Source organism: Grampus griseus, assembly GCF_964374135.1.
Source record: "Grampus griseus genome assembly, chromosome: 17".
Classification (NCBI taxonomy): Eukaryota; Metazoa; Chordata; class Mammalia; order Artiodactyla; family Delphinidae; genus Grampus; species Grampus griseus.
Genome location: NC_139011.1, coordinates 10,507,158 through 10,795,515, shown reverse-complemented (window position 1 = coordinate 10,795,515; position 288,358 = coordinate 10,507,158). Strand labels below are relative to the sequence as shown.

The window sequence follows — 288,358 nt, the reverse complement described above, 5'->3', positions numbered from 1 at the left end:
TCCAGCTTGGAAAGGATTGCAAATTCCTGCCTTCCCAGTGGTGTTTCGGATGCCTGGGAGCTGGCCTGTCTGTGGGCAGTCACCAAAGCAGCAGAAGGGAGTCCCGGGGAGCGGGGGCATTCCAACACCCTGCCCAAGAGCCACAATCACAGAAAACGACGACCTTCTGGTGTTCCACCAAGCCTTGCCTTGCCTTACAGTGTTTAATAAACAAAAATACCAAGCTTCAATGTGCCTTCACCTTGAAACACAGAAAACATTTGTTCTTTTTTTTAAAGATTTAATTTTATTTATTTTGGGCTGCGTTAGGTCTTCGTTGCTGTGCACAGGCTTTCTCTAGTTGTGGCGAGCGGGGGTTACTCTTCATTGCGGTCGCGGGCTTCTCATTGCGGCGGCTTCTCTTGTTGTGGAGCACGGGCTCTAGGCACGCAGGCTTCAGTAGTTGTGCTGCGCGGGCTCAGTAGTTACGGCGCACGGGCTTAGTTGCTCCACGGCATGTGGGATCCTCCCGGAGCAGGGCTCGAACCCGTGTCCCCTGCATTGGCAGGCTGATTCTTAACCACTGTGCCACCAGGGAAGTCCCAAAGCATTCGTCCGTTAACCACACAAGGACTCTCCTGACCCAACCTGGAGCTTTTCCAAACTGTCCTCACCGCATAAACGAGGATGACAGGGTTTCCCATATACGCGTCAGAACCTCTAAATGCTTACTGGGTGCCAAGCACTGTTCTAAGTGTTTTTCCTGCCTTGACGCATCTGATCTCACACTCAACCTCAAGGAGTGGATACTAGTATCGCTATTACAGCCAAGGAACCTGAGATGGTTAAGTAACTTGTACAAAGTCAATAATTGGTAAATGATAATGGAGGAACTTTACCCGGGTCTGTCTGACTCCAAAGCACAAGCTCTAGACAAGTTGGATAGACAGAGACTTCTCATTCCTCTACCAGGCAGGAAGCCCTCCAAACCCACAGATGAGAGTTAAGGATCTGCCCCCGTTTTGTTGATTCCGAGGCCGTCTCACGTTCCCAAGTCAACCACTGCAAGGTTTTACAGCCGTAACTTTTGGAAAGGCTTCCTTAAGTCCATATGTGTCATCACCCTTAACTCCTGCCTTCTACATCCCACCGTCCTCCTGGTTCCCAAACTCTCCTCTGAGAAGTCAGTGTCAGGACCCTTTCCCACGAAATACATGCCCCAACATCACAAAGGGATTGCTGTCGAACTTCCATCCTTCCGATCGAAGTGTAAGCAGGGTTCCTTGCTCTAATCTAAGCAAAAAAGCATGACTGTCCCCTATTTCATGTTGCCCTCACAGTTACAATATGTGCTTACATCTGGTGGCGTACAACATAATTAAATTTTTTCCTAAAACATTAGTGCTTGAAAGGGCTTGGAAATTTTATCTTTTACTTCCTCCTGCCTTCATACAGGACCCCCCTAAATCCACAAAACCTAGAAACACCCTATGAGATCTGTAGGAAGAGTGAGCATTACTAACTCACCCCACCTTACATCCTTGGAAAGCAAGGCAGAGTGACTGATCTGAAGTCCCTTAAGTAGACTGTGGGCAAGGAACAGATCTCAGGAAGCTATGCCTTCCCAAACAGCCTTTTTCCATGGCATCTGTGCACTACCGCTAACTAAGCTATAGACACGTGGACATATGAGCACTGTGTCTTCTTATGGGCATTAAATTTCATTTGTCTGACATTTTCTGCACTGTGTTAGGGATACAGAGGCAGACAGATCACTTCCCCATCACCCAGCAGCTCAGGTCAAGGCCTCAGAATCAATAACTACCTCCATAACAGACTTACATTGAGCGCCCTCTGTGGGCAAGGCAGAGCCTTGAAAGCCGGATTGCTAAGGACTGTCCTACATTCTCTGAGGTTCCATAATGCTCTTTAGTAGACGGTGTACAAAGCAAGCCCGAGGGTGAGTCCCAGCCCAGCTCTGCACCCACCAGCTGAGCGACCATGGGCAAATCACCTCCATGCATTGAGCCCAGGTTTCCTCATCTCTACAACAGTGTTAATAATACCTTATAGTGGGTTGAATGATGGCTCCCCCTCAAAAGATATGTCCACATCCTCACTTCCAACACTTATCACTGTGATCCTAATTGAAAAAGAAGTCTTTGCAGAGGTAATTGAGGATCATGAGATCCCCCTGGATTATCCACTGATAAGTGTCTTTGTAAGAGACACCGCGAAGATACAGGAGAGGAGATGTCTGTACAAGGACAAAGGTAGAGGGGCTTCCCTGGTGGCGCAGTGGTTGAGAGTCTGCCTGCTAATGCAGGGGACACGAGTTCGAGCCCCCGTCTGGGAGGATCCCCCATGCCGCGGAGCAACTAGGCCCGTGAGCCACAACTACTGAGCCTGCGCGCCTGGAGCCTGTGCTCCGCAAAAAGGGAGGCCGCGAGAGTGAGAGGCCCGTGCACCGCGATGAAGAGTGGCCCCCGCTTGCCACAACTAGAGAAAGCCCTCGCACAGAAACGAAGACCCAACACAGCAAAAATAGATAAATAAATTACTAAACTCCTACCCTCAACATCTTCTTTAAAAAAGAAAAGACAAAGGTAGAGAATGCAGTTATCCAGCCAACAGCCAAGGAACGCCTGGAGTCTTCATAAACTAAAAGAGGTGAAGGTTCTCCCCCAGAGCCTTCGGAGAGAGCACAGCCCTGCCAACGCCTTGATTTCGCATTCTGGCCTCCAGACCTGTGAGAGAAATCATTTCTAGTGTTTCTCTCAAGCCACTAAATTTGTGGTAATTTGTTAAAGCAGCCCTAGGAAACCAATATAATCCTATTTCATGGACTGTTCAGCATGATACCCATCCCAGAGTAAGGGCTTCATGGTATCATTGGTGGGATTCTTGCCCTGACTGTGTTCAGGGTTAACTTAAGTCCCTTTTCATTTTAGCCATCCCACCTGGACACCACTCACCCGACCAAAGAGACAGAATCAAGGTTTTAGTGTTTTGATTTAGAGTTGTTGGAGGGAGTGCATTTACCTATTTCCTATGGACATTGTTCAAAATAATAGCCCTCATGTATATCCAGACAAAACTATAATTCGAAAAGATACATGCACCACAATGTTTATTGCAGCACTGTTTACAATAGCCAAGACATGGAAGCAACCTAAATGTCCATCGATAGGTGAATGGATAAAAAAGATGTGGCACATATATACAGTGGAATATTACTCAGCCATAAAAAAGAATGAAATTATGCCATTTGCAGCAATACGGATGGACCTAGAGATTCTCATACTAAGTAAGTCAGAAAGAGAAAGACAAATACCATATGATATCACTTACATGTGGAATCTAAAATATGACACAAATGAACTTATCCAAGAAACAGAAACAGACTCACAGATATAGAGAACAGACTTGTGGTTGCCAAGGCGTTGGGGGTTGGGGAAGGGATGGGTTGGGAGTTTGGGATTAGCAGATGCAAAATATTATATATAGAATGGATAAACTACAAGACCCTACTGTAGAGCACAGGGAATTATATTCAATATCCTATGATAAACCATAATGAAAAAGAAGATGAAAAAGAATATACATGCAAAACTGAATCATTTTGCTGTACAGCAGAAATTAACACAACATTGTAAATCAACTATACTTCAATAAAAAAATTTTAAGTAAAAAGAAAATAAATGAAACTAATAGCCCCTCAATTTTTTTCAAATGAATCTGAATGGGACCCAAAGAATGTATTTTGAAAGCATTTCCCATATGATTCTAACACAAAAGCATGACTGACATCCAACCAGTTCACTAACCAGCACCCTTTCTGATCAGTTTGTGACTGGGTCATAATGGGTAAATATTCTGCCCCCTGTCCCTGTACACAAGCACTGCTCTGTCGTCTCTGTTGACAGAGAGAATCACTGAAGCAGCCTGGGAGACCTCGAACAGACAGCTGAGAGTAAGTAGCCCACGGGGTTTCAGTCATGTCTGGGGAAGCCAGTTTCACACAAATGTGCCCTGGGTACCTGCCATGTGGTAGCAGCGAATGGCAGGAAAGAGCTGCTCCTTTTATCTGTTTTATAAACTTGGAATATGCACACGATTCCCTTTTGGAAAAAACTTAAAAGCATTCTGATTTTTTTTATAAAATGTCTAAACCACTGATATGACACGTTTCTTTTCTAGGCAGGAAACTGAGGTCCAAAGAGCTTGAGTGACACGACCTGGACCAGGCTTTACCCAGGGCCCATCTGCTCCAGGAGCTATAGCCTCAGCTATAGGCCTCAGCTGAGGCCTTGGACAGCTGCCATCATGGGACCCAGTGCTTCCTGCAGGTGCAAGCCCCCACACCTCTCAGGAGGCACCTGCCTGGGGCAGGAGAGGATGCCCAGGCAGTGCCAACAGTCCCTCCTCTGGGGGCGGGCCTGGTCTTCACGTGCACCCAGGCAGCCCAGGCTCCGGGCCGTTGCTGTCAGAGGTGGTGCCCCTGAAGAATCTTCACTGATCAGATCGTCCTCGCTGCTGTACCTTTTCCTTCCCTAGAGCCCACAGCCAGGCCTTATCTCAGGTGAGGCCACGTTCAGGGCACAGGACCGTTGACATGTTTCTTGGAACACAATTGCAAAGCTCATGTTTTCACAGAGAAGAAAGAGAGGAGAGGAAGGCACCCAACTATCACCAAGCTGGTTCTGAGAATGAGCCCTTATCTGCTCTGTCCCAGCTCTGGACTCAGGGGCTGGCCTCAGCCTCACAGCTGGTCAATGGGGCAGCTGGGAAGGTCCAAAGCCAGGGAGGAAGAGTGTCCCATGCAAAGGTAAAGATGCAAAAACAACCCAAAACTCATGAGCGAGCTGGGACCTTGAAGCCATAGCTGCACCAGGCCGAGGTACCACCGTGGAAAGTCAATGAGGTGTTGGAAAATTCAAGCCGCGCTGTTGCTCCTGGAACAGCAATTTGCTCAATAAGCTACGGTCAGGTTAGGAATGGCTGTGCAGGGTCTTCCCTCAAGGACCCCCCATGGCAGTGAGGAGGATGCTATGTGTGTCTGAAAAGCTAAACAGTCGTAAGATTCCAATAGTAGTTCCAAGCAGGGAAAAAAAAAAAGGTAACACAAAGTACTACACGGTCTACATGGTCAATAACTAACCAGATAAATATTAGAATCATTAATTACTAGAAGAGTTCAGAGGGGACGTTCAGACAGGGAGGACTGGCAAGACTTGGCTTCATAAGATCTATCATTTATTAAGCACCAAATACCTGCCAGGGTTTGAGGATTGTACTTTCAACAACTCCACCAGGTCTGTATAATTATCTCCACTTCCACGCCGTGGCTACTGTAAATAGTACTGCTATGAACATTGGGGTGCCCATCAACAGACGATTGGTTTAAGAAGATGTGGTACATGTGTACAGTGGAGTATTACTCAGCCGTAAACAAGAATGAAATATTGCCATTTGCAGCAACATGGATGGACCTAGAGAATATCATACTAAGTGAAGTAAGTCAGACAGAGAAGGACAAATATTATAACACTTATAAGTGGAATCTAAAAAATAATACAAACGAATCTATATACAAAACAGAACAGACTCACAGACACAGAAAACAAATTTATGGTTACCAAAGGGAGAAGGGGGAGTGATAAATTAGGAGTATGGGATTAATAGACACACACTACTATACACAAAATAGATAAGCAACAAGGATTTACTGTATAACACAGGGAACTATATTCAATAGCTTGTAATAACCTATAATGGAGAATAATCTGAAAAAAAAAATATATATATAACTGAATCATTTTGCTGTACACTTGAAACTAACACAATATTGTAAATCAACTATACTTATATATATATATATATATATATATATATATATATATATATATATATTTCCACTTCACAGAGTGGGGAGCTTAAACCCAGAGGCCAAATTATCTCCTGCAGTAACTCAGCTGTGAAAGCAGAGTGCAAGGGAGGGTCTGTCTAGGTCCAGGCCTTTTCCTAAGTTTCCTCAGCTTTGAACAACAAGGAGGATTTGTATACAAGCAAAAGGAAGGAGAGGTCATTCCAAGCAGGTGAAAAGAACATCTGAAATCAGAGGTAGGAAAGTCAAAAGCACACTCGAGGCCATTAACAGAGATGGATTTAGTTAGGATGGAGATTTCTGGGACGGGTAATATTGATTGAGTACTCGCTATGCTAGGTGAAGTTCTAAGAGCTTTACATGTATCATCTCATTTAACCCTCACAATAACCCTATGAGGTGTGAAGTATAATCATTCCCAATGTATGAATGAGACTACAGAGGCCCAGAGAGGTTAAATAACTTGCCCAAGATCACACAGCTTGTAAGTGGCAGAGGTAGGATTTGAACACCATCTGGCTTGAAAAGTCCACACTCTTAATTACCATGTTATACTTGAAGGAGTTTGTTGTGAACAAGCTGAAAAAGGCTGGATTCAGTGTGGGCGTTGCCTTGAATGGCAAGTGTTTGCACTTGATCCTTCTGCAGAAAAAAAAAAAATGAAATTATAATGAAATAATTGTCCTTCTAAAAACAAAACAATGTGAGAGCAGAGAAGACCCCCACAAGAACAAAGTGCAGACAGGAAAGGGGCAGCACCCTCCTTGCTTCTTCTAGTCCTCTGCATCTTCTGCTTCCATAGCAACCCTGAGATCAAAGCAGAAAGGATCCCTTCACTGTGGAGAGGACCAGAAGGAGGGAAGGAGGGTCAATCAGATGCTAGAGGCAGAAGCAAAGCACAGAGTGACAAAGGCATGAAGTAAGTGGGAGGTTGCAGGAGCCTGGAAAAGTAGCAGTAGGCGTGGGGATGGTGGAGAAGAAAGCACAAAAGGGATTTGTTGAACAATTTGAGGACGGCAGTCGTTGCTGCTGGTGGCTGAGTTGAATCCACACTGGACCCATTTTCTGACCCACAACACAGGCTAACAGGTCCTCCCAAGAGGAATGAGGCAGGATGTCTGAAGCTGTCTCTGGGCCAGAAAGTCAAGGACAGTCTGTCACCGTGTTCACACCTGTTGCCTTCTGTGTGCCTCTGGGAAAGGATGCGCGGGTCCAGAGGAAGGCTTGTCCAGCGACCCACTACGAGGAGAAAGGACCAGAGGAGAGGCCGCAGGGCCCAACCTCAAGAGCCTCCGGACTCCCCACGTAAGAAATCCATGGGGGCATTTCCTATCATAAGGAAATTTCATAGACAGCGGACCCTTGGACATCATGGGTTTGAACTGTGCAGGTCCACTTCTGCAAGGATTTCTTTCAATGATTATACTGGAAACATTTTTTTGGAGATTTGCAACAATTGGAAAAACTCTCAGATGAGCAGCATAGCCTACAAATATCGAAAAACATTAAGAAAAAGTTATGTATGTCGTGAATGCATGAAATATATGTAGATACACATTAATATAAAATATGTGTGAATCGACTCTTTCTGTTGTCAGTAAGGAACTGAGCTCCAGTGTGATTAAATAACTTCTCACAGTTACACAACTAATAAGAAACAGGCTCAAAACTGGACACTGCCCTCTCCTTTCCACTAGGATAGGAAGGCAGGTCAAGTTTCAGTTTTGGGGAGGTGAGAAAACCAAGGTGCTGAAACACCATACAGGTAAAAGGCAGAGCACGGCTAACACCCCGGGCTCACAAGTTCTAGGCCACTGTTAGTTTTGCCTTTTATCGTTCTATTTGCCCACACTTGGTTTTTCCCTCACTAGCTGGCATGTTGCTCAAGGAAAAGGGTGGATCATTTCATCTTGAGGTTCCCACACTGCCCAGCACCAAGGATGGCCCCTGAAGACAAGAAGTGTGCATTGCTGGCTTGTTGGATGAATTCACTGCTATAACTCATCTTTTGGGGGCCAACATTTCACTTCTTCAACCCATCCTTCATGCTGCCTCTAGAGGTACAGAGCTAAAGCATCTGTTTCCTTCAACAAATGCAATCCTTTTCCTCCTTTAAGGCACAGCTCAAAAGCCATCTTGCCCATGGAACCTTCTGCATTCTTATCATGACAATCCCCCCCTCTGCCTCTTCCATGCCGCTTGGCTGGTACCACTGCCCTGCACTCGTGGGTGTCCACTCCAACACGCTGACTACTCTTCGAAGAGCTGTCATGTCCATCTTTGTATTCTTAATAAATGTTGATGTGTGAACACATAAAGGAATGCATGAACCAATGGATGGGTTAGTCAATGAATAAATAAATGTGCACAGAGACGACAGGAGGGATGTATTGGGATGCAGAGGTTAAGTGGTACACTGTACAGAGTGGAAAAAGCAGTGGATTCCACGTCAGAGGTTCCAAATTCTACAAAGAGCTTTACCTCTGACTTGCTGCGTGATCTAGGAAAAGTCGCTACCCCCCTCTTGGACTCTTTTTCCTTGTGCTTAAAAAAAAAAAACGCTTCAAAAAAGGTTTCAAAAGACTAGAATTGCTGCAACTCCCGCATTCTCCGGTTCTGTGAATGAAAAGTTCACCCTTGGACAAACTCATTAACGGATGCTTTGCACCTCCACCCTCGAAAACAGCCATTCTCCTCAAACAGCATCTTATCTGAAGCCACCCTTCTCTGCCTCATCCCCACCAGGAGCGTTGCTATCTCACATGGGACCTCCTCCGGGTGTCTGTGAACGAAAGCCAGGGTCTTATCTGGTCACTCTCTCATGCACCATCCTGCCCCTGGAAAACGTGAATGGATTTGCAGACTCCGTGGCCTCTGATAGTCTTCCCATCCCAGGAATGGCGAGAAAGGCAGCCTTGGCTTTCTCAGAAAGATTGTGCAATTTCATGCTGCTATCAGGGCTGACACAGAGGCAGCCCTAGCCCTGGACCCTTCAGCTAAGTTCAACTTCAGGTCAAGTCAGGGGGCCCCAGCAGCTCAGGGGCACAGGATCCACAAGGAAGACATTCCAGGATGTTGCCAGAAGCTAACAACAGTTCCCAGCTGTTCCCAGCCACCTCCTGCCATTGAAGTAGTTTGGAGTGGGAAGTCTTCACACAGATGCGGCAGAAGGAAGGGTCAAAGGAGAGGCTGTGCCCCTGGGCCAGGGTGGAGGTGGGGATGGGCAAGAACAGGCATCTCTTTGTTATTGGCAGCTCCTGCACATGCCCCAAGACCCTCTCCCTGGACCCCTGGGGGACCTTGACATCAGTCGTATTGATGCACTGCCCTTGTGCAGTGACTCGAAAACCTCCGCTTCCAGCTCGCCTGTGGCCAGGAGCCTGACTCTACAATTGCTTTTGGAGCCCATGCTTCGAAACTCTCTTGAAACATAGTTCCAGGGACTTGCCTGGTGGTCCAGTGGTGAAGACTCCGCAATTCCACTGCAGGGGGCACGTGTTTGACCCCGGGTTGGGGAACTAAGATCTCGCATGCTGTGCTGCACGGCCAGCAAAAAAGATAGTTCCTGAACTGATCTCCCTCAAGTGGAATCAAACCAACACGTACCTTAGAATGAATTTTGCTTGGGACCTCCCAGCAGCTACCCCCATCCTTGCTCTTTGGCTCCTAGTCAGCCTTCGGGTCTCCCCTATGATGCCCCCCACCTCAGAGATGCCCGCCTGGCCCACTCTCCACAAACCACTCACGCCCCTCGTCCCAACACATTCATCCATTTTTCCTGCTGTGTTTTTTTTTCCTTCTTGGAACTCAATTTGTACTTGTGCGTGTGTGCGTGTGTGTGTGTGTAATGATTATATCCCACTAATACTTTAATCTCAGGATAGTGAAGGATGTGTTGGCTTTTTCATCTTCACCTGCCAAAAACCTGCACATTGCCTGGGACACAGTAAGTGATCAATAAATCGCTGACCAAATGAATAGAATCGTGAATTAATTAACATAGAAGCGTATTATGATCAAAATCCTAAAAGAAAATTTTATAAGAGCTATGAAGGCATTGGTAGATATCTTAACTGTTTATTTTTTTATTATTATTTTTTTTTTTTTGCGGTACGCGGGCCTCTCACTGTTGCGGCCTCTCCCGGACGCGCATGTTCAGCGGCCATGGCTCACGGGCCCAGCCGCTCCGCGGCACGTGGGATCTTCCCGGACTGGGGCACGAACCCGTGTCCCCTGCATCGGCAGGCGGACTCTCAACCACTGCGCCACCAGGGAAGCCCTTAACTGTTTATTTTTATGTAAAAGGATTATGGAGACGAAGGAAGTGTCTCCACACGTCTTCAAGGAGTTCACAAGCAACTGGGGAACCGGACATGATTTGTAGATTACGAATAGCGCAAAATTCTCACCAAGTCCTCACGCATGGGATAAGCATTATGACCCACATGTGACCAGAGGGGCTCTGAGGCTCAGAGACATTAAGTTCTTGGCTCGAACCACAGAGTTCGTGAGTGTCAGAGCTAGACCCAGATCTCCTAAATCTCAGCACAGAAGGTTTTCTACTTCCTGTCCTCTCGCCCTTCTTCACTTGGATCGGTTTATTAATCGTTGCACTTGAGAACAGATGGGTCCAGGGTTCTGGGAACCCACATCATTTGCTAGGAGTGACTCTGATAAGACCAGGAGGTGGTCTTGCTCTGGACCCTGTTACTACTCTGTTCTCTCTTCCACGGTGGGAATGGGATCCGTTTGGGCAGGAAGCTTGGACGACCACTGGCGTCCGCTGAGCTGGCTCCACAGCTCTCCTGGCTCTAGGGGTTTTATTGGGTTTGTGCTGAGGAGGCTTCCTTTGGATGCCAGCGAGCACGCAGGATGCGAACCGTTAGCAAAGGACTGTTTGGTCTGCTCTGCTTGGTTCTGTGGACACCCAGAAGGAAAGACACGTTCTGACTTAGAATGAGCTCCCTCCAGAGCTGAGTCAGGGATCAAAGTACCTCCACTGGGAAGCATGAGGTTTCAGACTCACACAAAAGTGGCTCTGGTGCTTCCCTGGTGGCGCAGTGGTTGAGAGTCCGCCTGCCGACGCAGGGGACGCGGGTTCGTGCTCCGGTCCGGGAAGATCCCACATGCCGCGGAGCGGCTGGGCCTGTGAGCCATGGCCGCTGAGCCTGCGCGTCCGGAGCCTGTGCTCCGCAACGGGAGGGGCCACAACAGTGAGAGGCCCACGTACCGCAAAAAAAAAAAAAAAAAAAAGTGGCTCTGACACCAAACTGTGTCCCTTGGGGCAGGTTACCCCAATTCTTTGAACTTCACCTTTCTAGTCAGAAAAACAGATTCTTGTGATTATTGTGAAGACTATGTAAGAAATGCCATACAGCTTCGGGGGCACTTAAGAAGTGTTCGTTCTATGATAATACTCACTAGCATCCCCCCTGGTTTTTATTTTGCTTTGTTTAAAAATTTTTTTGATGGGCCACTTTTTTAAAATCTTTATTGAATTTGTTACAACACTGCCTGTGTTCTGTTTCTGGGGCTTTTTCTGGCTGTAAGGCATGTGGGACCTTAGCTCCCTAACCAGGGATTGAACCCACATCCCCTCCATTGGAAGGTGAAGTCTTAACCACTGGACCACCAGGGAAGTCTCCATCCCTCCTGGTTTTTAAACCTTTGTTTTCCTTCTACTTCCTATTCCATGTCTCTTTTGGTCTTTATCTCATTCTGTTATTTTCTGACTGTTCCTCATACGATCAAGGTCCTTTAGATTCTGACCATCCCTTCTAGAGAGCAACTCCCATTGCCCAATGGTCAGCATGTGGAAGATCCCAAAAGAAGGAGCAATTCAATTTTCCTAAGAGAGTCAAGAACAGTGGCATAGAGGAGGTGATTTTGACCTAATTATTGAGTGTAGAAGGTTACCAGGTGGAGGAATGTGCAAGGCCCCTAAGACCCTGGAGTGGCTGGAGCACCCCAGTCACTGTCATGGAGCTGGGCCAGGACAGCAGAGGAAGATGAGACTGACCAGGTTTCCTGGGGCCATCGTGAAAGCTCTGGATGTCACCCTAAACCTTTGAACGGCATGCTGTGGTTCTGGGAGGGTTTTAAGCATGGGAGAGAGATGGTCACATCTGCTTTTAGCTCCAGCCCATGCTGGCAATGGGAAGAATGGACAGGAGAGAAGAGAAACTGGGCAGTAAGAGACTAGTTAGGAGGTTTTCAAGGGGAACCCAGGCGAGATACGATAAGCGCCCTGATTAGAGCAAAAAAGAACGAAGATGGAGACAAGGGAATGGAGCAAGGGACATGCCCAAAACCCAACACACAGGGTTGGGTCATAGATTGACACGGAAGGCAATGGAAAGACAGTATAAACATGCTTCTGAGGTTCTAGCTTGGGAGCCAGGTTTCCAGTGTCACCATTAACAGCGATTTGAGAGCAAGAGAGGCACACCCAAAACAGGAAGAGAAATGAGTTTAGTTTGTGATACGCAGTGTTGGAGTTACCTATGGGACGTCCCGGTGAGTCCAAAAGGTATGCAAGCAAGTGGATCTGGAGTGGATTACAGTCCAGAGGCCACTTGTCATGAAGGTGATTGATAGCATTTAGGGGAGTAGATGAGGTCACCATGGGATAGAGTCCCTGTTTTTTTTAAAAAAATGCGGAAACACCAGCATTTCAGAGGCATTTAGAGAAGAAGACAGGTGAGAAGAGCAGGAAAGAATGGGCAGAAAGGGAGGAGGATGAGGAAAGGCTGAGAGGGGCTGGTGAGGGTGAAAGGAGGAGAGAAAGCAGCAATACAGTAGTTACACAAATCCACACATATGCTACAGTTCACAGAATTGTACACCAACATATGACAATTTTGCTCTAGGATGATTTAAAAATTAAAATCAATAAAATACAAATACTGAAAAAAATGAAATCAATAAAAATCAAAAAAATACAAAAATGTCTCCTAGCCACAGAGGAAACCCCTATTAACATTTTGGCATATTTCCTTCTAGTCTTTTTTTTGTTTCTTCTGCATTTTTTGACACGGAATTGTTTGTGCAATTAACAAGTACAAATGTAATCTTTCCTAGTTTATGTTACATTGTTTTAAAATTCCATGTGTTAAATAAAGTGTTGCCAACACAGGGAAGGAAGGAAGGAAGGAAGGAAGGAAGAAGGGGGGAGGGGGGAGGGAGGAAGCAGGGAGGGGCCATTGACATTGTTGAATCCAGCAGAGGGGAAAGACAGAGTAAGCCTGAGAAGAGGATATAATTTCTTTCAAATTCATTTTAAATCCTACCTAAAGCTTAGAAGTATACATCCTTTTAGAAAGCTCTCTCCCCAGTTTTCAAAGAAGGAAAAACAAACAAATAAAACAAAACCTGCCTGCTTATTTTTTTCTGGAAAGGAAGGTGGAAGTTTCGAGCCACTGTCCACAACTCCTCGTGCATGTAGCAACATCGCCATCTGCTGGACGTGGATGACATCACCACACAGCATAAGCTCAGGGTCCCAGACCCTCTCCCAGCAGCCTAACCCAGGAGCGCCTTCATCCCGCCCCCTCCTCCATTAAATACCCTACCACCCCCATGGCCACAAAGAATTAAGCATCAAACATTACCGGGGGTCTTCCCTGGTGGCTCAGTAGTTGAGAGTCCGCCTGCCGATGCAGGGGACACGGGTTCGTGCCCCGGTCCGGGAGGATCCCACATGCCGCGGAGCGGCTGTGCCCGTGAGCCATGGCCGCTGAGCCTGCGCGTCCAGAGCCTGTGCTCTGCAACGGGAGAGGCCACAACAGTGAGAGGCCCGCGTACCGCGAAAAAAAAAAAAAAATATATATATATATATATATAAAAATAACCAGGGAATATAGGGGTCTGACCGCATTGAATGGGAGGGGCGCTGGATGTGATTTAAGCCATCTTATGGCAAAAAGGCAAGTTGATAGGTTGGTATGGAAATCGGAAGCCCCCAGTCCCAAGCCTGGCATGCTGCTGGTGTGCTGAGACTCAGATTCTCCAAATAAGACCATGGCTTTGCCACTAACAGAGAAGCACTTGGGGCTCACATCACAGCGATGTTCTTAGCAGTAATTAAGTTAACTGTTATGCTTCCAATTGCCAGTTTCCTCTCTCAATTTCTTAGTAAGTTCTAGACTCTGAGTAATAAAAGGAGTATGATTAATTAGCGTCCTCAAATGCTGTACGTTCGCAGAGAGTATCTGCACAATAAAGGAAGCTTGGCCAGGCAAAACCTGTCATGGAAGGCAAGAAATCCTCAAGACCCCACTGGGAGAAGTGATTTGAAGAGAGGGATTTTTCCTACCCATTTCTGTGACCCGACATGAGACCACCCATCTGCTTACACAAGATCAAGCCCTGTATTGTCACCACATTTGAGCCTTTGGTTGTAACTCAGAGATGGATGTGTCTTAGTCTCCCTCTTCACGTAGAGGAGCCACTGAAAGCCCTGGACACTCCGTTAATTACAGTGCTTAGATGATAGAAACTCCTGGTAAAAGAGAAAAGGTTTCATTTCCTGCTTACTGGTGAGGTAAGCAAAAACACAGTTAATTTAATTCTTGGGAAGGATACTCCGTCTCTCTACCATGCCCGATTCCTCTTCTCTCGCTCAATGACTCCATGCAGAGAAACAAGTCGTTGGGTTTCGGGTGTGTTATGCTTTCGTACACAGAGCATGTTTATTTAGTGCCTACTGTAGTCAGGCACCATACAGACACACGCAGGGGATACAACAGTCAGTAAAACAGACTCAGGCTCTGTCGTGCCGGAGCTCACAGCCATGGGAGGCTCTGGGACCAGACTGTAGGGCTCCAGCCCACCACTTCCTACCTGTGTGATCTGGGGTGGGTTGCTAAACCTCTCTGTGCCGTAATTGTCCTCACCTGGAAAACGCAGATCATAACAGTACTGACTGCATAAGGCTGGTGAGTATTAAGTGAGGTTGCAATTAAGTGCTTAAAGTTGTGCCAGAGACATGGTAAGCATCTAATAAATGTAGGCAGTTATTATCACATGACAAGTCCTAAGGGTCTTCATTCTTTTTTTTTTTTTTTTTTACAGTGGGTCCTTGTTGGTTATCTGTTTTAAATATAGCAGTGTGTACATGTCAATCCCAAACTCCCAATCTATCCCTCCCCCTCCACCTTTCCCCTTTGGAAACCATAAATTCATTCTCTAAGTCTGTGAGTCTGTTTCTGTTTTGCAAATAAGTTCATTTATATCATTCTTGTTTAGATTCCACATATAAGCAATATCATATGATATTTGTCTTTGACGCTTTTACTTCACTCAGTATGACAACCTTAGGTCCGTCCATGTTGCTGCAAATGGCATTATTTCATTCTTTTTAATGGCTGAGTAATATTCCATTGCATATATATATACACCACATCTTCTTTATCCATTCCTCTGTTGATGGACATTTAAGCTGCTTCCATGTCTTGGCTAGTGTAAACAGAATTGCAGTGAACATTGGGGTGCATGTATCCTTTCGAACCATGTTTTTCTCCAGATATATGCCCAGTAGTGGGATTGCCGGGTCATATGGTAGTTCTATTTTTAGTTTTTTAAGGAACTTCCATACTGTTCTCCATAGTGGCTGTATCAATTTACATTCCCACCAACAGTGCAAGAGGGTTCCCTTTCCTCCAAACCCTCTCCAGCATTTGTTGTTTGTAGATTTTTTGATGATGGGCATTCTGACTGGTGTGAGGTGATATCTCATTGTAGTTTTGATCTGCATTTCTCTAATAATTAGCAATGTTGAGCATCTTTTCATGTGCTAAGGGTCTTCATTCGAGCATAATAACTGTATTGAACAGTGCCGATTACAGGGTTTGAAAGGGGAGGGGATTACCCTGATTGCACTGACTTAAAACCTTACTCCAATATTGCGGTAGGCAGAATGACGGTCCCAAAGATGTCCATGACCTCAACCCTGGATCCTGTAACTTTATATGGCAAAAGAGACTTTGAAGACGTGACTAAGTTAAGGATCTTGAAGTGAGGAGGTTATCTTAGATTATCCAGGTGGGTCCAATGTAATCACAAGGGTCCTTATAAAAGAGAAGCAGGCGAGTAGTCAGAATCAGAAATAGAAGAAGGTGATGTGATGATTGGAGCTGAGGGAGAAAAGGGGATGGAATGAGATTCCTTGGCCATGAGTCAAGGAATGTGGGAAGCCTCTAGAAGCTGGAAAATGCAAGGAAGCCTCCAGAAGGAAGAGAAGCCTGCTGATACCTTGATTTTAGCCACTTAAGATTCATTTCAGACTTCTTGCCTCCAGATCTATAAGAGAAATTTATGGTCTTATTCGCCACTAAGTTTATGTCGATTTTTCACAGCAACAATAGAAAACTAATACAGATTTGAATAAGACCATAAGCTTATTTGCTTACAATGTGTACCTTTTTTTTTTTAATCCCGCCACGCAGCATGTGGGTTCTTAGTTCCCCGACCAGGGATCGAACCCATACCCCCGGCAGTGGAAGTGCAGTTTTAACCACTGGACCACCAGGGACGTCCCTAATGTGTACCTTTTGAAACATAGCGCCACAGAGCAGACAAATCACTGGGCTTGGGGTTTGAACCCTGCCTCTATACATTACTGTGTGACTTTGGATAAGTTTCTTAACCTCTCTGAGCCTCACTGTTCCATCACTAAAATAAACATAATTAGTTCAAGTGTTGGTTGCAAACGTACACAGGAGGCACCCAACGGTTGCATCACTCTTTCCATTAAAAATACAGAGCCCTCTCCCCTCCCCCAAGAAGCTGGTAATTTAAAAGCTCCAGCTTTTCTGCACTTTAATTAAAAGTATTCACTTGAACACAGGCCACTGTCCAATTCTGAGTACTCAGCTTCTCATTAGAAGGTTGTTAGAAGTTGAGACTGACAACCTAGATACCGTATGTTTGCCAGAGATAGTATTTTGGTTTCTGTTACCCTGCCCTGCTGATAACCTGAGCTCCACCCAGCCGTGCTCCCCACCCCTACTGGTGAGAGTCAGAGACCCCCTGGCTGAGAGTCTGTCCTCTGCTCTGGGGCACCTTGTCATCAGCACACCCATTCACCACCCTGTTTTGGAGTGCTAGAGAAATAAGATCAGAACCTTCACATGCCCATTGGAAATGCCGCTGCTACCAACAATAACGATGGCCAGCACCTGTTACTGCCGCTGCACTGGAGACTTTGTATTAGACCCCAGGGCGGCAGGGGGTGCGGGGTGCCGTTCATCCCTCCCAATCTTTTCCTGGGAGGGTGTTTTGGTAAGAAGAAAAACGTAGCCTCTGTTAATAGAATAGCATGCTGCAAGTATGCAATAACGGTGGTCCATATTAGCAAACAAAAGTGTTCGTCTCGTAGATGTCCCGCTCACAGATGAACGTCTCCGCCCCACTTCCCCCTCCCCCAACCCCATCTCTGCTCCCACCTCCAGCTTCAAAAGGAGCCAAGGCGTTCATTCCACCCTACACCACTGTCAAAGAATAACAAGATAGTACTCGTGGAACCAGAACGTGAACTCGATGGGGAGTGAGGTGAAGATGGAGGGCTGCACATAAGAAAAGATGAAATAATGCCATTTGCAGCAACATGGATGGACCTAGAGACCGTCACACTGTCGGTCAAGTAAGTCAGACACAGAGAGACAAATATCACATGATATCGCTTAAAAGTGAAACCTGGGGAAAAAAAAAGGGTACAAATGAACTTATCTACAAAACAGAAATAGAGTCACAGATGTAGAAAACAAACTTATGGTTACCAGGGGGTAAGGGCAGGGGAGGGATAAACTGGGAGATTGGGATCGACACATACACGCTACTATATATAAAATAGATAACTAATAAGGACCTACTGTATAGCACAGGGAACTCTACTCAATACTCTGTAATGGTTATATGGGAAAAGAACCTAAAAAAGAGTGGATACATGTATATGTATAACTGATTCACTTGCTGTACACCTGAAGCTAACACAACATTGTAAATCAACTATACTGCAATGAAAATTTAAAAAAGATGGAGCGCTGCCCCGTGGGCACCCTGGGGGGCAGGGTGAAGGAGGGATTGTCAGGGAGGAGGGACTCACGGATGTCCACATCCGATTGAAGAGGGAAGCGCCCTCTTGCCTCCCCCGGACTCTCTCCGGGCAGGGTCATCTAAGTGCGTGGTTTTCATCCTGGTCATGAACTGCACCTTTCCATCTTTCCCTGGGTTGCAGACAGAGCTAAGATACTGCCTGCATACACCTTATTTCACTGACTCCTCGTGAGAACCTGCTAGATGGTGATAGCGTTCCCATAATGCAGAAGAAGTGTTGACGCCCAAGAATCAACGTGTCCAAGGGAACCACCTGTCAGAGCCAGGATCCAAACCCCAGTCACCCAGGGCCCGCACCGTCCCCAGGCCTGGCCTGCCCCGCCCCGCCACCACTGCTGGCCTTCACATCCCCTCCCCACGACGGTCCCCAGAGCCAAGAACGTTTCTAACGCCTCCTCCAGCAAGGCCCAGAGTCCTGGGTGGTCTAGAAACCTTGAAGCAAGCTCCGAGCTTTATCCCAGAACAAATGAGAAACGGGAAGGGAAGGGTCCTTCCCAAGCTGGAAACAGCTGGGCCCAGCTGAAGAACAGGATGAAATCACCTCTCGGCCCAGCTCCGTCCTTCAGGAGGAGGCCTGTCTACCACAGGGTCTTGGAGGGAGGCCAGGGACTTCTGCAGAGAGCGGGCACTGCCGGGCCACACAGTGTGGAGAAGGGGTGGCAAAGGACGCGGGCCAGCTGCTGGGAAGGGGCGGCCCCGAGCCTGGAGGGCTGCAGAAACGCCCCTGCAGCTCTGAGCACAGCGGGGACTCGGGCCGAACTTCCAGGGTCTTCTTGGTCCTCACAGAGAATCACACTTTCCCGGAGCACCTATCGTATGTGGCAGGCAGTGCGCTGCATGCTTCAGAGATGCTACCAGAACAGTCAGAGAACATTTCAGAGTCAAAAGCCCTCCATTCCCAGCCTGCAGTGAGCCTGAAACCTCCTCCACTGAGGCTCTGCTTGAGTTCAAGTTCAACCCTATCCTGGGCCTTTTTCTTTAAACTGAGCTAGACCATATGGCCCTGCTCTTCCTGGGTTCACCTCTGGTTCTAAATCGTCAGTGTACGTAAGGATCACCGATTTTGTAGGTCCAGTTAGGAGGCTGGGAGGTTGCGTGTTGAACAAGCATCTCCAGGTGACGTCACCACCCCACCCTGGCCATGCCACGCAGCCTGTGGGATCTCAGTTTCCCAATCAGGGATGGAACCCGGGCCGCGACAGTGAAAGCCCAGAATCCTAACCACTAGGCCACCGGGGAGCTCCCCTACAGGTGGCTTTTTTTAGGCAGATGGGCCCCAGACCACACTTGGAAGACACTGCTGTTTTTCTAGACCACGGCCTCAAAGCCCTCCTTTTTCAGATCTCACACTAGCCTGTGGTACCAGCACCCTTGCTCTCAGAGCTCCTGGCTTCTGCCCGGACAACCAGGCCAGCTTCCTGCATCTTCATTTCAGCACCTCAGTGGCACCGCCAGCACGTACTGGATTGAGTTTTGAACCTCATCAGGCACCTGACTGAGAAAATCTTCCTTGTGTCGCACTAGCAGAGCTGTGCCCACAGGAGGTCTGCTTGCAGGCGGGCCCTGCTTTGAAATGTGTCTCGCCTGGTGGGTTCCTCTCTTTGGTTTGTTGGACCCCAGCGTCCCTCCCTCCCCCCCTCACTGGACTCAAGAATCTCTTCTCCAGGCTCAGGGACTCTTTGCAACCCCACCCCGGCCTCTCCCGGTCCAGCCTGGGCCCCGAAATCTTCACCCACCTGAGATTGCTCTTTGCCCACCAAGGCTCCACGGCGGGGGAGAGAGTCCTGAGGCTTCCAGAATTCTTGGGCGTCACAAAAATATACGGCGTGGCAGGAAGGAGAAATAGAGCGAAGAAGTGCTTTTCAGAGTTTGCAAAGGACGTAGGGCAACGGCAGGAGAGGATGAATAGGGAACCGCAGAGGTCAGACGCGGGGGCCCAAATTAGCCCCCGGGAGGAGGACGTTTCTTTGAAGTTTCTGGCCTCCGCTTAAAGTTCAAAGGTATTGTGCATTGTACCCCACCATAGAGCAGTGTGTTGGTTTGAACATACAATTAATGTTTGAAATCAGTTGTCAGTAAGGGGGGGAAAATGAAGAAATCCCTCTCATGATAAATCTAGGTCTCTGTCTGCTGTATAACATTTTTTTTAGTTTCGTTTTTTTTCTTTACAGCTTTTCTTTCTTTGCAATACTACTTTTTTTTTTTTCTATTTCTTGCCTTTACCCCAAGGCATGAGGGATCTCAGTTCCCCGACCAGGGATCAAACCCACACCCCCTGCAGTGGAAGCACAGCGTCTCAACCACTGGACAACCACGGAAGTCCCCATGATTTTAGAAGTTAGGTTTTAACACTCCAAGACGTAGAAAGATTCTCTGATTCATTTCTCGGAGATGCCCAGAAAGGGTGCAGCAAGATGCACGTGGTGGCAGGGAGGAAAGCGGCGAGGGTCTGGAGCGTGAAATGAGCCCGGGCCTCAAGGCTGCATGACAGACTTGGGATTTAAAGGGGAGGGAAGTTAAAGGAAGCAAGGAAGACGGTGTAGACAACGTGACCTGCCACCACCGGTCCCGCTAAGAGACACAGATGAGAAGAATATGAGGGTATTGTTGCTGGCGATGAGCACAGAATATGGGAAGCACAGGAAAAAACTGACCTCCCCCCAAACCCGAAGGAAAGCATCTTGCTCAGCCCCGTCCTTTTACTGATAGGAAACCGAAGCCCAGAGAGAAGCAACCTGCCCAAGGACATCGGCCATGAGTCTAGAGCCTGGCTGTGCTGGGCCTTGCACTATTGTCCCAGCCTGGGCTCTGTCCCCGGAGCCATACTGCTTCCAGCCCAAGCATCTCCCCTTCCGGTACCTGGCTTCTCATTCATCACAAGGCTTCCAGAGCCTCTGTGATAGGCACCAACGTGCAGCACTCTGACCTGCAATAAATCACTGCGGCTAATGGGCTCCTTGCCCCCCACGACCAAGTGCAGACAGCCCTGCTCTCACTCACTCATGCAATAGGACAGCTGAGGCCACAGCTCGCCTTGAGGGAAGTGTGGGAACCAGGACACAGGAGAGAGCCTTTCCCCTCCCCCTTGCCTCCTTGCCTCCGTCCTTCCTCCTTCCCTCCCTCCCTCTTTCCTCCTTCCTTCTGGCGTCACACACATAGGACACTATAAACAAACAATTTCTTTGTTAAACTGTGATTCCACCACCTCGGTCATTGGGAACATCCCCCTAACACAATAGGGTCACTTTAAGGTTCTGAGGGTCTTACTCAGTGCGAAAAAGCACATGAAGGGCAGCTTTGGTGACGACCACCCGTCCACACAGGAGGCTGCAAAGATGCTTGTATCCCTGTCCCCAGGTGTTCCAGGTGGGACAGCTCTCTACTGCTTCCAGGCCAAGCTCCAGCCTCCGGAATCCCTTACCAGCTGCCTCGGGTGACAGCTCCCGTGACAACCGGCCAGCTCTCCCTCGTGCGGATCTCACGGCCTCCCTGGTGTGCTGCACGGGTCACCACTGCTCTGAAGCCTGCAGACCCCTCTCCATTCCCCCAACCTGGGAGAATCTCATCCGGGTCCTGGGAGCTCAGCCAGGGACTTGCCTTGCTGCCCCTTCTCCTAAGGGCACAGGCCTAAGTCGTTTACACTTGGTGCCTCAGTTTCTTCTTCTATAAAATACTCAAAGGATTATCGAGAGAGTATACGAGTTGGTATATGTAATACATTTAGAACGTCGGCTGCCATACAGTACATATCCTATAAGCAAGTACTATTGTCATTCATGGTGTGCAGCAGCTGTGCCTCCCTCAAAAAAACCCAAAGACCCCTTAGGCTGCATTAATGAGGATATAACCTGTAGATTGGTGGAGGTGATAACACTTATGTAATTTCCAATGATCAGACCACACATTGTGTATGTCCGTTTCAGGGGGGAATATTTTCAGAGAAATTTAGATAAACTGAAGGACATGCAAAGGAGATGAATCCAAATGGTGTAGAAACTTAAGACCTTCTCGTATGAAAAGGGCCTGAAAACTAGAGATGGTTAATCGTAAGCAGAGAAACTTGGAGGAATGAATGGGGGCATAGAAGTCATCCTCAAATATATGAAAGGGCAATTTTGTCATCTTCATCTCTGTGTCCCCAGCTCCTGGTAGGCCGCGTGGCATTTCAGTCACGCTTAATCAGTGTTAGCTAATGATTGAGAAGGCAATCAGGCAATCCACCAACCCATGAACACTCATGTGGGTAACATCTGAAGGGCCCTCACAGGCAGAGACCTGATACAAGAAATTACTGGGGAATAAAATAATAATTAATATAAAGACATTTTAAGAATAATTTTTACAGAGTCAGGGAGCTTCTTTGCCCTTGGAGGCCTCTCTCTGCTCGTGTTCTGTTCAGGATGGTGATCCTGCTGGAAGAGGGGCTCAGAACTGCTACTTGGACACGAGCACTTTCCAGGTTTCATACGCGGGATCTTAGCTCCCCCACCAGGGACTGAACCCGTGCCCTCAGCAGTGAAAGCAGTGAAAACTTGGAGTCCTAACCACTGGTCTGCCAGGGAATTCCCCAGATTTTGGATTTCACGGACAATAAAAGTTTTCCCCACCAAAACACCAGAGGACTGACAGAGGGTTGCCAACTTTTGGCCAACAGTGGATATGAAAACAAATTCAATTATCATCTGCTATTGTAGCCATTCTGTTAAAAAATAAATAAAAGGGCACATTCACATTTTAACAAGAAGGAAGAATATGATCTCAGAATAAAGGAAATCCTTTAAATTCACAATTTCAGCTCTCTGAAACCTCAGGCTAGTCTCACCATTCTTCTGTGACCCCGTGAAAGCATCCCTCAGCAGTACCAGTTTGCGAGTCCATGTCTGGGAATGAGTGCACGCAATGAATGGCTTCCAGGTCCTGTCTTTGCCTGGGTGCTGATGGTTCCCGGCCCATAAATGGAGCCAGGTCCTTAGTAGATGTTCATCATATATTTGTGGAAGGAAAGTCTGAATTGTGTGCAGTCATTTGATATCAGGAAGCACCACTCACCCCAAGATAGAAACCTCATCTGGATAGACACAGAGGCAGAACATCTGTCCAACACCCCCAAAAAGTACATGGAGGAAAAAAAGCAATCAAAACTTATGAAGACAGAGGAGCACGTACCTTGCTGTGCTCTGGCTGACCTTTGGAAAGCTGTATTCTCTTAGCACCTATATTTCCCCCACCATTAGTGATAACCCTCTTATTTCTACAGTGTTCGGCAGTTCACACGGAGCTTTCATGTCCATTACGCCGCTTGCTCATTCATCAAATATTTCTGGATACATAAATATTTAGTACACCCTGTACTAGGCGCTGTGCCTGGGATAGGTGCACCTCACCCAGACATGGCCTTCCCTACCTCCCCAGACACCCCAGTGCCCCTGCTCTGTGCTCCCCTCCCTAGACTGTAAACTCCTTACAGAGCAGGGGTTGCATCCTTTTATCTCTGGATGCCCAGCCTCTGGAAGGGTGACATGATCAGAGAATGGAAAGACAGCTCTGCTGTCTCTCAGCTAAGTAGTGTAGCTGTCCAGGTTAGGCATCTCAAAAATATTTGATGGGATAAGCCCTGAATGCAGGGAGAGCTACATAGTTTGCAGAGCCCAGTGCAAAATAGAAACACAGGACCCCTTGTTCAAGAGGGAGGACGAAAGTGCCCTTAGAGGAACTGAAATACAAAGGTTTTTCCTCTCTTTCGTGGCCTCTCTTTCAACTAGTCAGAGTGTGTTTCCATGTGCTATTTAACATTATTCTACGGGATGAATTTGGACATTTTAAATTATTAGCATGAATTTTACTGTTCATCTTTATATTGTGCGATGCTTTTAAACGCAAATGTAAACACATTTAACTCCTGAAGCATCACCGACATCACACAATTTGAATTTGGTAGTTTGTACCTCATTCTTACCAGAAAAGTGGAAACAGCAGAAACTAAGTCAACTGTCATTTCATTTCTGGATGCACACACATTCTACCCACCCTCTGTCTTCAGGAAAGGGAACTCTGAGTTGCTCTATCTTTGCCTTTTGCTCTATGCCATCATCCCCAGCATAAGTGAGGACTCATACCAGGAAGCAACATATGTAAGAACAGATAGGATAGGATAAGATTCCTCGGTAGTTCTTGCTTCTTAGAACACCACTGCCTTCTTTCTGCGTTCAAACCAAGTTCTAGCTCAAATGGAAAGCACGCTCCTCGGGGCTGTCAGCACCTCCATTTACTTTGGTGTGGACATAACACGCCTACCTTGTACTCATTTGCGCCACGCTGCCCTCCCACGTATCAGAATCCAGTGCTCACGACACATCACACACACTACCTGTGACAGTGGAGAGCTAAGGCACTGTGGGCACACATGCTGTGCACGCTTCATTGTACCATTAGATCCACTGACAAAATGCAAGGTCAAGGATAAAATTAAGGATTTCAAGACTGTGGCAGCAGAGCATGAAACCAAGCTGGGGCCTTTCTAAGCATGGAACCCTATGTGGCTACACGCGTCACATGCCCATGATGCCAGCTCTGCCTAGATGGGACCAAGGGCTCGCAGCCAAGGGAATGGCCCTGATGAGGTCCTGGCTGGAGCATCATCAGCTCCTGCAGAGCCGAGAGGCCCACAGACATGTTTAGCCAGTTAGACCTGGGTAAACAGGGAGCACTGGTTACTTCGGGGAGTCTCCTTAGCCAGGAGAAAAGCACTCCAGGTCCTGCCAAGAGAACAGCAAGCAAGGCTCTGTCTCCCCCTGGGAATTACGGATGAAAATGTGGGGTGAGAAGCAAGAGAAAGCAGATGCAAACTTCCTAAGGCCAGCCTCAGAGGAACCTCTCTGAGCTCAGAAAGGGGGAAAGGGGCAAGACAACGTTTCCAGGCTCACCAGGACTCAGATTCCCCGGCAATTCCAGTCCTAGCCAAAGAAGGGTGTCTTGCATACGCGCTGATGAGAGATGCCGTCAGATCAGAAATGGGAGGGCACTGAAATTAGATGGGACCAGCCATTGGTCACCGGCAGAGCAGCCAGGTGGGCTTCCTATTAGGACATGGCCCACACCTGGCCCTGACTCAAGCATCGCCAGATGGACATTTGGGCCACCACCCTTCACCTACGGCAGACAGAACGGCTGAAAGTCCTCTTCAATCACAAAGCAAGAGAACTGAAGAACCGTTTCTTATGCCGTCCCCTCTGGAGCGCCCTTTCCCCACGTCTGGCATAACCATCTCTTTCTCTTAACTGAGATCTCAGGATAATTGTGGTGTTCTTTGATCACCTCGTCTAAGGAGGTCTCCCAAGGCTCCGTGATGGTAGAAACAATGTACTTGTTGCTCATCTCTGGGTACCAGCATCTAACATAGTGCATGACACACAGTTGGTAATTGATAAGTATTTGTTAAATGAATGAATGGATGAATGCTAAGGGAAGTCATTTTTTTTTTCTTCTCCCCTATGCATGTAATTCTTTTCTGGGTGTTTTGCAAATGCAAATCGTATCTCTCATTAGGATGCAGGCAGGGTAAGCGTTATAGATTTCGTTTGTATGCAGTACAGTACAGCGCTTGTATACAACACTCAAAAAATGTTTGATGAATGAATGAACGAATCATTGAATGAAGGAGCAATTGGGCATTTGCCCAAAACTTGCTGGACTGAATTGAATTAGGCAGACCTGTGTGTGTAAAGGAAGTGCCGCATCCCTGCGACAGCCAACATGTGCTCTGCATTTGTCAGGGCAGCTTGTCACCCATCAGCTCGCTAATGGGATCATAAAGGAAAGGGATCCAGGGTCCTGGGCTTTCTCAGAGTCCTCTGCTCAAAGCCCTTTTAATGCGAGTTCCTGACTCGATTGGGTGTGGAAAGAAGAGAAAAGGTGATGAATGGCCCCAATACGGGGAAACTCAGATACCTGACTTTGTTCTTATCTTGGGAAGAATGCGGCAGCCTGAAAGAGTCAGCAGCCGGCACACTGAGTCATGATGGACTGAGAAACTCAAGAATGTCCCTTGATAAATGTTTTCTGGATAAATGAATGGAAGCTTCTGTTGCTTATTACCTTTTAAGTGAATAGGGTCAAAGGTTGGTAGTAAGCCAAGGCTCATGGGGTCAGATATTCTTTGTGACCTGGCAGGAATTATTACCCAGGGCAGACCGGGCCAGCCAGTTCACATGGCTAATGAAGGCAAGGTCACAGGTCTGAGGCCCCCTAGAGACTAGTTATCAGCAGGCAGAGGGAAAATCTGCTTCGCAGCCACACTCTGGGCTCACTCTGGGCGACCATCTTGCAAATTCATGCATTTGTCTGAGAGGGGAGGGCATGGCACGGATGGCTTAGCTGAAAACCTCCATCAGAGGAAAACAGGTGAATTCTTGCTTGCATCTGCACAGGACGTGTTAAGGATGAGAACGAGGACAATGCTAGTATCAATCGAGAAGTCTCTCTGTGCCAGGTAGCGTGCACGGATTTTCTCAATTAGTCCTTACGAGCAGGTATGAATCGTCCCACTTTCCAAAGGAGAAAACTGAAGCGGTTAACAAGATGCTTTCACACCCACTCTTATTCACGCAATCTAACTGAATCCGCTGCAGCCCTGCGAGGGAAATTTCCTTCTCCTTCTTTTACAGATGAGAAAACAACAGGAGGAAGAGATCAGCTGACCTGCCCAAGATCACCCAGTTGGGAAGTGGCAGAGGCTGATCCCAGACGCAAATGTTCCCAAAACCAATTCTGTTCTCTGAACCACGAGACCAAGAGGCGCTGTTTTTTCTTGACAAGCAGATTAATAACATGGTATTTACCGATGCAAAGGGACTAGTTCAAAATCAATGAAAGCAAGGCCTTGGTTGCAAAGAACTACCACCTAAGGCATCACCTGGGCTAATCTCCCAGTTCCAGGGCTGAGAAAGGGGGCAGTGAGATGCAGAGGAAGAGACAGCCTTCAAGCCAGAGGGCCTTTTGGCAAGTCCCAACTTTACCATCCATTCACTGTGTGTTGCCAGGCACGTGACTCAACGTCTCTAGGCCAGGTAGGCACTGTTCTAAATGCTTTAAATGCATCACAACCCTTGGAAGTGGGCATTAATGGTCTTAATCTGTGGGTGAGAAAACTGAGCCAAAAGGAGGCTAAGCATCTTCTTCAAGGTACCCAGTTAGAAAGCAGCAGAGTTGGAACTTCAGTCCGGGTGCTCCAGCTATAGCGCCTGTGCTCTGAACACAGGAATAATATAATAATTGGAATAATAATAATACCACCCATCTCATAGGCTTTGGGGATCTGATGCATGTAAAGCATTACAAGCAAAGTGTCTGGCCTGTAGTACGTATTCAATACAGGACACGTTTTATCCTTAAATAAATTTCCCACCTCCACAGATTCATTCTCCTTTTTCAGTAGGTGCTTAGGAATCTCCTGAGTGGCTACAGCTGGATGATACAGACAGATGGTCCCGGACAACCCAGGATTTGAAATTAAACATTTTGTGCACGGGCTGAGCTACAAGTCCTAGAAAAACATCTAGCCCAGCAGCCTGACTCCGGCGCAGAGCAGGTTCACTGGTGATGGGAGCTAGCTCAGGGTTTCTACTGGCCACAGAAGACAGAGCACAGCAACAAGAAATCGGGAGCAATTTATGCTCAAAGTACAAGTCTACATCGAGGAGGTCTGTCTTCAGTCAGCAGGACCTGAGTCATAGGCGTGGGCTCAGGGACAAGGCTACAAGCCCCAGGAAGACGATCTTCCTAGGGCGAGGCAGGGCTAGGAAGTATCTACACTATGAAAGTGGGGACTTTGACACAGAGAATGAGGAGGGATGGGTAGCTGGTATCAGGATGGCTTCATCCCAGTTACCAGATAACCGGGCAAAGATGGGGCGTAGAGGAGCAGCCCAAGGGGAACCTGAATTTTAGTTTCATTCAACCCACCCAGGGTTTCTAGAAGCTCTCCAGCCTTGGGACAGCAGGGGTCCTGAGAGCTCCAGCTGACAGCGAAAGATGCGTCCCAAGGCTGCGAACCAGGCAGGGCCCGACCTTTCAGCCTGCAGCTGGATGAGCATTTGTCCCAAAGGTCAGGGTGGGGATTCTTTCATTCGGTAGAATGTTGGACCAGACGACCTCTAACACACCCTCCAAGTCTGCAGTCCCCTGATGGCAACAGGCTCATCCCCCTGTGCTCACCCCACCCCCTCCTGGATCACCACGCAGTTATCTTTGGGCTCAACCGAGGCATCTTAGGACTGCTTACATGATAAGGCTTTCGTTCGAAATACAGAGACAGCACAATTCTTTGAAATCTGAACCTGGCCGAGATGTCTCTGAGAACCGTCTCCCTACAAAGTCAAGGTCATCCTGAGATCTGTGATTCCACAGTCGTGCGTCTGTTCTCCAAGGGGACGTGACGGCCGTGGGGAGGCCGGAGCCCCTAGAGTGGCGCCAGGTCTCTCGAGGAGCAGGGATGGGACGGTCCCGGCCGTCAGTGGAGCTCTGTGGCCTCCGTGCAAAGAGAGGAACACCCTGTCTGAGGAATGCAACCTCCAGAGCGCTGAAGACAGCCACGCTTTGCCATTATGAAACCCCAAACACTCTGGGTGTGGTGGGTTTTTTAAAAGCATATTCTGCTGCCACTGAGGAGCCTTGGAAATGTGGACAGCACACCACCCAAGCCATCAAATGCCCAGACAGCTCGGGACAGAGGCAAGAACAAGCAGCCCATGAGTTTGGGGCAGAGCGTCTCAAAGAAATAAACATGTGGTGAAGGTATTTCCACAGCCGGTAAATACTGTCTTTCAGGGGGTTCAGAAGGGGACCAGACAGCCTGCCCCCGCGATCCCCTGATAAAAAAAAAGTGACACTGTGTATCGAAGGAGCAGGCAGCCAGGCTCAGAAGCCAGCCGCCCTTTAATTTACAGGCCGTAAATGGTGGAGCTCATGATCTATTGCCCCTGACTCGGGGGGATTTACTCTGGCTAAGAGCACACACAGAGCCACTGATAGAAGTAATGGCCTTGGGTGGAAAAAGGTCGGGCTCTCGCTAAATGCTAAGTAAAGATGTTTGGAACAGACAGTTATATTACTGAGAGAAGGTTCCAAATACATCACAGGAAGCAGCTCACACTACCCATCCCCGCTGAGGTCGAGCTGGAGGGGAGGAAAATCTGGGAGGCCGGATCCTAGGGAGGGAGGGAGAGTCTGCAGCAGCTGGCAGCAAGCCTTGACCCCTGATGACCTTTCCACCGCACATCTTTTCAAGTTGGCCACTTACCCCAGGTCTGGCCCCATCAAAACCTGCTCTCAGGTAAAGGCTGGTTCCTCTCCTTCACGAGAGCTGCCGGACCAAAATGCCTTGAGGTCCTAAACCTCATCTGTTGCGTGATCACTGTGATACCAGAGACAATTCAGCGCCGTCATAGAAGAGAGGCTCACTAAATCTTTATTTCATGAATAGACAGAAAGTCTGTTTCCATTCATTCATTTATCCATCCATCCAGCTCTCTATCCATCTATCCATCCAATCAGTATTTCCCAAAGGGCATGATTGTTACAAAGACAGAACATATTTCATGCTCAGTGCCAGGCCAACAAGAGAGAATTTAATAGTGTTTCATTTTCACTGTACCTATATTTCACTGTTGTCATCTATACATGGCAAGTGATACTGATTTTTCATTTATGGTATGCTATAAAAAAATTTTTTTGTCAGATTTCTTCATGTAAAACAAGGGTGTCACTATAAATTAAAATAATTAAAGAATAGCCCGTGTGTTACAAGAATACGGTGAAAACCTTAAAGGTGTTTCAGGAATGGCTAAACGTTGGCCAATGCCACAGCTGACAAACACTTATTGATTAGAGACAGTTGTAGAGGTAGTAAAGCCCAAGGCAAAAGGCATCAGGAGGTAAGTTACGTTTTTCCAAAATGATTCTTTGTATGCTTATCGACATTGTCTGTCTTTTTGACTCCTGTTGTTTGTCATTGGTATAATCCTATCCTTTTCTGATTTTTTTTTTTTAAATCAGTCACCGTGGGGAGTTCCCTGGTGGCCTAGTGGTTAGGATTCCGGGCTTTCACTGCCATGACCCAGGTTAGATCCCTGGCAAGGGAAGTGAGATCCAGCAAGCCACGTGGCACAGCCAAAAAATAATAATAATAAAATAAAATAAAACCAGTCACTGTTATGGACTGAATTGCACCCCCCACGATTTGTATGTTGAAACTTTAACCCCCAGACCCTCAGTAAATAACTTATTTAGAGACAGGGCTGTTAGAGGAATTAAAATGAGTCTGTTGGGTGAGCCCTAATCCAATCAGACTAGTGTCTTTATAAGACGAGGAGATCTGGACACACAGAGAGACCCCAGGAATGTGTGTGCACGGAGGGAAAGACCATGTGAGGACACAGCAAGAAGATGGCCATCTGTAAGCCAAGGACAGAGGCCTCAGGAGAAACCAAACCTGCCAACACTTTGATAGTGGACTTCCAGCCTCCAGAACTGTGAAGATATAAATGTCTATCAAATGTTTGAGCACCCCCCCAGTCTCTGGTGCTTTGTTATGGCAGCCCTGGCAAACAAATACAGTCACTACGCTTTGCATTTTATTACGTTGCTCAGGACGTGCCACATAAACAGGTCTGGATGTTGAGTGCAGAGAACCGGTGGAAACCTGTGACTGTGCACGTGGGACCAGCATGGAGCTGGAGAAGCTGAGTTCTCACTGGTTAACACCACCCGTGAGTAAGCTGCTCTAAAAGCCACTTCTGAGGCACCTTCGCACGAGAAGAGGTTTTGAAAACACACATCTTCCTGTAAGTTATATTATTTTATTTCATAATTTATATAGTGCCAAATTATTGGCTAGTCCTACGTAAAATGTTTAACCATTCTGTTTCAATGGCTTGTGTGAATGAAACCTCAAATTTTCTCCCTACATTGGCTGAAAATTCATGCATTTTGTGTTGTATCATCCACCCAAACTACACTCGCGTTCACACGTGGCGTCAAGTGTTCTGTATCCTCCGGTTAGAAAATGAGTTCATCACGAAATAAGGCCATTTGCAGCAACATGATGGACCTAGAGATGATCATACGAAGCGCAGTAAGTCAGAAAGAGAAAGACAAATACTATATGATATCACTTATATGTGGAATCTAAAATATGACACAAATAAACTTATCTGCGAAACAGACCCACAGACATAGAGAACAGACTTGTGGTTGCCAAGAGGGAGTGGGGTGGGGGAGGGATGGACTGGGAGTTTGGGGGTAGCAGATGCAAACTATTATATATAGAATGGATAAACAACAAGGTCCTACTGTATAGCACAGGGAACTATATTCAATATCCTGTGATACACCATATCAGAATATGAAATCAGAACTATATTCAATATCCTGTGATACACCATATCAGAATATGAAAAAATATTGTGTGTGTGTGTGTGTGTGTATATATATATATATATATATATATATATATATATAACTGAGTCACTTTGCTGCACAGCAGATATTCACACAACACTGTAAATCAACTATACTGCAATTAAAAATGAAAATGAGCTCATCATAGCAGGTTAAGGTCCTTACCCACATCCTTAAACAGTGGCGTCGTTCGCCTTATGAAAATGACGCTGATGAATAACAAACAGACCCTGCCTCATGGAGCTTCTCATCAAGTAGAAGAAAAAGACAGGCGCAAACATCAGGCCCAGCCGAGGCGGAGCAAGCCGAGCACAGCCTGTCTCCTCCACCAATCGCAGCTAGAAACTCTGCCAGGTAAAACCTTCTTGAGCCAACGGGCAATTCCACACTGAGATTTCAATACCTGTCTCTCAAGAGTTGCTAGAACAGTAAGGATACAGAAGATGTGAACAACACACTCAACCATCAAGACCCAATTGACATTTACAGAACACCACTCGATACCAGCATAATACACATTCTTCCCAAAGGTACATGAAACACGTACCAAGATAGGTTGTATTCTGGGCCATAAAAGATCTTAACACATTTAAAAGGATTCAAGTCACACAAAGCGTGTTCCCTGACCACGTGGATCATGTAACTTCTCTGAGAGGCAGTGTTCTCATCTGTAAATGGGAAGAACAATCTCTACCCTTTAGAGAGCTCACAGGAACTTCAGACACATTCACAGGTAAAAGAACTTCAACATGAAAGGTATTCAACAATGTAACTATTATAAAAATAGCCAATCTGGTCAATTGGCAGCAGCCAGCAGAGAAGCCCCAGTAAGTTCCCCAGTCAAAATATGTGCTTCTCCCAACATACAAATCAAGTGCCTTCATGGGATGCGCTGAGAACAAACAGGAGGATGCTCGTGACCGTGCTTTACAGGCTAAAAACCACACATTTACTAAAAGTAAAGTTTAACAACTATTATTATTAACATCCAGGATCACAAATGTATTTATGTTCTGATACCAGGACATGCCACATTTCTTTTTTTGCCTAAATTCCTCTTTAACAGTGTACATTTTAAAAGCCAGTAATATGATGGTTGTTTTCAGAGTACTGAGACAAAAACACACACATTCACCCCCGTACACATACATCATACATATCACACATATATCATGTATAAATACACTTATAAGAATAATTGCAGGGACTTCCCTGGTGGCGCAGTGGTTAAGAATCTGCCTGCTAATGCAGGGGACACGGGTTCAATCCCTGGTCCGGGAGGATCCCACATACCGCAGAGCAATTAAGCTCATGCGCCACAACTACTGAGCCCGCACACCACAACTACTGAAGCCCGCACACCTAGAGCCCATGCTTCACAACAACAGAAGCCACCGCAATGAGAAGTCCGTTCACTGCAACGAAGAGTAGCCCCCGCTCGGCACAACTAGAGAAAGCCTGCGTGCAGCCAAAAATAAAATTAATTAATGAATTTTAAAAAAAGAATAATTCCAAACACATAAAATATGAATCCTATTCTGTATTCATATACACATGATTTATTACATATTAATGAACATATGTACAAACGTTCTGGCCATTTGCAATAACGCCACCTTAAACATACACAAACATAAATTATAAAGGCTTATAGTAGGAATGTCAGCTTATAATCATATATTAACTTACTATTTACAAAGCAATTTCATATTCATCGCTTCATTTTAGGGTCTCAATTGTCTTGCACTGGAGTCAGGCTAGATATCATCCCAGCAAAGCATAATGGGAGAAGCATGGGTTCTACGATTTGGTTTCAAATCCTAGTTTCGAATCCTAGCTAAGTCTGTTACAGAGCAAACTCATAGGCATCATGATAATAAAACATGGTAAGTACAGTGGGAAACTGAAATAGGTATTAGGAAGCCCAATCTCATGTGCATGTGAGCGACAGGCAAGGCAGACTGCCTGGAAGAGGTGCCATCTGAACTGTCTTCAAAGAATGACTGACACAGAGCAGTGGATCCCAGGGGATCTGGAACACACACACACACACACACACACACACACACACACACACACATACACACACACACACACACACACACACCAGGACAAGAAATCACCTTCACTGGTTCCTCTTCTTCCTCTCAAGTCCTAAACCTGGGTCCTCTCCTTGGGTCTATCCATGGCCCGTCTTATACACATGCTAGGGACTGAACTGTGTCCCCCTAAAATTCATATGTTGAAGCCCCAACACCCATTGTGACTATATTTGGAGACAGGACTTTTAGGAGGTAATTAAGATTAAATGAGGTCATAAGGGTGGAGTCCTACTCTGATAACACTGGTGTCCTTATAAGAGGGAGATCCCTTCCCTCTCCCCCTCCCCCGCCCCCTCTCCCTCCCCTCCCCCTCCCCCTCCCCCCTCCCCCTCCACGTTCATGTACCTAGGGAAAGCAAGGAGGTGCTGTCTACAAACCAGAGGCCTGACCACGCTGGCATCCTGAACTTGGACTTCCAGCCTTCAGACAGAACCACGAGAAATAAGTTTCTGTTGTTACGTCACTCAGTCTCTGGTGTTCTGTTATGGCAGCCCAAGCAGACTAATACACCCACCCCCGTGCTCTCCTTTGGTGATTTCACTCATTACGTTTTTGTTTTTAACTATTTCCTCCCACTTAAAACATAGTCTCTCTCCTTAGCTGCAGTCCCAAATTTCCAGCTACCAGGTTGGATGCCCAGCCAGCCCTGGCAACTCAACACACCTACAACGGGCCTCACGCTTTGGCCTCACTCCAGATCTTTTTCCTGACTTCGTTGCTTCAGTTAAGGACACCACCATCCTAATCGTCAGGCTCAAGACGCCAAAGCTCTCTGGCCTCCTCCCTCTCTCCTTCATCTGCCGTATTCTTTTGCAGTTCTTCTCAAAACTTGCCCTAATTTCAGCTACTTTACTCTGTTAAAGCCTTGCTACCGCTCGCCTGTGTTACGTATTCTGCCACGTCAGCCGGGATTCTTTCTGTGCCAACGTCAGAAATCCCGAGTTAAACTGATTTAATAAAGAAGGTGATTTGTTGACTAGTGTAACTGAACATAGGCTTCAGGCAAGGCTGCATCTAAGGCCTCGTCATTACCAGATATTCCCTCTCTCTACCCCTGATCTAATTCTTTGAGTTGACTTCACTCTCAGCCACGCTTTCCCCATACAATGGCAAACACGGCTTTGGGCTCTCATCCTACCAATTGGCCACTGCATTCGTAAGAAGGTGTCTCACCCAGGGTCCCAGCAACCATTCTATACATGACTATTGTGGTTTGAGAATAATTTGATGTGTGTGCTCTCACTAGTCAGATCTAATCCACTAACCCCAGTTCCAGATCAGCCCCATCCGAATCATAAGGACTTTCAGTAGGAAGGATGGTTCCCCCAAAGCAAAAATGAGGAGCTTTTGCCCAAAATAGGGAAAGACTGCTAATCAGCAAGAGAGACAGAGGATAGAAAGAAAGATGGATGATAGAGAGATAGATAAAAAAAAAAAGCTGTCCAATACTCCTCTTAATTGTATTCAATTCCAATTTCACTCCACTTCGATTAACTCTCTTCCCTGTCAGTGAACTCATCTTAAAGACACTGCTGATCATTTCTCTCCCTTGTTCACAAGCCTTCATTGCCTCCCCACTGGAGGCCTGTGGTGTTCAGGCAATGGCAATTTGCAAGCTCGGTGAGGAATTTCAGAGCCCTCCTTGAATGAGAGAGAGGGACTTAAAAAAAAAAAAAAAAAAAAGAGGTGAAGCTGTAATGTCATAATCACTGGGAGGGAGAGAGTTAGAGTTTCGTTTTGTTTCCTGTAGCCCAACTGGGCGCCTCAGGCTGGTGTGGCTTATAAACTAGTCTTTTACATAAGAATCCACACCTCAGCAAAGGGAACCCTCTCACACTGTGAGTGGGAATGTAAGCTGGTGCAGCCACTATGGAGAACAGTAGGGAGGTTCCTCAGAAAACTAAAAATAGAGTTACCACATGATCCAGCAATCCCACTCCTAGGCATATATCCAGATAAAACCATAATTCAAAAAGATACATGCACCCCTATGTTCATAGCAGCATTATTCACAATAGCCAAGACATGGAAGCAACATAAATGTCCATCGACAGATGAATGGATAAGGAAGATGTGGTACATATGTACAATGGAATACTACTCAGCCATACAAAAGAACGAAATAATGCCATTGGCAGCAACATGGATGCAACTAGAGATTATGATACTAAGTGAAGTAAGTCAGAAAGAGAAAGACAAATACCACGATATCACTTATACGTGGGATCTAAAATATGACACAAATGAACCTATCTACAAAACAGAAACAGACCCACAAACATAGAGAACAGACTTGTGGTTGCCAAGGGGGAGGGGGAAGGGAGAGGGATGGACTGAAATTTTGGTTGGTAGATGCAAACTATTACATTTAGAATGGATAAATAACAAGGTCCTACTCTAGAGCACAGGGAACTATCAAATCTCCTGGGATAAACCATAAAAGAATATTTTAAAAAGAATGTATATACATGTACAACTGAGTCACCCTGCCGTACAGCGGAGACTGTAAATCAACTATATTTCAATTTAAAAATAAAATCCACACTCGAGGATGGGGTTCACAGCAAAGCCTCCAGAAATGCAGATTTGGGCAGCTCTGGGTTTCCTGTGTAGCTGTCACAATTCTCATCCACCCATTGGAGTCCTTTTCCCTTCTCCTTCCCCAGGAGAGGTACGAGGTTTTCTCTTTCCCATCATGTCATGAGCCCCACTAGAATGCCTTACTATGAGGACAGGAAATGTATCAATTTTATTTATGTCTGTATTCCCAGCACCGAGCAGAGTACCTGGCAAACTGTACCCTTAATAAATTTTCATTGACTGAACAAATGAATGAGAGGGATCAAACATTATTATTTTTTGCACAGCATTTAATCCAGAGCCTTGTATGTAGCACGTGCTCGATAGCTGTTTACTGGATTTCATTTATTTCAAAACATATTAAAAAAGGAAAATAAGATTTTCTTGTTTGGGGCTAGGGCAAATTTGGGGAAGTAGCTGGATTTGCATTATCTATACGCCAGCATCTCCAAAACGGATAGCTTTTAATCATGAAACTGCAGAATGTTTCACTCACAAACAGCCCGTGCTGTATTTCCTGTGTCATTCCCATTTCAATACAAGTGCTGCAGAAGCAAGTGTCAAGGACATTCGAAAACAAGTGTTATCCTTTCTTAGACGTGAATCATGTCATTCTTAGCCATCCATGAGGAGAAATACCGGCCTTGTACGCACACCCCTCCCCCAACCCTAGGCAAACTCCACTCCCTCCAGGGTCTCACCACGTCGATGTCCACCCTGTGCACGGCCAGGTGACCGACAGGGCTCAGCATCCAGACTTTCTCTGCTGCTTGGGAAACCCAGTGAATTTTAATGCCATTGAGCAACTCGGTTCCAGCACTCCTGGTGTGAACTGAGAACAAAGCTCTGGTTGCTAGGCAACCGTTACAAAAGCAGAAGGATTTCCAAAATAAAAAGCCACCCAGCATACACTTGATGCGAGTGCATTTGCACTCTTAATTTGCAACTGGTTGGAGTGCACCCTTACCTTGGTGAGATGGTCTACTTCTCGGTTACTCTATATGATAGCTCTTCAAATTTTTAACTAAGCTCAGAGTATTTTTTATTCTTTCCAGAGTCCCAATGACGAAACAAAGAGTTATGTTTCTATGCTGGGATTGCCAGCAAGTAGTGGGTGCTCAATGAATACTTGTTGAATGAATGAATGAACGAATGAATGAATGAATATGTGAGCACAAGGGCCTGCTTCTGCATCTTGAGGGAATCGTGACATTGGTAGATGGATACAAACATAGTTAAACATCTGTGTGACGGTTTTAAAATAGGTCCACAAATTCTTTGGTACCTCTCCCTTCAAGAGATGGAGTGTGAGGAGAGGTGGGCATAGGGACTAACTTCTAACAAATACAGTATGGCAGAATTCGCAGTGTGTGAGTAGATCGTATAAGGCATCGAAACTTTCTCCCTTCTCTCTCTCTCTCTCCCTCTCTCTCTGTCTCTCTGTCTTTCTCTCTCTCATCATTCACTCTGGGGGAAGCTACCTGCAATATTGTGAGGACACTCAAACCATCCACGGATTGGCCCACATGGTAAGGAACCGAGCCTCCTGCCAACAGCCATGTGAGAGAACCATCTTCAAAACAGATTCTCCAGCCTCAGGTAAGCCTTCTGATGAGCATGGCCTCAGCCAACGTCAACTCCAATCACACGGAAGACCCCAAGCCCGAACCATCCAGCTAAGGCCACTCCCAAATTCCTGACCCATGGGAACAGGGAAACATACATTAAATGTTTGCTATTTTAAGCCACTATGTTTTGGAGTGATTTGTTACATAGCAATAGATAATATAATCTTTCCTCTTTTCTGAGATGACAGCTTATAAAATATAGATTCCCTGAAGGTGTCTTCTTCACTCTGTGTCCTCAACACCTAGCATCTTGTGTGCACTCAGTAAACCATAGGTAACAGCTCATTTAATGACAACCTTGTCCCTAATCTTTTATGAAAACCTATACATACAGGTTCACACACAAAAACAGACCATAATTCACCAATAAAAAAAAGGGGGACTTTAAACAAAGAACCATTAGCATAATTATCAAAAAAGGAACTACTAGAAATTATTGAAAAAGTAGTTAGAATTTGTACAATCCTTCCCCCTACTTGGAGTGAGAGGGAGCTACATATAGAAGGAATATAAGGCGTTGATGTATCCAAGGTAAGAGCAATGAACAAAGGGCACAGCCTGAGAAGTCCATTCTTCTCATGAGAAGGAAAGGGAATAGAGGGACTGAGGTCTCAGATCCCACTTGGGGGTTTTCTTGAAGTTCTCCTGAAGCAAAGTCATCAGAGGCATTCAAGCTTACACAGGCCAGCTGGATGGCCTTAAAGATTGTTGAAAGTGAATGGGAATAAACTGTTCCTGTAACCTAAAATAAATGCCAGAATTTGCTTCTTGGGGAAAAAAAAAAAAAAAATCCAGCTGGAGGAGATAACCCTTCGGTACCTTGCTGACTTGAGCTGCCACGATTGGAAGACCAACTCCTGCCTCTGCTCCCTGCACACCTGGGAGGCAGGTGGGGCGCACACTCTGCTGCCCTCTGCTGGCGGGAACAAAACCGAAGAGGAGGACGGGACACCAGCATTTCCCACATTCAGGTCCACACACTTCCCATCACCATCATTGGGATGAGACTCTCAGTTTGAGGACCGGCTACACACCTCCGTAGAGATAAGAGAGGGTGAATAATGGCAGCAAATCACTGTGTTGCTTCCTCGGTGACAATGAGGACGATGCAGATTAAAAGCTAGACTTGCCCTCCAAGTCATCTCAGATCATTGCGGGCTAACTGTACTCAAATGCAAAGACCCCCCGATGCTGGCTTTTCTTTTCAACAACTGATGTGTACTCTACTACTTGTGTGAAACATGAAAGAACAGTACTATCTAGCCTCTGATTCCCAGTTACTCAGGACCCACTCCAGAGGGAGGGGACATTTTAAAATATGCTCAATTATCCAAGAATAACTAAAATTTTTAAATAGCAATTTAAACATCCCAAAAGAGAGAATCACATTTTGCTCTTCTTCCCACCCACTGCTTTTGAGTCTCCGTAAGGCCATGATACCAAGGATACAGCCTCTAAAACTCCAGGTTACTATTGCCATTATTTCATTCATTCAAGGAAATCTTATTGAGTATCAGCTATGTGCTAGATGCCATGGTAGGATCCTATATACCTTATTTAATTTGATCCAACAGCAGTTCAGTAAGATGAGAAAAATGAAGCTTAGAGAATTTGAATTATCCACCAGAGGTCACAAAGCAGGTGATGCGTTCAACTCCAAACCCAGATTCTTACGTGTGTCCCCACCGACCAGTCACAATAGTCCTCTAAGTATTTGAAGACAATCTTTGTTTCTACCAAGACAGTGAATCCCAGGATTTTTCACCACCCCTGCTTTCCTCTGTGTTGATCAAGGTTCCAAGATTTTGAAAGAGTTTAATTGCCTGGCTGAATTTATCTAGAAATAATATTTCCCCGCTTCTTGAAAGACATTTAGAGCTGTCAACCGGGCTTTTGCTCAGCATGAAATAATCAGATTTATCACAGAATCCACAGTAATCCCGGCGTAAGCGGTTGACATTTTACCAAGTCACAGCGTCTCTGAAACACTGAAAATAGCTCTAAGTTCCCCCATAATTCAGGTCTTACCTCCTAGAGATTTTTTTTTTTTTTTTTTTTTTTTTTTTTTTGCGGTACGCGGGCCTCCCGTTGCGGAGCACAGGCTCCGGACGCGCAGGCTCAGCGGCCATGGCTCACGGGCCCAGCTGCTCCGCGGCATGTGAGATCCTCCCGGACCGGGGCACGAACCCGTGTTCCCTGCATCGGCAGGCGGACTCTCAACCACTGCGCCACCAGGGAAGCCCCCTCCTAGAGATTTTTTTAAGGAAGACACTTAATACAATCAACGTCATGTTTAAGAGGGAGATTCTATTCTGAGGATATAAAAAGAAACCAGTGTTAACGCCCTCTGCCATTGTCCCATTTCTCCCAGCTCATTCCCTGTAAACCCAGCAGGGAGGAAGGGAGACGTGGGGGAGGGCAGGCAGGACAGCAGAGATGGGATTGAGGAGACGTCTTTATTTCAGTAGGTCCCAAAGCAAATAAAGGAAGGGTAGTCTGGCATCCCCGGCAAGCTTCCAGCTGCTTGACAATGCTGCCACCCTCTGGCGTAAATTGGAAATGCGTGAGATAATATTGTCAGTCATTCATTAGATGAACCACAAAGATGTCATCTTATATACCAATAAAGTTTCAAAAAACAAAATTACGCTCCAAGGTCTTCCTGGGATCTATTTAAACTATAATTCGGTATGTTCCCTTTTTAAGCTCCTACCATCTAGTGCCTGGACAATTAGAGAAACTTCTTCAGTGTTCTCCCTACGCTTCTGACCCATCCCCCCACCAGCAGCCAGTCTCCACTGACTTTAAACTGGGAGACAAATTTTGCTTGGGACAAATTTGTTCCCCTGGTGCATGAGGGATCCGCAACTGGCAGCCTGCAAGCCTAGGTTCAGCAGCTCAGATTGTGTGTGTGCGTGTCCAGAGCAGTGTTTGAAACGGCTTTATCGGGGGCACCCCCTATCTCCTCAGTCCCCTGCCAACCTCTCCCACATGCCCGGTACAGACATGCACATCCCTTCACGGGTTTATTTACCCACGTGGCCCCTGAAGTCAGGAAAGCTCACTTCCCTGAAGACAGGAAATTCACGTCCACCTGGACCCCCAAAATGTGACCTTATTTGGGAAACAGAATCATTGCGGATGTAAGGAGTTAAGCTAAGAAGAGGCCATCCTGGATAAGAGTAGACCCTAAATCCAATATGACTGGTATCCTTATAAGAAGAGACACAAAGACACACAAGGAAGAAGGCTGTGTGAAGATGGAGTCAGAGACCAGCGTGATGCGGCCACAAGCTGAGGAATTTCAAAGGTTGTCAGTAACCACCGGAAGCTAGAAGAGGTGAGGAAGGATTCTCCTCTACAGCATTCGGAGGGAACACATCCCTACGGACTCCTTGGAATGTATTTGGGGAGCAAGAGAGATGGTCTACAGAATATAAAAAGTTTGACTTTAACAGAAGGAAGTTCCCAAAGATTTGTAAGAGCTGAAGCAAGAATGAGAGTTTAGCTAAAAGTGAAGACGATAATCACAGAACAGGAGCCCCTTAGAAATAACTAGAAATCATCTAGTTGAAAAAAACTCATTTCACAAAAAGGAAGGAAAAATCACAAAATAACTCACCTGTACCCCTCATCTCTCCTGTATTTTCAACCTCTCCCTCTTCACTGATAGTTCCCATCAGTGTTTAATCTCGCTCAAATGAAGAGAAAGTTCCCACCCAACGCTTCAAGCCCCTCGAGTCACCTACTGTCTTATACTGATCTTTTCTCCATCAACAGGAAGGGAGCTTTAGAAACATCTACACCTGCCACTATTTCTCAGTCCACGGCGACGAGATTTCAGGGCCATCACTCCACACAAACAGATCTTGCTAACCTCCCCAAACGACATCCATGTAGCTAAATCTGATGTGTATGTTTAATTCACTTTTTTACATTTCTCAGCAGCATTCAAATCTTTCGGCCACTTTCTCCTTCTTGAAAAACACTCCTTCCGCAACATGGGTAATTCCTCCCTGGTGTTTCCTCCTAGCTTTAGCCATCTGCATTCGTTCTCTGTTGTTGTTTAACAAATTACCACCAGTTTAGCAGCTGGTGGTAATTTGTTAACAATTTGTTAGCAACATTTATTTATTACCTCACAGTCCTTAGATCAGGATTCCAGACAAGCTTGCCTGGGCTCTTTGCTGAGGGTCTCACAAGGTCAATGTCAAGGTCCTGGAGGCTCTGGGAAGAATTTGCTTCCAAGCTCATTCAGGCAGAATCCAGTTCCTTGAGGCTGTAGGACTGAGGTCCCCATTTCCTTGCCGACTGTCTGCTGGGGCCTCATTCTCCACTCCTTATGGTTGCCCATAGTCCTTCTCATGTGGCCCCTCCATCTTCAAGATTAGCAACAGCTTGTGGAATGCATCTCATGCTTCGAATTCCTTTGAATTGTTCTGCCATCAGCTGAAGGAAATTCTCCGCTTTTAAGGATGTATTTGATTAGGTTAGACCCGTCAGGATAGCATTGTGCTTTAAGACCAGCCGTGCCATATAACATAACATAGTCCCATGAGTGAAGTCACAGTCACAGGATCTGGGGACCAAGGCGTGGAATCTCGGGGATCGCTGCGAAAAGTGCTGCCCACCATACCGCCTCATTTTTAGTTTCCTTTCCTGGTTCAACATTCTCCAACCACCCTTAAATGTTGGGGAACCTCAGAAATGGTCTCAGGTACACTTCTTCCATATACTGCCTCTAGATCTAGATCAACCTCATCTATCCTCATGCCTTCAATTACCATTTATAGAGCAATCTCTCCCAAATGCACATCATCAACCCAACTTCTCAACTCCAAGGCCATTACTTCAAGCTACCTATTTGACACTTTCACTGGGAGATCTCACAGCCTTTTCCAATTCAATATGCCCCCAAACTAATAAAAGATCCTCCTCTCCCAAGCCTGTCAGCCACTGCTTCTCAAAGCACAGCACTACCAGAACCCAGGAGCACGAGCCAGAAACTTAAACCCAGCTGGGTCAGACCCCTTACCCAGTCTTGTTCTACATCACTCTAAATATTCATCCCATCATCAAATTGTTAAAGATTTGGTTAGATATCTATCCAAAGGATATAATATGAACGACAAATAAGAATTTGAAAAGATGCTTCACATCATAAGCCATCAGCAAAATGCAAATCAAAATGACAATGAAATACCAATTCATACCCACCAGGACGGCTATACTCAAAAACAACAAAACAGCTACAACAAGTCCTCAACAAATGTTTGTCTCATGGAAGTAGGACTCAGTTTTCTGAGTCATCTCAGTTTTCATGGTCATCTCCAAGTTGGGAAATCAGTCTTATGGTTTTCCACCCAGGAAACCCCAGGTTCGCTCTTCATAAACACTCACCTTGCCAAAGGGGTTCCTATATTCTTCTTGGACAGAGAGTCACACATAATATGAGTCATCATCTCTTTCCTCATCCTCAGTTTACTTTTGAGACAGTTGGAGGGTCCTGCCATCCTACCACCACCTCCCTCTCATTTAACCTCTTCCTGCCCCCATCCTGGTCCATCTCTCCACCTCCTAGGACCCCTCCCATTCCACAGAAACTAGGGCCAGGCCCTGGGGCAGCGGTGGCAAAGGCAGGGGCCATCTGCCCTGCTCTCCAGACATACGTGTGCCAGTAGGACCCCATCCCTCATCCCAGCAAACACACACCTCTTCGGAGGATGGGACCTCTCATGGTGCCTAGAAGCAAAATTCAATTCCCCACCCAAGAGTTAGTCAGAGGTCAGAGGCTGTGCTGAGGGCGCCAAGAGAAGGTAGTATTATTAAAGGTCATGAGGGATGATGAAGTGCTTGTAATTAAGGGAGGAGAAAAACGGATCCTCATTTTCAACAATATCGTGTTTTTTGCCAGTGTTGGAAAGTATGAACACAATGAACTTAGATGAAAGGTTAACTTCACAGAAGTGCCTGCAAGTCGCGTGTTGACCACTAGGGGACGAGCGTGGCTTGCTTGATATTAACAAGGCCTAAGGGTGAAGAGACGGAACATTACTATGCTGTCCAGGGCAGTAAACATTGGACCTACATGAACTAATTTAATCCTCATAACAAACCAAAAAGGGAAATAATGTGCCTAACAGATCAGTCACTTGCCAGAGCACTTGCCGTGTAACTGGTAGCAATGTGAACCCCTCATTGGGTTTCAGCTCTTGGGGAAATATAATTAGAATCTCCCAATCCAGAAAATCTGTCCACGAAGGGAATAGAGAAAGAAATCAACGTTATCATTGAATAAGCATTAAAACAGAATGTGGTGCATGTCATAAGCAATCCACTAAAAGACTGCAAAAACAGAAAGAACTCTCACCCTTTCATATATAGCCCCGCAGATACAACCAATTACATAGACTTATTTTCAAGATAAATAATAACTAGTCCTCCGGTAAGAAGCCTTGACAGAACCGCCTATCACATGTAGTTTATCCTGACTTTACCTGGTAATCGAAGTGACCACCTGTTAGCTAATTGGTTTTATCCAGAAGAAAAACAAAATTTTAACTTTTACAAGAGGAAGTCGATTTTGTACCCTGGGGCACGTGCCCGCTGAATTTAGGTTCTGCCCTTCCGCAGAAACCGGGAGGGGTGATACTAGGTGCTTACATTGCGAAGAATAGGTCTCAGGTCCTTGAGAAAGACTTTCCTGGGTCCTAAAGTTGAGTTTTCAAAAGGATTTATATACATTTCCAAGAGAGGAGAAAGTGCTTACACTTTTACCCAAGTTTTCTAAAATAAAGGTTCTAAGGAAAAGGAGGGGAAGGAAATCTCTTCCCTGATTTTCAACTGGGAGAAATAAGCCTAATTTTTTTTGTTTTGTTTGTTTTGGGTTTTTTTGCGGTACGCGGGCCTCTCATTGTTGTGGCCTCTCCCGTTGCAGAGCACAGGCTCCGGACGCGCAGACTCAGCGGCCATGGCTCACGGGCCCAGCCGCTCCGCGGCATGTGGGATCTTCCCGGACCGGGGCACCAACCCGCGTCCCCCGCATCGGCAGGCGGACTCCCAACCACTGTGCCACCAGGGAAGCCCTAAGCCTCATATTTTTAATTTCTATTTGTTCTTACACAGCCTTCCCATCTGTATACCGGAAATGAGACCATCTCTCCAGAGTTGATGTGAAGATTAGAGAAAAATGTCTGACAACGTGATGGACACAAGCTTATCCTCATCCTCTCCAGGTCACCTGGATGCTTCCCCATGACCTGACGACACGATCGGGTCTCTGGCAGCTTGTCAACCCCTCCCCCAAGTGTCCTCCTCCTCCAGTGATCGCCTCCTCCCACCCGCTTGCCCCTCATAGAAACTTCGTTAAGAATCTCCTACACCCTGTGTCCTCACCCCCTCCCTGGCACCCACTGGAGTCTGTCCTCTGGCGAATTTACCCCACGTACATTACCAAGGAACACACACTTGATTATTCTCTCCTTGGAGCTCTCTTGTCCCGGGATAGGACGACACCATGATCTATGGGGTCTCCATTTACGGGACCGTTTCCATTCTGCCTCCCTCATGGGCTCTTGTCCCCTGACAAACACTTAATCTTTGGTGTTAGGCAAGACTCAGGGCTCTGAACATTTCTCATATGAAACTGGAAATCACCCTGGGTGAGGGCGGGATTGGGAGAAGACAGGTGAGGGAGGAGTTTCGAGGAGAGTAAGACGAAGGGCAATAGGAAGACTTAGGAGGCTAAGATTCCATGATCCAGCGCTCAGCCCCGGGCCCAGTCTCCTGGAAGAGAAGAGGGACTGTCATATGCTTGCTTTTCTAGGATTTTGCGTTGGAAATTGAGTCAGGGACCTATTGGTGGAAAGAAAACACAGTGAGCAGAGTCACATTGATCTGCTCTCTGGAGTTTGTCTGACAAACTCTGCTTGACGTCAGGACGTCTGAAGATTGAAAGGGACCCTACTCAATTGGAATCTTTTCTCTACAAGACAAAACAATACACAGTCTGGTAAGTTCTAACTGGGGAATCAGGGGATGAATAAGAAGAGAGGATACTATTGCCAGAGACAGAAATGTTCAGGATAGATTTGTCAAATGAATAGAAGTGTTTTTGTTTGAGGTGGTTTTTTTGTCCTAATCTGACCCCCAAACAAAGTACTACTTCTTCCTAAAGTTCTCATTAATAAAGGAGAATTCCTGGTAACAACATGCAAGCGTGTAAGGCTCAGGGATGTATCTTTCATACATCTTTATCCAGGTCCAGGCTTAGAGAATCTTTTTTTGTTCTTGTTACTCTCTGTTGTCCATTGATCCCTTGCAGGGCCCACACGAGACAGAATTGAAAGTCACATCAGGGATTTTACTTGATCTGTTGAAAATTCTGTCTTTATTCAACACTCAGTGAATGTTCGAAAACTGAATTCTGTATAACTGGGAAATCGAATTCCTCTTTGCCCAGAAGAGAGCGATTCCAATGAATTACTCTCATTCAGTGTGGTCTGTAGAATGCACTTCGCATTTTTGTCTACCCAGCTATTCACTATGCATTCACGTCTGCATCCTTACTACGCTGGTTTCGATTACTACGTCCACACAGATAACTCAAACACTTGGATCTCCAGGGCATTTCTTAGCTCTGAGCTCCAATCTATACGACTGCCTGGGGTTCATTTCTTTTTTGTGTTTTTTATAAATCTTTTTAATTTTTTTCAGATTTATCGAGATATAAATGACAAATAAAAATTGTATATATTTAAGGTTTACAACTTGACATTTTGAGATACGTATATACATTGTGAAATGATCACCGTAATCCAGCTAATAAACATATCCATCACCTCACACACTACCTTTTGTGTGTGTGTGGTCAGAACACTTAAGATACGTCCTCAGCATGTTTCAAGTATACGATACAATATTGTTAACTATAGTCACTATTCTGTACATTAGATCTCCAGGATTTTTTCATCTAGTACAACTGAAACTTTGAACCCTTTGACCAATGTCACTCCATTTCCCCCCAGGCCCTGGACACCATCATACTCTCTGCTTCATCTATGAGTTTAGCTATTTGAGATTCACATACATATAAGATCTTGCAGGGCTTCCCTGGTGGCGCAGTGGTTGAGAGTCCACCTGCCGATGCAGGGGACACAGATTTGTGCCCCGGTCCGGGGAGATCCCACATGCCGCGGAGCAGCTGGGCCCGTGAGCCATGGCCGCTGGGCCTGCGCGTCCACAGCCTGTGCTCCGCAACGGGAGAGGCTACAACAGTGAGAGACGCGCGTACGGCAAAAAATAAAAAAAAATTAAGATCTTGCAGTATTTGTCTTTCTGTGTCTGACTTACAACCTAAATTCACCTCCTATAATGTGCGTCCCTTCGGGAAGAATATCAAGGATCTGTACGAGGTTGCCCACTCTCTTCCCTGCCTCCCAACGGAACTTTGCACTCCCCTTCCATCCTCTCCTAGCAACATGCCCTCCCTGTTTGAGCCTATTAGCAAGAATTTGGTCAAAGAGCTTGGAGACAAAGACCTGAGGCCTGTCAAATACCTGTTGAGCACCAACAAATTCCATCAGCTGGCGCTATTATAGAAGAAGAAGGGGACGCACGCACAGTTCTGGGGACAGCCTACTGTTCCAGTAGAATACACCTCACGGATATCCTGGAGCCAAGTTCTTCAGTCCCAGGTAGTGTCAACCAGGGACGAAGGAGGCAAGGAGTGAAAAACAAGGGTGCTCAGATAGATTCTTGGTGCGACAGCCAAGAACCCCTAAGACACCCGCACAGGTAGATATCAAACCAGCCTTGCCTAAAGGCACAGGGCAAGGAGCTACGATTATTTGAGAATCTACTAACATCTGGACCCAGGCACTTTTTTAGCATATTGAACACTTACAGCAGCCTCTGAAGTTAGGAATAATATCTCCATTTGTATAAGAATAAATTGAAACTTACAAAATAATTTGTTCACAGTTAACACACCTGGGAACTGGTAGAACTGGAATCCAAATCAGGTCTGTCTGGCTCCAAATCCCAAACATTTTCTGCTCAGTGAGCTGCATCCTGGGGCTGACGCTGTGCCTGGAAAGATGCTGCTGTGTCTCTCCTGGACCACTGTTCAAGTGATGCCATCATTTCTTAGGGCTAGGACGTTATCCCTTGATGAGGTGCTTATTTAACATGTAGGTTCCAGGTTTCTCTTTAGAGAATCTGATTCAGAAGAAACAGAGTGAGGTCAGGGATTCTGAGTTTTTAACCATCATCCCAGGTGATTCTGATGCAAGGGGTCCCCAGGCCACACTGAGGAAAGCTGCCCCACCTGATCCGGAGGAAGAAGCTGGGGATGGGCTCGGGGGGGAGGGGGGGACTACAGGTGCAGGGATGTGAAAGGATCCAGCAGGAATAACCTGGCCTCTCCTGACCTGGCTTCTTCCCCATCCAGACATTCTTTTCATCTCAGATGATGATAAGTAGAAAACCTTTCCAGAGGTGAGTTCCTGAGCTGGGCAGGTTCTCTGCCTACACCTCGGGCCCCCCTCAACTCTGACCCCCTCTGGATGCTAATAAGAGCCATGCAAGGGGCTCAGCCAGCAGACCCAGAGGGAAGCTAACCTCCTCCACAGCCCGCCAATTGCTTCTGTCTTTTACAAGCCATAGACTCTTGGGGCCACAGAGGAAGGCACCTTTCTCCTCTGAATACCGGGGTGTGTGTGTGTGTGCGTGCGTGCGTGCACGTGTGTGTGTCTGGGGGGAGCGGAGGTTAAATAACTCTTGGTGAGTGAGTCCTTCTGTTTATCTTTCCAGAAGAGCGTCAGCTGCAATCGGCGATGGGCGAGTGGCTGATTTTACAGCCAGGAAAGTGGGATCTGATCCCTCCCTGAGGCCTCCTGTCACAACCAGAATGCCACGTGATTGCCTCTGCTGTCCTTACCCAAGTCGCTGGGTCTGGCCCCCTGGGAGGGAAGGGGTAGATAGAAAGGGGACGGGGGTCAGGGAAGTAGGGGGCAGAGGGTCAGAGAAACCGAGTGGCTTCAGAGACTAACTCTTGGGTAAGGATTTAATTTCTCTTCTAGGCACCATCCTCCCAATGGGTGAGTGTGTGTTTCCTGGGATGGGGGATGGGTCCTAATGGCACACATACGTCTGGAGAGCAGGGCAGATGGCCCCTGCCTTTGCCACCGCTGCCCCGGGGCCTGGCCCTAGTTTCTGTGGAATGGGAGGGGTTCCACACGGCCAGGGAGGGGGAGGGACAGACGGGGATGGGGGCAGGAAGAGGTTAAGCAAAAGGGAGAAGGCGTTAAGAGGGCAGGACTCTCCAAAATGTCTCAAAAGTAAAGTTGGGGGATGAGAAAGGGAGATGATCACTTGTGACTCTCTTTCCAGGAAGAATACGGGAACCCACTGGCCAAGGTCAGTGTTTATTAAGAGGGAAGCTGGGACTTCCTGGGTGGGAAACTGCAAAGCCAACTACCCAAAAGGTGGCTTGCATGCAACTCACAAAACTGAGCTCTACTTCCAAATCGACGCTTTGTTCAGCCCCATTCGTTCATTCATTCATTCGTGCATGCACGCAACAAACACTTATTGAGGACTTATTAGGCAACAGGCACTGTTCTGAGCAGTGGGGATACGGCCGTGGACCAAACAGAAATGTCTGCCTCCCTGGACCTCCCCCTCTCAGCAGATCAGCTGGAGGCCACCTGAAGTCTCCTAGGAGAAGCAGAGAACCCCCAACTCCACTCCTTGCTTAATTTTGTGTGGTCATAGACGATACAGGCAGAATTACATAAGGAGGGTAGTTCATGTGTGCCAGGTACTCCCCCAAGCATTTTACATACATGAACTCATTTAATCCTCATAACCTCCCACTAAACAGATGTGGAAACTGAGCCCAGAGCACCTAAGATTCTCATCTCTAGAGCCCAATGCTAGAATCCACGTTATTCTAGACGTGTCCCAGAAAAGAGCACTTGGTCATCTTCTTCCACTTCCCACGACCTCTTTCCAGAATCTCCTTCTCTCCTCCCTGCCTTCTACCCCACCCCGGGTCCCTTCACAGCACGAGGATTGCCCATCTTTTTAGCCTGTTATGATAGCTCCAGCCCCAGAGCTCAAACATGCCGTCTGCAGAGATGCTTTTGGTTGGTAGATAAACGACATGGAGGTGCCTGGCTCATCTCACCACGGATGTTCTAATCAGAGAACTGTCCCCGCTTTCTGGTTGATGTTGATGCCTGAGGACAGGTTTCAAGCACCTACAAAAGGAGGTTTGCAGGGAAATGGAGGCAATGGCCCAGCTCCCAAAGGACACTCAGGATGCTATTCTCCACAATATCCTGGCCAGGCTCAAGGACCGAGAGGCTCTGCAGGACCTCATGGACTTGGCGGTGGGGGGGGGGGCACTCTACCTAAGGCTGGTCCAAGTTGTGAAGGGGCAGGTTTAGGAGATAGACTGCCAAGATACATGGGGAAGGAGGGCTGCAGAAGGGGGTCCCAAACGCTGGTCCAGGCACAATGACCAGGTCCAGGGCATGCAGCCCACATGCTGAAGCTGCTTGGAATCTGGGGGGAGGTGAAGATCCCGCCCCCTCCCACCTTGGTTAATCACTTGTAGACTCAAAAGATACTGGCAAAACTGCAAAACAACATCACTATTGCTATTACTATTATCGTTGTTGTTGTATTACCAATAATACCAGTTTCCTGTAGTTGGATCGGGGCCCCTCGGATCATCTGGACAGCTTTGGTGGTACCTTCCTAAGTGAGATGCAAGAGGACTCAAGAAATCTATGGCTCAAGTTAAGACTGCACATCATTTCCCTCCTTAAAGCCATATTGGGTAAGAATGATTTGAGGGAAATATGGGAACGTCACAAATTTGGCCTCTAGACCCAAAAAGGACAGGGTTAGATGCCGCCCACCTCTCTAAAACCTGTCTAATACCATGGTCTTCATCTCACATCACGCCCCTCTCCAAGGTCAGGAGGGGTCAGTGAGATAAATTCACCATATGATACAGAACCAGCCCGGGATCTAGAAAGACCAGTCCAAGTTCACCCAGCCTATCATTGGGTGTGGATGATTCCAGACTCCAGCCTAGAACCCCACCCGCTGGACCATGTTATGTAGCATCCTGGAGACCATCCCAAGAGCAGAAGGAGGGAACTCGCCTTTCAAGTCGAGCGGGTTTTCTTCCTCTGCCTTCGGGTCCCCCCCTCACGGGGTCTCCTAGTTCACAGTAGGGAGGAAAAATCTGACTACTCATCACTCTCTCTCCCCAAATGTCCCCTCGTTCCCGGGGCTGAGTGACACCCAACACGAGCTACTGGCCTGGTCCATAGAGAAGAGGATCCTGCTCCAGCAGTGGGCGCTGGGAAGAAATCAATCCCCAGGGGCCAGCCTCCAGGGATGGGGGTGAGGGAGCCAGGGATAAGAATGATCCTGAGGAAAGAGAGGTGACGTAAGATTCTGCTGAGAGGGGAGAAAGGATCCCGTGTGGCCACCGGGAATTCTCTGGCTGCCTCTCCCTCTGGGGAGCAAGCCCGGTGGGTGTGAGTCTACCTCATGGGGGTCTCTGTCTCCATGGCAACCCCAGCAGAGGGCGCCCACAGTTCTAAAAGAGGAATACAAGTTTGGGGGGCTCAGGGGATCTGAAACACCTCTGCTTTTCTCACACAGTTACCATTTGCAAATTGCTCTTTCTCTCTCCACATACATGTATACATGAGTACATATGTGTGCACAGACGTATGCACATACACACACACATTGCACACACGTACACATACACATGTAATTCCAGATACCACTATTCTGCAAGGTCAATGTTAGTATCACCATTTAGCAGCTGAAGAACCAAAGCGCAACAATTTCCAATGACATATCCGAGATCACACCGATCAAAGGACAGGACAGGACGAGACTCCTGGTCCCCTTGACTCCATGACTTTGCCTCTTCCATGACCCGGTGAGGCCCCTGGCTCTCGGGACAGAAGGTTTTGTCTCCTGATCTCAAAGGCTGACCTGCAACACCTGACCTCATTTCTTCCAGGTGAAGAGCATCCTGGAGCCCAACTTCAAGTACCCTTGGAACATCCCCTTCACCCTGGCCCCCAAGCTCCTCACCCCGCTGCAGGTAGAGGGGTTGGCCGTCACCTTCAGCCTGCTGGAGGAGTGCAGCCTGAGGGTGGCTCCCGACAGCCCCAAGGGGACCTGAGACCTGGAGGCCAAGAAGCCCTTGTTCACCCTGTACGGGTCCCTCTCAGTGCCGCAGCAGCTGGCCAAGGCCTGAGCCCTCCCCTGGGCTCTCAGTCCAGAGAGGCCTGGCCACACCCCCGTCTGTGCTGTGAGCACCCTTGGTGCTCAGGGAGCCTGGGGCCATGCTTCTCTGCCTCTCCAGTTTGGGTGCACAGGGACCAACAAAGACTCGAGGGAACATTCTGGGGTGACAGAGATACTCTGTATCTTGTAAAAGGTTTATGCATTTGTCAAAACTCGACAGATAGCATCTAAAGATGTGAGCACTTTACTGCGTGTTAATTTTACTTCAAAGCAATGTACACAAATATTGAACTCTCATTAATATGCACTCTGAATTGTATTGGGTAAAGTGTACTGATGTCTGTAACTTACTTTGAAATGTATCAGAAAATAAGGTGAATTGATGGATGGATAAATATGGGATCAAGGAAATGTGGTGAAATATTTAAAACAGGAGTTCTTTTTTATTCTTGAAATGTTTTTGTATGTCTGGAATTGTTTCAAAATAAAACTTACCCCCACACACACACAGTTATATCTGTGTGTCCATCAGTCATCCTGTGAGTGTTCCTGACTGTGCCTTCTGAGCTGTGGGTTAGGTTCTTCGTCATTTAAGGAAGATTCACTCAATATCATTAAACACGTTATACATTCTGTTTGTTGAATTCTCTGTTTCAGTCACCAAATGTCCTTTGGGTCCTCTAAATACATTGTATCTTGTCTAATTGCTCTAATCTCTCCTTTATCCCTTTGCATTCTCTGAGATCAGAGCATGTCTTTCCTTGATGTCTGTGATTTCAACCCTCAACTGCAATTATCGTTCTACTGCTTTTCTAATTTATTAGTTCAGAAATTGTCATTCTGATATTCAATTTGTTTCCTCAGCTTTGCAATCTCCCTTTTCACTTAATTCTGTTGTTTCATCTTCTCATCTTTGAGGTCTTGCTTTATTGAGATGATTTTGCTTTGATACAAAATAATTAAGATACTGTGTGCTTTTCTTTTTTTTAATTTTTTTTTTACTTTTGGCTGCATTGGGTCTTCACTGCTGTGCAGCGAGGGGGGCTACTCGTCGTTGGGGTGCACAGGCCTCTCACTGCCGTGGCTTCTCTTGTTGTGGAACAGGGGCTCTAGGTGTGCGAGCTTCAGTAGTTGTTGCTCGCGGGCTCTAGAGCGCAGGCTCGGTAGTTATGGCACACGGATTTAGTTGCTCCGTGGCATGCGGGATCTTCCCGGACCAGGGCTCGAACCCGTATCCCCTGCATTGGCAGGCGGATCCCTAACCACTGCGCCACCAGGGAAGTCCTGGTGTGCTTTTCATTAACCTAACTTTTCTACCTGAATGGATTCTTTCACTGTCTTCTTTCCATATAGTGTTTGCACAGATGCTGTGTCACCCTTTTTTATTCATCTTGCTCGTTCCCAGCCTAAGTGGCTCTGTCCAAACCCTCTATCTGCACAAAGACGGCAGGGTAGTAAGTGTTTCTTTCTTCCCCACCACCAGAACTGAGACCTGTTTCTCTGCTGCTGCAAATTATTGTTTGGAGCATGTTCCTACTGGCCACGGTCATGGCATGAAAAAGGAGGGATTCCCCTGGGCTCTGAGGAGTCCTGGATGGCTGGCCTGGGCTCTGTCCTGTCGCGTATGGATTGGCTAAACGCCCCGGGGTGTGGTTCCCTCACCTCAGCAGAGGAATTTGCCTCTCTCTCCGCACAGAACACCTCTGCGTCTTCAGAGAGGTCAGTGTGTGTGGGGGGAGGGGCTCAGGGGTCTTAGCTTCCTTGACAGAGTTCACCTGGCTTCCCTGGGGGAGAAGAGGTGAGTCAGCACCTGGGCAAGACACTCCGTCGCCGAGACCCGGCTACAGGCGTGGCTATCACTTTTCATTAATACAGTTCTGCTTCCCCCAAACACTTGCTTGTGGTCAGTGTCGCCCCTCTTCCCAGAAGCCACGCCCAGACTTGCCCTCCTCCAATCCATTTTCTCCCCTCCCCACAATGGCTCAGCCAAGCAGACGAGGGGGAAAATATTTATTTTTAAAAACTCTCGGGACTTCCCTGGTGGTCCAGTGGTTAAGAATCCGCCTTCCAAAGCAGGGGACGAGGGTTCGATCCCTGGTCGGGGAACTAAGGTCCCACATGCTGCGGAGCAACTAAGCCTGTGTGCCACAACTAGAGAGCCCGCATGCCTCAACTACAGGGCCCATGCGCTCTGGAGCCCGCACACCACAACTAGAGAGAATCCCATGTGCCGCAACGAAAGATCCTGCATGCCTCAACGAAGATTCCGTGTGCCGCATAAGACCGGACGCAGCCAAAAATAAATAAATATTAAAAACAAAACAAAATTCTGGCCTTGGGTTAAGAGCCTGTAAAGTGGTGCACGGCACTCCAGCCTCCTCCTGTTCCCCCAGAAGATCTTGTCTGACTCACGTTTTCTGTTCTCTCCTGTGTTGAAATGTCCTTGGAGTTTTTTGTTTGTTAACGATCGTGATAATTAACTCTGGGTGCTTAACATTTCCTCTTTTCTCTTTCCATCCAGCAAAAAGACAAAAAAAGGATACATTCCAGAAGTCTCTCCTATCACTAGTGGGGCACAGAAGTGGCCAGAGAGCCCTTTTGTTCACAGAAAGTTCCAGTTCACCCCCCAGACAGCCTGCACCGCTCTCCTCACCTCCTCTCCGAGCTGTGAGCTGTGAGCGTGGTCTTTCCCAATTGACTCCCTTCTCCCAGCGCTTCTGTAGCAGGCAGGAGACTAGAAGATTCTTCCTGGGGGGCACAAGAGAAAAATCTACTGGGACTTCCCTGGTGGTCCGGTGGTTAAGACTCCACGCTCCCAACGCAGGGGACCCCGGTTGGATCCCCGGTCAGGGAACTAGATCCCGCGTGCCGCAACTAAAGACACTGCAACAAAGATCCTACACGTGGCAACGAAGATCCCACGTGCCGCAACTAAGGCCCCGTGCAGCCGAATAAATAAATAAATATGAAAAAAAAAGAAAGAAAAAAGACCTACTGATATTTGTGCCTAACACAAGTACATGAAAATGAGCCCATACCAAAATATTTTGAGGACATTTCAGAACATGTGGACGAAGTGAAAATCCAGGGGGAGAAACAGGTTATTTACAAAAGATCTTATATGAGAATGACTTTAAAATACAACCACACAGCAAACTAGAGGCCATGGAGCAATGCCTTCCTAAATTTTGATGGAAAATGATTTCCAGTCTCAAAGTCTATATCATGTTTGAAGGTAGAATAAGGGCATTTTCAAACAAAGTTTTTTAAAACAATGACTGCCCATGTTCCCTCTTCCAGAAAGATGTAAGAGGATGTGATACACCAAAGTGAAGAGAAACATGAGAAAGACGCTGGCTACTGAGAAAGGAGATTTACTGTGGAAGAGAGACCGGGGGATTCCCAGGATGACACTCAGTGCCAGGCCAGAGGACAAAAAGCCCTGACCTGAACAGACAGGAAGGCTCCTGGAGAGATTTCTCCAGGAAGATGAAATTGATTAAAAAAAAAAAAATACCTTGAATCTGAACATAATAGGAAGAGATTTAATCATCTGGCAGAGTTTGGATTTAATTAGATATAAATTCACAGAAAATAGAAAAAAAAAAGTAAAGAAAAAACGACGATGAGAAACTATCAAAATCCTACAGGAAAGGAAAAAGTTTACTAATAGCTGAGTAGAGTTTACAGAGTCACAATAATATTAAAGAACAAAGAGAATTATAACTCTATTGAGAGGATGAGGGATGGGACTTGTGTGTGGTGTAGAGGAAGAGGGGGCCCTAAATCCTCATCTTCCCCGGTGTAAACCCATGGATAATGCCTACAACTCAGCAAGCTTCTTATTTAATTGATGACAGATACAAAAGGCCACATCTTGTACTATCATAATACATTCTGTGGGCCCTGGACACCGTGCCCTAATGGAGGAGTCAGCCCCTCACTTCCCTCCCCCCCTGCCCCCTTGTATTCATTTATCTGAACTACCTAGAATAGGCAAATCCGTAAAGTCCATCAGTGGTTGGGGTGATAAAAATGTTCTGGGATTGACTGCAGTGGAGGTTCCACGATGCTGTGAATACACTAGAAAGCCACGGAAGTGTACATTTCCAGTGTGTGGATTGCGTGGTGTCAACACGGTCCTTTAAGAAAGAGAACAGAGGCAGCTACCAAGACAAGCAGCAAAAAGACTTCAAAGCGATGCCTCTGGCGAGAAGCCAGGAGGAGATGGGGCTGACGGGGAACGGGAGAGTCTGAGGTTTAAAAAAAAGAACTTGGGCACAATTTGATTCTTTAAACCACGTGAATGTATAACTTTGATTAAAGAAAGAAAAACAGAGCATAAATATTAGCGTACGTCTAAACGCCCTTGTTGAAAGCTGGAGAATCACCTCCATGGGTCAGGGTCAAGGTCAGGGTCAGGGTCAGAGGGAGGCGTGGGAGACCCCGCTCCCCAGGGGCCACGACCGCGGGCGGGGGCGGGGCTGGAAACCCCGTGGCCTGGGCAGGGGTCCTAGAGAGTTCCTGAGTGGGGCGCAGCCTGCGGTCCAAGACTGGCACGGCCGCCGCGCCACGGCTCGCGGGGACAGCCGGCCCGGAACCTCAGGTAGGGACTGGGTGGGGCGGCGGGTGGGAGGCCGGACCCGGGTCCTGGGGGCGCGGCGGGGTTCAGCGCGAGGGCGCCCCACAGCGGCCCCGCGGGGGAGGTCAGCCCCGGCCCCCCCCCACCCCCCGACGATTCCCCGAGCTTCCCTCCCTTCTCGGGACCCCTCTCCTTTGGAGAGCGTCTCTCTGTCTCTCCATGAGGCGTGCCCCAGGCTGTCCCCCAGGGTCCTCTCCACGGCCCCACCCTGAATTCCTCACCTTCTCCTGGAGGGTCCGACGGCGACTCCTCCCCGCGCTCGTGCGACGTGCCTCCGGCGCCCCCTGCAGGCCTGATGCAGGAACGTCTGCGGGCCGCTCCTTTGCCTCCTGCTGCTTCCTGCACCCCGGCCACGTGGGCACCTTCCTCCGTAAAAACATTAAAATTACCATTTAAGACTGTACTGGCCCACTCCCAACCATACGTTAAATTTCTCTTTGGCCTTAAGTGTATTGGTATACAGATGACTATTCTAATATTAAGTATTATGACATTCTCTTAGAGCTAAAAGTTTTTCTTTCTTCTGATTTTAAATAAATTAAAACATTTTTGTGGGCCTTGGGCACCATGCCTAATGGAGAAGTCAGCCCCTCACTTCCCTCCACCCAACTTCCCCCCGGCAGGGGAAAAGTCTGTCCCCTCGGGCTGGAGCCCATGGTCACACCCTCTGGATATAAGCTCTTCAAGTCTTCCCTTTCCACTCGGCTGTGCTCTCGGCTGCCCAAGCTCTCGTCCTAAAACACACGCACTGGTGTGCAGTGCCATATTATCTCAAAATTTCTAAATGCCACGTGAGCCAAGTAACGTATGCCTTTTGCCCGACTGAGCGGGCAGAAAGCCCGGTGGTAGCCTCTGGACATCTTAAACCCTGTAGAAGACAGCTGTCTCAGAGCTCAGTTTCTCCCCTTTGCGACCACGCCCACCTGACCCTGAACTCTAGGCCGGAAGACAGGCCAGCTGCCCTCTGTACCCTCCCGCTGCCTGCAGCAGCACAGAGTCCAGGCTGCCCGCTTCGAAAGGCCCCTGAGCAGGGGAGCCCTGGAGAGCAGCCCCACCAGCTCTGCCTCTTCTCCTGCCCACACCCCACACCCCTGGCAGGAAACTGAGGACTCCGAGGCCCTCGTTCCTCAGGGAGCTGCAGAGCCGGAAGGAGAAGGAGAGCCCGTATGTGGTGACAAGGCCGTGGAGGCTGCGCAGGACGCCACGCTTCAGAGCCTCGGCCGAGGAGACGGAGCGGGGCAGCTGTCACTCCTCCGGCCCAGCCCTTTCCAGGTGCAGGGGGTGTCCCGGGGGTGCTGAAAGCCAGCAAGGGGCCCACCCCTCCACCCTGACTCCTGCCAAAGAGCTGCACCCTGGAGGTCGCCCCATCTAAACCAGGAGTGGAGTTCCTGGACACTTGAGTCGTGGTTCTCAACGCTGCATTTTAGAATCCCCTGGAGAGGCGTCGTGTTGTTTTTTGACTATTATTTTTTAAATACCAGACACACACACACACACGCACATGCACACGCAATCTGTTTTAACTGGTCCGGACTAGGACCCAGTTGCTGGTCTTCTTTTAACTCTCCTAGGTGAGTCTTACCTGCTGCGGCCGGGGAGTAGTATCACAGTGCAGGGGGGTTTGCATCCGCTTTGGAACTGGGCGTGTCTGGCTGCGAATCCCAGCTCCACCCCTGGCTGGCTGGGTGGCCTTGGACAAGTCACTTGACCCTCTGAGTTTGACTTCTCTGGTCCATGAAGCTGGGCTGCAGAATCGGGGTGAGGATTAAGCAGCGATGTGAGAAAAGTGCCGGACGTGCTGAGGGCAAGGACAGTCAGTGTTCCTTCCACCTGTCTTCAAGACCTGGGCCTGCTCTTCGGCGGCTCTGTTCCTTGGTCATTCAGCGTCCATGGACTGCCAGTCCCCACTGGGACGGGGGGAGGCTGGGCCCCATGCCAGCACGCTAGGGCTCCAGGGCTCTCGTCTCCACACATCGAGTTGCTCTATCAGCATCAGCTCCGGGCCCCAGCTCTCGCCATCCCCGGGCGTGCAGGTGAGTGCCAGTCGATAGCCCTTTTCCTGTGGGAACAGGGCGATAACAGGGCCACCACTGGCCCACGTCAGGAGCCCCGGCTTCCCAGCACCCCCCAACAGCCGCCCCTCTGTGCCTCGGTTTCCACCTGCCCAACGAGGGAGGACGACTTCGAGATTGCTTGGCGGCTGTCCAGCTGCAGGGCCCCAGGATTCCAGCTCAGCCTTTCCCAAAGCGAACACTCCAAACTCTGGACAATGTTTACTGAGGCAAAATAAAGCTCACTTCTTTATGGTGGGACCGTGTAGAGCTTTTACCGTGCCCGTGTACTGCTTTGACCCCAGAGTGCCTTGGGTTTTTTGGAAATACCTCATGTGCAACGTATTTGGCAGAATGCTGTTTGTGCTGTGCCTGAGTGTCCCCTGCCTTTGCATCTCCCTCTCCCCGCCAACCTCAGAAGGCCCTGGTCACCAAGAGGGACCCTCGCAGTCCCTCCCCCCGTGTCACCCCATCCCCTGCTCCTGTCTGCCCCCGAGACCCCTTCCTGCAGGCCCTAGCATCCTGTGTGGACAAGACGTCCTGTTCTCCCTGCCTCTCTCCCAGCTCCAGGGTCAGAGCGCCATGGCCAAAGAGAAGACGGTGGCCATCCCACGGAGCACAGTCTTGGCCTACTGGGCGCTGCAGCTGGTGATGGAGGACGATCGCTGGGGTACGTGGAGCCTGGAGCAGCAGTAACAGCTGCACGCGACTCTCCCTCTGGGAGGGCTGGGAGGGGGGCAGGGGCTGCGCCCAAGTGCGGGGCGTGAAGATGGGGAGGGAGGCCGTTTCCCCGTTGGCCTGAGCAAGCAGCCAGCCAGGCAGATGCTGAAAGGATATGCCTTTCACAGGGGCTGCCGAGACCAGCTCTCAGGGAGGGCTGACAACCCAGCCTGTGCCCTGCTTGTCCCGGGGGGCCGGGGATGGGGGGGATGTGACTGGAGGAAGGGGCGTGTTATCTATTTAGCAGAGAATCACGTGGACCAGGGTTGGTCCTGCTCATCCGTGGCCCGGGGACTCTTTTCTTCTCCCTGCCTTGTGCTCCCACGCAGCTGTGCTGTACCTGCCTGAAGGAGAGCTCTGGAGAGACAGAGAGGAGGTGAGTGACCCCTACCAGAGCCCGAGAACCCAGCCAGAAATCACTCCTTCCCCGAAGAATGCCCTGACCCCATCGCTGGGGTCCCTTCCCTCCGCATGCGGTCACCCCGTGTCACTCGGGCAGGGAGGGCCGTGTGCTCTCTCCCCCGTGGGAAGGAGATGAGCTGGAAAGACCAGGACCAGGCTGTGGGGAGAAGGATGCTGAGTGTAGGAGGCGCAGGCTAGCTCCAGGCTCCAGCTCCAGTCTTGGTCTCCACACCCGCACAGCAGGGAGGCTGGGACTTTTCTTACCAGGTGGGGGGGATCAGTGATGGTGTCTGGACAGCGTTCGGTACCTGGAAGGTTGGCTCTCAAGAGGCAGTTTGTACGGTTAACAAGACAGGAGTGGGAAGGCAGGGGCGCCTGACCACCCTGCCAGGCCCACCCACCTGTGCCGTGGTGCTTAGAGTCTGAGAAGCCCTGTCTTAGCCATCCCAGTGGGGCAGCTGGCCGGAGGTGGGGCTCAGCCTGGGGGGTCTCAGGAGCAGACACACAGCAGGCCCTTGGGCAGAGAAGTGGCCTTTCTTGGAGCTGAAGCGTCAGCCCTGGGCAGGGTGGGTGAGAAGGGGAGAGGCGAGGATAAGCCCTGTGGGTGGCACCTGCTACGTAGTAGGTGCTCAGAAAATGCTCAGAAGGAAGCGGGGAGGGGAGGGAAGGAGGGAGGAAGGGAGAGGTGAGCCCATAAAGATGTGCTCTGCCTGACACACGAGCTTCCCCGGGCCAGGTCTGTGACCCCAGGACCTCCTGGTCAGGTTCAGGACACCAGGGCCTGGCTGGCGCAGGGCAGGGAGACCGGGGAAAGGCTCCAGCAGGTGCCAATGCTTCTCCCCACAGGCACGGCCTCTGGCCGGGCCCCAGGTACGGAGCCTGACTTCCGGGGCCTGCAGAGGCAGGCTAGGGCCCAGTTGCAGAACCTGGCCACGCTGCCCCCAGAGCTGCGGGACCCACTGCTGGGCGCCCTCCAATAGCTGCTCCAGGACCCTTGGGCACCGCAGGAGCTCGAGGACACAGTAAGGGGCTCAACAGCCAGACCCGGGCTGGGGGCTGGCATCTAGGACAGAGAGGGGTGGGCTAGGGGGATGAGAGGCAGGAACGGGACATGCTATGGGTCTTGGTAGCACAGAACCTCAGAAGGCCCTGGGGTGACTGGGTGCTGCCCCGTACCAGCTGTCGTATCAGAATCTCCCTGAGCGTTTGTTCCCTGAAGCCCAAGGAGGGACCTTGGTTCCGCATTGTTGGCAATGAACCCAGGCTCGTCCCAGCTTCACCGGCATCACGAAGGGCTGGGGACCCAGAGCATGGGGACGGGAGCTTGGGTGGTAGAGTACGTGGACAGAGGGGACCCACAGCTGCCTCTCCCTGCTCTTCCTCGCCGCTCTCCTGCAGCTGGAACAGGCCCTGGACGCTGGGGTGCTGGGACAGCTGGGTGGCCCTGCAGGCCTCATCCTAGGCATCCTCCAGGACCCCTCGGGCAGCCTGTCACCCTCGAAAGGCAGGGCCATCCTCTGCATCTTGGAGCACTAGTAGGTAAGAGGACTCCCGTGGGCTGGGGTCGGGAAGGAGAGAGAGCCTGGAGAAAGATGCTGTTCGTGGCTGGAGCCTCACGCTGGGGATCAGGCTGGCCGGGTCCTCGTCCTGGTTCAGCCATGGGCAGCCCTGGGCAGGCCTCACCGTGTCCTGCTTAATAAACACCTTGCAAAGCCGCCGGGCCGGAAGACGAGCTAATACACACGAACACCTTTTGTAAGTGAAGCCCACCATCCACCCTTGATGGATTGTGTTTTAGGAAGACTGAGGGGGACGGGAGTAGTCTTACTGAAGACCACGCAGCACTTCCAGGGCCGGCACAGTTCCCACCTTCTGGAATCTTCTGGGGAAAGATGGCCCCAGAGATACCTGGTGGGGCTTCTCCCCAGCTCAGGGCTCCTGTATCCCAGCCCTTCCTGCCGGGGCTGCCAGGCCCACGAAGAGGGTCACAGGTGAGAGCCACAGACCCTTGGTGGCCCCCACCCCCTCACCCCGTCTCTCCACAGTGCTGAGTGACACCCAACACTGCCTGCTGGCCCAGTGCTTGGAGAGAGGGGTCCTGCCTCAGCGGTTGGAGCTGGTGAGAACCTGGGGAGGGGATGTGGGGAGGACATCTGGGGAAACAGACCTGCAGAGCATGCGCTGGGCTCTGACCTCTGTGTACCCAGACCTGAGCAGCCTCTGCTGGGCGGGCTACACCCAGGTTTATTCGCAATGATGAAATACGCGGGTTTATTCACGGATGACGTTGGGCTCCTCCCCTGTGCCCGGCCCTCTGCTAGGGCCTGAGAACACGGGTGGAAGAGGCAGCCCTGTCCCTCACAGGCTGCTCAAGGGGATCCTCCAACAGGTGATTACAGACAGAGCCTGATTTAGCTTGTGTAGGTGGCGGTGGGAGCTCAGGGTGTTTCCCAGAGCGGGGGCCCCTCCATGCAGTTCGTGGATTGACAGATGAAGGATGGGGGGGTGGCTGTCCAGGCAGAACAGCGTATGCAAAGGCTGGGAGGCACTGGGAGTGTTGGAAACCACTGACTGCAGCCAGAGCAGGGAAGAGCATTTGGGGGGCGCATTACTTAGAACCACAGTTCTGCTGGGAACAAGGCCCCAGGGCTGAGGCTTCGTTGTTGGAAGGGCAGGGGAACAGAGGCCCCAGGCTCCCACCCTCAGCGGAGGGGGTGTTCCACTGCTCCCGGCCCTGGGAGACCTATCTGTTCACTCTGGGTGATTCCTTGCAGGTGGCGAGCATCTTAGAGCCAAACTTCAACCAGCTGGAGGAAACAACCTTCTCCCTCCCACCGGAAGTGCTCTCGTCCCTGCAGAGTGAGGATGTGGCCCTCACCCGGAGCCTGGTGGAGGGCTGTGAGCTGGAGCCGCAGGGCCCCGGCCGCCAACTCACCTGGGACCCTGGCATGGTGCCACAGCTGTCCGCACTCTACGTGTCCCTCGCAGGGCTGCAGCTGCTGGCCACCCCCGGCCCTGCAGCCCTCCAGGCTGATGCCTGAGAAGGGTGCCACATCCTCCCCCAGGGTTCCAGCCACCCTGCCTCCAGGAAGCTGTTGGCCAGGAGCCTCTGCATGGGGCCGGGATGCAGCTGCCCCTCCGGCAGCCACAGGTGACTGTGGGGCTCCCCGGGACTGGCTCACACACCCTCTTCTCCCCTTCACAGGCTGGCCCCCAGACTTTAGTTGCCTGTCCACATCTGGGGCGGGGGGCACCAGTTAGGCTAGGGTCCTACCCTGGAGCAGGATTCTTCCTGGGGAGTCAGCAGAGGCTGGTTCCAGAACAGCCTGGCCTCCATTCACGGCTCCACCACCGACAGCTGCGTAGCTCTGGGCGTGTCCGGCCTTCTCTGTGCTTCCTCTTCCTGTAAAATTACCCCCGTAAAGTGGGGCGATAAGAATTCCTAGCTCACGGGATTGTAGCGAAGATTTTAAAAGTTGTACACAAAGTGCTCAGAACAGTGCCTGGCTGTCAGCTGTTATTGCGCGATGTTGTTATTATTAATAATCGTATCACTGTTCTGGACGAAGCTGCCAGACCTTTCTCCAGGTTAACAAAGGACCTGGACAATCTCCCCTTAATTTCAGCTCCCTGCAGCTCTCCTTCAGCCTCAGTTTTCCCATTTGTAAAATGAGAGTGACGGATCAAACTGCACAGTTGTCACCCGGCTGCACCGTTCAGGGATTCCACTACAGACTGGGGTGCAGGCCAAGGGCTGTGCATCTTTGTGTGAGCAGTGGGGGGTACGGGCACGCACACGCGTGTGTAAGGGCGTGCACAGGGAGCAGGGGAAGAGCCTGAGCACACACCACAGGCCAGAAGCAGCTCTCCCGACTCTCAGCTCCGTGCTCTTCCTAGCAGAGCACACCCCGACAGAAACAGACCTCAGTAAGACAGCGCTCAGAGGCAGACAGATCACGTGGTTTTGCCCACTCTCAGCAGGATCACTTTATATGTGCTCTTCTCCTGATAAAACTTGTCTAACAATCAAAACAATGGTCACTGTAAAAGAAATAATAAAGTTTCAGAAAGGTATGAAAAACATTTTAATTTCCTTAATCCCATTCTCCGGAAATAACCAGTATTGACATTCTGGTGTTTATCCTTTCAGTATTTTCCATGCGTTCATATAAATTATCTTGCAGAAAAATCTGGTAACGTATGTATGATGTCATAAACTTGCTTTTTAAAAATGTAATATATTGTGTGTATGCCATCAAACATTCTCTGTAGCATGAGAAGTGAGGTTTTGGGCAAGGGAATCTTTGCAGACCTTACACCAACCCCTGGAAAGCTCTATTCTGGAAATAATGCACCAACGTCACACTTTCACCAAATTTAAGCATCTTCAGCTCCGTCTGGAGAGTGTGGACACGGGCTCCTCCTTGTGGGGAGAGAAAGAACATAGATGCTTTCCACTCTTCACTGCCAGTTGTCCAGCCCGTCACATTAATCAAGTCTTTCTTTCTGCATGTTGCTCTTACGGGCTCAGAGAGGCCCATGTTTTAATAAGTTAATGAGCCACAAGTAATTTAAAAGGGATTAATGTTCAACTCACATGTCTTAAAGGGCATTAAATGAGTCCATATACATGGTCTGCACGAAAATCCCCTCTCCCTTCGCAGCCCCTCACCTCCTGTGCTGCCCCAGCCCCTCTGACCGCCCCTCCGCCCGCCGACTTCTCCTCAACCCCTCCCATCCCCCTCTTGCTCCTCACACACCCTCCCCTCTCTGAACTTCATTACACAAACTGGCCCATCTTCTCTCCCAGCAAGAATCTCTCCTTTTGTAGGGGTGGGAATGGACAGCCAGTGGAAGTGAAAGCCTTCTCTCTTGTGGTCTGGTGAACATAATAATAAATGTTGTTCCATAACACATACATGTTTAAGTTCAACTTTCTTGAAAACTAGCTTCTGCCTGAAATTAGAGGTAGTCACAATTTGAACCAACAATATAATTAAATCAAACTAGTTCTAGAAAGTGAGAGTTCCAGCAGCAGCAGCAGCATCAAAGATGGAGAAAAAGAACGTAACATAGAGCAAGGGCCCTGAAACCAGATTTAGACTGAGCAGTGGTCTAGCGGTAGCTGTGTGACCTTAGGCAAGTTTCTTAACCTCTCTGAATGTTTCCTCATCTATAAAACGGGGGTAACAGTGTCTCCCCATGTTTGTGCCCCTTCAATAGCATGCTTACGTACAGTGGTTTCCTCCCTTTATAGGACCCCTAGAGAGCGCACTCATTGGCGCTCACAGGATGATCCTTGTCTGAAATGCCTCAGCAGCTAAGTCAGGGGCTCTAGGAGCTGTTAGCTTGGGGCCAGCAGCAGAGCTGGGATAGGTGAGCTGCCCTGCGGCTGTGGGCGTCTGAGGAAGCCTCCTCTCTGTGCATAGGCACCTCCTCTGCCTCTGACCGCCCGGAGCAGTTCTCCCTTCTCAGGACCTCCCCCAAGCACCTGGGGCACAGCCTGGAAGCCACTGTTGTCTTAGCAGCTATTCCAGGTCAGAGGTGGGACCACAGAGACTGACTTTTACAGATGGGGAGAATGGGGCCCAGGGAAGTCGTAAAGCCAGTGAGTGAGGGGCAGAAAGGGAGTAGAACCCATACAGGGGAGACTGTCCTCTACACAGACTGTCCTGCGGTCCACCCTCCATGCCCCTGCCCCTCCTCCCAGCCTCTCGCTGCCGAATGCTCCCTGGAGGACCACTCCCCCACCAGGACCAACGGATGCCATTATAAGCAGGAGGTGGGGAAGGCAGGCCTCACTGGGAGGATGACACCTGATCAGAGACGCAGGGTATGACCCATCTGCCACTCCACAGGGGGACCGGCCACTGCCAAGGGCCTCACAGTGCAGCGCCCTCACTGCATTTGAGGAACAGCAAGATCAGCGTGGCTGGGGTGACTTGACGCGGAGTGAAGGAGACGTGATATTTGTGTACGTGCATGATGTATGTACAAGGTCTGTCCTCACAGCACTGTTTACAGTGACAGTAGTTTGCAAATAAACTGAGTCCCTCAGATAGGGACTGGTTTTGCGAATTGTGGTGCCGGCATGTAATGGAGTGCCGCACAGCCTTCCCAGAGGACGAGGATGCTGTCTAGGTAAACACGTGGGACAATCTACGATCCTCATTAAGTGAAGAAAGCGAAGTGCGGAACAGCACATGGAACAAATTGCACCACGTCAAGATTGGGAAATGTGCTCTGTGAGGGACGGTAAGCATTTATGAACTGGCAGTTCCTGCCATCTCAAATGGAACCAGTATGGCATTTCAACTCAAAAGACCTGGGTTTGAGCACAAATGTTAATTATCCTTATGACAAGTCTAAAATACTTGGAGCAGTCTTAAAATAGTCCAGAGGGCTTCTTAATCCAAATCTCTAAAGTGAGAAAACAGCCAGCTGAAGAGTTCTACTCGTCTAGCTGGAGGGCTGCAGAAACAGGGCAGATAACAGACCATCATGGGTATCGCTGGTGGAAGACATGATGCAACGGATACTTTACACTGTGAAGGAAGAGACACGGGGACTGGGGCCCAGGGTGAGTAGAGAGATACCGACTGGGCTGTTTTAGAGGTAAGAGGGGGCAAAAGGAGGCTGCCTTAGGGTGACAGAAAATTTACCTGCACAGAACGGAGTCACACCTCCCTCCAGTACACAGGGCAGATCCTGCTAATTAATCCTGGTCCTCTTTCCTGATGAGCCCATGGCCGGCCCCATAATCCTTCATTCTGAGGATAGACATGAATAGGGATCAGACTCGGCATGTGAGAAGATGCCTTTTTGTTCTCTCTGGCTATCTGAACGGCAAATATTAGACCAAATTAAACCCACCACTTTCTGGCAGCAGAGATGGCTCCTTGTATCACTCTGCAGCACGGTGCTTCCGACACACTAGGTTCTCAAAGAAACCTGCTCTTGTAACTAGATGAGAGATCGGTAAACTTTCTGTAAAGGGCCAGACAGCAAATATTTCAGCCTCTGAGGGCCATATGGCCTCTGTCACAAGAATTCCATTCTGCTGTTGTAGTGCAAAAGTAGCCAAAAATAACATGTAAACAAATGAGTGAGGCTGTGTTCCGATAAAATTTTATTTACGGGCAATCGAATCTGAATTTCATATATTTTACACATGCCACAAAATATTATTTTGACTTTTGCCAACCTTTTAAAAATGTAAAAACTATTCTTATTTCATAGGCTGCAGAGAAACAGGTGGCGGGAGGATTGGCTCACAGACGAGTTTGCTGAGCCCTGGTCAGAGGTTGAGAGATCTTTCCACTTACTCTCCAACGTGCAGATCTCAAACTATGTTAACTGCGAAGGCCGCAGCTGTATTACTTTATCTATTTCAGCTGCAACCTTATGTTTAATTTCCGTTCATTCGCTCCGTTCAAGCACGCAAACTTGGGACCTACTTAGATTCGGGCAGAGGGCAAGATCCTTGGGACACTGAAGGGACCTCAGACATGGCTCTTTTCTCAAGTTCTCACAGTATCAGGAAAGAGGTCCAGTGAAATATCAGCAGTGTTGGATGAGACAGTTTGTATTAGAGTCTTAAGGGCTGCCATAACAAGTTACCCCCAACTGGGTGGCATAAAACAAGCTTATCCTGAGTCCCGGAAGCCGTTAAGTCTGAAACCAAGGTGTGAGCAGGGTTGGTTCCCTCCGGAGGCTCTCCGGGAGAACGGTCCAGGCCTCTCCTCCAGCTTCTGGTGCTGCCGGCGACTCTGGGTGCCTCGGCTAGCAGACACACTGCTCCAATCCCGCCTCCATCTTCACACGGCCTTCTGCTCTGTGTCCGTTTCCTCTTCTTTTCTCTTATATTGAGTTTAGGGCCCCATGTAATCCAGGACGGCCTTATCGCCAGATCCTTGACTTAATTTCAGCTGCAAATACCCTTTTCCCAATGAGGTGGCATCTCTAGGTTCCAGGTGCACGTATCTTCGGGAGACAGGGCACTATTTAACCCATTACAACCCTCTTATTAGAAGGTGCCTAGAAGGAGGTGGCTCATGTATATCCCAAAGGCTTCGTCAAAGTGACACAAGCTGGTCCTTGAAAAATGAGAGCTGCTCTTCATCAGACGGACACAGGGGAGGAAGTGAATGACAGGCTCAGGGACCAGGCGGACCCGAGTTACGGAGGTGTGACACTGCGTGGAACAATCTGAGCAGCACACAGTTGAGCCTGGCTGGGAGCACGGTGTGGGTGCGAGACAGTGAGACCACAGAGAGGTCAACAGGGATTCCATCACGAAGGGCTGTGGGCATGGTGACCTGACGCTACTAAGCCAGGTTTTGAGGGAATCCTCTGGGATTTTCTCCCATAGTTAACTGTTAAACTAGCATGGGTAGACTAGACAACCTTTAAGCAGCTTCTCCCAATCAGGACACTTAGACTTCATGATTACGGTTTTATGAGCTTGAAGTAATAAGCATGCGAGTTTCCTACCACTAGTGATACTGTGGCCTTCAGTTTCTCCTAGGAAGTCCCTCGTATACTCACTCTCCTCCCAGTAATAAGGACTGTTCTTCCTCCACACTGTTTCCAGTTGCTACCTTCTCGCTGCTGGAAAATGCCTATCAAGCAGGAGTGTAGTTTTCCTTGTTACTACGTCCATACAAGAGTAGTAAGTCAAGGAGAAAAGTCAAGTATGGCAAGATCACTAGTCTTACTTCCTTGTTACTACGTCCATACAAGAGTAAGTCAAGGAGAAAAGTCAAGTATGGCAAGATCACTAGTCTTACTGCACTTAGCAAGATTTTAAAAGCAATTAAAATGATAAAAAAGAAAAACACCCAGCCCTGCCCTAAAAGAAGGAAAAAATATGTAATGTGTATATACATTCCATTAAAATACACATGGGGAAATCTCTAGAAGCCTAAACACAAAACACCAGTAAACCAAGCCACACTTAGAAAAATGAAAGCTGATTTTTATTTTATCAACAGCCATTCTTTAAACATGAACATGCATACGTAATATTCTACGCACACATCACAGTTTTTAACATTAGTTAATAAAGGTTAAACACACAACATACATCCTTACAAAAAAAGTCAAAATGCAAACTTAAAACTTTAAACAAAAGTCTTACTAATTTAAAAAAAGTTTGTGTTGGGTACCATTTGTACAACACAGTTAATTTAAACATTTTCATTTTGGCTGCACATGAAAAAAGCGGCAGTAGAAAATAAAGTCATTGAGGGTTTTTAAATAGCAGAATAGGCAGTTTTGCCATGCAGGAGAAGCAATATTAAATATTAGTTTTCAAAAAAAATCCACATTTAAAAATATTTAGTTCAAGTCACAGAATTTTTCTCAGTAGAGACCCCAATGCAATGCATAATTAGCTGCCTTAGATGGCCTGTTTGAAAGGACAACATCCCTTCAGAGTATAACTTTACTGATTTTGGCACAGAAAAGAAGTCTTAAGAACAAGAATATGATTAAAAAAGAGGGAGAGGAACAGAGGAAAGAAATAAAAAGCAAGAGTAAATGAGATAGTAATTGCAATCACTAAAAACTGTGCATTCTCAGTCACTGCAGAATACTGTCTTCTGTCTACAGCAGGTGCTTATTCCAGAGCTGTTATTGCAGCATGGATTTAATCTGCTTGGAGGTAGTCTCATCATTCAAATGTTTTGTTGTGTACCTAAAAGGGAAAAACATCAATTTCAGGGAGTGAGAAAACAAACATAACCTGCATCAGGTTCTATAATTATGGTAAGAGAGGCAACTGGCCAGGCAATCTTCTCTCACAAAATTATGCCTTTTCATTCCAGCTTTAACCCTATTCAGGTCCTGCTAGCTTATGCTCCTCTCACCTTTTAAACAGAATATCCAATGGCTGTTTAACTTATTTAGAACTACCTTGTTGAAACTACCTGGTTAAATTCTAAAGTAACTTCTCACTCAGAGGAAAATAATTGCTGTCCTATATCAGGGGTTGGCAAATTAGAGCCCGTGGATCAGATCCAACCCACCACCTATTTTTGTAGGGCCTGTGAGCTAAGCATATTTTTACATTTTTAAATGGTTGGGAGAAAAAGTCAAAAAATAGTATTTCATGTTAACGTAGAAATTACACGAATTTCAAATTTCAGTGTTTATAACATTTTACTCTAACAGAGCCATGCTGATTCACTTAAGTACTGTCTATGGTTACCTTCTTGCTACAACGGCAGAGCTGAATAGCTCTGACAGACAACACATGATCTAAAAAGCCTAAAATACTTGCTTATTCTTTGGTCCTTTACAAAAAAACGTTTGCCAACCCCGGTTCTATTCTGTATTTAAGACAGTTCAAAAAAAAAAAAAAAAAAAAAGACAGTTCAACTATTTCAGTTCTGTCATATCCCAAAATGTTTCAATTCTCTAAGTGCCTTATTTCTAGGCAGATGTGCTTTGTTTTAAATATGTAAATGCAAATTAAGAACCTAAAAAAAGAATCACTAGGAGTGACTATTATTTTACGAGAAGATTCACCATAGGATTCTTTTTAATGGCAGAAATTCAATAAGCAGGCCTGCTGTGTGTCAGGCACCGTTCCAGGAGCTTACCACCTAGCAGAGGGAGAAAGATGATAATACACTACCCCTACAGAAGGGGTATTAGGAGCAAAGGAGGAAAGTACTGGTGGGGCCTTAGAGACAAAGAAAGACCAGGTCACGCAGACACTACAGGCCATAGTGAAGAGTTTCGAGATTATTCTGAGGTTAATGAAAGCCAGCGGAGAATGCTGAGCAAGGGGGTGATGTGCGGTTCTTCTCCGGTTGCTGAGGGAGAAGCGCAGGGAGAAGGAACAGCAGGGGACCAGCCGGGGGCTGGGAAGGCCCAGTGACCCAGGCTTGCACCGCATTAGGAGCGATGCCTGAACGGGGGGCACATTTTGGACATAATTCACACAGAACTTTAATGCTGGATCAGTCAACCTGGTTCACAAGCATTTCACATATCTTTAAGAAATGTATCTCTTTAAGGAGATACACACGGATGGTCTCTCTGTGTTAAAGAAATTTAAACTCAATTCTCGTCAGGTTCATTTCAAATCAATTTAAAAACTGAAGAAAGTACCTCAACTCAAGTAAATCCTTAGAGAGGTAAAGAGCCAAATATGTGCTTCAGTAAGTCTGTGATATACTCTACAATTTTACTCAGAGGTCACCTCCATACTGTTCTCGTATTACAGAACAAGACACCAGCCTGGCACATAACAGGTACTCAATTAATATTTGTGGAAGGAAGACAAGAAGCTAAGCAGCCAGCCTGAAATAAAACTCCATAAGGGAGAAGTTTTACACTAAGCGGTAGGTGATGTAGCAAAGACTTAACCTTTCTGTTTTATTTCCCAAGTGCAGATAACATATATATCGCTATACATCATCCTACTGATGTCAGGAAATAAGAATTTTCAACATCCATTCCTTCATTTCTGTTGTTTCCATCTCCTTTACACAGCTGCACAGTGGAAAGAGCCAAGTAACAGGCACGACAAAATGTCAAGTGCAGAGTAAAGCATGACTACTCAGCAGTGGACTGTGCCCGTGCAGGAGTGCTGAGCGCCTTCCTCTCTACCCAGATATGAGCTCTCGCTCCCCCCGAGGGATGTGATCACAAGCTTCAGCAGTTCTCAGAGCCTCCTGGACAGAGCCAATCCAGAGGCATGTCGCATCATCATCACACTCTTATCAAGAAAAGGCCAATGGCATCTAACATAAATGAAAATAATGTATGAACATGTATGGTATTGTTTTACTTTATGCATAAACACGAAGTCCTTTTCCAAGTGCATATGACTTTTCTACTGAAGAAAAGCAACTATTATTTACCTTTCTTTTTAAACTTAATGAAGAAGGCAATTATCTAGCACTGAACCTAACTCCCAGCTCTAGCTTTCATTTTCTGTCTCTTTTTTAATCAAAGGCACTTGGTTCCATTTCCCCACCTGTAAAATGCAGACATGGCTCATTGCTTTCTCTTAAGCACATAGTATAAGCTGGTGGGAACTGTATCATTACCACAGAAGAGCACCCAAAATAGGCAACGTGTATATATATGCAACTACACTCCTATTTGAAACTTGGCTCTGAGGAAAATGATGGAGTGAGCATCTCTAATAAATAAGCTATTCACTAAAAGAAAATAATGCAGCAAAAAAGTGTTCCATTTTGTAGAGGCAGAACTAACAGCACTTGCACAGCACTTTGGGAATTCCAAAATGCTTTCTTAACAGTATCTTCTTTGCTCTGAGTGAAGCATATTAAGCGTTAGGTTGGTTTAGTCTGAGCAGTGTTTCTCAAAGTTTCAGCATTATCTACAACAGACAGGGTGTTTATCAAATGAGGTGCCTGAGCCCCACCCCAGACGTAATGAAGAGACTCTGTGGAGGCGGTAACCTGGGAATCTGCATGTCCCTTTCCATCCAGATAATTCCAAAGTACACTGAAGTTCAGTCTCATGGTACACCTAAGGCTCAATGATGTAGCATCAAGTATATGGGATTTCAAGAATAAAATCCTGAATTTGAAAATAGATTCCAAGGCTTATTATTAGCTATATAATCTTTAAGCCTCTCAAGAGCTTAAGGTAACTACTGCATGATGGAGATACCCCCAACACCCCATGCCCACCACCTACCTCACTAAGCTGTGGTAAAGATTCAATAAAGCCACAGACATGAAATTGCATTGTAAACGTACAGTGACATAAAAATGCTAATTATAACCACTACTACATAGCAGCAAGTATACTGATAAACTTTACAAAACCTCCCAGGTGAAAATTAAGAGCCAGACACAGAATATGTGTTTCACTATGAATAAAAACAGTTCAAGAGTTCTCTCTGCAACAACCTTTTCTTTTCTGATTTCCATTACACGTTTGGAAAGAAAACTGAAAACTGACAGGTGGCTCTCGCCTCAGTGGTGCTTCTCCTCCTCTTTCCCTCAGACACGGATCGCTGTGTGGCAGACTTCAGCACCCTTTCACTCACCGCCACTGCCCTCCTTTGCCTTACACCAAACTACTTTTACACTTTGAAAAATAAAAGTAAACTCTGAGTTTTTAAATTAATGTTTGAAGCACAGTCCCTTCAGGGTAAAGAAATATGTAATACTACAACCTCTTAGACCTCTATTACCTCTTACTTTAAAAAAATGTCCTCTCACTTGCTGGCTTTGGAAGAGTCTAACCAATCAGAAAGAGAGGGCCTGGGAGAAAAATCAGGCTGACTGGGACACAGGGAGTCCTCAGAAAGGGACCCAGCAGGAAAGATTCACACAACCATAAATATTGGTAAAACCAATGAGCAATCTCCAGAGTAAAAACTTAAGGTTTTTGATAGGCTTACGGTTGAAATAATTTGACATTATAAGAATTTTGTTGTTGTTGTTATATTACGTTCCTTAAGCGTTTGGTGTTCACTTAGAATACATCTCCTTTATTCAGCAGTCACTGCTTGTAGAATATTCATCATCATCTTAATAAAATAATTTCATGGTTCCACTCAGCTGAAATACACATCCTAGATTTTGCTTTATGACTTACCAGGTGACGAAGTATCCAAAAGGAATAACAATCTGTTTTGCTCACAAAACATGTGGGGAATATAATACTAAGTTGGAAATCATTTTATTCTATTATGTGAACTACAATGCACTGCAGTGAAAAGCAAAGATGGCCTATGACCTCAAAAAGTCACTAAATGAATATTTCTGCATTCGTATAATTTTTGTGTTCAAACACAAACTAATCAAGTAACAAGCAAATCATCTTTTTATGTTAAGCAAGTTATACTACCAATTAAATATCTGTAGTCAAGATATTATAATGTGCTGACATTTTCATTTAAAAATATTACAGGATTCTTAGGAGCTTCAGTAACTAAATCAAGTAAGTCTAAGCTGAGAAGACATCAAATAATGACTACTTTATTTTCATTGTAAGAAATATTATAAGAAATGCACAAAAATAATAGAGATCTGTATTATGAACATAGCAATGTAATTATACTATATTAAGGGAAAAGAGTCAGTTATTAAACAGATTGTATGGTATTATTTTGTAAAAAGATAACTATTATATAGAGCTATGACTATATACAAGTGTTTAAAAAAGAAAAACTCTGGAAGGATATATACCAAAATGTTAATAGTGGTTTATTTCAAAATAGTGAGGTTTCATTATTTCCTTCTTTTTCTTTAAATTTTCCTGTTTTCTGAATTTTATTTACAATTATTTTCATTAAAAAACAAAAAATATGCAATCCTCGCTTCAAGGGGGGCAAAAAGTGAAAGCCAAACTCTTTAGCAAAGAAATGAAGCTGCTATTTTCATTTACACACACACACACACACACACACACTTATGATAAAAACATTGTTACCAACATCTGAAAGCAAGACTACCAATCAGCAAAATGAGACCTCCACATTTCTAACATTTATATTCATGTGTTATTCATATTCTGAAGCATTTTCTTAATACATTTGTTCTATACATATATACCTTTACATGTATACACACCTGAGAGCATTGAGAAGACCTTCTACACTATTAGGAGGCTGGTCCTTAAGAACTTTGATACAACCTTTCATCTAAGTAGAAAAGGAAACGGAAAAGGTAAAACATCGATTTTTCATCTAACATTCATTCTCAAAATAGTTAATACTTAAACCAGCTCCATAACTATGCACTCATGAGAAAGTACACACTAGAAATGTCAAAATAATTATTCTTAGACTAGGGGAAAAAAATCTACCTAAGTGTTATTTTCAGTTTGTCAATCAAACAAAACTTTTTGGGAATCAAATCAGACAAACTGAAGCACCACCCCCACTAATGGGAAAACTAAGGGTTTACTAAAGGGAGGACTTCCTGGAAAAGGTGTTGAGTAGCCTTTTAAAGGACAGAATGGAAAGAACCTGTAAGGAAAAAAGACACCTTCCAGGTAGACGAACCCCATGACAAAAGTAATAAAGTTCATCACATGCAGAGGACAATATTTCGCAGGGCCGAGATGACTCACACAGGGGAGTTTACAGAGGGCCTCGAAAGGCAGAAGGACTCATATGGAACTGACAGGGATGGCAGGGACTCATTACAGGCTATTTTGAAAGGGAACAACTCAATGAAAATGACCTGTAAGGAAGATGAGCCTGATTATCGTGAAAAAGCATAACACAGTAGAAATGCCACAGGCTTTGGAAGCCATGGAGATGTGGGTTTGGAATCCATGTACCATTCACTAGCAATTATATTACAAACCTCTCTAAACTTTACTTCTCTGCTAGTACAGGGAAAATAGCACCTATATCCTAAGAGTATTTTCAGAGTTAAATGAGAGAACAAATGTTAAAATTCCTGGGACACAGTAATCACTCAATAAATGTTGACTTAGCTCTCTTTACACAGAATAGATATGAGCGAAGGCAAGAAGACTGCCTAGTCATCAGTAGTCTACATGTGAAACGCAAAGAGCCTGAAGCCAGCTGTCAAAGGGTAACTGGAAGACAACTCTCAGTAAACTACAGGCTATAACTTTTATGAACCAGGTGTGAGAGCGAGGAGAGAACTTACGAAGCAGAGAAGCCCAGGCTACAGCCACAAAGCACTATGACTGGGAGGAGGAGGGAAAGATGCAGTCCTCAACTTCTTGCACTGAGGCACCTCGACTGGCTTTTAATATACATTTGTAAGTAAATCATTTAAAATGGGCTTTGGCCAAAGGAATGAAAGGATACAATAAAAAAAATCTGTCTGATTATTTATTTACATATATTGCCAAATATGCAGAAGTATCACCTATCAGTACTGAGGAGACACTTTACAAGACAGTACAGTCATCCCTCAGTCACTCTACTCCACCTCTACATAGGCTATAAGAAACACCGCAAGAGAGAGGAAACCAAACTCCACTATTATCACAAACCATAAAAATAAATTCTGGGACAGAGTGCAGCTTGCCAGCTCTTTAAATAAAAACCTATGGTTTCCACTTACGGAAATTATTGGTAATTATATAAAACAAATATAACTTACATCAATTTTTGAAGTTTTGGCAAATGCTCCCACTGGATGTACGTGGTCATAGAGTATTATGACGCCTACCATTACCCTCAAGCAGAATGACACTGTTTCTTCATTTGTAAATCTGCTTCTGTATTCCCTGGAGGATAGAAAAGATATGGATGGATGAGGCACGTCACAAACTCATGAGCTGACTGATGCTCAAAGTTGTATTCTATTGATATCTAAAAGGGACGCTAAGCTTATAGCCCCACCTTCTCTGCAATGAGATTCCCAGAGAAATGACGGGGGTGGAGCAGTTATCACTTACATATTCTGGTCTCTATATGCACGTTGGTATATTACCCCTTCTGCTTAGCGGAGATGAGACAATTTTAGAGAAATCAAAAGTGGCCCAGGGACTTCCCTGGTGGCACAGTGGTTGAGAATCCGCCTGCCAATGCAGGGGACACGGGTTTGATCCCTGGTCCGGGAAGATCCCACATGCCGCGGAGCAACTAAGTTCATGCGCTACAACTACTGAGCCTGTGCTCTAGAGCCCTCGAGCCACAACTACTGAGCCCACGTGCTGCAACTACTGAAGCCTGCACGCCTAGAGCCAGTGTTCTGCAACAAGTGAAGCCACCACAATGAGAAGCCCGCGCATTGTGACAAAGAGTAGCCCCCGCTCGCCATAACTAGAGAAAAGCCCGTGTGCAGTAACGAAGACCCAACGCAGCCAAAAACAAATAAAAATTTAAATAATTTATTTTTAAAAAAAAGTGGCCCGAAGTAAAAGTTCAGGGATGGGTGCTCTGAAAGGCTGTCACCAGCAATATGATGAAAAAGCCACTAGCTTAACAGAGAAAGTACATTTGCTATTTAGGGGCTAAGCTGATATAAACACATTATTGTGTTTACTGGATTTTAATTTCCTAAGATTCAATTATATTCTTCTCTCAAATGGGAAAAAGGAAATAGCACTTTTGTCTACATAAAAGGCAGCATGGCATAACAGAAAGAGTCCAGAAGCAGAACGGAGACATCCAAGCACATGCGTGAGGTCAGCTCCTGTGCATCAGTCCCTTCATTTCCCAGGACCTTACTCCCCTAAACGAGAATGATGATAATATGATGATTAGCAGCTGCCCTCTTACTTCATAAATTTTTCCAATAAGATGAGTATATAATAGTGCTTTGGAAAATAAAAAGCTCCACAAAAACTAAAGTTATCTAGTAAAACCATATATTATTCAGGAACACAGGAGGAATTCTTTCTGCCTGCTGACAGGAAAATCCAGACAGAAAACACTGTGGTACATGTTACAAATGGCTTGAGAGAGAGGAGAAACCCAGAAGAGAATTTAGGTGAATGTTGGGTTTAAAAAAAAAAAGAAGACTGAGACCTAATATTGGGAGAAAGGGATAAGTAGAACAACTCTAGCCCTCTAGGAAAAAAGGGCAAAGTTCTCTATGAAAAGGGAACGATAATGTTTATGAGAGGCATAACCAGACGCGCTTTTAAGCTCTTCCCCTACTCCCAAAAAAGCACCAAAAAATCCCTATTCTGAAGAGTCTGACTGGTCTGACACACCTGAAAATCAAATGAACTTTATATGTTTAACTAGAACTTACATTAAGCTGTCAAATTATTTTAGTTTTGTTCATACGTTAGCATTACATACTTGGGATATACTTCATTTCCACCTTCCAAATACAACTTATTCACATCTGGACAATCATTTCAACAGGACTGTTCAAGTGAAAAAGATCAGTGAATACTCACGGTGTTTCAAGCATGACTCTGCACACACTAGCCATGGTGCTTAGACAATCTGTGGTATTTTCTATTGGTAAATTTTTATTCTGTAAAAGTGTACGGAGAACAAAAAAAGTAAGAGTGACAGTTATTACTCAAGAAAAATTTAAAATCTAGCAAAACATGAAAAATTAGCAACTTTAAAATTTGGTCCCTACTCTTAATTTTGTTAAAAAATGCACTAGATTCTAGGTACTGTTCTAAGCTCTGAGGATACAGCTATGAGCAAAACAGCTAAAAGCCTCCTTTCTCCCAAGAAGCCCTTACATTCCAGAGCTGAGTGGGAACAACCACAATACGCAGACAAGGCCTCATAGCCACAAGGTACTTGGATCTGATGCTACAAGTACTGGGAAGTCACTGGAAACATTTTAAGCAGAGGAAGGGAATGTGGTTTATGTCTTAAGAAGATTACTTGGCTGCTCTTTGGAGAAAGGACTGCAGTGGGTCAAGAGTGGAAGAAGTAAGAACAGTCAGAGCAGGAATGCAGAAATGCAAGTGAAAAGTGGTGCGCTGACCTGGAGAGGTAGCTAGAGGTAGCAAAGGGTTACGTTTTCAGATTCAGGGTATATCTTGTAAGAAGAGCCAATAAGACTGCCTTGCCTGATGGAGTGGATGTAGGGGGTGAGATAAAGGAAGCAATTCAGGATGATAATCCTTAAGTTATCTGCTTGCACAGTGTTACTGTTAGTTGAGACAGGGAAAACTGGAGAAAAGGCGGGATTGGGAAAAACAATCAAGACTTCGGTTTGGTCATGGTACTACTGAGGTGTGGCTTATACATCCAAAGGGCGACTGCAAACAGGCGGTAGATGTGCACACATGGGCCTCAGGGAAGAGGACCAGACCCCGTGCACAAACTGCATCTCAGTCTATCAGCTTAGATGGTCTTTAAAGTCATGGTCTCGCTCAGATCATCCTATCTTCAGACAGGCAGAAGAGTAACAATGCTTACCTCTGATACAAATTTTGTTGTGGCATCACTTAAGGTTTTCAGCATTGGGGTTGCCTCAGCATAAAACAAAGACATTCGATTTGCCAATTCATTATTTACTTCATTTTCTCCTTCTGCCTGTGTGGAAAATAAAGACACTTGATATCAGTTCATAAGTTATTAAATAATATTATGAAAGAGCCTAGGCAGGGTGCCCATCTAATGCTTGTTAAATTAATCTAATAAATACTCTTATATTTTAGACCCTCAAATGCACACAATACTTAAATACTCTTTAAAAATAAAAAGATTAAAAATAATATTAAGCCATTTTAAAAAAGATTAACTTTTAAAAAATATTTTAAATGATATTAAGCAATTAAATAAAACCTTGATGGGCTGCCTACTGTATACAAGGGATCATCCTAAATGCTATGGAGGATGGGACGATGCCTAGGACATCATACCTGCCTCTATTAGGAGCACATAAGTACCCACACAGCAGCCACAATAACATGCTAAGAGACAAGGGATGCAAGAGGGGGGAAGGGGAAAACTAAGTTAGACTGGAAGAAACTAAACTGGACTCATGGAAGAGTTTTTTTGTAGGTGATGATGGGCAGGCACACAAGGTATTCCAACCAGTCAGGCGGAAGAACATGCTTTCAAATGCTTGGTAGAGTGTAAGTCAATGTAGTCAGTGTAATAAGGGACAGCAACTACTGAAAGAAGGGCTGGAAAGCAAAGCTGGGGTAGGACTAAATCCTAGCTTAAGTGAAATCCTAGTTTAAGGTCATATTTTTCTTCTATATGTAATGGGGAGCCACTTACAGGGTCAAAAGAAAGGAATAACAATTCAGTCAATCTTCTAAATAAATTTAACTAATGATAGTGGGCAGATTGTACCAAAAAGAGACTGTATGTCAGAAAATACGTTCTACAGCTATTATAGAATGGTTGCCAAAAAGAAAGTGGGTATCAGGCTCTCAACTGGGATAGAAGTACAAAGAGATGGAAAGGGGGGCAGTGAAGAGATGTGAGAGAGATGTCACTTGACAACGACTGGATTTACCTATAATTATTGAGAGCAAAAGACGTACAAAGATGATTTCAATGCCTTTGCCCTTGATGCATGGCAGGATGGCTATAATAGAGGATTGGGTGATTTTATTTTATTTTATTTTACATGGTGAGTATGAAAAAGACAGATGATAAGGTCAGCCTCACAAAAGAAACCAGTCTATGCAAAACCAAACTAATGCATATACCAGAGGCTTCATGGAAAAGAAATCTTTCTTCCAATCCAGGCCTGTCTTAGAGCAACTACTTCATAAAATATTTATTCAATGGTCTCCTTTGGTTGTTTTTTCTTTTAACCTCTTACGCCACTTATCACTCCTTATAATCTTATATAGTATTTCTTTATTAAACTATCTACTTGAGGCCAGGCCTGACCCTAGGAATTTTCTATTTTTCATACCAATTAGCACAATATATTGATAGGTCCTCAAAATATCTAGAGAAAAAGAGAGTGTTTTCTTCATATTTAAGGTTTTACTTATGGCATTTGACATCCTGGAGAAAAGGGTACTAAACAGCTTAAAATGAGGAGAAGTCAAGATGCTAACAAACCAGAAGAGATGCTATGCTAGCCAAGCAACAGGCACAGAAGCCATTTCTCACACAGCCATGTCAGACACGGACATGCTCGACGTCCAGGACCTCACTTTCCCGTCCTGCCAGTGTTAATATTTCTCTGTCCCTGGTCAATTTCTCCCCAGGACTCTTCCATTCTAAGAATATGGGGACAAATAACTCATAACCACTAATTCACACAATTTTTGTGCAGTTAAAATGAGAATGCAAAGAGAAATTTTTAAGTATCAACGTTATATAGGCAAAAAGCAATTTTACTGGATTAGTTATGGAATCAGGGCCTGGGTGGAAAAATGGGTAAAAACAATATGGTTTGCTACATTTTGCTCTTTCTTCCCACAGCTGTGGATGCCCATAATTACTAACTTTACTACTAGCTTTAGCTTTACCTGAATGAATGAATGCATGAGCAAAAGATTAAACTGAACAAATTGAGAGCTGAATTATTATTACCACCCTGTAATTCAAAGCATTAACTTACTGGAACATTATTAATCCTCATACGACTCAATGTTCTTCTATAATAGCTGAAATCATTCTGTATGGCAGGATTTGTCATCTAAAGAAGATATTTATGAAAGAAAAAGGTATTATTTACTAAATATAGTACACAAATTAAGCGAAAGATCTACTAGTTATAATTAGTTAAGTAACATTCCCTAATTTGTAATATCATCTTAAGAACTAAAACCATTATCATCCAATATGACTATCTGCACTTAAGTTACATAACACCGTATTCAGTCACTACTGAACATAGAAGACCATGCACACTGTTTTTCAGTCAGTCAGTATACTTTCTTTCTTTCTTTTCATTAATTTCAGGTAATATACTAAAAGTCTGTTTACCAAAAATGATATTACCAAATAAACAAAAAGGAATGTGTAGGCACTTATTTTGGGTTATTACAATAAAGTATATATATGGTCAACAGGGCAATCTTCAAAGAGACTAAAACTTTATATACAAATCATTTGTGCTCAAAGTATTAATAAAAGAGAATAATTGTCTATGATACACCGTTGATAAAAAGCTGCAGTTAGGAATCCAGCTCTTCCACTTTCTAGACAAGATACCTGAGGCGCTGAAAAGTCAAAGGACCTGCTTCATAATTGGTTACTGTGCCGGAGCCTAAAGTGGAACTAAGGTCTCCTGACATGGAATTTAGTGCTTCTTTCTTTACACTCTCACTCCTTCCAGCAAAAAGGACATTTATAGGTAGGTAGGTAGGTAGATGGAAGGAGGGTGGTGAGAAAGAGAGAGGGAGGGAGATGGGTGAGAGAAAGAAAAAGTATCTTAACATTTTTATATAGAAGAATGTTGAAAAAAGTGGGGATGAGCAGAAAAAATATATTAGAAAAAGCCAATATTGTTGTTTCAGAGATGATTTTTAAAATGAAGTTAAATGAAAACTGATGGACTTCCCTGGTGGTCCAGTGGTTAAGAATCCGCCTGCCAATGCAGGGGACACGGGTTCAATCCCTGGTCCAGGAAGATCCCACATGCTGCGGAGCAACTAAGCCCGTGTGCCACAACTACTGAGCCTGTGTTCTAGAGCCTGCGAGCCGTAACTAGTGAGCCCGCGAGCCACAACTAATGAAGCCCACGTGCCTAGAGCCTGTGCTCCACAACAAGAGAAGCCACCGCAATGAGAAGCTCGCGCATCACAATGAATAGCCCCTGTTCGCCGCAACTAGAGAAAGCCTGTGCGCAGCTATGAAGACACAGTGCAGCCAAAAAATAAATAAGTAAAATAAATTAAAAAATGAAAACTGAATATTGGGTAATTTGCTGTTTGCTATGTATATACCAAAAGGCCTGCGTAAGTGTTAAATCGGCATTTTTGCTAAGGACCAGCAGGCATTTAAACACATTTTGAAAAGGTCTCCAGGCATCTCCTCCTAGTGCTCTTTGAAAGACTCCTGATTTCCGTAACAATGAGGACCAGCAGAACAATCCTACCTTGAGTTCATCAAACCGGAGTGTAAAATGAAGAATTTCTGCAAACTGTTTAGCAAGAGCCTGCTCTCGCTCTAGATGCTGGGTAGGAGAATACGGGGTACTTGTCAAGGCTCCCAGAAGACCTCTTAATGCTGCTTCTAAAGAAAAAAAGATTAAAATGTTGTTTGTACCTGATATTTGTTTATTAAAACGTGAGCGATTTTTAAATGTTTTGACTTCAATTCCCATAAAAGTAAGGTCTCTTTAAAAGCCAGATTCTAAACGTAACACTCAAACTGAATACTGTTTACTAGAATAGAAACCCTGAAGTGACTAACTCAATTTCTGTAAACACAAATTCAAAATCATGTGGAATGTGAATGAGATACCAGGATCAAAGGACAAATTTTATATTATTTTCACATTCTACTGTGTTGATTTTTATGAAATGGTAACTGTTACTACAGCTGAGTAACTTCTTCAGGGGCACTGTGGCCACAGAGACAAATCGGTACACGGGTGTGAATGAATTACCAACTTCACATACTTTAAATATACTGTTTATTTATAAACACAAACTGCTTTCTTTCAGTTACTAAAGGAAACCAAATATTTGGTTTAATAATTAGCTCTCTGAGTGTTTTAGAACTTGGTATCTCAGGACCATAATATAAATATTCTCATTTATTATATAAATAAAACCGTTCCTTTGAAACAACTGCTACTTTTGGAATGCCAGACGTAGCAGCTTATTTTATATTCCATTTAAAAATGGAAATACTGATTGCACTTCAAAAAAAAATCACAGAAATCAAACTATTTCAGTTACAAATTACAGAATCAGAAAACAATGGTAGATCCTATTCAGAGAAAACAAGAGCTTACAGAGTTAGATGGTCATCTGATGTTTATGAATAAATGTTAGAATAAATATTTATTAGTGATAACAAGTTTATGTCAGATCATCAACCTTTCATTTAAAAAATACCAACTCTACCGTTTATGAAGACCCAATTATGAACCAACATTCATACTTATGCATTTAACCTAGTCTGTCATTTAACTTTCACCATCAACTGTGACATCGGCATTACAGATGGATAAACTGAGTTTCAGAGGTTAGACCCCCAAGGGTATAGCTCATAAATGCCAGGTGTTTCTGATTTCACAGCCCTATTTTTTCCACCATAATAAACTGTTTCTCACAAAAAGCGACATTCTAACTAGCCTTCTGCAACCTTATAAAAGATTAATTTACTGATCAGTACCAACAGTAAGTACTCCTTATGTGTCTATTATATGGCAGGTACTGAGCTAGACACTATTTGTAATCCACACAGTAACTCCAAATGTCAGCTTCTATCCTTTTCTTTATGTAAGTCAGAAAATGTATTGATGGTCTAACATGTGCCAGGCACTGGGGAAAGATGAAGATGGACATGCCCTAGGCCCACACAGCGCCTAATTATACAGAGAAGAGAGACAACTTACTACAGCTGGGATGTGTGTTAAGAAGGAGAAGGGCACAGCACCGTGGAAAGGTATAAAAACAGGACCTTGAACCTTGTTCAAGACTCAGGAAAAGACCTCCCTGAATACATGACATCTGGGCTGAGACTGGACTGTGCACTAAGAATGAGCAGGGGTTTGCCAATAGGGCAGGGAGCCAGATCCTGAACTGAGAAGAGCGTGACACAGTAGAGAAACCTACAACAACCAGTACAGGGGAAGGGAGAGGCAAGAAGGAGAGGAACCTAAGACTAAAACAACACGAGGACCATATTAATAAGCACCCTGGCCATGTCATCATAATGTCCCTGGAGAAACTATTTAAGCAGGGTAGTGACATCATCAGATTAGCATTTAATAACTCCACTTCATCTGCAGTGTGGAGAACACACTGTGGGAGTATGGATGGCTTCTAGAGGTGCAAGAGTGGATGTGAGGATCAATTAAAAGGAAAAAACTTTTGGCTCTTTTGAAAAATGGCTTACTTCTCCCATTACTCATCTCATGTGTCAGCATTAATATAAGTGGAAAACAAAGTTTGAGAGATGTGAGAACAGGAAAAACCATTTTAAAAACAAAAACAAAAAACTCCAATACTGTTACAAGCTGTTAAAGAAAAAAGAAATTCTCATTTCCTGGATTTGATCCAGCCTCAGGGTGAAGTCCAGCATCTATAGTGCTCACCGCTCTGGGGAATGGGAGACACTCCTCAGCCCCACACTGAGGTCATGGCTGACCTGAGATGGCCAATGACCGGGGAGAACTTCTGTCCGTGAAAGAGAAACTCAAAATGATAAGGCTGCTTACTTGTCTTTGAAGCAGCTAGATCAGCCCGGGGCCCTCTGCTGATACAAGACAGTCCTCCTAGACTACAGTGCCCTGCGACAAGAGGGGAGTCAGAGAGAGAGGATCTCAGAAGGTGGCTCCGGTCTCTGGCTGAGTTAGAAAGAAAGGGAGGTCAAAGAACAGATGATGTAGGGATTGGTCTCTCTGATGAAGCTCCTGAAACAAAATGATGTGGTTATGACTCTTACAAAAGGTAGACGGCAAGGAGGAAAGTACTGGACTACTTAAGCCCTAAATTCTGGAAAGCATTAGCTGGTAAACCAGTGCAGAAGCCAAAGCTATGTAAGAAGGCTGCAAGGAAGAGACTGAATGGAGAAATAATGACAGATCAGTCCACAAAGTAGATCCAGAAGGGGAAACAACGGATGACTAGGAAGAGAAGGCTCCTTTACAGACAAGAGCCATATATTCGCACCTACTGCCAACCAACCACTATCAAAGAGCAGTCTTTGAATCCCCAGAAGAGAACCCAAAGGATGTGGAGTGCAGGGGATCTGAAACAGCCAAGAGGTAATACCACCATTGTGGGCACTTCAGAACCTTTTGAACACATTTTGATAAATTTAGCCCAGTGAAAAGGAGTCAACACGTTGGATAGACTCATCACTATGACCCCTGGAGGTGGCCCCAATAAGCCCCTGGAACAGGAAGACTGAGGAGACACAAAGCAGTTTATGTACTGTCTGGCCACAAAACCTTTGCTCAGATAGCTGCCTCAACTGGGAAGGCCTCAGATTGAAACAAGCAAGTACAGGATGTTTCCCGTGCCAGCAAGGTTAAACCATGTTGGCAAAGCTCAGTGTCTTCCAAATTAGTCAAGTGGTCCCTTCCCTGTCCCTCTATAAATATGCAAACCAGCAAGGGATCAGGGTCCCTTTTCTGGAGTACACCCCATGGTTTATCTGTAGTGCTTGAACCAAGCAACCTTCTTGGAATTCTGAAGGCCCATGTGCATCTTCACAGTTGTGCGGTATTCTGTGTGCTGTTTGTGGTGTTTATCCTCATCTCTGGCTCAACAGGGAGGTAGGAAGAAAAGAGACAACAGAGGTTAAGTGGACTTAAAGCAGAGGGTTCAACTGACTGGAGGTCCAGATAGGATACTGAAGCTCAGAGAATTTAAATGATGTAGCCAAGGCCACACAGCTAATAACTGCAAACAGAGGAATTCAAACACAGGCCATTATGCCTTGAAAGCCTAAAATCCATTATTATTGCTTCTCCTGAATATCCGACACATATTTGATATATCAGATGTACATACTCATTTATCTACCACTTGCTCACTCATTCAACATTGAGTTCCTATCACATGCAAGCAAAGACATGTACCCTGTCAGCAAGGAAACTGGAAACATTATAAACCAGGTTATTGGCCGAGAGATGAGGAGTAAACCACCAGATCTTAAATTTGTACTTTGTTCATACCTTTACAGAAGCCCTAGACTACACAATGAAGGTTCAAGGCTCCCACACGACAGAATAAAAAACTGATAGCTTTCTGCTATTACCTGTGTTACTATATCCTCTGCTGAAACGGAACCCAGCTCCTGTGCCGAAACACACAACACTAACCTGATGTAATTCCATTAGTTAAAATATGAGAAAATACGTAAGCCTGATGGGTTTGGTCTATTTTATAATTACTCTTTTTTTTTTTTACTGGCAAATGCTAAGAAACCAAGATGAACTTGAGTAGGACCTGAGCGGCATCTAAAGCCATTTAACTTCGAAAGCGTCTAGGAAAGAGCAGCACAGCAAAACCCTAAATAAGTCGTGAAGATAACTAAAATGGAAAGACCTGGGCTCTCTGAGGTTACAAAGCTACAGACTACGTAGATACTTGACTGAAAGAACTGACTGTCATGCTCGAGGAAAATAATTTATAATTCTTATTTCTAGTAAGAAAAGGACAATTTAGGGCTTCGCTGGTGGCGCAGTGGTTGAGAGTCCGCCTGCCGATGCAGGGGACACGGGCCCCAGTCCGGGAAGATCCCACGTGCCGCGGAGCGGCTGGGCCCGTGAGCCATGGCCGCTGAGCCTGCACATCCGGAGCCTGTGCTCTGCAACGGGAGAGGCCACAACAGTGAGAGGCCCGCAAAAAAAAAAAAAGGACTATTTACACAAACACTTCTATCTCAACTATTATTTGTCTTTGCATTTAACAGTGTATACTGCATCTAAGGAAAAATAGCAATTCTCTTACTTTTTAAAAAATATGCGCTTTTTAAAAAAAAAACAGAACTTCACAGGACTTCCCTGCTGGCACAGTGGTTAAGAATCCGCCCGCCAATGCAGGGGACACGGGTTCGAGCCCTGGTACGGGAAGATCCCATATGCCACAGAGCAATTAAGCCCGTGTGCCACAACTACTGAGCCCTCACTCTAGAGCCCATGAGCCACAACTACCGAGCCTGCACGCGGCAACTACTGAAGCCCGCATGCCTAGATCTCGTGCTCCGCAACAAGAGAAACCACCGCAATGAGAAGCCCACGCACCGAAATGAAGAGTAGCTGTGGCTCACCACAACTAGAGAAAGCCTGCACAGCAACGAAAACCCAACGCAGCCAAAAATAAATAAATAAATATTTAAAAAATAAAAAGCTCAAATTAAAAAAAATATAATAGAACTTCAACTTTGAAGCAGAGGTTGTAAACACAAATGGCCAAGTAGCTAATATAAAGAGAGCAAGATATAAAAAACCAGGATGCAGTAGAGACCCACTGCAAACTAGAAAGTACATGCCCTAACTATTGGACACAGAGTCAGTTTGCCACTTAGCTTCGCCAATTGAGAGGCAGATCCATTGCTCAATTGCTGGCTAAGCTATTGATTTTTCCAAAGCAACCGCACTTAAAACACACACAACACATATAATTACCAATTTTAAAACCTGGCAATTAATCAGGAATTTTTAAAAACCATGTGGGCCAAACAAACCATATCTCAGATCTAAATTTAGCTTATGAGCCGCCAGTTGACTTCTATCTTACAGTACTGGTTTCCTTATCAAATTGTATGTACTCATTTAGAATATATAACACATTTTTATGATTCAAAAAGCAAAACTATATAAAAACACGTATCAAAAACTTAAACTGAAATGTTTCAAATTTCTGACACATCTATACCACTCCTCCCCTATGCTCCCAACTTCACAAAGTTTACATCTTTCAAATTACACAAGCAGCTAGAGAGCTAAATCTTACCTGTTCTACCTCCTCCTTCACCAAGAAAAAGAACTCCAATTTTGCTTATTCACTGTATTAAAGGCACAATTCTGATCTCTGAATAATTGTTCCCATGTGAGGGCAGAAGCAGATGGTCATGAATTCTTGTTACTTAATGACTCCCTCGATAACTTCGCATATAACATTAGCTTCCTATTTCTCATCTCGTACAGCTTTAGGTACATGAACCGATCATAACCAGCCATGATCTTAAGAACACAAAAATCTAAATAACCCAGGAGACCTTGGATTAGTTCCCACATATGGGAAAGGATGTGCTATGGAGCTGGAGAGAAATTCTACCAAGCTGTTTCCCATAGTAGGACCCTTTAAGCTGCAAAAAATCAGAAATTTCCTTATGGAAGTCAAAATTTTTTGAGGAAAATGGTCTAAATAAATTGAACACCTGGTTGAATAGGATGATAGGAAGATTATGCTATAATCTCATAGTCTACCAAGCTGCTTTACTTATGAAACATATAAATTTAGCAGTATGAACATAAAATACTGTAAATAACTTCCAGTATCAGTAACTGTCTTTCTCACTAGGCAAGTCATAATGACAAAACTTTCAACTTACCTAACCTCTGAGAAAACTCATAAAATTTCTTTAATTTGCCTACTAGTGGAACAACTGCACCCCATGCCTTCTCTTGCAACTTCTCATCTGCTGGATGCTGGATGGCCTTCAAAATCCAAAGAATAAAAATAGTTAGATTTTTAAAAAATCACAACAGTATTATTTTTACATTAAAATATAGGTTTTGGCAAACACAGGAAACCCTGGTATAGTCCGTGAAATTCAGAATAATGGACCCAGAAATGCTGAGAGTGGCCTTCTCAACTCCATGGATACTTTAAACCTATTATAATACATTCTTCGTTATTCTTGCAATGGATATGGAGAGATGGAATAAAAAATGACACAATGTATGTTTGTTAGGTATATTACACCTTGATACTTTTTAGAGCCACAAAAAGAAACCAAAATGTTTCCAATATCACAGACAAGCTTTCTTAGAAATTCTGTTTTAAGGATTATTTTCGTAGAATAAAAGGAAACCAAAAAAGGCAGGCAATAATGAAATAAGACCCAATCTGGGAATAGGCTAATAAACTTTCAATAATTCAAATTCCAGGGTCCAAACTAGTTTTTAAAAAGTTACCAAACACTTGAAAACCTAAATCAGCCTGAAAAATGTGATTCAGAAATTGTCACTTATCCCCTCCCTGTAACTAAAACTCTATTCTGGAATCTAAGTTTTTTTAGGTTTTCCTGAGTGAGGTGAAAAACTAGTTTCAAATGTGAAAGGGGAGAAAATAAAACATAATCTAGAGCCTCTAAAATAAACATGAATATGCTCTTTCTCTGCCCAGTCTTCCAAGCCATCAGGCAATCATTTGTAAATATAGAGGGTTATTCCCAAAGAAATATATTTTCTTGCTTTCATCTTCCTTTTGCTTACAGATGCCTTTCTTCACTGTTTTTCCACACCTTGGTTTGCTTTCTCTAACATCTTCAAATGAGCTAAACACACCATCTGAAAGGTGAAACGCATAACCAGCGCCTGTTTGTAACATATCAGCAATCTAAATGGCACACTTAGATTCTCCCAAGACACTAGTACTCTGACTCCATCCATACAAAACCAAAAAATAAGACAGCAAAATAAAACTGAAGCCAGACAGATTTAGAAGATACTTCAAATAAATTAGCTACAAACTAAATAAATGGGCTATACATTGTTTAAGCAATTTGCTTTATAAGTTTGCCATTGTATTCAAATTTTCTTGATTTTTTTATATAAACAAATAGGAGTCTGAAATGAATCCCACTTATATGACTATCTAGAAATATTGTAATGTTAAAGAAAACCAGACATTACAACATGTAACAATCCTTATTTCACATTGTATTAATGTGACTATTTCAAAGGGATTGTGATATTATCTTGATGTATATGAAAATATCCTTTTAGCCTCAAGTCCAGTCTCAATGGTTTCATATCAAGTAGTAAAAATTTGTTTATTACTTGGGAAATAAGCAAATAGATAGAATTTTAAAATTTATTTTCTTCTCCTCAGAAGTCTATCCAACCTTTCTTGCAAGGATCTAAAAATGATTTTCTAAATATCGGCTCATTCTCATAATATTAAAGTGCTCCAGCAAGTGTCAACCATTTTCGTAACTGAATAGAGTTAACTATTTCCTTGGCCCTGCCTTGCCTGGATTTAGAACTGAAGACACTGTCTGCTCTTTTATGACAACATTTTATGGTTCTCCTTATAATTCTGATTTTTTCTCCTCTCAGATCAGTTTTACTGCTGTTAGATAACATTTCTGGTACAGCACCCATCATAGCCCAACATGAAAAAGAGCACTTAAGTAAAATGTCAATGGTGAGGTTGTCATGGAGCAAATATTATAACTTTCATTTTCAAAAATGTTAAAGCTGTTATGGATACATCAAAACATTAGGGAAAGTTCTTATTTCCCTCTCTAGTGGTTTATTCTAGAGAGTAAGCTTTGTTTATTTAATAGATTATATCTTAAATCACATTTTATTCAATTTTAGAGTCATGTTTAATAAAGTACTATTTAAACAAATACATATATAATCCACATCATTAGCACAGTAATAACAGTAAACTCTCAGTCTATGTTCTATGTGTCAGCTTCTATGTTTCTTTGCTGATGGATTATCTAACTTTATCCTCAAAACGACTCTATGAATTGCTTCTACATTTTTTCTACGATGAATAAGGTGGCCATAAAGGTTTTTACATTTCCCTCCCTCTTGAATGATAGCCTTTTGGAGAATATTTTCTAAAATTAAGTAGCTGATAGAAGAGTATAAATAATTTTACAGATCTAATTTTATACCTTGCCAAACTGACCTCCAAAAAGATACCATTCTACAATACCACTTGCATTAAGACTACCTGTTTCTTCATAAACCAACCAATATGAAACTTTTAATACTTTATTACTGTATGCAGTAAAACTTCTTGACAGTGATGGGCATTTATTGTAAACCTGAACATTTTTCTATTGTGTGTTTTCTCATAGGTAGAATGGTTGTTCTACTAAGTCAATTAAGTCTTCACATTGACCTATGGCAGTTTTGGTAGTTATATCTGTTCTTTATGTATTTGGTATATACTCAGCTTTTATATGTTTAGGGAACTTGAAATTCACAGAAATGGTTACATGCCTTCATTTACTGAAATATTAAGGTTTTACTCAAGCTAATAATATTGGCAAGATTAATCTAAAGCTCTTGCATTTATTTCTTCAACAGTTACTAACTGCTTACTAAGCACTATACTAGGTGCTGATAACACAAAAATAAGTAAGAAACCAAGTTCACCCTCCTCAAGCTAGCAGTACAGCAGTGGAGATACAGACATCATATATCAGTGGTTTAAAACAAAGTGATGGCCACCATAAAAAACATGTGCAAGGTGCTGTGGCAAAAGAGTACAGGGAAGTAGAAGATTATTGGGATTTGAAGGAAGGAAAAGAAAAAAAGAAGGGCATATTCCAGACAAAAACAAAGGCAAGTAACTGTACCTACGTAAGACATTCAGGAAACAAGCAGTCCAGTGCAGGAGAGGTAAAACATGGAATTCACATTATCTATAACTTCCCTGCTAACGATACGACCAACTGCTAATCTAAACTAGATTCCATGGAACCATTTAACTCCTCCTTCTCCTTTACATTAAATATCCAGTCAATCACCCAAACCTGTGGCCCCTCAGTCCAAAACACTTAGTGACTCAGTGTCTTCAGGTGTGTGCACTTATTTCTTCCTTTACTAGTACTCCAAATGTCACTACAGGAATCAGGTTCCATATGGTCTGTAAACCCAAGAGATCAATCCTTGAAAACCTCTGCACTATTAGTTACAGAGAAGAATAACAGAGACAGAAGGGCAGGAAAAAATGAAGCAACAAAGTGTGAGCTATGCCTTCAAGAAATGTAATGAGAAAAAGAGAGATAAGGTCCAGAGGCCAGGGAGTTTCTTTGGGTAGTATAGGACACTTGCGTATATGTGTACATGAGCTGGGAAGGAGTCAATAAAAGAAAAAAGAAAGAAAATGTAATTACGAGAAGGAAATTAAAAGAGTAAAGTTCCAGAGGAGGGTGGAGAACAAAGGTAGAGAAGTTAGTCTTGGTAAGAAGTAGGGACAGCTTCTTCTGAAAAAAAACAAAAAACAAAAAAAACAGAAGAAATAGAAAAAAAGATGGATGGAAACCTGGTTAAGTTCAGAGGTTTGGGAGAAGAAAGCTGAGGGAGACCACACCAAACATTTGCTCTGTGGTATCAAGTCATCAGACAGAGCTGAGGGGGTCCAGATCACAAGGATGGTTTCAGCTTTCTCCTAGGAAGCTTAGGAGGAGCAGAAAAACAGACTGGCAGGACAAAAAGAAGCCACAGAAAGTCTCATGTTCTCCCCTCCAAAAACAATATAAATAGCCACCATGGATACTGTAAATTTCAGGTGTGAGAATAAACCAAAAAAATAAACTTTTCTTTAATATATATAAATTACATATTTATAGAACCTTGTTTTCCTTTTACCCTTGTATCACTGCAACCACTTTTGAAATAATGCAAGTGATCTTCCTTTAAACAGAATATTTAATATGCAAACAGACAATAAAGTATAGAAAATAATAGAGATTAAAAAGAGGGACATAGTAATTTTTAGTTTATTGGAAAATGTATAAACATGCTTTACCTCTCGTATTTCATGGCCAGCTCCTCTATATGACTGCAAGTCCTCCAAGATGCCTTCTGCATCTTTTAGTACTACATTCACCTGATTATAAATTTCCTTCTCAGACTCTGTAGGCTGGGCATCTAAATAGCAGGAAAGCACAAGAAAATTTAGAGTCACATGATTTTTTTTTTTTAGTACATGTATAATAACTCTAAGCATTGATTAATCTGATTTTCTAAAGATGACTAACATTTTGTCCAGTGCTAACTTTGCACTTCTTAGAAAAGACTGACAATTTTTCCATAGTTCTACATTTGAATAACTATCCTCAAGTTTGTAAATATCACAAAGAAGCAAGGGAACACCAAACATTACTATTTATTTTAAGTTACAAATCATGACGTGGTATATTAAACAAACAAGGATTATAATTCAAAAATTTTAATTGTGAGAGTTAATAATCACTGTTTCTACTATATGCATCACTAACAGTAATGACTGTAAATGTATGAGTAATGATCTATTTTAATGCAACAGAAATGAAAGGCCTATTAATACATCTTGCTCATCTACGGTTTAAGACATAAACTATTTTCCTATAAAGTTCATTTTAATGACTGAGTTTTGATATAAAAAAATTAGAAACTAAAAAAAAAAGTTTTTAGATGCTCCCTTTTTCTAAAGACCTTTATATTCTGTACCAATGAACTTCTCTGCTGATGAACAAAAGGTCCAGATTCCTGTGCAGAGGAGTTCGAACTATGAAACTGCTCCAGAATCACTAGGCTACTAAAAACTAGATACTTTAAGATACAATAGTATCACTGAAATTTTGAAATACTAAAGCAAAAACCGAGTTCCTATACACTTGGGACTGAGAGGAAAAATGGAGAATTATACTTATAAAAAACATAATCAGGAACACAAACATATGGGCATTTCTACTACCTGTGGTGTTAGCCACAAAACTTAGGTTAATAGATGAATAATTCTGGATTTCTGTTAGACTCGAGGTGACAAAAATCCTGTTTTCAATACCTTGGTCACTTGTTTCTCTAAGGATAAATCTTTTTTATTCAATACATTTGATTCTTTTTTTGGGTGGGGAGGGGAGAATTGGCCGCTTTGTGACGAAAATGAGTTTTTCATAAATCTTTCCAACTAGACTATATCCAACACTGCAGATAAGGCATAAAGCACTTAAAATAATAAACATTATGATTACCATAATGTTTTAGAGAGCAACTTTGATGTCAGAATTCCTCCATGCTAAAATTTTCTCTTACTCTGGAGGTAGGGGAGGCAGACCAAATTTATAACATGAATTAAGAACATTTCTGATAAATCTCTTGTTCACCAATCATATAAAACTAGTACCTAGAATTTTCTGCACATATTCCACCTCCCCATAAGTACACAATGATCTATTTATTCCTTTCCTTAGAAAAATTTTACAAACTTAGTTCACACGTGAAACTAGGAGTCCAGATGTCTAAAACCTGTAACTTTATTTTGCGCTTGGGGCAAGTCATAATTCAATTCCATTTATTAAACCTGCCAACTAGTCAAAAATATACCATTTATATTTTTTAAATCAACAAGTACAGTATCAATTTCAACATACTTAAGACATTACTACAGCAACAATAAGTAACATTCACATGCAAAGCCAACTCAAGAATTTGTGTTTTCATATCTGTTCCCTTATTTTTCAAATTTACTTTCAGAAATCATGTATTTTTTTTAATGAAAATGTTATGACAAAATAATTACACAAGGAGTCAACTGAAAAATTAAAAAGACCCCGTCTGTGTCCAAAGCTATAAAGGTATTACTAGGAGCAAATACTGATATTATAGCTAAATGATTTTTTAAAACTCAGAGTCTGTCATTTGGCAGTAGTATTTTTTCACATTTAGCCAGACCATGTTCTCCAAAGTCACAGTTAGACACACACTAAAAAAAAAAAAAAAGGTACACCTTGTAACTTTTATACTTACACCAGATGCAGTAGAGAAAAATAGTTTCACATGCAAAAACAGCAGTTTTATACTTTTCATATGGAATTGTGAAACTACGGACATAACATCAATAGTAGACACATATCATAGTTTGAATTCATGAAGTGGGAATTCATGACAAAGGACAATATTTTGGCTATTATATAGTAAAAGATATTTGTGAAGTTTGAAAATACTAAACTATGTATTTTGGATGTGGTGACTAGCTGTTAACAGAAAAATATGACACTGAGAATTACATACAAAAGAAACATTATCAGATAGATTTAAATAGACCTTGGAAGTAGTTAATAATTATTAAAGATTTAATAAATACCAAGAAATTTAAAAATAAAGGAGAAGATTCCAGTTTCCCCTAAGGGTGGAAAAAGTACCCAGCACCACACTGATTAAACATTTTTTAGACTGTCACAGGAAAGTCACATTTATAGTTTTGAAAGCTGCTGAAGACTGCTGTAGAGATGAAGACAAACAGAAAAGAGCAGACAGGTAAAGCACTACTTTACTGACAGCAAGTCATGCAAAAGGCTGAAATACTAGGGAGGGGAAAGGACTCCATGAAACAAAACACTTTTTTCCAAAAATGGTATCATATAATACAACCAAGACTTGTCACTTTGATTTTTCATAGCAAAAAATGAAAACTTTCATTACTTGAGGAAAAACACGTCACTTAGCCAGCTAACAGACGGCCATTCAATTGATTGCAAAATGTATCTACTATACTACTGAGAGTAACCACAGTGATTACTCATCAAGCTTAGTTTTAAAAGCTGTTCAAGGGAAATCACAGCATATTTCAGTTGCTCGTACTATTTGAAGGTAAAATTAATTTTTTTAATAAATTCACACCAGTTTCCTACAGAAGAGTCACTGAAAATAATTGCTAAAATTGAAGCTGTTATGATACAAAAGGAGGCAAAGGATCAGCTATGAAAGGAAAAAAATTAAAAGACACGTAGAAATTGTAATTGTGATAAGGGGTCTGTCTGCTTTAATCTTGCATCCATTCATTAAATATTTACAGTATATCAATCACCACAAGTCTCATCGAGGCAGGGACCTCAATGTAGAGTACATACCACTGTATAGCATATAAACTCAGTACCTAGTAGATTTTCCATAATAAATATTTATTGAATGAATGAGAAGGTACAGAGATATAAATATACCTCCAGCATGTGTTAAAGAAGCCTATTATGCATTTTTAACTCTAAATAAATATAATCCTACATCATTTTAGAAAAATAAATATAAGAAAATGCCACCAGAAATTTCCAAGTATGGGGAAAAAGCAATTGAAAATACACAAAAATAAAATGGAAAAACAAAGTTAGACTAAAAGGGTGGGTATTATCAATATTTTTTGTAAATGGGGGGTAAGGGGAACAGGCAACACAAAAGACACAAGAATTAGAAGAAATGTATGACTAAGTGGAAAGGCACTATAACAAAGAATCAAAGGAAGTAAGATTCATTTCTCACTTACAAATGACCACCTATATTTACTCTCCTATTTTGGCCTACCTGGAGATAACTAAATCAAGGTTAACTAATGAATACTGAACTTCTATGATTACAGAGGACTATGCTAAGGTTGGGAGGGGACATAAATATAAAAGTTCCTCTTCTCCCAAGAAACACTCTAGTGAACTAATAGATATAGTAGTTACTCAGGCTAAAGATCTGTCATTAGAATGACCTATAAATTAACAATGTCATTATAAAGTAAGAAATTTCAAGAACTAGAAGAGGTTGTACAGGCCCCAATTCAGTGCTTTTAATATGCTGTCATTAGCATAACTGCTGCCGAACTGTATGGGCCAATTCTGGACTTACATATGAGTATTAATTAAACCACTATTCTTAAAATCATATAGGTACAATCTGCTTTCAGAAAAAGACCCTCTTTCTAGTACATCGAGTAGATAATGATATGTTTCACTGAACACAGAATGTCATTTCACGCCTTAAGGCTTTTTTACATGTTGTTCCTTCTTTCTACAACATACTGCACTAAATCAGCCTGAAACATTCTAATTCACCCTTCACAACCCAACTCAAATATCACCATCAGAAAGTCTTCCATGCCCAATCTACTCACAGCTAGGTAAAGTTAATCCCCTTCCTGAACTACACCTTGAATGATGTAAATTATGTAAATAATTAGTTTGCATTTCTATCTATTCTAATGATTTGTATTTCTCTCTATTCTACTGAATTGAGAACTCCCCAAAGGCAAGGGTTGAATTTTAGTTATCTTTGCATCCCCAGTACCTACTGGCTGGCATACAGGAGGCAGGCTGAACTGAAGTGAAAAACAGTATGTGTGTGTGCAAGACGTAAATTAAGGGATAATGATTAAAGACCGTCTTCATTTGGAAACTACAGGATTCCATTAAATCATACTTTAAAATTACCAGAATAGTTAATTTTTATACAGCTTGATGCAAAACGCCAGTACATCTGTCTGTATGGAACCATGGACATGGATTGAGCTAGATTTAACCAATCAGAATGATGGAAACAGTAAAGCTAAATTATTCTGGTAACCTAAATATTACTGTTCATCTAGAAATAATGTAGTACTAATACTCTATTTAATAAAAGAATATGACTTTATCCTTAGTAATCATAATGAACTGGCAAATCAACTGTGTTGGCAATTTTGAATCTGGTATAAAACAGGTTAAAGAAAGGAAGTTTCAAGGGGTCACTATAGTAGCCTAATGATAAAATACACTTTTACAAGTGCATATTTCCAAAAAGATGACAAATATTCAAATGGATGACAGATAAAATTGATTAAGAGAACTCTGATGTTAGATTCAAAAGAAAACATTTAAAAATGTAACTAAGAATTAACAAGGGACAAACTCTGGCCTAGTCTGCAGTTTGTTTTCACTAAATTTCATTTACAGTATACCAGTAAGTGTCAAACCAAAAGTTCTACATTGGCTGATATAAGCAACAAATATTTAATTTACATCTGCCTTTAAGACGTTAACACTTTATATATAGTTCTTCATTGTTGGTTATTATTGTTCTTGTTAGCAATTTTTACCTTTTCCTGCTACTAAATTAGCTATTTAAAATTTAAGGATAATGATCTAAACTCCCAAAGATTAGAAAACCAAGACCCAATAATATTTTTTAAACTACAGTAAATTCATGCTTTTCACTTGACCACAACATAATGCTAGGTTTATAAAAAGATCAAGTGCCAAGTCTTGAACAAGATCTTGACTATATCAAAGCCAAGATTCTGCAAACGTAAGGAACTTGAGACAAAGAGTAAAAAGGAGACAGAATAGCAGGAAAATATACAACAGCAAGTTTGAAACAGATGCAAATAAACTAAAATACAGCTCTAATGTAAGTTGCCTCATCTGAAAGAATAATCTTCAAGTCAGCAATCTGCTCAACATCCCCAAGCTGATTAAAATTCATGCTAACATGCATTTAAAACAGCACTGTTAAATTGTTGAGAAGGGTCAAGAAAACTACTACTCGGTAACATTGTCCCCTAAAAACCAAACAATATGGTCCTGATATTGACATTACTACTCTTTGCTGGCCTGCACACAGTACCCAAACTGTAACGGAACATTAATAGGAATGTAATAAAAGTAGAAAAATATCAGAGACCAAAAATTATCCCATCAAATGGAGATAAGCTATAAATTAATGTGCTCATATGAACTGTCCTGGTTTAAAGAAAAAAATATATAAATTATTCATAATAGAATGAATTGTATAATATCACATAAACTAAACTGAAGTTGATGGGAAAATGTAATGTCTCTCTGTGGATTTATTTTAAGAGATTTATTTGTTTTAAAAATCAGAAAAGGTCTTAAATTTTAAGTATTTAAAAATCTGTTCAAATGTTTTAATCTCAGATGAAAATGCGGGGGGGGGGGGAGCGGGTCACATGATTTATAACCTAAAAGCTCTCTCTTCACCCTTTCCTAACAATTTTCTAATGATGAGTTAAAATAGCAAGATTCACACTGAAACACCAATTTAATATCATTGTTCCCAATTTGACAACCAGACAAGCTAAAGCAACACTGACAGCCAAAAAAGCAAAAGCTTTTCAACATGCACAGGGGTCAATGACACTTACCTGCCACTCTTAGACCATATTATAATAGGTCATGCAACATAAAACAAACAGAAGGCAAATTACTTAAAGGTCTGTGAACCCATTATTTTTCTTTTTAGAGTTAGAAAAAAAATGAATTCCTGAAATAAATACATATAATGAATTTAACTTTTCAAATTAATTATCTGCAAAGATTAAATAATTAAGGTTCACACTTACCTTTTAATATTATGCCCAAATTACTGAGCTCTGAATGGCCTTCATGAACAGATTTTGTATTCAAAGTATTTCAAAAGGTACACAGAGTAACTGAAACCAAGTCAATTTTTCTCAACTGCAATAAAATTTTCCCCAAATATTGCTTCTAGTTAACAAAGCTTGAAGTAGCATTTGTCCTTTCCACCAAAATTTTTCATAAAAATGTTTTCAGAGAATCTCAAATATTTTCATTAGAGATCTCAAATTATAAAATAATGTCCAACTAAGAGATATGAGTCTCTTACAAAAGTTCAAAAACATTTTATCACAATTTAATCTATAAAATATGACTTCCAGTTCTAGAAGGCACCAGAAATTTTACTCAAACAATTCACAGCTCAGTCATGCAAAGCAAAAGTTAAAAAGATGGCAAAGTGGAAACATTCATTTAGTGCAAGACAAACGCAGTCTACTGCAGGCAAAGAAAAATAGATATAAAATCATCTTCTCACTTTCAAAATCAAGGAAAAAATTTGGCCCCTGCTCAAGGTCTGTGCATGTCAAAACTTTAAGAAGATTCCCCATGTTAAGGTACCTGTCAAGACAAGAATGAGAAAAGAGAAAATATCCCTTTATAAAAAAGAACATCTGAAATTTACTTAAAAAACCAAAAAAAAACAAAAAACAGTAACAGGGAAAATGTTCATTAGGCCATGAATTCGTCCTTCAGGTTACCCAGACTGTGCTCTGGAAGACAGCAAACCGGGTTCTCAAGGTGCTGATATGTAGGACCTAGAGGTGAAATGTAGTTTTCCTGTACACAATGGCACAACTGTTGCTCTAATTCTTCTTAAAATTCTCCCAAGTTTCATTAATGGCCTTATAATGAAAAATTCTTTAAGTATTCCAATAGTGCTAGTATTCTGAAAAAGAAATTTCTGATCAAGAATTATTCACATGTAATCTTGTTTAATATTGCACTGAAACAACAATTTATTTCAAAGCCGAATATTAAGAGTTTTGGCCACAGCTCACCTTTGCATTTCACCTTAAAATAGCAGAATATTAAACTACTTCCTGTATGCCGTTAAATAAAGCATGTATTTCTAAGCAAATTTGGATTCTCAATAATTTGTGGAGGTTACTTAAAGTACTGATTCTGGATATGCAGCACAACTCTGATTTGTCATAAAAATTATCATAAGATTATAAGCAAACAGATTGTTGGGCATAGTCACTAAGGCATACTATTAGAATGTTCATCATAAGGCTACTTGCTTCATGGACTAATGAAAGGACAGCACTGGCTACAGACTCAACATGATTTCAGCAAATGAAAAACTAAATTATACATATGATGGTGATGCTTGCCTACGATTAAGAAAAAAGTCATGCAAACTTTGTTTGATCCCCATACTTTATTAACAGATAGTCTGGCTGGCCTTCACTGTGGTGTGAGTATAATTAATCTTTCACCTTTACCATTATGCACCAGCCGTGAAGGGCTAAGAGACTTACTTTCAAAGTCCAAGAAAAAATGTGCTGCATTGTGGTCTATGTCCCTGGTTAGCACCTTAATGAGATTACCCATGCCAGCAAACCTAAAAATAAAAATGGCAACATCATTTAGTTCCAGTAAAAAAGTTTTTAAGCAGAGGCCTGGGATTCGGCAAAGGCTGGCTTGCTCATAATTACCAACAGGTGCAGGTTTTATATGCTTCTGGCGTTGAAAATTTGGAACAACAAAAGCACATTTGGCTCTGAGTTTATAGCTCTTGTCCCTCTTTTCCACATATCAAAAAAGTTACATAAGGCAAAACTGGCAAAAAGATTAGATTTTTACATATAACTTGCAATATTTACATTTGATTAATATCTATGCTATAAAATGTTTGAGGCATATATTCTTTAAAATGTTTGAGGCATATATTCTCAACTGAAATTAACATCAAAAATAGATTTCTCAACTAAGTAAATATTGAGACCATTATTCTTAAATAATAGGGATATTGTCCTTCTTGCAGAATCAAATCCTATTGGGAATACATGGAAAACAGTACTCAAACCACACTTAAAGACTGAAGGGAGATATCAATTAATGACCCATTTTTTAAATTTTACCACACATAAACCAGTATTTCTTACATTTTCTATACTCCTAAGAATAATCAAACTTTTTGTTATTTAACCCACAGATTGATTATTCAACAATATCAACTATATACAAAGTATGTAACTTAGAAGTTAACACAGCAAACAAACACAAAGGGAGCCAGCAATTATTACAACTTCATAAATTTGCAGAGGAAAAATAATGCGATGGTATAAATCTTGCCCAAGAATTTGCCATGACTCAGTGAGGATGAAGGTGGAAGGAGGGGGTCAAGAACGTCCAGGAAACCAGATTCAAACCTTGTAGTTGCAGTAACTATAGGAAAGGCAGACTATGGTGTCCCATACCCTCCCCTCCCCCAATCTCCATACTTTTTCTCCAAATATGGAACTACTGGTAAATGTAAATGAAACAAAATACAAAAGTAACAATATTTTTATCAATGAAAAAGAACACCTTATTGCTCGCCCCTATTACAAGAAATCTGAAAAGAGCACTCTGGCCAGCTGTGCTGTGCCCCCTTCCTCCACCTACTCTCTGGACAATGGCATATGTTCCTCACTTTAAGCTTTGCAAAGAGGAAATAACAGTATATGTATAACAGTTATTTGCTTTAGAGATCAAAATCTGGTGGACTGACACATACTTCTTAGAAATGTTAAAAGCAAACTAATTTATTCACAAATATGGTTAATACGAAGGATCCCCTCTTTTAAAATGATGCCCCCTATGGGAGAGGTAGGGATCTATGTTATTTTTGATATTAAAATCCCTATCACACAGAATTCACAGGAAAGATTCTGTCCAATGTATGACACAGATGGACTACGTGAGATTAAAACTAAAAGGGAAATATTTCATCTTAATTATCTTTTACACTGTAAAGTTTAATAATACCAAACTTTTATATATATAAGGAAAATATAACCATTTTTCCAAAATCATCACATCCAAATAATTACCTTAAATTGTTACTAAATCTATTCAATAAATTATTTTAGGAACATTTGGAAAAAAATATTTCACAGCTTCAATTTTCAAAAGCTTTCAAATATATACGGAGTATGTTTCCAAACATACATAAATTCTCTCACTAACAAGAACCAAGAGCAATATACACAGAATTACCTAGTGGTATCAAAACTTCAACCACAGATGGAAAATCAGTATGAGAGAGGACTGTAATTGTCTTTAAGAGGAAAAGGCAGCACACCATTTGGTGTTAAAAGAGTTTAGACTATGGAATCAAACCAAAATTCCAACTCTAGCTAAATAGCTGTTTGTCCTTGAGGATGGTAGTCAACCTCTCTGGGACTCATTTTCTTCCTCAGTAAAACACACATTTCATTGTAACCATCTTAAATAAAGGGTTATTATGAGAGTTCAATGAGATTAAACACTGACTTATTATTAGCACAGTGTATGGCACACAGAAAGCATTCAATAAAAATGCTGCCTGTTGTTATAACCCCAAAATCACAAAATAACTTTAAAAAAATAATAATGGCTCTACTTCTTTTAACACAAACCACAGTCTTCAATCTGTCAATGAATTTCAATGTTACAAATCAGAGTAAATCACAAAACCTACTTTTAGCTCACTTTTGTCAAGAATATTGCTAAAATGCTGTCCTAAAATTAGTCCTATGAGACCTTCATCAGGTATAGGAGAGAGGGAGAAGGGACAGATTTAAGTTTCCTTACCTTTGTACTTGTACGCACACAGTTGATCCTCAGGGAAAATACTGAAACTATCAAAGTCTGTCTGCTCCATTTTTCTACATCTACTTCTGCAAATTCCTTCCATTATTTAGTCCTTCTTTCGAGGCACCCCAGCCTAATGTGACCCCAACACCCCTCACCCTGCATCATACTTGGTCCTGACATACTCACTCTTCACAAGTACTCAAAGATTCGGAATTTTTTAATCTCTTCATCCCAAACAGTGACTCTTAGCCAGAAAATGGCCCAGTTTATCTAGTACAGGTTTCTCAACCTCAGCTCTATTAACATTTGGGGCTGGGTAATTCTTTTGTTGAGAGGGGTCCGTCTCACACTGTTAAGGTCTTCAGCAGCATCCTGGGCCTCTACACACTAGATGCCGTAGTAACCCACCACACAAGTTGTGACAACCAGAAATGATTCTGGACGGTGGCAAATGTCTCCTAGGGGGCAAACCCTACAGCACACAGGAAAGATGCTGTGCAGGCAACCCACATCATGTGTGTCTCCGAACAAAAACTCATGGAATTTTTCGAAGGTCTGAAAACAGTTCATTATAATATTCTCAGTTGTCATATCTTTTTATAGGAAAAAACAAAAAAATGAAAACCATATCCCTGCTGTCTTGCATAGTTTAACTCTTCAGTCAAAAACAAAACCAAACCAAAAAACCTCTCCATCCCCTCAGTGTGACTGATTTCAATGAATATGACATAATGGCTACTTGGCAGTTCTGCAAGGTACCAGACTGCCTGGGTTCAAACCCCCAGCTCTGCCACTTTCGAGCTCTGGGACTTTAGTCAAGTGTCCTAACTTCTCCATTCCTCAGTTTTCTCATCTACAAAATGTGTATAATAATAATATCCACTGCAGAGGGTTCATAAAATCATTAAACGGGTTAATACAAGCAGAACATTTAGCATCATGCCTGGCAAAGTGTTTGCTGCTCTCGCTCTGGCTGTTTTTAGAGTGACCTGACTGACCCACAGGATCTGTCCCCGGTAGCAGAACCTGTGGATGTGAGGCTTTGGAGCGTGTGGCAGCTGTATTTCCTGCCCTAGAGGAAGTCAGTCTGTCACAAAAGAATGAAGCCAACATGCAGTGGAGAGCCACAGAAAGCGTTCACAAGTCCTTAATTTCTGATTCTATTTGTTCCCAAGTTTCAGCTGCCATTTACCTCAGCTGAGTTTAGATTTTCCTCTGGTTTTAACATATCCTGGTTTCTTTCAATTTCCCTTTTACCTTTTTAGTTGAGTTGGGCTTCTGTCATTTGCATCTAAAAGAGTTCTGACTAATATGATTTCTAAATTTCAGATGAATAAATAAATCTGATCCAAAGGATATAAAAGATTTTTCAGAGTATATAAAACTTGGTCCAAAATACTGATATACTTTAGAGGCACTATTTCAAGGTAAATAATAAAAATTACAACTTAGGATAATAAACTGTCATCCGATCTGAATTTAGGAGGGAAAAACTAAAGAATTTTCTTTCGACGTACTTTTTATTGTAATCCTTGGATTTAAACTAAATATTATAAATATTTACTAAATAAGCTAAGAAGAAATTTGATACACAGAAGTCAGATATAGTGTACTTCGAGTGTTTGCAATATTTTCCACGTATTTTTGTGACTACGAGCTCTCACGTTATGTGTTTGTTTCGAAGTTGGAGGCTTATCTGGAAAGGAACATGCTCTTCCTGGCCGGTAGTCTGTGGAATGTATTTCTGAGCTCACGAAAAGCATTTAATAAATACATTAGACCATTTTCCCATAAAACATTTGAAAAGAAGTTTCCTTAACTAGAATAATAGAAGCCACTAGAAACACAACTACATGGTACCATTAATATGTTACTTCATCTCTCTTTCTAGAAAATTCCTAAGAGATGCTGTTACTTCATCTACTCTTTGGGGCTCAGGGGGGTTTTATAATACTGTCTCCTATGCCTGGAATGCCACTTCCAAGGGCTCTCCCACGGCTGGCTTCTGTTCACCCTTCAGGCCTCACCTCAAATGCCCCTCTTCAGAGAGGTTTTGTCTGCCAACCTCACCAACAGTAGTTGCGCCTAACGCAATCTAAGTGACTATGTTTGTTTAGTGTCAGTTTTCTTCACAGCCTATTTATAAATTTAATAAATACTTCTTGGTGGGGAAAGAAGGAAGAAAACCTCATAAACATACTGACAAGATTCACTATAAACCACGGTTTCTTAAACTCGGCACTATTAACATGCGAACCATAATTCCTTGTCGCGGGGCTGTCCCGTACATTGTGGGATGCTTGGCAGCATCCCAGGCCGCTACCCCTTAGACACCTGGTATCACCCCACACCCGGCTGTGACCACCAACGTCTCGAGATATCGCCAGATACTCCCTAGGGGCCAAAACTGCCCCCAGTTAAGAACCACTGCTTTCAACGTGTGACCACAGACATGAAGCGCACTCTCAGGTTAGCCTAGCAACCCTACTCCTACCTGCAGTCACTCTTCTTCCCCCTCCACCAGCTGACCATTCCCCAAGGCTTTTTAAAAAAATCTCCTCAAATCTCAATCTATCTTCCATCCTCACATGAAGAAATGACCTCCCTAGATCTTTTACCCGCAAAAACCAAGAAAAGGAAACACCTACTATTCTTTCTACCCCCCTTTCTTCATCAGTAACAACTCACTTTACCTCTGCACCTGTTCCTGATAGACAACCTTTCCTCAGGGCACCCGTTCTCCTATTCTCTATATGAAAAGCAAAGCTTCACGTCCCTTCTCCGACCACATCGTCCTGCCCGTCCTCTTTATAGCAACCTGTCAAATGAGCTGTCTGTAGTTATGTCTTCCTACTTTTCCTCTTCTCATTGTCTCAACTCATTCCAATCTGGTTTTTACACCCACCACTACGATGAAGCTGGTCCCTGTCAAGCTCACGGAAACCTTCATCTGGCGAAATCCAAAGGGCAATTCTCACACCTCAACTCACTGGATCTCTTAATAGCCTTTGACCCAATTTATCATTTGCTCCTTCCCGACACCCTTTCTTCATTTGACATTTAGGACACCACATTCTCCTGAGCTTCCTTCCTGCTTTATGGCTATTCTTTTTCTGGAGCCTTTCCTTTGGCATACATGCAGTTATTTCTCCCACCTTAATGCAAAACAAAAACCTATCTTCATTCTATTTCCCTCCCCAGCTCCCACCCTATTCCCTGCTTCTCTGTGCAGCAAATTCCTTAAGAAGAGTGCCTACACTCATTGTCTTTTATTTCTCTCCTTCTACCCTCTGTTAAGCCCACTACAACCTGGCTTTGTGCCCAATCCTATACCACCAAAATTGGTCTGGCAAGGTCATCAAATAACATCCATTGCTAATTCCAATGGTCAATTCTCAAGTCCATACCTTATTTCACCTGTCAGGAGCATATGACACTCTCTTCTCAATATACTTTTATCATTAGCTTAAAGGATGCCCTCCCTCACTTCCTTCACTGCTATACCAGTCCGGTTTGTACCACCATTACCTCTTGCTCAGATTACTTACAAAGCCTCCTAACTGCTTCTACCTTTGCCTCCTACTACAATCTCTTATTATAAGAGGCAAAGCAATCTTTTAAAAATACAAATGGACCACATCCTTTCTGTGCTCAAAAACATGCAATGGCTTACTCTTACATTCAGAATAAAATCCAAACTCCTCACCAGGTCGTACAAAACCCTACATGATCTGTCCCCAACTCACTCTGGCCTCATCTCCCATCACTCTCCACAACACCCTGTTGCAGTTTCTCTAACACAGCAAGATTTCTCTCTCCTTGGAGCCTCTGTACCTGCCTTTCCCTGGCCTGGGATGCTTTGTCCACAGACCTTTAAATGACAAGCTACTGCACTTCATGTGGTCGTTGCTTTAATTAGACCACCTCAGAGAGCACCTCCTTCACCAATCCATCCATAATACCTCTTCCTCTCTCTCCTCTCTATCCCCTTCCCAAATTGATGGTTAGCACCAGCTAACACACATTCATTCCTTTATCTGTTTAGTCTGTCTTCTACTGCAAGGTGAACTTTTAAGGAGACAGGAGCTTTGTTTTGTACGCTACTCTATCCCCAGCACCCAGAGTAACGCCTACAATGTTGTAGGTAGTAACAAATATGTGTTGAATAATTCCATGATCAAAAATACACACAGAAAACAAAAACTTGTCTGTAAAATTACAGGAGTATTTCAAGGAGAGACGAAAGACCAAAATACTGACAACTGAAAACTCTAAGTTGAAAAAAGAAAAAAAATGGTCTGAGAATTTAGGAAGAGCTCACTGCCTTCTCAGTCAAATAAATGAAGACAGTCCTTCCCTCCCCCCATCCTCCCATAAAAACCATTAATTTTATGTACAAAAATTTAAAAATTTTGAAATGTTAAATATTAGGGAAATAAACTGACACACACTATGAGTATCAAGAAAATTACAGTTTGCCAAGATAACTTAGGAAGAACATAGTATCCTCCCACAGCCATAAATATGGCTCCAAAATATAAATAAGAATCGAGACGAGCCTGTATCAGAATTCTGATCTTTGTAAAACCGAACAGCACTCATAACATTAAAATTTAAACCCACATTTTAAAGCTTATTCTATTTAATCTCCTTTAGACCATACATCCTCCAAGAAAGTCCTATTTGGGAATTCTTCACATCTTCTGATAAAAAATTAAAAGCAGAGTGTCAATTCTGTCCCCTCAAAATTTTACAAGGAGGACAAACTCCAAAATCAAGCCAATATCCATTACCATCTTCAACTCAGATAAATGCATAAAAAAATGCAGAGAAATGTGGTGTTAAGAAAATAAGGAGATACTGAAAACATACTTTGTTCTAATAAAACCACCAAACAATAGATTTCATAAGAATGCCTTAATACAATCCCATTTCTTCCAATTTACGGGGACTAAAAATGTGTGAATGTGGGCTTCCCTGGTGGCGCAGTGGTTGAGAGTCCACCTGCCGACGCAAGGGACACGGGTTCGTGCCCCGGTCCAGGAAGATCCCACATGCCGCGGAGCAGCTGGGCCCCTGAGCCATGGCCGCTGAGCCTGCGCGTCCGGAGCCTGTGCTCCGCAACGGGAGAGGCCACAGCAGTGAGAGGCCCGCGTACTGCAAAAAAAAAAAAAGTGTGAATGTGAAAAAACTTGTCAAAATGATCACTAGAAACTACCATTTTTAGTGTTAAAAACAAATAATTTCTTATATTTACCCAAGCTCTGAATCCTAGGCAAAAAGGTCTTCTAGAAAACATACTACCAGACAATGTTCCTTAACTATATGCTGTCGTATATAAAATATTACTTAATATTAAATATGCTATTTCTCAATCTTACAGATATTCAGCCCTGTAGAAGCAACTGAAAATCTTTAAAACTGACAAGATGGTGAGTTACTCTGGAATGCAACTATGCTTCTGCTTTACTTGTCAACCAAGAAATTTCTGGTTCTCATGTAACATGTACCGTGACTCTGAAGCAATATTAACAAAATGGAAAATCAGTAATGAAAAATATGATACAATGTTCACTGATAATGGTACACACATGATGAAGGCCAGGAATCACAAGTTCACACTCTTCGGTTGTGTATTCAAAAACTATAACACAATGTAACATCACAAAACGTAATATTTTGCACAAGCTAAAAATAAAGAATCGCTTTAATAATTGTCCTTCCAAAGACAAACTACCAGAGATACAAAGGAGTCTGGAATCGCTTTGCCATTCATATATTCAACCAAGTAGTTATTACATGTTTAAAAATCTGCTTTAACGTAAAAAGCAACAATATTGCACTAAGATAATTAATGCCAACAGCAAAAAAAATCACTAATAACTTCCACCTGCTGGAGCCTGTTGAAGAAATAACAAAATTGATGTGCTGGAAGAGAGCAATTACAGAAATATGATACGACACATGCTGAAAAAAGCCTTCTAATCAATCTATTACACAGAAAATGTTGCAATTTGGTGAATAAAAAAGTGAAAGGCAAGAAGAAACTATCCTGAAAACCAGTTATGTAACTCCAGCGCCACATTTCTAGGTCTAAGGTTTAAGGATAAACATTTCTCAAATGATTACATAAAGCAGAAAGTACAGGCTAAAATAGTAGAAACTTCAAAATGATTCAAATGATATCAACAATCTCACTTAGCACGTCTGCCTCTGAAATCCAGGCACCATCTTTTTCAAACAGTGCACAAAGTCTTGTTTGCAGAACTGCTCCTAAACTGCATCACCACATGATTTGAAAGCAAGTGTCGATTTAATAATGAACAGCAGAAGTGACTCCAGGAGTGATCCAGCAGCTGACAACAGGGCAAGAATAAAAATTTCAATATATCAAACTTTTAAAATCTGACTACTACAATTAATAACATTATAATAATTAAATTTTGATAAAATTTCAGATTTATTCATGCATCTCAGAAGTTCATTCTGTGATGATTTTCAGCTTTGGCCTTGGCTGAATATTGATTATTGGCCAAATGTGTATTTGATGTACCTGATACAAGTACACAAAGGAAATATTCAACATAGGGCAGAGTTAATAGTCAATAAGTATCTAATGAATTAATTTAATGACTGTAAATAGGTGGATCCACTGGTATTTCTTTTATGTAAAGGATCAGTTAGGTACCCAATAATTCAAAGGAGAAGTAAAATCATAATTCCTTCTTAGCTTCTGATAATGCTGCAACTCACATTAGGAACATAGCAGTTAATGGTATTAAACATGATAATTTTACGTAAGAAGCTGAAATAGTTGAGTGCCAGTATAATGGAGAGAAATAACCAACTCAAGCAAGTCTATCAAAAAGTATGTGTAATAATTATCAAGACGTTAAGCCATTTGCTTTCCTGATGGCACTGCAAATGCACATCACACCCTAACCTTCTCACACCTACTTCTCCACTTTCCTTTCCCCCTTTCTTCCCAACAAGAGAAGCTGCTAAACAGAATCTTTTGTTCTAACACAATGACAGTGACTGGCAACAAATATCTGTTCATTAAATAGCACAACCGAGATTTCCCTTTTGCTCTTGCCCTTGCTGTTTTCTGATATTTTTGTGGTAAACATGCTTAAGCAGAACCTGAGCTCCCAGGACTGCAACTCTCTCCCCACATCTGGTTCCACTGAACTTGCAAAATAAGTAGACTCAGCGTCCTCTCTGGGACTCTGGATTCATACAGTGTTTTTCCCGTTCCACCTGTACCCCTAGAGCAGGAGCTATCCAAGAACAAAAATTCTGAGAGGAAGCATGAAAATGCTGTTATTGTCGTCCTTAAATCAACATGGCTAAACGAATGCCGTGGAGTCAAAGAGGTGGACAGTGACGGTTTGTTACCTATTTCTCACACCCCCAAGCTTATCCTTCTATAATCTGCTCTGCGATGTTGGGGAAAGGAAGCTGTGAAGTGTACGTCCTAGACTACTTTGTCAGCTGACTTCTCAGTATATTCCATCAGTGAGAACCACTAAAAGAAAACTAGAAGGTGGGAAGAAAGAAGGTCTCTCTTTCTGTTTTTCAAGTCCTGTCAGCATTTCCTGTGAGCAAAAGACAGCTATGGTTTCAAGCTCTAGCTTCTTGTGGAACTCCTGGCAGCAGCAAAATGCCTGGCCCCCTTCAGAGGTCTAAGCTTCCAGCCTTCCTCCTTCACACACCTAAATTCTGCCTAATCCACCTCTTGCCTTTTCTCCCCCAGCTTTAGGAGTGATGGTTACTTCCTGTGGTTACCATTAACATCTCAGTTACTGGGCTTCCCTGGTAGTGCAGTGGTTAAGAATCCGCCTGCCAATGCAGGGGACATGGGTTCGAGCCCTGGTCCGGGAAGATCCCACACGCTGAGTATCAACTAAGCCCATGCGCCACAAATACTGAGCCTGCGCTCTAGAGCCCGCGAGCCACAACCACTGAGCCCGTGCGCCACAACTACTGAAGCCTGTGTGCCTAGAGCCCGTGCTCCGCAACAAGAGAAGCCACCACAATGAGAAGCCCGTGCACCGCAATGAAGAGTAGGCCCCGCTCGCCACAACTAGAGAAAGCCGGTGTGCAGCAACGAAGACCCAATGCGGCCAAAAATAAATAAATCATTTTTTTAAATTTCAAAATATCTCAGTTACCTCTTGTGATATAATAAGAAATATATATTTGACCTGTATCACCAGTTCCTAACACAGAGCTTCTAAATCCCTGGAATTTCCTGGGTGGCAGGAGCCTCTTTTGTTTTTTAGATGATACTTGGCAAGCCCCTACTTAGCTTCAAGATGGGGACTGGTTGCCACAAAGACCAAGGCGTGACTATAGAGTTGGAACTTTCAGCCCCATTTCCTGACCTCTGGGGAGGGGAGAAGGACTGGAGATTCCCACAGAGCTGGGATTCTGGCTGGGGCGGCCTGTCTCCATGTGCCCTTAGCCACTCTGCTCTACTGAAATATGGCTTGATGTCAAATGAGAGCGAGCCTTAGACGTCAGGTTAAGGAATTTTATTCTCTCCAATGAATATACTCTGTAATCGAAGGGTCATGGGTGGCATTAAACATTTTTTAATTGTAAAAAAAGAATTGAGTTTGACCATCAATAGCCAATGATTTACCATCAGTCATGCCTACATAATGGAGCCTCCCGGTTGGTAAATGCACCTACATGCTGGGAGGGTGGCACAGCCCAACTCTACGGGGACAGAGCTCCTACGCTCAGTATACTTCCAGACCTCACCCTATGTACCTCTTTATCTGGCTGTTCATTTGTACCCTTTATAAAATCCTTTATAATAAACTGGAACGAGTAAGTGTTTTCCTGAGTTCTGTGAGTCATTAAAGCAGTTTGTTGAACCTGAGAAGGGGGTCGTGGGAAGCCCCAATATCGAGCTGGTTGGTCAGAAGTAGAGGAGGCCTAGGATTTGAGACAGGCGTCTGGAGTGGAGGGCAGTCTTACGGGATGCAGCCCTTAACCTGTGGGGTCTACACTCACTCCACATAGTGTTACAATTAAATGAATCATAGGACACCTAGACAGTGTCTGGAGAGCTGAAGAACTGGCTGGTGTGGGGAAAAAAGCCCACACATTTGGTGTCAGAGGCGGTGCCGGAAAACAGTCCAGAATTGGTGACAGAAGTTGTTTTAAGTAAAAACACAGACCCCAGCATCCTCTTTTTGCTCAGGCTTCCAACACTTGCGTAAATAAATACATATATTAAATTTCCTGTTTTAAAATATCTAGCAAGGTTTCTGCTTTCCTAGTTGAAATCTGACTTATACAGAGGAACTCACAGAGAGTAGCTTAATTCTTAACCTTACCAACACTATCTAATCTATCATCACCAGGTATTAGTGTACCTCTTAATAAAGTGACTCTTTGATTCTCTTTACTCTGCAATATAAAGGAAGAGAAGCATGATGCAGCTACAATACCATCATACTAGTACTAAAATCTCACCACCAATCCCTAGCACAATGTATTTTATTAGTCTAGTGATTAACATGGAGTTAAGCTACTTGCCTTAAAGAAATATGACGTAAACAAAGAATGGAATGAAAATTGGGAGACTTGATTTCTAGTTTTGACTCTATCACAAAATATGTGACTTTACACAGGTCAGTTCACTTGGTAGACTGAATGTCTCACATTTGTTCTGGCGCTGAGTCTACATATGGTACGATATGCTGACATCTAGTGGATACACTTAAATTTAGTATTTTAAAAAGAAAAATTTTAGTTAAGCTATTTTATTTTTAAAATTTTTTTTCAATTTATTTATTTTTGGTCATGTTGGGTCTTTGTTGCTGCACGTGGGCTTTCTCTAGTTGTGGCAAGCAGGGCTATTCTTCGTTGCGGTGTGCGGGCTTCTCACTGCGGTGGCTTTTCTTGTTGCAGAGCACGGGCTATAGGCGCGCAGGCTTCAGTAGTTGCAGCGTGTGGGCTCAGTAGTTGTGGCTCGCAGGCCCTAGAGTGCAGGCTCAGTAGTTGTGGCGCACGGGCTTAGTTGCTCCTTGGCACGTGGGATCTTCCCGGACCAGGGCTCGAACTCGTGTCCCCTGCATTGGCAGGTGGATTCCTAACCACTGTGCCACCAGGGAATTCCCAGTTAAGCTATTTTAAATAAAACACTCACTAGGATGCCTGGCTATGTGCAATAAGTACAATAAATTAGGAGACCAATGTTGCTCCTTAAATGGAAGTGAGCCATAATAAAAGAGTATTACATCAGATTGTCATGGCATCTTGGAGTTTGATTCAAAGATTACTAGTACTAGTACTCTTCTATGTACCCAGCCATTAAAAATTAAACCACCAATGCAAATTAGCTGCCTGAGTTGCAAATTTAGAGGAAAGAAATGCTTCCTCCTCTAACGTCCTGTATTCAGGGACAGACAAAGGTTATGAGAAGGAACAGTATAAAGTTCTGAAGTAAATAATTTAGGAGTATACAGGATGGTGTGTGATGGAAATATTAAAGCAAAACAAAACAAAACTGAAACTCAGAATTACCTATTTTATAAGGATTTATTATGAAAGTTTCTCTTTAAAAAAATATGATCACTGAACTGAATTCACTTTCTTAAAATTTACCACTATTTTCAAATCCAGGAAAAAATTATATATACCTATAGGTGGTAAAAATATACATGTTAAAATGCAAGGGAATGATAAACACAAAATTTAAGATACTGGTTATCTCTGGCAAGGGACAGGGCCATAGGACTGGGAAACTTCAAAGGTTTAGGAAATACTCTAGTCCCTCAATTACTGGTGGATTCATGGAAATCTTTTGTTTTTAGGCTTTTAAATTCACAAATAAAGGTATACATTCTTTTGTCTGTATCAATAATTCTAAAAATTTTAAAACTAAAGCCACTGATGCTCAGAGAAGACATGTGGCTCATTCAAAGATGCCCAACAAAAATGACCAGAGCGGAATTCAGGTGCCTGAACTCTCCCAAAACACATGCAGCAATGCATGGATGGTCTATTAAATGAAAATCTTACCATTATAAAACCCTAACTGTTATATCTAGCTGTTTACAGTGCCTGGTTGTTGCTATTGCTGTTTTAAATCAAACAATCTTTCCCTGGCTCCTATCTGCCAATCACTGTGACAAAGACTGAATAGCTGGCATTGAAAAATTCTCAGACAACTGGAAGAGACCAGACAGATAATGTGGCATGCTCCCATACAGAAGCATGCCAACACCTCTATGAACATACAGAAAAAGGAACACCTAACCGAAGGCTTCCCAGAGGAGCTGATTCTTAATTTTCTTATTTTCTATCTCTTTAAATTAGTAAATAATTCAAACATTAAAAATATCATATTCACATACTCTACCACCCAGCAATAACTTTGTGCCATAGTTGCTTCAGACTCTGGCCTACTTTTTTTGTGTAGTTAATCTCCCAACCTCTCCCAACCAACTTTCCTCTCTTCCCCTCTCACATCTCCTAAGGTAATCAGCATCTTCAAAACATGCTTCCTTGCCAAACATATTTTAAAAATTTTACTGCGAAGGTACGTATTCATAAACAACATAGTATTGTTCTGCTTTTCAATCTGCATACATGACACACTGTCCATATTCCTTTAAAACTCACTTTTCCCACTCAATGGTGTTTTGAGAATTATCCACGTTCAGTCATTTTAGATGTTACATACTGCGCCACTGTTCAGAGAAGCCAGTTTATTCATTCCCCTACTGAGGGACAATGGATGTTCAATTTCTCTCTATTAACGAGTTCTACTTTACACACAGTACCCATACTTTGTGCCCATGTAGAAGAGTTTCCACAGAACAGCTATTTAGAAATCAAAAGGCAGCTTTAACTTTACTAAACTGTACCAAATTGCTCTCCAAAGTACTTCTATCAATGCACTGTTCCACTAGCAAAAGACTTCCTCTCTCTTAGCCTCCAAAACCTCAAGCTTTAATTTTTAGATTGTGAAATATCTGATGTTTTAATTTGCATTTTCTTGATTACCAGTAATAAATGTGTATTTCTTTGTATGTTTATAGGCCATTTGTAAAATGTATGTTCATATCCTTTGCCACCTGTGCCATTTATTTTTTCCACTGTCTCTCAGCCCCACACCCACCTTTGCATACACTACTCTACTCCATACGGCTGGGGCTTCGGATCTGTAAACGACATCCCCTAGACATCCTGCCCTGCCAGCTGGGTTCCTGTTAGGTTATTTCGATAAGCGGCACTAGAGGGCGAGGAGAAGGCTGAAGAAAGAGAGAAGCTTCCTGTTTCTAGCCAACACAGACTAGCAGTTGCTGTAGGAGAAGTTTGGTTGGGGTGATTCCAGTATCCAATGCCCCAGTTAGAGACAGAAGTCTAGCAGAGGTAGCAGCTTAACTCTGGTGGCAGCAGGCAACACCCCACCTTTTTTTGTCACTCTATTCCTCTCCTTCTCCCTTTTGCTCTTCCAGTCTTTCTAATACCTTTAATGACCAATCCTCTATGTTACATTCCCTCTATTTGAAATACTGAGTAGTATGTTTTCCTAACTTGACTCCAACTGATACACCACCCATTTTTTCCCCCAACTGGGCTTTAGGAATTCTAAATATCAATCTTTTGGTGCTTATATACATAGCAAATACTTTCTCCTAGTCCGTAATATGTCTTAACTTTGTTTATGGTGCCATTTGTTCCATGCAATCCAATTTTTCATCATATTTTTGTGGTCTGTGCTTATTGTTTAAGTAATGCTTCATCCTCAAAACTACCTTAGCAATTCCTGGCCTTTTATTCACTCATGTGATTGTCAGGTTCTACAAAAAAAAAATCCCGATGGGACTTTGATTTGATTTTCCATTAAATATACACATATATATATATATATATATTATTCTGAGGCAAAATTGCCATTTTTTATAAAATATCAACAATTTTTTCATTTAATCTATGAATATGGTAGATTACATGAATATATTTTCTACTTCTAAACCATCCATGCATTCCTGGGACCAACTCTATTTGGTCAGTTAAAGAAATACATATTCCTAGATTTGATTTACTAATATTTTACTTTGGATTATTCATGTAAGACCAACCAGTAATTTTTCTCTCTGTTCTTATCTGGTTTTGATATTTTATATATTGGCTCTTTCTTTTCTATAGAACAGTTTACAGAAGATAGAGCACATCAGTTCATTGATGAGTTTTATGGGAAAGTTCTTCCAAACATCTTTTTCATCTTTGAACCTCTAGCCTCTGGCAGACATTCTATTATACAGTCACTACTCAATAAACATTAGCTGAATTAATGAATGAATTAAAATTCAAGTAAAAAAAGCTTGTTCGTCAAAGAAGAGCATATCTAAACGAAGGGCATCCTGTAAAAGGTGTAGCTTTAGGTCAAATGAAACAAACTGCAACTTTACAAAGTAGGGAGTGGGACTTCCCTGAGGTTCCAGCAGTTAAGACTCTGCGCTTCTACTGCAGGGGGCGCGGGTTCGATCCCTGGTGAAGGAGCTAAGATTCCCACATGCCGTGTGGTGCGGCCAAAAAACAAAAAAAAACAAACAAAAAACACACAAAGTAGGGAGTAAGTTTATGGAATGTGTTGCCTACAAAGGGGTAATGCAAATATAAGCTCCACAAAGTTGAGAAACCCAATCAAGGGCAAGGTTAGCAGGCAAAGGTTTACTGCTAACACATCAAAGCTGGTCTAGACAGCACTGATACCTTCCCACAACACCCTTTATCACCACTGAACTAATCATCATCGGTTATTTCTCGTGTTCCTATGCATTACAGCAACGAGAGCCCAAATTCTTAAAATCTTGATCCTACAACACAACAGTCATCCTCAGAAAAATCGCTTTTTAATATATTTTGGCACGGAGGTTAAGGGCTACAGAGGTTCTCATCCACTACATATAAACATTCTGCCTCACCCTCCAGGAATCAGAGTGCCTCTGATTCCTCTCCCAGCCACCAAACTACAGCAAAAACGGCAAGGAAGTTGGGCCTCAATGCCAGGTTAGGAGGCCTCAAGGTAGTGAAAGGATAAAATATGAACCTGTCATCATTCTTTTCCCCTCAGAGATTTCAGAGGAGGAGAAAGAGGGGGGAAAGCAGGAGACCTCCAATCTCAAGGAAATCTTCCAGGATTTGATATATAGGAATAAGCATTTCTAGTTACCTTTTTATGATTGAAATGGTCAAGAGGCTCTTAAAAATTGACCTTCCGGGACTTCCCTGGCAGTTCAGTGGTTAAGACTCTGGGCTTCAGGCTTCCCTGGTGGCGCAGTGGTTAAGAATCCACCTGCCAATGCAGGGAACACGGGTTAGAGCCCTGGTCCAGGAAGATCCCACATGCCGAGGAGCAAATAAGCCCACGAGCCACAACTACTGAGCCCGTGTACCACAACTACTGAAGCCCACGCGCCTAGAGCCCGTGCTCCGCAACAAGAGAAGCCACTGTAATGGGAAGTTCACGTACCACAACAAAGAGTAGCCCCGCTCGCCTCAACTAGAGAAAGCCCACACGCAGCAACAAAGACCCCACGCAGCCAAACAAACAAAAAAAAGACTCTGTGCTTCCACTGCAGGGGGCATGGGTTCGATCCCCGGTTGGGGAGCTAAGATCCCACATGCCGCACAGCACGGACAAAAAAATGAAAATAAAAAAAACTGTCCTTCTACTTTCCCTCATAATTTGAACTAAAAAGATAAAGTATTCTCTGAAGTGAGAAGTCCCTTTTTTTTTTTTTGGTGGACTGAGGTTTCTTCTTAACATTAATAGTTGCCATGAGGAGTGAAAGCTATCAGGCAGGATGGCTTAATATCCAATCATCAATGAGTAAGTGAATCTTAGACCAGGAAGGGACCATCTACGCTGGCCTTGGACTTTGAGCTTCCAGAACAGTGAGAAATAAACTTCTGTTGTTTATAAGCCACCTAGTTTATGACACTTTGTTAAAGAAGCCCAAACTAAGACATGCACTAAAATGGAAGACTCAAGCTTGACCATCTAACCTTAGTAAGAACTTATTCTACAACATCGATCTATGCCAAGTAGTCATTTAGCCTCTACTTAAATACTTTACTCCGCACGACTACATCCAAAGAGTAAGTCATTCTGTTTTCAAATGACAAATTTTTAGACTCAAGTCAATTTTTAAAAACTTTGTAAGAAACTTCAGCCAATAATCAAATGATACACACTTAATCTGACATGAATTCAACCCTCAAGAATCACACAAAACTTGTATTAAGCTGAAACTCACCCACTTGTTAATTTCTCCTCATTGGTCCCAGTTTCCACTGGCCTCTTGGAAACAAACTAACCAAACAATCCCTGTGTTGCTTGACAACTCATCAAACATTTGAAGTAGCTTAAAATATATTAAACTGAGGTAAAAGAAAGTTATGCATCAGACTACACACACACACACACACACACACACACACACACACACACGCTCACGTATGCAAAAAACTACAAGATAATCTCCTGTCTCGTAATTACGAGGATTTAGCTTCTGAAAGAACTTTATTTAGAAGGGTTTATTTAGGAAATTAAGGACCTTCTTAAACATTACAGACTGAAGGAACTAAGGGCAACAGAATTCATTTTTCCCTGAGCAACTATAACCTAACTTTTATATCCAAAGCACCTCGCAGAGGTGCTAATTGAAAGTAATTACTAAATGAAAAGTAAAAGTCAATGAATGAGATCTTACTGTGTATCACATAATATGCTAAAGTATTACAGTATTATCTCATAAAATCCTCAACTATTTTATGTGGTTAGTTAGCACCATAATCCTTATTTTACCTCTGAGCAACCTGAGGTCAGAAAGATTAAGTAACTTGCTCAAGGTCAACAATTAGTAAACAATGAAGGTGGAATTCTCACTGAGGAAATTTGGCTCCCAACATTTCTCTTAACCATATGGCCGTACTGCTTCTTGGTCATAAATAAAAGTACACATAATTTATCCGAAAGGAGTTAAGAAATTTTTCAATTATTCCTAAAAGAAATTAATTCAGTACCAGCATTAAAATTTCTAAATTAGGAATAAAACTCTCACAGAAAAAAAATTTCAAGGAAAAAAAATACGATGACTAGAAAAAGACAACAGATGCTAACTAAGAAATGTCCTTAAATATTTCTCTACCTTGTCAGATTGTTCTGTTTGAGCCTGGCACGCTAAAGGAATTTAAAAGGAATTAGGGACTTCCCTGGTGGCGCAGAGGTTAAGGGTCCGCCTGCCAATGCAGGGGACACGGGTTCAAGCCCTGGTCCAGGAGGATCTCACATGCCACAGAGCAACTAAGCCCATGGGCCACAACTACTGAGCCTGCGCTCTAGAGCCCGCGAGCCACAACTACTGAAGCCCGCGCACCTGGAGCCCGTGCTCCACAATAAGAGAAGCCACTGCAGTGAGATGCCTGCGCACCGCGACGAAGAGTAGCCCCCGCTCGCCGCAACTAAAGAAAGCCCACGTGCAGCAACGAAGACCCAACGCAACCAAAAATAAATAAATTTATAAAAAAATTAAAAATAAAAGGAATTTAAACGTTTTCCTTGTTCTTGAACTTAAATTAAAATCTCTTACACATAACTTCTCCAGGCTCATCATAATCAAACAGAATACAAAAACAAAATATAAATTTTCTCTTCTTTGTAATCATTTAAGTTTTAAGATACATACTTCAATAATTTTTCTACATTTTGTACATCTTTAAATCAGTATCTTAAAAGATTATATGATATCTCTCTTAAGAGATAATGCTAAAAAGACTCCAACAGGGGTCATTCATTACACTTTGATCTTTCAGAGGAGGTGGTAATTAAAACCACTTATATATGCTTTATTTATATCATTTTTAAAAATAGTACTTTACTTCAGTTAGAGAGTAGACAGATTCCCTCAGTAAATTTAACAAACATACTCTATAATTATTTTCAAATACCATGGTCTGATACCTTTCACTAACTAATGTTATAAAAGCTGATTTACCCAAAAACAAACAAAAAAAAACTGATTTACAAAAAATTGGAGGTAATCTACTGTTTCTCAGTATAGTGGAGCATATTACTTTTAAATGAATTTTTGAAACCATTAAGTAAGACCAAAATGCAGTATGTGTATATCATATAAACTTTTTTGAATTAAGTATGCTACCCAATAATTATAGCTTTTAAAGTTTCTCATAGCATATACAAGGACAACACTTATATAAATCCAAGGTCAAATCACTTAACTACTTTGAATCTTTTTACCATATGTCTAAAGTTGCTGGGAGGGAGAAAGGAGAAGAGAAAGGAAGGAAATGAAGGGAATGACAAGGGATAGAAAATCTGAGGCCAGAATATAAGGTTCATGAAATGACTTGAAATCATGTAGCTCAATTCTCTAAATTCATAAAAGAAGGGAACTGAGGACTAGAGAAACTTGGTGACTTGGGCAAAAGCAGCAAATTAGTTTTTTAAAAGTGGGGCTTATTCCAAGGACGCTGACAGTGCAGCTTTTAAGAACATCTTTAGAATATGGCATCAGAGTCAGATCACACTGATAGAAAGAATCAAGGACCGCGACCAAAAAAAAGGAAAAAAAACAAAACCAAACCAAAAAACCCAAACAAACACCATGAAAGTCAGACACCCCTTCCATGTCCTCTTCAAAACAAATATTAGGGCTATTTTTGTCATCAACCAAACTTCAATACACCTGCCATTCCCTTTATTAGTAGTCAGCTACAAGGTCCTGGACATTCAAATTTAGTGACACCATTCCAGGCTCTTCCTGGCTTAGGCTGGCATGTTCTCATGTATAGTTCATACCCCTGAAGTAAATGGAAGACACTTGGTGACTTCTTACAAGTCTTGACCTTTTTTTGTGCTTCCATAACACAAGCATCAGAGCACTTACTATTTGCGTCCTTCCTATGACAATTATGACATTTCTCTTGTTAAACTTTTAGCATCTCAAACTGATATGTTACTTTCTACATGTTTATTTCATGTTCCCTGAACAAGAATGTGAGGTCTTTGAAGGCAAGCACTCTCCAGGGCTTCACACTTATCTTCTGTTCCCTTTTCTATAGAATATGCTGTTGTTTCTCTGATAATTGATCAGCAAACAGAAGTTTCTTCAAAGCTATTTCGGTTAGAATATTTCTTAAGGAATGGATGTATAACTCTACTTCTATAAGATTAGTTATACAGAACATAAAAAACTACACTTACTCAAATATGATGGAGAAAGAAAGGTCTAGCTGACTTTTCACTAATAGGAGTTCTTAATCTGAGGTTCAGAGAGAGAATTCAGTGATCTGCTGAATCTGGATGGGAAACTTCTTACTAACCTCTATGTGAGATTTAGCAATTCCTTCAATTAAGATTATAGGTAAAAAACCACAGTAGGACTAGAAATATCTATGAATTTGTCATTAATAAACATCACAGGTATTTTCACATTACATTACAATTACTGCAAACTCATCATTATTCAAAATTGCAGTACTTAGCAGAATTGTCACTAAAGCTTATTCTCTAATGTGAGAAGCATATATAATACTCTAACAAAAATTTGCATTTTTAATATTTGTTAACTACATTTCAATACTAACTGGTTTCCTTTTTAAATCTATGCATTTTACTTCATAAAATCATGGATTATTATTAGAATTCATGGAACAAAAAAATGGTTGAGAACTCCTGCACTGTAACAGAGAGTAGGTGAGATGATTACAATTCCAAAGGACTACTATGATAACTGTCATATCAGTTCTAATAAAATGACAGGCAAGTTTTGAAATATAAATATCTGTTTATAATTAGAAAGAACACAGAGACTTTAAGCTGATCATTTTCACTTGAAGAACACAAAGTATGTCTATAGAAAAATTACATTTTCAAATATCTATTAACTTGTTATAATTAAAACAATTATAGGATTATAAATGGTTAGGTACTCAGGACCCTTTAACGGTAATTATTTTTTTGTTGTGGTTGTGTTCTTTACTTTCAAGACTTTATAAAAGGACCAAAAGCCATTATAGGTAGAAGTGTCTTTCCTTCTAGCTAGCTTTCAAATATATATATACATTTTATTTTTAACTACTACAATTATGGCTTAGACATTTTTTGATCAATTATACTGGTGACAGCTAAAATGACTTAAAAAGGAATTCAAAGAAAAACACATACCTCTCCTATTGAAAGGAAGCTGCAAAAAAAACTTCTAATTAATCTATATTACTTCCCATTCTAAGCCAGAAACTAAACAATATAGGGTATTTCCTACAGACATTTTTAGCAGTTCAGTATTATATACAGAACATTTTCCTTAAATTATATTTAGTCAATATAGTTTTTTATTTAAATCATAACTTTTCATTTGTATTTGAATAATCATTTCCCCGAAAGACATATTTACCTTCAGCCAGTGCTGGTGATTCTGTTCTTGTCCCTCTATCTGTTTAAAGAAAGAAAAAAGGAAGAAAGTCTAAAACATTATTTTAATTTAAAACAAGTTTTAATTTTATGAAAACTAACTTTAACAACAAAGTTCATCAATGCTATCACATACCACATGCATGAGCCATATATTTCTCCCCTTGGATTAACTCAACAACTATTTATGGAGGACTTACTAAGAGTAACGCATGATCTTAAGCCCTGAGAAATACCAATAGGTGATACAACACCCTAGTTGTCACCCTCAAGATATTAAAAGACAAGCAGGTGTACCAAGAAAAGTACACAGTTCTCATCATAGCTTATGAAGCAGGAGATAACAAGGGGAAAAAAATTAGTAATTCTTCTTTATTCACATACCAAGAGAAAAAATTAGTAATTCATCTTTATTCTTGTAAAATTATCAAAAGAGGCATATTTCTATATTCTTATCACAGTTTAAGTTGTTTCAATGTATTAAAAAATCAGTTTTATTACAGGCACTAAGATCCTTATATTCCATGACAATAACCTATTATAAGCCAGAGGCACATTGGCAAAACTCACCGAACCACAAAGTCCTCTCTAGGACTGGTTTTACTTTTTCAAAGCCTTATTAAACAATTTTAGGTGAAATGAAATTTTAAGAATGAGTTTACTCTAACTTTGCAACTAAGAACAAAGCCAGATAACAAACTAGCTTAATTCACAGAGTGAGGAGATACATTTGACTAATGTAACTAATCACCTTTATGTGAAATTTTCTTCCCCTAATTATTTATCTTATATAACCCAAGAGTCCCAGATTAACAAATATAACAAAAATTTCTATGTATAAAAGACTGGTAACATCTTAAGGGAACTGGGCACTGTCATCCAAGCAGGTAAGTGATCTGACACAGTCTTCCCAAGGCCAAAATGTGGCACTGTGTCTCTGACAGATTAAAAAAAAATAAAAACAAGAATCCAGGAACCAAAAGATGAAAAGTAGACTGGCAACCTTAGGCTCCACTGGGTTAAAAATTCTGATTCTGCAGGAGAAGGGGAGGCGCTTCAGTCAGGAGCTACAGGAAGAATTCCAAAGCAATAATCAAACGGGAGAGGAATGAGGGGACGTGGCAGCGCGGGGCGGCGGGGGGTGGGGGTCCTGTAGACTGACCCTAACAACCACGAGGACTTATGGCTGCTGCTACACAACAGGCACAGGAGAGAGGGTATCGCGAACCTAGGGGATTCGACTGAGGCTGCCGTGCCCAGGGATAACTGGAAATGGGCAGCTGCAGCAACTATGGCCCGACAAGGATAAAGTCACTACAGGCACTGATTCCCTGGGGAAGAAAATCTGGGTCACTCTACCAGGAGAATGGATCAGCCTGTTGAACTGCTGGCTGAAGGTGAGGAAAATCTAGAATAAGCAGTGGACTGAAATAATGAACGTTATTCCACTAACCCTCCTGCTATAAGTCTGATGTAGAGACTGTGGCCAGCCACCACCTTGAAAGCTTCGCAGTAAAGGGCAAGCATTCAATGGAGGGTACAAGAGGGTGGGCTGTATGGGACACCTCTCAAGCTCTGCCTCACATCTGCACTACAGCTGAGGCACCTCCCCTTAGCTGCTTGCTGCACTGCTAGGGCTCACTTCTCGCTCAAAGGCTTTGCAATAAGAGATACCTAATGGAACTCTTCGGCCATCCTGAGTCATAATGAACCTGGAAGCATGAAGGTATTAATACCAACACGCTGGGCAACCCCTAACCGATGGGGGGATGAGGTCTGGTAGATAAATACCTTCTTCTTCCCACCAAAAGGCATATTCTTCATGTCTTCTGAGGGCTTCCTAAGGATCAAGCCCCAGCTGCTCACAGAACTGACCAGGTCAATAATACACCCTTAGACTGACTTTCCTTCTCTGTATCACGTGCCCTAGTTCTCCAACTTCTGTTTCTTGTTAATATTTCCCCAAATAAATCACCTGCCTAAAAAGTCCCTGTCTCAGGCTCTGCTTTGGGGGTGAAGCCAGGTCTAGACACTTGTCCTTCAGGATACCACACCTCCTTCCTTTCTGTCACACCTCACTAGATGCTCCTTCATCTCCTTTGCTGAACTCCTCTTCTCTAAAATCCCTGAATGCTGACACGTCCCAGGGCTCAGTCCCAGGTTCTCCACTCTCTTTGTGACTTCATCCCATCTCAGACTTTCTGGATCATCTATATAGCTCAAATTTATTTCTCCAATCCAGACATTTCTCTCCACCTCCGCACTCTCATAGCACTGCCTACTCAATATTTCCACTAGGATGTTTTAACAGAGACCTCAAACTTAACATGCTCAAAACTGAACTCCATCTCACTCCCCAAACCTGACCTGCCTGCAGTCTCCCTCCTCTCAGTTGATGGCACTTCTGTCCGTACAGCTGCTCAGGTAAAAACCTTGGATTCCTCCGCAGCTACTCTTTCTCATACATCCCATATTCAACTCAAACTCTCCCTACCTAAAATCTTCATGGCTACTATTCTATCTCCTGTTTACTCAATGTTGAAGGTTCAGCGCAGCATTAGCAGTATTAGATCTACTATTACTTCTGTATTCAAGCGCCTCTAGAACAGGCGTTGCAAAGTTAGATGCTGAGACCATGTTAGAAGTGCTAAGTGGGGCTTAATATCTACAGAGTGCCAGAGCTATTAACATGCCAGATTGAAAATACAGGTGATCGATCCAATGCAAAGTACTCATATAAAACAATTTTTAGATGTTATAAAGTAATTAAATAAGTTTTGGAAACACTCAGTAGGCAAAAGAAACAGTCTGAGGGCTATATTTGGTTGATGAACCATCAGTTTACAACTTCTGCTCTAGAACTCTGTATTGTCTATAATTGATATAGTATTAATCCTTAATCTTTTACTTTCCTCCATCAGTTAGGAGATGAATGGAAGTTATTTATATTCAAAGCCTAACTGCTCTGGTTTTCCTCAAAAGCTCCTCTTGGATCAATGCTACTACAAATGGAATGAATAAACACATTTTTGCTTTTTCTGCCAAAGGAAAACTTCCTTCCCTAAGACCCAATGCAGCCACCCAGAAATAAAACAAGTGGCTTGGCTGGCCACTTGCATAAACCACAGGAGAAAAACCAGTGCCACTTACATAAAACCACAGGGAAAAAGTTCCATTGATTCTAATTTTTAATAAATCAAGAAATAATAAAACACTTGTAACTGTTTTCACCCTTAGAAATCAAATGTCAGGTCCTAAGTAATGAATATTAGATAATATGTAAATTAGATAATCCAAGCATCTAAAATCTTTAAACCTAGAGGTTCCTCAAGTGTTAAAATTTCTCTGCCTCCAGCAAAACATAAGAGTTATGACTTCAGAGCACTGTCAGCCACATTTACAGCTTTCCAATATTTTGAATGATGGTAAATAAATCTAACTGCATTAAATAAATGGTGTTGAAATAATCCCATGAAAAAATGAGATACAACCTTCTCAACCTAGATTGCATTCCTCCTTCACTTGGGTACATGATAAAATCTAATTGAATTCAATTTGTTTAAGCTCCCCTCAACATACACAAAGCAATTTAAAAAGCCATCTTAGAAACAGAAAAGAGCACTTGAAATAAAGGGCCTATTGACCATGTTTGCAGATCAGACAATACTACAAAAGTGCATTATTACATAATTCCAACAAATATCTGATTAAGTTTTAAATTTGAGAACTTGAAAAGGTTATTCTATATTTTTTGAGAAAAAAGAAACATGCAAATCTACAAAATTTTTTTGAAAGACAGAAGAACAGGTGAGATGGACTCATCCTACTCATTAATAATTAAAACATTGTGGAACTGGTATAGATATATAGTGAGGGGAAGAGAACAGACATCAGAATAGGCCCAACTGTATATAAATGTAAAACAAAAAAACACCACCAAATATTTATCAGAAAGTCTATTTATGTATACAGCACCAAAATAGATACCTACAAGATACTATGATGAAAAAGACTGTGCTCTCTAAAAATGTCTAGTCTTACTATAGCAATTTAAATGTTCAAGGTAAAAATGAGTAGCATGAGTAACAGCTACATACAGTGCCGTGGCAATTACAAAATTCCAGCTAGGAAATCAGGTATTAGAAAAGATTTTATGAAGCTATGGAGCTCTGGTAGCTAAAGTAGATTCTGAAGAATGAATAGCATCTGGACAAGAAGGTAAAAAGTACAAAGAGAACATTCCATGTGAGGAATGTATAAAGTAGTCATCACAGGGCAATGAAGAAAGAAAACTTTATTTAATAAATGGTGCTGAAATAATTCCATGAAAAACTAAGATACAACCTTCTCAGCCTACATATTCTAGATAGAGAAGAGTTTAATTTCTTAAAGTTAAATCTCAAAAAATAGAAAATAATACCTTACTTATCTTTAGACGAATAACTTGAAGCACTATAAGAAATTTAAAATGGAGAGAATCAACCATATAAAAATTTAACATAAAGGAAATCTAAAATGTTTTAATAGTTCATGTAAATATACACAAAATCACATCAAGAGAGGAAAAGATTATCATGGTAATTTGTATGAGAAAGCGAAACAGTAAACACATATATGAAAAAATGTATATTCCCTAATAATAAAAAGGAAATATAAGCAAAGTGGTTTATAACACTGATTCTGGAATGAGATAAACCTGGGCTGAGTTTCCACTTATTTAAATTATTAGGTTATCTGTAAAATGTTATCTGAGCATCAGTTTCATTTATCTGTAAAATAGCAAAAATAATCTTAAAGATTGTATGAAGATTAATGGAAATGACAGTTTTGTTGAACATAATCACTATTTTTCTCATTTAATATTAAAATTACAACAATATATACATATCTATTTTGATATTCTATCTCGAGTACACTATACTTAAAAGTATCCATGTCTAAGACACTGCAGAAAAATACATGAATACAAATCTCAGGCTTCTATGTCATCCTACACCATAATTACTACCACAAAGCTGGTTTCATGAGAAGAAAGTGTGAAGGTTACATTAAGGGCCCCACTCCGTGCTATACCAAGAACTACATTTTCTATATTGATAAATTATCAAGGTATATATAATATATACGATCAACCTTGATATTATGTAATAATTAATACCTTCTCTAACTATATAATCCTTTGATACTACATAACTTAAATACATCTTAAATTGGCACTATCAGTAAATGCGTAAACTCTATTGTAAACTCATGCTCCCAAAGGTATAAATTATAGACATTTCTCATGAGTCTAAAGAAGTTGTATTATCTCCAGGAAGAAGTAAATTTACAAGTAACAGTTGAATAGACAGCTGCAGGTCTTCAGAACATGACTTTATTTTTGTAGGTTCTAAAAATTTCTTATAATTTTCATTTTCCCTTTTACTATAAGAGCAACACATGCTCACTAAACAAAATACAGAGGGAAAATAGAAAGAAAAAATATCACTACCTGTAATCCCACAACCAAAGCTAACTACTTGTAACAATTTATTTCATTCCCTTCTAATGCTTCTTCTATGCATATCTGTACACAATTGAACACCATTTTCTTTGTATGCATCCTGTTTTTTATCATTCATATCATAAGCACCATTTTCACATCATTAAAAATTCTTCCCAAATCATTACATCCCATCCTATCATATGGGTATATCACATTTTTTTCAAACACTTTCCTACTACTGTACATGCTATATCCAGGGCCTCCAAAAGCACATAAAGACTTTGTGCAGATTAGCAAAAGTTATCCCATTCTCAAATTATGAACTGGTATTTTATTGTACAACTTGAACAACTACACAAGGTAGCTGTGCCAGGGTTGGGGTTCAAGAACCCCAGCAAGCAACAGATCTGGCTGTGCATACATGTATCCCTGCCCATGAGTCATGCTCTTGCGTACTCACAAAAATAACCCCTGGACATCAAGGCACAAATATGCCTAAGCCAGTGCCAGACACGCCTGCCCCAGATTTCTCAGAAGAGACTACGACATTAGTTCCTGTCAGAGGGGGTGGTAGGGGTAGGGAGGTGGGAGTTTGAGAATCATCCCCTAAAAGGGCAGGTAAGTGAAAAAATAATCTCAGGGGATGCCTGGAACTGAATCCAGACAAGACACTGTTGTACACACCAGTGTGGCCGTGAGCATGAGCACTCCTAAGTCCAGACACGCCACAGATGCTGCTGTGCATCTACATACCAGGCAACCGCTGCTCCAAAGTGTGGCCAGAAGGCCTTGATCCTTAAACCCAGCCATGACCTCAGAAGTGACATTTCTGTGTTGTGCCTGATATACAGATGTGGCCCCTTTGTGCAGAGAACAATGTGAATAATTATCCTGGCTATGACCAACACAAATCTTTGTTGAAATAAGTTTAAACTAAGATACGTAGAGGTCTTGATACCTAATGCCAAATTGCTTTACAAAGGTGTGTTCCAATCTATACTGTCATCAGAACCATGCATCCTGGACAGGAGTTTCATTGTTTAAAAAGTGTGCCTGTGGGGCTTCCCTGGTGGCGCAGTGGTTGAGAGTCCGCCTGCCGATGCAGGGGACACGAGTTCGTGCCCCGGTCTGGGAAGATCCCACATGCCGCGAAGCGGCTGGGCCCGTGAGCCATGGCCGCTGAGCCTGCGCGTCCGGAGCCTGTGCTCCGCAACGGGAGAGGCCACAACAGTGAGAGGCCCGCGTACCGCAAAAAAAAAAAAAAAAAAGTGTGCCTGTATGTGTGCTTGTACACATACACATACAATATGGTGCCTTCTTCCACACTGCTTTTATTGAACTACTAATATAGTAGTTTTTCCTCCGCATTTGTAAAACTAACCCTTTCTCATTTTTCTATCAAGGCCTTACTTATTTTTAAGAGGATCACTGTCAAGTTTGAACTTCCTAGATCAAACACTCAATATAAATGTATATGATAAAGTTAGATATGGTCTTTAAATATGATCTTTCTGTCTACTAGGCTGCCATTTCATACGTACTTATGGTGTTTGAGACACTATGCTAAGCACTTGGCATGATTTATTTCAATGAAGGCTAACAATCTAATGAGATTAAAATTATTACCCTCTTTTCCTTGATGAGGCTTTAAAGGGTGAAGTAGCTTACCCAGAGTCACGAGAGAGGGAGGGGTGAAGGTAGAGAAGAAGGAAAGGGAAAGAGGGGGAGGAAGGCAGGGAATAGGTGAGAGAACTATTTTTCAGGAAAATGTTAAAGCAGTAACAGTTACAATATTCCTTTCTGTAAATGTGACTTTCTGTAAAATAAATACTACTTCCCTACTAACTTCCTCGTAAAATTACAATGATTCCTTAAAAAACAACCCACAGCAGCATAACTGGAAACCCTGAGGCAGGGGCTTCATAAAAATGATCACCAGGCTTTGGGAACATTATGCAGAACCTTCTTACTTCTGGATCTCCTGGCTACCGTCATCGCCTTGCCCTGATTACTGGACTTTCTACAATGGTATTTCTCTAATACCTAAATTCAGGTATGTTTTGGAACATACGGCAGCAAACATATTGTAAGATGCATTTGTGGACAACAGGTGCTGCAACCATCCCAACCTAAAGATTCCACAGGCTTAAGATATATTCTGTAAAACAAATACATACCCTATTTTTGCAGTCCCATAAACTCAAATTCTGTAAAACAAATGCTTGTTTCAAAGAAAATAGTTTTCAGTGTTGTTCATGTAATCTACTCCATATATTCAAAATCCCTTATATAATTTACACATAGGATTTAATTTTAAAGGAATGGTAAATAAGAAGAGAGGTAATAACAGGAAAAATTTACAATTCTATATGTAAGGCAAATATCATTTTCCCTAGGGTCAATTTTAGAAAAGATCAAATAAATACCTACTTGTTTAATTATACTTCCTCCTAAGAACATAATGCCCCAAAAGCATCCTAAGTCACTGTATTAGCACTGAAATGACTATCTTTTCCAGCTTCTTGCCCTGTTTCATCACCTCTACCCCTCCCATCACTGCCACTCTCTCCACTCTTAGTCCTACTCTGAATTAAAAAGTTTTAAAAAACAAACTATGACTAAATTTGGTTCATCTCAGAAATGCAAAGTCGGGTCAGAAAACCTAGAACTGATTTTTACCACATTAACAGATTAAAGGAAAAATACTCACATATGAACAGGTAAAGATGCAGAAACAGCTTTTGATGAGAGCTATACTTACGTGTAATTAAAAAAAAAACTTAGCAAAATAAGAATAGAAAGGATAAAAGGTATCTACCTCTACCAAAAGCCTATAACAAATTAAATCATTCTTAATGAAGAACTGTTAGAAACGTTCCCTTTAAAATCGAAGTGAGACAAACATGTCTGCTATTACTACTTCTATTCAACACCATACTGCAGGTTCAAGCCAACTTTAAAAGTCAAGAGAAAGAGATTAAGGGTCAAAAAAAATTTAAGGAAAAATCAATTCATTGATTGAGTTTGGCAAGGTAAATGAATATTATTATCAATATGAAAATCTCAATTGCATTTCTATTTTCCAGTAAAAAGCTCAAAAGAGAATTTTCCCCACAGACACAATTTACAATAGCAAAAAGAAATACAGTAACTAGGAATAAATCTAACAAAAGTTCTGCAATATATGCATGGAAAAAATCATAAAACTTTATAAAAAGCCATAAATAAATGTAAAGACATCATGTTCGTAAGAAGACTCAATACTGTAAGAAATGTCAATTCTCTCTAAAATTCATGTAAATATTAAATGCATTTCCAACCAAAATCCCCAAAGTATTCTTTTATAAAATTTTATAAGCTGATTCTAAACTTTACGTGAAAAAGCAAAAACCCAAAGAACAGTCAAAACGCTCAAGGAATCAAACAAGACAACTTGCCCAATCAGATATCAACATGTAAAATAAAACAGGGGCTGCCTTGGTGGCACAGTGGTTAAGAATCCGCCTGCCAATGCAGGGGACACAGGTTTGAGCCCTGGTCCGGGAAGATCCCACATGTCTCGGAGCAACTAAGCCCGTGTGCCACAACTACTGAGCCTGCGCTCTAGAGCCCATGAGCCACAACTACTGAAGCCCGCGCGCCTAGAGCCCATGCTCCGCAACACGAGAAGCCACTGCAATGAGAAGTCCGCGCACCACAATGAAAAGTAGCTCCCGCTCGCTGCAACTAGAGGAAGCCTGCATGCATCAACGAAGACCCAACACAGCCAAAAAATAATTAATTAAAAATAAATAAGTAAAATAAAATAAAACAATAGTAATTAAGACAGAATGGTATTAACATAAAGACAAACTGGCAAATGAAAGACAGCACACAGTCCAAAAGCAGAATGCATAGTACAGGAACAAATACAGACTTTTATGAAGAGAAAGTAAATGTTAAGGGGCTGCACTGCAGATCACTGGGGAAAAGAGACTGTTGCATCAATGGAGCTGGGGTAATTGATTATTCACATAAAAAATAAAATAAAATCCCTATCCTATACCATACATAAACCAATTCTCACGGGATTAAAGACTTTAACTTGAAAGGCAAAACTCAAACTTTTACAAGAAAATACAGGAATGGTTCTTTACAATCCCAAGGTAGGGAAGGGGTGTTTAATTTAAATGAAATATAAAAAGCATTAACCATAAATGAAAAGACTGATAAAATTGATTACATTAGTATCAAAAACCTGTTTATCAAGACACTTTAAAGAAACTGAATATATAAACCACTAAACTACAGAAAGATACTGACAATGTATGTAACAGAGAAAGGATTAGTATCTAGTATACAAAGAACTGCTGAACTCATAACAAGACAAAGAAATCAATGGAAAAAAGGCCCACAGTCATGAAGAGGCATTTCAATAAAAAGAAGCACAAAAGGCAAATCCTCAGCCTTGACATTTATCAGATAAAACAATATGAAATACCATTTTACACCCATTAGATTAGTAAAAATTAAGAACTCTAACAATATTAAGTGCTGGCAGAAATGGGTATCAATAGGTACTCTTAGACACCCAGTATGTGGGATTATAAATTGCTACAATCACTTTAGGAAACATTTGGCATTATCTTGTTAAAGTGAACACCACATACCCTACAATCTAACAGCTCTACTCTCAGGTATATACCTAGAGAAACTCTTGCATATAGATGCCAGGAGAAATGTACAAGTATGCTCAAAGCAGCATTCACTGTTACAGAGGGAAAAAAAAAAAATAACAAAACACTGGAAACAATCTAAACTGTCATTGATAGGAGAATAAATAAATTGTAGCTTTTTCACACAATGAAAATGTATAGAGCAGCCCAAAGGAGCTACAGCCACCTAGAAAGATAAGGATGATTTCAGAAACAATGATGAATTCATTAAAAGTCTCAAGAAGACTACATAACAATTTTTACATAGCTCAAGAAACAGCAAAACTAAAATACATATTATTTAGAGATGCAGACATTTATGGGTTTTTTTAATCTATAAAAGTGATAAACTTCTAAATACTCTCAAAAGTTTAAATACTCTCAAAATACTTTTAAATACTCTCAAAATTCAAGAGACTATTTTCCTCTAGGGGGAGGCAGGGAAATTGTATAGGGAAGCAACAAAGTAGGTTCCTAGATCTTAATTAGTGGTGAGGTTCATGGACTTTCACTTTATACTTATTAATGATTTATAACTTACATATCTTTCATATATGAAGTGCTGAAGCACATTACAGAACGGTTCGGTAAAATGAGTCAGTGAATTCTTAATCTGCATGTCATGCTTATGGTGACAGCAAACAAGCATGTTTTCTCCTATCACTGTTAAAGAAACTGATAAACCTACACACAAAGCACAAAGGTGAATGGTACAATTTAGTACCTTGACTTTCAGGAATCTGCTCCAGTTTCAAAATAGCAGAAGTTTTTAAGAGAAGCCTTGCCTCTTTCTAAGGTTTACAGTAAAAGCCCTCTTTTCTCCATCAGGATAATCAGAATCAGAAGTTGTTCAATTCAGCAAAATTCTTGATTGAGATAGACAGATGTAATATATATGGCATATTCATTAGCTAATCCTTTTATGAAGACCAAGACACATTCTTTGAATACGGATCACTTCTAGAGTACTGAATGGGATTTCCTGCATAGCCTACCGAGATTTTTCAAGCTCTCTGTGGTGAAGGACAGCTGTTTTGTTTTTAAATTTTCCATCCATCATGGTCCAAAGAGAAAAAACCCAGAATACTAATATACTAGGAAAAAAACCCTAGAATACTAAAAAAAAAAAAAAAAAAAGTAGTTTTTAAAAGACTTGCAAAATTCAAATCCCAATTCTTTGCAGACTGGCAACAGTTTATGAACTAGTGCTGGTTTACAAAATGTAACATAAAGCATGAACTCTGGAGTCAGACTGTCAGGATAAGCTCCAGACAAATTACTCTCTCTCTGTTCATCTGTAGAAGGGATAACAAACAGTAATACCTACTTCACTGGATTATTGTGAGGAGTAAATGAATATATGCTTAGCACTTTAAAATATGGTTTATTGTATAAACGATACCCATAGATATATTTTTTCTAAAACACCAGGCTGTCTTTTTAAAATGTAATGAGAAATGAAAATACTGAAAATACAGAATGCTTTATATTTCTAGTTTTATAATTTTCTCCAATCTTTTACATCATTATTAGTGACCAATCACAACACTTCTCTCAAAGCCAGTCAATGATTGGTCACTGAACATCTGCTATCCAGGTCATACACAGACTGCAAAGCATATGGTTGTGTTTCCTCCTTGTCTCCCAGTGACAAACCCATGTGACATTTTACAAAAAAGGATAACCAAACGAGAACTTGCCAACAAAGATAAAGCTACAGTAAAGGAACAAAAGTGCTAACACTGGAAGTGAAATTCTAATGGAACATAAGTGGAGCTATAGAAGAAACAGCTGACTGCGAAGAACGTTGACACTGCTGCCATTAGGGAGACCAATACACAGTCGGAGGAAGAACTTCGTGGAGGCAAACTTATCAATGTAAGTGAGAAAAGTGGGTATGATGAAAAGGATGAAGATGTCTCAGAGGAAGTGACACCGACAAAAAAATTCTTATTAAAGGAACTCACAGATATGTTTCATGACATTGAGAAGGCAATGGATGTTGGAAGCCGATCCAGACTTAGAAAAACGTATGACAATTTGGCCAAGCCATAAAAATGATACTCCATATTGTAAGCTATACAACGGGGCGGGGGGCAGGAAGCATGTGATTTCTCAGTAAATATTATAGATCTAACCTATGTAAAAATACATAAATATTAATAGGTCTAACCTACATTAACAAAAGGAAAATGGTCTCTTTTGGAAGCAAAGAATACAAAGTCCATCCATTCATGTCCCTTTCTACAACTGTGGCAGTCCACAGAGTACCTCTGAAAATTACACTTCACAGTAACAGAGACAGACAAGTCCATGGTTGGAAAATCCAAAGTCCCAAGGCTAAGTCCACTTCTTAATTTGCTCTAGCCATTTTTCCTACTGCTGGAAATACACAACCTAAGTGTTTGGCAGCAATATACCAAAAGTGCCAAATATTGAGATAATGCTCTACAAAAGTATATATTTAAGTGCAACATGTTCTCAAACTTCTGGGTCTGAACTGCAGTATCACAAATTTCAAAATACAGATGGTTATATTTTGAGTCATCTATGCAGTCTTTTTAAAAAAGCCTTATTCCATACACTAGAATGAAAAAAACCAATCTATGCAAAATAAAACTAGGAACCACTGATAAAATCAAATGTACGCATGCCACTCTTAAAGTTTCTTAATCCTTAATATAACATTAAAAATTAAGGGAAGTAACTTGCAAAATCTGGTTGTACTGAAAGGTAATTTGTGTTGCTTACAAATAACATAAACCAGTGCACCATTTAGTCTGAGCTACTGCAGAATGACACCAACCAAGCCAGCATTACAGACCTGATCCATACTGGGCCTGTGAGCTTCAGAGAGAAGCTCTGTGCCTGGGTTGTCACACACTGCTCTCCTAATTCCAGAGAGTTCTATGACCCAAACAAATATTTAATCATCTTCCTGACAAAAATACGGATCCATATGTAATACAATTTGACAGAAAGAAAGCATTAGCTTTTAAACTTTAAGCAAGAATCTTAAGTCTCCCAAAGCTTCAATTTCTTCATCTGTAGAAAGGAAGATAATACCTATTCATAAGATTGAGAGACTCAGAAATAATGTACGAGGGGCACTTATTCCACTGTCTGGCTCTTTTTCCAGGTCTTAACCTGTCACATTAGGCCAACAGCATTCCCTCTGCATAGGTGCCGTTACTACCATTCTTGCAGTTTTCAAGGCCCAAAGAGTTTAAGCAGCACCAGAGGGTGACAGAGTTTTCTGTTTGTTGATTCAACAAGCAGTACTAAAATCTTTATCTTATCTCCAGCTGTGCTTGAGATACAAAGAAATAAGCCAATCTTTATCCTGAAAGAGGTTTATGACTTCCTGTGGAAATGATACTTGCATATGTAAAAAGTAACAAGTCCTTAACAATTCTGTCCATACTAGATCACTGTTACAGACTACAATTATAATAGAAATTTAGATAAAATTTAGTGTGAGAAGGTATATTCCAAGATAATTAAGAATCTTTTCATGGGGCTTCCCTGGTGGCACAGTGGTTAAGAATCCGCCTGCCAATGCAGGGGACACAGGTTCGAGCCTTGGTGTGGAAGATCCCACATGCCGCAGAACAACTAAGCCCGTGCGCCACAACTACTGAGCCTGTGCTCTAGAGCCCGCAAGCCACAACTACTGAAGCCCGCGCACCTAGAGCACGTGCTCCACAACGAGAAGCCACTGCAATGAGAAGCCCGCGCACCGCAATACAGAGTAGCCCCCACTTGCCACAACTAAGGAAAGCCCACATGTAGCAACAAAGACCCAATGCAGCCAAAAATAAATAAATACATAAATAATTTTTTTTTTTAAAGAATCTTTTCATGGACCCCACAACACATCAGTTCATTCAACAAAATGTTTGGCTCTTTCCCAGGACTGAAAGCCTGTTCATTGTCATTGTATCCCCTGCACTAAGCACAATGCCTGACACGTTGTAGTCTCCAATGTGTGTATCCTGGATGAGCGGATGAGTGAATTAAGCAAACAATATGAAAAATGATTTAAGGATACCAGAATAAATGTGACTTGTTTAGAGTTATGGCCCCATAAGACTGGCCATTCTGCTAAAAGGATTTGTTTGGGAAAATGAGAGATAAGGAGAGATCAGTAAAAAAGTAATGGATTAGGGGACTTCCCTGGTGGTCCAGTGGTTAAGAATCCGCCTTCCAAAGCAGGGGACTCGAGTTTGATCCCTGGTCAGTGAACTAAGATCCCAATGCCGCGGGGCAACTAAGCCCGTGCCCTCTAGAGCCTGCACACCACAACGAAGACCCCGAGTGCCACAACTAAGACCCTATGCAGCCAAATAAATAAATATTTTTTTAAAGTTATGGGTTAACTGGGGCTTCCCTGGTGGCGCAGTGGTTGACAGTCCGCCTGCTGATGCAGGGGACACGGGTTCATGCCCCTGTCTGGGAGGATCCCACATGCCGTGGAGCGGCTGGGCCCGTGAGCCATGGCCACTGAGCCTGCGCGTCTGGAGCCTGTGCTCCACAGCAGGAGAGGCCACAGCGGTGAGAGGGCTGCATACCGCAAAAAAAAAAAAAAAGTAATGGGTTAACTGATAAAATTTAGAAAAATGTGTTATTTCCCCTATTTAAATTTAAATTAATAAACAGACTTTAAATAAATTACTCTAAGGTGTGCACCGTGGTTTTATAGATAATGGTTTTTCCAGGCTAACAAAATAATTCAATTGCAACAAGCATAACCACTTTGAAGAGATACTGTATGTCTGATTTGTAGTATTACTGCACAATTATCTGAGTAGTCATCAAATAGATTTTTCAAAACTATTAAAAAATGCCTTGTCACATAATTTTTTTTAAAAAAATGTGCTAAACTGTTTCCTAATGGCAATTCAACAAAGATTAGTAGAAGACTTCCAACACCAGATGTCACATGCAAGGCAGAGTATAAAATGCTGAGTAATAATATAAGACCTGCCCGCCAGAAGCTCACAGTCTATGAGAAGACACATAAATTATTGCAATACAGTGTAATACAATGCTATACCAGAGTTCTGTGGATAAAATGCTTTGGGAAAACAAATGAAGGAGTAATTGAATTCTGCCTAGAGGACAGTGTCAGAGAAAGCTAGAGAAGTGATGGCCCTTGAATTTGCCTTGTATGTTTAAAAACACCACCACCACTAACAACTTCCAAAAACATTTTTCATATGCTTTAAATTAAGTAAAACATTTTTTTAAGTATTTATATGAGCATATCCATTAACCGGGGAAAAAAGGATATTCTCTCCTCCTAAAAGGGGCATTTTAAATGCTATCCATCTGGTTGCTAACAAGGGGCACATAACAGGTTAACGCTGAAGTCCTTAAGAAAAAGCTTTGTTAAACTGAGACTGAGGCAACATCTAGAATTCCAGAGAACATAGAACTTCCCTGGCAGTCCAGTGGTTAAGACTTCACCTGCCAGTGCAGGGGGTGTGGGTTCGATAGGGAAGCTGAGACTCCACATGCCTCGGGGCCAAAAAAATCAAAACATAAAACAGAAGCATTATTGTAACAAATTCAACAGAGACTTTAAAAATGATCCACATCAAAAAAAATCTTAAAAAAAAAAGAAAGAATTCCACAGAACAACAGGTAAGATTTTTCAGTCCCACTAAACAACAAAAACCACGCCAATTTTTTCAACAATTACTAGCCCATTTGCTATGCATGTTTAAATCTTAATCTGTTTGTCTTTTTTTTATTTCTACTTATTGGAGAGTTTAGATAATTCTAGATATTGACTACTCAAGCCTGAATTTATATACCAACTAAGGGGGAAACACGTTCAAGAGAGGACATGTACTCATCGTGGTAATCATTTCACAATATATGGAAATCAAACCATCATGCTGTGTGCCTTAAACTTATGCGGTGATGTATGTCAATCACTCCTCAATAAAACTGGAATAAACAGATAGGAAAAAAACACGTACTACTCTAAAAATTATTCTTTAATGACCAAAGTGTGTGTGTGTGTTGTGTGTGTGTGCGCACGTGTGTGTGTTAAAGCTTTATCTTTAAAACACTGTCCAAAAAAGCTACACATCTTGGGATAAAATCGATTTTTTCTGTGTCTATCTTCTCCTCTTTAAAAACAAACTTACATATCCTACAGGCTTTTTTCTTAAGAATGAAAGTAGCCACATGGTATCTAATGGGTTCAACAGATACAAAACATCAACAAAAACAACTATAAAAACATCACATCATATAGGTTAATTTAATTTCTCAAAAGAGCTGGTAATTCTTTAATGGAACTTTGCTTTTCCTAACTTTAAGAGGTTTTACAGAGATATACAAGTGGAAAATAATCAGTATTTCCAGATTTTTGGCATACATATGTATATTACCTAATGCTGCCTCTTATGTACTAAGAAGGGACTGTCATTTCCTGAAATTACTGTCAACATGTACACATACCATTTTGTGCTACATGCTCAAAATAGTGTATGAGTGTTATTCTTAAACATTAGTATAAACACAAGAATATAAGGCAAATCAATAAATTAAAACTTCTCCAACCTATGTAGAGAAAAAACTAATATTGTGCTGTCTTTATTTTACAGACTTAGTTTACATGATTTAACAGATGAACATCCACAAACCAAAGGAATGTATCACTGCAATACTTCAACTGCTGTTATGAATACCTTCATATCATCCGTAATTTTTACCTATATAAAAAAATGAACAAGATATGATTTTAAAATAAATCACATAATTTAAAAATAAATCTAAAATTTTAAATGTGCCTTTACAAGGGAAAGATCTGGCAGGCACCGCCTCAAATGAGGGATCAAACTTAGTATCATCAAGAAACGTGACAGACATTGCATGCCTCCTGATGTGATACAATGGGACATCCTCAATAATATCCTATGTAAAATACCTGTCAAATATGTTTAGCCTGAATCTATTTACAAGGAGACATAAAACAGACAAATCCAAATTATGGAACAACTTCTAAGACAACCTGCCTGGATTGGAAGGAGCAGGTATGAGGTTACCAAAAAAAAAGCAGGCGTTCCATTTCGGCCATGTTAAATGCGCCAGGTCAAGGGCCTCCAAATGAAAAATACACGGAGGGTGGATGGAGTACAAGAGTAGAGGTCATGGAAGGTCAGCCCACAAATACTGCACCTCCACCCCTACGACTTCTTATTTTGAGAAAATGATCCAAAGACCAGGGATTCTTGAGAAATCATTCACAGTGGCAGCAACAAAAGACCAGTGCCAGTGTCCTAACCAGACTATATATAACCTGGACTGTGTTTTCCTGATGCTTGCCCTCCCCTTTGGTTACTGCTCAGTTTCTGGAGCCTGAATTCCTAGTCTCTGCACCAATTTTGTGAGCTTACTTGCCAGCCTCCCAATAAATTCCTTTTCTATCCAAATCACCCTGTCAATTTCTGCAAGTTGCAACCAAAGATGTTTGAATTAATTATAAAGAATATTCTGGGCTCAAATACAAAGCTAATTATAATTTCCTTCCTGATTTAAAGCCATTCCTACAAATAAGCAAAACTTAACTATGTTACAAATGTAACTCAGGTGCAGAGTATGAAAATACTATGAAATTAAAGATGACATAAATCAGCTTTTTGAGACATTTAAGAGGTGACTGTATCACTAAAACTAACACTTGAAGTTCCAAAGTATAAAATTTGAACATTAAAAAAAGTATAAGAGAACATCCAGAAGCGATGACAAAATACCAAGATCATTTTAAACTGTATCAATCAAATAAAAAACTAAAAAAGCTTTCCAGAAAAATTAAACACTGAAGCATGTTTTGAGAAAATAACACTAGAATGATACCGGTTTTTACAAAGTGTTCTCTCTGGGGTAGGATGCCTTCTTTTTTCTTTATAAATTGCTCCAAGAACAGTAATGAAAAGATTCTCCACCTGGGTTTACCTTTTCTTTAGACCCCTATTTCACATGCTTCCTCACTAAAAACCAACACATAAGTAAAACTACTTTTCATTGTTTCTGAAAACCTTTCACAATTCAAGTCAAAAGTGAATTTTTAGCTATACTAAAAGCTAACACTTCTTACATCCTTGATAGTAGTATCCTGTAGTCCTATAAATCCCCTAATCCGTTTTGTATTTTAAAGAAATACATTTAGAGGAAGTAAAACACATGTTAAGGGGAGTAAGAACCTTTAGAACTATAGGAAACATCTGCTTCAATGAGGAAAGGGGGCTATTGGTACTGGTGAATACCTACTGTGTGCCACACATTTTGCTGTAGACCATAACCTCTCTGTAAAACACTAGAAAGCAGGTGATGTTACCCTTTTTATAAAAAGTAAATGAGGAAAATTAACCTCAAAAATTGGTTTACTTACCTCATGTCAGTGCTAACAAGGGGTGACTCAAGCACAGATCTGCCTGGTCCCAAAGCTGATGTCATTTTATCCACAACAAAATGCCTCAATGGGCACATTCTTCTCGTAAAAATTTGTTTTCATTGATATTTTTCTTATTAGAAAAACAATAGTAACCATTACCCTGAATAAGCAGAACCTGTGGGATGTAACCATAAAGCAACTTTTTGTTCACTGCTGTCCTTTAAAGTTATTCTTTGGTGACAGTTAATGTCCCTGAACTTTTATTTCGGCAAGCCTATGACTTTGGTCATTTTCAAATTATAAAAACTATCTGAGTTTACAAATTGATAGATCCAGTTTAGTACAACTGTCAAAATTTTTCATTCAAGGTTACAGCTTCTCCCCTATGCAGGCTAGCAGCTTAGGCAGTATTAGAGGACTGTGCTTTACCCCTCTCCGTTCCACCTTAGTAACCCAGGGTGGTCAATTAAGCGTCTCTGCAGGACATGGGCACCCTCTTAGCTCAAAAACGCATAAAGCCGATCTGTCAGGAACTGCTTTCAGGGTCCTGGGAAGCTCTCACCCACCCCAGCCCTTTGAGATCTCTCATTGAAATTCCCTTGATGGAGAACAATGCATCTCCTCTGGGAATCCAGCTGTTTATTCCTCCCCACTCCGCCCCATACCACCCTGCTCCTATGGGCTTCCTCTCACTAGTGGCCCTCATAAGGTCCACAGGAAACACGTACCCCTTGCCCCAAAGAACACTAACCCACAAAGGGTCTTCGTTTTCCTGAGCTGCCAGAGCAGACAACGTCTCCTTCGCCCAGGCATGGGTGAGACAGACATCAACCCACTGTGTCCCCCAAAACTGAACCAATCGCAGAGTAAGCTGTCCAAGTCACTGCCTGTACTTGGGGGCGGGGCACCAGACTGGGAGGGATATTAGAAGAAACTCCTAGCATACCAACAACTCAGTTCAAAAACTCTGCTAATTTCCAACTTCCTGAATCTTTTTATACCAACAGATGGGGCAGGTGTTAGAAGTCACAAGATCCATTTTCTGGCTCTTTCTTTTGCAAGACCTGAATGGCGTTCTTACAACTCATCTCAGAATTGTGCATCTACTGACTGAGGGCTAAACTCAGAGTAAGAGTTCCATTTTAACATCTTATTACATAATATACTTAACACTTTTTCTAAAGCTTCCACCAAAAGTGGGAAGAAAAATCCATAATCCCACCAGAGTTAGCCACTGCTAACTGCTTTCCATTCTGTAGAGTCCATTTGTCATCTGAAAATTTCCTATTTCAAGTTTTAACTTTTTAAAATCGTGAACGAAAACAACTCATTTATATAATTTCATTGAGCAATCCATTTTTCCACACAATCTAAGCATGCCATTTTCAAACACCAAATTTCCACTGAACCAATGTGCAGGTGGCTTTCTGAAACTTGTCTCTCTCTGTCACTCCCCAAAGTCAAAATCTCCACTGCCAGAAATTAAACTTCAATCTTTTTAAATTAAGCATAATCTGTATGGTCTCCTATATCTGCTACACCTCTAAATGTGGTTTTAAACCATGTATTCATCATATAAAATCATACTGCAAGAAAAATGTGAATGTCGGAGAAGTTTCTGATCATGTAATTTGACCTACACTCACATGAGTCTGGTCACAGCTCCACAATGGCTACTCAAAGTATCTCAGGATCCATCTTCACCAAGGCGAGGAGGTTGAATTCACAAAGCACAAAAGAGCAAATATGCTATTCCTTCATAACATGGTAAATACCAAGCTTGCAGCAGGGATCAGTCCCCATCTGACTGCAAATAAAACTATTACTACCCATACATATATATTTATTGGCTCCACACTCATTGTCACAACTGCCAAAAAGTTTATCTAATACTCAAGAGGAGATTTATGGGAACTTTAAACGTTTGGGTTTTAAAAAATTGTTCATTTATAATAATTATGAATAATAATTAAATGGATGAATTATTCATTTAATTATTCATAAAATTTCATTTATTTTTGGCTACATTGGGCCTTTGTTGCTGTGTGCGGGCTTTCTCTAGTTGCGGCGAGTGGGGGCTACTTTTCGTTGCGGTGCTTGGGCTTCTCATTGCAGTGGCTTCTCGTTGCGGAGCACGGGCTCTAGGCGCGCAGGCTTCATTAGTTGTGGCACACGGGCTCAGCAGTTGTGGCTCTCGGGCTCTAGAGCACAGGCTCAGTAGCTGTGGCGCACGGGCTTAGTTGCTCTGTGGCATGTGGGATCTTCCCGGACCAGGGCTCAAACCCGTGTCCCCTGCACTGGCAGGCGGATTCTTAACCACTGCACTACCAAGGAAGTCCCAAAACTTTAAATGTTTAAAACTGGATTTGGGGATTAATTTTGTTAAAGTTTCACATATAATTTGCCATCCATTCACGGAGCACACATTTAAAATTTTGTTTTAAAGCCATGTTTCAGCAGATGAAGTGAGAAATAAATTCCATTTAACATGCTACCAAGAAAACAGCATTCATAGTTCTCAGTCCAAAGAATCTTCACTCTTCTCACAAGTTTGTGTCAGTAAAAACTCACAGAATTACAAAAGCGCCCGAAGAAAGAAAAACAATCAGTTCTCTCAAAGCTGACAACAGATGCATTCACTCAAAAAGTACACAAGAACAAGGAGCGTGGGCAAATACTGACGTGTCTTTATGTATAACTGTGGAGGGTGTGTGTGCACTCATACAACATGCATATATGTGCAGAGACGTCTGGAAACATGTTCACCAAAACAGTGACTACTTAGATGGTGATTTTTGCTTTTTACTTTTCTATATTGTTTCAATTTTTATGAATATGAGTACATATTTTTACAAGAAAAGAAGAATGCTATTTGCTTTATTACAATATGGTATGAAAAGCAACAGTAATCAAAGTACTTGGTACTGGCAGAACGACAGACATGTAGACCAATGAAACAGAAATGAGAGTCCAGAAATAAACCCATATATCTATGGTCAACTGATTATCAACAATCAATATCAATCAAAAATACCAAGGCAGGCTTCCCTGGTGGCGCACTGGTTGAGAGTCCGTCTGCCGACGCAGGGGACATGGGTTTGTGCCCCGGTCCGGGAAGATCCCACATGCCGCGGAGCGGCTGGGCCCGTGAGCCATGGCTGCTGAGCCTGCGCGTCCGGAGCCTGTGCTCCGCAACGGGAGAGGCCACAACAGTGAGAGGCCCGCGTACCGCAAAAAAAAAAAAAAAAAAAAAAAAAAAACCAAGGCAATTCAATAGGGGAAAGGACAGTCTCTTTCAACAAATGGTACTGAGACACCTGGATATTGATATACAAAAAGATGAACTTAAATTTTACTTCACACTATATACAAAAGTTAATTAAAAATGGATCAAAGACCTAAACGTAAGAGCTAAAACTGTAAATCTTTTAGAAGGAAACATAGGAGTAAATCTCAGGACCCTGAGTTGGGCAAAGATTTCTTGGACACAGCACCAAAAACACGATCCTAAACACAAAAGAAAAAAAGATAAACTGGACTCCATCAGAATTCAAAAACCTTGCAACTCAAAAGAGACCATTAAGAAAATAAAAAGATAAGCCATTGACTGGGGGAAAATATTTGCAAATCATGTATCTAATAAGGAACTTGGATCCAGACTATATAAAAGAACTCTCATGACTCAGAAATAGACAACCCAATAAAAAATGGGCAAAAGATTTGAAAAACATCTCACCGAAAAAGATATAAAAATGGCTTTAAAAGATATTCAGCATCATTAGTCATCAGTCATTAAGGAAATATAAATTCCAACCACAGTAATATATCACTTCACACCAACTAAAATTGTTATAATCCAGGGACTTCCCTGGTGGCGCGATGGTTAAGAACCTGCCTCCCAATGCAGGGGACACGGGTTCAAGCCCTGGTCCGGGAAGATCCCACATGCTGTGGAGCAACTAAGCCCATTTGCCACAACTACCGAGCCTGCACTCTAGAGCCCGCGAGCCACAACTACTGAGCCTGCGTGCCACAACTACTGAAGACTACGCGCCTAGAGCCCATGCTCCACAACAAGAGAAGCCACCGCAATGAGAAGCCCGCGCACCGCAACGAAGAGTAACCCCCGCTCACCGCAACGAAGAGTAGCCCCCGCTCACCGCAACTAGAGAAAGCCCACACACAGCAATGAAGACCCAACGCAGCCAAAGATAAAATAAATAAATTTATAAAAATAACTAACTAAATAAATAAAATTGTTATAATCCAAAAAGACAATGACAAGTGTTGGGAGGATTTGAAGAAACTGAAATCCTCATATGGTAGTCTGGACAACAGCAGGTTTTTAAAAAATTAAACATAAATTTACCATGACCCAGCAATTCCATTCCTAGGCATCTACCCAAAAGACATGAAAACATATGGCTGCACAAATGTGCAAAGCAGCATAATTCTCAATAGCCAAAAAGTAGAAACAAGGACTTTCCTGGTGGTCCAGTGGTTAAGAATCCACCTTCCAATTCAGGGGACACGGGTCTGATCCCTGGTCAGGGAACTAAGATCCCATATGCAACGTGGCAACTAAGCCTGCACGCTGCAACTACTAAGCCTGAATGCCACAACTAGAAGGAAGCCCGCGCGGCACAACGAACAGCCCGCGCACCGCAACTAAGACCCGACACAGCCAAATAAATAAATAAATATTTTTTTAAAAAGAGACGATCCAAATGTCCATCAACTGGTAAATGGATAAACAAAATGTAGTATATCCATATAATGGAATACTACTCAGCAATAAAAAGGAACGAATTATTGGTATACACTTGACCCTTGAATAACATGAGTTTGAACTGCACAGGTCCACTTACACGTGGACTTTTTTTCAATAAATATGCAATAGAGTAAGTACTACATGATGAGGTTGGCTGAACCTGAGAATGCACAACTGCAGCTACAGAGGGCAGACTGTAAAGTTATACACAGATTTTCAATTGTCTATATATAATATGTTTTTCCCTAAACATACATACTTATGATAAAGTTTAATTTATAAGTTAGGCACAGTAAGGGATTAACAACAATTAATAATAAAATAAAACAATCATAACAACATACTTAAAAGTTACGTGAATGTGGTCTCACAATATCTCACTGTACAAATTTAACACTTTTTCCATCTTAACTAAGCACTTATACACTGTGGCCATAACTTCTGCAGTTGGAGGTGTGACAGCAAAACAAGCACAAGTTTATTTTTGCTTCTTCACAATTTCACAAACAGATTTGCTCTTACCTTAGATCTTAGCAACCTCAGAATAAGACTTTTTTTCTTTCCTTATTAAGTCAAGAACTTTCACCTTTTCACTTAAAGGAAGCACTTAACAGCTTCCCTTTGGCATATCCAAATTGCTAGCATCACCACTCTTGCAGTTGGGGCCATTATTAAGTTAAAGAAGGGTTACTTGAACAGAAGCACTGCGAAACCATGACAGTCGATCTGATTACCCAGATGGCTACTCAGTGACTAAAGAGCAGGATATACTGGACAAAGGGATGACTGACATCCTAGACAGGATGGAATGGAACAGGCACAAGATTTGATCATGCTACTCAGAACAGCACACAATTTAAAACTTATGGATTGTTTATTTCTGGAATTTTTGATAGAATATTTTCAGACCCAGGGTGACCAGGCTGAAACCACAGATAAGGGGGAACTACTGTAAGCGGTTACCTGGGGCTGGGGGTAGGGATGAAAATGAAGTATAATAGGGAACAGGGAACTTATCGGGTTGATGGTAATGTTTCAAAACTGGATTATGATTCAGTAAATTCAGTAAATTTCCTAAGAATCATGGAATTGTACAAAATGGGTGAATTTTATGATAGGTATACTTCAGTAAAAAAATTTTTTTAAACAATAGCAGGAAAATAGTTAACACATGGTTATGTTTATTGACAGAATTATTGGTTTCTTCTAGATGCCAAAGTTAAAAACCAGTGATACAACAAAACTGTGTTAAAAGAAATTATACATTAAAATAGCATATCATAATAGCACACGTAACACTTATCTCCATTATCAGGACTATAGGTGATTTTTACTTTCTACTTTTTTGTACAGTACTTCAGAGTCATGGGAGTACATCTGTTTGACCAAATTAGCTAACAGCCCCGCATCTTTACTAAGATTAAAAAAAGAAGTCACCTGCTTCTTCCATATTAATTATATAATCTGGCTATACAGGATCATAACAGGAATAAAGCTATATAAAGACAAACACACACACGTGGATATTACATATTTGTATATTCCTATACCAGAGACTAAAAAAGAAAGCAGAATTATCCAAAGTCTGCTCCAGAACTCTCTGGATAGGAATCCAGCAAGGTTATACCTAAAGAGAAGGGGACTGAAGGTAAATTCAACGTATGCTTTAACCCAAATGAATGTAATGAATGAAGCTGACTTCTCGGTACTTTTGAAAATAACTTGGTAAATATATTTATGAAATACCAGAACATATTAAATATTTAAATCTATTCACTACTATTCAGATAATGAATAGTTCCTAGCAGTCTTTTCCAGAAACCTCAACTAACTCATGAAAAGGTAACTTACAGTTCCCATTTTACAGAAGACGATGGAAGAGAGCGTACATAAAGACTTTAGGCACAATGAATTAGTTAAGAAGCCCTGACGTGCAATGTGACCTTGCTACAAGGGGAAAGACGTGCCTGGGATAAACTGTCTTAGAGCGCCTGTTTAACCCTACTTTATGACTTGAGGGCAGTTTCCTGTAACACCATAAACTAGTTATACTTCTTAAAAAACTGTTCTTTCATCTTTCACTTGTGAGGCCCAAATAAAATCCTAGAAGGGGTCTGAGAGACCAGAGGCAGTAAAAGGACTTCACAAAAATTTCTGCTTGTATACCTCAACTAGGAATTTCAAAGTGCTTAAACATTTTTAAAAATTAGTTAAATGCATAAGCTATCTACCTATCCAAACTAGACAAATTGAGAATGGTTTAAAAAGTTAAATTTGATTTTAATAAAACAAGATAACACCATTTTTAAGTTGCTTATAAAGAAAACACTGAAAATCAACTAAAATGAAGTTCTTAAAAGGCACACATTAAATATGCTAATAGACTACTAAAAAGGGGTCAGTGACACATACCAAAGACAGAACACTGGCCAGTTGTCACCATGACACATACTATAATGGAACTTAGGCACACCCATTTCAGAGGGTTGCCAACTCCAGGCTACATATTTTGACTATTGCTTCAACATACTGTTCTATAAATAAAAAGAAAAGCTTTAGTTTAATTATATTCACATTTTAATATAGGAAGTCCCACTTATCAAAGACTATTTCCAAAATGCTTCAGCCTTTCATTTTTAGGCATCAACCTACTTTTACCCACTAGCAACTTAGCACTAGTGCCACCATAACTAGAAGATTATTTTACATTTCCAAGTCTAAATTCATGTACACTTTAAGCCAAATGAATGGAATAAATGAAGCTGACTTCTCTGTACCTTTAAAAACAACTTGGATAAATATATTTACTTAATATAAGAACACATTAAATGTTTAAGTCAAAAGAAGTTCAAACATAATCTTCAGCAAGTAAAGTCACTTTCAAAATAATACGTCTATAATGCTTGTTTACAGAAAATAACTGGAAAGGATTTAGAAAATGCAAGTTGATAAAATGGAGCCCTACCCCCTTAAAAACAAAACAAACATGAAAAACTGCAAGTTTAAACCTCCCTCCAACTAACTATGCTAGCCTCTCCCCTAAATCTATACTGCCTCAAGATCTAGAGAAAAAGAAGCCTCACTTAAAAAAACACTGTACTTAATTACCATTGTTTTGTTTCTTAAAATTTGCCAGAATTTTAAGTAGAGCAATGTAGTTTGATATAAAGAAAAGCAAAGTAGTCCCATTCCTTGCAACCCAAGGTGGTTTTCTCATATTTCACTTTAATGTTCCTGAAATTCCACATATGATTTCTTTTTTTTAAATCAAAAGGCATCTGAACATGTTAGACATTACTTTTTGAGTAAATGTTATTAGTTAGCAACTTACCTTGGAGAAAATTAACCCCAAAATTCCACGAAAGTCATTGCATAGAGGTTTGCCCTCAAAAACAAATCAAGGACATGAACACCAATAATAATACGTATTGTGTTCTTATTACATGCCAGCTTCTTTTTAAAATCAGATTTATTGAAGTATAATTTACGTATGTTGGGAAACAATTCTCTATAGGTCTGTCTTTTTAATATGTTGCAAGCAGACGTACCAACTGCCTTTTCCTTCGAACTATATTTTCAAGGACATCCGTGCAGCAAACAGCCTTGAAAGATAAAGACAGTGGCTCCCTCTAGAGCAAAGGATGGGCATGCTTACTGTCCAGTATAATGTATCCCTCTAGAGCAAAGGACAGACTTGCTTACTGCTCATTACAAAAGATGTGGGTTCCCTAAACGCAGGGCTTCTCTTCACTAACATGGACCCACTATGGGTGCCTGAGGATCAGGAAACCATTACAAATGCTGATTGATACTCTCGCTACTGTTATTACTGAGAGGAATAAACTGTCCTTCATCTCCTACACAGGAGTCTCATGTCTTCTACCAGCATCCATGAAAACGTGGCAGGGAAACTTATTCACTTCAAAGTAGGATAAGATCTCAGATCGTCATGATTCTGGACAGTTTTGGCAACAAGAATGGGATACTGACATAGCCATGACTTCCTAGGAGAGAGAGAATAAAGGCCCCCTGAGGTCAGAGTTCTGAGAAATGAGAAGACACACGAATCAGAGTGATCCTGGTGGTGGGTGGACAGAAGGTGGGAATAAGGATCCCCACTGTCCGGTTAATGAAAGGAGTTGAATTCATGTTTGGAAACTGAGCAGTGAGAAGTGGGATCAAAATCAGGCATTGAAATGGTGACTTGGCTGTTACTCATTCTCCCCTGGGCTGGCAAAGGAAGGGATGTGTCATGATGATGGGCAACATGCATTGTGTCTCCAGGCGAAAGGCTGTGACTGCTGAGCCAAAGAGTCCCTAGAGCTAAAATAGATTATGTAAGTAATGAAGACCTTGCTGATAATATAGAGCTTTAGATGGTCCAAAAGTATTAGAAGTTCTTTTGGCTGAATTACAACGGAATGACCAAAAGTGAATACAAAGCCTTGATTCCTGGTACAGAGTTGCTCTCTCCCTGGTGCCCTCTTCTCTATCCCTCTCTACTACTATCCCCAAACTCTTCTGCTTTACAGAGAAAAATAATAAGGGATAGGGCTGAGGTCTCCCTGACCCCCAAGAAGGACTGAAGGGCATACATACCCCTGAGAAGCTGTCCAGAAAACTTTAGAGAGAGACTCAAAGTTTTATGGCTCTCCTGGATACAGACACCCTCCTATCTGGTCCCACAGAAGAAGGGACATCAGATTCAGCTAATACGGTTTGGGCAGGATTTACAGTTGGGAAGGGAAATGAAGTGACTTATTGCTGGGGCTCTTTGGGCCAATTCAACGTCCTCTTGTTGTTGCTTCTACATCCATCCTCATGTATAGTAGGAACTTATGTGGTATACGGTTGTACTTCCCCTTCCTGTATGTCCCAGAGGGGATTCTCCCGATCAGGAAGGGCTGCATGTAGAAAAGTGCTAGTATGCTAGTACCTTTGGGGCTCCACAACCCTCATAACCATTTTTAGTCACAAGTCTCTGTGACTCACGATTTTACTGATTGGAGCCTCTGACAAAGGTGCCACCTGTAGGTGCCCCTGGGGTTTGGACTCTTTTGCCTCCCTGACACAGCTATCAGGCACGCTCCTTTTGTTAAGCAGCTATTAGCTTGCTACTGGGCTCTCGTGGAAACTGAATGCCTAACTCATGGAGGCCTCATAAGTTCCAGTCTGATATTCCTACTTTGGGGTGAATCAACTCATACTCAATGACTAACAATATGGAGAGTCACTGAAAACGCATATTTGCAAACAGAGCTGGACTGCCTTAGCCCCACATCTCAACTTTATATGAAAAAGTGGTAGTGAGCCCTCTGGGGGAAATTCATCCTCTATTCTACCACTGGACACAAAGTTATGGGTTCAATGGAGCCCACATCCAGTAAATCATCACATCTTGTAGACTTAACATCATCCCTCCATTGTCAATAGGAGTACTGATCACTATCAATTATTTCCTGGACTTTAGCAACAGCCTTTTAACTTGCTCGCCTGTATTCAATCTTAGTTTACCTTCAATCCATTCTTTAACAGCTGTCAGAACAATCTTCTGAAAGGACGAATGAGTATTTCACTCTCATCCCTTTTAAAGTCCTATGATGGTTTCCCCTGGCCTTCAGTCCAAACTGACTTGAACTTGTTAACATGACTCAGACAGCCGGTCTTACAGCTTACTTACTGTCTACCTCTTTCCCACACCTCTTTTATAACCTGTATTACTGCCATACAGAACCAATAACCGTCTCAAAGACGTACAGGACTTCTCTTATCTCCAGGTTCTGGCCTCTCCCTCTTCCAATGCGCATGCATTCTTCCTTCTGCCCAACTGACTAATGGTCCACTCTTCAGATCTTAATTTAGATGGCATTACAACATGGGCATTTATCCTGACTCATAAAATAAGATTAGGTACCTGCGAAATTCATACTGTCTATTTTTCTCTATCTTTTCTTCTGCTGAAAAAAAAGGAACCACTAACATTTTATTCACTGTTATATAACCCTGCTTATGTGCTCAATAACTATTTGCGTAATTAATGGCAATCATACACCAGGTATTGTGCCAGGTGTCAAAGAAAACAAACGATCAAAACCAAAAAAGAATTTTAATGATCATTCGACTTAGAAATGCATCACATCCTTCCCTATTATGTTGCACTGAAATTAATACAAAAATTTCACAAGAGTGTTATGAGGCACGTAGCAGAGACAGTATTATTCCTATCTTATAGATCTGACAATACTATCAGACAAGAGCAAATCAGGGCTTAAATGCAATGTTTTTGTCCATACATACTAAAATTTTACAAGTAGAATCTATCAATAAGACAAGTTGAGAATTTCCAGGTGGTCCAGTGGTTAGGACTCCGCGCTTTCACTGCCAAGGGCCCAGATTCGATCCTGGGTTGGCAACTCAGATCCCGCAAGCCATGCGGCAAGGCCAAAAAAAAAAAACAAAAAGAGCACAAGTCAACAAACTACAAAAGTCCACTTCAAGAATTAGTCAATCTCCGTTTTCATTTAAATTACTGCCTTCAATTCTCCACTACCCTCACTTAGAACAGAGAAATGGCATAAATAATCCCCCAAAAAATAATATCTGGGAATATGTCTTTTTTTTTTTTTTTTTTTTTGCGGTACGCGGGCCTCTCACTGTTGCGGCCTCTCCCGTTGCGGAGCACAGGGTCCAGACGCGCAGGCTCAGCGGCCATGGCTCACGGGCCCAGCCGCTCCGCGGCATGTGGGATCTTCCTGGACCGGGGCACGAACCCGTGTCCCCTGCATCGGCAGGCGGACTCCCAACCACTGCAACACCAGGGAAGCCGTCATAATTTTTTTTCACAGCGTTTTCTCAAATTGTGTGACCTTAGTAGTCAGTGTAATTTGGATTATCTGAGAACACGCCAATTTATGACTGGGAGGAGGATTTTAGGCACAGTATATGTAGACACAATGAAAAGTGTATCAGTTTAAATTTAATATAGACCAGACATAATGCACCAACTAGACTACATCAAGCAGAGATTACTTGCATGGCAGAAAATAACTGTACAGGACTGAAAGCTTCACAACGCTGCACAGAATAGTACCACAGAACATCATCTTTTCAAATTAAATAGCTACAAAAATACATCTTTGCATTAGGTCTTCTTTTTAAACAAAATCACCCAATGTCTTTGTAAACAGCTATTTTCACGCATGGTACCACAATCAGGAAGTGGCACATGTCACAAGAAATGCGTATAGTTAAAGGATCAAAATTCTTAGAATGATTTCCTTGTTTAAATAGTTTTACAAATGTCACTCATTTGCATTCCAATATACTTGCATGAGTGTGAAAGGGGTGAAGCTACAGCCAGTGAGCAGGAAATTATAATCCTGTATATGCTCAGAGAGTAAAGAACAGTGAACACTATCCACCCTGTGTGGCAGGTGAAAAAGTCTGGAGATTTGCCGTTTTAAGTATGCCTTCTAAACATATAACGTAAAATACAGGACCTCAAATTAATACTTTGAAACAGAATTTTAGGGAAGACTACAAGTCACAGAGGCCTGGGTTTAAATGCCAGCCTTCCTCATCCTACTTGGGCGTGTGCTTGGACAAGTTACCTAAGCAGTTTGCGCCTTACTTTCCTAATGTTAATTAACAATTAACTAGGAATTAACCTACACCTTGCACAGCTGTCATAAAACTAACTTAATGTGTACAGAGAACTTGGCACAGAGGTGTTCACTATTACAGCGTAACAATTAAGAGCCAAGACCCAGATCTACCACTTAGTAGTTGCGTCACTTTTGTTACTTAACCTTAGTTTCCTAGTCTGTAAAATGGAAATACTAACACCTATTAGCATTAGGGTGTTGTAAAGATTAAATGTCTTACAACACTTGCCTGGCAAGTAGCACACACTAGGTAAGTGTTAGTTACTAATAATGTCATTATCATCATCACCACTGAAATGTTAAGTAACCATTGCCACGTTGGATTATTCCTTACATTTCTACTATATGAAAAAATGCTCCTTGAAAAATTAACCTAATTTAGTGAACTGATCATAATATAACATGAGCTCACACATTCAAGAATTTTTTTTTTTTTTTGCGGTACGCGGGCCTCTCACTGTTGTGGCCTCTCCCGTTGCGGAGCACAGGCTCCGGACGTGCAGGCTCAGCGGCCATGGCTCAGGGGCCCAGCCGCTCCGCGGCATGTGGGATCTTCCCGGACCGGGGCACGAACCCGCGTCCCCTGCATCGGCAGGCGGACTCTCAGCCACTGCGCCACCAGGGAAGCCCTCAAGAATTTTTATGCTGACTTTTAGAAACTTTAAATGCACAGAAATTATCTGAATTGACCACTGCTCATGAATGCTGACAAGATACACATATCAAATACCCATTCTAAGTGAACAAATCTATTCAGTGAACTAAAGCATAACACAAACCAATGTCTACTTTACTTTCTCCCCAAAGATTTCAAAGCAGTTTAAAATAATCAAATAGGGCTTCCCTGGTGGCGCAGTGGTTGAGAGTCCGCCTGCCAATGCAGGGGACACGGGTTCGTGCCCCAGTCCGGGAAGACCCCACGTGCCGCGGAGCGGCTGGGCCCGTGAGCCATGGCCGCTGAGCCTGCGCATCCAGAGCCTGTGCTCCGCAACGGGAGAGGCCACAGCAGTGAGAGGCCCGCGTACCGCAAATAAATAAATAAATAATTATAATAATAATCAAATATAACAATTCTCAAAATGTACAAGTTACTTGAGAAAACTGCAGCTGAGAGGAATCAACATCTTTCTCCAGAACTTTTGCCACATAAGTACAAAACAATGTTAAGAGTCAAACTCTTTGCAACCCTGCCATTCATTCAATTAGTCAAAACATTTATTGCATATCCACTGTGCACTAGGCAGGCATTGTGCTAAACTCTGGTGTAGTAACAGAAAAGGAGAGACCAAAAGTAAGAGTGGGCAAGCCACTAACAATATTATTAAATATTTTGAAATTTTATAATTTTGTTTTCCTTGAACAGTGAAAGAACAAATTGTAGGCTCTAACGGTTGAGTGCATCAATACTTAATGAGTTAAGTAACCTCATATAAGTGACAGTACAATATCTTCCCCATGGAGACTAGGATTAAATGAAATAAGCATCCCTCTCTACTGCTCAATCAATTACTTACTAAGTAAAGGTAAATGGCCACTTCAAATGAGTCAAGTAATCTCAAGAGTGACCTCTAACTAACATAATTTTTTACCCATTTTGGGGGGAAAGTTCAGAGAAATAAATCTTAAATTTGATGTTAAATGTCACCTGTAACCTATCAGAAATAAGCTACATTCACTTAGTTTTACTCAGCATCTGAAATTGCATTTTTGCTGAGGCGACTAGGACCAATTTACCAATCATGCCTCCCTCTGCTGAACCATTTTCTTAGGAGAGAAAAATCTAGCCTCGATGCAACTATCAAATAATCTAGAGTTCATACTATATATCCTACATTTTACAAAACAAGAGTTTCCTCTCAAGAAGCTACATAACTGTTAAAGTTTTAAGGAATTTTAAAAATATATTATCTAGCAATATTGCTCTGCCAAAAAAATGCAATCTTGACTCTGAATTAAGTAATCTTAGTGCTTAAAGCGGTCATCCAAAACCTAAAAGGGGACAACCAACCAACCACCATTTTAGTACCTAGCTCCCCAGAAGAAAGGGCTGTTAGGAAAAGCTATTAATATTGATAGCAATTGTATCACACTGATACGCAGGTAAGTGTACTTCAGGACTAAGTACCTTCCTTGGAGTTCATTATTATGGACTATGAATGTCACATAAAAAAAAAAAGTGCTGTCATTTCATTTTGTGAATGCTGAATCAGGCAGTTTTAGTTAACTGCAACACTTTACAAGCAGGCTATCAAATAAGCCCCAATTATCAAGCTGTTTCAGACAAAGCTTCTGTTTCTATTAAGTATAATTAAAGAATTAAAAGGATCAGTGTATTTTTCTTGAGATATATTAGTCTAAAATGATTTGCAATAAGTCCCTGAACACCCAAGTGACTGAAATTCCTTCAGCTACACAAAACACTCCTCTGGAATGCCAGTCTTCCAAATGGCAAGACTGTAAGAACACACAATTGATAAATGGATATTCATTCTCTACATTAAACATTAAAGAGTAAAAAAATGGCAAGCTCAATAAATTCACAGGAGGGGGGGAAAAGTGTAAACAAATGCCCCAAATCTGTCTTATCCAGAATGGCGTTTCGTGGTACTGCACGAATTCAGGCATTTCATCAGCATTCGGCACACCGGGAGCCACTCAGTAACTAATGTTGACAGATGAGCCGAGAAAAAGTCTCACCAACAAACAGTATTAACAGGTAATGTTGCAAATCAGTCACGGGACTGTGCGGGAAGGAACGTGGAGGAATCGAAAAAGTAACAATCTTCCGCCAAATTTTACATTCAGAGCAAATTAATCCATCATAGATACATAGTCCTCCGGGGGTGGGGGGGGAGAGCGAAAGGAGATATTTGGTACGACGCAGAATAGCCATGCGGAACACACACACACACACACACCAACTGCCACTTCCACTAGTTTGACAGTCATGGATTTGGGTAATTAGAGTAGAAATGTGTGTTCTGGAAACACACTAAGACCACACCCTAGGACTGAGAATCTGGACTTTAAATGCTGCGAAGTGAGAGGTCAACGCAGCACCTAAGGTGGACGGTCTGGCCGCACAGGTGGAAGGGATGGGGGCACCAACTTCCAGGCGGGTGACCGGGAGGGCCAGGTGTCCGGGCGAGGCATGGCGGAGTCCGAGGGACAAGGGGGTGTGGACTAGGGACCAGCACCGGCAGAGAGGGAAGGAGAGAAGGCGGCCGCTAGGAGTAAAGGGCGGTGGGAGCTGCGGGTAGGGGGCGAACTCGACGCGGGGCGGGGGGGGGGGTGGTGGTGAGAAGAACCCGGGGAGCCAAAGGTCACGGGCGGCGGCAGGGTTCGGGGGCGGGAGGGGGCGGCGAGCACGCGCGCGGAGGTGCGAGTGGAAGGAAGCGGCGGAAGAAAGGAAGATCCGAATGAATGAGTGCCGCGGAGGCCCGGGTCGCGGAGGAAGGGGCCGGGGGCGCCCGCGGAGATGGCAGCCGCAGCGCCGGGGCGGGCCCCCGCGCCAGGGGATGAGAAAGCCCCGCACCGGCGCCGGTCCCACCGCACTCGCCTCTCCGCCAAAATGGGGTCGCGCGCGGAGCAGGAAAGAGAGAACTGTGAGGGAAGAGGGGAAAATGGTAAAAATAAATCACTCACCCTACGCGCGAACCTCCAGGCTCTCTCAGCCCCGCTCCTCCGCCCTCCTCGAGCCCCGACGGCGGCTCCTCAGCGGCGCTAGGGGGAGCCCCGGGCCCGGAGCGGGGCAGCGGCGGCAGCCGGACCGGGAGCCCCTCCGCACCTGCCCCTGTGGCGGAGCCGCGACGAGCCAGGCGGCAGCGGCAGCGGCAGCGGCAGCGGCGGTTCGGAGCTGGGAGGGCAAGTGACCCGGATGTACAGGGTAACGGCGAGGAGGGGGAGGGGGGAATGCCAGGAAGTGAGTGCGCCGCGGACCTGTCCGGCCGTGCGCATGCGCCGCGCGCCCGCCCCGTAAGGTAAATCCTCAGCCTTCCTTCCCCGCCCCTCCCCAAGGGGGCGGGGCGAGGCCGAAGACAGGTGGTCTGGAGGGCTCAGCTAGGAGACGAAGGGGGCGCGGCCACCTTCTCCGCTCCCCCCGCCCTCCTTAAAGGGGCAGCACTTTCGCGCGGAGATGGCATCTGGGTGGGTCGGGGTTTTGCAGACGTCTCGTTTTACAGATGGAAAACTGAGGTTCAGAGGTGACGGCGACCTACCTCAGGTCAGCGAACTCAGAAATGGCAGAAACTGGAACTCGAGACTCGCGGGTCGGGGCTCTGTGCTGAACCCATCGAAGTCGTCACATACCATCACCCCCCCATGCGTGGAATGGCTGGGCTGGTGGGCACGCCTTTCCCTCTCTGCCAGGTACTGAGCCTCACACTCCCAGACAAGGCAGATGCGCTTGGCAGGCTCCCCAGAGCCGAGAGGTACTGGGAGTGCGAAGGTATCGCCTGCGAAGGTATCCTGGAGACGCCCTTGGGAGGTGTTAAGTAATCAGTCTGAGAACAGAAATCAGGCGCCACGTGAGACTTGCACGGTGCTACTCATAGCACTTTCAGACAAACGAGACTTTGTTCTGGGGTCTGCTCTGGGCAAAGATATCTGATGGACAGAGAAGTTGAATGTGACAGAGGGCGCAGCTTCTTCATTTTTCCCTAATTCCCTTTTCACTCTGAGCATAAATGCTCCCTCTTTACCTACAAAACCAGAACATTCCATCTAGCTAGCTCATCCTAATACTGTTATGAAACTCTCAGATTTTTTCATTAACACTAACGTGTAAACGATCACAACGTTACCTCTCCCAGGGATATTTTCAATGTGACTGCGGAGCAGGTCGTTACTATGGAGGTAAATGGTTCTAAACATTTTGGGGTCAAGAGCCCTACTGAAAACCCCATAAAAGTATGCACTTTTCTCTCCTGGAAAATGCATATGTGCACACAAATTTGCACACAATTTCAGGAGATTTTTGGATCCAGGAAGCCTATCTGTGAAACCGTGATTATGAACCCTTGTTCTAGTCAAATGCGTTAGATCCCAGTAACTATCTGGGCCTCAGCACATGTAGCCAAGAAATCACTCCTTGCCCCAAGTATAGAAGGGCAGCCCTTAACCTTATTTAGCCTTCTGTCTTCCTCTTCCTTTTGAGTTACACGGAGACCAAGTGATATTGGCCATATTACAAAGAAATGTGTTAAGAGAGTCATGGAGAGAGTAGGTGACTTTTTCAAGGCACACTCTAAGGGCAAGAGTCCAAGGCCTCATACTTTTACCCTAATTATCATACTTATGGATGATTTAGGGGTCCTACACTGTATCCATTATAATCTTCATTAATTTCAATTAAACACAGGGAGCTGAGGTTTTGCAAACACTAATGCTGAGAGAACAGTCTTCACAATCCAAGAACTCTGGTCCATTTGTTTGACACACGGACACCCACTCTTAAATAACCCTGGTCCATATCAACCCACCAGCCTCTATTTGAACTCTATCTAGTTCTTACACCTGCTCAGTCCCTTAGAGATGAGCTCTGAGTAATCACACACCTGTAACCCAATCTCCCACTGAGAGCAGAAATCTCTTCTGTAATATCCTCAACACCTGAACATCCAGTTTAGCTCGGGTATCTCCATTTTGGGGGGGTATCTCCATTTATGGGGAGCTCATTATCACAATGGTCAGCCTCCTCTAATTGTGAGGAGCCTCTTCTTTTACACTGATCAGAAATCTGATGCCCAACAACTGTCATCCATTGGTTCTAATTTTATTTCTGGAAAGCAACATAGACATGATGCTGGCCTGGGGGAGCTTACCGTCCAGCAAAGAAAACAGTCCATCTGATGAGTGATAACCAAAAAATAGAATGAGTCCCGTGAGGAAGATGCAGTGCCCCTTTCAGAGGCACCTTTGTCCTTATCAGCCTTAGACCTGTTCCTGATCTGTGTAAGAACTCATGAGGAAGCTCTAGCACTACCCCATGGGGGATGTCCTGAAAGAAGGAACAGAAAACAAGACCCTAAGTGCTGAATTTATTCTTCCACGATCCTCTCCTCATCATTCTGCATGAATGGAATCACATTTCAGCTGAGGTCAAAGTTTTAGGTTGAAAAAACAAGCGGAAGGATGCAAAAAAAAGATGTTTACATAAAAGCACTAAGCTCCAATAATTTAATCATGGTGGCTTGCTAGCATTTTTTTGAGTCCTTAGTATGTGTCAAGCACTATGCTATCAGCCCTCGACTCGCATTTCCTCTTTTACTTTACAAAATCAGTCATTGAGTCATTCAGTCAACACATGTTTTTGCCCCTCTACTATGTCCCAGGCACCATGCTGAGAGTTTAGGGTGGAGGACAGTAAGCCATGTGGTCCCTGCCCTGGAGGGGCTCAAACTTTCGTAAAAGGAAGGGCTATAAGCTCACAGTTATGACATGGCATGATTCGTTGTAATTTAGGAGGGTGGAGGAACTAACCCTCCCTGGCATGGCTGTGAAGGCTTCAGAGAAGATGAGCTTGGGGCTTCCCTGGTGGTGCAGTGGTTGAGACTCCACCTGCCAATGCAGGGGACACAGGTTCGTGCCCTGGCCCAGGAAGATCCCACATGCCGCGGAGCGGCTGGGCCTGTGAGCCATGGCCGCTGAGCCTGCGCGTCCGGAGCCTGTGCTCCGCAACGGGAGAGGCCACAGCAGTGAGAGGCCCGCGTACCGGAAAAAAAAAAAAAAAAAAAAGATGAGCTTGGTCTTGAAGAGATGAGGCAAGGGCCACGAAGAAAAGGCAAAGGCACATGGGCACAGAGGCATAGGAAGGAGAGTTCACACATGCTGGGGTGGTAAGACTGTAAAGGACCTCCTCATATGCCAAGCTAAGGAGTATGAACTTACCTCCTGAAGGCAACCACTGGTAAATAGAAGCTTCTAAGCAAAGGAGAGACATAATCACATGTGTTTTATATCAAGATCACTCTGACCACAGTGTCCAATATGGACTACAGTGGGAGAGAGAATGGAGACCAGAAGACCAGTGAAGCTGTTGTGAAGTGCAGGCGAGAGATAATAAGAGCTCGTTCTAGGAAACTAGCAATGGAGAGGAAGAATGGGCACCAGAATTAAGATATTTACGGATGTAGAATCTACGAGAGTTTGTGACTAGCTGAATCTAGGGGAAAAAAAGCAGGGACTGTGGAGCATGACCCTGAGGTTCCTAGCTTAGTAGACTAATTGAATGGTGACACCATCCAATCCCAAAACCTTTACACAGCTTTCATTCCTGTTCTCTCTCAACCTTTATCCCTGTAAACGCACATTGCTTCAGTTGGTATCTTCAGATGTCTGCAACTATTTCCCAAATACTTTTTCCTATTTCTCCAGTCACATTTATCATTTTAATGGCTGCAGAATATTTCATCATGTTGAAATAGCTCTGTTTCCTTCACTTGCTAAAGGTCCACACCCTGCATGCCTGGTTCACCCTAGACTCATTTGGCTCCAGGCATTTTACAAAGGATGAGTTGAGCGTAGAAAGAGAGCCTTTAGGGGAAGGGTATTGGAGAAGCATAGCCTCAAGGGCCAGCAAAGCTGCAACTCTCGTGGGAGAGGCTGGGCAACTGTACTGCAAGCAGAAATCGCGAAGCTGTTGAAAAGAACCTATCAACCGTGGGAATCCTGATGTCTACTTCCCTATGGAAGCTGGTTCTCAAGTCCTAACCCACCTAATCCATTCATTGCTTCATTCATTTATTCCCTCTTGGAGCAATGCATTCTTGTGAAGCAGAGGGCAATAAAGCAGAGCTGAAGGCAGCTTTATTTAGCTGTGGATTTAGCCCCGCCAGGTTCTGAAGTCTATTCAAAACCCTTCACAAGTGAACCTCTCAGAGCCCCAGTTTCCCCACAAGTTTGTTGTAAGGATTAGTTTAGGTAAAATTTGTACAGTATTTGGGACAGAACGAAGCATACATTAAGTTCAGTAATTATTTTCAGTCTTGGATCCTTCCCCTATGCCTCCTTGACTCCAACATTTTCCTTAGTTTCTGAGCACACCCACCAGGTGACAGTGCACATGCTGGAGTTCAGAGCCTGAATCTGCCAGAGTGAAGCAGGGCACTCACTTCATCTCTCTAACCTTCCATTTCCCATCTGTGAAATGGGAATAAAAACCTATCCACAGGAATGTTGTGATGCTCTCATAAATACTATATAGGAAAATATGTTCAAAACCCCAAAGCACTATGTCATTACTGACTATGACTGCTATTATAGACCTCACTGTTTTCTTGGTTTCTCCCATTTAAAAAAATGATGACTTCAGCATAAGTTCCGTGGATTGTAATCACTGGGTCGAAGGATCTGAACATCGTTATGGTTACTGATTGGCACGGCCCAATTGCTCTTAGGACCCTGTGAACAGCTGCTGTCATCGTTAACTCACATACACCATTCAGTATGTTTAAGCGCCTAGATTATAGCTTCCGCTGCCTCTGTGTCCAGTCTTTGTCCTCAATCTAACATTCAGGAACTTCTCTCGACTGCTTGTCTCCTCCTCTTCAAGGAGTGAATGAATACTGAATCCCTGAACAAAGAGGTGCCTTCCCAAATACTTCCAACACAGCCCAGGCTGAGAACTAAGACTCCAGGGTCAGGCCTTACAGATGCGCATCCACACAGTGGGTGCATTTAACGAACACAGAAGAGCACGAGGAAGGAGGCCTGCGAATGCCTGAGCAGCAGTCGAAGTCTGTTCAGCATGAGAGATGGCATCAGAGCTGCCCTTCGAAAAGAACCAAAGAACAAAGCCAACAGCTCAAACCCAATACGTTCCGGTTATTTAGCAAAGCAGTCACCAGTCTCTCCGGGGCCATAAAGTTGTCCACATGACCGGACTCCCCCAGTTACAGGGTGTATCTGTGAGGCTCCTCACATTTCCAAGTGTGACACATTTCTCACAAGTGGGCAGCTCTAGTTCAAGTTTCACCAGCCCTCTGAGTGACCTGCAGGAAAGCAGCAGACCCTCACTGCCTTGCATCTGCTGGTCCTTGCCTGCGCCTCCAATACGCTTTCCAGCATCTTCACGTGGCTGTCTCTCAGTCTCCAGGTTCAAGGGTCGCTTCCTCAAAGTGGTCCCATCATCTTTCCTAAAGTCCACCATCCATCATCCATCATAAAGTCTTCCCTTCCATCATCCCCTCATACGTCACTGGCTTCTTCTTCCTTGATAGCACTTATCACAACCTGTAATTATTGTTTTTATTTTTGAGCTTAAAAAACATTTTAAGTGGACTTCCCTGGTGGTGCAGTGGTTGAGAGTCCGCCTGCCGATGCGGGGGACACGGGTTCGTGCCCCGTTCTGGGAGGATCCCACGTGCCACGGAGCGGCTGGGCCCATGAGCCATGGCCGCTGAGCCTGCGCGTCCGGAGCCTGTGCTCCGCAACAGGAGAGGCCACAACAGTGAGAGGCCCGCGTACCACAAAAAAAAAAAAAAAAACACTTTAAGTAAGAAAAGACTCTCAACACAATGTCGGCTCAGTGAAGACAGAGGCCAGGGCTACCCTGCCCACTCCGACACCTGTCACTGTGCCCACCCAGCTCTTAAGAGACCCTCAATAAATACATGGAATGATTTTTTTGGGTAAAAGTTTGGGTAAAAAGAGAGGTTCCTGGCCCCCTCTACCTTTCTTTCACTCTGATTATATGAATAATACATGTTGATTGCAGAAAAAAATTGGAAAATACAGATGAGCAAAAAGAAGAAAATATAAACACCCATGATCCAACCTCCCATACCATGTGGCTACACTTCCAAATGTTTTTTTCTGTGTCTATACCCATATAAAGATAATGCATATATTTTTATAAAAATGGTTCATATTCTGAATTATCATCTGCTGTGTTCATCTCAGGATTTATCTTAGTCACCTTTCCTTAACAAAGGTACTTCAGCACCTTGTTGTTAAAGGCTCTATAATACGTATGCACTGGACCATGCAGCTACACCACGAAGTATTTAACAAGTCTCCTAGTGTTAAGCTAAAGGGGAGGTCTCTTCAAGGTCAATAAAGGTAACATGTTGTAATACAACACTTCCTTCTTGACAAGCTTCCCATTTTTTCCCTCTGTGTTTGTATTGCTTTAGAGCTGTATTTCTACAGAACTGTACTCCCCGCCGCCCATTCACCACCTGGAGTTATTAGAGTCCCCGTCAACTAGAGAAGCAAAATTGTCTGCAGCCGGAAACGCTGAAGTATGACAAAGCCAGGATGATGCCTAGGAGTTCAATTCGGGAATCTGCTGCTGATACAGGCGACAGAAATAAAGAACATGTTTTCTTGCCAAGACTTTAACGTAAAAAGAGGAAAAGAAAGACTTTCTGTACGTCTTCACTTCTCCTTCCCAAGCCCTGTTTAGAGGCCAAGTTTTTCCCAAGAGGGATGGGCTGGTCCACGGAGTTTACTGCTGTTGTAAGCAGTCCACAGGCCAAAGCCCACTGCCCCGTTTAAAGCAGAGGTGGCTGCAGAAAAGTCTAAGAGGGCACGCGAGGATGTGCTGCCCTTTTCCACAAACAGCTCTCTCAGCCCCCTGTGTGGGTCGGGAGCCACTTGGCATTTTCAGCTCTGACAGTCACACCCTCCACGAGAAAAGGCCTCCCTCTGCCCACCTGGCACAGCAGACCCCACTCCAGCAGGACCCGTCAGTGTGCCAGGGCGCCCGCTGCCTGGACCACCTGCCCACCCCCACTGCAGGTGGGCCACCTTGTCAAGATGCACAGGCACAGGAGGGGGTCACTGAAGGTGGGGCTGAGATGATATAAAATCAGAGATGGTGCCGCAGGGAGGGAAGGGAGAGGAAGGGCTGGGTGGGCCTTTCCATTCCTGGGCCTCACCACCCTGCGACCCAGAAACCCAAATAGAGGTTAATCTGCTATTCCACCACCTTATATGGTACCCCATCGGAGGCAGAGGGAAACTATCTGTAAAGAAACAGAATCCCTAATTGTGTCATCGGTCACTAATTTATCGATGCCATTTAAAAAAGATTTTGTGGGACTTCCCTGGTGGTCCAGTGGGTAAGACTCCACACTCCCAATGCAGGGGGCCCAGGTTCGATCCCTGGTCGGGGAACTAGATCCCGCATGCATGCCTCAACTAAGAGTCCGCATGACACAACTAAGACTCCGCATGCCGCAACTAAAAAAAAAAAAAAAAAAAAGATCCTGCATGTCGCAATGAAGATCCTGCGTGCCGCAATTAAGACCAGGGCAGCCAAACTAAATAAATAAAAATAAATCTTAAAAAATAAATAAATAAAAATAACAAAGATTTTGTCTGAACTTACAGTTACAAAAAGGGAAGGGGGTGCAGGGGGATAAATTAGGAGCTTGGGATTAACAGATAAACACTACTATAGATAAAATGTATAAACAACAAGGACCTACTTATAGCACAAGGAAGTATATTCACTATCTTGTAATAACCTACAATGGAAGAGAATCTAAAAAACAATACACACATATAACTGAATCACTGTGCTGTACACCTGAAACTAACACAACACTGTAAATCAACTATACTTCAATTTAAAAAAAAAGATTTTGTGTGTGTTTTCCAGAAATACCATGGTTAGAGAAAAGAGAAGGGAATTTGGTTTGAAATATAATGATGACAGAACGAACTATTACCGCCAACACCTCTGATCAATGGTTTCATTTTGGCTGGTTTGGAACAAAATGATTTCCACTCATTTTATAATTCAATCCTTATAATGACATCATGAGAAAGATTTTATCGCTCCCAGTTTCCAGGTAACAAAATTCAGGTAAGGTACAAAAAGTTTTTAAGTATTTTGCTAGAGGTCACAAAGCTACTAAGAGATGGAGCCAGGATTAGGCCCCAGGTCCTAGAGCCGTTTATATTCATGAGTCACTCAAACTTCCTTGCTTCCCACCCCTCCTTTCTTTCTACAAACATTAATTAAACCACTTAATGTCAAAGCTCCTTCTAAAACACTAGACTAGTCATCTATAAAATAGGCACACGCGGAGCAAATAAGCCCAAATAAACTCTTAAATGGTTTTAAAAAATGTACATTACAGACTATCTTGGGTTTTGAAATTTGCGGTTTTAGTATTCAGACTCGGAAGGCTGTATATCACAGTGGCTGAGAGCTCAGACCCTGGACTCAGAGTCTGAATCCCTTAATTCTCTCATCTGTAAAAAAAATAGGAAAGTAGGGACTTCCCTGGTGGCGCAGTGTTTAAGAATCCTCCCGCCAATGCAGGGGACACGGGTTCCATCCCTGGCCGGGGAAGATCCCACATGCCGCGGAACAGCTAAGCCCGTGCTCCACAACTACTGAGGCTGCGCTCTAGAGCCCACAAGCCACAACTATTGAGCCCACGTGCCACAACTACTGAAGCCCACGCGCCTAGAGCCCGTGCTCCGCAACAAAAGAAGCTACTGCAATGAGAAGCCCACGCACTGCAACGAAGAGTAGCCACAGCTCGCCACTAGAGAAAGCCCGCGCGCAGAAACGAAGACCCAACGCAGCCAAAAAGAAAGAAATTAATTATTTTCTTTAAATAGGAAAGTAATGGTATTCACTTTCAGAATTATTTCATGTAAAGCACTTAGCGCACTGCCTGGCAAAGGTAAGTGCTCAATAAATAGCAGTCTCTTCTATTATTTGTTATTATTGTTATTATTAATTAACTTGCTACTTTCATTAAGACAGTATTTGCATAAAGCCGCCCATATTAGCATTACGTATAATAAAAACCAGAAACAAATGACATTTCCCACGATAGGGAAACAGCACAGTTGGGTTTGAAAGAACTGTCTTTAGAATTAATGAAAACCAATTTAATTAAAATTTAAAAGCTCCTGCTTTGCCACTTAGGGGCCATATAATTTTGAGCAAATCATTTCTTTTCTCTGGATCTGTTTCCTCACTTCGAAAATGAAGGGTCTGCTCTCAATGACTCATAAGCCCTCTCCAGATTTAAAGTTTATATTCCTAAGGTTCTAAATAAATTATAATCCATCAACATCAAGGATAATAAGCAACCCCTAGGTACATAGAAAGATGACAGCAACATGATAAAATATTTTATGAATTAATAATCCCAACCTCCTTTAACCCTGTGTTTTTTTTTTCTGTAACAGTGATCACCTCCTAACAGAATTTCTATTATGTTTATTGTGAATATGAAATAAGCAGAGGCACCAGGAGAACAGGGATGTAGGTCCGGTTGGTTCACCAATCTGTCTACCCCCAGCCACTAGAGTGATGCCTGGCACATAGTAGGAGCTCAATTAACATTTGCTGATTGAAAATTTGTGAATATTAAGTTAAAAGAGCAAAGTACAAAAGTATATACATAAAACAGAATGTCATTCATATAAAATATCTACCCTTATGGGGAAATGGCAAATGGGATCAGAGAAGTTAAAACTCAATTGACAACACAATGAGAGCAGGGATGAAAGAATTTTACTTTCCTTCAATGTTTTGAACAATTTTATTTGTTCAAAAAGATAGCATTCGAACAGAGAAGCATGTAGAGAGGAGAAAAGTGAAAGAGAAATGGAAGTAGCCACGGGAAATGGGAGTGGACCTGAAGGAGGGCACGAGGAAGGGCCGGGGCCATAGGGGATAGAAGGCTCTGGGCGGTTACTTACTCTGTGAATGGAAACAGAATCACAGGGGCAGAAGGAAAAGTAGGTAATCTGATGCAGAAAAGAAAAGCCAATTTATTTTGAACTTTTAATTACAAGCGAATATCTATTAAACTATTCCCAGGTTGATAGAAGTTCCCCATTAACTGCCTCAATCAACGGAAGCTTTGGTGAATTTGAGCACTAAGGAGCCCTTGGGGTGTTACCTGTTACTGTTCTCATCAGTCCTGAGCCTTCTCTTGAGCTGCTGTTGTGGATGCAAGAAGAATGAGGCCCACATACTACAGTTAACTGGTAAACCACAGGTCTTTCATGAACCAACTGACCGAAAATTCCATCCAGGGTCACACACTGGGGGGAACACACAGAGTACAGGAAACAGCCTTCCCTTCCAGGGGATGAAAGACACACTACCTTATTACAATACAAAGCAACACACAACTGCCAAAGAAATTGATACAGACAAATGGCCTGGAAAATTAAAGGGAAAGAATCATTCCTTTTGGTTTGGGGGAGTCCAAGGGGAGGGGGCAGGGAGGAGATGTCCAGCCTTGTCCTGAACTTTACCAAATCACTGGGCCCCTAGTGCTGTTTGTGGACTTAATCTTGAACCCTTCACCTGGTCCTGTCTTGCCTTTGGGATCACATGCTACTCTGAATGCCTCCAGCCTCCAACCGCTCGCTTGAGCTGTTCATCGCGGCCATGCCTTTGAACTTTGAGCGAAGCAGGTCAGATCCCCAGCTGGGAGAGTTCTTGGGACCGACCCGTGTTTCTTGTTTCCAGCACATAACATAATTGTAATTGTATGGTGATTTGTGTACTTCCCTGAACACTGTGAGCTCCAGCAGGGCAGAAGCCATCCTGTTTTGTCATCGCTGTATCCCAGTGCTAGCACAGAGCCGGGCACCATGCCTGGTACAAGGCACGCACTCAAACCGCTGCAGCTTGTCAAAGAGATGGCATGCGTCCAGGCTGAGTTAACCCAGGCCTAGGGCCTTTACCCTACTCTGAAGCCCTAATATGGCCACAGCCCTGGAACCAGGGAATTGGATAAGCAGCTTAAGAAGGTGAGATTTAAGCCCTCCCCAAAGTAGCCAAAATGATAAGGTCATTAGCTGTGTGACCCAAGAGTTGAAATACAGAGCTTTAGACAGTACAATGGGGATAAGTCAAACAGGAGCTAAGAGCCTGGGAAGAGTTTAGATTCTCACAGTTTCGAATTTGGGGGCTACAGAAGAAAAGATATTGCATAAGGTTAAAAAGAAAAGAAAAGAGGAAACCTTTCCAAGAGAGAACCAATATGGCCCAAGTTAAGAAGAAGCTTAACCGGTTTAGCTAGCTTCCTCTCTAAAATCCTGGTGCTGATTTCATGTTAGAAGACAGGTTTAAAGAGAGAGCATCCCTCCTCAGTTTCAATGCACAGAAGAAGAGAGCGGAATGCTGCCATGCCCCAGCTCTGGTCTTGTCTGAACCCACAGGCTTGGAGAAATGTCTGTGGTATCCATTTCAGCATTTTATTTAACATTTTTATTTAATAGGTCACTTGTATTAATGAGTGCCTGCATCAGAGTTTTTGAATGAATCGCCTAATTTTAGACATGGAAAGAACCTTGGAATTGACCTTTATCTAACATTTTGCTCTTTAGAAAGTGGAGGGGCCCAAGACAGGTCCAGAGGGGACCCACAGGAGCAAAGCCCCCCAGGCCTGGACTCTGGGCCCAGAGTGAGGATCACATGGGTTCCCATCTACACTGTCAGAGAACTGCTGAGTTCGTTTCCAAAGGTTAGTCTGGATCACTGAGGCGTCAACAGAGTCCTGCAAAAAAATCTCTACTAATAAGCAGTGTGTAACATTCAGTGTGGTATCTGGTGTGATCTTCCAGGGTAAACAAGGTCAATTAAAACATTACCCTTATTTGGCCCTTCATTACTCACAAATCTCTTCCAAGGTAGAAAAAAAAAAAAAGTTAGGAGACATGTACGGACGGATAAAGAAACAAGTGGGGCTTCCCAGGTGGTGCAGTGGTTAAGAATCCGCCTGCCAATGCAGGGGACACGGGTTCGAGCCCTGGGCCAGGAAGATCCCACATGCCGTGGAGCAACAAAGCCCGTGCACCACAACTACTGAGCCTGCGCTCTAGAGCCCGCGAGCCACGACTACTGAGCCCACATGCCACAACTACAGAGGCCCGCGCACCTAGAGCCCGTGCTCCGCAACAAGAGAAGCCACCGCATGAGAAGCCTGCGCACCGCAACGAAGAGTAGCCCCCACTTGCCGCAACCAGAGGAAAGCCCACGTGCAGCAACAAAGACCCAACACAGCCAAAAATAAAATAAAGATTAAAAAAAAAAAAGAAACAAGTGGAAATGCAGATTTCATGGGACTTCCCAATCACCTTTAAGTGAGGAATGGTATCGTTCTTGGTGGTAATACTGAACTATTCACAGAGTTCCTATAAATACTATTCCTGCTGTTGTGTCTTTGCCCATGCTGTTCCCTCTATTACAAACACCCTTCCCACCACTCCCATACTTCCCTTCCAAACTACCCACCAAGACTCCGGTCAGGCATCTCTATGGACATTGGATAAGGATTTCAATGTGAATTACTTCCTGTTTTTACCTTTTTCAGTAACACACAGCCCTACTTAACCTGACGGTCCTCCTAGGATGTTTCAAAAAGACTAGCAATGGTATGAGGTTTGCATAGCACCATGTCCTCCATTGAGAAAAGAGCTACAGAAATACAAGGTAATGTTTTATTAATTTATTTCACCTGATTCCTTGAATTGATTTTGATGGACGAATCAACCAACCCAAGATTAATAGCCTGGTTTACTACACTCATTTCTCTTTCCAAGCCACAAGCCAAAATAAACTCTCCCTCAATTTATAATTTTGCAAAATATGCTTTTGCATATCGACTCCCGAATCCACTGTGGTTATTAAAAGGATGGCTGCATCTGTCAGGATGGTCCAGGTTACTCTGTGGTAACAAACAAGCCCTAAATCTCAACCCCAATGATGACCACACTGGTCACTCTAGGATCAACACAAGGAACCCAACAACTCCATCTTTGTAGACTTTACCTGACACTCTGGATTAAGCAACTCTGTAGCTGACATCAGTTTCAAAGACATGACCCCCTGCTTTCTTTATCCAACCACCTATAAAGCTGTCTTGCAGGGCTGCCGTACAGACTGGATGTGATCCTGTTTGTTAGACACCCAGGACACTGCCTAGCTTATAGGCAGCAGTTGGTAAATGATAATGGTGGCTAGTACCCCTGTCATAACCATTATCCCTACTCATCTTCAAATGATGATAATGATGTTATTATTATAATTCTCATACACCAGTGGTTCCTTTACTCCTCGGCACATTGGAATCACCTGGAGAGCTTAGACACTACCAGTGCTTGTGTCCCAGCCCGGAGTCAGTGAATTAATGCATCTAGCCTGTTGCCCTGGCTTTAGAATTTTGAAAGCTCCCCAGGTGATTCTAATGTGCAGACAAGTTCGAGAACCACCATCATAGAGGCAGCAAGTTTCACATCTATACAGACACATATGTCCCTGTGTACACACACCAGCTGGTCTGCTCCCAGGTTCCATAAATCCAGCCACCTTTATAACAGTGGTGTTCATATCATTTGGGTCAGTGAGGTTATGAGTGGCAACAAATAGCCCCTAAATATTAACCCTAACGACAACTACAGTGGGCACCGTCCAGGGTCAACTAGATGAGCCCAGCAACCATGTTTTTCTGGTCTTTACCTGACACTGAGGCCTATGGAGTTTACCCCCAGACCTTGTTTCCTCTTTACTTTCACAAGTTTGCCAGGCCCATAGTAAATCAGAGCCAAAAAATTATACTAGTGGAGACAGATTGGGAGGACATCTGGTCAAAGGAGAGCCACCAAAACTATTAGTAACTGAGACTATGAGTTTGTTAATTCTCGATCCCCAAGACCCAAAACATAGTAGCCAACTGAAGGGAAATGTGGATAAATAGGTAAATTCATTATCATCACTAATTACGTAAAAAGAAGTGAAAAGCAGATGCAGAAACTCAAAAAGTACAGCATCTAAGTTGAAAACCTTATGGGTCAAGTGTTTACCAACCATCATTTTGATTTCCCACTTTTGGTTCCTTTCTCTCAGGATGAAATTACATCTGCTGGGGTGGAAGTGAGATCAGGAGATCTATGAACAAAACAAGGGCCTCTCACCTGGCAGCAAAGCACAAGATACGCACGCTGGGTGCAGGCAACAGTATGAACACGGACATTTTGCCACCAGCACACGAGCAAAATCATCTCCTGCTCTGCTGCATGCTAAGGCTCTGCAGAGTCTGCAGAAAACTAAAAATCCAACTCGTTTGCCGTTGTTTGGGCCGTTTAATTTAGGAATCACTCTGGCTTTACATAAACTGTTTACCAAAAAATGTATTCTGTGCTGTGAACACTCACGTTAACTCGGGGCCCAGGGGGAGGAGGCATTGTATACGATTACATAATAGTTACTCTATTATTTTTATACCAAATGGAAGCCTCAGGCAGCAAAGTCAAAAGGAGAGAGAAATCATTTTTGTAAAATTATCTGAATGCAACCATCTCTCCTGATGCACTGTGAGCTAACAATGGTTCTGCTTTCCTCAGAAGCTCATTCAATTATCTGTTGCTTATCTGGACCAGGGAGAGGGGTTTTCCTCCCATTTAGACCTAGTTAAAGAAAAAAAGCAGGCAGGATCCCGCTAATAAAAGCCTGAAATGAAAAGCAATACCTACTCCCAAGGCCCTGCTTATTGTGAAGGAGTCATCGGACGAAGCTTTGCAGGGTCTTTGTTAATCTATTTTCACTACATCACAAAAAGAAGAGGAAGAAATGTGGAATCCACAGGCTCAAAACACCTTGCTTTCCTCTCCTAGGTGTGCAATTACCAGCAAGCCACTTAACCTCTCTGAACTTGTTTGTTCACCTGTAAAATGGAAATACCTGCCTGACAAGAACATTATAAGAACTGAGAAAACATGTAATGTGCCAAGCCTTCAACAATGTAAACACTCTTTCCCCTGATCACTGCCAAACTCTCAGGAAGCTCACTAGAATGGGAGCTTTTCAAGAGAAGGGACAATGCCTTACTCATCTTTCGATACCCAGATCCTAAACGCTGCCCCTTAGAGAGAGCAATTGCTTCTTTAACATCTGTTCCATTCCTCTCCCACCAAGCAGCACCCCCTCATTCATTCAGCCCTCATCTCCAATTCCAGGGGTGGGTCCGGAATGGTCTAAGCCAATCAGTGTTATCCCATTTCCTCTGCCACCGTGATTGGTTGAGAGATAGAGCGCATCCTGAGACGATCCAATCCGAGGGAAGCTCAGAAATTTTGTTCCATGGCTCTGGGGAGAGATGGTAGCTCTTTCTTCCCTGGATATAAACAAGCAAGCTTGCGTTCTGCGAGGTACCAGCAGCCCGGCCACCACAAATGGAGAGCTCTCCCCTGTACTTCTTCGAGCACGTGTATTCTACGTGGTGTCTCCTGGTGCCGAGCAATACAGAAGCCCTGCTGGCAGCCCTCTCACTATTATGAAGGGAGTCACCAGAGAACAGAGCCAACAGACAGAAGTTCAGAGCCAAGAGAATCACAAAAAGAGGAAGCTGGAGCCCTGACCAAAGTGTGCCTGAAACCTACATTACCTCTCCATTTCTTGGTTATGTGAACCATTTAACTGCTTCTATCAATTGTCCAATTTGAACTGGGTTTTCTGTCCCTTGCAACTCAAAGCAGCCTAATACACCCTCTTGCAAGGCTGAATGAATCACTGAACAAAGAATTGTGCAGAAGCATCATCGCTGTGCCAGTGACTTAACTCAGACTTCAAATTCCCTAGGAGCACGAGCCCTCACTGGTCTTGGTCATCCCACATCCCAGCGCCTGACAGAGTTCCTGGACCCTGGTCCTCAATAAATACTTTTTTTTTTTAAGATGTTGGGGGTAGGAGTTTACTAATTAATTTATTTGTTTTTGCTGTGTTGGGTCTTCGTTTCTGTGCGAGGGCTTTCTCCAGTTGCGGCGAGCGGGGGCCCCTCTTCATCGCGGTGCGCGGGCCTCTCAGTATCGCGGCCTCTCTTGTTGCGGAGCACAAGCTCCAGACGCGCAGGCTCAGTAGTTGTGGCTCACGGGCCTAGTTGTTCCGCGGCACGTGGGATCCTCCCAGACCAGGGCTCGAACCCGTGTCCCCTGCATTGGCAGGCAGATTCTCAACCACTGCGCCACCAGGGAAGCCCAATAAATACTTTTTAAAATAAGTGAATGGAATGAAACCAAAGCACCTGGGGCTTCAGAACCTTCCAGAGCCCCACTCCCCAGATGTGCCTCTATCAGAAGAGCCTGAAGAGGAAGCTCGTAGGATTTGGAGCCATCAGACAGGCCTGAGCTCAAGTCAAAACTCCAGATGAACTTCAGCTTTCTCCCCTGTAAAATGAGAATAATAATACGCATCTTCCTGCGCAAGAAGGGCCACGTGAAAGCACTCAGGGTAGCGGCCATATTCAGGAAATGTGTATTTCCCTCCTTCCATTCAGCTAACCCTGCTTCATACCATGGGTTCTGATCCAGAGTTCAGAAGGTAGAGTCATCATATGTACATGATGGTGGGCCACACCCCAGATCACTCAGCAGAGCCAGCCTTGGGACTGGTAACGCACACCCTGAGCCTCCCATCCTTCGACACAAACCCACTCCCTTTAGGAGAGGGGTCTTGGGCAGAAGGCACATGTAAAACTAGGTTGTCCAGCTTTCTGGCTATGGTGCTTCCTTTTGGCTTTGCTGGCTGCTTCCTCAAAGAGGTGTGAGACTTGTGCAATTGGCAGTATCCCAGATCTGCACATCCCTAGAGGCTGTTGATTCAACCATTTACAGTGATGCAGAACTCGGCTCAACTGTCAGCTCCAAGAGGGGCAGCAGCCTCGCTTCATTCACTGGGCTACCCCCAGCACCCACAAAACACCCAATGAAATATTTCCTGAGTACCTGAATAAAGATGAATGTGTGGATAAGCAAAGAGCGATGAAATCAAGATTTTTGAATAGAACTGTAGTAAAACCCTGTTAGTTAGGACACAGAGTGCTGGTTATGCAACAGGTAAATCAAAGACCAGGGAATGAGAGAGGGCTTCTGGGGCTGACAGGTGTGGACCAAATTCTGGTCCTAGAATTCTAGTGCCTACTCCTGGGGCCTCAGGCAAGTTCCTAAACTCTCTAAGCCAGTTTCTCTCTGACAAACACAACTACCAAGATTAGATACGAATTCTTAAATGCATCTGTAAAACAGGGAGAAAAGACTGAGAGAATATACACCAAAATATTAATAGCAATTAGCCCTAGGTAGTTAGATCATGGAAGGACTTTTATTTTTCTCTTTTTTTTGTGCATTTTGGATTTTCTATAAGGAACATAAATTGGTGGTCTAGTAAAAATAACATGAAAATAAAAGTAAGGTGATGGCGATTAAAGCATCTAGCCTAGAACCTATGACACAAAGTAGGAACCCAGCAAATGTTTCGTCCCCATGAACACCCTTCAGACATTTGGAAACAGCCATCATATGTCTCCTATTTCTTGTTAAGTATCTCAGCTACTTTAATGTCATCCTTACATGACTTGATTTCAAGGCTCTCTTTTATCCTCCTCTCTGCAAAGGCTCCATCTGTTAAAACCCCACTCTGGGTATCGTATAAACAGCTCACAGAATCAGCAGCAGCTCTTGTTTGCTCATTCATCTGTTAATTCATTCACTGGGTAAACACTGATTAAAAACCTACTATATTGGACATCCTTGCTTTTGCCTAACCCCCGTTCACAAATGGTTCCCAGATTTTCTCAGGGAACATCTGCCTTCCCTCATTCTCGGTTCTTGGGCTCTGGGAGGTGCAGACCCGACCCCGGCTTCTTCAAGGGGCGGACATTTAATCCAAGGCGGCCAGTCAGAGCATCTCATTCACCTGGCCACAGGGATTGGCTAGGAACGGGCACCAATCAGGGAAGACCAATCAGAGATATTAAGACTTTTGTTGAACTGTTGGGTAAGTGGCCTTTTCTTCCCTGCTGCTAGAACTGCTGACAGATATCTTGCCGCCGCAATCCAAAAAGAAATAGTAGGCATCGCTGAGAGATGGAGAAAACCTGTGTAAGCCTTAGCAACACTGTCTAAGCCTCCATACCTTCAGTTCCATCCCTGGACTTTGCAGCTACATAAACCAGCAAATCCCCTTTCTGTGGAAGCCAGTTCAAGGTGGGGTTCTGTTACGAGGTCAAAAGAATCCTAACTCATGAAATGTGGAGTGCCGTGACATAAGCTGCATGCTGGTTATAAACAGATGAAGCGAGAGGATCCAGGCCATCTTTCCTGGCACCTGGTCTGAGGTGGAGACAGCTACAAACAACTACAATTATTTAAAGCCAACAGAGCTTCCCTGGCGGTCCAGTGGTTAAGACTCCGCGCTTCCACTGCAGGCGCCATGGGTTCGATCCCTGATCGAGGAAGTTTCGCATGCTGCGCGGTGCGGCCAATACATAAATAAGTAAATAATAATAACAACAAAAGGGCATTAAAAAAATAAAGCCAATAAGATAATTGCTTGAACTAAATACTACAGAAAGCAATGCTCAGCGCAGTGGGAACACAGGGAGGAGTCAGGGCAGGCCTCATGCAAGAAATATCACTTCAACGTCCTCTGTATCTTCATTCAGGCAGTGAAGATAGCATTACTGTTAGGGGAAGTCAACACTGTTGATACACAGTCATCTCACAGTAAACCAAAACCATGACGTCCCACACTGCAGGATGGCCAATGACACTTAAAGCACTAAAGGGTGCTCTCTGGATGAGCCCACAAAACAGCAACAGTCGAGAGCAGGGTCAAACAGCCCTCCCTTGCAAGAATTTCATCCCAATGTTACAGATGATGTTACACTCTTAAATAATATTCAGGTCAGGTTTTGTGATTTTGATTCCATGAACTTAAGTTTTCACTCCAGTTTTTCTGCCCATTTGGATTACTGTTGATCAAATCACAAAAACATCACAACAGGGCCTTCCCTGGTGGCACAGTGGTTGAGGACCTGCCTGCCAATTCAGGGGACATGGGTTCGAGCCCTGGTCTGGGAGGATCCCACATGCCACGGAGCAACTAGTCCCGTGCACCACAACTACTGAGGCTGCGCTCTAGAGCCCGTGCTCCACAACGAAGAGTAGCCCACGCTCGCCACAACTAGAGAAAAACCCGTGCTCAGCAGCGAAGACTCAACAATGCAGCCAAAAATAAATAAATTAAATAAATAAATTAAAACAAAAACATCACAACAGCCCTCTCAAGACGTATAACCTATTTACTGAATTTATTACCAAATGATGAGAGAGAGAGAGAGAGAGAAAGCAAGTCTCTGGTTCCATAAAACGTATCATGATGGGCTAGAAATGTGGCTGATTGCTGAAAACAACAAGGGCAACAATGAAAGCACCTCTGGGAACATCTATTTTGCTAAGAAAGGGCCTGAAGGTCGCTCTTTTTAAGTGAACAGAGCCAGTGTCTCTTAGATCTTTGATGATGTGAACTCAACAGGAGAGTTGTGAAGATAAAATAAGTCAGAAAAGGAGGACAGCACAGGACAAATTCTCCTTGCCTTTGTGGTTTCTAAACACATCAGCGATTCATTTGGTCCAGAAACACAGCTCCAACTTTCCAGAGCAAAGAATCTTAGAGCTGGAAAAATTAACACTGATAGAACACTTTCATGTGGTCTCAAGAGAGATTCCAGGGATTAATGGCAGGAGGGAGAGAGGCTTGAGATGCCTTGCGGATAACTGGGATTGCTAAGAAGCGGCTTGGTTCCCTCTGTTCACAAAGCACTTTTAAGATGGCTGTTGAATTCCACTTCTTCTCCTTGCGTGCCACATGACTTCCCACAAAGACTTTACCTCCCCTCTTCCTGAAAATGGGATTATTGTTTATCACACACTGACCAGGCCACTACTAGAGTCCGGGAAGAGTCAGACAATGGAGAGACCCACAGCGTATGACAACACGGGCAAGTGCCTGGTACTTGGCATGTGCTCAATAAATGCTGGGGATCAGCAACCCCATGGAGACCTGCCAATCTCCCCTAAAAATAAGAGGGGTTTGGGTTGAAAGCTCCCAAAGTGAAGTTTTTGTTAATTAGTTTGTTTTTAACAATAAAAATATCATATGCTTATGCCTAAAAAAAAAAAAAAACAATTTTTGTTGTTGTTGCTCTGTGCGGTGTGTGGGATCTTAGTTCCCTGGCCAGGGATCAAACCTGTGCCCTTGGTGGTGAAAGTGCAGAGTCCTAACCACTGGACCGCCAGGGAATTCCGTAAAAATTTTTTTTAAAAAAAGGATATACAGGGCTTCCCTGGTGGTGCAGTGGTTGAGAGTCCGCCTGCCGATGCAGGGGACACGGGTTCGTGCCCTGGTCTGGGAAGATCCCACATGCCGCAGAGCGGCTGGGCCTGTGAGCCATGGCCGCTGAGCCTGCGCGTCCAGAGCCTGTGCTCTGCAATGGGAGAGGCCACAACAGTGAGAGGCCCGCGAACCCAAAAAAAAAAAAAAAAAAAAGGATATACAGTAAGATATCCTCCATCCACCCGAGACCCACCATTGCCTCAGCTTTTCCTCAAAAGTTAAACAGGGGGGCTTCCCTGGTGGCACAGTGGTTAAGAATCCGCCTGCCAGTGCAGGGGACACAGGTTCGAGCCCTGGGCCAGGAAGATCCCACATGCCGCGGAGCAACAAAGCCCACACGCCACAACTACTGAGGCTGCGCTCTAGAGCCCGCGAGCCACAACTACTGAAGCCATGTGCCACAACTACTAAAGCCCGTGTACCTAGAGCCCGTGCGTGCTCTGCCACAAGAGAAGCCACGACAATGAGAAGTCTTCACACCGCAACAAAGACCCAACACAGCCAAAAATAAATTAATTAATAATAAAAAAGAATGCATCCTGGAATAAATGGATAAAGAGAATGTGATCTATTGTATATATGTATATAATGAACTATTACTCAGCAATAAAAAAGAAGGAAATCTTGCCATTTGCCACAACATGGATGGACCCTGAAGGCATTACGCTAAGTGACATAAGTCAGAGAGAGACAAATACCGTATTATCTCACTTACATGTGGACTCTAAAAAACAAACAAACAAAAAAATCCCTAATCATAGATGCAGAGAACAGATTGCTGCTTGCCAGAATTGGGGGTTGGGGAGTTGGAAATATGGGTAAAGGGGGTCAAATGTACAAATTTCCAGTTCTAAAGTACATAAATCATGGGGATGTAAGTACAGTGTGGTGACTATAGTTAATAATACTACAGTTCATATTTGAAAGTTGCTAAGAGAGTAGATCTGCAAAGTCCTCAGCACAAGAAGAAAAAATGTTGTAACTATATATGGTGATGCATATTAACTAGACTTACTGTGGTGATCATTTCACATTATATCCAAATAGGGAATCATTATGTTGTACACCTGAAGCTAATATAGTGTTATATGTCAACTATAAAGAACATCTCAATTAAAAAAAAAAAGAATGGGGACTTCCCTGGTGGTGCTGTGGTTAAGAATCCGTCTGCCAGTGCAGGGGACACGGGTTCTAATCCCTGGTCTAGGAAGATCCCACATGCCGCGGAGCAACTAAGCCCGTACGCCACAACTACTGAGCCTGAGCACCTAGAGCTATGCTCCGCAACAAGAGAAGCCACCACAATGAGAAGCCCACGCACCACAAGGAAGAGTAGCCCCTGCTCGCTACAACTAGAGAAAGCCCACGCACAGCAACGAAGACCTAACGCAGCCAAAATTAAAATAAATAAATTTACATATATTAAAAAAAAGAATGCATCCTGGAGATGATTCCTTCTTGGTATATAAGACCTACTATTTTAAACAGTGGCCCAGTATTCTCCTGTAAGGATATACCATAATCCCTTCAATCAATCCTCTCCTGACATACATTTATTTCAGTTGCTTCCAGGGTCTTGCTATTTCAAACAATGTTGCAATGAACATACGTTACACACATCTTCACACGTATGTGTAACTACAGGAAAGATGAGATTTATAAGATAAAACCCTTGAAGTGGAATTGCGGGGTCAAAGAGTACTTGCACTTAAAATGTTGGCAGATGGTGCTGAATGGCCTTCAAAGAGCTTGGACTCACTTTCATTCTCACCAACAGTGTCATAAGGATACCAGTCTCTCCACACACATTCACAAAATGTTTTCTTGTTTCTTAAATTCAAGGGAAGAAAGTGGGGGCAGAGCTCCACTCTTGTCCCACTGTCTCTTCCTGCCCCTGAGATATTACACATGATACTACTACTTCCTGAAAATTCTGCCCCTTGGATGCACAACCGAGAGATCAGAGCTTAAAAAAGAATGAACGTCAGACCCCCTGGTTTGCTGAGCTGGCTCAGACTGGCTCAAAAGAGCCAACTACGCACATCTCTTCCCAAGGCCATGTTCACTGACATTATGTCGGTAGCTTGAACTTGGTCGTGGTGGAAGTATTTATACCATAGACATTGGTAAATGCTACAGTCAGGGCTTCTTTTCTTTCCCCCAGAGAGACCTTTGTCAAACATCAGCCCATCAATTCATACTATCGTGGAAACTGAGGCTCTGCTACCCTTCTTTGAATATTTCTGCCCTCAACAGGGGCACAAGTTCTTGGAACCTAAGGACTGGAGGAGATCTGAAGGGACAGCTAATTATTCTGTCTTCTAATGATGCCTCTCCCCTAGTCCCTGTGCTGAGACCTAAATAGTACCCTCTCCTTCTCTCCTCCATGCCTCTCTACCATATTCCTATCTCTTTATCACTTAGTGCTTATTCTTGATGATTTTCTACAGTGTAGTAATTGCAAACACAGACTCTAGGCTACACTAGGCAACTGGGGGTCAAATCCCAGCTCCATCATTACCAGCTCTGTGACTTTGGGCAAGTGGCTTGAACTACTACACTTTAGTTTCTTCATCTATAAAATACAGATGATAATGATAATGCCTTCCTTATAATTTTGTTCTGAAGATTAAATGAGTTAATGCAAGGACACAGAACAGTGTCTGGCACATATTAAGGACTTAACAAACGTAAACTTTATTATTGTCTTCCAGTTCACTAATTATCTCTTTCACTATGTCTAGTCTGTCAGCTAACCCTTTTGTTAGATTTTAATTTCAATGACTACTCTTCATTTCCATGTGGCAGCTTTTCAAATCAACCTATTCTTTTTCTGTCTTTCATTACATTTTTGAATCACCTTTAGTCTTTAATCATTTGAAAATATACTGGCTTGGGACTTCCCTGGTGGCACAGTGGTTAAGAATCTGCCTGCCAATGCAGGGGACACAGGTTTGATCCCTGGTCTGGGAAGATCCCACATGCCACAGAGCAACTAAGCCCGTGTGCCACAACTACTGAGCCTGCACTCTAGAGCCCGCGAGCCACAACTACTGAGCCTGCATGCCACAACTACTGAAGCCCGTGCACCTAGAGCCCATGCTCTGCAACAAGAAGCCACCAAAATGAGAAGCCCGTGCACCACAACGAAGAGTAGCGCCTCATCGCCACAACTAGAGAAAGGCTGTGCTCAGCAACGAAGACCGAACGTAGTCAAAAATAAATAAATTTTAAAAAATAATAGTTAAAATGAAAACATGATACTTTAAAATATATATATATATGTACACTATCTTATAGTCTCTTTTAGATGGTTCTATTGCTTTCAACTCAAAGTCATTCATTTCCTGAGAAGTCCATATGATTTAATTGTGAACTCATCCCAGGGTTCTTTCTGTAGGAGTCCTGTTAGGTCTGGGTTGTTGAAGTATCCTCGTGGAGTGATTCTGTGTTTGTGTTAGGGATTCCCACAGTAGGCAGCCAGTTTTTATGTTAATTTCTCAGCTTGAGGAGTTCTCATATCTCATGACAATAACAATATAGATTCCACAACCACATACGGTACAGCCCCAGGTTTTTCATTTCTTGCTGGTGACTTTTTTCCACTCAAAACAAGCTTCCTCTCTGTTTCTCCAGACAGTGGAGTTTTTCTAGCCCCTTTTCATGAAGACGTGTAATGTTTAACGCTCCTGGGCACTCAAGTCCACCTTGGACCCAGGGCTCATTTCTAGACCCACTGTGGTCTTAAAACCTTAACTCCCAGACTCTACAGCCTCCATCTGGGTGCAGAAGCCCCATAAGCTGTCAGGCTTTCAGCTCACATAACCATTTGGCTTAGACATCTCTCTTCATTTTTGACACTTGTAGACTTCCCTTTCTGATGAGCTCCCCTAGATACAGTTGTTGTATTTCAGTCAACTCTGTGTTCCTATCAGGAAGGAGTCACACAAGTCAGTCCACCATGTTGCCAGAAGTGTTCCAGGTCACCAAGTCTAACACACCCAATTACCCATGCTGGAGTTCTGTCCACATTACAACTGCCTCTTACTCAACGGTTAGCCTCTAAAGTCTACTTGTAATATTGAAAGTGGAAGGGCATCGGAATTCCTCTTGATAATCCCATAATAAAGGCTCATCACGGAGACGGACAAACCATCTCTCATTAAGTGCAACACAGCCAGTTTTTTCTTCAGCACTGGATTGCGTTTCTTAGGTTGAGCACAAGAAGAAATAGCCGGCTTGGATTTGGGGGCCCACGTTGTATGATAATTAAAATCTATAAATATGAGAAACACACCCGATAGCACAAGATGCTCACCCCCTAAAAAGCCATCGGAACAAAGACCAACAGAAGGAACAGCAGATCTGTGTCTCCCATTCAGCTCACTCCAAGAGACGTGCCTGCTTGGTGGAAAGACAGGGTCACCCACGCTATTTAAAGTGTGATTTTTACCTCTATTTTGTTTTTGTTTGTTTGTTTTATTTATTTTATTTTTGGCTGTGTTGGATCTTCATTGCTATGCGCAGGCTTTCTCTAGTTGCAGCGAGTGGGGGCTACTCTTCGTTGCAGTGCGCGGGCTTCTCATTGCTGTGGCTTCTCTTGTTGCAGAGCATGGGCTCTAGGCACGCGGGCTCAGTAGTTGTGGCTCGCGGGCTCTAGAGCATAAACTCAGTAGCTATGCCGCAAGGGCTTAGTTGCTCCGCAGCATGTGGGATCTTCCAGGACCAGGGCTTGAACCTGTGTCCCCGCATTGGCAGGCAGATTCTTAACTACTGCGTCACCAGGGAAGCCCTCTATTTTGTTTCTGTGGAGCAAGTATATATGGATCTGGATAGGATAGAAGCAGGAACCTATGCTATGACAGACATGATCTGACTTCTATAAGTCAGAATAGTGGCTATCTCCAGGGGCAGTACTAACAGCAAAGGGGCATGAGGGAACTTATGTGACGGGAATACCATGTATCCTGATCTGAGTGGCGGCTCGATGAGTGTAACATGTTAAAAATTCATCAAGATATATGATTAAGATGTGTGCATTCTATGGGTATGACTGAATCATTCTGCTGTACACCTGTAACTAACACATCATTGTTTTTTTTTTTCCATTTGAAGGTTTTAATGTTCTTTTTCTTTTTTTTTTTTTAACATCTTTATTGGGGTATAATTGCTTTACAATGGTGTGTTAGTTTCTGCTTTATAACAAAGTGAATCAGTTATACATATACATATGTTCCCATATCTCTTCCCAACACATCATTGTTAATCAACTATACTCCAATATAAAATTAAATTTTTTAAAAAAGATGTGCATTATGCAGTCCGTAAGTCATACCTCAACTAAAATAAAAGTTAAAGGCATGCAGGAGAGAATGCTGGATAACATTCTGCCAGTTCTGTCTTCGTTCTATGGCTAAACCTCTCCAGAGATGGACAGTCAAATGGAGGGGAGTGAGGGTACCAGGAAGCGTAGGGAAAGGGCAGAAAAGGGAAGTGCCCTTTCGGGGGTAGAGGGCACCCAGGCTCACAGAACTGGTTTTCCGTGAGGGGCTTTACAAGAGCAGCAAGTTTACAGTGGTTAAGAGCAGTAATTCTCGAGCCAGACTGTTGCACGGGAATACTGAATCGACCCCTGCAGTGTACTGTTTGTGTCCGTGTCCCCCCGCCAATATTCATATGTTGGAACCAACCCCCCATGTGATGGTATCTGGAGGTGGGGCCTTTGGGAAGTGATTAATTAGGTCATGAGGATGCAGCCCTCATGGATGGGATTAGCACCCTTATAAAAGAGACCTCAGAAAGCTCTCTTGCCCCTTTCACCATGTGAAGTTATAACACAAAGAACCAGGAAGTGGGCCTCACCAGACACCGAATGTGCCAGCACCTTGATCTTGGATTTCCCAGCCTCCAGAACTGTGAGAATTAAATTTCTGTTGTATATATGCCACCCAGTCTATGGTACTCTGTTACAGCAGCTTGAACAGACTAAGACGACCCGTTCGTTACCAGTGGAATGAACTTGGGCAAGGTTACTTCTCTTCTTTGAACCTCAACTTTCTAGGGCTGTTGCGAAGCTTAAGGTAATTCAAATGAAGCTCTTAGTTCTGAAGCCGGGTGGTCAAATCCAGCTCTGTTACTTACCAACTTGGTAACCTTGAACGAATTACTCAAACTCCAGGCCTCAGTTTCTTCTCCTGTAAAACAGGGTTATAGCAAGGATTAAGCAAGTCACAAGATTCCAGCACACAAGAAAGCCTCCAGTAAATCCTAACCACTGTTGTTTTTTCCTGTACCAGGAATAACAACCCAGTATAGCATTTCTATCCAATAGCATTTCAATCCAAATAACATTTCTCCCGACCATTATAGTTTACAGAGCATGTTTCACAAACGTTTTTCTCATTTAATGTTCAAAATAGTCTTGTGTACTACAAATAAAGAAATGAAGATTCAAAAAAAAAAAAAAGGAAATGGAGATTCAGAGATGTTAAGTAACTTGCTGAAGGTTGCACAGCAAGTAAAGAGCAAACCCAAATCAAACTCCTCCGACGAAGGCACAGTTTGGCTGGACTGCATTGTCCCAGGGACATAGAAGGTGGGGTCTGGCTGTCCTTTCAGACTCAGAATTCTAAGATAAAGGATGCTGGAACCCTGGGGTACCTCAGCAAGTCTTAGTCTCAGCAAAACACTCAGCTCAACTTGAGTTTGAACTGGTCTTAGTCATTCTACCCCTGAATCGCTTCCTGCTTTAGATTTCTACACCGCAGAGAAAGGAAAACAAACATGTATATTACACCATCCTCGTCACCCTCAAAATCTCTTACAGTGACAAATACTTATGAATCAAAGGGAGTCTCCATAAAACCACAGTTAAACAATATCCCATTCGAACCGATTCACGAGCATTTAGTGTGAAGATAGGAGCAAGGTCTGCAGTGTCTAGACGCTCTTATTATTGCCTGGAAGAATGCCCTCTTCTGGCCTTAATTTTGATTAAATCTTCAGCTGCCTTGGTGTTTTCTCCTTGCTTTTCACCGGGGGCTGAGACTACCGGAAGCCACTTAACCAGCCTCACTTTATTCACAAAAGGTTTGGGGGCCCTTCCTAAGTGTCGTGGGAGAACATTATCAGCCGATCACGTCAACCACTCCTGCTACTTTGCCAGCAATCCTCTTGTTCACCAGGACAGGTTTTCTTTCCGCTGTTGCCTGAGTGTGGTTTAAAATTCTCTCTTAAAGAAAAATCACAAAACTGCCCAGTGGCCAAAGAAAAAGGGGATTTCATTTAAGAACCATTTAAACATACTCACAAGCTAAGACCTCAGATGTGTGCACACGCTCCATACTCTGCGTGTATGCGCGTGCACGTACCACACAACACACACGCGCACACAGATGTCCAGAGACATGATGACAGTTCTGACTCCACTCGCTATGTCTCGCAGCTACATAAAGGACTTTTTTTTCTTTCTTTCTGATTCTTTGACCAGATTTACAAAACAGAAAACAGGACAAGCTGTCTACTTGGGAAAAATTTTAGGGTCCTGGCTGAAAGTCCCAGAAATTGGAAAAAAGCATACTAAGTCACTCTCACAAAACTTTTTTTTTTTTAAGGAACTATTTTTACTTTATTTTATTTTTATGGCTGCATTGGGTCTTTGTTACTGCACACAGGCTTTTCTCTGGTTGCGGTGAGCGGGGGCTACTCTTCATTGCGGTGCGCGGGCTTCTCATTGCAGTGGCTTCACTTGTTGCGAAGCACGGGCTCTAGATGTGCGGGGGTGGCACGTGGGTTCAGTACTTGTGGCTCACGGGCTCTAGAGCACAGGTTCAGTAGTTGTGGCGCACGGGCTTAGTTGCTCCACGGCATGTGGGATCTTCTCGGACCAGGGCTGGAACCCGTGTCCCCTGCATTGGCAGGCGGATTCTTAACCACTGTGCCACCAGGGAAGCCCCCAAAACTCTTTGTTTGGTTTTATTTTAAGAACATGAAGAGTTCTTTTAAACATGAAGAGTAAGCTGGTCTTTGCATCACTTAGAGACAAACCCAGGAGATAGAGTATGTCTCCCCTAGAAGGAAAGTGTTCATCTCAAAACAGGGGTGACTTTGTTTCACTTCCTCTATATGGGCAGAGAGAACCAGGACCATGACTCCAGAAACTGGATCTGATCTTGTCTCCTTTTTAGACTCATAGCATGGGCTCTAGTCCCATCTCGGTCTCCCAGAGCTGTGTGACTTTGGTCAAGTCACTGAACCTCTCTGAGCTCCTGCAGCCACTGCTATCAAGTGAGGACACTCATTCATTCAAGAACTATCTACTGAGCACCTACGATGTACCAAGCATGTGGCCATGGGAATAATTCCAGGAATTAAACCATCCCAGCCACAAAGGGCTCTCATCGATTAGTGGGGCAATTACGGGCTGACATGCAATTACAATGGAGTAACAAAAAGTATTACAACAGGGGTGAGTACAGGTGCTGGGCAATCACAGGAAAGGGTATTTAATTAATTCAGCAGGGGATGGAAAGTGATGGGTATAAGAAAGACTTTCCCAAGGAGGTGTTATCTAAGCTGAGAACTGAAAGACAAGTTTGAATTTGCCCAACCAAGGGGATCCAAGTAGAACTGGCAGCACTTGCAAAGGCCCACAGACCAAATTGCTGTTTTACAAGGTCAAGCACAAGAGGTAGGGAGAGAGACATAGGATATGTAGACCTGGATATGTAGGCAGGTGGGCTTGCCAGAGTAACTTGCCTGGACTCGATGACCTCCCAGGGGCTCTCCCAGTCCTAAGGGCTAATTCTGTGGTCTTCTGAGAGCCCAGCTCGTCCTCTTTTCCCAACAGCCCTTTCACCAGCACAGCCAAGTCCCTGAGTCCACTCCAGTGCACGAGGGAAGTCCCAAGCATCCCACGTGGGCCCTCCTCCTTCCTCTTTCTTTTCCCTTTGAGAGTGACTAGGCAGTGACTCAAGGAGGGAACTGTCCTCTACTTGTCATTTGTTTCTAAAAAACTACACCCAAGGCTCACATACACAGTTATTTGACCAACCTTCTCCCACCCAGCCCCTGACCTAGCTGAAGAAACACTGGAATTATCTGTGTCCCTGTCTGTCTGCTCCAGGACACTTCAAGCTACCTGAGGGCTCCCACTCTGTTTTGGTCATATCCTGGTGTCCCCAGCACCTGGTATTATTCCTGACTTACAGCAGGTCATCAAAAACACATGCAGAACGAAAGGATTTCCTCTCTCTGCAAATGAGCACCCATCCAGAGCTGCCCCAGACAGCAGCTCTGTCTGAGGCCAGAGCGGGAAACCCAGAGACCCAGAGAGGTACCAGCTCAAAACTCCTCTGCCAGGGCTCTCTAAGCCACTCCAGGTGCTCAGCAAAGCCCCATCGGAAAACCAACAGCCCCCCTTATTTACCAATGAAGAACCTCAGGTCCGAAAGAATGATATGACTTGCCCAAGGTCTCTTAGCAAATGCAATATAATGTTTTTAAAAGGGGGATAACGTTCTTTCTTTTTCTTTCGTTTTTTTTTTTTGGACAACTTTCTTAAATGGAAGGCTATCTAGTCACACCTACCAGAAACGTTGCTTATTTTAGGGGAAAATGCTTAATGTTGGCAGGTCTAACGGAATCTTTCCTTTACCTGACCGCCAATTACACCACACTTTCACAACTCCTGGGATTTTCTAGGCAGGACTAAAAGTTCCCACTGAAACAAATCTATTTATGAAGGTGACTAAAAAAGTTTTTAGGGATTGAATATGTTCTTGGATTACGGATCATTTTTTAGGTTAAATCTCTATTATGTAATCTCAGGCTATAAGAATTTTTAAAGAAAAGTTGAGCTCCCCAAACCACTTAGTTCCCTCTTGTTTTTTTAATGTTTTGACATTAGCTTTACTGTGACAGCAAACACGATTTTTAAGGAGGCCATTTCGACCTATATAACCCCTCCATCAACAGAATTCCTCATAATTCCTGTGTCCTCCTAAAGTTTTTATTCACAAATCTATACTGTGTACATATACATGTATTTCATTTAAAGGAATTACCTTTAGTGTAGAAGTTCCTTAGAGTACTTTTTTCTTAAAAAAAAAAAAAAACTTAGTATGCAAGTCAGTGGCATGATGTTTCTGAAACCACCCCCGAGCAAAACCCAGGTGACAAATTAAGTGCACCTGGAAATTCTGGGTCTGAGACACTGAGGGTGACATTTTCTAGCCTGCTTCGTTTAATTATTATTCTGACACTTCCCATATCCCAGTTAATAGGAAACAGACAAAGCAAAGCAGGTGTTTTACTTATATCCACCTGGCACAGCAAACTCCCAAAGTTTGCAATAGTTGCTTATTGCTGAAGACTTTAAGGCAGTATTTTTCTGCCAGTGAAGTAACATCTCAAACAGCCTAGCATAGTGGTTCTCACCCCGGCTCAACCAGAGCCCACAGGGGAGGGAGGAAAACCTTTAAAAATACTGCCGCTGGATCCCGAGCCTGCACAATTAAACAGACTCTCTAAGGATGAAACTCCAGCACTATAGTTTTCCAAAGATCCCCAGGTGATTGTATGGTGCAAACAGGACAGTGAAGCACGGGCCTAGGATAACTCATTAGACAAAGGAAGCCCATGGGAAATCTTATCTGGAAGTGAAAAACGCATCGTAATTAAATAAAACAGCAGATGTAAAAGTACCTAACAGGGCCTGTTACCCAGAAGACACTTAATAAATGTTAATTAAACAAAAAAATAATAATTCAAATAATTACTCCTTCTCCTCAGTAAATTCATCTTGTAATTTTATTGGCTTGTTTATCACATGCTGTTTTTTCTTAGCCATGATTGGCTAGAATCTATCCTTGTTAATAAAATTAGAAACGTATACCCATAATCCTGTTCAATTACAGGAGCTCTGTAGTATTTCCAACAACTCTTAATCACTTATTTAATAAAACTTTCCCCCAGAACAGTGGCTAATACATACTAAATACTCAACAAATGTTAGCTATTTATAAGAATTCATGATAATTCTTATAACTTCAGTTGAAACTTATTTTATACTATCTGGAGGACTTAGCAAGAATGTAAAAAAATTACCCGGGCAATCTTTAACAAACTTATAAAAAGAGACTTTTAAGCACATCAATTCTTTCTATAAATTTGTGAAAAAAATATTAAATGTGATCATTGCACAGGTAGCTAGCTTATCTTGCACATTCAAGGGGGCCCTGCAAAAGTAACTTGTGAACACTCAGCAGTTTCCATAGCCACTTGAAAATGCTAACACTGCAATTAGCTCAAAGTGGTCTCTTAATCCGACTTTTCCCTACCACTGCCTCCCTGACCCTGAATTAGGAAGGTGATTTTTCTATATGTTCACATTACCCCTCAGTTCTAACTAAGAAACCAAAAATCTGTTTTAAAAAAAAGAATATAATTTCTTAATCAGGATGAGGAGGTCTTATTTAGAACATTTCCAAACCTCTTGCTGCCCTGCTCAGATGAATTACGCCAGTCCGCATCTGTCTCGGGTTGCGCTAAGCAGAAGAGGCGTTCAGCAGCTAGGCTGGAAGATCTGCTGTGCTTGGTTCAGGATTCACACTGTTATCGGGAGACCTTTCCACAGCTCACACCTGAGCACGCTACCCTTTGCTTCTCTTTGCCTTCTATCTCCAAACATCTGCCATTTCATGTTTTAAATCAACACACATGCAAAAATAATCATGACGTGCCCTTCTTTACATGCATATTATACATCAATAACAAGCACTATTGGTCTGAATGTTTATGTCCCCCCAAAATTCCAGTGTTGGAATCCTAAGCCCTCAATGTGATGGTATTAGGAGGCGGGGCCTTTGGGAGGTCATGGGGGTGGAACCCTCACGAATGGGATTAGTGCCCTTATAAAGGCGACACCAGACAGCTCCCTCACTCCTTCTGTCATGGGTGGAGGGCCCTTACCCGACCATGCTGGCGCCCGGCTCTCAGACTTTCAGCCTCCAGAACAGTGAGAAATAAATGTTTGTTGTTTATAAGGTCCCAGTCTGTGGCACTTTGTTATAGCAGCCTTGACAACTAAAACAACAAAGTCGAAAGTGACCACACATGGGCCTTTGGCTAGTAACAGCTTGGTTTGCTCAATAAGAATGTCATGACTGACTGCCACATGCCAGGCAGCTCCAAAGGTGCCAGAGAGATGGACATGAGGACAGAGTTCCCATCTTCAAGGATCTCAGGCTCCAAGGAGAGTGTGGATTGGCTACTGTGACACAGTGTGACTCTGACCCAAGGGCGACAAGGAAACGCAAAGGATAGGGTCACAGGGGCAGCCCTAAATATTTAGAATCAGAAATTAGGAAATAAAAATAAATAAGCACATAGGAGATAAATGGTTGTGGATAACAATGTTAAAATAACTACTGCAGCTTTCATCAATCACACCACCCTCTCGACGCCCATCACCTAAACTTATGCCACACTAAATCCTATGCCACTTTGTATTATCTGACAACACAGGGTTGCCACAAATCTTTACTTGTAAAAAATGCAGTATCTTCAAAGCACAATAAAACAAGGTATGCATGTACTCGAGCTTCTTTTACTCACATACTCTCTTCCCCGAGGTGGCAACCCTCTAAGTGGAAGGACTCTGACCTGACTCCGGAGCTCACCTTTCTCCCAAATCCAGGGCCTGAGATTTGGGGAGACACTGCTATTGTACTGAGCTATTCTCTTTCAAAGATAATATTCAGCAATAACGTTTATTATCATTTCCCTCTACATCCCTTCTCTCCTGGAACGATGGACCATTTTCAGGGTCGAATTCTGAAGCAGGATAAAATCCAAAACATAGTTTCTACATGATGCTTAACCATTCTCCTTGCACAGGCTGATTTCAGCTGAAGATGTATAAACATCTCACACTTTTTTCCAGAGTATCATGATCTACTGCTTATATATTTTACAATATTTTTAATGAAGCTGTAGTACTTGCAGCTCTATGTCCGGGTAATAAATTTGCCTTTAACCTTAAAAAAAAAAAATCCCTCATTTAGGGGGAGTGGAGACACTACATAGTAGAGTGCTTACATGTTGGTAAATGTTCAAAATATTTTAAAGCTTTAATCAATCATTTCTTTAAACTAATAACATTAATTATTACTGTGTACTTTAGTAAGTGGCCTGGGGGACTTCCCTGGTGGCGCAATGGGTAAGACTCCATGCTCCCAATGCAGGGGGCCTGGGTTCGATCCCTGGTCAGGGAACTAGATCCCCACATGCATGCCGCAACTAAGAGTTCGCATTCCACAACTAAGGAGCCCTGGAGCCGCACTAAGGAGCCCGCCTGCTGCAACAAAGACCCGGTGCAACAAAATAAATAAATAAATATTTTAAAAATAAATAAAAATAAATGGTCTTTCTTTTTCTTTTTATGCTGCAGCTCAGCACACCACTGAGTTAAGAAATCTAACAAGAAGGTGAAGAAGGGAGACACAGAGAACAGACTTGTGGTTGCCAAGAGGGAGGGAGGGAAGGAGGGAGGGAGTGATGGATTGGGAGTTTGGGGTTAGCAGATGCAAACTCATATAGAGAATGGATAAAAAACAAGGTCCTACTGTATAGCACAGGGAACTATATTCAATATCCTGTGATACACTATAATGGAAAAGAATATGAAAAAGAATGTATATATATATGTGTAACTGAGTCACTTTGCTGTACAGCAGAAATTAACACAACATTGTAAACCAACTGTACTTCAACAATTAAAATAAAGAAAGAAAGAAAGAAGGTGAACAAGGAAGGAAAAGACCTCTTGGGAATTGAACAGCCAGACTTAATACCCTCTCAGGAAAACCTCAATCCTGCGGGCTAGCCCTAGCCCTACCCTTTTCAAACTGGAGAAAAGGAAAGAAGCTCATTAACAGAGAAGCAAGGTAAAGATGTTGTTTCTGAAACACTTTGTCAGTGTAGGGCTGTTACCTTTAAAGACATATCACAATTTACCTGAAAAAGTGACATTGGTGGAGCTAGAGAATATTATTGCGGGTATCTGGTCTAACTGCCTGGTTTTACAGGTGAGAGAATCTGAAGCATGGAAGGAAAGGAACATGCCTGTGGTGAAGACAGCAGGATCACAGCAGAGTCCGAACCGTCTCCCAAGATTCCCAACTCCTAACTACCCAGGGCTGATCACTGAGTTTCCGCACACTTCCAAACTCCTTCACCTGGTTAACTGCATACCGGATGTCCACTCTCAGCTCGGGTGTATCCCGCTTCAGAGAGGTTTCCGGGTACACCGTACCTGGTGCTCCCCTTTCTCAGAGCACTCTTCCCACTTTACCTGAATGGTGCCGCCACTCCATCAGCTAGCTTCCCTCCGAACTTGCAGCAACTTTTTGCTCAACTCTGTGTCCTGGACCTGAGCACAGGCGTGACATCTACAGGGACACTGTGCAGCGAACAGAGTAACTGACTCGTCTCAGGTTGCCTGGGAATTTTCCAGCTTTAGCAAAGCAAGTCCCAAGTCTCAGGAAACCCCTCAGTCTCAGGCAAACCAGGATAGCTGGTGACGCTAACAGCGGATGCCAACAGGGTGAGACGGCCTGCTCACCATGTCCCCTCCTCTAACCATCCTCGGCCATACGTGCCAGGCCCGGAGCCCTGTCTGTGCCATTCGGTCACTCTAGCTCAGCACTATCTGATAGAACTTTCTGCAGTGCTGAAGATGTTCTATACCTACACTGTCCAATACCATAGCACCAGACCCATGCGGCTACAGAGCGGCTGAACTCTGGCTACTGTAACTGAGTTTTTAATTATGTTTAATTTTTATTAATTTCTATTTAAATATCCCCATATGGCTAGCAGCCACCGTACGGAACAGCTCAGCTCTGATTTTACATAATTGGAGCTACAGTACATCTCTGTGCACAGAAATGAGCTTTGAAGTCAGACCAACGTTGGTTCGAAACCTGACTCAGTCATTTGCAAACGTGTCACAACTCCTTGGGGAATCTCGTTTCTCCCTCTGTAATCCTTGCAAATTTACTACGACACAATGTTCAGAAAGTGGCTGGCCCCTAGTAGAACTTCAAGAAATAGGATTTCTCTAGAAGGAGAGAAACCAAATCAATGTAAAAATGCTAGAAAAATCTGATTCTGAACCCAAGAGTGCAAGAGCATCATATCGACCAGATCTCCAACACCCCTGTCAGGTTTAAATTCGGATTCTAAACTGCCATGGCCGTCCTGCTTGATTTCTGTCCCAGGCCTGTGGCTGGCTGTCACTGAGTCCCACTGGGGCAGCAGGCACTGGGTACGGGGAGATACTGTGCTAGGTCACCTGAGCGTGGCCCTACACAGTCCCAGGGGTAGGGATCCAGGCTCTTCCCAGAGCAGGGAGGAAGCAGCGCCCAGAGGAAGCCCAGGTGCCCCAGAGGGCTCACGTGCACCCCAGGCCGGCCGCTGGTGCCCAGGGGTTCGGGGCACACTGGGGACATCCCGCGTCCTGCACATCCACAGGGAATGCCACCCCTGCTGCCTCTCGAAAGGGTCAGGACACAGTAACGAGCTGGGAACCAGGTGCAGTTGCGAAGCCCCTGAGGCATCTGGTTGCTGGAACCTCTCCCCAGCCCTAATGAATCCATCCCCTCGGCAGGAACGGGCAGCAGGTCCCCGGAGAAGCAGGCTGCGGTCAGAATCACGTGGGGAGTTTTTAGAAACAGTGCTCCCCAGCCTGGGAATCGGTATTTGCAGACAGCTCCCAGGTGACTATGCGGCATGGCTGGGACTTGGTATTCTTCACCTGAGCGCTTGGGAAGGTGGTTCTGCTGAGGACTGTCTAGGGCAGCGCTAGGGCTGGGGAAAGAAGTCCCTTGTCAACGGGTCCCTCCCTCTGGCTGCAGGGACAACAGTCAGATGGCAGCAGGACCCCGCAACCAGAGCTGGGACACGAGCTGCTCCCCTCCTTCCAGCCCCAACTGGCAGAGACCCTTCCGGTTCACCAGGGCTGACCTGTCCCATGTCTCATGTGCAGCACCGGTGGGGAGGGGCCTCCTTCCCCACTAGCCCCTGAGCACCCGTGAGCAGAAGCCCTAATCCATACACCTCTCGGTCCTGGGGTCCCAGGGCTGGCCGCAGCACTGAGGAAGCCCACAGTAAAAGCTGTCATTGTGGTCGTTACTCTCATTTCAGTGAAAAGGAAACCAGAATCTAGAGACGGTATGACTCACCCAAGGCCCATGGTGCGGTGGCAGGGCTGGGACAGGAGCTCTGGGTGCCTGGGTTCATTCCCTTTCCTATACCCCAGGTTGAGGCCCACTGCTTCCTCTACCCTCACCCACGCTCTCTCCTCTCCCTCCTGCAGCCAATATCCAGGCTCTGACCACCAGGGTAAACTCTCATCTAGTATCCTTGGGCTCTGATTTCTAGGACCCCTCACCTGTCCTCAAAACAGTCCATGGAGTCTAAGAGCACCCCTTGGGCACTATACAGGGGGTTGGTTTTCAGCCCAGCATTGGAGCCTGACATACCCAAGTTGCCACTGAGTAGCTGCGTGGTCCTGGACACATGCCTTAACGTCTCTGGGCTCGGCTTCCTCAGCTGTAAATGGGGATGATGATATTTACCACTCACGGTTGTGGAGAGGATTATTCAGTGAGGTCAGTCAAACAGATCACACGGGCACCACGACCAGCCGGCAGGAAGTACTAACAGCTGGTAGGTATTACTCAGGTAGCGAGCACCACCCTTCTCATCACCTGCTCCGCGCTCCAGATTCAGGCCCATGGTAGAAGCCTCCAAACTCCGCACCCTCTTTATTTATTTATTTTTGGCCGCGTTGGGTCTTTGTTGCTGCGCGCAGGCTTTCTCTAGTTGCGGCGAGCGGGTGCTACTCTTCCTTGCAGTGCACGGGCTTCTCATTGCGGTGGCTTCTCTTGTTGCGGAGCACGGGCTCTAGGCGCGCAGGCTTCAGTAGTTGTGGCACACGGGCTCAGTAGTTGTGGCTCGCGGGCCCTAGAGCGCAGGCTCAGTAGTTGTGGCGCACGGGCTTAGCTGCTTCGTGGCACGTGGGATCTTCCCGGACCAGGGCTCGAACCCGTGTCCCCTGCGTTGGCAGGTGGATTCTCAACCACTGCGCCACCAGGGAAGTCCCTAAACTCTGCACCCTCTTGCCTTTCTCTTCCCACAGGCCACCCTGGGCCAGCTGGCCCGCCGCACTGCGCCTGGCCTGGCCTCTTGGGTGCCTGCACCGCCCTGGAGGACCAGGTGGCTGGGGCATCAGAGGTCATGCCCACCCTCACTCCCGAGTTCCCCAGAAATAATAAACGAGAAGTAACTCTTTCTATTCCTCGTTCGGGACTTCCTTAATTGAAGTCAAATATTTGCACACTCTCCAAGGCCTGTAAACCCGAACTGCTCACAGGAAAGAGAAAAAACAACTTGGGTGCAAAGAGAGCAAGTGTGGGCAGCAGCGGCCTCATCGAAGCTCAGAGGAAAGGGCAGCCGATCTGAAGAAGCACTCAGCCCAGCTGAGCAGGAGAAGGCTGTCATTTCCAGAGCAATCTCCCCGGCCTCTCTCCAGCGGCCTCCACAAATTCAGTGGCATGCTCGCTCATGCCCGTGGCCCAGGGGGAAATCTCGAGGGTGTGAGTGTAAGGAGGGGTGGGGGAGGGGTGCGAGCCATGAGGAGTTCCTCCAGCCCCGCCCCAAGAGCTTCCAAACTAGCCGGTGGCGTTCAGCTGGCGTTAAAACACCGAAGGACTCCACACAGCTTGGGAAAGAGCTGCTGTCCGGAGCCCCTCTCCCCGGCGGCCCTTCCCCAGAGCTCCCAGACCTACCCCGGCACCCAGCAAGGGAAGGATGAACATCCGGCACTGTGGAAGCTTCCAGAAAGGACTCTGATGGGTGCCCAATGTTAAACATTCTGACCATCACCCCTGGGCACAGTTAAGGCTCATGAAAAAGGCAAATAACATTCTGAGGGATTCAGAAAAGGGACAAGGCCCTCAATAAATGTTTGCTGGCAGTAGCACCTAGGACAGGCCACGGAACCACGGCGCCTCCCTCCCTCTGGGCCACTCACTCCACCCAAGGTCATGACACCACTGTCACAGAAGCCTCCCTGGCCAGGCAAAAGGAAAGTCTGTGCTGACCTCTCACCCTAACCCTAACCGTAACCAGGCAGAAGGAAGCTTCTGGGCTCCTGCCCTGCCCAGCCTCCAGCCCCTCTGGGATGGTACCAGTGTCCTCTGGGGCATCCCCTGACCCTCCCCTCCACGTGCTCCAGGGGCTAGCATATCACCAAGGGGAGGGCTGTCAAAGCACAGAATCTTCCAGAATCAGTGGCTGCTACAAGAACAAGCATGTGACCAAAACTGGCCTGTAAGACCCTCTCAGGACTTCCCTGGCGGTCCAGTGGGTAAGACTCCACGCGCCCAGTGCAGGGGACCCGGGTTCGATCCCTGGTCAGGGAACTAGATCCCGCACGCATGCCGCAACTAAGACCCGGTGCGGCCAAATAAATAAGTAACTAGCTAAATAAAAGAGTCCTCTCGAGGTTCAAGAATGGTCATGTGACCCGAACTGGCCAATCAGAACCTACTCTAGCACTTTGGCTGAAGGCACCAGGAAAGGGTGCCCTCCTCGCCCACACACAGGGTCGTTAACCTGAAAGGCTGAAAGCCTGAACCCATCTCACAGGGAGAGACTGCCTGAGAAACAAGGAGGGAGGGAAGCAGGGCCAAGAGACAGTGGGAGACAAAACCCCGCCAGCGCATGGTTGGGCCCTGGTTCAGCCACCCCTGACCATTTAGCGACTTGACACAGTAAATGAACTTTTTCAAACCTAGGCCAGCTTGAGTTTGGTTTCTGTCACTTGCAACCCGGAGCACTGACTGACACGTTCCTCAGTGGGTGCGTGAGAAGATGCTCGTTGCTACCCGGCCCTGCTTCTTGCCCTGGCTGCCAATTCTTGTGACTTTGTGGCTTGCTGGTGGCATCTGGGAGGCTGGCTCCAGGCCCTACAGCCTCCGCTCCCTGCAAACTGAGCATCCGTCTCACTGGACCCCTAGACTCCGGTCTCTTGCCCTCCATCTCCCAAGCTACCACTACTGACCTTTTCTTTCTCTTTTTCTTTGTTTAAAAAAATTTTAAGGCTTCTTTTTTTTTCTTTAGTTTTATTTATTTATTTATTGGCCACGCAGCGGGGCATGCAGGATCTTAGTTCCCGGACCTGGGGTCGAACCCACGCCTTCTGCAGTGGAAACACAGAGTCTTAACCACTGGACCACCAGGGACGTCCCTAGTTACCTTTTGTAATACACATATCCTGCAGTGGCCCCATACTGCCTGAGGATTATGATGCAAGCTCCTTGAACACAGCTCACGAGGCTGCCATCACAGGCCCCGATGACCTGTGTTCTCCACAAGAACCCTCCAGTCCAGCCACGCGGAACTACTCCGAGATCCCTGCCAGGTCCGGGCACTTGCAGGCTCCACCAGATAGGAATAGTGTTTCCAAACCATCCCAGCTGACTACATAAGCTCTTCCAGAGCACCTCATGTTCTGTAAACCACATCCTGTCCACTGAGGTCAAAGACCCCACTCTTCACAGGAGTTAAGTCAGTGTTGAGAGAACTGCATAAACACAGCCTCTTCCCGCGCCCCCCCCCCCCACCGCACCCATCCACACCCACCCCCACCCCCTCCCCGCCCGCCGCAGATGACTTTCAAGGCCCTCCCAAAAGCTTTCTAACTGTTACGGAAGCCATAAAGTGGCTCAGAGTTAAGCCTTTGTTATGTAAATTAAAGCTCCCCTACCAAGTTTCCACTGAAAAATCGGCCAGCTGTGTAAATTTCTTTTCTTTTCTTTTTTTTTTTTGCGGTACGCGGGCCTCTCACTGCTGCGGCCTCTCCGGTTGAGGAGCACAGGCTCCGGACGCGCAGGCCCAGCGGCCATGGCTCACGGGCCCAGCCGCTCCGCGACATGTGGGATCTTCCCGGACCAGGGTATGAACCCACGTCCCCTGCATCGGCAGGCGGACCCTCAACCACTGCGTCACCAGGGAAGCCCTGGCTGTGTAAATTTCATTCAAAGCCATAGGAAAAAGTCTATGGATAAAACTTCTCTTGACACAGAACATAAACAGACAGCATTTATAATTACAGAGAGTTCATTTCAAGAAAGATTTTAGAGAACTCCCAGTGCAACCTTCCCATTTTACAGAAGTGGAAACTGAGAGTCCAAGAAGTGAAATGATACCTCAGGGTCACACAGTCAGGAGGCAGAGGAGCCAGGACAAAACACCAGGTTCTCTGCTTCTTGCCCCCCTAATAATTTATAAATAATAACCTTACTTTCATTTACTTTATTTTATTACAACACTAATTCATACACACTCACTTAAAAATGTGAGCCACAGAGAAGTTCTGTATGTATTTTCTGCTCTTTGCACATCTCACTGGGGTCTCTGTTTCCTGGCAGCGCCGCTGGAGCCCTCCAGGCCTTAGACTTTGTGTGGTTTCTCACCCTCCCTGCTGCCCATAAACAACATCAACAGGGCCAACACAGACAATAACAGTTGCTGGTTATGCAATGAGAGGCAGCTTCTACTTCCTAAAGTGGGCCTAGGCGGTGGAGGCAGCACTCTGTAAAAATGTCTACCCACCCCTGGACCCAGCAACTTGTCATGAGGACATTCATTCATTACTCAGTGTGGGTTGTTTTGTTCTGTGTATGTCCCATTCATCTCTAAAGAAAAAGCATCTTGCGGAGTGGCAGTGATTTCAGAAACAGCCTGGAGTTTGAATTTCTGGCGGCTCCTTTCACTCACTGTGTGACCTTAGACAAGTCACTTAACCTCTCTGAGGCTCAGTTGCTACATCTTCATAAAATGGCAGAAACACCAACCACGGAACAGAGTTTGAGCCCCTCGGGCTCTATTTAAGGGCTTGGCAGGAATTTCCTGACAGTCCAATGGTTAGCACTCTGTGCTCTCACTGCTGAGGGCCCGGGTTCAATCCCTGGTCAAGGAAGTAGAATCCCACAAGCCACGCAGCACAGCCAAAAGGAAAAAAAAAAGAAAGAAAGAAAAGGGGGGGCTTGGCCCCTCTGCTGACCTAGGTCATCACCTTGGATTCTCTAAGTCTTTCCGCCTCCCATTAACTGCTTAACTTACAGGCCACGATCCTCAGAGACCGATCCTCAGAGACCCGCTCAGACCAGGCCAGCCAACGTCATCCCATCCACACCTCCCTCTCATGCAGAGTCAGACCCTAGGCGGCCGCCTTCCTGCCTGGGGACCAACCACCCCTTGGTCAGGTGCCCCCAAGGCCCTGTCAGCTCCAGGGCCCAGCTCTACCACCTGGTCATCCAGGTCTGGCCAAGAAGCCCCACGGTCCAGTTTCTCCTCAAAGGCCTAAAAACTTCTAACGGTCACCATAAAATTACTCGCTTTTTCCCTCGTGGAAATTTAAAGTAAGTCACTGAAGTCTATACAACACTTTCCCACATTGAAAATGCAATGCTTGCAAGATTCCTTTACCCATCTCTGTCCGGAATGAAGCTTGTGTTCTGTTTACTGCTGTCACTGAGGAAGTGAGAGGGGCCTGCCTACCCACCAAGCTCAGACTGAACGATCAGGCTTTCTGTCTGGATCTCATCTCTGTCAATCCCACCCCGCCTACGGCAGGGTCAGGGCCCCTCACCCCCATCTCCTTCTGGGTAGACACCTGTCTATAGACTGAACCCTCTATGTCTGCTCGCCAGCCCCCAACCCCACCCAGTGAGGAGTCTAGATGGGCTCAGACAAGGGGGGAGAAGCAGAACTCATAAGCAGAAGCTGGAACGGGGCGGCGGGGGGGATGCTAATGTATGGCAGACCTGCTTGGAGTAAGAAAGGCAGGCATGGTGTGCGCAGCGGCATGGATGCACCTAGCGATAACCCTACTAAGTGAAGTAAGCCAGACAGACAAGTACCCTATGATGCTGCTTATGTGTGGAATCTAAAAGCAATGATACAGAAATAGACCCACAGACACAGAAAACAAACTTTTATGGTTACCAAAGGAGAAAGGGGGGGAGGGACAAATTAGGAGTTTGGGATTAACAGATACACACTGTTATATATAAAATAGATAACCAACAAGGACCTACTGTAGAGCACAGAACTATACTCAGTATTTTGTAATAACCTATGAGGGGAAAGAATCTGAAAAAGAATGTATGTATATGTATAACTGAATCACTTTGCTATACACCTGAAACCAACACAACATTGTAAATCAACTATACTTCAATTAAAAATAATAATAATAATAAAAGGCACGGTGAGTTAACCCTTCGATTCACCCAATGTCTCGACCTGAACTTTCTGCCTCATTATTTATACTACAAGTACCAACATCAGGTCTCATCCAATGCCAAAACCCCAAATTTTGACAACACCCAAAACAAACCTGGTGATAAGAGAAGGTAGGGTGGATCAAGGGTCACAGATCCAGAACCCCAACAGACTGTTAATAATAATTCCTTGAGTTGTGGGGTTTACACTGGGGGTGGAGGGAGCCCTCGTGAATTGCTGGTGGGAATGAAAACTAGTGCAACCACTTTGGAAAGCAGTTTGGCAGCCTCTCAAAAGTTAAATATAGAAATCCACACAACCCAGGAAATTCCACTCCTAGGCACCTACCCAGGAGAAATGAAAACCCACGTTCACACAAAGGCTTGTACACGAATGCTCATAGCAGCGTTAGTCCCAATAGCCCCAAACTGGAAACAACACAGCTGTCCATCAACTGGTGAGTGGAGAAACGACGTGATATACCCATGCGACAGAATATTCTTCCACAGTAAAAAGGACAAAGTACTGACAACATGGGTGAACCTCAGTAACACTACGCTCAGTAAAAGAAGCCAGACACAGATCCCATATCCCACTTATATGAAATGTCCCAAAGGCAATTTTACATACAAATTTATAGAGACAAAAAGTAGATCAGTGGTTACCTGGGGCTTGAGGACAGAGATTATCCGTAAATGGACATGAAGGGTCTCAGCGGGGTGATGAAAATATTCAAAAAACTGTATTACGGCCATGGCTGCACCACTTGGTAAAGTGACTAAAAATCACTGAATTGTACACTTGAAATGGGTAGATTTTAGATACATAAAATATACCGTGCATTGGTTTCCTAGGGCTGCTGTAACAAATTACCACAAATTTAGTGGCTTAAAATAACACAGATGTATTGTCTTGTAATTCTGGAGATCAGAAATCCAGAATGGGTTTCACTGGGTTGAAGTCAAGGTGTCAGCAGGGTCAGGCTCCCTCCAGAGCTTCTACTAGGGGAGAACCTGTTCTCCCGTTCCTGGTGGCTGTGAGCATTCCTTGGTTTGTGGCCCCCTCCTCCAGCTTCAAAGAAAGCAGTGTTAGCAGCTTCAAATCTCTGATTCTGACCCTCTGTTTCCATCATCACACCTCCTTCTGTGACTCTGACCCTCCCATCTCCCTCTTCTAAGGCCCACCTGGATAATCCGGAATGATCTTCCCATCTCAAGATTCCTTAGGCACCTCAGTAAAGTCCCTTTTGCCACATAAGGTAATGTATTCACAGGTTATGGAGATTAGGACCTGGGCATCTTTGGAAGGACATTATTCTGTCTAACATACACCTCAATAAAGCTGTCATGGGACTTCCCTGGTGGTCCAGCAGGTAAGACTCCATGCTCCCAATGCAGGGGGCCTGGGTTCGATCCCTGGTCAAGGAACTAGATCCTGCATGCTGCAACTAAGAAGTCCACATGCCACTACTAAAGATCCTGCACGCCGCAACTAAGACCCAGCGCAACCAAAATAAATAAATAAATATTTTTTAAAAAATTAAAGCTGTCACAAAAACAAAAAACTAGCCAGTGCGGGATGTGGCCAGCATGTGGGACCCATGCAGGTGACCGCCTAGAACCCCCACCGCTGAAGAAGCCCTCCGGAGCCCTGTCCTAGGGCAGCACGTGCAGCGTAAATGAACTGAAAGGGTCCTCATTTTGGCCTCAAAACCCAGGAGGGAATGGGGCAAGAGAACAATTAAATCCTGGCAAGAAGACCCGGATAATTGGTCAAGTTCTAGATGAATGAGAGGATGAAAGGAGAGTGGGAGAAATGCCTTTAGTTTCCACTGACTTGACCCCCTGCCCTGGTCCTCCCCTCACTGTCAATTCTAAAGAAAAAGAGAACTTTCATGTCTGCACAGATCTGAGCGTCTTAGTGTTCTGAAATTTCCATCTCATTGATTATTTTAAAGGAACCTAAATTAAGTTAGTCCCCAGACGACCTCTGATTTTGGCAAGCACCTAAATCAATACGTAAGGAGCCACTCAGAGTTGCCACCTCAGCAGATACCTGGACCAGACCGTCCTTGTCAAGGTAATGGAGGAGAGCAACCAGGACCGGCCTCTGCTCCGTGGCAGCCTGATGCCTGCTCTCCCTTCACGCCTTATGGTAACCCTCCCAAGCTCACCTCTCTGCCTAATCCTTCAAAGTTATGGCCCTTCCCAGTGTATGAAAACAGTGTTTTCTTCTGTCTCTTCTGCTAGGCTATGTTCTGCCACATGCCTAGCACAGTGTAGGCACAGAGCAGGTATTCAGTAAACACTTGTAGATACATGTAGATGTATACAGTGTATATGCATGTTATATATATATATAAACATGTTTTTATCTGTAGCATACAGCTGGTATTCAAGAAAAGCTTGCTTTCATATATATATGCATGTTTTATACAGCAACAAGTATACGTATATAAGTATTTTTATACAGAGAACATAGGTATTCAGTGAATGATATATATGTGTATGTATATGTGTGTATGCGTATGTGTGTGTGTGTATATATGTGTAAGTGTGTATACATACACACACATATATATATGAATGAAGGAACAGGCAAAGAATAAGACATGGTTTAAAGGAAGAACAGGCTGAAGAGCTGAAATGCAAACTCCAGGACGGCAAACATTCCATCTCTTTGGTTCCGCATCCCTAAGCCCTAGCACAGTGCCTGCTGGCACTTAGCAGGTGCTCAATAAATACTGGTTGAAGGGATGAACGGCCAGAAAGCCCCAGATCGGCCAGGATTAGGGACTCTTGATCTCCGCATCCCTGTGCCTTTGAGTGCGAACCTGACACACAGTAGGTGGCCCAATGTTTACGGAGCTGAACTGCAGCACACTGGGTCTTCAAGGAATGGGATCAGGCTGGATGGTGTCTAGAGCACAAACAGGGAGGCATCCAGAGCAAGCTCACCTGTCTCACCATGTTCCCAAGGTCCCTGCTGGGGACGGGGCGCCTCATGCTGGCCTCAGTGGTACCTGTCAGTCAGGGTTACTGATTACAGACAGCAGAAAAGGAAAATCGGAATTTGATGAGACAATAAGGGGAAGCTCCCAGAATCACCAGGCAGGCTGGAGAACCAGGCTGGGATAAAGGGCCAGGGGAGATGGGCAGAGGGGAAATGTGGCCAAGGCTGTGCCCACAGGACCTCTGCTGAGGATACTCCTGACTCCGAGGAACCTCCAACTCACCTGCATTGCTGCTCCGCTCAACCCGGAATCTAAGCCACGTGGCCACGCGGAGGCCACACGCCACGGCCTGAGCAGCTGGACGTGGGAAGAAAGCATGTCTGGTCCACCTCAGCTCCCGTACCGGGGGGCAGAGCTCTGCTCCCCTCCAAGACCTTCATCCTGGGAGATCCCCCAAAGAGGGAGGTGGGTAGGATGCTGAGCACCCCAAAATATAGAAAATGCCCACAAGACACACCAACTCACTGAACTGTGCAATTAGGTCACTGCAGATCCACGAGCCCTGTCTCACCATAACTGGCCCACAGGGTGGACCCAGGGGCTCCCAGGGCGGCAGAAGTGAGAGGCCTCTGCCTGTCTACACAGCCCCGGAGCCAAGTGTGAACAAAGGAAGTGTTTCTTCATCTCTCACCCCAGAGAGCAAGCGCCAAGCAGAATTTCAAGCATCTGCTATTGCAAAACACCTAACGTAGTAGCAAAGGGTCATTTCCAGAAACATCCTCTCTCTCTACCCCATGAAGACGTTAGGCATCAGCTACACTCTGGATAACTTAATTGGCATTATCATTCATTTGTTCATTCACTCTGCAAACTGTTCCAAGATCCAGATGTGCCAGGCTCCCTGCTGGGTTCTAGGGTTACAAAGATGAATCAGTTGCCATCCCTGGCTTCCAGAAGTTCAGCTGGATGAAGGAGAGGATTAAAAAAAGAGCAAGCTCTGCTTTGGGGATGGCAACTGTAGTGCAGAGTTAGGGATTTGAATATGAGCTGCAGACCTTTTTTAGCAATTGCTGGGCATGACTCCATTCACACACACACACACACACACACACACACACACACACACACACACACACAATGAGCTACCTCCTGAGTCAGCCATCACGGTACCGAGAACAAGGTCTGTATGTCCAAATCCGGATCCCATTAAAATAAAAGATACAAGGAGATAGGAGCCTATCATTAAAACAAAGAAGTGAATTCCTAATGATGGAATGTCGAGTACTCATTTATTCATTAAACAAATATTTCCCGAACACCCTCGGTATGCTCAATTTTAGGGGCAGAGAAGCAGGAGTGAACACAGGCAAAAATCACTGCCCTCTAAGGTCTGGTCACGAGATGGTGTTACAAAAAGGCGGTATCCCTTTGGTGAATGAATCAATCAATCAATCAAAGGTAACATCAAGTGATCTCTTGCAGGTAATGTCGATGTAACTGAAGCTGCCTCAGGGCACCTGATCTGTTGGGGGGTGTGAGACCACACAATCCTTCACCCCCAGGTCACTCTACTAGCTACTGGGGATCTCCCTGCCTTCACTTGCACTTTCAACAGCTACAGTACGAAAGAGACAGAATGAACCTTTTCTGGCCATTGCTGGCTTCCTAATTAAAGTTTACTTAGGGTCTATAAACACAGACCCAAAAAAAGTGTTTAAGACAAGGCAGATGCAATGCGGGTAAGGACTAGCTAATAAAATCAGGGGAAAATGCTGGGAGTTTTCAACTATGACTGTGATTAAACAAAACTCGCGGAGAGGATGCTCTGAGGGCCAAGGCGCATGAGTGTGTGCAGGGCCTGAGTTTCCAGGGCAAAATGTAAACCATAACTTCCTGCGGAATTAATTGGTCCCCGGTGGGAGACCCACGCTGAGTTCCTCCGGACCCTGCACCTTTCCCTGCCCCCTGCTGCCACTAGGTTGTTACACAGCTCGTCAAGACTGCATCTAAAAAGCCTGTGGACTTGCAGGTTCGTTGGGGACAGCCTCTCGTAGATTAAAAGAGGCACCTGATGAAGCTCAGAAGCTGAGGCCGCCCCCTTCCAGAACATTCACTGTTATCAGGAGTTATCTCTGCCCCTAAAATTGAGCATACCGTGGGTGTTCGGTAAATATGTGTTTAATGAATAAATGAGTACTCGACCTTCCATCATTAGGAATCCATTTCTTTGTTTTAATGATAGGCTCCTATCTCCTTGTATCTTTTATTTTTTTAATTTTAACATCTTTATTGGAGTCTCCTTGTATCTTCCAATGACAGCTGCCCGCAAACTGCTCTTCCTCAGGCCAGGCAGGAACATGGGGTGTGGAAAAGGACCTCTCTCCTGAAATCTGGGTGCAGGTCTGGCCTGAATTTGAATGGGAATGGCAGAAATGGCCAGGAGCCCAAGGATCTCCCAAAAAGCCACGACTTCCCAGAGATCAAAGTGGGCAAACGAGGGGTGACACCCTGGGCCAGCTGTAACGAAACCCTAATGAACAAGTTTCCACAATTAAAGTCAACAGTGGGAGAGGAACCAGTGAGGCTCAGAAAACAGTCGATGTCTTTGATTAAGCGCTGATGAAATTCCCCGTCACTGCTTTGATCTGGCTCCCCCAGGAGTTTTGTTGGCTTTGCAATGTTTTCAAAGAAAATGATCTTGAAGATACATGATTCCCCAAAAGCCACTAAACAGACACTGGCCCTTCCGCCTCCTCCCCCGCTTCGGAGCACACAGCAGTTTCCCAGATGAGTCTTCAGTGTCAGACAACGGTAACCTCGGCCCTTTTTCTGTACAAGATGAGCTTTCTCGCCAGTGTTTGCTCTCTGCTGGTCCAACTCCTTCATCAGAGTCCCGGTTTACCAACGGCTTTCTGCATTTGTTTTTGTTTGTTTTTGTTTTTGCGGCACGTGGGCCTCTCACTGTTGTGGCCTCTCCCATTGCGGAGCACAGGCTCCGGACTCGCAGGCTCAGCGGCCACGGCTCACCGGCCCAGCCGCTCCGCGGCATGTGGGATCTTCCCGGACCGGGTCACGAACCCGTGTCCCCTGCATCGGCAGGCGGACTCTCAACCACTGCGCCACCAGGGAAGCCCGGCTTTCTGCATTTGAAACCAAAGCCCATCCCCTTGGGCTGGGACCAACCTCTCACAAAGCCAAGGCCCCGATAAACGTCGAAGTGCTCTTGGGAATCTGACTTCGTGTTAATACCAGAGCGAAGCCCATCCCGAGTCAACTCAACTCCACACCACCCTGGATTCTGAGCCATTCTGAGTATAAATGATCAACAGCGGGACTTCCTTCCCTTCTGGTCTAGTGGTTAAGACTCTGTGCTTGCAATGCAGGGGGCGCTGGTTCAATTCCTGGTCAGGGAACTAAGATCCCACGTGAAGCTCAGAAGCTGAGGCCGCCACCTTCCAGAACATTCACTGTTATCAGGATACTCGGTCTCCTCATCTGGTCACTGCACCAGACACTGGCTAAGGTCCCTTCCAATGACAGCTGCCCGCAAACTGCTCTCCCTCAGTCCAGGCAGGAGGAAGCCGTTGGTAAACCGGGACTCTGATAAAGGAGTTGGACCAGCAGAGAGCAAACACTGGCGAGAAAGCTCTTCTTGTACAGAAAAAGGGCCGAGGTTACCATTGTCTGACACTGAAGACTCATCTGGGAAACTGCTGTGTGCTCCGAAGAGCGGGGGGAGGCGGAAGGGCCAGTGTCTGCTTTCCTCCTTGCGGCGCATCCCCAAAAGAAAAAGGCGGCAGGCGGGTGGGGGACTTTGGGAGAGCAAATGCATGTAGCTCCTTGAACGCTGGCCTGCCTGCCAGCTTTTGCACACGCTCTTCCCTTTGTCTGAAATGCTGTTCCCGGCGCTAGCCCTCAAGATTCAGTTCAAACTGTCACCTTATCTATAAAGCCTGCCCTAGCCCCTTCAGGCAAAGTTCAGTTCAACATGTCCTGAATGCGTGAGCCTGGGCTGTGCTTGGCTGGATGCACAGAGAAGAGAAACTTCCCCATATCTGGCTGTTGACCCTCCCAGGCTAGTGTCTCCAAATAACTTCTTGCTTGCAACTTTTTAAAAAAAATTTTACTGTGCAATATTTCAGATGTACAAAAAAATACATAAAGAATAATAAAACCGCCTCTTCTGCCCACCACCAAGCTTAAGGAACAAAATATAGTGAATACAAGCAAAGTCCCCTGGGTACCCCACCCCAAAACTATCTGTCTCCCCAGTTCCCCAGAGGCAAGCACTGTCCTGAATGGGGTATTCTTACTGCCATGCATTTCTTTACGCTTTTACTACATATGACTGTACTCCTTAAACAATGTATATCACTGTTTGGCAAGTTGTAAATTTTGCATAACCATAACACTTTGCATATTAGTACAATGACTTATTTTTATGTCCATCTCCTCCCACAGTCCGGGACCCTCTGTGAGCAATGATTCCCGCTAAGCTCTCTATATGGGCACCCAACCCAAACCCTGGCACGTAGCTCATGCTTGATGCTTGCTTGTTGAAAATGGTAAAAGGAGGGGGAGGGGAAGGAAGAGGGGGAGGGGAGAGAGGGGGGAGGAGGAAAAGGAAAAGAAGAAAACACTGAGGACAGGGTTTTTCCCCACGGGACCCAAAAAGGGAATGGGGGGAGGGATGCAGAAGGAGCCATCCGATTGCCTCCCAATCCCTGGAGTCTGAAGGCGTACAGAACCGAAGTAAGCCAGCCCAGAGCTGGCTGAAGGGGCAGAGCAGCATTTAATATGAGGACAGAACCCACAGTACTGTACTTGGCACACAGTAGGGGCTCTGGGCCTGCCTGGTGAACGAACCATCATTTCTGCAGATAAGAACATGGAGAGGCTGGAACAGAAAGTGTGATGGCCCAGAGAGGACCCAACCTGGGGACCCTCTGACGGACAGCAAAGGTCCTCTCTCACTGAGGACCAATGCACTCTTTCGTTCAACTCCAGCTCCCACAGCCGAAGCCGTGGGCTGCATTCTGATTTTCAACGACGGTACTAAATAACACAGCCCCAGGGGGCTTCCAGGAGCTCTGGAGGAGACAAATGAGAAAATGCTTAAACGTGCGAGGGCCGGAGAGATGGGAGGACAGTTCAGGTGGCCAGAGAGCAGGCTGATTTCCAGAGTACAAGGAATACCAGCCTTCAGAATAAAGGAGGGATGAGGCCTCAGTAAATGCCCCTTCCATTCATTAGGTGTGTCTCCTGACTTCTGAATTTTCTGCCAGCCTGAAGTGCACCTGTAAGGAGGCCATCAAGTAGAGCTGAAGAAGAGCCAGGACCAAGACTGAGTCCCAACTCTGGCCCTCAGCAGCTGTGCAGCCTTAGGCAAATCACTCAACCTCTCTGGGCTTCAATTTTCTGAAAAAATTACACACTCATTCTACAAACACTCTTGGATCGAGGCCTGACCTGTGGACCTCAAAGAGTAAAAGGCCCAGTCCCAGGGCTCGGCGATGCTTAGTGGAAGAAGGCCACGGCATAAACACAAAGCACGCTACGGATATAAGGTACTGTTATTAGACTTTATTTTCTGTCATAGAAGCCCCTTGCTTTTTTCTCTTCCTTCCTTGTTTCTTCTTTTAAGGGTCATGATGTGGTGTGTGGTCAACGCGAAGTAGACCAGAGAGCCAGGAGGCTCATCTTTAATTTAGCGCCAACAATATTCAGCTGGGCTTACACTTGGCCAAGGCTTTTTTCCGGCACATCTATTCACAGAGGACTGTTCCTCGAGTTAGCTCTCAATGGTTCTCCAACGGAGCGCTTGTCCCAGGCTCTGACAGCGGCGAGGGGGACAGACAGGGAAGGAAGATGGGAGGGGAGAGCAGGGCAGACCTAGAACAGACGCCCCCACACACACACTGCCCAGACAGCAGCTACACCCCTCTGGGAGGACACGGGTAACTGAGCCCTCAGAGTATGGTCCTTAGGAGAGGGAGGCAGGGAGGTGACAGGCCTATCACACACCCAGCTTCCTCCTCCTGTAAGGATGCTTCATGATGCCCCCTCCACAGAGAAGCGAGGGGACGTGAAGCAACTCGCGGGGCTGGGCACCCACGGCAGAGGCAAGGCCTCGTGTCCAGCAGCGGCTCTCCCGAGCCTCCGCCCTCTCAGGAGCAGATGAAACCCACACCCTCAGGTAACAAAAACCTTGGAGTTTTCATGGGCTTCAGCCTCGCCCAAGGATGAAAGCTTTTACTAAACCCGCCTAACACCTGATGGGTCGCCCGCTAGGACTTGCTGAGCTGACCTGCATCTCCCGGCAGAGTGCAGGTGAGGATTAAATGAGATGATGGGCCCAGGCAGAAACTTAGCCCACCGTGTGTTCTGGTCCTTACCCTGGAAACTGCGAAGATGAGGGAGGGGAGTGACTCAGCTCTGTGGCCCAGGGCTCAGCTCAGCAAGTAGCTTCAGTCATTCGGCCAGAGCAGCACAACTGCCTGATTTACCTGTCACTTCCTCTGGAAGGTGCTTGGGAGCAGAGGGCCCAGATGCCGGGCCCAACAGAGAACAGAGGAGGAAGAGAATGGAAAAAACAAGGGCTTTTCCGGACACTCAATAAATGGCTATTTGGAAATGATGCTAAAACGTGTCCCCGTTTCCTATGTGATCACAGAAACACATACACAAAAAATATGAATCTTGGGGTTTGAAGTGAATATTTTTTTATACCTTTTTTAAAATTTATTTTTGGCTGCATTGGGTCTTCGTTGCTACACACGGGCTTTCTCTAGTTGCAGAGAGCGGGGGCTACTCTTTGTTGCAGTGCATGGGCTTCTCATTGCAGTGGCTTCTCTTGTTGCGGAGCGCGGGCTCTAGGCGCACAGTCTTCAGTAGTTGTGGCACGCAGGCTCAGTAGTTGTGGCTCGCGGGCTCTAGAGCACAGGCTCAGTAGTTGTGGCGCACGGGCTTAGTTGCTCCACAGCATGTGGGATCTTCCCGGACCAGGGCTCAAACCCGTGTCCCCTGCACTGGCAGGCGTATTCTTAACCACTGCGCCACCGGGGAAGTCCTTGAAGTGAACATTTTAAAACACTCCCATTTCAATTTTCCACCCAAAGCAGAAAATTAATTCATACGCTTCTTCCTCAAACCCACCTCTGGCACCTAGTTCCCAGGCACCTTTTTTGTGCCTCCCTTAAAAAAATGGCTGAGGAGTTATTTGAATCAGAACTGCTCCAAAATGAAGGCAAAGATGACAGGTGAGCTACAGAACTTGAAAGAAAATGGCATTTTAAACACAACAGAGACTGTCTGGAAATTTACTATCCCCGTAACTGGCTGTAGCTCACCTCGGCGCCTTCCCCTGCTTGTGGACATAAGGATACATCTCTTCCACTCAGAACACACCAGGGCAGCTTCTCCTCCATTGGAACCAGAGTTCACTCTGCTTGCCACTTACAAAGACAATGCCACCCAAACAGAAAACAACCTTGCTATTGTTCACTGGTAGTTGACCCTCACCTTACCCTTCCCAGAAAATGATTTCCATATGACCCGAGGAGAGTTCCTGGGATTGTGGTGTCTCTAGACACGGTGAGTCTAGAAAAGTCACATGACCTCCTCTGACCCCCACCCCCACCCCTGGGTTACCTCATTGATTATTTTACTACTATTAAATGGCAACAATAATGTCTTCTGCCTGGGTCTAGGTTGTCTGATCCAGGGTGGCTGTTATATTCAAGAACTACCAGCTATTCTTTTTCCAGTTGTCTTATATCCCTGTTAACAGGCCTGTTAGCACTGGAACCTCAGGAATGCCCGGGACTAAGCTTCAGGAGCTGGTCTGTTTTGTTATGCGTCGTGTAGGAAGGGATCTCCACTTTGGTTTTCTTGCTTTCCCTGGAAACAGCAGAGTTCTCAGTTTCTTAGAAGAAGAGACAGAAAAGAGGTTTTCTTCCCATAAAAGTGACATAGCCACCACATTACAGAAAATGCGTCAAAGAGAGAAAGGAAAAGAAATTCGTCCAGATTCTTATCTGCCTTCCACTACCTCTGACACCATTTTGGAGTGTATTTCCTTCCAGTCTTTTTTCCTATATATGACTGATTTGCTCAGTTTCGCCCAGCCTCCCTGGGCCTTCACCTTGAGTGGCTACAGCAGAACTGATTCAGGTCTTTGGTTATGGTCAGACGTTTAGGTTATTTCCAACTTATTTTGTTATTGTCAAAAAAGCTGAGTTGAAGATCTCTGTGCAACATTTTGTCTAGATTTTTTATTGTTTCCTTGTGACAGCTTCCCAGAAGTGGGGTCACTGGGTCAAAGGTTACAAAGATCTTCATGGCTCTTGATATAAATTGCCATGATTGCCCAGAAGGGTTGATCAAGGACCCAGCTGGCCACCAGCAAGAAGATACAGGTGCCTTCCGAGGATGACACGGTTCACAGCAATCCTGGGGGGAGGGCGGGGCACCGGATGGGTTTTCTCTTGAGTGAGCTCTTAGAGAACATTCCAGTCTCTGCACATCAGCAGGTGCATCTCAGGTGCTCTTCAATCCCTGCTGTTGAGTGGCAGCTCCATAATGCGTAGGAGAATAAGCTCCAAGGTGGAATCAAATACTCCCTCCTGCCCCACTTAACAGATCGGGAACAAAAGATCAGGTTCCTTTTCTTTGGGTTTTAAATGTCCAAGGTCTCGAGACAAAGATCGGGTTAGCTGGAGAGAAGCATTTTCCAATCACATTCTCAGCCATGATCATGGGGGAGGGGGTCCCTGGCGGAATGGGTGGGGGACATTCGAAAGGTCACAGCTCACCTATTCCTCATTTACTGCCGAGAGGGAGAGGGCCAGGGTGAAGTCAGAAGTATGCAAATTCGTTTTTCTACACTTCCTCTGCATTTCACCACTGAAACTTTGAGAAACACCGCTTGGGGAAACAGACAGTTCCACTGCGGTGTTGGGGTCAGGGGGAGGAGGGCCTCAGGGAGCTGGGGTCCTCTCTAAAGGCTGGAGTCCCCCATGGGCCCAGGAGGCCCTTTCAGATCAACTCCAGAATGGGGCATTCAACCACAGGCGTGAGGTTGTGATCAGAGACTGCTTTCATTCAAAAAACGGAGTCGGGCCTCACTAGGCCAGGAGAGGCTGTGTCCTTCCAGTCTACTAGGTCTCCCACACTGGAGCTGGACCCCCCAAAAGTCTCCAAAGTTAATCACACTCAAGCAGAAGAGACCCCTGAAATAACTGTACATACACGTGTAATATATGGCACGCCACTGGGTCAGGACAGCTACACGTTCTCAAGATGTCCTCAATGTATCACAACATACAATGGAACTGTATCTCACGCTCATTTAACTTAGCTGCATTCAGCTACACTCAAAGGGCCAAATGCTTTTTTTTTTAATTTAAATAATAAAAGTGTACTTTGTCTCTTGTATTTAACTGGATTTCTGTCTGGATATTGTAATTGTCCTTTATCGTATACTGTACACTATGGCTTGTGCGATACATTTACACACACGTGTTACCGCACAGCATCACATACACAAAATCACGTGTGCACAAACGATCCTTCAGGGGCAAACTAGGAGACTGTCTGAATCGTTTTCACCATATGCAGTTCCGCCTGCTGAGCTGACTTCCGGACTTCACGATTGAGATGTGTCCCCTGTGTAAGGTTTCTTCTCCTTTGGTGCTTTTAGGTCTTGAGGGATGTGTCTCTCTGTCAGGAACTAGCAGAAAATCAGTTTCGGATTAGAACAGGAAACCAGACCTCCAAGGCTGGTGAGTGCTGGGGAGGCCACCATGGCTCGGCAACCCGCCTGCCACGGACAGGCTGTCTGGTCACGAGAACTCCTCGCTGGGCCACGAGCTGGCCGTGTGGTCCTTAGTAGGGCTTTCCCCTCCTCGGTCTGATCATTCTTTCAGTGAGTGACCTAGATGACTTTCAAGTTCCTGCGTGACTCTGGGCAACTCACATCACCTCTCTGGGCTTCCATGGGCTGTGTGAACAGGTTCCAACCTTGGATGAGAATCAGAGCTTCCCAAGCGGGATTCCTAGACGAGATTACACTGTGTTGAGATACTGACCTCCTCAGCACTTTGGGTGGGTGGCCCCAGGGTCAGTCATCTCCAGCCGAGAGATGCTTCCTCTTTTACTGCCCATTCCCCAACCCACACCTTATAAATTCTGTTTCCTGAGTGGGCTGTGGCCTGAAAAAGGCTGAGAAGGATGGGACTAGGTGATCTTCAATGTCCTTTCCATCTTATACCAACTGCCCCACCCTCAGCAGTTAGAAGCAGGTGGTACACAGGTAAAAGATTATGCTACGTGGGGTTCCTCTAACTGGGTGACAAGGACCAATGCGTCAGAATCATTTGAGTGCTTGCTAAAAATGTGGATTCTTGACCCTCCCACCCAGGAAGCTTAAACATACGCAAGTTATGGTCAGATAAAAGAAATACTGGGCAAGAGGAAACCCACACCTAGAATATTCTGGTAAATTCACACACTGAAAATGGATGGGGGAAACACTACAAGTCCAGCGATTCATCCTGTATCCACCTTATTTTCTCAAGTCTACAGTGACCAGTGCCCAAACACTGGGATTTTCCTGCCCAATTCAACCATCCACCCCAAAGCATGAACCCAGAGCACACTTCCTCCCCCCAAAGCCTTGCCTTGTTGGGGGAGCATGCAGACAGAGTAATGCAGACGATGCATGTGCTACACGTCCCAACACCAAACACATCAAGAGGTGTATTAACAGCACCAGTCAGTTTCACACTGAATTTACCAAAAACCTCACCCCTCAAATTAGCCCAAGTAATCTACTTACAAGAGTCATTTATAAATCCGGAACTTCCTGGGCTGACAAGTTCACAGTAGGTGGCTCTCGGCAGTGATGGTTGCCAAGGCGCCTATCATCATGAGATGCCCACTTAGAAAACCACCACCGTCTTCTAGCAACATCTAGCATCGCCCAGCAGCAGCCGTGTCTGCTCCTTGGTAGACAACTCTCTTCAGAGATTTTTCGAGTTATGTTTGAAGTACACTCAGGAGAGGTAGTAAAAACAATAGGTAGGTGTCGAAGCTGGTGTAGCACTTTGCATTCCAGCTCTGCTTTTTATTAGCCTCTAAGTGTTCTCTGTTTCCTCATCTGTAAGGTGGGGATAATATAACTTGCCTCACAGAGTTACTGTGAGGTAAGAAATACCATCTGCAAAGTACACATTGTCCATGCCCGATAAGGGAAAGTTATTACTATAATAAGGTAGACGAAAGAACCCCCAAAAAACCAAAATCACAAAACCCGCAATGTGACATTTACAGGAGGCTTGTTATTAGGGAGGCCTTTGGCTGGGTCATAAATGCGACACAAAGTGTCAGATATGCTGTCTCGCTCCCCAACTCCCGCTGCCCTGCCCCCATCCCCTTCCATCACCCTGCCGCCCTGTCCTCTGGTGCCCGGTGACTCTCCCTACTGCCCTATCTCCAAACCTAGCTAGAGCACTTTTCCAATTCCTGAGGGACAGGACAGGCTTGGAGGGACTGGGCTTGGGTGAGCCCAAGGAAACAAATCCAAATTCTTCCTTCTTAAGCTCCTCAGGCCCTTAGGGACTTGTGTGGGGTGTCAGGGGTCACATAGTATTTTCCCCCCAAGGACCCATCACCGGGCCCAGCACGTAGTAGGTACTCACTCAGCGTCTGTGGCTGAAGAGCAGGACGGACCTGCTCTCTCCACAATGCACTGAACACTTGATGGCTACGAAAGCGTGTTTGGAAAGGACTGTGAGACACCCCTCAGCTTTCGTCTGCAGCCTGCGGGACCTGAACGCCCGCACTGGCCGGCCTCCAGTGCCTCCAGAGCTTGGGGCGCTACACAAAACCAGAGTTCAGGGGAGCAGAGCAGACATTTTAGGGTTTCACTGGCTGAGTTTCACTTCCTGGCTGCTTTCTGTATTGTACTTCACCTCTGGTTTTGAGCAAAGCTGGGGCCAGGCCAGCACACAAACTGGCAGTAAAGGCCTCCCCTCCCCTGGGACTCCTCCCAGAGTCCCAGACCCTGAGGCTGAGGAGACAGGGGCCTCGAAGTACTGAGCACCTGTGAGAGGCCAGGCCCTACGCCAGGCCGACTGCACCGGTTTCCAACTTCAGAGCCACAACGAGCTGCAAAACAGGCCCTGGGATGCCGGGGGAGGTCAGGCAAGCGGCAGCAGACGCCACAGTTAGGGAGTCACGTGTGAACCCGGAGGCCCCAGGTCCTAAGTTCCACGGTTCTTCTCCCTTTCAAAGGAGGACCCCAGGGGGGCCAACCCCAGCGTTCAGTTTTGCATAAAAGCACTGCAGCAATTTGCAATGACCTTCCAGACATACCTACCCTCCCTTCAAATCCATATCCCGCGTCACTGCCAGAAGGATACAGCCCTGGCCTGAAATCAGCACTAGACAAATCCGTCCCCACCCAGCGGTGACTATGTCTTCGTGGGGAGGGGGTGTCTTTTTGTTTTTGTTTTTTTTGCGGTACGCGGGCCTCTCACTGTTGTGGCCTCTCCCGTTGCGGAGCACAGGCTCCGGACGCGCAGGTTCGGCGGCCATGGCTCACGGGCCCAGCGGCTCCGCGGCATGTGGGATCTTCCCAGACCGGGGCACGAACCCGTGTCCCCTGCATCGGCAGGCGGACTCTCAACCACTGCGCCACCAGGGAAGCCGGGGGGTGTCTTTTTGGAGTGTTTCTACAAAGGGGCTAGGTTAGCAACTAGAGCACACATTACCTCATTCAGTCCTCCAGGCAATCCAGAGAGGCAGGTGTTATTAGCCCAGCTCTGGCCGAGATGGTTCTGGCTCAGCAAGGCCCTGCGATTCGCCCAAGGTTACACAGCTACTGAGTGGTAGCGCCAGGACGCCTCCGGCTCCACAGTCCGACAGTATCTGCTGAGTGGGCACTGGGGTAACACTCCACAGAGCCCCCAGCCGCCGGACAGAGCCGGTCCCAGGAGACTCCACGAAGCGAATGAGTCAAGGATGGAGCTGTTCTTCCTCCTGCTGCCCAGGCCTCTTCCCACCCTCAGCCCCTCCACACGGCTGCACCGCTGCCCTCCCCCGCTCACGTGAGGGTGCTGACTGGGGTAAGGGAGAGGAGGCCAGGAGCCTGGCGGGGTGCACGGCTTCAAAGCCATCACTTTTCCCGCGTCGGGCCTTCTTGTTCACTGTGGGTTTAAGGGCTCGGTCCCCTGCCAAAGGAAGGTCAGGGGCAGAGGTACCTTCTGCGCTGGGGACGTCCAGCCCCCAGCATCTCCTTGGCCTCAGAGCCTTCCACTAAGGCGGCCCCGAGGCGCTCGCAGAAAGACACTCTGGAGCCGTGTGATAAGCTCGGTTTGGGAGCCAGAAGACCTGGGTTCCGGTCCTGACTTTGCCTCTTGGGCAAAATGCTTCCCCCTCTGGATCCCAGTTCCCTCATCTGTTCAATTAAGAGTACGGGACGGGGCTTCCCTGGTGGCGCAGTGGTTGGGAGTCCACCTGCCGTTGCAGGGGACACGGATTCGTGCCCCAGTCCGGGAGGATCCCACATGCCGCGGAGCGGCTGGGCCCGTGAGCCATGGCCGCTGAGCCTGCGCGTCCGGAGCCTGTGCTCCGCGACGGGAGAGGCCACAGCAGTGAGAGGCCCGCGTACCGCAAAAAAAAAAAAAAAAAAAAAAAAAGAGTACGGGACGCCTGAAACCTGAAACTCTGAGCAAGAGGCTCCTGTCCAGTCCTTCCAGCCCTTATCACGGGTGAAGGCCTGGCACACTCCCCCTGCTTCCCTCCCTTCCCTCCCTCTCCCACCCCACCTGGACTGCCCAGAGCACCCGGGCCCTGCTGGGCTATGGAGCACCTCTGGGTGGGTGCAGGGAGCTCTTCTCCACTCTCCCTTCAGTTCCCACCATCTTCGTACCGTGTGATTTGGGGCATGTCTGTCTCCTCTGCTAACTAAGCCATCGGCTCCCAGGAGCCTCCGGGACTGTATTCTGATCCACAACCTCAGTGCCAGCTGGGGTCCCAAATGAATGAGGCAGGTGGGGACCTCCAAGCTCTCCCTACTCAAAGTGTGGTCCACAACCCAGAGCATCACATGGGGAGGTGTTAGAAATGCAGGCCTTCCGCCCACCCCAGCCTGTGACTCAGAATCTGCAAGGGAATCCCCAAGGGATCCGGGGGCACACGCCAGTTTGGGAAGTGTTGCAAGGTGTCCCCTGGTTCTGACATGCCCTATCCCACATGCCTCGATTTGACCACCCAGCTGCCTCTCGACTTGTGGGCCTCAGTAGGGCTCACTAAAATGTAGCCTGTCATTAAGCAAAAAACATTCACCTTAGGAACCTTCTAGAAGCCTGCCACTGACTCTCAGATTCTAGAAGCAGCATCTGAAATGTACAGCCCCCCCAGGGGGACTCCTGGCATGTGTGACCCACTGGCTCTCTGAGTCTCAAGGAAGCCCAGGCAGCTTCAAAATGTTCAGAGCTCTCCCGCTCAGTGCTGTGGCTCTGACTACCCTCGTGTTCCCCATCCATCAGCCCCCATAAATGGATGACTGCCAACAGCCAACAGCAGAGACAAACAGACCCGCAGGCCACCTGCCCCTTGCGGGCCCTGCGTCCACTACTCTTGACGTTTATTCAACTTGGAAGGGAAAGGAACCCTTCCAAAACATGCTTTCAGTTTTTTTTTTTAATAAACCCTGCGATTCCTCTAATGGCTTCAGATTATCTTAAATATTTATAAAAATCATTCTCAGCATCACTTCTTTAAACAAATCTCCTCGTCAGCTTCGATTATTTATGTATTTATGAACATGATGTCTCCTTCCCTTGGAGCAGATGGCAGCTAGTAAGTCTCTGGAAAGGAGAGGGAAAAAAATCAACGGGACAAAACGTAAACTCAGTGACTCCCCAGTTTACTCTCCTTGACAAGCTCTGGTACAAGGATCTCTCCATTCACAGTGGAAGCACCATACTGTGGCCAGTCAACAAGTGGTTTGGAAAAGCATGGAGACTTGAACTTGAATCTAGGATGAAGCTATCACCCAAGGGCTTGATCCGCAGTGGGAACTGGAGCCCCGTTAACGGAGGGACAGGACGATGGGACTGGGGCCAGGACAGAAAGAGCCCAGGGGTGGCAGGAAAGTAACTGACATTTGCTGGGCACCGTCTATGTGCCATACACTGTGCTGGGAGGCTCCCCAGACCACCTCTGTGTTGACCTTCACAGCAGCCTTTCCAGGCAGCAAACATTATTCTTCATTTGAAAGATGAGGAAGGCCCAGAGAGAGGAAGCCACGGAGCTCGTAGGCAGCACAACCAGGATGGAAACCCAGCCAGTCTGGCCCCCAGACCCACACCCATGCTGCCTCTGAAGCCAAAAAGGATGAGAGGAAAATACAGATGCTGTTAACCTCATGCATCCTTGGCTACAAAGCTATTATCTTCCCTTCAACCTGGTGAGGCCAATCACCCCTTTTAAGACCATCGAAGACTTAACTCCCAAAGTTCTACCCACACAACAGAACTCTGTCTATTTGACAATCTGGGGGGATCAAGTCTTGGGTGATATCTGGAAGGAGTGGATACGAAGTTTATGAGAAGATATGAAATGAGTGTCATAGGCACATAAAGAGCTCACTTTATGAGAGAGAGGAAAAAAGACCTTTTACCCTCAGGGATGGATGAAAAACAGGATCATCATGATTCTTTCTTCATCAGGCCTTTATCAAGTGTCCCAGACAGGGAAGGAGAAAAAGAATAAAATCAACACTTCCCCCCACCCTTCCTCAATTTACTTCTATCCAGAAGCTCCAATTCAAGTTAAAAAAGGGACATGGGGCTTCCCTGGTGGCGCAGTGGTTGGGAGTCCACCTGTCGATGCAGGGGACGCGGGTTCGTGCCCCGGTCCGGGAAGATCCCACATGCCGTGGAGCGGCTGGGCCCATGCGCCATGGCCGCTGAGCCTGCGCGTCCGGAGCCTGTGCTCCGCAACGGGAGAGGCCACAACAGTGAGAGGCCCGCGTACCGCAAAAAAAAAAAAAAAGGGACATGGCTCTGGCCCTTGAGACGCTTATGCTCTCTCTAGTTGAGGACACAGGGATCACTACTGCTGCTGCTGTTGATAATAATAAACATTGACGATTATGGCCATTTAACGGGAGCCTGTGCTGAGAGCATCACTCACATGACCGCAATGAGCAAAACCATCCCCCCGACAGATCGTCCCATTTTACAAATGAGAACACTGAGGCTCTGAGAGGTGAAGGAACTTTGTGACATGCACACAGGCAGTAAGAGGGGGCAGTGAGGTGTGACTGTGGATCCTGTCCTCATGTTCAGGAGTCCTGTGAACTGGATGGAATGGGGCAGGGATGATTTTGCCCATTTATACATGAGGAAAAGAAAGTTCTAAGAAGGCCATGACCTCTCTAAGGCTTCAGGCCAGGGCATAGCTAAAGTGGACTGATTTTAAATCTGATGTTTCACTGACACAACACTATGGCCACAATGCTTGCTGGAAGATGGTTTCTCTGGAGAGAGAGAAACCGCTTTGGCGGCCAAGTCCCAGACCTCCAAAGCCACAGGACAGTGGTCTCTTCCATCAGGGAGATGATGGGCCTAAGGCCACAACCTCCTGGCACTGGTGCCCCTCAGGAGTCCCTCCCGTCATGGGCTCTGGGTGCTGAAGCAGGAACTGACAGAGACTGGGATTCCACAATGGGGAACCAAGACACACTTGGGAGGAATGGCCACAGAACAAGTGCAAAAGGTCACCTACAGGCCAGTGCGCTGACCTTGAGGTAGAGACAGACTGTACCTCCACAAAGAGCAAACCATCCCTCTTTTGTTCATTCTGTCAAAAAAAAAAAAAAAAAAAAAGCATGTACTGAGTATCCAGCATATGCCAGACAGCCTGCCAGGTGCCAGGGGAAACACAAAGGCCCTTCAGAAGGGAGCACAGTGCACCGGGAAGCGGGAGAGCTCTGCAGTAGGAAGTCTAGAGGAAGGACCTTGAATCTGCTGCTTAATTGGCTGAGGGTCTTGGGCCAAGTCCTGCACTTTCTCTAAGTCGCAAGATGAGAATAAAATCTCTACTTCATAGGTAACTATGGCCACTCTATGCCTTAAAAATGAATCCGCGCATATGCTGAAACCGCAGCCGGCCACACAGAGGTGCCTGCTTCTGCCTCTTAAAATGATAGCAGCACTCAGGCTCATCTCCTGCCCTCCAGCTGTGAGAGAAAAAAAACAAAAAAAAGCACAGCTAAGGATCCTAAGAGAAGTGCACACAGGCCTTTGAGAGCTGAGAAAGGAGAAAAGGAATGGCTGTCAGAGAAAGCAAAATTACCTGAAAATCTCCCCAAGTGACCTGCGGAAATGCATAGTGAGCCTTTATACGAAGGCCATTTCCAAGTACCCCTGAGGGTGAATCCACCCTGGGCTCCTTCAGCACACACGCTCTGCCCCTCCCTATGCCTAAAGTTTAGCAAGGATCCAGATAATGCAAATTACAACTTGCCTCCCCAGGAAGAAAACTCAAGCCAGCTGACCACTTCTGCACGCCCCACCTAGGAGAAAACCCACCTCTCCCTAGCTTCCTCCTGTTTACAGGAACCCCAATGCCTGGGAAATCAGCCCAGCTGTCAGCCCTGGCAGCCCGCCCCGGCGGCCAGTCATCTGGCGGTGGCAATCAAAATGAGGCTTCCTTTTCATTTCCACTAAATGCAATCTTCCAAGAATAGGAGAGGCTCAAAGTCAGAGTTTAAGCTCCTTTTCATAAGAAGTCAATATTTTCACAAGCTAATCCTCCTTGGGAAGGGGGTGGATTACATATATCCCAGGTGGCAAAATGTGGCTCTCTGGGGACCATGGAATGGATGTTACAGGGCAAGGAAGCCAAAATGTGGGACCACACCCAGCCACTCACTTCTGAAAATTCACCACCCACCTATTCATTTCACAGGTATCTATGGAGCACCTCCCATGTGCCCCAGGCCCCCCTTCTAGGCGGTGGGGATGCAGAAATTAAAGGTGACTGACAATGACACGTCCAATCACTGCGCCCTCTCCAGGCCAGGAAATACACGCTCCTCTTCTCGAGGCCCAACTCAAAGCAGCCCATTTTAGAGACAGGCGCCTAAGACTCAGAGAGGGCAAGCGATTTGCCCAAGGTCACACAGCTATTAAGTGGCAGAGCAAGGAATTAAACCTAGGTGCAAAGTCCTCGTGACACTCCCCGGCGGGGCCTCCTTCCCACTCAACCCCTCCCCCTCTGGCTCCATTTCTGCGGCAGGGGGAGGATCAAAGACCGCCGCCGGGGGCTCCAGTAAGGGAAGTCCTCGGTTCCTCTTTCCTTCCACCCCCGACACAGGACACACAAGGTTCCATACCCACGGGGTGTGTACACAACCCCAGGGAAGCCGTGCAGGCTGCAGGGGCATCCACTCGTTAACACTGAACTTACATTTTTAAAAAAATGGAAAAAAAATACGACGAAAAGATAAAGGGCAAAGAGGAAGTGCTCTTTAAACAGAGGCGGGTGGTTACCCCACGAGGAAGTCTTGAAGCCAAGGGAGATTCTGTTCACCCCCTCCAGTTCCTCAATTCTAAGAGACTGGCCTTCCAAGCCCCCAATCGAAGTTAGCTGGGGGGTTGGGGGGTGCACGGCGCCCGGGGTCAGACCCTGCGCCCGCACCTGGCTAGCAGGAGGGGTCTGCGGGGGAGCGGCCACGCCGGGCACCCCTCCCTCCGGGCGCAGCCGCGCGCTCCCCACAGCTGGGCGGACCCGGGCGGCGGCCCCTCGGCGTGCGCCCCTCGCGCCCTCCAGCCCCCTCCCCCCCGAGGCGCATCCTCGGGGCGCCCCACGCGCCGGGGACTCCCACCGCTGCGGCGCCCACTCTCCAACCGCAGGGCGCCCGGCGCGGCCCGGATCGCACTCCCACCTCTCCCTGCACCCATCGCGCGCGCGCCCCGCACCCCACGCCCTCCCCGGTGGCAGATCGGCTCCCAGGGCGCGCGCAAGCGAGCCGGGCGGCCCGGGCGACGGCGCCGGAGGAGCCCCGGGCACGTACCTGGCGGCCCGGGCGAGCGGCGAGGGGAGCGCAGCCGCCGGCGCTGGAGCGCAGGAGCCTCGGAGCCTCGGAGCCTCGGAGCCTCGGGTGCCGCCGCCGCCGCCGCCGCTGCTTCCGGGTTGGCGGGTCTCACGTCACCGCCACAGGTTTGCGAGCGGCCCCCGCCGCGGCGGCCCAGCAGCAGCAGCAGCAGCAGCAGCAACAGCCCCGGCGACTGCCAGGCGAGAAATAACTATAAAAGGAAGAGACGCATCGAGGAGGAAGAGGAAACGCCGTTTACCTTCGAGAAGCCGCGCCGCCGGCGCTCTCACAAAAGGAGGACGCCCGCCGAAGCCGCCTCCCCCCGCGCCCAGTCCCCGCCGCATCGCGGGGCCCGGCGTCAGCGCGCGCGGCGCCCCGGGACCGCCCCGCGCCGGCCCCCGCCCCACAACCCGGGGTACGGGGCGCGGGTGACCTTGGGCAAGTCGCGGCAGGCGGGCGAGCGGCCTCCCGGGGGCGCGCTGGGGGGCTCGGCGCCCTCCCGGGGGCGTAGACGAGGGAACTCCAGCTCAGCGAGGCGCGGGGATGGCCCGAGGGCACAGCCCGTCGGGCCCTCAGCTCCCCCGACCTTCAGGCCGGCCGGGTTCCCAGCCCTGGGTCCGCTTCCCCCTCACCTGTGCGTGGGGAAGGATGCTGATCCCTGCCCCGCCCCCCTGGCGGGGGAGGCGTGGACAGCTTGTGCGTTCAAAACATCCATTCGGCCCTCGACAGATTTTCGCTGAGGGCCTACCAAGTGCCAGGGCCGTCCTAGGTCCCCGAGAGGCAGCTGGGAATCCAAACAACATCCCTGCCGCGGGTGGGGGGCGGGGGTGGGGAGCGGGGGTGACAGGCAATAAACAAGCATCCGATGTGTCTGGTGGTGCTAATGCTACAGAAGGAAAGATACCGCGGGGGCGGGGGGGGGGGGTTGGGAGCATCTGTGCTACCCTACGAGGCTCTCCAAGGACTTCCAGCACTGAAATTCCCAGACAAAATGCCCCTCAGCAGAACTCTCGTTTCCGGTATTGTAAGAAACCTCATCTTTCCCCTCGTCTGTAATGGCAAAGAGTGCATTTCTCTCCATGTAGCAAGACATGCCTAGGAAACTGAAATGCTTCTTTCCTCCCTCTGCCTTGCTCCCCCAGCCCTCAAAGGCATCCAGCACTGTCTTGAAATTCAGCCAAATTTCTTAGGAATATAGACAATGTTCTTTAAAGTATTTCCTCTGACCTCCAGCAGGACATCAAGAATCACCTCAGAAGCTTCCATGGTCTTTCCACCCTCCACCTCTCCTGGATGTGCTGCCGGGAAAGGGGATGTGGTGACCAGTCACCAAATAATATTGAGTGCTGACTTACCTGATTATGACCTGTTTGTTTCTTTAGCGAGCCCTTCTAAAGCCCTGTGCTAGGAGCTGGGGGCACTGAGATGGTAGGATTCCAACAGGACTTCCAAGAGGCTCCTAGCCCTGGAGGGAGATGGGGCCCACATGAATCCGTACCTGCAGGAAAGTAGGACAGATGACAGTGTATAGAGGAGACAGGGAGAAAGGGTGTTTACCCAGCTTGGAAGGGAGGGAGCCAAAGAGAGAACAACAGGAGGAAATCAGAAAGCCCTTCCTAGAAGTTCTGGGAGGCATTAGAAGCACCTGGAAGCTTGCTTGAGCACTGGCGCTCTCACCCCTACAAAAGGGGAACAGATGCCTGCCTCCCTGGCAGTGATGGAGGGTGGCATGGGGAGGGGTGGAACAGCTGGGTCTTGAACTATGAATGTGAGGAGAAGCAGAGAAAGGGTTTGGAATCAGACACAGCTGAGCTGAGTTTAGTTTCTTTCTTGGCCGCCTACACAGTGGGATGAAAAATTCTGAACATTTCGGAAATACTCACCAGGTGCCAAACGCTGTCCCCATCTAATTTAATTCTCACAACAGCCCCAGGGGGCAGGTTCATCGGGCTCAGTGTTTTGCAAGATACTGGAGCTGTCCGGAGGAATTTGCGCAAGGTCAGACTAATTCGATAGTGGTGGAGCTGGGCGTGCACCCAGATTGTCTGGCTCAAAGCCCGGCACTTAGCCACGCTGAGCCTCAGCTCGCTCATCTGTGAAATGGGATTGATCATAACTACTTCATTAGGTGGTGGTGTGGGGGGCAGTTAAATGAAATAGCACATGTGTAGAACCTAGCACATTAACAGGACCCAGGAGAGAGCTATCACCATTGTAGTTATCATCACAGTAACTGTTAAAGGCATGGGGGCAGGAACTTTCTGGCCCGCGTGGGAACTGCAAACAGCTTGGCGTGATTGTAACCTAGAGTGTAAATGTGGGGAGTCAGGAAGCAGGGAAGGGTAGGTGAGGGCATGGGCAGGGGCTGCATCACACTCCCCCTGCACTCCGCTGAATTCATAGATGCTGGAGAGGAGAGGTCCAACTCATATGCGTGTGCCTCCGCTCACTGGATACAGGGAGGCTAAGGGGATGATTCTGGCCTTTGACCTTGCCTCATTCAATCAGGTCCTGATAGATCTGACAGACTCAAGCAAATGGAAACCTGGGGATAATGCCTGGGAAAAGCTCCGGCAATTCACCACTGCAGTGACCTGCTCTGTTTCCCTGAGGTATCAGCCCTGACAACAGTAGGTAGAAATCTATGTCTCAGCCTGTTTGGGCTCTTGTAACCAAATATCACAGACTGGGTGGCTTAAACAACAAACGTTTCCTTCTTATGGTTTTAGAGGCTGGGAAGTTCAAGATGAAGGCGCTAGCAGATTTGCCGTCTAGCGAGGGCCTGCTTCCTGGTTCATAGACGGCCCTCGTCACTGTGTCCTCACATGACAGAAGAGGGGAAGGAGCTCTCTGGGGGTCTATTTTATAAGGACACTAATCCCATTTATGAAGGCTCTGCTCTCATGACCTAATTACTTCCCAAAGGTCCCACCTCCCAATACCATCACATGAGGGATTAGGTTTCAACACAGGAATCTTGGCGGGACAGAAACATGCAGTTCGTAACATCCAGCATGCTGAAAACAGAGCTGATTTTGGAGTCGGGAAGGCCGGCCTACCATTTCCAGTTGTGCAACCTGGGCATGTCATTTAACTTCTGACTCCTTTAATTTGCTTGTCTGCAAAATGGGAATAATAACATTCATTCTGTCGTTGAGAAGGCGCCATGAGGTGATGAATTCTGAATGCTGTACAAACCGTAACATAGCATATGCACATTTTAGTTTCAGTCTTAGAATCCTGTCCTCCCATGGCACAGGCAGTCCACCCATCTTTCAAGCAAAGTAGCTAGCTCTTTCCATCACACATGCAAAAGCCCCTCAAAACTATGTTTCCCTGCTGAGCATTTGCGTTTTCCCCAAGAGTGAATGCTATTACGTGTACACGGTAACAGAAGGTAGAAGTCAGGAGACACAGGGACTCCGTTTTTGTCCTGCTGGTTAGTATTTTGCAATTAAGCAGATTGCATTTTCCATTGGGGTAAAAGCAAACTCAGTGACGCTCTACGTACCTGGTCACCTGGGTCCCTTCACCTCCAGCCATTCAGAACTAACAGACTTAAGGGAGGAGACAAAGCCTGAACCCTCTAGGGGCTGCCTTCCTGGAAGGGGGCTTGCAGGTGGCTCAGGCAGCCCCTTCCGGCTGGAGAATCCCGCTCAGAGAGGTGGAGAGAGAGCTCGCCTTTAGGCTGGGACAGGGACCCTAACCTGCCATGCAGAACCAGGGCTAGTGAGTGATGGTTTCCAGGGGCCGGGAGGAGAAGAGAATGGGGGTAACTGCTTAGGGGTTTCCTTTAAGGGTGATGAACATATTCTGAAACTAAATCAAGGTGGTAGTTGTGCAACACAGTGAATGTACTAAATACCACTGAACTGTTCACTTTAAGATGGTTAACTATATATTGTACATCAACTGTTTCTCAATTAAAAAATAAAATAAAAATTTAAACAGTTAACTATAGGTTATGAGAATTTTACCTGGATTTAAAAAAAAAAAAAAAAAAAAAAAGATGGAAGGAAAATTTGGCCAGGGGTGGGGGAAGCTAGTGAGCAGGACCTTTAGTATATTTTTGGTATTTCAACAGAGCCACAATAGAGCTGCACAAATGAACCAAACTGTCAGAATCTGGGCAACCAGGCGCTGGAACTCCTTGCGAGCAGCCAGTTTATATAAGGGATCCTTTAACAACTGAAAGTAAAAGCAATTAGCATGAAATAATGCAGTTTGGGTATTAATATTTTTATTATTATTGTACCTTAATTTGGGTTTCTGAGAAAAGAGAGTGGCATAGTGGGAAAGCCAGGGTCAAGATAGACCCGAATTCAAATCCTGACTTTAGTTCTCATCAGCCTCAGGACCTTGGGGAAAGTATTCAGCCTCTTGTGTTTCCCTGTCATGTAAAATGGGGTGACGATGACACCGACGCCATGGGGTCATTGCGGGGGCCGAGTGTGGAGCACAGGTAGAATTTCACCTGGAAGATACTTAGTATATGGCCGTTGCTGTGGCTCTTACTATATGATATACAGTGTCTTCCGGAGCACGGGGCCACGGAGAAAAGGAACCAGAGTTCTTGGGGGAACTTTAGAAAGCACTGCCTAGACTTTAGAGCCTTGGAACTGCACAAACCAAAGCACACCTGCAAGAGGGATTTCACACGTGCCCAAGCACAGCACGTGGCAGGCGGCGGTGATGTGACTGACGCAGACGCAGCCGGCTCCGCTCGCTCTCCGCCCCTCCCGGGAATCGATGGACACGCACGGCTTGTCACTGGTCCCTTGCAAAGTGACAATCACTAAACGCAAGAGAGCAAAGTGAAAACACTGCCAACTCCCTGGGATCATGTAGTGATGGTGGTGGGAGGGGAAACTAGCCCTTCACACTCTCCGAAGAGCCTAAATCCTGGAGAAAAGCTGGGAGTGATTTTAGAGCCAGTGCTGTTAAACAGTTACTTACAGGGGAATTGCTGCGTAAATGGGTCAACTTTCACTGTGCAGAAAAACTCAATTACGTGGAGGTGTGATCTTGTATCAGTGACATGTTCCATGGGAAATCAAATGGCCCTACGTGAGAAGGCACAGAAATGTCTCCCCTACGATCACACTGAAATAAAACCACTTTCTAAATGAGTCATTTCTCAGAGCATAAAACATCTCTCTACCCTGGTCCACAAGTATAGGTGTGAGCGTGCACACACACGTGCATACACACCCGGGGCAAGAGGGTGTTTATATGAGTTATTTTTTTAATTATGAAAGTAATACATGGGACTTCCCCGGTGGCACAGTGGTTAAGAATCCGCCTGCCAATGCAGGGGACATGGGTTCGATCCCTCATCCTGGAAGATCCCAGATGCCGCAGAGCAACTAAGCCCGCGAGCCACAACTACTGAAGCCCGCGCACCTAGAGCCCGTGCTCTGCAACAAGAGAAGCCACCGCCATGAGAAGCCCGTGCACCACAACAAAGCGTAGCCCCCGCTCACCACAACTAGAGAAAGCCTGTGCACAGCAACGAAGACCCAACGCAGCCAAAAATAAATTTAAAAATTAAAAAAAAGAAGTAATACATGTTCACTATAGAAAAATCGAGAGAGGGCTTCCCTGGTGGCGCAGCGGTTGAGAGTCCGCCTGCTGATGCAGGGGACGCGGGTTCGTGCCCCGGTCCGGGAGGATCCCACATGCCGCGGAGCGGCTGTGCCCGTGAGCCATGGCCGCTGGGCCTGCGCGTCCGGAGCCTGTGCTCTGCAACGGGAGAGGCCACAACAGTCAGAGGCCCGCTTACCGCAAAAAAAAAAAAAAAAAAAAAGAAAAGAAAAGAAAAATCAAGAGAGAAAAGTATAAGAAAGCAAGCAAAACTCATCCATAATGTCCTGTCCAGGGTCAGCCATTCTTTCTTAACATTTTGATGTATTATCTCTCAGTCTTTTTAAAATGCATTTTAAAACAGTTGCAATCACACTGTATGCGCAATGTTGAATTCACTTCTTTATTCACTTCTGCGTGAGGTAGTTCATCCCACACAGGTTTAAATAATAAACTGGGAGGCCACTGCTGGCCTGAAACCCACACAGAAGGGAAGGAGCATGTGAGAGAGCAAAGCACTCCTTCAGTGCCATTTCCTCCAGGACAGACACCATGTCTTGTTCAGCACTGAGGTCCCAGCCCTTAGAATGGTACCCGAAACATTATGACTGCTAAATAAAGGTGCGCTGAATAAAGAATGGATGGGCGAATGGGGGAGAGATACTGATACCTTACCTGACAGGTCCAGCCACTGACACCTGCCCATCTGAGCAACAGGGAATGGTGGGGACTGTAGTGAAGGGGAGCACATCCTCCATCCTTAGACATTCACGTTCCAATCTTTACAACACCTCGTGCTCATCAAAAACCAGGCGTCTGTTTGCAGTGGGCAACCTCTCAGACCAGTGTTCGCAAAGCAGGGTCCTTGGAGAATAGTACCAGCATCACCTGGGAACCGATAAGGAAAGGAGTCTCCACCCCATCCAGCTACCCACTCAGAAACCTGGGGGTGGGGCCCGGCATCCTGGGGTTTGACAAGCCCTCCAGGTGATTCCAGACTCGCTCATATTTGAGAGCCACGGATCTCGGCCCTGGTGCATATTAGAATCACCTGGGGAAGCTGTTTACCCGCCAATACCTGAGCCCAGCCCAAGATTCCAATTTGATTGATCTTGGGTGTGCTCAGACTTCAGCATGCTCTCAGAGCTCTTCAGGTGCTTTTTTTGGGGGGGGGGCGGTTTTTTTGCGGTACGCGGGCCTCTCATCGCTGTGGCCTCTCCCCCTGCGGAGCACAGGCTCCGGACGCGCAGGCCCAGCGGCCATGCCCCACAGGCCCAGCCGCTCCACGGCATATGGGATCTTCCCAGACTGGGGCACGAACCCATGTACCCTGCATCGGCAGGCGGACCCTCAACCACTGCGCCACCAGGGAAGCCCTTCAGGTGCTTTTAATGTGCAGCCAGGGCTGAGGAGCCTGATCCGGATGGCAGACAGGCTCCAGGTGGCCCTTTTATTCCTCTTGGATTCCTGTGCCTTCCCAGCCACTGTGTTTTCATCACTACTGTGAACACGGTACTGTTATCAAACACACTGATTTTATTTTATTAAGAAATATTTCATGCATACAAAGCGGTGTAGAGATTAACGTAACAAACAACCATGTACCCACCATTAGCTCTGTCATAACTTATCATCTGGCCATTGTTATGGGCTGACTGTGTCGCCCCCCAAATTCCTGTGTTGAAGTCCTAACCCCCAGGACCTCAGAATGTGACTGTATGAGGCAATAGGGCCTTTAAAGAGGTCCTACAGTTAAAATGAGGCCATTAGGGTGGGCCCTAATCCACAGTGACTGGCATCCTCGTAAGAAGTGAAGATTAGGGCATAGACATGTACAGAGGGAAGGCAGCCATCTACAATCCAAGGAGAGAGACCTCAGACGGAACCAACCCTGCCAACACCCTGACCTTGGACTTCCAGCCTCTAGAACTGTGAGAAAATAAATTTCTGTTGTTTAAGCCACCCAGTCTATGGTACTTTGTTATGTCAGCCGTGGGAAACAAATACATTCATATTTGCTCAGATTCTCTGAAAAAAACCCAAAAAAATAACAGATAGAACTGGAGCTCCCTCTATTCCATCCCCTGTTCCTCTCCTTCCTGCTCCAGGGGTAACTTATGTCCTAACTTTACTCTTTACCTTTCTTACCAGGAGCCAGAACCATACTGTGAATGAGGATTCTGGAGCCAGAACAACTGGGTGGGGAATATTGGTTCTGCCACCTTCTAGCTGTGTGACTTTGACCCAGTAATAACCCTCTCTGGGGCCAAATGGTCCTCGTCTGCAAACTGCAGATATGAATAGTATCACCTCTGCATGTTGTTTGGAGGGTTAAATGAACTACTGTTTACAAAACACCTAGGATAGAGTTTGGCACGTTAAGAGTGACATACACATGCTTGTTAAATATATTTACACTTTTACTACGTAAACATATGTATGCACCTATAAAATATGCATGAAATATTGTTTACACGTTTTCAAACTTACATAAAAGGTCTCCTGGTACATATCCCTCTGTAACTTGGGTTTTCTGTCTGAGTTCCAGTGACACTTTCTGCAATGGCTCCATGTGGATTAAAGGATCTCTTTTCATCCCATTAAGGGCTATAGTCTCAGTGTGTCTATACTGGTCTGTCTACTCTCACTGCCTCACCTGGAGAGCTGCCTCCCTCGTGCTGGCCTCTTTTCACCCACGCACAGGACATTCCCCGCCTCCCCAGGGATGTCCCCTGGGTCCCCCCCTTCAGCTCTCCCTGAGGCCCTGGCTGCCTCTGGGCCAGCCCTCATGCTTTCCTGCTCTGGTTTCATTTTCCATGGGCCTGGGTTTTAGAAGCTCAGCACTTCTTACATTTCAAAGAATCTCCACAGCCATGGTCTCCTGGGATGTCCCTTAACAGCCCCGTGATGAAGATAAGGCACTACTCTTCCCTTCCCTTTGCACACAAGGAAACTGAGTCACAGAAAAGTTGAGTGACTTGCAGAAGGTCACACAACGAGTTAGAGACATAGGTCTCAGCCCAGCTCTCCAGACTCCCAATCCCGTGTTCTTTAACAATTTTTGGTTATGAAAATAATTGTACTTTATGCTTGTCATTTGGAGTTTTATTAGCGTTCCCATTTTGCAGATGAGAAAACTAAGTTTTCCAAAAGCATGGTCCCAGAGCCACCTGCATCAGGATCCCTTGGGGGTACTTGTTAAAAATACAGATTCCCAGGCTTTGCCCCCTCCCACATTGTCTTGCTCAGTAGGTCTGGGTGGGCCCAGGAACCTGCATTTTCATGGCCATTGCCAAGTGGTTCTCAGGCACACTCAAGTTTGAGGAACACGGAGGTCTAGAATAAGCCTTGCCCTTTCTTTCACCCAACGTTCACTGTGGCAGGCAGCTTCCGAGGACCTGGGCAGGGTCACCGGCAGCTGCCAGCTCTGAAGTGGGCACATCAACTGTGAAGGCCAGAGTAGTGGAGGCCAAAGGCTGGGGAAGCTGAGCAAGATGCCCAGACCCAGCGTGGGGGCAGAGGGGGCGCCTGCAACACGCCTACCGACGTGGGCACCCAGCCCGGATCCGGCCCTGGGGGCAGGAGAGCTGGGCACCTGGAGCTGCTCCAGACAGAAACCCCCATCACGATCGTTAGCGGTGTGCTGCTGGGAGCCCAGTGGCTCCAGTCCATTGGCTGTGCCTCGGCTGGGTGTCCATAGGAAATACTCACAGAGTGTTTACTACATGCCATGCACCCAACTAAGTGCTTGACATACGTGATCTCACTTAGCGGTGGGCACCACTGTCATCTCCATTTTTCAGATGAAGAATCTGAGGCCCAGGAATCTAAACGACTGGCCCAAGGCCACACAGGATGCAACCGGCGGCCTGCATCCATTCTCTTCACCACAATTCAATACGTCTTCAAGTCATTATTTTTTATGTTTCTGTGTACGTGGCAGAGTGCCTGGAACTGTCAGGGCTAAATAAGTGAGCTGAATGAACGAATATGAATGAATGAAAGAAAATGAATGAATGAATGAATGAAATGAATGTTACAGTTCCCTGGTGTCAACTGACTCTGGCATAACCCCTCAAGCTGTACTTAAAGAAAAAGGCAAGAATTCTCAAAATAAGCTTATATAGTCATTTCTCTCTTCTTGAAGTTGACTGGGCTGGAAAGAATGCACACGTGTGCACACGCACACAGTTAATTGAGGGTTCTAGTTGGATGCATTCTGGCTTTTGAGAATCTGACTTGATTTGCTTGAATAGTGAAAGGTGTTAGAGACAGGATCCGGCACTCACTCCTGAAATTCTCTAAGCCTCAGGTTACCCGTCGGGAAAATGGGGATGATCACGGTCCAGCCCACAGGGCCACGGTGAGGATTCAATGAGATTAACACAGCTGAGGTGCTTAGTGCTGCACAGGGCACACGAGGAGCTGACTGAGGATGTTAGTGGTTGTTGCTTTTTCATTATCGCTATTTGGAGGGAGAAGAGTGCTGGTAAAAATCACATTCATGAAAAGGAAAAGCCCCTGAAGCGTTCTAAGAAAGATGATCTGTAGCAATAGTTGTGGTTACATATACAAATGAAGAAGGGGAGGTGGCAAATGGCACAGATAATCCTCGAAAGGTGAATGCCACACGCATTCGTTCCATTTACATTTGTCTTTGACACACATCTTTTCAACATATTGTCATTGCTTTTCGTGCCCGTTTATAAGTTGATTAAGCCACCATCCAACGGTTCCTTGAGCACCAGCTTTGTTGGATGATAGAAGGGTGGCTGTAAAATTGGCTAATAAACAGACCTTGCAATACATGGGGCTTTTGAGTTTACAGAGGGATTTTACACCCACTCTCTTAACCCTCAAATCCTGTCCCTCAAGGTGAGCAGGTACTGCTACTGTCATCTGACAGAAGAGGAAATGGCAGCCTGAGAGTCAAAGTGATGTGCCCAATACCATCTATTTATACCAGGCGCTGGACTTGAACCTGGTCTCCGGACCCCATGCCCGTGCTCAGCTCCGTTACAAGAACCCACTCTAGAATCCAAATGAACCCTCGGATACCTAGGAACCGAGTCACTGGGTAACCCCATTAATATGAATCGTAGGGACCACCCATAGGAAGAGGTTTTACCCATAAAAACAGGTTGGGAGGACTAGCTGAGGTAGGGTAACAGGACTGGAATTATTCTCCATCCTTAACTGAAAAAAAAAAGGAGAAAATACTGTTTCAGACACAGGACAATAGGCAGTAAGGACAGTGATTCCTGAGAAAAGATAAAGAGGGTTGTGCCTCCAGCCTCTGTGCCTCACTTGGGAATCCTTTTCATCCTTCAAAGCCCAGCCCCACTGTCACCAGCTCCACGAGTAGGCCCTGAATGTCCCCGTTGGAAGTATACTCTGTTCTGCCCTGAAATCCTAGGGCGATGCGTTTCTGCCTCGTGCTAGGGCTGCCTGAGGACCTGATAGTCAGGAGGCTCCGACCTTCCATCATCTGCACCCCAACTCCAAACACAATGGTCTTCACAGGATGGTGTTCATGACACTTTTCTGGAAAGAAGAACAAATGATTTTTCCTGTGCCATTTATCCTTAAAAGGAAAAAAAAAGGCATTTAAAAGAGTGAATTTATAATAGCCAAGACATGGAAGCAACCTAAATGTCCATCAACGGATGAATGGATAAAGATATGGTACGTATATACAATGGAATATAACTCAGCCATAAAAAAGAATGAAATAATGCCATTTGCAGCAACATGGATGGATCTAGAGATTATCATACTGAGTGAAGTCATACAGAGAAAGACAAATACCATATGATATCACATATGTGGAATCTAAAACATGGGACAAATGAACTTATTTACAAAACAGAAAGAGTCTCACAGACTTAGAAAAAAAACTTATGGCTACTGAAGGGGAAAAAGGGGAGAAGGATAAATTAGGAGTTTGGGATTAACAGATATACACTAATATATATAAAACAGATAAACAACAAGGTCCTACTAGCACAGGGAATTATATTCAATATCTTGTAATAACCTATAATGGAAAAGAACCTGAAAAAGAACATATATGTGTGTGTGTGTGTGTGTGTGTGTGTGTATAACTGACTGAATCACTTTGCTGCACACCTGAAACTAGCACAACATTGTAAATCAACTATATGTCAATTTAAAAAATTAATTAAAAATAAAAGAGTACAGATATAATCATCACAGTCTCCCTTGATATTTTTGTTTTACAGTTTAAAAAAGTGAATCTTTGGGTATGCCACCTGATGGGTACCAGGAGGAACTGTTTTTTTTTTTTTTCCTGCAATAGTTGTTGCTAACTGTTTGTGGCAAGAACAGGGATAGAACAGATATTATCATCAGAGAGATACAGCTCCGAAAAGTCACATTCTTGGCACACTGAAGATATTTCGGGAGGACAAGAAAGAGTAAAATGATTCTTTCCAAAATTAACAGTTGGGAAAATGACACTGTTTTAACCTGAATTCCCTCTTCTTTCAGTGAAATAGAATTGTAAACCTAAAACCTTTTTTTTTTTTTTGGATTGACAAAAGTTCATTTTAAACCTTGTTGTGGGAAAAAGAGAAGGTTCTAAATTACCCTGGGATTACCAAGCGACACTCGTCACTCTCAGATTATCTGGTTTCATATTCTCCAGGACACTTATTATCAGGTATTAGTTATTCCACTTATTTATTTTCTGCTTCCTCCCACTGAATGGAAGCTTCAGGAAAATGGGGATCTTGTCTATCCTTTTCCCTGTGGTATCCTGAGCACAGAGCAGGGCCCAGCACCCAGCGGGTGCTCTGTAAGTATTTCCTGGAAGAACACAGAAGACATTCCCCAGCCCCAGGGCTGCTGGCATTTGCACGCGAGCTTGGACAGCTGTGCTTTATGGGAGAATCCTGTGTACTTTCTCACCAACTGCTGGCTGAAAAGGCCAGAGCGGGAGGGACCACAAGAGGCAAAAATGAATAAACAGACCCAAGATGAGGTTGAGCATCGTGTGGACAAGGGCAGGGAGGATGCCATCCTGACTACAGCTCAGGCCCAGGAAAGAAAAGCAACTTGGTTTTTCATTTCTTTAAAGTTATGAAAGAGTTTCAGCTCCGTGATAGAAAAAGCACCTGTCTGTTCCCAAGGCTCTTCTCTCCGGAAAGCCCTTTCCTCGCCCCCAGGTCCCAACCGTGAACATCACAACCTTCCTTCCAGGTCCACCTTCTCCACGTACTCGGTCGTGTCTTGACATTTTGCCATGTTTGCATCAGATCTTCCCCTTCCTTCTTTGCTTCTTTCCTGTTCTTTGGGAGGGGGCGATGGGGGAGCGGAAGTCCTATGCCAGCATCCATGCCTGTGGCTCCCCCGCTGCCCCCTCCCTGAGACAACCACTACCCTGAGTTTGGGGTTAATCATCCCCATATATCCATAAGCAACACGTAGAATTTTGTAGATTTTTTTTAAACTTCATATAAATGGTTTCATTTCGTATGAACACTTCCGGCAACTTTCTCTTCTACTCCACACTGTTTATTCATGTTGCTACATGTAGCCCATGTCTACTCATTCCGTGATTCACAGCACTCGTTACTACCACGTGAAAAACTGTGGAGTCTTTGTGTCTCTCCCACTTTCTCTTCCCTACCTCTCCCCAGTTGAGTGGGAGCCCCATGAGAGCCGGGATCATTTTTTAGGTATAAGAACTGTACCTAGTACATACCTGAAAAATTTGGCTAATTCATTCCAAGAATTAATCAACATCGGGTAGTATTCCGCTGGATAAACTTAACACGGTTGCTTTGTTCATTTTTCTGGGGACAACATCTGCATTATTCCAATACTTTGCTCTTTTAAACAGTGCTTTTGCACGGATCTTCTTTTCCATGTCCCCTTGTGCACATGTAGGAAAGAATCTCTTTGTACCCGGGGTGGAGTAGCTGAGTAGTAGGTAGATACGTGTAACTTTGAATTTATTAAATATTACTACCCACTTTCCAAAGAGGTTATGCTACACTTTGTTACCCACAGCTTACTATATATAATAATAGATTAAAAATATATATATCACAATATAAGGAAGTGCCAAGTATAGTTCTGACCTCAGAACTATGGTACTCAAATCCTTCCAGAATTTTTCCACGTATAAACCATGCATGTAATGGAGATCTTTCTCTTTTGACATGTGGAGAATTTCCAATTTCTTCTTTGTGACAGCCATTAGCATTCCATTGTCAGGAAGCACTTTACCTTTGTAAATCAGTCCCCTGTTGGTGGTGGTTAGATTGTACCCTGAAACACCATATATTAAGTATGTTTGCATGTTTTTTGTGGCTACATATTCTTTTATTGGGTGGATGTACCATAATTAATCAGCCATGTGAATTTTTTAAATAACAGCATAGTATAAATCTTTTATTTTTCTTAGGAAAAATTCTCAAGAGTTGGAATTTTGGCCAGTGTATTAATATTTTGGGGGGGCCTCTTATGTACTGCCAAAAGGATTGTGATAATTTAGACTGCCCCCATCTTGGAAGCTGCGTTATTGAAGTACCGAGGACATATGTTTTGCTGACTTGACTCTGAGTGTCCACATCGGCGCGTGTGGTGTTGATTATCCTGTGTCCCTGGGGTCTGGCACATAGTAGGTGCACGAGAGATGCCTGCTGAAAGACAGGGGTCTCTCGGAGGAGGATGGAGTGTGAGTCTAAGAAGATGGGTCCTGCTGCTGCTTCTGCCACTCCGTTGAGAACAGGGTGGAGCTCACGGATCATCAGCATGGAGTCACAGAGGTTTAAAGGAAGCAAAAGCCACCTGGGTGTCACCTAACCCAGACTCTCTACTCTCCAGCGCTGTGACTTTGGGAGACTTGTTTGAGCTCTTTGTGATAGACAGACTAAAGCAGCCCGCCCCCGCTGCCCCGGCCATGTCCTTACCCCTGGGACTTGTGACTATATGACCTTCCATGGCAAAAGGGACTTTGTGGGTGTGATTAAGGATTTTGAGATGGGGAGACTCTCCTGGATTGCCTGAGTTGATCCGATATCACAATTCATTCTAAAGGGTGGTGAGAGGGTCAAAATCAGAAAAAGGAGATGTGATGGCATAACCATAGGCCAACCTATGCAATCCCTATCTTCCGGGCGATGAAACTAAAGCGTAGAGGGGAAAAGGCTCGCCCGAGCTTTTTCTGTTGGCTGGAGCCAGGCAAGGACAGGCTCCCCCTCCTCAATTCAGCAGCCCTGGGGGTGGTGACCCCAGTGGGCGGGTTCCAGTGCTTCTCCTGCCCTTGCTGCCCTGCAGAGCTGCCCCCTTGCACACCTTCTCGCCTCCTAATTGGATGCAGGCACAAGCAGGGTGTTGTTTTTGGCTGCATTGGGTCTTCGTTGCTGCACGCAGGCTTCCTCTAGTTGCAGCGAGTGGGGGCAACTCTTCGTTGCGGTGCACGGGCTTCTCATTGCAGTGGCTTCTCTTGTTGCGGAGCACGGGCTCTAGGTGTGTGGGCTTCAGTAGTTGTGGCTCGTGGGCTCTAGAGTGCAGGCTCAGTAGTTGTGGCGCACGGGCTTAGTGGCTCCGGCATGTGGAATCTTCCTGGACCAGGGCTCGAACCCATGTCTCCTGCATTGGCAGGCAGATTGTCAACCACTGTGCCACCAGGGAAGCCCCACAAGCAGGGTTTTATTTGTGATAGTCCAACTGGACTCCATTTCGACAGCAGACAGACGAGCTGTGTTTGAATACCCTCTACCAGGCCAGAGGAAAGACACCACTTCCTGTAATTCTGACGTCTTTCTTCTCTCAGGATAACGTTGGTGGATTGGGGTCGGGGTTTTAGTGGCCCCCTTACTTAAAGTTGTTGTTTGAGGAACCCTATGGGCTCTTGGCTGTAGGGAGCTGAAAGGCAGGCAGAGACGGTACCTATTAGCAGCTTTATGTCTGGTCGGTGGCCTGAGCCCTAGAATAGGCTGGAGGAGACCACAGGTGCTTGTGATGGAGCAGGGCCCCGGCCAGGGTTGGAAGGGGCTGAGGACAGTGAGACAGGATGAAGCTGGAGGGGCCAGGCCAGCACCCAACAAAGCGCTTCTTTTGGCTTCAAGATCCACACGTTGCTTCGGTTTAAAAAAAAAAAAAATGTTGAACCATGTGAATGTTATTTTTCGAAGGACAGTCCGTGACGACCCACATCAGAGCGCCCAGGCATATCTGCTACACGCACAAAACCCCGGGTCCCACCTGCTCGGCCTGACCCGCTGACTCAGAATCAGGGAGGTCAGGGTGCGGGGTTTGCATTTTTAACACTCAAGTCTGAGACCCACAGCTTAAGTAGAGATAAAGACAGACGGACGCAGAGATAGATGGAGCTTAATGGGCGGGTTTGCCTCAGGAAGGGGAGCAGCAGGTTCCTGCTCTGGGCTTGGCTCCCCAAGGACGGCCCGACCCCACGGGCACCCCGGGCGCAGGGCGCGGGGAGCTGAGTGTGTCGGAGCCGCAAGAATCCTGCCTGGCAGGGAGGGTTCTCTAAGCAGAGGTGATGCGTTACCGTGAAATCAGCACTTCCCAGCCTGACTCATGGAAGGGAGTGACTTTACTGTTAAGAGCCAGAGGGGCAGAGATGAGGCACTTCTAGAGTTTCATTTCTGTTTTGAAACTCACAGCTCGACCTTCGGTGGTGTGTCCGTGATCCCTGAGTATACCTGTCTGTTAAAGGAAGTCTGGCTTTGGAACCACCAGATCTGCTCCCCCGGGGACCTGAGACCCTGCCCCTTGCCCTCAGCCCCTCTGCAGGCCGACCTCACGGGCTGCGGGCTTCGTCAGAGCAGCCAGGCCCCGGGCTCCAGGGGCACAAATGCCCAGCTGGGCTCTGCTGCAGGGGCTGGGGTGGTGGCTACCGCGGGGGAGACTGAGAAACCCCTGATGGGGTCAAAAGGCTACTTCCTCTTGAAAGGAGAGCGAAACCACACTTTCTTTTGGTTTCAATTATTGGTAAAGTTCTTACTGGCCCCAGAAGCTGAAAAACATTTGTTGGTCTCCGATTTAATAATAATAAAAGCAAAAGTAGTAATATTTAGCCCTTTCGCCCTCCCCACTGCACTAAGAGGTAGCAGGTTCAGGCATCTAAAGGCAGCTTTGAGCAATCAGGAAGGCTCAGGGGATGGAGGGTGGAGGCAGCCCGGCGGGGCTCTTTGGCATAAACAGCAGGGTGGGAGAGGGGACTACCCCCGACAGAGCCCTAACAGACGCCAGACCAGATGTAGGTCTTACATTATAGTAAAAAAATTTATCAAAGTAAAGTGTGCACAGAGTTAACCATTATACAGGAGGGCCTGCTACAAAATGTTCCAAGTTGTTCTCTGTCCATCTCCATTTGTGAGGGTAGCGGTAGTACCCACATTTCATGGACAAGAAAATTTAGGGGACTTTTCTGGTGGCACAATGGTTAAGAATCCGCCTGCCAATGCAGGGGACACGGGTTCGAGTCCTGGTCCTGGAAGATCCCACATGCCGCAGAGCAACTAAGCCCGTACGCCACAACTACTGAGCCTGCGCTCTAGAGCCTGCGAGCCACAACTACTGAGCCCACGTGCCACAACTACTGAAGCCCGCGCGCCTAGAGCCCTGCTTCGCAACAAGAGAAGCCCGTGCACCACAGGAAGAGTAGCCCCCGCTTGCCGCAGCTAGAGAAAGCCTGCACGCAGCAACGAAGACCCAACGCAGCCAAAAATAAATAAATTTATTTTTTAAAAAAAGAAAATTTAGGGTTCAGAGGGGCCAGCTAACTTGCCCACATTCACGCAGCTATGGGGCGGGGGGCATGCAACATCAAACCCAGGGCCAGAGAATCCACTGCCCACATCTATGCTTGCAGAGGCCCCAGAGACGCTTAATTTAGCCTGAACCGTGGTATTACTGGAGAAGAACCCAAGTTCATCTCACATATTTAGGTGATTTGCCTGGCTTTTGAAGGCTTTGGAGTTTGTGATTCCTGAACGTTCCATCTTCTTGAGGACAAGATCCATGTTCAAAAGGGTAGAAGGGAAAGATAACACACAGAATGAGAGAAAATGTTTGCAAATCTCACATCTGATAAGAGACTTTATCTAGAATATATCAAGAATTCCTACAACTCAATAACAAAAAGACACATAGGCAAAGGTTCTAAATGGCCATTTCCCCAAAGAAGATGTACACATGGCCAGTCAGCACATGAAAATATGCTCAACGTCACGTCATCAAGGAAACGCAAATCAAAACCACAGTGAGATACCACTCCACACCCACTTGGCTGGCCGTAATAAAAAAGAGAGATCATAACAAGTGTTGTCAAGGATGTGGAGCAACTGGAGCCCTCGTACACTGCTGGTGGGGATGCAAAATGGTGCAGCTGCTTTGGAAAATAGTCTGGCAGTTCCTCAGGCGGTTACACAGAGTTACCCTCTGACCCAGCAATTCAACTTCTAGGTATACGCACAAGGGAAACGAAAACACCCGTCCCCGCAAAAACTTACACACGAACGTTCATAGCAGCATTATTCATAATAGTCAAAATAGTGGGAACAACCCAACTGCTCAGCAGTGGATAAACAAAATGAAGGATATCCATACAGTGGAACATTACTTGGCAATAAAAAGCAATACTGATACATGCTGCAACATGGATAAACCTTGAAAACGTTATGCTGAGTAGGAGAAGCCAGTCACAGAGGACCATCTAGGATTCCATTTATATGAAATTTCCAAAAAAGACAAATCTCTGTAGAGACAGGAAATAAATTAGTGGTTGTCAGGGGTTGGAGGAAAATGGGAGTGATTGCTAAAGGGTATAAGGTTTCATTCGGGGGTGAGGAAAATGTTCTAAAATTGATTGTGATGATGGTTGTACAATTCTAAAAACAAACCACTGAAATGTATACTTGATGAGTGAATTGTACGGTATATGCATTATATTGCAATAAGCCTGTTATAACATTCTTTTAAAAAGAGTATAGGGAGGTGGGGGGGTAGGTGGTGGGTGTTGCTCACATGGGGCCAAGCAGGTAGCTAGGTCAGAAGGGGCTTATCCTCATTAGCCCTAATTTCACCTCTGCGTTTTAGCAGACTTTACTTTTTAAAACACTTTTGTTCAAGTATAACCAGTGGTCTGCTGGAGCTGGCTCAGTCCCACTTGCAAGAACGGATTGTAACGGATCGTATACCTCTTTTCCCAACTTGGCATTCAGCGACATCATATTGGTAGCTTGGAATCAGCCGTGGTAGAAATATTTACACCATGGGAATTGGCAAATGCTACAAATAAGGGCCTTAAAAAAATATTTTTTTTTTTGAGAGCTGGTTACACATTTATCAGCATTGTACTGAGGATAACATACACACAGAAAAGTGCACCTATCAGAAGCAAACAGCTCGAGGAATTTTCACAAACTGAACCAAACCTGTGTAACTAGCACCCAGAAGAAGAAAGAATAGCATCTGTATCCCAAAGTCCCTCCCCCAGCCTCCCTTCCAAGTTCCCCTTCGGGTAACCGTGATTGTGACTTGTAACCACATATATGACCTATTTTTGTACATTATGTAGAATCAAAGGTGAATTCTCCTGAGTGTGGCTTCTTGCCTCAATCAACATCATTTGTGACATTCACCCCTATTGTGTGTGGTTGGTTCATTCTCATTGCTGTACACATTGTGTGAAGATGCCCCTATTTATATAACCGTTCTACTGGGACGGACATTTGGGTAGTTTACAGGTTTTTACTGTTATCAACAGTCCTGCTATGGACACTCTAGCATGTTTTTTTGCCCAGCACATGCACGACTTCTGCCCGGGAGCCTTGGGTCACGGGGCATGTGCATATGTCTAGCTGTTGTAGGCATTCAGCCGATTTCACTTTGACTCTGCTCCTATTCTCGGCCTACCCAGACTCCCTTCCCTTCCCCGCGCCATGTGAGCTGCTCATCACCCGCACCCCCTACTTGGGCACAGACCAGACTCAGCTTTGGCTTTAGGCTGGAGAGCGGACACCGGCCACCGGCACTGGTCTGGAAGGGAAAGCAGGACAGCCTGGGTGCACTCGCGGCTCATCAGCTCTAGAGCTTTCTTATGGTGGCAGAGCCGTAAAAGGGGACCCAGATAGGGAAGCAGTCGACTGCTCTCCGGAGGTGGAGCAGGCCAGGGGAGCCCTGGTGTCTGGGTTTTCTAAGTGGTTCCAGCTGAGCAGGAACTAAGCTTGCGCATTCAGACAACGTATTCTTGTGCGTCTTTGTTCTGCAGCTTAATGCACCATAGAAAGAGGCCCATTGTCAGGCCTCCTGTTTACTGGGTGAGAGTCAGCAGTATGCAGTGGGCAGAGCAAACCTGGACCAGAGGCTCCCTCTGACCCTTGGTTGGGGAGGACGTTCCCGCCACCGAACATGACCCCCGTTTTCAACAGCGGGCGTTCTTTTACTTATTTTGCCAGGAGGTTTCATGTGCTCACTCACGCAAGGAATACTTGGAGGTCAGCAACTGCACGTCAAGCACTGAGGAGATCTGTGTGATTTCTCACTGGTATCTGGGGAAGGTGAGGTTTACAGTTCTTGTTGGGAGACTGAGAGGGACCCGTGCCCGCTGGCGGTACCTGGGGACCACCTGCGGATACCGGTAAAATGCAGATCCCTGGGCCCCTCCTGAGACTCCAGGTTCAGGGCCGAGGAATCTGATTTTAATGCCGAGGACCCCAGGTCACGCTGGCCCAAATCTCAAAACCTGGCCCTGCTGGATTCTCAGGCCAGCATGCAGGTGACACGTGTGCCATCTCTCGTCCTCAGAACTGCTTGGACCTATAAAGTGAAAGTTTAAATCCTGTCCGAAGATGTGTGAAGCCGAACAGGGCTTCTCCCCTGGTGGTTTTGAAGAAGGTCAACGTTTTGGCCTTCTGAGCCTCTGACTAGGGTTTGCTGTGTGGTAAGATTTTTGCAAAACAGCTGTGTTTACCTGAGCTCTAATTCCTGTTTTCAGGAGTTTAAGGGTTTCAATGCCTGCACACGGGGCTGTGGTGCTGACGGACAGACACACTCACTCAACCACCGCTTTCTTCTCAGTCACAGGCTGCATGTACCGGGACACCGGATGCCAGCCCAACCTCTGCAGAGCAGCTGTCCAAGAACTACTCACCCGGGGCAGCTTCTGCAAAGGCCGTCACTTCTCTGGACTGCAAACTTCGTTGCACTTCCTGGTTTACACTTCCCTGGGGCTGACCTGCCCTGCAAGGCTGGAGTGGGCCGGCTCGGACCCAGTCAGTAGCAGCAGAGGCAACACAAGGTCATGGTTGGGAGCTACACGGGCCCTGACCTCTGGGTTCGAGTCTGGCCCCTGCCCCTCACAATCGATTTGACTTTTGGCAAGTCACATCTTCACCTAAGCATCAGTCTCCTAAACTGTAAAACGGGTTAAGATAATCGTTCGGCTTCACAGTGTGGCTGGGACGAGCGCGGTCGTGCTGATATGGCACTGGGCCCGGGGTCGTGGCCGCGATGCAGGTTAGCAGTTCCCATGCGGGAGAGGCCCCCCAGGAAGAAGGAGTGCACGACTGCTGGGGAGGGGTTCCTGCCTGTGCCTTCACCACTGGTCCCTGCTCCGGCTGCTGCAGGTACGTCACACACTGCCCCACTGGCCTTTGCACAAGCTCTCTGCCTTCACCTGCTCAGTCGTGCAGGCCCCCAGGATGGGCACAGACCCCCTTCCTCCAGGAAGCCCACCGGCTTCAAATTACCTACATACTGCAGATTCCGGGAAATGAAAGATTTCCATTTGGGATGGATGAGAACACATGGGGGGCAAAGTAGAGTAGGTTGAATTGCCCCATAATTGTCAACACTCCTACCCCACCCCTGCCGCACATACACCCACATTCTGGGAGGAGGAAGACTTAAAAAAATATGGCGGGGGCACAGGGTCAGGGGAGAGGAGGGAAACGCAGGGCTGGGGAGGGAGAGGTCGGGGAGGCTGGTGCCGAGGCCACAAAACCTTGGGCCTCCACCTGCTGCCGTGACTCACTGTGACCTTGGGCAAGCCACTTCAGCCCTACGAGTGCATCTCCTCATCTGAAGATGGGCCGAAGGAGGAGGATTTCTGCCTCCTACAGGACCGACTCCACGTACAGAGAACAGCAGCCCATCTACTGTCCAGGGCTTGAAGGACCCTAGGGAGAGAGATCAGGGTGCCCTCCTGTTCCTAGCATCCCTGGGAGACGGGCCACGGGGGGCTCACAGCATACTGGAGGGGCTGCTTTCAATGGGGGGCCAGTGTGTTGACCTCAAAGAGAGGCTGCTCCAGGTTTAAAACAATACATAACCAATGCAACCATTGAAGCATTCTGTAATTAGATGGAAAGCTGGCTGCCATCCAGGTAATTACGGCTTGAAACACCCAGGTAATTATGGTCACCTCTCCCAGATACATCCCGATGGAAAGTCACAGGCTTCTGTGCCAAACCCCATTTTCCCCACAGGTTGGTCTGTAGGGTTTATCTTGCCGAGGTGTGTGAACAGGCGTCAAGATCTACCCACTTTCACGAAAGGAGACAAAAGAAATGCTGAGACCAACACTTTGGAATCTTCAACGCCGTGGTCTTGGTCAGCTTTCCACGGCTGTATTTCCCTGGCTAGAATTTCATGATGCTGACCACCTCCCAAGTGGTGGAAATTCTGAGGATGGCCTTGGAGCCAGAACTACTCACCCGGACCCCCATGGCTGCTGCGCGGTGACGGATGTTCCTAAGCCTCCTGTCAAGCTCTGTGAAGCCGGGAGGGCTTGCTGAGGGCGAGATGAGATAACGCTGCCCAGTGCCTGGACCTGGGTCTGCTCATGGTGCAGTGGCACCAGTGGTGACAGCAACATGACACAAGTGCACGCACAGCGCTTGGCCTGTGCTGGCTGCCGTCCAAGAGCTTTTAATGCATCAACATGTAATCTTCATGACTGCAGGCTGGGTGCCTGGAGGTGGGAGTGGGAATTGGGTGGGGAGGGGGAGGGAGGGAGGGAAAACCAAAACATTGAGGTCCGTGGTTCGTAAGCCGAGGACAGGGAAGCACATTATTTAACCAAAGTGAGCGTTAATGTAGAAGTTGAATGACTTGTGTTACCTACACCCCCCCAAAAGCACAGCCAAGGGAAGTTTTGATTTCCTCCAATCAGAAGAGTAGTGGACAACTCACAAAATGGCCTGATGTCAGATGTTTGGGATCAACTGAGAATATGTTTATTTAAAAGCAATTTTAAATATTAAAAAAAGTAGAAATGAACACATACAGTACTTGAAAACTGTCACATTAAATACATGTGAAATGATGAGTGTACTGATGTCTGAGCGTAACATCCAGGTGGGAATTCGGAATTTAACTCGTGGCGCTATGGGATTCCTATACAACATGTTGGAAGTTCTAGGCAATAAAAAAATAAATAGCAATTGCTGTTCAACCGGAAAATAAGACACACATTATTTGCAGAACATAGCTTTCCCCTCGGGGCGGGGGGGGAAGAAAGAACTAATTAGCTATTTTTTCCATAGGTTCCATACCTTCAAAATACTCTATATCATGTACAAAATTGCAGATAGTGGATCACTGAGTTTAAGAACAATACCAGATTCAAACTCAACCAAGGTCGCCAAAGGTACTTATACCTAGTTTTCCTATGTCCCACAGTAAGCTGGGTTAGAGAGAACTCAAATTCCTGATGGAAAACAAAAACAAAACCAGAAGAAAGAAAACAAAACCCAAAGTTTTTTTTTTTTAAGAAAAGGCATTTGTGTAAAAGTCACTCCAAAAGGGGAAAAAAATAGACGCTGACTCCATGTAATTTTAGATATCTACCTCTTGTGTTTTTTTAAAAAGCCAGTTTATTTTGAGATCAGTTGAAAATACTGTAGGCCACAAAAATGAATGGTGCTTCAATACAACTTAAGAAGTATAGATGAATGAACTGGGACACTAAATAACTTCAGACAGTGACTTCCTGGCCTGACACCCATGTGGCTTAGACACTGAGGCTGTGAACGCTGTCAGCCACATACACCAGCACGTCGGCTGGCTCCCGGTGTCTTGTTCTGTGTGGGGTTCACGTGTGCCATGACGCTGAGGAAGCAATTGCTTAAAATCATTTTCCAATAACAGCTGATACGTTGCAGGTTTGTCATGCAAGGTTTATTGATTAGGTGGCTATTCAAAGTTTTCATAGTAATCACTTAAGCAGAACTAAATTAATATTCACTGAGCACTGACTCTAGACTTTATTAAAGAAGGCTTCCCCTAAGGGTTTGGTTGGGAGTTGTGCTTCTGTGAAATGAACATTTCTTACTCATCGCCAAGATTATCTGCTTAAAAATATTAGTTTTCTGTGCTGTTGCCAACACAGCAGTTTAAGCAAACTTAACGCCAGAACGACACACGAGCCTCGGAATCAGAGAGCAGCCCCACTGACTGTGGAGCGAAATGACTGTATCCTTTCCCCAAATTCAGACTGACGTAAAAGACTAAAAAACTCACGATATTCTTAATGGTCTGATGGACACAGCTGGGATGAGAAGGAAACCGAGAGGGGCAGAGACTCCCGGCAGGAAGAGCGTGTTTCACAGTGCAATTCATAGCAGCGTTCAAAAACTTGGTTATGAATTGACTTGAAGGTAACGTGTCTGTTGAACAGAGCTGGAGATCGGAAAACTTATCTATGACTGGGGCTTAGTAAAGAAAATGGAAAAAGAGAAGGATGGTTTCAGCACCTGGATTCTGCAGGGGGGATAAATGACGTGCAGAACTGACTTTTGAATTCGTCATCTTCCTGAATAATCTTTTGAAAGTTTAAATTTATCAAGAACAAAACTCAGAAGAGACTTTAAAATGGACACATTGGGGGCGTTAGCACATCTGAAGGATGCTAATTCGTAACGGGATATGTAGATGCACACTCTCGAGAAAGCCAAATGACTGACTGGAAGCAAATACTGTTGCAACCTTATAATTTCTCCTTTAATGGCAATCAAGTTTAAAAAATGTACAGTTCAACTTATCCATACTATTCCTTTATAAAAGGCAGATTTCAGGTAAGCTTCTAAATGCATGCATAATGTAGAGGCTAATATTTTCTGGCAGTCCTTGGTTCCTGAAAGTTGAACTTCATCAGATGTCTTAAACTTCTGTGAAAATAGTCATGAAGGATATGTTATTTTTGCATAATGAGGTAATATCTCAGGGGCGGGTACTCATCCTCTTAAGACAGTGCAAACCCACTTGTCTAAACTTGCATGAGGCTTTGGGCACTGCAGAATGCCACCCAAGGTTTTGGGTCAGTGAATATTTTGCTCAAGGAATAACACTTATATTTAACTGAGCACTTTTCTGTAATAAATACCAAGGTCGGTTTTTGTAGCTGTAAACTGTGTACACAGATAACTACAGGCTGGTCTGTCATGGAGCCGAAAGTTTCACCTGGAAAACAGAACCCACCTCTTTGCTAATGGTGCATTTTCAGTAACACAATGGAGAATACTGTATCGTCAGGAACAGAGAGGCAACTCTATGCCCTTCAACGGCTGCTGGAGACCACTTCTATTTGCAAAGCCAGCAGTTCCTATATTCCTGTTTTTGTTTGTTGGCTTGGAAAACAGCATAGAGAGAGATGTAAGTGCTAGATGTCAAGGACGGCTTTGGCAAACCAGTAAGGCGCACCGGGTCCCGAGGCTACCCTAATACTGGCGAAGGCAGAGACCACAGGGCATTCACAACACACGCTACGTTCCCCTCCCGCGGCGGCCCCTCCGGGAGCCTCCCGTTCAGTGACAGCAGCTATATACACGGTGAGCACAGGGCCACGTGGACGCAGCAGTCTTGCATGACAGGTGCAGACAGTCTGAAGGTTCTGCTTTTTGCTAGTCAGACAGGATGTGGACAAAGGACACTGGAAAGACCCCTTTCCTCTCGGGCTGCCCTTCGATGTGCCCGATCTGCAGGGAGAAAGGAGAGGTGTCAGGCTGGAGGTGGCCGGTGGGTCAGAGCCCCCGGAGTTGGCCCTGACCCGGGCGAGACGCAGACCCCGGTGAGACACAACACGCAAGCACCATACGGGGAGGGGGACCACGTTCACGTGGATCGCTGCACCCACAGACAGCCCCGGGAGGTACAGTCCCGTGACCCCTCACTTTATACACAAAGGGACAGCGGCCCAGAGAGGGGGCTGACCTGCCACGGTCTCGCCCAGGCTGCAGCTTCAACAATGCGCTCAACCAGGCTGTCTGGCCACCTTTCCTGCTGGGCGACCTCAGGCAAACCGTGCTAAGCCTCCTGTCTGTAAAGCGGGGCTAAAAAGCCCCTATTTCTCAGCTTGTTGAGAGAGTCCACCAACAATTATGTACATGGAAGGGCCTCTGTGTACCAAGAACCTGCTTTCTGGCTGCCGTGCGGGGGAAGGACATTGTGAAAGTTTGAGATGGACGAGGGCAAGTTTTACGGCCGTTTTGTCGTCTGTTGCCTAAACCTGTAAGCCGTGGTTACCTGACAGAAGTTCCTAATAACTTCAGTTACACCAGCATTAACTGCATTAAAGAGAAGCCTATGAGGAGAAAGAATAACGACACGCACGCTGGCTTCACATGACAGTTACGGAGAGAGATCCAGGCCCGCTCTCATTGCCCTGCGTGAAGCACCTGCCGCACAGACGGTGGCCGGCGCAGGAGCTGCGCGTCAGCCCAGGGCTGCTTCCTTCGTTTACCGGGACTGTGGCCGCGGGCGGTCACCCGGGCCACTGTCCACCAGCTTCCCTTCTGGAGAGTGGAGTGAGGCCTGGCCGACCCCCCTCACGGGGTCTTAACTGGTGTCGTGCACGTGAGTTCTTGCCCCACTTTTCAGAGGAGGAAACTGAGGCTTACTGAAAGGACATGCTTTATCCAGGGCCTCAGAGCGAGTCACCTTGGGCCTTTAGGGTCCATCTCCTTGTCAAGAGTCTAAGCTACCAGACTCCCACGTCAGAGAGAGAGGGAGAGAGTCCAGGGTTCCTCAACCTTGGCACTCCCGACATTGGGGCCACATGGTTCTCTGGAGTGGGAGCTGTTCCAGACACTGCTGGATGCTTAGCAGAAGCCTTGGCTTCTGCCCCCCAGAAGCAGGAAGAACCCACCCTGCCCAGGTCCCGATAATCAAAATGTTTCCAGATGTTGTCACATGTGCCTGGAGGGCAAAACTGCCCCTGGCTGAACCAGTGCTGCAGTCCAAGCAAAATCCCCACGGCTGTGCCCAAGAATCTGAAGTCACTGTCTGGGCCCAAAGGAGGGGAAGCCAAAAGTACATGTGTGTGCACGCGTGCGTGTGTATGTGTGTGTGTGGACGTGCACACGTTCCTGGGCATCAGCAGGCTCTGCTGGCTCAGCTGTGACCCACAGGTCCCTTTCTCGGCAGACAGAGCCGGGCCCCTCTGGGCTGGAGGGGCTCAGGCTGCCAAGGAAGAATTCCCACGCTGGGGTCAGGAAACGATCGACTAGGAAAGCACAGGAGGCTTCTGCCCGCTGCACCTCTGCCTGGTAGGGCCCACGGGAGGCTCCCTCTGGCCGCAACCTAGACAGCCGTGCACATGTCAGCCACCCCTGCAGCCACCGAGAACCGGGGCATCTTCAAGCGCCACGGCGGGAGGACAGGGACGCCTTTCCTTCCTGACACCTGGGCAGCAGGTTTTCACGTAAAAGGAGCTTCACATATTCTCATTCAATCTGCTAGAGTCACATGAAGCAGGGATCATGCCCCACTTGACGGAAAGAGAACTGTAGGCGGGATGAAGGATGGAACTCGGGAAGAAGGACGCACGGTGGGGAAGGGCAGGGCCTGAGCAGAGCTTGGCTGGAAAACCAGAGAATATCCAGAGCTTACAGCTTGTGGTGGGATAAGGCTAAAGCATGTGTGAAGGTGAATTCTCCTGACCCGGGCGCCCTGGTCCTCACGACTGGTACATACCCACCACTCCTGGTCTTCCTCTCCGGTGACCACGATCACCTCGCCCTCCATGAAGGTCAGCTCGTCGTCATTGTCTGCCTGGCAGTCATAGATGGTCTTCACTCGCCTCACCTTACTTTTCCCCTTCAAAAAGAAACGGGGTTTTAGCTCACAGGACAGACCGAAGGGCAAGAGACACACTGACCTTGGGCGATTGAGTTAACCTCCCTGAGCCTCAGTTTCTCCTCGGTGAAAGGGGGGAGGCTTGTGGGCAGGCGCCCCGAGCCTTGGGTGACCTCCAGACACGACAGTCCCTCTGCCCCGAGCAGCAGGGCAGAGCCCGGTGTGAGCGAGCAGGCAGCCCCGATGACTTCCATCGGACGGCAAACGTCACAGGCAGGGACCAAAATCCAGCTTCACCCAGAACTGCAAAGCGCTCTCCCCTTCCCCAACCCACGGCAGCTTGCAGAGATGACAGCAGAGTCTAAAAATGGTTTGGGGAAACATGCTGCAAAGCAGGACGTGCAGCTTCTGCACACGGAACGTGCGGCATAAACACATTTCTCAGCCCCTCGTGCAAAGCACTGAGTCAGCACACGCTGGTTAAACAGGGCAGGGCAGCCTGGGGCGGGGAGGACGCCAGGCAGTTCCCCAAAACGTTTTAGCTTTTGACCCATTTTGACTTGGGCTTTTATTTGTTGGATTTCTAGTTCTTTGCAAACAGGAAAATGGAAATAGGGAAATGACCTTCTAGAGGATGTTTCTGGTGCCCAGCTTATTAAACAATTAGGAAGAAAAAAAGCAAGCTGTGTCTCTAAAAGTTTCGGGTCAAGTGCTTTTCCTCTCTGTCTGCTGGTTTCTCCCTCGGTCAGTCACCCTGACGACCCGCTGGCTTCTGCAGCCCTCTCCCTGGGCTGTGCTGGAGCTGGTGGGGTCTGAGAAGCCAGCGGAGCTGTGGCCAGTAGAGATCTTAAGTCTTCTCAGCTCTGACTCTGTGAGCAAGCTGTATGTGGCCACTTATGACAGGGAGGGTTACATGAGATGAACAGTAAAGCGTGCAGCAGCACAAACTGGAATTATGCACACGTCAGGGCCATGCGTGGTGCTCGGGCGTCTCGGGAGCCTGCCCTGGAGAACAGCAAGCACCCACTGCTGAACGCATGTATGGTCTCCCACCCAGGGGAGGACGGATTTTACTCGTCTCACTTTTCCTTTAGTACCGAAGTGACACACTTTTATTGCAACGTTGTTTTTTAATAGTAAGATGTGAGTAGAGGCTTTTAGTCCCCCACTAACTGTGCTCCTTAACCGGGGTGCTCGTGACCCTGTGAGGGTGTGGCCATGGGCAGGACAGACAGCACACGTGCATCTTCCCAGAGCTCTGTTTTTCCAAAAAAACATTTTGGGGCGGGCAGCGGGGGTGAAAAGCATGTTTACATTAAAGTAAAATGGCTATATCAGAGTAGAAAGCATTTCAGGACAATGGTGGAATGGGAGACTTCAAACCAAATTCTGTGTTGGTGCAAGTCTTTTGGGGCTCTGCGCCCAATTCCTCCAGGAAGATGCCGTGAGAAGCAGAGGAGCGGGGTGCTCAGAACCCTGAGAGGGAGACCGCTTTCCTGTGACCTTGGGAAAGGAAAGGTCTCCTCCTCAAGGATCTGAGGCAAGAGTGACCACTTGCTGAGTGTTACTGGGCACAGCTCATCTGTCACTGCATTTCATCACCCATGAGCTCAGGCACTGTCCTAGCTCTAGTCATGCACATATAAGGAAACCTAGGCTCAGGGCACGTAATTAAGTGGCCAAGCCCCCGTGGTCACAGGGAACGCAGGTCCTGAGGTCTGTCTGCGGGGTCCACAGCCTGGTCCCGACCCCCAGGCTCCACGCCCCCTCGATGCCCGAGCTGGGCCGGCCGGGTGCCCACCCACCGTGTTGATCTTCCTGGGCAGCGGCACGGGCGTCTCCGGCAGGGTGGGCGTGAGGTCGTTGGAGTCCTCGGACGCCTGCTTCGGGATATTCGGGGAGAGATCGGCCGGGTGTGACTTGGGGGCGAGCTCTGGGGGCGGCTGGGCCTTGGGAGAGGCGTCTGCCGCCTGGGGTTTCGCCAGCAAGTCTCCCAGCTGCGGCTTGGGCGGCAGGTCCTTCACCTGTGGCTTGGGAGGCAAGTCTGCGAGCTGCGGCTTGGGGGGCAGGTCTCCCGGCTTAGGTGGCAAGTCTCCGATTGGGGGTTTGGGAGCCAGTTCCGTGGGCTTCGGGGGCAGGTCTCCGGGTGGCGGCTTCTGCGGTAACTCTGCTAACTGTGATGACTTCTGAAAGAGTTCGGGCGGGACGTTGGCTTTGTCGAGGGAGAGATGATGGCTGGTCTCTGTTTTCCTTAGTGCCACTGCGGGAAACAACACGGGGGGGGGGGTCACTGGACGGGAACGTGAGGGGATCAGCATTGCCCTCCTCTGTCACGGTTACAGGGAGGAGAACCAACCCCGAGGGAGTGCTCTGCATGCAGAGGCACGGATGGCCTGCTTTGAAGTCGGAAGCCTGGGAGGCATCCACCTTACAATGCGTGATTTTATGCTTTAGTTTATGAACAGGACATCCAAAGTAATCCAGAATAATAATAATAAAAAAACCCCACAACTATAAACATAATACAGATTACAGAAAACTGAGAAGTATAGAGCTAAAGGAAAAGTTTTCCATAAGCCTCCTGCCTAAATGTAGCCATTTAAAATACTTTGATGTAATTTCCTCCTGGACTTTTCTATGTATTCTTCATAGATAAAACATTTATCTGCTTTTAACTATATACTGTTTTAGCAAGAACATTTCCTGTGTTAATAAAAATTCTTTATTAGTAGCATATATATAGCTAAAGTATTTATTTATGTATCTGGCTGCGCCGGTTCTTAGTTGCAGCACACGGGATCTTTAGTCGTGGCATGTGGGATCTAGTGCCCTGATCAGGGATGGAACCCGGGTCCCCTGCACTGGAAGTGCAGAGTATTATCCACTGGACCCCCAGGGAAGTCCAGTGAGCCTTCTTAATGTTGCAGTCTATTCCGTTCTACAGCAGTATCATAATGTACAATATTATTAATTCCCCACGTTTTATATGATTCATGCACTATGTAAGAGGGAAAAGGTTCCTCCCTCACCACGCCCACGCACCCCACCCCCTGAGGTAACCTTTGTTCATTTGAGTGGTGCACATACATGGGTGTATGAATTACCTTTTAACACCCATAAATCGCATTACAATACATACACTGTTCGCAACTTTGTTTTCTTCCCATTTAATATGTTTGGGAGAATTTCTAAGTCAGTTCCTCTTTCTTCTCTTTAATGGCTGCGCGGTACTCCATGGCTTGGAAATTCTGACGTCTGTTGAAACCTTTGCACAGCTCTATCCAGTGGAACTTAGGACACTAAGGACACATCTTCAGATCAGGCTTCACCACTTACTTACGAGCTGTGTGACCGTGAGCAAATTACACGACCTCTCTGTGCCTCACCTTCCTCATCATGAGTTGACATACGTACAGAATTTGCCAACAGCACCTGGGAGGTTCTAGGTATATCAGAATATCATCATTACTGCTAGACAAGGGTCCTTGAGGCCAGGATTCACCGAGCACATAGTATGTGCTCAACGAGGACACAGCTGACTAAGGCACACTGAGTGAGTCAAACTAGCCGAACTTTATTCTAGAAAAATACAAAATTCAGAAAGATATTCTCAAAATTTTATGTTTTAAAAAAGAAAGACAAACCCCAGTATTGTAAACTGTCACAAGCTGTACTGCAGCCTGCCCAGCCATGTCCCTTCCTAAGGAAATCAAATTCAAGGACACCCTGCTCCCAGGCTGGCCCAAGAGATTCAGCCGATGTGGCTCCGCTCAGAAACTGACAGCAGGTCCGTCAGATTCCTCTCTTGGAAGTCAGATACTGTGGCAAACAAAACTCTGAGGCACTGATGGGGGAGAAGCTGGGAGATTCCCTGAGGCAGTGGGGCTGGAAAGCCTAGCTCTGAGCCACATTTCTGGGGAAACAGAAACTGTGAGTAAGTGCCGGGCCATCCGAACATGCAACTCTGATTCTAGAAATCTGTCCTAAAAAGGGATCAAAGCCAGGTACTGACATGCCTGTGTTGAGTTGTTCAGCACGGCACTGTTTATAGTGAAAAAACTGTGAACAGGGTGAATGTGGAATAGGACAGGCTGCTTAATATGTCCTGGTATCAGACAACAGAGTACTATGCAGCCAGGAAGAGTGTAATTTATGTCATGGAAAGGGTTCTTGATTTATTATGTGACAAAAATCAGCTTACACAGCGACGTAAAAAAAAAGCATAGGAAAAAGACTGAAAGGATAGACCAGATTGTTTATGCTGGGTGGTGAGACTTCAGGTGGTTTGTATTTTCTTCTTTATGCTTATCTGTATTTTTAAAATCTTCTAGGATGAATATATATTACTTTTATAATACAAATAAATAAGAAGGAGACAGTTTCTCCTCCAGGGAAGCCTGCCCAATCTCTGGCTATTTTATTTCCAAGCTGAGTTGGGTTTTCCCCTCTCTAATTAGAAGTCCTTTCTGAACTGCATTCTTAACTCTGATGGACAGACAAGCAAATATGGTTCGTTCCTGAGAACGGACTCAAAGGACGTAACAGGAGGAGGAGAAGGAGGCGGAGGAAAGAGCCCGCACACTCCCAAGCCCACATTCCCAACAGAGGGAGTGCCGGGCAGAGGATAGCACCCACCCAGTGGAAGAGCGCAAGCCTAACGACATTCACGAAGAGCTCACGGACACCTGAAAAAATACGTACGTCAAAATGCTAAGTGGAAAAACCCAGGATGCAAAACTGTAGTTTCGTTATGATGACAACTGTGGAAGAGTGTAAGGGACCAGGTAGCTGTATCACAGTGCAGAACTATGGTGACTCTGTTCAGGTTGAAAGATCCCCTAAGGTTTCTATACTATTGCCTTTTTTTTTTTTTTAAATTTAATTTATTTTTGGCTGTGTTGGGTCTTCGTTTCTGTGCGAGGGCTTTCTCTAGTCGCGGCAAGCGGGGGCCACTCTTCATCGTGGTGCGCGGGCCTCTCACTATCGCGGCCTCTCTTGTTGTGGAGCACAGGCTCCAGACGCGCAGGCTCAGTAGTCGTGGCTCACGGGCCTAGTTGCTCCGCGGCATGTGGGATCTTCCCAGACCAGGGCTCGAACCCGTGTCCCCTGCATTAGCAGGCGGATTCTCAACCACTGAGCCACCAGGGAAGCCCTTATACTATTGCCTTTGAAAACTCCTTAAACAAATGGCTCTGTGCAGCAGTCTGTCCCCAGTTGAGAAGGCTTTAATTAAGCCTTTTAAAAGGTGCCTGAAGGAGTTTAAAAATGCGTGATGCTTGGGAGGGAAAAAGAGTGAGATGTGGCCAGGACGGTCCATACGAAAGTGCCAGCTGGTGGCAGGTGCTTGCGGGGAGCGGGGCAGGCAGTAGAAGGAGCTGCAGCCCCGCGCCTCCCGACGTCACAGACGCCCTCTGTCTCCAGCTCAGGAGGCTCAGAAACACATCCGGGGACTCTACCTTTTTTTGGGGTGAGAGAGGGAACCACTGGATGGATGGGACAGAGTGACCATGGATCACCCTGGCTCTTCTGTTGAGGAAAGACTGCAGGGCCAGGGCAGAGGCAGATAGACCAGGTAGGAGGCTGCAAGAGTCTAGACAAGAGATGATGGTCCCATGGACCATGGTGAGAGTGGGGGACATGGGAAGGAGTGCCTGGATGTTAAGACACATCGAAGGGAGAACCAGCAGTACGTGTGGAAACACTGGATGTAGGGCGTGGCAGGATGGAAGGAGTTGAGCTTCCTTCTTAGGTTTTAAGGCCCAAACACCTGGACCTGGACAATATCGCCTGTAACAGATAGGGACACTGTGGGAAAAACAAGTCTAGGGGGGTGGGGTCAGAAGCGTATTCAAAATCTTAAGCTGAGCAGCCTGTTAGACATGTGATAGAGCAGAGATATTACAGAGCCTGGTGTGTGTGAGTTTAGATTATAGAGGGATTCTTGGGCTGGGGGGATAATGTGGAGGTGCCAGGGTGGGTTCCCCAGGGAATGAGGGCACATTCACAAGAGAAGTGACCATGGCGAGCCAACCTCTGGAGGCTGAGGACACGAGGAGGGCCCAGCACAGGAGGGGAGCAGGGACTGTCAGTGCCCTAAGAGCAGGACGGTGTCCATAGGCCAAGTGCAGAGAGAGTAACCAGCCGGGCCAAAGGCTGCAGGTGGGCTGAGCTTGACCACCCGCCGACGGCCTTGTGGAGTGGTCTTAACAGAGGATACGTGAATGGATCTTGGCTTTGAGTATCAGCATCTGGAACTTCACTCAAAGAGAGACGATCAGATGGCACGTCCCTCTCAACTGAAGAACGCACCACAACCCAGGAAGGAGCTGTGCAAAGCCTGAACTTGTATCTGATCGGGTCTCTTGATCCAACTTTCAATTGCTAGGAAATGCAGAGGAACATGTTAAATAACCACAGTGGGGATGCCGGTCAGCAAAATCCAGCCTTTCTGAAGCATCATCTCATTTTGTCCTCACAAAACCTGGTGAAGCAGGTGTCCTGGCCCTACTGACAGGTGAGGAATCTGAGGCTTAGTGAAGCTTTGGAGTCCCCTGCCCAGGCCACACAGCTAGTAAGTGGCAGAGCTAGTACTGGTTCCTAGGTCTCTCTGATCATGTTTGCAAGAAAAGAAATGGCACCTGGGGATACTAATGATGTGTCTTCTGAAAAAGCATGATGTTTTTAAGGAAGAGTTTGGTGTTTTGCTAATCACAAAATTTGGACCTATAAGTATTTTTCTTCATTAAACAAATATTAAATACACATCTACTACATACCAGCTACTGCTCTAGGCATCTGAGATAGAGCAGGGAACAAAACAGACAGACGCCCCTGTCCCCTTGGAGGGTATAATGACACTCTAATTACATGCAAATATGAAAAAGATAAATCTTACCTTTCTGAGGTAGTTTAGGAAGAACTCTTGGGCCAAGGGCAGTCTTTGCAGAACCGGTGCTAATTAATAAATAAGAATCAGTTAGGATCTCAAAGTGCTATAAAATCAACAGCAATATATATTACTCAAGGAAGTCATAGGAGTTTACAGAATTATCTAAAAAGTCTTTCATAATTTCTCTAACAAAAGATTATCGTCTGCTTTCCCTAATTCAAAGTTTGCCTGGATTTCCCTGAGGATTATCTTCTTATTCCCAAGTCGGTAAAGTGGAGTCAACAGGGAAATTCATGCAACAACTAACCTCTGAACGACAGAGCCTAATTCCTCCTCTTCTCGAAAGCTTTCCCCAGGTAACAGCGTTTATGAAAGCGCCTGGCACACTGCAGGTGGCGCCCCCAGTGCACTGCACAGAAGTAACTCAACTGATGGGACCCCAAAACGTAACTCTTGTCACCTCCGTTTTCACAAGAGGAAACCGGAGCCTGTGCAGCTTCAGTGACCGGCAGAAGGTCCTGAGGCCGGTCAGTGGTGGAGCTGGATATTCAGACCCAGCTGTTTGACTCCAGAGCCCTTATGTTGTCTCTCTCTGCACCACAGCAAACAGCTTGGGTCTCAGGCCTCCAGACTTTCCCTGAGCTTTTCCTCCTTTTGGGCGACTTGTAAACGAGCAGAGGAAGAAAGCCCGGGGAAGCAGCCCCTGGCACAGAAGCCGCCCTGTGTTGTCTGACATCATGTGACTCCTCACACCCCTGCCACTACCGAAATGCCAGCGCTGCAGGTGGCATCTCTCAGTTGGAACGCACTCTGTTCCTTTTACAAGAGGCTCTATCTATTCCCAGAGGACACCGGGAGCACTGCAGACCCAAACAGCAATAGCATCCAAGTGCCGGACTTGTATCTGCCAAGATCCCCTTTTATTACCTCGTTTATCCTTTTCTGTCCTCTGGTGGCCTAAGAACTGGCTTTCCCCCCTTCTTTCTAGCCTAACTGCATTTAAAAGGACAGGAAAAGGCAAACCAACCAAAAAGAAAACAAAAGTCCGATAAGAAAGATGCAACGCAAGCATCTTCCATCCTGGCCGACAAATCGCCCTTGACCTTAACTGCTCTTCCCTCGGCTCCTCTGAAATCCTAAGGTCTCTGGGTTACTGGAGGATCAGGCTGTTGAGATGAAATGACACCGGAAAGAGTAAACACGCGAGGGCTGTGCTCTGAACATTGCTGGAGTGTGTGTTTCGGCCTCAGCATCTTCGCAGGGATGCACACCTACCCACCATGGACGTAAGTTCAATGGTTTCCTGACCAGCGTACTGAGGCCAAGCCAGAGGCTCCGAAATGCCTCACATGGGAAACCTGGGGTCAGCACTGCACGTGCGTGGACTCAGGCTTCTTCCTATGCTGCTGGTGGGGCCGTGTGCACGTGTGTGTACATGGGTATATGTGTGTACACGTATATGTGTGCGTGTACATGTGGGGGGCTTGATTCCATGTAAAAAACACTTTGTGGGCACTTTCTCTGCATCAGACTCTCCTTCCTCTGGAAGGAGACCACCTGTCCTGCGGTTTAGAGCCTCCCAGGGCAAGGTGGGGAAGGGCTGAGTGGAGTGGCAGGCACGGCGAGAGGAAGGGGAGGCTGTGGAATGTGGCGTCTGAGAACCCCCGGGATGAGTTCAGCTCTGCATCTGCTACCACTTAAACTCCTGGGGTCCGTGTCCTCATATAATACTGAGGGCAGCAGTGCCCAGGCTGCCTCATAGGGTTATAAAGACTAAACGAGATAGTGGCATTAAAAGAAATGAGGACTTCGTTTTTTAGCTTTGACAAGCTCTGGGAAGCGGCTCCTTGTGTCCCTATCTGGGTCACACTTCTCGAGAAAACCCTCTGCGCTGGGACTGGGTAGATGCTGCCCACAGAAGACCTTCCAAAGTATCTCATTTCAGTGGAGGAGGGGAGAAAGGGACACCACGCCCCCCTTTTAGCCTAGCTTAAAAAAGTCTTACAGGGCTTCCCTGGTGGCACAGTGGTTGAGAGTCCACCTGCGGATGCAGGGGACACGGATTCGTGCCCCGGTCCGGGAAGATCCCACATGCCGCGGAGCGGCTGGGCCCGTGAGCCATGGCCGCTGAGCCTGCGCGTCCGGAGCCTGTGCTCCGCAACGGGAGAGGCCACAACAGTGAGAGGCCCGCGTACCGCAAAAAAAAAAAAAAAAAAAGGCTTACAGACAGGGAATCTGGAAAGAGTCATATTTTTATGTTTGAAAATCTCTAGGCTATTGGATTTCCCTGAGATTCATCTTTTTATTCCCAAGTCTGTAAAATGGAGTCAAGAGGGAAGGTAACAAAACAAAATGACTAAACTAAAAAACTGAAGATAAGAACTCATTCTGGCAGACTCTGCGATCCTCGGGGAGGTGGGGTCCATTCACGCCAGGAACCTGGATGTGGAGAGCACTGCTTCCCTAAAACAAGGTCTGCAGACCCTGCCCGGCCTCGAGAACTGTCTGCCAAGGGGCTTTTGCAAACCAGGGGAAGCACTCAGGTTCTCAGCATGATCAGCGCCAGCTGGCAGGCCACACCTTGAGCAGATGGCCCCTAAAACCCAATTCTGTAACTCTGCCCATGGCGACGGTGAGCCTGCCAAGCGAGCACGTGCACAGATGGCTCACCTCGACTGCTGGGACAGGCCCTCGAACTTGTTAGCGGTCTTACTCGATGATGATGGACCCACGTCGTTACCTAGGGGGAAGATCAAATGTGAAAAGCCACGTTTTCCAACAGGAAATGGAATGTGGGGACACAGGAATAGGCAGGCAGGCCACCCTCGGGGTCCAGAAAGGAAGTCAAAAGCCTCAAGCTAGAACAGTACACATTTCTGACATTACAACGAACCGGTTTGGGTCTTGACAATGTTTTCGTTCCTATTAAATATTTTAAAAAGATGAGTGATCTGCTCCCTGGCAAGGCCTCCAAGGTCACAGGACCTGGGGGATGTCCCGTAGGTTCAGGATCTTGTCCTTAGCTTGGTGGCAGGGGAAGCAGAGTAAGGCTTCAAGTTCACCACAGATTCCCACACCAGGGGACCACCACTGGGGACCACTGGTGTGTGTGTGTGTGTGTGTGTGTACACACCATTATTCAGCAGGGTGGTGGTGACTGGTCATCTGCTGGGCAAGGCCCTCAGTCACTTATTTACCAATCATTCGTTCAAACATGAGAATGTTTATTAAACATCTACTATGTGCAAGGCATGAACATGGAGCAGGAGGCACCAAGGCAAGTTAAACCTCACCAGAGTATGTCATCCCTCCTGTGAGGGGCACAGGCACGACCGATGTTGACAGGGTTGGGTGTTGTGAAACAAGGAGAAGGAAATAGCACCTAAAGTGAACTGGTCATGGGCTTCCCTGGTGGCGCAGTGGTTAAGAAACCGCCTGCCAATGCAGGGGACACGGGTTCGAGCCCTGGTCCGGGAGGATCCCACATGCCGCGAAGCAATGAAGCCCATGTGCCACAACTACTGAGCCTGTGCTCTAGAGCCCGTGAGCCACAGCTACTGAGCCCGCGCACCTAGAGCCCGTGGCTCCACAGTTACTGAGCCTGCACTCTAGAGCTTGCGTGCCACAACTACTGAGCTCACGTGTCACAACTACTGAAGCCCACGCGCCTAGAGCCCATGCTCTGCAACAAGAGAAGCCACTGCAATGAGAAGCACGCACACCGCAAGGAAGAGTAGCCCCCGCTCGCCGCGGCTAGAGAAAGCCCGTGCACAGCAACAGAGACCTAACACAGCCAAAAATAAATAAATAAAGTAGATAAATATATTTTAATAAATAAATAAAGTGAAGTGGTCAGAGGGGCAGGGAAAGTCCTCTCTGGGGGACACAGACCCTGAACAGTGAAACACCTTCAACAGGGGAGCAGCAAGACCAAATCCACGGGCTTGTCAAGGAGAGACAGAGAGACTGGCCAGAATCAAAGTGGCCTCTTCTGTGGCCCGTTCCGCGCTGGGGGGAGCCCAAGCGCCAGGCGCCCAGGAGGGACCCCAAGAGCCCATTGGGCTCGGCTATCTCTGGGGTGCTGCCCCCTCTCCTCGCCTGCTCGCCCTTCCAGCGACCGCTCTGGACACTCCATGTGTTCCTGTTTCTGCAGAGCCCCCTCCCCTGCCTGGACACCCGCAACGCCTCCCGGGTGGCGCTGACGGGCTGGCTGAAGGGGGGAGGTGAGGGGGCAGGCCGAGCAAGCACCCGGACTGACGCTCACTGTGCAGAGGCGCCCACACTCTCCCTCCTCACAGCAGGGGGAGCTGGCCCCATCCTCATTTTAAAGATGAGGAGACAGGGTTAAGTGACCCAACGGCCACAGGTCACATGGTCGTACGATGTACCTAGTGGTCCTGTACACAGATGCACGCGCTTCTCATTACCCATCGTGACGCGCCAATAGCAATATTGGTAATAGCAACTACTGTGTATTGAGCACTTACTCTGAGTGAGGTACTCTGCTAGGTACCCCCTAGTCGTTACACCTGTGAGATATAAAATGGAAGGCACTTACATTGTGTAAGAAGAAACAAAGAAGTAAAGCAAAGGTCAAGGTCAAGCAGCTGGTAAGGGCCAGGGCTGGGACATAAAGCCAGGCAGTGCCCCTCCAGGGCCTGCGTTCAACCACCACACTCGCCCCTCCAATCCCAGTCCCACTAACCTACAGGACAGGGTGCAGCTGGCAGAGTGCTAAGGTGGGCGAACCCGGACAGGACTTCAACTTCAGGACATACATACAAGAAGAAACAAGCTCAACTGGTGCTACCAGGGCCAAAGACTTTCAAATACAGTTTTATTTTAATAAGACACCCCTCCTAACCATCCGTATATTTCCACGAGTCTGTAACTCGACAACGAAGGACTTCTTTGGCAGCCTCTCATGACATCCTTCGAGCTGAGACTTCCTTTAACGCAGGCATTTCTTTTCAGCATGGTATGGGAACGAGCTGTTGCACCTGCTAATTTCTGTTCCAGGTAGAAAACACCCCAAACCAGTGACTCTTCACCCTATTAGGCGTGAGACTGAATATGAGACCATAAAGGCTGTAAGAGCCCCCGGCTCTGCCTGGGGCCGCCCACTCTGTCACACAGACAAGCCATCACGTCAGGGGCTGTGGTCCGACAGCCACAGCTCATGTGTCCAGTGTCCTCACTTAACCCTCCCCTCTGGCCACGCTCCAAAGACACTGTGTGTTTTTATGCCTCTGTAAATTTGCCCCCTCTGTTCCTTCTCCCTGCAACACCTATCCCCCCCCACGTGGGGTAAATTCCTTTGTAACCTTCAAAGGGTCTCTCCAAAGTCAATTTCTGAGAGTTCTTCCCAAGCCAGACTCGGTCTCTCCACACCCCCGGTGAGCCTACAACCATTCACCACAGACGATGATCAGGGGCAGATTTGGGAGCCAGACAAGCCTGGTTTTGAATTCCAGCTGTACCACCGACCAGTGGGTGTGAGTTCTGATGACACTGCTTTTTCTACTGAGCCTCAGTTCCCTCTTCTTTTTTTTTTTTTTTGCGGTACGCGGGCCTCTCACTGTTGTGGCCTCTCCCGTTGAGGAGCACAGGCTCCGGACGCGCAGGCTCAGCGGCCATGGCTCACGGACCCAGCCACTCCGCGGCACGTGGGATCTTCCCGGACCGGGGCACGAACCCGCGTCCCCTGCATCGGCAGGCGGACTCTCAGCCACTGTGCCACCAGGGAAGCCCCCTCATCTTTAAAATAGGAATAACAGTACCTGCTTCCCTAGATGGGCACGAGCATCATGAGAGAGAAACCACGGAGTGTAGTTCATGGTGCTGGACCACAGAGGGCATGACACAAACGGAGATCACTGTTCTGAGCTCTCTGATGAGATGTAACAAAAATGCAGGTGACTTATTTCCTCAACGAGTGAGCATTTCACAGACAGGGGCTCTACCTTGTCCGTCCCTGCAGCCCCACTGGAGCCCAATGTCCGCACAGAGCAGTCACTGGGCGCTGCTGAATGAAGACAAGGCCCACAGAGCGGACTCCTCCACTCCTCCCCCCACAGCCTGGTTTCTTGCGCACCTGGGTGGGGAGGCACCTGTGGTCTGGCGGACAGGAACCCTGCTGTGCCTGGGCAGAGAAGCGTGGCTTTGAAAAAGTTCTAAAAATAGGATAGCACTAGAAGGAGGCGCAGAAGCATGGCAACAGCTCAGTCCTTTTTTCCTCTCTCCGTGCAACCTGGGAAATGACTGTGGTACACACACAGCTGTGTGAGGAGAGGGCTGGAGACGGACGGTGGGCAGACAGTTTAAAAAGCTGTGGCCAAGGGCTTCCCTGGTGGCGCAGTGGTTGAGAGTCCGCCTGCCGATGCAGGGGACGTGGGTTCGTGCCCCGGGTCTGGGGGGATCCCACATGCCGCGGAGCGGCTGGGCCCGTGAGCCATGGCCGCTGAGCCTGCGCGTCCGGAGCCTGTGCTCCGCAACGGGAGAGGCCACAGTGGTGAGAGGCCCGCGTACCGCAAAAAAAAAAAAATCTGTGGCCAAGACTACGGGTCACTTACTGTAGTTCAGAAGCTGTGGGCCAGGAGTGTGGAACGAGAGGAGGGCACTGCCCAGCAGTGCCTGGCACACAGGCTCTAGGAGTCTTCTGGAAGAGTGGGTAATTATACGAACCTCGGAGTCAGAAATAGGTTCAAATCCAGGCCTTGAAGTTATCCGACAAGTCACCTGACCTCTGTGATTCAATTTCCGCATCAGTAAACCAGGGACCACGACAGCCCCTACCTCACAGGACAGTTGTGATGGCTTAACACGGTAACGTATGAGCAAGTGCACAGCAGCTGGTACACGGTGAATCATCTATATGTGGTGGCGGCCACTGTCATTTCTAGAACTGCACGTAAAATGGGGTCGGAGTGGTGGGGGGAGGTGACTTGAGAATATATTGGGAAATCCAAGAAAAAGAAAGAATCAGGAAGTTTCTACCCAAAGGCTCTTTTACAAGCCAATACTACTTCTAATAAGTAGACGCGGGGGACTTGGATCAAACATTTCAAATACTGACCCATTTTACCTGGAAGTTCTGGCCTTGAAATATGAGAAGGGAATCATCTTGTGGTATAGTTTTTCGTCCATCATCTACTCTCCATTAAAAAAAAGAGAAGCGTATAGAACTTAAGTCCCAGTGGCCAAAGATAAGGAATGCAAGTGATTCTCAGAGGTCTCTTAGCCAGGTATTGGTGGAACACGGATCAGAACTCAGGCTTCTGGGAAGTTTGCTCGGTGCACTGTATGGTTTCCCAGGATGCGCCCCGTAAACACTTCTCTGAATACCTGACAAAGGACGGAGGTCCCAGGGAAAGCTGATCTCACGTCGTCATTACAAGAATCTCAAGTGTGAGAAAAGGCTTAATCTTATGGCCACCATGAACTAGATAACTGGCTGCATTGTTTTCTTTGCTCTCACCTCTAAGAACCTCAGTGTCAAACCCGTGGTCTATTTCCAGCTGCTGTATGTGACCTTGTGTTATGCATTTTGTGATGACATAACACCCCTGGACTTCATCTTACTTTGCTCCCTTTATTCTCCCTTTGTCCTCATTTCCTTATTAATTTAATTTGAATTGTGTTAAAATGTGTTGGTCTGTTAGAAAGCAGGTTATAAACAACTTATTTTATCTCCAAAGGTGAGGTTTAACGACATGCCACTTCAAAAATCAACAGTCCCCGCACCTAGTTGCTTCTGCCGCCGGCCTAGTTGTTTTCTGATCGAAAGCCTGCCTCTGCCGTCTCCCTAGACAGATGGCCGAACCCATCACCATAGCGGGGCTGCAGTATGTGATGCCTGGGCCATCCTGGGCACCGTGGATGCTGTGGTCCTGGCAGGGAGAAAGCCCGGGGTGGCCTCCCCACACACCAGGGCTCCGTGCTGCAGAGACGAGGTGGCACAGCCAGGCAGGGGGTGCCTACCTGCCGGGCTACCTTCCCCCGTCTCCATTCACAGGCAAAGAAACAACTGCCGAGACAGGGGAACAGCCAAGGGGATCACTGAGCCGTCAGTGCAGAGCTCAGCAGAGCAAGGAGAGCGCGAGGGCCATGGGCTCTCCCAGCCACACGGGCTTCCCACTCACCAGCTGTGAGAACTTGGGCATGGAACTGAACCCTTTGTGAATCTCAGTGTCCTTAAAATCAAGCCCCCTGCATTTCCTACTCTGTGGAACTGGCCTTAAGAATTCAATGAGTGCTATTAACTAGCCCCAGTTTACAGCCGGAGAAACTGAGGTATGGAACGATTCAAAGGTAACTGCTGAAAGCCACAGGGCTACCAGGTGGTGGAGGTGGATTAGAATCCAGGCAGTAGGACACAGGTCCACACCGGAGCTCCACTGAGACAGAGACAGCTTGTGCCCTTGTAAGGAGTTCATACTGCACTGGGAAAGACAGAAAGGCAACCAGAACCACTGTGTGATAATCCCTATGCCAGAAGGAGCAGAGAGTGGGCATGGGGGTGCTGGCCGGGCCAGGGAGGGTCTCTGAAGCAGGTCCCTGGACAGTAGATCTGGAAGGATGACTAAGCATGAACACAAGTGGACAGACTGCTCGAGCCTGAGGGCACACTATGAGCAAAGGCTCTGCTCTCAGGGGAGAGGATGGAGTTGGGAGCCTACCAGCTCAACACGGCAGGCACGTCCTAGGGCAGGGGGTGGGCAGGTGAGGCCAGGGCGAGCTCAGGGCTGTGCTACTCCACCTCTGCATGTCTGCCCCCCACGCCCCGGTCCAGATCTCAGACAGCCCAAAGGCCCTCACCTCAGGGGCTGTGGGGAGACGGCAGGTTTAGGGGAGCACTGGAATGATGGGTGTCTAGAGGGAAGCCGCAGGTACCATAAATGCGGCCTAGGAATCTGGTACCCCGTGTGCCTTATCAATTAAGTCTGACCCCTGCTTCGGCGTCTGGATCACAACGTCAGTGGGAGACAGGTAGGGATAAAACCCGCGGTGATCATACAACACAAAGCATGAAGACCCGGATCTGAGCCACTTTAACCTGCCTGGTGAGAGGCTTGTTACTGTCCCGCGTCTGCAGACGCCTTTAAGAACATCTCCCCTATGTGCTCACACACCGACTCAGAAAGAAGGGCCCTGACAGCCACAGAATTACCACCTGCGGTTGTCTGTGACGTGTACAGTGGTCACTTCTGCGTGGAGAGATTTTGATTTTTGTCCCTTGAGGCTGGGGGTAGGTGGCAGCCAACTGCTCAGGGCCCACAGCTTCCAAAGCTTGAAGGCTCCCGCTCACCGTCTGGGCACCAACTCACGCTCATCAAGGGGTAACCTTGTTTCTTGGTGAAAAATGCCCCTTGTCCACAATGAAACCCACCCAAAGCCAAACCAAAGCAAATGAACACCCGCTTTTTTTCTAGTCCTGCTGCTTAGTCTAAGAAAGGGATGATTCTTAAGGCGAGAAACAGAAATTTAGTGAATTTAACTGCAGACTGATGGAGTCTGTGAGGCACAATGAACTTTACGCAGAAATAAAACCCGAGTAAACAACAGGATCAGAATCTAGTGAAATTCGAAAAGGTCAGTCGGTGATTCGTGGTACGAACACCTGCAGGAAACTGGTGACCTTCGGTGGAGCGTTATTTGGGGCAAATAATTCTTCCTCTTGGAAGAATCCTCTTGGAAGAATCCTGGGGACTCCTGAAGGCCCTGGGGTGGGGCCTCGGGCAGTGTCAGGGACCTGCATGGTGCTGACGTGCGCCTGGGCGCACCCTCCCCGCAGCCGGTCTCACCGGGAACAGATTTGTCAACACCCGCTGCAAATGTGCCCTCCCCGCGAAGCCTGCCGACGCAGCTGGACACCCTGCTTCAGCATTTCCGCAGTATTTGGTGAAGAACGCACGGCACTCGTGTCCCTCCTGGACCACGAGCTCCTCGAGCACAAGGGTGGAGAAGCCCAAACCCCAGGCACCAGGCCCGTGGAGTGAACGGCTAAGCACAGACAGTCCACACACACTGTGGCATCTGGGTCACATGACACACAGGCGTGCCCGTCTGCAAATGGGCAGCATGGCTTTTCCCAGAAGCTCCCAAAATCCAGAACACCTATTAGGGGCTTTCTGACGAGGCCTTTAAAAGCATTCAGCTGAGCTCCCTATCAGTTACAAACAAACAAAACAGCCATGACACGATTCACTGGCAAGGGGAGGTGAGCCATGCAAACCAGCAGGGCCAGGACCCCGTGGGCGCCGGGAGACACCGGGCTCTTGAGCGAACCTGGTGGCAGGCTGGTGAGCTACAAAGGGAGATAAAGACAGAAACCGTGTTCCTTGTGGATAGAAATTTGTTATCAGCCACCAGTGTCACTGAGATGGTAAACTACTAACTGATCTGCGCAGGTCTGTTTATTCTCAATCGATTATGAGGTACCTACTGCATCCTGGGCTCGACCCTAGGCTGTGTGAACACAGAAAGGAACAAGACAGACAAGGGCCCTGCTCTCACGGAGCTAGGTTCCAGAGACCGAAAAACCGAACACAAATAAACCACCTGTCAGCGGCGATCTGGGGTCCTGAGGGAAACACTGGGGAGGGGGCTCCCTCAGAGAGGATGGCCCAGGAGACAGACATGCAGGCGAAGGAGGACGGGAGGGAGCGAGGCTTTCAAGCCCATGACAGAGCTGCAGGGAGGGGGCGGCCCCAGGAAGGAAAGAGCCCGGTGGAGCCAGAGGTGAAAGCAGGCCGGCGAGGCTGAGCGGGGGACAGGAGTTGGGAGGGACCAGCCTGACCACCTGGGCCCTGGTGGGTGTCTGGTGCACAAGAAGTGCTCAGCAGCTTATCACTAGCACACTTTTTAAGTGGTGGTGGTATTTTCCCCCATGTTTCTTTGGCCATAAGAGGCTGTGCAATCATATGTATCCAGGCCCTCACCCAGCGTGGGTGCGGTCTGGTCCATCTGCTGGGTGTGCTGAGCGCCCACTGCCCCCCGAGCCCCGTGCTCTGCCTGGCTCAGGCAGTGAGGGCCCTGACTGGAGGACAACTTACCCCAAGGAACTGCGCCTTTGTTTGGGGGCCCGTGAGGTAGTGGGCTGGGAGGGTCGGATAGGGTTCTCTTGTGTCCGGGCGGTGGGGGAGGAGGCCTCTTCTTGGACAGAGTGGAGCTGCCACTAGAGGTCTGGGTGCTTAGAGGGAGTGCTGAAGGTGGGCCAGTTGGACCTGGAAAGGAATCGAATGGTGCAGGAAGGTTAATCGCGGTCTCGCAGAGGGAAGAGCCTGTGTGCAGTCACTCCCACGCATCAGATGGAGTGTGACACACAGAGACCGAAGCACGAGGCTGGGGACAGCCAAGTCCATCGACCCGGTAATCCCCAAAAGAGGGCTTTTAAAAATTGCTGGTAAAATAATTAAAAAGGAGAGTGTGTGCTTTTAAGGAACAAAACGTCAGCCAACATGGAACACTACTGGGTTTAGATCATCCTTTGGGTACAACGGGAGAAATAAAACACACACATTTTAAACCAGTAACTCACTGGAACCACGGCAAAACCTACAGAGGAAGAAGGCACACAGCACTGCCAGCAAAGTCAATGGAGAAAGAGCAAAATACTGACTAAGGGCTTCCCTGGTGGCACAGTGGTTGAGAGTCCGCCTGCCGATGCAGGGGACGCGGGTTTGTGCCCCGGTCCGGGAAGATCCCACATGCCGCGGAGCAGCTGGGCCCGTGAGCCATGGCCGCTGAGCCTGTGCGTCCGGAGCCTGTGCTCTGCAACGGGAGAGGCCACAACAGTGAGAGGCCCGTGTATCGCAAAAAAAACCAAAAAACAAAACCGACTAAACCTCCAAAGGGCCTCACGTGGAAACATGAACACTGGATTCATAGAATAGGGTTTCTCTCTCCACTGCAATTTTTTTTTCAGTCAGCAAACGTTGCCTGAAGTTTTTTTTTAAATGACTTTTATAAATAATGAAGGTTCTAATGGAAAGGGTTACTTGGAAAGAAGGGAAATCCAAAAACCCTTTTTTCCTCCAATTCTGAACTGTTCTAGAAATCATAAACCACCTATTATATTGGAAGCTTGAACAAGTTACATAAGCTTCACTGATTTCTATAGGTTTAAAAAAAATTTTTTTTTAAAATTTTTGCCTGTGTTGGGTCTTTGTTGCTGTGCGCGGGCTTTCTCTAGTTGCAGCGAGCGGGGGCTACTCTTCGTTGCGCTGTGCGGGCTTCTCACTACAGTGGCTTCTCTTGCTGCGGAGCACGGGCTCTAGGTGCGCGGGCTTCAGTAGCTGTGGCACGCGGGCTCAGTAGTAGTGGCTCGCGGGCTCTAGAGAGCAGGCTCAGTAGTTGTGGCGCACGGGCTTAGTTGCTCTGCGGCATGTGGGATCTTCCCGGACCAGGGCTCAAACCCGTGTCTCCTGCATTGGCAGGCAGATTTGTAACCACTGCGCCACCAGGGAAGCCCTGATTTCTAAAGGTTTTTAAAAAGATTCTACTTTCTCCAGAGGTAATGATAGGATAGCAATAATGATATTAATATCACACACACACACACACCACTACTGCAAAAGTTGACTTTTTGAACTAACGCTTTAAGAAAAAAAAGGAGTTTGTTTTCAATGAGCGCTATGGGAGTAGTATATATGCTGTTAATTTTGTTTATTCCAAGAGACACTGAAGTGGCTGGTGTGTGCCGAGCACTATATGCTGGGCACTTTGACAAATCTCTCTTTATGATCATTACCAGCTACGGTTTAACTGGACAACAGTGTCCACAAACATTAAAAGAGAAAAAAAGGAAAGAAACAAAAAAAGCTAGGAACACTGCCACACCAAATGTTTATCGCAGGATAGCAGGTACCTGGTGATCCAGAAAGGCTCCAAAAGAGCTTTCTACATTCTGCATATTAAAAGAGAAGCGTAATTACTGCTGGCCTCCTTCCTTGGGAAAACAAGCTTTGCTATTTCCTGTGATCAATTACTGCTCAGTACAAACACAGATTTAAACCCCCATTTCTCAAAGACAGTCTCGTCTTGGAAGTAAATACTGTTCATCTCAGTAAAATGGTCATGTGCTTTAGAATTAAATGGCCCTAGCGGCAGTATTTATTCTCAGTCCTACTGATGAGATACGTGATAGAAGCCTTACCGATATCCCCAATCAACGCCTAATTACGGCACCAGTCACTGAAGTTTCAGAAACTGTTTCATTTTTGTAACAGTAAAGGCATTGTTATTTTAGCCTTGTGTTTGTACAGTGCTTCCTAGTTTTCAAAATGTGTTCGTACATGCTATTTGCCTTGATTTTCATAACAACCCTGTGAGGCATGTGGGTCTGGTATTACTGGCCCCATTTGGCAGCTAGGAAAGCGGGGCTGTTGCCACGAGGGGCGGAGCTGAACCGTGATGCAGGTCTCTGGGGGTGGCGAGGGCTCGCCCCATCCTGAAAGCCAGGCCAGCATTTTCTGGGCCTGCCACACGAGGAAAATGGCAACAACAACGCTCGGTACTAGGAAGTGGAACTTTCCTCTTGGAAATAAATGGAGAATACATAATAGACAATGGTGAGATTCCCCAGCAGTTTCGTCTGTATCGCCATCTAGGGACTTCCTGATGCAATGCATCTGGAAGGCCATAATCAATCCGTTTCAAATCCCGCCTGGAAACACAGATGGCCAATGGAGCTATATCTCTGGGCAAAGCTGTCTGTGTACGTGGTTTTAGGAGTGATCAGACCAGAGTTGTCCTGTAACCACAAACCAAGCAAAATCAAGCTTCCTGAATCATCATTTAAAAAATGTAGGGGTTAGTGTTCCCTTCCTGACGTCATCACAGCCTTGTCTTACTTTCAGACATCAGCTACTACAGTCTCTAATTATCTGTCTTTGCTGACTTGTTCATTGCCTCTCTGTCCACCATGCTGCAGGTTCTACCAGGGTCAGGCTGTTCTCTGGCCTGGGGTAGAGAAAGCTGCATTTCGTAAATACAGTATCGAATTAATGGATGAAAAAACTTCTACTTCTCTTGTTGTAAGGCTAGTGATCCTTAAGGAAGACAGAACGTCTCACTTAGGGTGACAGATCAGAAACCAGGGAGAGAGGGGACCTGGGGAGAGATAGTGTGAAGTTCGAAAATAAATATTCAATACTGTAATGGACTTTCATGGCAAACAACACACAGACCCACCTATTGTTCTGTAACAGAAGTTACAGAAGGGAAGATGCCATGAAATCTTCTTGGCTGGTAGGGCATGAGTTAAAAAAGGGTGAAAAACACTATATCAGACCCCAGAAAAACAGACAAAATTTTATAACTTTACTGTAAAGAGCTCAAAAGACTTCCAAAATAAGTAACTGGTCTTTAAGCACTAAAAGGATGTTTCCTGCCAACTAAACCTGAACATTGGCTTGGTCAGGAAAGCAGCACTTCTGGAGGGGTAAAGAAAGCTAAAACAGAACAAACAAAAAAACAGTAAACACAGCATCAAACAAACTCGAAAGGGGTGGGAGGCAAGATTAACAGGTGGGGAGGGGACTCGGGCAGCCAGTTTTCTTCCCTCCACTCTGCCAGGGCCTGTGGGAATAAGGAGAAAACACCCTAAGCCACATTTGCCGCTAATACTGGCTATTATGTCAAATTATCCTCTAACACTTTTTCTTAAAAATATGGTCTAGATTTCCGAAGCTGCCATATATAGCTCCCAGGTTAAATTATTAGAAGGTCTTCTACAAGGAGGCAGGGTGTACCAACGCAGCTCTTACTGGGGGTTCACGTGCCTGGGGTTCTCCTGTATTTCCAGCAGCCTCTTGGTCACTCAGTTAGACGTTCTGCCAGGGCTTCAACGCTAGTGACCCCATGTGAGCTGTGCTGCCTCGAGCACCTCACCGTCACCGGCTCAGGGAGGTCCCTCACTGAGGCCTGCAGCTCAGACGTGTGGCCACCATGCGGCCAGAGCTCGGGAAGCCCACACGCGTGACGCTGCCGTGCATCTCAGAAGCCTCGAAGTTAATGACAGAGTTATATAGACAACTCTGGACAATACAAATGACAAACTTACCATTTTCTAATGGTTTTCACAGTACAGAACTTAAAAAGAATGGAAAGTTTCTATCATTTAAAAAGTAGATAGGGACTTCCCTGGTGGTGCAGTGGTTACGAATCCACCTGCCAATTCAGGGGACAGAGGTCCGAGCCCTGGTCCGGGAAGATTTCACATGCCGTGGAGCAACTAAGCCCATGTGCCACAACTACTGAGCTCATGCGCCACAACTACTGAGCCTGTGCACCTAGAGCCCATGCTCTGCAACAAGAAAAGCCACCGCAAGGAGAAGCCCGTGCATCACAAATAAAAGTAGCCCCCCTCGCCACAACTAGAGAAAGCCTGCGCACAGCAACGAAGACCCAACGTGGCCAAAAATAAATAAAAAATAAAAATAAATTTATATATTAAAAAAATGTAGATAAAGATGCAAGAGTATTTACTTAGAGAAGAACTGTGTGTAGTAGGAAGGCGCTATCATCATCTCCATGCTCAGGTGGGGAAACAGAGGCACGGTGCAGAGGAGAGGGGCGTGTGGAGAAAGCACGGTAGGTTGGCAGCAGGCCTGGCAGGATCCCAACATGGCAGTGACACTGTGACAGACGCAGCGCTGCACACAGAACACGCAGGAGCCATTCACATGTCCTTCAGTCTCCTTCCAAGACACTGATCATTAAGAGAAAAGTGCCGAACTCAAGGCTCAGGGTTGGTTCTTTAACACTCATATACTCTTTTTTCTTTTTAAAAGGATTTATTTTGCTTTTAAAAATTTATTTAGGTCTTCCCTGGTGGCGCAGTGGTCGAGAGTCCGCCTGCCGATGCAGGGGACACGGGTTCGTGCCCCGGTCCGGGAAGATCCCATGTGCCGCGGAGCGGCTGGGCCCGTGAGCCATAGCCGCTGAGCCTGCGCGTCCGGAGCCTGTGCTCCGCAACGGGAGAGGCCACAGCAGTGAGAGGCCCACGTACCGCAAAAAAAAAAAAAAAAAAAAAAAAAAAAATTATTTTTGGCTGTGTTGGGTCTTCGTTGCTGCATGCAGGCTTTCTCTAGTTGCGGTGAGTGGGCTTCTCATTGTGGTGGCTTCTCTTGTTGCAGAGCACAGGCTCTAGGCGCGCGGGCTTCAGTAGTTGTGGCACGTGGGCTCAGTAGTTGTGGCTCGTGGGCTCTAGAGCACAGGCTCAGTAGTTGTGGCACATGGGCTCAGTAGTTGTGGCTCACGGGCTCTAGAGCACAGGCTCAGTAGTTGTGGCGCACAGGCTTAGTCGCTCCGCGGCATGTGGGATCTTCCCGGACCAGGGCTCGACCCCGTGTCCCCTGCACTGGCAGGTGGATTACCAACCACTGTGCCCCCAGGGAAGCCCTGCTCATACGTTCTTACGTGCAAGACGCACAACAGCATTTCCTCTGCTCCCCTTTCCGCACCCCGGCGGTCGGGCGACCTTTGCTCCCCTTTCCGCACCCCGGTGGTCGGGCGACTGGGCTGGCAAGCCTGGCACTGCTGAGGGCAGGAGTCACAGACGTGCTCTTGGCCAGCAAGGAGGCCAATGCAAGGTGATACACGTGTGCAGTGCTTTAATAAGGATTGAGAGAGACGGACAAAAATAGGCAGAACAAACAAGCAAACAAAAACCCACTCACACACACAAAAAAACCCAGAAAAATCCAGAAAATTCAACACAAATGAAGGACAATGGTCCCTGGGAAGCTTTAAAGTCGAGCCACTCAAATGGCTGCCTTCCTGTGAGATAAAAAAAATCCCAGGGAACTCTACAGTCATCAGCATAAGAATAAAGCCACTCACAGGGAAACATCTCCTAGGCAAGCCCAACTCCTGGAGCAGGGCACTTGCTTACCTTCAGACCCCGGGGCAGTCTCCTCCCTGGCCACCCCCTCTCTGCCCTAACTGTTGCTACAGACCTCAAATGAGTCAGAGAAATGGTGTATAAAATGCTTACACAACTGAGTTTAGGCACAAACATGGTGCAGAAGGATCGTCAGCAAGTCAGTTATCACAGCCCCAGGACATCTGGGTTAGTTTTATGAGCGTCCCCTCCTTGCTCTGGCCGCACATTTCTGGGACACGCTTTCACTGGTTCTGCAGTTGTTTGTTCACTCAGCAGGCACTGATGGAGCCCCCTCTGTGCCAGGGATGCAGGGACAGCTCATTCCCAGCCTCCATGTGGAGGAGTTCTGCCTCCAGCGGGAGGGGGGAGTGAAAGGAAGACTCCCTTCACCCTCTCTTCAAATCTGGAGCGCCATCGACTACCGCCCCTGATGAGGGCACAGCTCACCGCTTTCTCACCCACTGGAGCGCGAGCTTCCAAGCAGGAGCTCCCCGCTCCCCCCTCTGCTAGCTTGCCAGGGCCCAGGACACGTGCAGAACCGAACACATGCAGCAGGACCCAACAGGCTCCCATCCTATGTACTGAGTGCTCACGCTGTACCAGTCACTTTACATACGTTACTTCACGTTCTAAGCAGGGACCCAGCCAGCCAGACACCTGATTCTTATTTTTCAGATGAAGGCCCTGAAACTAAGCAAGATGAGTTAAATGTGAAAAGGAGACCAGGACAGGGACAGGGTTAGCACTTGGTGGGGAGGAACCCCAGCCTCCTAGGTGGGGCAGGGGAAGGAAGAGGACAGAGTGGGGTTTGAATTCACAGCGGCTCACAGCTGCCCAGCAGGCACGGTCTGCTTGACAGATGGACCTGCCTTGGAGGGTGTGTTACTCTCAAACTATACTCTTGGATTAACGTGGGTGCTTAGCTCTTCGCCTACAGGGATGGCGAGGGCAGCACCGGGTTCAACGTTCTCTGCGACAAGCACCCGCTGAGCCCTCGGTGCGCCAGGCCCTGAGCCGCTCTTGTGCAGATCACCTACTGGTTTATCAGACCAAGGCTGGAGCCTGTGAAACAGGAAGTCCATGTTATAGAAGACGTGTGCGGACTGCAGGATTCCTACAGGTATTCACAGGACATGCAGAGGTGCTACACGAGATGAGTCCAGGGGACTGATCTCACAACAGATGGGAATGAACTGAAGTTAGTCAGCGTATCACTTCGTGCTTCTAAAAGCTTGAAAACTTAGCTCATTTAAGGAAGTCAAATAAGCTTCTTGAGATCAGACTCATCGTTCATTTACTTGACAAATCCTTTGAGTGAAGGTGCCCACACCACGCCAGCCTTCGCCATTCAGAGCGCCTGCTTATTTGCCAGGCTTGGGCAGCTCCACCCCGGTTCCCATTCCCCAAGGACGCTTCTTTAAAGCTGAGGGTTGCAGTGGCTCTCAAATGCCAGCAGCAGAACCCTCCCTGGGGCACAGACCAGGTGCCAGGTGCTGAGCTGGAAGCTTCCCGTCCCTCTCACTAACCTCCACAAAAATCTCGTGTCAAGTCCAGTCTGTGCCACGGCTGTGTAAAAGGTGTGGAATTTTACAATGGGAGAAAATTGCAGTTCTGTAGCTTAAAATGACTTAAAAAGCAAGCTACGCTGCTGTCAAGCGCCTGTTCTGGGGGCGGCATCACAGTACCATGGTGCCCATACCTTCTTCCCTACGCTGGCGACATGTGTGGAGTCAGAGCCTGAACAGTCCTGATGGGAGTCCCTCGCGGTAGTTCAGCGCTCTGCATTTTACCAAATGCTTTCTCATATACTGTCTCACTGGATTCTGATGACAAATGCACGAGGAAGACAAGACAGAGGTGGACCCTCTTCCTCAACACGGAAAAGAAGAAACTACCATAGAAGATCTGGTTGCCAAGTCCTAAGGCCCACTTTAATTTTCTATCCTATGTCAGCCACCGCGTGACGTGGAAGTTCCTCAGCCTTTTCAGGGCTCTGTTTCCTTAGCTGTACAAAGGGTGGCAAATCACGTCAATCTTTCAGCATCCCTCTAGCTCTAAAAAAAAAAATCCAGGTTCTGTGACATGATTTTTGCTTAAAGATGAAGAACAAACCCATCTTGGCGACCCTGAAGAATATCTAGTCTTAATAAAGATACAGTGAAGTGGGGGGCTGGGCGGAGCTGCTGACCACGAGGGGGAAACTTCTGCATGCTTAATTTTATGGCTTCGATTTAATCTCGCTGGACTTCACATCTGAAGAGGGCGTAGGCAGCAAAATGTTTCAAAAGCTTAAGAGTGGTGAGCTCGGGATTCTGAATTGCTGAGTCGTCCAGCTCTGACTGGAGCTCTGCTCAAGCACAGGGGGCTTTGCCCGATGGCAACTTAGGTCAAACTCCTTACATTTTCATGAGGCAGCTGCAAGTTTTTGAAAATACTCCTGAGCTGGATTCAGAATAATTCCTTCTACTTTGGTCCTCTGTATTCCTCTCGTTAGTGGAAACTTTATCAGTTGTTTCTGCCTCACCCGAAACCATCATCCTTACGACCCCGAAGTTCTCAGTGTGGAAATGACTGCTGCTGCAAGCAGACACCTCTGCTTTACCTCCACGGGAAACTAGCAACCCGAACAACAAGACATCCTTGTTCCATGCAAACGGTTCAATCAGTTCAACAGAATGAAATGAAGAAAACGTAAGGAAAACAGAGGAGAGTTATCTCTGCGCAGAGCATCGGCTGGTCTTCAACTGTGTCTTCTGAGAACTCCATTCAAACATTATCACTTTTCCAAATGTGTGGGCACGTGAGCCAAGCTGCCTGCAGGAAGTGTCTCCCGCTTCGAACCCCTTATAAAAGTCATGGGCAGGCTGTGCTTCTTGTCTCACCAGCTCAGACCAACTCTCCGAATCTGATGTCCTGCTATGAGCAACCTGGAAGAACACTCTGACTGTAGCGGAGAGGGATGTCTATGTTCAATTATGGGATTGGGGGTGGGGGGTGGTAAGCAGTCTATCCTTAGCCGACCACGGTTGCTACGGCCAAGTCTCTAGGCACTCGTTTCAGCAGCTGCATCACTAAATAAATTTGGTCTTTGTCTTTGGGTCTTTGGGAAAGAGCTAATCAGAATTTATTCAAGGCAGCAGAGATATACTTGGCACTGAGTCAGTATACTTTATGGGTTTCTGCGTCCCCTTGAGACAAAATTATGGAAAGGGGTAGAGGGAGGTGAGGGTGCCTCCTGGCCCCTAGGACTCTGGTGTCATTCTCTCCTGTAGCCCTTTTCCAAGGTTCTCAGTGACCGCGAGGCTCTCTGATAGGTCATCACCACTTTTTTTGGTAACCACGATCAGGGGATGTGAACTCTTGCAGAGTAACTCTCCACGGTCTTTCTTAGGGCGCAGAAAGGGACTCTCTGCTCTTGGCAGACGGCCACCCTGCTGGGGAGCATCATCGCCCCGCGGTGAGAGGGAACACAGGCCTCTTGCGGCACACATCTGCACCTTGTCATGCTAGTGATTTAAAAGGCACGTTCCAGCATGATGTGTGGAATGGTAAGGACACCACTGGCAGGTTAAGCCTTTGGGTTACGTGCGCCGTTGCTTTTCTGGTCACTGGTTGTCTCTGATGAGTGCTGTTTACGCCCGAGCCTCATTTTAACTTTCTCCACTATTTTATCATCTATGAGGCCACTGGGGTCTAAGAACACTGCTCCCATTTATAACACTATTTCAATGGAGAATAAGCTCTGAAAAAACACTGCTTTGAATAAAGCTCACATTCCCCAGAAAATAGCCCCAGTGTGATTCAAATAGGCAAGGCATTGTGCACCGGGGCCCGCAAACCTGCGTGAGCACGAGCGAGCGGAGGACACGGGGAGGATCCTGAACTTGAGTTTATGGCTGAGACCAGACCGGAAGCTACAGCTCCGGGTACCTCTCGAATACCCCCGGGAGGGGTGAGCCCTTAATGTTATCACTTCTGTGTCTTGACTCGTCCCCATATAGGTGGACTTTATACATGGACTTTATACATGGACTTTCTGTGCAGGGCGTTCGGTGGATTCGGGGAACAGGATGCAGTCTTCGTGGACCGTCACCACCTGGCATGAGCCCCGTGGGGGCATGTGACAACACACGGCACAATGACCCTCCTCTGGTAAGATCCTGCCCCAGGTGGTATCTCGTGGAAAACCACTCGCCAGAGAGCACAGGAGTGTGGGTTCAGGTCACACAGGACCTGGGTGAGGATTCCAAACCCCCAAGAGCCCCAGGCCACTTACTCTAGAGCTCTGAACCAGGACCCTGTCTGCCTGCTGCCAGCAGCTGTCCTACCTTACCTTGTTCTGTGAGCGTGAAAAGAGAGGTGCTGGGCTTAGGGCCTCTCGTAAAGCAAAGGGCTTCGTAACTACTGCCTATCACTGTTACTACATTTTAGTGTAGAGGAAAGAAACTTCTCAAAGAAGAACTCAAATTCCACCCCATATTACACAGGAAAGAACGCTGGTTTGGGAGCCATGTGGACCCTGGATGGAACCTCAACTCCACCACTTACCGGCCGCATGACCTTTGGGCAAGTCATTCTACCTCAATTTTCTCATCTGTACAATGGGCGCAAAAGCACACACCTCACAGGATGGTTGTAAGGTTCACACGAGACAAGGCACACGGAGTGCCCATAACACTACTTCTCGGCTGTAACATGGCAAATGGTGAGGTCCCTGTTTCAAGCTGCCCTGACATCACAGCCCACTCTGCCACTCAAAGGCACCTCGAAATTCTTACGTCAAAGCTGGGTCAACTCCCAGCTCTGAAGATGGAGTCACAAAGCCCTTCCCACAGCCTGTACCTTTCCCGGCGTTTCTAGGAGGCAGCGGGGGTGCCTCCGCAGTCGGCGCTGTGGGTGAGTCTGTGCTTGTGGAGACAAAGATCTGGTTGGTGAAGGCGCCGTAGGAGAGCCGTTGTTTGTCCCGCGGAGTGCTGAAGCCCGGCAATGACAGCTTGTCCTGCGGGGAGATGCTGGAGGAGTGGCAGAAGCTCTGAGGTCTGGGGGAGCGCTCTTTCTTGATGGGGCTCGGCTGGCAAATGAAATAACAGTGCGGTGGGTCAGCTGATAGTCAAGGATGACGCTTCAGGTGTCCGGAGGACTCTGCAGGGCAGGCTCAGGGGGGGATCTGGGCTCCTGTGGCTCTCTGCGTTTCTGGGGGGTCAGCCACACAAAAGCCTAGGAGCCACGACACAGCACAAGGGAAACATCCAGAGAGTACACTTCTCACTCTCCTGTCATTACCAGGGTCCCACCAGGGACGTGCTGGTTAGGGAGCACTGTATTCAGAAGTAGAAGGTCACACAGATTTAACCTTGAATCCCCAAACACCTCCCCTGTGCGGGGCATGTTCACCAACAACTAAACAGTAGCTACTGCATTAACTTTTCCATCCCTGCTCGGCCCTTTAACATCGAGGCTCTCCACACTCACCTCTCTCCTCATTTTACACCCTCTTAGGAAGGAACCTCAACTGCACCCACGGCCGTGACTGCCACCTAATGTTGATGACTCGGGCCTGTACGTCCAACCTCAACCTCTTGGATTCCAAACACTTTCAACCACCCATGACGGATCGCTGGCGTTTGCACTCGGCTCACAGCATCAGCACCCATGCAACTTCCCAAGTGGGAAGTCTCCCAACCTCAGTGGCATCGAGAGCCACCCAGTCCTGCAAGGAGAGCTCAGAAGTGCCGCTCGGACCCACAACTCGTGCAGGCATTCACCAGCACCCCCTGGACCACTGGTCCCCTGAACAGCCCCTGCCTCAGTTTCTTTCAGCTCCAGCCCATTCTCCACGCTGCAGGCAGAGCTGGTAGGAAACCCTGTTCTCTGACAGCAAAGCTCTGTTGGCCTGTGCCTGCTTAGATGAAAGCCAAAGGGCTGAACTTGGCCTACCACCCCCTTACGCCCTTCCTGGTCTGGGCTGCCTGACACTCCAGGGGAGCCTCTTGCCTCTCCCCACCCAGTGCATGTGAAGGCACCTCACACCTCATCCCAAGCGGTCCTCTGATGTTCAGGCCCCATGATGACCCCCGGCCTCCGCACATGCTGTTCTCCCTCCCCAGAAGGATGCACTCCTTCCTACTTCCCTGCCTGGCAAGCTCCTCACCACCCTTAGAAACCCATCTCCCACAGTGTTTCCTTGGTAAGGTCTTCACTGCTCGCCAAGGCTGAGGCAGCCGCCCTGTCCTCTGAACACTTCTAAGGAATTTCGCCAACTCTTACTATAATGGTTACCTTGACTGTGTCGTAATTGAGCTTCTCTTAAAATGGTGAATGCCATTAGGACCCCTCGGTAGGAGCACCTTTGACTACTCCTTACATCCTGCCTGGGAAAGAGGAACCAGTGGATCCACAGCTGATGAAAAATGCACGCAGGAACCTTCAGAGGTAGCAACCGACAAGGGATTAATCTCCAAAAATACACAAACCGCTCAGGCAGCTCAGTATCAAAAAATGAAACAACCCAATTAAAAAATGGGCAGGAGATCTAAATAGACATTTCTCTAAAGAAGACATACAGATTGCCAATAAACACATGAAAAGATGCTCAACATCACTAATCATTAGAGAAATGCAAATCAAAACTACAAGGTATCACCTCATACCGGTCAGAATGGCCATCATCAAAAAATCCACAAACACTAAATGCTGGAGAGGGTGGAGAAAAGGGAACCCTCCTACACTAATGTAAATTGGTACAGCCACTATGGAGAACAGTACGGAGTTTCCTTAGAAAACCTAAAACAGAACTACCATATGACCCAGCAATCCCACTACCGGGCATATACCCAGAGAAAACCGTAATTCAAAATGATACATGCACACCTCAATGTCTACTGCAGCACTATTTAGAACAGCCAGGTCATGGAAGCAACCTAAACGTTCACTGACAGAGGAATGGATAAATAAGATGTGGGACATATATACGATGGAATATTACTCAGCCATAAAAAAGAACAAAATAATGCCATTTGCAGCAACATGGATGGACCTAGAGATTATCACACTAAGTGAGTCAGACACAGAAAGACAAATATCATATGATATCACTTATATGTGGAATCTAAAAAAAGGGTACAAATGAACCTTCAGAGGTAATTCAGAGCTATCTATGATAAAGTCACACAGAACTGGGTTTAATCCCTGAGACTGTCTTTACTCGCTGTGAGACTTTAGATACACCACGTGATTTCCCTGTCACTCTTCTCCTCTGTAAAGTGGGACAATGACAACACCCCAATGGGCTTTTGATAGAGATGACCTGAGGTGACACGTGCTCGCTGCCACCTAGTTCATATTTAAACACTCAATCAGTGACAACTTGTTATTTATTAATTAGCTGTTTTGATGACTAATTTTACGTGTTGACTTGGCTAAGGCTATGGTGCACAGGTGACTGGTCAAACACCAGTCTAGATGTTGCTATGAAGGTATTTTTTATATGTGGTTCACATTTAGGTTAGATTTTGAGTAACAGGGGTGGGCCTCATGCAGGCAGGCAAAGGGCTTAAGAGGAAAGACTAAGGATCCCCAAAGGAAGAAGGCTTTCTGCCTGAAAACTCAGGACTGCACCCTCAGCTCCTGTGGAGTCCCCAGCCTACTGGCTTGCCCTGGGGATTCTGGCCGGGCCCGCCCCAGGCATGTGAGCCAACTCCTTAAAATGAATTTCTCTCCATCTCGACACCACACACACCACCCACCCACCCACCCCTACTGGTTGTTTCTCTGGAGAATCCTGACCAATACAGCTATTAAGTGGCACTCAACAAGGATCAGAGACTAAACAAAGAAAATGGCCCTGGTGAATCAGGTCGTAAGACCAAAATCAATCTCACAAAGAATGGGTCTTATCTGTATAGTGGAGAAAACCTGGGAGAAGGGCTAAGGAATCAGAGGCACTACGTACACTCACTTTGTCATCCAGATCATCATCGCTTTCATCCATCTCTTCCTGTCGAAGATTCCACTCATATTCTACGTGGACATGTGGATTGAACTTTCCAGATTTAGCCTGGGAAAGCTGAAAGTAACAGCAGGTGTAACCGCTGTAATTTCATTGCCAGGCACCCGGACATTATATAAACACTGAGCAAATCCCACCTCATTCCTGGTTTCGGATTCATCACCAGTAGCTGCACTGCAGGCAAAACTCTGATTATACAAACGGGGCTGCCACAGGACAGACTGAAGAGGAATTGCAAAGAATTACGGGTGGAGCCTTTTTAATTCTGGTAACGTGACTTCTCTCCAAAATTAAAAGCTTTCTCAATATTATTAAAATGAGCCTCAAAACTGCAAATTCCCGCTGGAAGGCAAAATCAGAGTCACTGAAGTGCGACAGGTAGGCCGGTAGGCCTTTAAACTCAGACAGTCCTGGTTCCACCCATGGCCCACTTTCTTAGTCATAAAATGGGGCAAGGGTAACTCCAACGTCCCTAAAGCATTCTTGTAAAAATAAAGACGTACAACTGCTGGGCCTGGGTGGGTACTTGGCACTTAGCAGGAACTCAAGGGAATGTAACTTATCTTTTCTATCTTATCCTTCCCTGTGGTTAAGAGAATCATGCTCTACGCACAGGCCCAGAGGTATAAGCAAGAACTAGTGGGACTGGAGGTGAGTGTGTACACAGGATGCGGGGGAGGGGAGGGAGGGCACTGGACATTCTGAAAACTATTACACTCTGAACTTTGCTTGCCCAGTTTTTGGAACCGGCTTCCCAAGTAATTCTTTCCAAAAAAAATTATTTTTGTTTTTTGGCTGCACCACACGGCTTGCAGGATCTTAGTTCCCTGACCTTAGTTCCAGGGATTGAACCCAGGAACTGCAGAGTTCTACCCACTGGACTGCCAGGGAATTCCCCAAATAATTCTTTACTGTTAAGCTACAGAGAAAGACTAATGTCTGGCAAACAAAAAAAGCAGCACCTTGGGACTTCCCTGGTGGTCGAGTGGCTAAGACGCTGTGCTTCCAGTGCCGGGGGCTCAGGTTCGATCCCTGGTCAGGGAAGTAAGATCCTGCCCCCGCCTGCCGTGTGGCACGGCCAAAAAAAAAAAAAAAAAAGCAGTTTGTCTGGTAATAAGACCTCTCAAATGCCTTTTAGCTGCTACACCATAACTGTACTCAAAAGACATGGATGACAAATCTATCATTTTACCATTTTTTCAAATGTAGCCTGAGTGCTTATCTAGATTTCTTTAGCCAATGTTCAAAAAAAAAAAAAAGAGAGAGAGAAAGAATCTGCTTCTCTCACTCCAGTCGTGTTTCAGAGAACACCCTTTCAGGGCAGTTGGGCTCACCCCTGTCCCACTCCGCTTACCAGATCTTCACACTGGGTGGCCTTCAGTCTCTTTGCTATGTCCAGGGCAGTCTCTCCAGCCTGGTTAGCTAAAACAGGTGGAATACAGTTGCATGATTATCTAAGATACATCTTGAAAAGGCAAAGAACAATACTCAGATGACAATGGAACAGGCATGTCTAGGTTTCAGCCAACTGAACGCTCTCACCGCAGTTATTAAGAGACGCTTGGCCACACTTACCGACATCCACGGTGGGCTTGCTCCTGAGAAGCAGCTTCAAACACTCAGGTTTACCATACATGCTACAGTAGTGCAGAGCCGTGTTCCCCAGGGCCGTCTGCTTATCCAGGTTCCCACTGAAAAATGAAAGCATCAGAAAAAAATGACTTGCTCTATAACTTAAAACTACAGATGAACCACTTTTTCCCATGCTAACAACTGAGTCAAATTTGCGACCTACTTCTTATAAGCAGGGAAGATGATGATGTTTCTAACATGACACTTCCATTTATAAGCAACATAATGACAATAACAGCCAGCATTTATTGAGTGCCTACTGTGTACGGGACAGACACACGTCTCCTACGTGTATTAGCTCATTTAGTCTTCACAACCACCTGATGGGGTAGGTATACTATAACCCTTATTTTTTAGATGAAAACAGAGAGGATGAAGTGCTTGTTTGCCAGATTATCGAGACACAGATGATGGAGCAGGGATTTGAACACAGGCAGTGTGTCTCTGGAGCCAATGGTCTTAACCACTACGCAGAACCACCTCTATGGAAGAGGCTGGGCGTTTGTACAATCTGGCTTGTGTCCAGGCACCGTATCGTATGTGAGTTCAAATCCCCTCACTATTTTAATCGCTCTCCTTTGGATGAGTTCTAGTTCCTCCTCCTAATCTGTAGCTTACAGAACTACCCAACAAAGAATCCAGCAAGTCTAAACCTGCTGTGTTCAGTATTACTCTCCTATTAGTATATCCTAAACTTGAATTAGCAATTGGGTCAGCCACACATACTGATCTCTTACCATGAACTTATAAACAATGAAAACTCACAGACCTGTTACCTTGTGCTGTTAAGTGTCCTCTCTTTCAACCTCCCTTAATGCAGCAGGTTTTGGACCCAGAGATAGGATTTTACATTTATCTAGGCCAAGGGTTGGCAAACTACAGCCCACAGGCCATATCTGGCCCCCTGCTTGTTTTTGTAAATACAGCTTTACTGGAACATGGCCATGCTCACTTGTTTACATACTGATTGTGGCAGTTTTCACACTATGATGACAATGCTGAATGGCTGTGACAGACACCTCATGGCCTGCAAAGCCTGTAACAGGGTCTGGCTCTTTGCTGAGTCCTGAGGTAGGCCGCCAATAGGGCTGGTTCGCGTTAACTCACAAGGCATATCCAGAGAAAACAAAAACCGTACCAGTTTTGTACAAGGAAGTCAACCAAGTGGAGAGATGTCTGGTCTGCAGTTCGGACTGCAAGATGAAGGGCTGTCTCCCCGAGCTCCTGAAAGGAAAGGAGAAGTATAAATAGGGTGGTCAGAGGCCCTAGTTTGCCTAGACAGGCTTCGTTTAAGTCAGCTGCCCCAAAGTAATTATTAATAGCAGCCCCTTTCACTCTCAAATTGTCCGGATTCAGACACGATCACTTAATGTATAACAGTCTCATTCTGTGGTGTTACAATAAAACGTGTCATCTTTTAAACTGATTTCCCACGTCCCTCTTCATCCTGATTTCAGTGAAGCTGTACCTGTCCGGGTTCCAGCAGCGGTTCCATTAGCTCTACCCCCTCTGCATAGACTTGAATTAGTGCAAGTAAATCCCTGGATTTGATGGCCTCAAGCAATTCGTTCAGTTTAGCTGACGAAGATGAACAGGTCTTCCGTGAAAATCTATGATCTACATACTTTGCAGTGATATATTCCTTCCGTACAGTCCTAAAATAGAGCAAAGCAAAATGAACTAAGACTTTTTATTTCCCAAGAGCTAAGAAAGATTTACATTTTCTGACAAACAGTTTTCTCCAAGAAGAGTCATTTTATGTTATTTATTTATTTATTTTTGGCTGCGTTGGGTCTTTGTTGCTGTGTGCGGGCTTTCTCTAGTTGTGGCGAGCAGGGGCTACTCTTCGTTGCAGTGCACGGGCTTCTCATTGCAGTGGCTTCTCTTGCTGCGGAGCATGGGCTCTAGGCGCGCGGGCTTCACTAGTTGTGGCACGCGGACTCAGCAGTTGTGGCTTGTGGGCGCTAGAGCACAGGCTCAGTAGTTGTGGTGCACGGGCTTAAGTTGCTCCGCGGCATGTGGGATCTTCCCGGACCAGGACTCGAACCCGTGTCCCCTGAACTGGCAGGCAGATTATTAACCACTGCGCCACCAGGGAAGTTCTGAGAAGAGTTATTTTAATTAAGATACACTTCCCTTCAACGTTCCAGCAAACAGGTTTAGACCAAGTTTATTCTAGCAAAGACAGAATGAAGACACTGACAGGAAACTGAGGCTCAGCACAGCTGTCGTTGAAGCTCCAGAAGGAAACAGACGGTGGTCTTTCCTGCCGTGGATGACATGCCCAAAGCCCAAGTGGGCCTGGTGCATTACTCCTTCTCTTCAGGACCTACCCCCTCTCCACTTCAGTTCAAGTGGTTCTGACCCCACCTCCCAGCTGCAGGGGTGAGCCTATGACCTCAGTGGCCTGATGGTCAACTTTGGGGAAAGGCTGAAATGGACGCTGGCTCAGAGGAAAGGAGAGACAAGAGTCAGGAGAGTGAGCTAAGGTCCAGATGATACTGTCTGACATCCTGGGTCCAGCTGTACCTGAACTCACCCGTTACATGAGCCAATTAATAAAAAGACAATGAATGGATTTTGGGTTCAAATCCTAGTCCTACAGCAAACCAGCTGTGCAACGTTAGGTAAACTACTTAATCTTTATGACCTTCAGTATTTTTGTTTTTCATTTGAAATTGGGGACCATAACTCATTGGTATATTTTGAATTAAAGAACATACAGCCGCTAATAGGGGCTTTCCTCTTTCCAGGAGGGCTCTAATTCATGGGACACAAAATTTCTTGCTCAGAAATAGTCACTCCATGTGTGGTAGCTGTTACTGTTTCCCACATCCCACAGCCTGGAAACACTAAAATAGCGCTGATGCTTTTTTCTTTCATTCTGGGTTGGCAGCAGAGAGTTGGGCTGGTTGACGGTGGCACAGAGCCTTTGGTGAGTTGCAGATTCTGCTCCGGGAACCAAGATGGTACACTCAAGAGTGTCCTTTATGCTTAGGTCAGAGTCCTCCTAGAATGGCCGTAACCTGATGAATTGGAAGACTTCCAGATACCTGAAAGGACGGCCTAAGCCTGGCTTCTGAGACTTGCTGTGTGTGACTTACATCAAGTTTGAAAGGCAGCTACTGTGTGGTGGATGGAACACCAGACTTAAGAACTAGATGGCTTAATGCAAGTCTGATACCACTTGCTACCTCCGTGACCCTGGGTAAATCAAGTTCTCGCTCTGCCTCAGTTTCCTCACCTGTGAAGTTATTAGCAATCATACCTGCCTTACTTACTACCTTCCAGGTATGGAACAAAGAATGATGCACGGCTGTGGGTTCACTTCTAAGCTTCCTTTCTACTCTTATCCAAGGCAGGTAGGGCTAGGATCCATGGCAGGGAGGGAGACCTAAACTGCAGCGAGCTCTGCAGGCGGGCTCCTGTGGCTGGAAGCGTCACGCAGATGCCACCTGATAATCCAGCAGGGAAGATGCAGAGGGCACTGAGGTATTGGCCCCAGGTCACCTAGAAGACCACCTCCAGCCCTGGCTCTGCACTTCTGTGGCTACGGCAAGTGTCTGAGCTCTCACTCGGCAGGATGTGTTTAACCCTTTCTGGGTACTCAGAGTTATCTCTGTCTAGTCACATTTAGTCCCCCGGCAATGGAAGGCTTTCTGGCATGGGGCACTAGGGAGGGTGGGAAACAGACTTGTCTGAAAGTCTGGATGTCAAGAGTTCTAGATGAAAGACAACTTTCTCCTTCTGTCCCCCACCAAACCCGGTCCTTCCTACCTACCCTGGCTCAGATAACGGTACTGGCCATTCACCTAGATGCTCAGGCCAAAAACCGTGGGCGTCATCTGGACAATTCCCTTAAATACCCCGTATTTAAACTGATGAGCAAATCCCGGTGGTTCTCCCTTCAAAATACATTGAGAACTGAATCGAACTACTTTCCAGCACCTCCGCCGCTACCACCTTAGTCCAATTTATCTTTATTTCTCAGTGGATCTGGTATAAATTTCTCTTCAGTCTGTCCCCACCACCCCCTATAGTCTGTCCTTCACTCATCAGCCACAGCTGGGTTTCTCAACCTCCATGCTACTGACGTTTTGCCTGGATAATCCTTTGTTATGGACGGCAACCCCATGCTTTGTAGGCTGTTCGGCAGCATCCCGGGCTTCTATCCTCTGGATGCCAGCAGTACCTGCCCAAGTCACGATGTAATGTGTCCAGACACTGCCAAGTGTCCTCTGGGGGCAAAGCTGCCCCAGTTGAGCATCACTGAACCACAAGGATCCATTTAAAACATAACTTATCATGTCACTCCCTTTGTTTGACAACTTCTGATCACACTTAGAATAATAATATCCGAAACCATTCCACGACCTGCAGAACCCTCCGTGTCTGGCCCCATCTCTGTGGCATCTCCCAGCACTCTCCTGGCTCAGTGCCCTGCAGCCTCACCTGCCTTCTTGTTGTCACGTGAACACGCCAAGCCTGTTCCCCTTCAGGGCAGCAACACTTACTGTCCACCTGCCTGGCCTGCTCGCTCACACCTGTCCGTCATACCCTCTAGTTCTCAACTCAAATGTCGGGTCCTCAGATGCTCCCTGACCCCCTACACGTCAACCCCTCACCCTGTTATGTTTTCCTGCTGACACCAACTACCATGTGAACTTAGGTTATTTACTTTCTCATTCCCTGTGTTTTCCTCACCCCAGTGAGAATGTAAGCAGGGCAGGAGCTGCCTTGTTCACTACTGACTGTATCTTCAGCACTTAAAAGTGTGCCTGGAACACAGAAGTTGCTTAATTAAATATGTGAGTGATTTAATCATGTTACAGGAGAGTCACTCCATTCCTCTCGGTTGTGCCCAAATGAGAGAATAACAACAATAATGATGACAGCAGCAGTAAATACTCACTATATGCCCACAGCTGCTCTAAGCTCTTCTCATTAGTCCTCCCCACGCCCTAGGGGGTTGACACACTTTGCAGGTGAGGAAAACTGAGGCTCAGACAGTCAAAGCTACTTGCCCAGGATCACAGGTTAGGAAGTGGATCCGAACTCCCGGAGTCTGGCAACAGCGGCTACGTTAGAGATTTGGAGAATCATGAGCTCTTTGAAGGGGCGGGCCTGACGGAGGCCACAGAGCTGACGGGGCGCAGCGCTGACGCTGTCTCCCACGTGAAAAGCAGGAAACAAAAACCCATGTTGTTATGAGATTTATCCTAAAGAAATGCCCTCGAGGTCTGGGTCATGTAAACACTTCAAAAACACTGGTGTGGGCAAGACTGGGCCGTGTGTGCTTGAGCACTCACTGTTACCACATCTGTGAAGTAACCCACGGATCACATTTGTCTGCAGTTGTTTTATGATCAAACTAGCTTCGGAAAGCCCTAGTTCTCAGTGTAATTTGAGCTCATTAGCGTGAAAAAGACATCCAAGCAGTGTTTGTTCTAGGACGATGCTTGAAGGTTGCTGTTAAGCCAGACGCTCCCCCAGATGAGCTT

The 288,358-nt window shown here is 45.4% G+C and overlaps 4 protein-coding genes across 8 annotated transcripts in view; 1 reads left to right on the top strand and 3 right to left on the bottom strand.

Moving 5' to 3' along the window:
- Positions 1 to 47,224: 47,224 nt before the first annotated feature.
- GSDMC (gasdermin C) lies at positions 47,225 to 52,044 on the top strand (the record flags this gene model as incomplete). Its single annotated transcript, XM_082675315.1, is given in 7 exon segments — positions 47,225 to 47,341; positions 47,345 to 47,396; positions 47,399 to 47,440; positions 49,998 to 50,140; positions 50,986 to 51,126; positions 51,805 to 51,966; positions 51,970 to 52,044. Coding segments are annotated over 7 exon segments (732 nt in total).
- A 2,639-nt stretch (positions 52,045 to 54,683) lies between these two features.
- LOC309835704 (uncharacterized protein) lies at positions 54,684 to 58,556 on the bottom strand (the record flags this gene model as incomplete). Its single annotated transcript, XM_082675314.1, has 4 exons — positions 54,684 to 54,782; positions 56,898 to 57,038; positions 58,259 to 58,421; positions 58,507 to 58,556. 4 exons carry the CDS (start codon positions 58,554 to 58,556, stop codon positions 54,684 to 54,686), a joined length of 453 nt encoding a protein of 150 aa, XP_082531440.1.
- Positions 58,557 to 68,772: 10,216 nt separating this feature from the next.
- CYRIB (CYFIP related Rac1 interactor B) lies at positions 68,773 to 222,506 on the bottom strand. Of its 5 annotated transcripts, none has more exons than XM_082675225.1 (13): positions 222,416 to 222,506; positions 183,505 to 183,557; positions 122,163 to 122,201; positions 99,404 to 99,486; positions 92,583 to 92,704; positions 88,414 to 88,519; positions 82,271 to 82,407; positions 80,789 to 80,866; positions 78,673 to 78,789; positions 77,685 to 77,764; positions 75,932 to 76,058; positions 74,417 to 74,487; positions 68,773 to 69,546 (listed from the first exon to the last, which is right to left on the bottom strand). In XM_082675225.1, the coding sequence occupies exons 4-13, from the start codon at positions 99,474 to 99,476 to the stop codon at positions 69,483 to 69,485; spliced, it is 975 nt and encodes a 324-aa protein (XP_082531351.1). In that variant the 5' UTR covers positions 99,477 to 99,486; positions 122,163 to 122,201; positions 183,505 to 183,557; positions 222,416 to 222,506; the 3' UTR covers positions 68,773 to 69,482. The 5 variants fall into 5 exon arrangements, with proteins under 5 accessions (XP_082531351.1, XP_082531350.1, XP_082531349.1 ...); XM_082675224.1 differs by lacking the exon at positions 222,416 to 222,506 and adding an exon at positions 221,763 to 221,885; XM_082675223.1 differs by lacking the exons at positions 183,505 to 183,557; positions 222,416 to 222,506 and adding an exon at positions 156,849 to 156,991.
- A 22,074-nt stretch (positions 222,507 to 244,580) lies between these two features.
- ASAP1 (ArfGAP with SH3 domain, ankyrin repeat and PH domain 1) overlaps positions 244,581 to 288,358 on the bottom strand; it is a gene marked incomplete at its 5' end in the record, with an annotated part of 273,288 nt that continues 229,510 nt past the window's right edge. The window contains 13 exons of the mRNA XM_082675313.1: positions 244,581 to 247,342; positions 249,339 to 249,461; positions 251,246 to 251,700; positions 256,336 to 256,394; positions 259,000 to 259,069; positions 260,817 to 260,858; positions 267,384 to 267,554; positions 278,060 to 278,288; positions 281,175 to 281,282; positions 282,580 to 282,647; positions 282,801 to 282,916; positions 283,996 to 284,081; positions 284,326 to 284,512. Of these exons, the coding sequence (XP_082531439.1) occupies positions 247,268 to 247,342; positions 249,339 to 249,461; positions 251,246 to 251,700; positions 256,336 to 256,394; positions 259,000 to 259,069; positions 260,817 to 260,858; positions 267,384 to 267,554; positions 278,060 to 278,288; positions 281,175 to 281,282; positions 282,580 to 282,647; positions 282,801 to 282,916; positions 283,996 to 284,081; positions 284,326 to 284,512 (1,789 nt within the window). The 3' untranslated portion in view covers positions 244,581 to 247,267. The remainder of the gene's footprint in view (positions 247,343 to 249,338; positions 249,462 to 251,245; positions 251,701 to 256,335; positions 256,395 to 258,999; positions 259,070 to 260,816; positions 260,859 to 267,383; positions 267,555 to 278,059; positions 278,289 to 281,174; positions 281,283 to 282,579; positions 282,648 to 282,800; positions 282,917 to 283,995; positions 284,082 to 284,325; positions 284,513 to 288,358) is intronic.

Coding starts and splice junctions, on each gene's coding strand:
- CYRIB (XM_082675225.1), bottom strand. CDS start 99,476: ATGGGGAATCTTCTTAAAGTTTTGACATGCACAGACCTTGAGCAGGGG. Junction 92,705..99,403: donor TTTTTTCCTTGATTTTGAAA/GTGAGAAGATGA, acceptor CCTGCTATTTAG/ATGCCCAGCCTACAGAGTCT. Junction 78,790..80,788: donor TGAGGATTAATAATGTTCCA/GTAAGTTAATGC, acceptor TTTTCCACACAG/GCAGAAGGAGAAAATGAAGT.